At 46.2% G+C, this 266659-nt stretch overlaps 7 protein-coding genes across 8 annotated transcripts; 5 read left to right on the plus strand and 2 right to left on the minus strand.

Annotated features, from left to right (window-relative positions):
• Positions 1 to 3430: 3430 nt before the first annotated feature.
• LOC129344618 (actin-related protein T2-like) lies at positions 3431 to 4534 on the plus strand. The gene has a single exon (XM_055001410.1). It carries the CDS (start codon positions 3431 to 3433, stop codon positions 4532 to 4534), a length of 1104 nt encoding a protein of 367 aa, XP_054857385.1.
• Positions 4535 to 6869: 2335 nt separating this feature from the next.
• Positions 6870 to 54920, plus strand: SSU72 (SSU72 homolog, RNA polymerase II CTD phosphatase). Its single transcript, XM_055001723.1, has 5 exons — positions 6870 to 7104; positions 26933 to 27076; positions 46910 to 47049; positions 51096 to 51214; positions 54212 to 54920. Exons 1-5 carry the CDS (start codon positions 7025 to 7027, stop codon positions 54311 to 54313), a joined length of 585 nt encoding a protein of 194 aa, XP_054857698.1. The 5' UTR covers positions 6870 to 7024; the 3' UTR covers positions 54314 to 54920.
• A 4913-nt stretch (positions 54921 to 59833) lies between these two features.
• On the plus strand, positions 59834 to 97391 carry TMEM240 (transmembrane protein 240). The gene is made up of 5 exons (XM_055001760.1): positions 59834 to 59864; positions 61482 to 61702; positions 61973 to 62079; positions 95958 to 96166; positions 97243 to 97391. The coding sequence occupies exons 1-5, from the start codon at positions 59834 to 59836 to the stop codon at positions 97389 to 97391; spliced, it is 717 nt and encodes a 238-aa protein (XP_054857735.1).
• A 12928-nt stretch (positions 97392 to 110319) lies between these two features.
• LOC129344983 (ATPase family AAA domain-containing protein 3) lies at positions 110320 to 150628 on the minus strand. Its single transcript, XM_055001919.1, has 16 exons — positions 150369 to 150628; positions 147561 to 147637; positions 146332 to 146433; positions 145457 to 145516; positions 144810 to 144879; positions 143816 to 143981; positions 141773 to 141842; positions 137212 to 137367; positions 136392 to 136448; positions 135393 to 135518; positions 131836 to 131960; positions 128380 to 128431; positions 127327 to 127397; positions 122652 to 122819; positions 122144 to 122252; positions 110320 to 110755 (listed from the first exon to the last, which is right to left on the minus strand). The coding sequence occupies exons 1-16, from the start codon at positions 150574 to 150576 to the stop codon at positions 110588 to 110590; spliced, it is 1785 nt and encodes a 594-aa protein (XP_054857894.1). The 5' UTR covers positions 150577 to 150628; the 3' UTR covers positions 110320 to 110587.
• LOC129344984 (NADH dehydrogenase [ubiquinone] 1 beta subcomplex subunit 9-like) lies at positions 118443 to 119110 on the plus strand. The gene has a single exon (XM_055001920.1). The coding sequence runs from the start codon at positions 118468 to 118470 to the stop codon at positions 118990 to 118992; it is 525 nt and encodes a 174-aa protein (XP_054857895.1). The 5' UTR covers positions 118443 to 118467; the 3' UTR covers positions 118993 to 119110.
• Positions 150629 to 151212: 584 nt separating the features above from the next.
• On the plus strand, positions 151213 to 160305 carry LOC129344829 (uncharacterized). The gene is made up of 5 exons (XM_055001731.1): positions 151213 to 151370; positions 154533 to 154669; positions 155493 to 156378; positions 158204 to 158377; positions 159431 to 160305. Exons 1-5 carry the CDS (start codon positions 151321 to 151323, stop codon positions 159594 to 159596), a joined length of 1413 nt encoding a protein of 470 aa, XP_054857706.1. The 5' UTR covers positions 151213 to 151320; the 3' UTR covers positions 159597 to 160305.
• A 3440-nt stretch (positions 160306 to 163745) lies between these two features.
• On the minus strand, positions 163746 to 195167 carry VWA1 (von Willebrand factor A domain containing 1). 2 transcript variants are annotated; one of them, XM_055001895.1, is made up of 6 exons: positions 194864 to 195167; positions 174434 to 174997; positions 167879 to 168157; positions 166799 to 167071; positions 165482 to 165751; positions 163746 to 164567 (listed from the first exon to the last, which is right to left on the minus strand). In XM_055001895.1, the coding sequence occupies exons 1-6, from the start codon at positions 194931 to 194933 to the stop codon at positions 164527 to 164529; spliced, it is 1497 nt and encodes a 498-aa protein (XP_054857870.1). In that variant the 5' UTR covers positions 194934 to 195167; the 3' UTR covers positions 163746 to 164526. The 2 variants fall into 2 exon arrangements, with proteins under 2 accessions (XP_054857870.1, XP_054857871.1); XM_055001896.1 differs by lacking the exon at positions 194864 to 195167 and adding an exon at positions 175316 to 175371.
• Between the last annotated feature and the right edge of the window lie 71492 nt (positions 195168 to 266659).

The raw sequence follows: 266659 nt of genomic DNA on the forward strand, positions 1-266659 counted from the left end.
TTTCTGCTGATGGGTGGGATTTCTGTCCGTAGAGCATGACCTCCTCAACTTCCACCTGCTGCTGCAACCTACAGTGCCCCCCCCCCAGTTCTCCCACGAGGGGACCGGGAACCCAGAAACTCACTCTGCGCTGGGCTGCCCTTGGGCCTGACCCGGAAGCTACAGCTGGCCCAGAACACAGCGGCATGCATTCTTACAGGGACGCCCACTCGAGCGCATATCCATCCTGTGCTGTGCCAGCTGCACTGGCTTCCAGTGGAGCTCCGGATCCGGTTCAAGGTGTTAACTTTGGTGTTTAAAGCCCTTCATGGACTGGGACCGGCATACCTGTGGGACCGTCTCTCCCATTACGTCCCTTGCAGGGCGCTGCGCTCTGCGGATAAACAACTCCAGGTGGTCCCCGGCCCGAGGGACATCCGGCAGGCCTCCACCAGGGCCAGGGCTTTTTTTGCCCTGGCCCCAGCCTGGTGGAACGCTCTCCCGCTGGAGATCCAGGCCCTGCGTGACCTATTACAGTTCCGCAGGGCCTGTAAAACGGAAATGTTCCGCCAGGCCTTTGGTTGAGGACCAGCGGGTGTCCCCTCCTTATTCCACCTAAGATCACCACCTCTTCTATGACTGCCCTCGGCTATGCGTTCTGCCCACAGCTATGACCTATGCAGGTCTTTTATCAGTATCTAAAGTAGCCTATGTATAATGGCACCTGGAGTATTTTAGTGTAAGTTTTAAGTGTGTTTTTAAAGTTGATTATTAATTTATTGTGGCTTATTGATGATGTGAGCTGCCCTGAGCCCATTTGTGGGGAGGGTGGGATATAAGGTAAATAAAATAAAATAAAAAGCATGGTTGGAGGTATTTGCTGAAATCACTTCCTCTTCTGTCCATGAAAGTCCTTCACAGGACCCAGCCATTCAAAAGTGTCCATCCAAATGTGTAGTGGTATAACCAGCCACCCCCCACATTTGATATAACACTTTAACCTGTCTCCATATTGAAATGAGGGCTTATTTTTTTATTTATTTACAGCATGCCTTTCTCCCCAAGGGGGACTCAAAGCAGCTTACATTGCTCTTCTCTCCTCCATTTTATCCTCACAACAACCCTATAAGGTAGGTTAGGCTGAGAGTATGTGACTGGCCAAGGGTCACCCTACAAGCTTCCATGACAAAGTGGGGTTCAAACCTGGATCTCCCAAATCCAAGTCGGACACGCTAACCATGGTGGCAGTGGGTGAGGAGAACTTAGCCAAGCAGCGTAGCCTAAGTTGCCTTCAAAATGGACTGAGATTAGGGATACCAACTTGATGGCCAGTTGAGGATACCAACTTGAGAGCCAGTTGAGTGTAGTGGTTAAGAGCGGCAGGACTCTAATCTGGAGAGCCAGGTTTCATTCCCCACTCCTCCCCTTGAAGCCAGCCGGGTGACCTTGGGTCAGTCACAGCTCTCTCAGAGCTCTCTCAGCCCCACCTACCTCACAGCGTGATTGTTGTTGTGAGGATAATAACAACATACTTTGTAAACCGCTCTGAGTGGGCATTAAGTTATCCTGAAGGGCAATATATAAATAAATGAATTGGTTCCCGCAGTTAAACTCCCATCATGCTGCCAATATGTGGGCATAAGATGATAAAGCTGAAAAAGAGACTTTGCTGCTCACTTTTCTAGCTTTATTCCAACTCCCAATGCCCCTTCCTTTCCGCATTTTTTATTGCTCTTGGCATACCTTTTCCTGGTCAGCTTATTCATTTTACGGATTTTTAATTAAACCCAGTTCCTGAGATGCACAGGTCTTTCCCCCCCTCCCTACACAATGAAAGCCATTCCAATGTTAATACTGCAATATCCGTCAAGACCTGGCAGAGTTGCATGCAATGACGGGGTGGGGGGGGGAGTACTAGATGATAGTCTTCTCAGCCCCTCCCCGCGGCTTCCAGCTACTGGGAACTTCTAAAGGCTGAGCCCTGTGGTGCCCCTATCTGATGTGGAAGGCTTTTGTCTTGGAAGTCTGCCTCTATGAAAACTGGAGCCATTGAAAGCTGCCCTTCTTTCAGCCTGCAGATACATCTAGTTATGAACTTCCTGTAGTTTCTCCCCAGCAAAATTTCCTTGGTTGTAGTTTGGGGAGAATGCCCCACATTTTTGCCAGCAAGCCAGAACTCCAGTTCTCTGGGGTCATGGGGAATGATTATTACCCACCCTCCGATATTTTACAGGAAAAAATAAGGGGGATGCTTGTAAGGTACCTATTCTCCTATCAAAAACTCCACAAACACACACTTGAAAAAGGTCCAGCTCCATCAGCTGGGTGCTATCCTACCTTGTGCTGGAGGAAGTGCGCCCAGATTTTCTCCAACTTGGAGGAAGAGCCGTTTAAGTTGGAGAAAGTCTTCAAACTTTGCTTACTAGAACTGTAGGATACATGCTGCCGCCACCGCTTCCTATTTTAAAAGCAAAGAAGGGTGTTTGATTCATTATTTCTACGAAAATAGCTAATACATTCATGATAAAATATACACAAGAAATTTCAGTGTGATATAGCAGGTTGCACGCTGTGCATTATTGCAGTGCTCATGCGCATACATTTACATATGTGTGTATTAGAAACAAAATTCACTTCCCTACTCAAAGACATCAGGTAACTGCTAGTGATCAGGGAAGAGGGCTGAACCCCGAAGGACAGCAGTTGACACTACCAAACGATTCGTTTGTCAACAGGAGTGTTTCCTCAAAAAGGCAAAAAATGAATAGGTGATTCTCCAGAGAGAGGGACCTGAACATGGTTAGGGACAGCTGGAATGTATGGGCTCTCCTCCTTTGGAGGTTTTTAAGCAGAGGCTAGATGGCCATCTGACAGCAATGCTGATTCTGTGAACCTGGGAAAATCATGAGAGGGAGGGCAGGAAGGGTCGCATCAGTGCTTAGTTCTCATGGGCCCTTCTTACATGCCCAGGGCAATGCTGATCACCACTTTGGGATCAGGAAGCAATTTTCCCCAGGCCAGTTTGGCTAGGGATCCTGATGGTGTTTTGACATCTTCTGGGCATGGAGCAGGGGCCACTGGGGGGGGGGCCGTCGGCGGCGTGGGAGGTAGTTGTGAATTTCCCGTACTGTGCAGGGGGTTGGACTAGATGACCCTGGAGATCCCTTCCAACCCTATGATTCTATTAAATCAGTTCCAGTCTGTGGTGTAAATACACCTAAATGTACAGCACAGCATAGATGCCTCATCTTGCTAAACTGTAACTCGTAAGGATTATGTGAGAGGGATTGTGACTTTGAAAGGGGATAGAGTTGTTGTCAGGTGGGCATTGCCTGTTTGTGATGTCAGGGCGCTAGAACACTTTATTGCCAAACATTCCAACTTGAGGCAGAGACCCCTAAAGCAAATCAACTGCCCCACTCAGCATTGCGACAGTTCTCTAGACTGAGCAATGTCTTATCAAAAAGACTTACTGAGGCCGGCTGTTGTCATTGACAATGGGTCTGGATCATGCAAAGCTGGGATCTCAGGTGAAGTAGAACCACAGTTGACTGTCACATCAGTCGTCGGCCACCTTAAAGATAAAGCAGAGGAGTGCTACATTGGAAGGAAAGCTTTCTCCAAGAAACGTAGCTTGGTTTTGAATTATCCCATTGAGCATGGCACAATTGTTCATTGGGATGACATGGAGAATCTGTGGAGACATATCTACAAAAACGAGCTTAAAATAAAATCCAGTGAGAGGCCAGTGCTTCTCTCAGAGCCACCGCTGAACCCTCTTCGGACGCGAGAAATAATGACAGAGTTGATGTTTGAACACTTTAAGGTACCTGCTTTGTATCTTAACATCCAAGCGACTTTGGCTCTTTACGCATCAGCACGGACCACTGGCTTGGTGATGGACAGTGGAGATGGGGTAACTCACACTGTCCCCATCTGTGATGGCTACTGCCTACCTCACGGGGTATCCAGACTTGATGTTGCAGGAAAAGACATTACCAAATATCTCACCAGTCTCCTTTTAGACAAAAGTAGTTCGTCTGTCAGCGGAACCAACAAGACCATGGTGAATGGCATTAAGGAGAAGTTCTGCTACGTGGCTTTGGACCCCAAACAAGAACTGGAGAAGAAAACGGAGGAGATCTTGAAGCTGCCCGATGGAAACAGTATAAAAATCCATCTCCAGTTTTGCAAGGCACCTGAAATCCTTTTTGCACCAAAGACCATAGGAGTCGAGGCACCAGGCCTTCATACAATGATTACCAACAGTATCAGAAAGTGTGACAAGGATATTCACAGGGCTCTGTATGGGAACTTGGTTCTCTCAGGGGGGACTTCTCTTTTTCGAGGACTGGACGAGAGGGTTTTTAAAGAGATAGAATCCCAAATTCCAAACAGAGTTCCCGTGCGGATCATTGCACCCCCAGAGAGATTGTGTGCTTCTTGGTTAGGAGGCTCAATTATAACCTCGTTGTTCTCCTTTCTACCAATGTGGTTTACCCTCGAGAGTTATCAAGAATATGGTGCGGCTGCAGTCCATCGCAAATTCTTTTAGGGTCTGAAATCACAGCCAAATCAGAACCTTCGGTGAGGACATATGGAATGAAATAATCTCACGGATCAATGTTTTAAAAAACTATTGCTTGAATAAAAGATCCAAAGCTGTTGCTCTTAACAGCTTGTCTTTCTGTTTATGAGAATGTTCTTCCTTTTTGCAGGTTTCACACTTTCGGTTCTGATGGAGCTTTCCAGAAGGAGAAAAGGATGGATTTCTTTTCAGAATATTATCAAAGAACGTTTGAACCATTTCCAGAAATGCTGAAGCCATGAGAAATGGATGCATATAGAAATGTCAGGAAAATGGAAATACACACAGCGTTTACTTTTTTATGAAATGTGAACTTACTCCATTGCTTTAACAACATGAAATGCATGGTTTATCACTTAGTTAGCATATAAAACTGTAATATTTGGCATATTTATAGTTTAGAAGAATAAATGTTCTTCATGAGCAAATCTACAAAGGTACTCAATAAAATAAGAAGAGTCCTGCTAGATCTTTTCAGTGGCCTCTTTAGTCCAATGTGCTTTCACCCAGCAGCCAACCAGTTGTCTTGGAGGGCCCTCCAGTGCGTCTGCTTCCCAATTCCAGCACTGGTATTCAGAAGTTTACTGCCTCTACAAATGGAAGCTTCCTTCAGTCACCACGCCGTGGCTGGTAGCCATTGATAGAGCTCTTCCCTGATTTTGTGCAATCTCTCTTTAAAGCAAATCTCTGTTCATAGCCTTCACTATCTCCACTGGCAACGCAGGAGTTGTAACCTGCAGATAGAGATAGCGTTGCCAACACTGAGGAGGCCAATTCCTGGAGCTTTGGGGGTGGTGTCTGCAGAGGGTGGGTTTGGCAGGGGGCCTGGTGATCTTCCAGAGTTACAGCTGATCTTTAGACTATAGAGATCAATTGCCCTGGCGAAAGTGGAGACTTTGGAGGGCGGACTAGGGTTGCCAGTTTGCAGCAGGGAAATTCCTGGAGATTTTGAGGGTAGAACCTGGAGAGAGTACATTTCTGGTGAGGAGGACCTCAGTGGGGGATAATAGCATACAGTCCACCCTCCAGTTAGGTGGTGACTGGAGTTCTCCCAAAATCACAGTTGATCTCCAGGCCATGGAGATTAGTTCCCCTGGGGGGAAAAAATGGCTGCTTTGGAAGGTGGACTGTATAGCCTTATATCCTGCTGAGATTCCAAAACCCACCCTGGAGTCCTGTGTGCAGTTCTGGAGGCCTCACTTCAAAAAGGATGTGGACAAAATTGAAAGGGTGCAGAGGAAAGCGACGAGGATGATCAGGGGTCTGGAGACTGAGCCCTACTACGAAAGGCTGAGGGCCTTGGGAATGTTTAGTTTGGAGGCGCTTGGGGGGGGGGGACATGATTGCTCTCTTTAAATATTTGCAAGGCTGTCATTTGGAGGAGGGCAAGGAGCTGTTCCAGTTGGCAGCAGAGGATAGGACTAGAAGCAACGGGCTTAAGTTACATGCAGAAAGGTACTGGCTGGATATTAGGAAGAACTTTTTCAGGGTCAGAGTAGTTCAAGGGTGGAATCAGCTGCCTAGGGAGGTGATGAGCTTCCCCTCACTGGCAGTTTTCAAGAAGCGGCTGGATGAATATTGGTCAGGGATGCTTTAGGCTGATCCTGCACTGGGCAGGGGGTTGGACTAGAATACAACTCTGGGATTCCGGCAACCCTGCCTCCAAAGCAGCCCTTTTCTCCAGGAGAGTCAGTCTATGTAGCCTTGAAATCTGTTGGAATTCCGTGATCTCTCCAGTCAGCCCTTGGTGGTTGGCAACCATATTAAAGCCCCTTTACTTTCCACCCGCTGCTCCCACAGGCTCCTCCCGGACAGCTTCAGGAATTTCCCAACCAGAGTTGGCAACCCTTTAGGATGGAATACATCCATTCCCGCTCGAGCGCCGCTGTTCCTTTTCCCCATTGGTTCCCCTGGGTTCTTCCGCTCCGCCTCTTGCCGTTTCCTTTTATGGCTCGCCGGAAAGCGTTTCCGTGGAAACATGCAAATAATATCTCGCAGCCCCGCCCCGTTTCTTATTATGGCTCGCCGGAAAGCGTTCCAAGACAAACACGCCAATGATTACTTGGGAGCCCTTCCCAGCCCTTCCCAGCGCCTCGGGCCCGGATAGGGCGTGGCGTGGCTCGAGATAGACGAGCCAGAGTGTGGGGATGGCCATAGAGTCCTCGAGATAGACGGGCAAATGCTGAAACCGGAAGCGGGAACACCGCCCTTTCCCCTGATTGGACGAGAAGCTCCAGCGAGAGGGCGGGGCGCCCGGCCGAGACACGTCGCCAGGCCCCGCCTCTTCCCTTCCCCGCGGCCGCCATTTTGTGACCGCCCGAGCGAGGACTGAGGAGAACTTCGTCGCTGCCGCTTCCGCCGCCGCCGCCGAGGGAAAAGGGGGTCTCGCCGCGCGCCCTTCGCCGCCCGCTCTCTCCCCCCACTCACCCCCCGGCCCCTGCCCCTCCTCCGCCGGCCATGCCCTCCTCGCCGCTCCGGGTGGCTGTGGTCTGCTCCAGCAACCAAAACCGCAGCATGGAGGCCCACAATATCCTCAGGTAAAGAGAACAAACACGGCGGGCCCGGCCGGGCCTCGCCTCGCCTCCCTCCAAAGGCGTCTCCGGGGCTTTACATTTTTAAAAAATCATTTAAAATACATTATAAACGACCCTGTTCCAACGTCCATTTAGGAGTTTGGGGGGGGGGAGGGGAGAATCGACGGGGTTGGCTCCCCTCCCTCCTCCCCAATATCCCTTATTCGTCCCCCCCCCTTCCGAAGTCGGCCTCGGAGGGCCTCCCAGCCATTTTCCCCGTGACGCAGCTTCACCCGCCCCTTGTCTGTGAAGAGGTGAGTGAGGCGGGGGAGGGGAGTTTCGCTTCCCGGGCAGAGTCCGGCGCGGTTGTGACGGGGGAGGCGCCCCGCAAAGGCGCCGTGGAGTTCCCGTCTGTCTGTGGCCGGATGGGAGGAGGTGAGGGGCAGGCAGGCCGCGCCACGGCTCAGGCCTGCCCTCTGGGAAATTCCCGGAGATTTAGCCGGGTGGCGCCTGGAAATGGCAGGGCTTGGGGAGGGGCTCCATCGGGGTAAAACCCCGTAGAGTCCACCCTCCAAGCAGCCATTTTCTCCAGGGGAACTGATCTCTGTAGTTTGGAGGTCGGTGATGTGTCCGAGAGAGCGCCAGCCAGTTCCTGGAGATTGTTGCCACCTCCCGACGTGGAGCTTCCTGGAGATTTGGGGGTGGAGCCTGGGGAGAGAAGGGATCTCGATGGGGTGTAGTGCCCCAGCATCCACTCTCAAAAGCAGCCATTTTCTCCAGGGGAGCTGATCTCTGCAATCTCGAGGTGGGCTGTATTTCTGGGAGATCTCCAGTCACCACCTGGAGGTTGGGAACTCTTTTGCCTGTTGCCATCTCCCAATCGGTAAATTCCGGGATATTTGGGGGTGGACCCTGGGGAGGGACCTCAGTGGGGCATAATGCCCTAGCAGCCACTCTCCAGAGCTGCCATTTTCTACAGGGGAAGTGATCTCTGTGGCCTGGAGATCACTTGTAACTCTGGGAGGATTTGAGTCCAGTGGCACCTTAGAGACCACAGCAAGATTTTCAGAGTGTAAATTTTCAAGAGAGTTGCTTTCATACACACAGTTCTTCAGACATGATTCCAGGAGGTCTCCAGCCGCCAGGTGGAGGTTGGCAGCCTTACATGAGGAACAGGTGCCAAGCATGAGAGGGAGGGGAGGAATTTCCTCTTACTTCGTTTTTTAAAGTGTGTAATTTTTTTTCCTACCAAGGCTTGTGTCTCTTATTTTTTGTTCTTGCCATTGTTTGGAGTGTACACACACCAGAGCCTGGGTTTGGGAGGCTGTGGTGGGGAGCAATTAAATTAAACAGAAGTCCTATAGTACCTTAAAGGCTAACCAAGCTTCTGTTTAATTTTGTTGCAACAGGCTAAGTAGTTCTCTGGAATCATTGTGTGTGCGCAGATTCTGAGGACATTACCAGTTTGCTGAATTGTTCATTGTATTGGATTCATTTGCAGTGTGTAATCTGCCTTGGATCTCAGTGAGAAAGGTGGAAAATAAATAAAAATACAATTTTGATTCCCCCCCATCTATCCAACAAGTGGCCTTTGATGCCCCTTACTGACGTATGTTTTTGTCACTGTGACCTAAAGGATCTTTCTCATCTCTTCTACCTCTGCATGAGAGACTGGAGAGAGGGAGCAAAACGCTGTGGAGGGGGGGTTGGGGGTTGGATAACAAAGAACTTCATCGTCTGCTTCATCGTGACATAGCCATTGCCAGTGTTTTATTAGAAGCTGCTTTGAATGTGTGTGGGAAGATTATTTCAGCACAACATGTTTATTCAAACAAAGCCCCCTTTTTCCTTGGTTCAATATATTTTTTAAAATAAAAAATACAATACAACGAGAAACCAGTTCAACAAAAGTACAAAAATGGGAGGGAAAATGAGGAAGAATGGAGGGACCAGGGAATCATTGGGCTAACATGGGGAGTGCATGGTTGGGTTAAACAAAGTCTCTTCAATAGCCTCATTGATGTTGTCTCTCACCCCACGCGAATTATAAAGGATGGGGGAGCAGGTCTTTCCTAATTGTAACTTAAATCCTTCCCGCCTCCAGTTTTTAAAAACTATAGGGTTGCCTTTTTCATTGAAACTCAAAAGTTGCTTACAAAATATAAAAATGATGAAATCAAGACAGGTTATAGATTATAAAACAAAAACTATGACATACTATAAACAGTGCAGAAAATGTGGGGAAAATGCTGAACAGGAAATGTAGTATGTACAGTAAAAGCACAATAGACTATACACCAGTCTTCCACTTGAAGCCAGCTGGGTGACCTTGGGTCAGTCACAGCTCTTCCAGGGCTCTCTCAGCCCCACCCACCTTACAGGGTGATTCTTGTGGGGATAATGACAACATTGTAAACCACTCTGAGTGGGCGTTAAGTTGCCCTGAAGGGTGGTATGTAAATTGAATATTGTTATTATTTATTGGATAGGTGAAAGGGAAAGAATATGAACGGGACATGGTAAAATATTTATAGGACAGCCTTTGTGGAAGGTTCACTTTGAACCCATTACCAGAAAGGTTAAAGTTTTCCCCTCAACACTTGCACATTTCCTCTCAAATGCCAACCCCAGCACCATGTCTCTTTAAGAGTGCTTTAGAGCAAGGCCATGTCTCTTAAGAGTGCTTTCCCAGTTTTTAGACCTGCAGGCACTTTTGGCATTTTGAGAGACATAGAGCATTCTGCCACGAAATGACTGCCATTGGCAGAAGGACCAGTTACAGAGCCTTGGCATTTGGCTTGGAAACTCCCCACGTACAATGGAAGTAACTGCAACTGAGTGGACGCTCTGAGTAGATGCAAAATTGATGTCTCCTGGGCTTTTCTACAGCACGGCTGCACAAAAGAGGTAAAAGAAAGCTGGTGCTGCCTCTTTCCCTGAGGTGCAGTTTGGTTTTAGCTTCCAAAGAAAGGGAAGGGCTTGCTCCTTGCAATACTCGCAAAGAGAGAGTTCCAAGGCCAGACATTTAAGAGTTTGTTTCTGTGATCAGCCTGAGGGCACACAGATGTGACATGTCTGCCTAGGATATGCCTGGTGCTTTCCTAGTCACCCGGGTGGTCGCGAGCAATTTGAGGGAAGCTCCTTGTTCTTTTCAGTTCCATTCAAAACCCTTTGGATTTCATCCCAAAATTAAAGAAGTATGTGGATGGCGTGTGCTTCTCATACATCCTCTTGCAACTTTACAGGACTACTATAAATGTATAACTGTATTCTTCTTGTGGAGGTGTTGAGAGCATAGCTTGCATAAGGACCACATCCCCCCCCCCACCACTCCCACACACTGGATGAAATGCTAGTTTCCCTGTGACTTGTGAACTCTTGGCAAAAGAGAAATTGATACTGATGAATTCTGCTTTGCTACTTAGTCTTACACATTACATTTATATAATGTTTAAATTACATCACAAAACTATCTTGTACTTCATAGAACAACCCTGTAAGGAAGGTCAGCTTGTGAGTGTGTGGGATGGGGGTGGTGGTAAAGGGTGACCTAGAAAGTCCATGACAGTTAAAAGAGCCCAACTTTGACTTCCCAGTGTGCAGCTCTGTCTCTTAGCCACGATCATACAAAAGCACCCTTCTTCCCCTCCCATCAAAGATAGAAAGGTTCACAAAATCAGCGCTCCTTGGCACCAGTCCCCCTGAGATCCAGGCATACAGGCACCTGGGGACTGGTCAGCTGATACAAACCTGCTGGGGGAGAGGAGGTGGGGCTTATCTTCATGAGATAATTGAATGCTGTGTATTTGAAAAGCACTGTGTCATTAATAGTACTGGGTCTTTCCAGTCTAACTCATTAAATTCTACTTTCCAACCCATGCAGAAGCACCCGTGGTGTTCGGGGGGGGGGGCAGGGGAGGATCTTGGGAGCGACACTCAACAGGGACTGGGCGTAGTACTTTTTTCATGAAATTAGTTAATGTGCTTTATGATGATTATTGTTACTCTGAACATTGCTTTAATAAGGTGCTTTATAAGAGCTTACTGATGCCCTATTAAAATACTTAAGTTGTTTGTATTTCACACAATGTATGGGAGGTGTCACTTGCAAAATACACAAAAACTGTAAATTTGTTGATGGTATGGCAGTGAACTCAATCCTGTCGGGATTCGTTCAATTTAAATAATGACCAACTCTGGCTCCATGCTTCTGATAAAAAGAAGAATCTGCTCCATGTGTGAATGCTCATTGAAGAGTCTACCCTTCTGAAGAGTAGGTGGAGAGTCTACCCTTCTGCCACTTCATCATTTGCTTAAGTTGTATGTAGTGAAATTAATAAGCACTGAACAGGTATATACCAACAGTCCCCTGACAAAGGGTGGTATTAATGTTTGAATAGATTAAATAACCCACGACAGCTGATAGTTTACTTCAGAATCCCTTCTTCCTTGGCTCTAGATTTTGGATGGCAAATGCCGTTGACATTGAAGGCAAGAATAGTCTTTGGAATAGTCCAGAGGTTCAACTGAACAGCTTCCTTACTCCAAACTTAATTCATGATTGAGGACTGGGTTTTTGTGTATCTAATTAGATCCTATGCTTCCAGATACTTCTCTGTTCTTCTTGATGCTAATCTGATCTGTTGACTGTTGGCCTCTTGTAGAACAACGTTGAATACTGTCCAGCACGTACAAAGAGTTGTGGGTGATACTCCACACGTGTGCTGGGCTTTTCATCTCTCTTAGTGGCACCCCCTACAAATATCCTAAACGTGCCCATCCTTACAGAGCCACACCTAATACTGTATGAAAATAATATTTCCTGGTTGAGTGTGTAACAACTCACAATTGCTGTGAGGGTTAGTTCCAGTCTTGAGACTTCGTTGCCATTCCTTTATATCTGGGTTTTAGACTCCAGCTCACCATTACTCTAGTATTGCTACGATCTCGTTGGTTCGTTCACCTGGAAAGTGGCTGTCATCCACCATGGAAAATGATTTATTGTACTGTTATTCCAGTATTTCCTTCCCTTTCTCCTTGGCTAGGTCAGCTTCGTACCGTGGGTTTTGTTCATAGGAGCGGTACTTTGCTGTAGTAGTCCCAAACCAGGATCCATATGAGCATTCTTTAAGTGACCTGGGGCTTCCTTCAGGCACTGCACAAGTGATTAACTTCTGCTCTCCATATTAAAGAAGATAGCATCTTACCCCCATTCTCTGGACACAGTCCAGTTGGAAGTTAGCTGCCATTGGACAACTACAGGATGTTGAGAAAAGCCGCAGTATTTCCAAGTAATTATCACATTTTTGTTATTCAGTAAGAATTGCTGGGGGTTTGGGTTGCTAGCATTGCTGACTAAGGTCCTGATCACATATCCAAAACGTTACTAGCACACCTGCTCACACGTATCTATTAGCTGTGTCTTAAAAGGTAGAATTGCTTCCCTGCATAATAGCCTGGTTAGCGGTGTTTACTCACTAAAATGACTAGCAAGTAGTATTTACAAGAATGGTGCAGTAGAATTTCCAAGTAATTGTGTGTTGGATTATTGTCCACGTCTTAAAGCATCCTTCAGTCCCATCACTCCCTTTCATCGCAGCACTGGATTGGATGGACTGAAGCTGCCCTGAGTGCCAAAAAATGAAGGACAAAAACCCGCCCTTCTCCTAGGAAAAGTGCCTTCCTCTTTTCTGTGAGAATGTGGCTGCTTATTTATCAGTTCTGTTCCGAACAGTTTATTCTCTTCCTCTGTGGAGTGGGAAATTAACAGTAACCCATCTAAATTTCACTTCCTCTTTGTGTTCTCTTAACAAACTGGTACACTATTAAAAGGATCTGCTTGAAATCGATATGATAGGTTGTGGTTCTAGTTCAGGCAAGCTTAGTGAAATAACTGAAGCTGGTAAAAACATTTCCATGAAATTGAACTAACTGCCAAGTTCTCATCAGATCTCTAGTTTAACAAATGTCAATCAGCTTGGATCACTTGTATGGTACTAGATTCAGGTGAGTAGCCATGTCGGTCTACAGTAAAACAGCAAGATTTGAGTCCAATAGTGCCATAAATACCAAAAAGATTTTCAGGGCCTAAGCTTTTGAAAGTCAAAGCTCTCTTTGTAGTATCAGACAAAGGGAACATTGACTCTCTAAAGCTTATGTCGTGAAAATCTTGCTGGTCTTTAAAGTGCTACCAGCTCAAGTTTTGTATGATCTTAAAGAACAGATAGAATGTAAAAAGTATCCCCGTTGTAAACAGTGGCTTCCAGCTTGGTTCACGGTGATCAGATCTGGTAAGGCAAAAGTGAACTAAGCGTAGTCAGTTCATAAAGACAGGTACTTCCAGGATTGCACAGTTACAGCTGGTGCTATCCGAGCATCTTAATTATCTTAATACGGTTCTCCAAGGTCAGTTGAAATGCCTATCTTACATGTAAACAGGAAGGAGATAGTGGTCTTCTAAGGCTGGTACACCAGGCACTTGTCCAATTTAGATATTGTCAGTAGACCATCAATTAGATTTATGGAATATCTGACCACAAGTATCTTACTGTGTGGGTAGCAGCTTAACTTTTCATTTTGTTTTAGAGGCATTTGTTACCATGAGCAGGATTGTGGGATACTATCACAGCTTCTTCTGTTGGCCACCGTCAATAACTGCAGGCACCTCAAAACAGAAGTGTGTTTCATAGTTGCATTACTTTCTTTTAATGTTACTTTTTAAAGAACAAGTGGAACTGTAAGCTGATGCTGATTTTCCTTGAACCGTTACGATGACACTTTTTTTTTTAATAGTTGCTGAAAGTATCAGACCAGTTGATAACTTGGTTTTAGATGAAAAAGTAAATGCTTTAAAATGCTTTAGTGGGTATTGTTTAGACAGTTGACCAAATCTCTTTTGACAATGCCCAAGCCTGGTGTGCCTTACGGTGGCGTCATAAATTGTAGCATCAAGGCAAGTTGACTCATGTCAGTAATTTATACTTGGTTATGGTGGGTCCTAGGTTTGTGGGTGTAGTGTACCTTATCCTACCATGTTCTTGTTTGAAAGGGAGGGGGGACCCTTTTGATCACTGTGAATACTATGCTAAGCATTGTAGGACACACACGGACAAAAAGCCTTGTGAGACTAGGACTACAGTTAGGACAAAAAATCAGGCAAGATTGAGTTGAAAAGTTGGATAGGATACATCATAAGTGCAGTTCCCAGTCAGAATCCATACTGTGTTTTAAATGATGTGATCCATCCTGAGCCTGTGGGAAGGGTGGAATAAAAGTCTAATAATAAGTTCTAAAAAACAGCGATGAAGGTGTTTTGGGAAGACTCGGAGATTCAGGCTGCAGATATACACACTCCCTCTTTCTCTTCCCCTCTTCTGTGCCAATTTCCTCTTCCATTTCTGGGTTTCCTTTATCCATAAAGTGCTAAGAGGACTAGATCAGGCAAACTGTGGTTATTGCTAAGATCCAAACCATGGTTTAAATTGTGGTGCTGATCTTCATTACCTGATTTAGGTATTGCTAGTAAGCTGTGATTGGAAGTACCTGAAAATGAAAGTGTACATCAGTGCGCAAGTTGGGCAAACTGTGTCCTTGGCACATTCCCAGCCTTCCAAAGCATAGTTTAAAGATTATAGGTCAGTTCAGAGAACCCTTATTTCTTTTGTGTGGATTCAAAAGAAACGGTACAACCCAGCCATTTCTAAGGCATCACATTTCCAGAAATTTTGAAGCCATGGAATAAAACATTTTTTCTAGGAAAAAACCAGAAATTTGGGGCAAAAGTTGAAATACATGCAATATTTTCCATGCAAATTTAAATTTCTTTTACCGATTTAACAACATAAAATGCATTGTTTATAATTTAGTTAGCATATAAAATTCTACTGTTGGGTATATTAATGGGATTTAAATGTGTGAATATCTTGTTTTCTATAAGGAAAGTTGTAAGCATGTCCAGTACTTGAGAGTTGCCAATGGCTGTGCCCTGTGTTACCATAACATGCATTTGTCATCTGAATGTTAGGAAAAATAGAGGTTGACGGTAGAAAACAAATGGTGTAGTAAACAAAAGAAAGTGTTATTTGGACAGAAACTTTCTTATAGAGTCACAGTAGGTAGGACTCCCAGCAAGTTTAGATGTTAAGCCAAAACTTGATAACATCAAAAACACAACTTTTTGACATGCTTTCATTATTTGCATTAAAGTATCTTAACTGTTGCCAAAATCGTTTGTGTTTAAATTTAAAAGTTCTTGAAAACGTACACGTTTACAGAATAAGAGGTTTTTCTACGCTCCCCAGAATTGCCCAGTTTTTTTCCATTGAAAAAATCGAGGACGTCCTCTCATCATGCTATATATTTTGAGTGTGAAAAGCCTTGCCTTAAGAAGATTTCTACTCATTCTAAAAGAAAAAAAAATATCTCAAAGGAGCCCCCTCCCCCCTGTGCTAAAAACCCTATGCTAGAGATTTTAGGAGATGGGTTGAGACTGAATTGTCTCCCTATGTTCTGTGGTCCGGAGTCATTTTGAATACGAGGTATAGTTATGGTTGTTGTACCTCATTAGAAAAGTGTAGAAGACAGCAGTGAAGTTGATTAAGTGGACACAATATTTTTTCCTTTGAAGAAAGGCTAAAGAATCTGGGGCTTTTCATGTTAGAAAAAAGATAATGGGGCTGGGACATGATAGAAAGGTTTGTAAACGCAGATGTGGCAGAGAAGGAGTATAGAAAGTTTTTTCCTCATAATCCTAGAACTTGGGTACCCAGTGAAGCTAGTGAGCATTATATTCAGGACAGACAAAAGGCAGTGCTTTACTCACAAATAAGCTGTCGTTTATGATGGCCACTGGCATAGAAGGGGGGTTCGATTCATGAAGGACAATTCCATCTGTGGCTGCTAGCCATGCTGTCTGTAAAGGGAACTTCCAAACCCAAAGGCAGCAAACCTCTAAATAGCAGTGCTAGGAGATACCAACACAATAAAGGAAGCAAGCCAAAAAGTATATTGCCCTATACACAGTTTACAATAATTTACAACAGGAATACACCAATGGAGAGCAGTTTAGTACATCAATATTAGGAGCAAGAAAAGTCCCATCAAAATTCTTCAAGTATTCAACAGGTAAGTAGTTTTAATGATCACGTCGCTGTCAGTTCGTGTTATTTCATCCCGAAATCCGTAGGAGTCGTTTGGAAACAACGAAGAACGCTGAGTGGCAACGAGCTTACCGGTCCAATCCTATTTGGCTCGTTTTCAGGACAAATCCTTCATCAGGCCACCAACTATTTCCATTCCAACATGATCTTAAGACGTGAAAGAAAACATCCAAATACAGAAGCTTTGAATGCACTTTATACTGCTTCTGTATTTGGATGTTTTCTTTCACGTCTTAAGATCATGTTGGAATGGAAATAGTTGGTGGCCTGATGAAGGATTTGTCCTGAAAACGAGCCAAATAGGATTGGACCGGTAAGCTCGTTGCCACTCAGCGTTCTTCGTTGTTTCCAAACGACTCCTACGGATTTCGGGATGAAATAACACGAACTGACAGCGACGTGATCATTAAAACTACTTACCTGTTGAATACTTGAAGAATTTTGATGGGACTTTTCTTGCTCCTAATATTGATGTACTAAACTGCTCTCCATTGGTGTATTCCTGTTGTAAATTATTGTAAACTGTGTATAGGGCAATATACTTTTTGGCTTGCTTCCTTTATTGTGTTTGGTGCAGTTTTACTGAGGAAGCTTGGTTTCTGCTTCTGCAGGAGATACCAACAGACAGATCTAGTTTGGCCCTTCAGGCCAACTTGTTTGCCACTTATGAAACAGGATGCTGGAACAGTTGCACCATTGATCTTGATCCACTTATGTTCTCAGAGGAGTGCACTCTCTCCTTTCCTCCTCTGCCTCTTCCATGCACTTGATGTCTGATTCTCTGATCCCAAGAATCAACTTTTCAGGAGTTGGAAAGGACCACTGGGTATTCAGGAAAGATCTCATAATTCATCAGCATTCCAGTTTTTTGGGTACAGGTGGCTTATTTAGTTTCACTCAGCTGTGTAGCATGTTGATTATTTTCATTATAGTCCGCCTTTCTCGCTGGAAATCAAGGAGGATTACAGGTATGATGGAAACCATTCAGTTAGTTGGCAAGCAGATCACAAAATACAACATTTGAATCTAGTGGTGCATCTTATGCTTGCTGTACTCTAACCATCCTTGTCTAACAACCTGGACAACTTTTTGTGATGGGAGCTTTCTGTGAGCTACTCGTATAGCCTTTGTGTAGTGTTCACACGAGTCGTGCAATATCAATCTGTGGTAGACCTTGACCAGGCAGTGGCTCTTACTAAAAACGGAGAACATCAAAACAGTCGGATCTGCTGGATCTAGGATGTGTACAAAAATGCCAGGTGGGGCTTGAAACGCTTAGGACAGATGAAGCAGCCTTGAACTTAGCGACTTCCTAGGCTCCTCTCTCAAGCCAAGCAGTAGCATCAGTACAAAGATGGGTTTGTTAGGCTGACCTTTGTTGTAACCTGAATCACAAGATATCCTGCCTGGTATGAGAGAGATTGAGTTCTCCTTCACTGACTTGACTTGGCTTGCTTCTGCGCTTGTTCACTTTCACAGTTGCTTGAAGACGTGACTTCCTGCTGGACTGCTGCCTCTAGGAAAGACGGGAGTTGATGTGGGCATGAATGGCAGTCCTCATTTCCCAGTGAGGGAGCAGCCTAAGCGGCACTCATCGAGGCTTGTAATGCAACATTGTGGATTTCACATCAGTCATGAAATACGTTTAATGTCTGCCTAGAGTTCTCTGGGCAGCTCAGCACTAAAGCCCATTCTGCCTCGTGCAGTTGTTTTGTCCTGAATGCTTAGCAGTCCCCCAAGATCTGACTACCAACTTGTTCATTCCTCAATGAGAGGTTCATGTCTCTTCACAGCTGCTAACCCTCCTAGTCTTGCTTATCTTCTGTCCTGTGATGCCAGGAAGCAAATGCTTGCCACGTCAAACTGATTAAGAGATAAGGCAGGCCTTGTTCTTAATCGGGTGTTCAAAATCCAGAGACTAGACAAAATCAGAGAATGACTGCAGTACGTTTGAGTTGTTGTACCAGATGTCCATCTGTAATCATCCACCGGTGAAGCCTGACTCATCTTGCATATCCTATAATTAGTTCCATCATTTGCATTTGGAATGAGACACTGTGTTCTCTTGGTTGGCTTTCTCAGTTTGTGGAGCAGTTCTTCAGTATGGCCTGACTTTTGTGTGTGTGTGTGTGTGTGAGAGAGAGAGAGAGAGAGAGAGAGAGAGAGAGAGAGAGAGAGCAAATATCTCATGGTAGAATGTCTGCTGAATTCTAGATAAGCAGCTTCTAAATTGACTGCGGGGGAGGGGCGATGAACAGTGAGTCAGTGTGTGTTGCAAAATCTGGGCGTTTGGGAGTGATCTGCTTGCAGGGACACTTGCAGCAGCTGGAAGATTTTCTTTGAGAACCCCAACTGAGAAGTCTGCAAGCAAACCCCGGATGAATGAGTCCCTTGGTTCCTGTGTCCTTCGGTTAAATGCCCAGCACTGCAAGGTGGATCTCATTGCTAGGCCAGATGGATTGGAGGGAAGGGGAAGCACTCCTGGTCATCCGTTTGCCTGGAAAGGGCATGACACAGAATGCTTCAGCTTTCCCTGAACTGCAGAGTTCAGAGTGTGTGCTGAGTGTATGAGAATCTTCACAGACTTGTCTGCTAAATGGATTGGATGGAGTGGTCCTAAAACAAAACGAATTTTGCAAAAAAGCTTATGCAAGTTACGAGCCTACAAAATCTCAGTAGCCCACATAACATTGTATATGTGACTCAACGGAGACCCTCTCTTGTTTTGGGAGCCGCATCCTTTAATCACAGACTCACTTCCTGATGGGGGAAAACTAAGGGGATTTTTATGTGCCAGCATTAGAAACAGAAGTGTATCTGTCCAAATTGCTACATGTGTATAACAAAATTATTATTATTATTATTACTGATTTATATAATGACATTCAACATTCATATTTCTTCCTATAATTTGAGTGGAAAGTTTTGCCTAGATCAGAATTTTGTTTCTATTGCTAGGGCAGAGTCCCAAAAATATGAGAATAGATTGCTTCTGAGCGTTAGTGAAGTATTATTTTATTCAAACATAAGCAATTTCCCTATGGAAGAAAAGACTAGAACTATCCTCTGAAGCAATTGACAGCCGGGATCCTGACACAGCATTGCTGCAGAGGCAAGTAGATTCAAATAAAATTTAATAAGCTTGAAATACATTCTTCAGAGGAAATGAGGTAGTGGATAACTATATGCCTCCTTGCTTCCATTAATTGCTACGTAATTCCCCCTAATGATAGATCTGTTAAACTATATTTACACCTACTTGACACTGCAATTTTCTGTGAGGGCTTCTGTAGCAAATGGCAAACTGTTAATTAGACTTTAGTTCACACCTTTCCTAGAAGGCAGTCTCAGCATGGAAAAGGGGATAAGAAACTCAAGTCAGACCTGGCGCAGACTGATAGATGCAAAAGGTCTCCGCAAAACAAAACTGGTGGGCTTTGGTCGTGCAAGTGCTGGCTCAGTAACTGGCAAGAGTCCAGTGGACCCTGCCTTTTCCAGGGGTGGGTAACGGGTGAGGCTTGTACAGGCTTTAGAGTCGCCACCTATGGGCAGTTTCTGGTTGCCAGGGGCGATGTTGTTAATAACCAACCGCAGTAAAGTAAGTTCAAGAGATAAGTTTAATGTTTAATGTTTGCTGTCGCCAACGGCTAAGTACATTAAAAAGAACAACAAAGTTAACGGGCTTATTTTTATTTAAAGCCCAAATTTCCATATTCCCCCCCCCCCCCCGATTACTTTTACTGATAATTAGCCAAAAGTGGTACACTGGTGGTTGTGGGACTTGGCATCCCGCTTTCGGTCGCAGCAAAGGATGCCTTTTGGGAAAGGTGTTTCAGAGCTTGCCCTCTCAGCAACTGTTTGGACTTCCTTAGGAAAGCCCTTGGTAGCCTTTGAGAACCAGAACTCTGAAATACACAAGCTCATGTCCTTCACTGTGCTGTTGCACAGGTGATTTGTGCCACTTTCTTGTGTAGTGGGGGAGAAAACTTCAAAAGCTGGACCAATCCTGCTCTGTATCTACCTCCTGTAGACAATTCAGCCAGTAGTGGCTTGCTGGCAGAGCTTCTGAGTTGGAATAAATCTGGACATCACAATTGCTCACCACAAGTTTATGCAAATGCCTCCCCTCCACATACTCAGCCTTCCAACTGGCTTCTGAAGCAGCACGAGCACTACTGGCCATTGTGCTTTCTGTTTGCTTTTGATGCCTGTATGGCCCAGCCAAGATAAGAATTGAAAACATTTCTGCACATAGGGAAATGAGGTGTGTTCAGAGTTGCACCTTGTTTAGTGGTATTTAAAAGCAGAGTGCTACGTATGCTAATCAGCTTCAAGCTGGCAAAACTTTGTGGTTTGCACTTTCGGTTTCCTGCATCTCCCTCAGAAAATTGAAGACAAAACCCAGTGAACAGTAACTAAAAAATACAAGAGATAAATGCTCCCCAAAGCATTCATTATTTGCTATTGGCGGGGGAGGGGGGGTTTGCTGCAGTAATATAACTGATCAGCATATTTTGCTGCTGTCCCAGTGACTTTTTGGTCAGGGTTTTAGGAGGGAGGGCGGCATTCCTTTTACCTGATAGTGCAGCAATTGGATGTCACTGCTTAAGCTCTTGGAATATTTATCTGGCCCTGCCTTAAGCCTAAGAAGTCTTAATCCTACCGACTGTCAAGTCTTGAACTGGTACTTTGGTAAGCTAAGTGAGCGGGGAAATATTGGTGGCTGAGCCGGAAGTTGATGTGACCCAAGGACTAATGGAATCATTCTTTGGGAGGAGGTGCATGGAATGGCTTGTAACAGAAAAAAAAAATAACCAACTCATGAGTAGCATGGATTGGAAAGAAGGCTGATAATTCAGTGTTAGAGCACCTATGTGTGCTGAAGGTTACAGATCCTGACAGTTTTGAGAAAGACCCCTGCCTGAGATCTGGAGAGCTACCATCAGTCTGACCATCCTGTGTACTGTTTGTGTTTCCCGCCATGTCTTTCCACATCACAAAAGACATGAATGCAGTTAGTGACATAAACGTGTTTATTTTTTTAAAAAAACATTCCCTTGCATTTGGAAAGATACCTTAGCAGTGTGTGGGTAGTGAATGCCTGATTAGTTCTGCAGAAGCCAGAGAGACTTAAATAAGATTCTAATTGGTAGGAGGGTTGGGCTGCAGTTTCCTCCTTTGTCTCCACATCTAGTAGAATAAATTATACAAAACAGAGAAGTTCTGAAGAAACTGGAACTAGAGGCAGCAACCAAATTTGCATGAATTATGCAGGCTGAGGAATTTGGTTCTGTGTTGCAAAATCAGTTACGGTGGTGCAGAATTCCAGTGTCTTGGTATACTATACTCATATCCAGGGCTTTTTTCAGCGGGAACGTGGTGGAACGGAGTTCCGGCACCTCTAGAAAATACTCAGCAATAGCACGTGAAAATATTATTTCAAAGAATCCCGTATGTTTCTCCCTTATTTCCCTCTTGAGAGTTCCACCACCTTTTTTCCCCAGAAAAAAAACCCCTGCTCATATCCATGATTGTAGCATGAGCTTGCCATGAATTTGTGGGGGTTATGTTCCCCTGACAGCCAGCCTGGGTTGCTAGTCCCCGGGACAGAGTATGTTGCTTTGACTCTGGCCAGCCTGTCTAGTTTGTGAGCATGTGGCCTTGCTCAGAATAGGCTTATCACTAAATCAAGTCATCTTGGAGTAATTGCTTCAAACTTGTAGTTCTGACTTCTACGTTTGAGAAGCAGCAACAAAAGATTAAATCAGTTGAATTTGCGACTGCAAGACAGCTTTAAAAACAATGTCATTACCCCACTTTCCTTAACTGTTGTACATAAATGTTCTACAGGCTGCTTTAAAAAAACCCACAATCTCCCCACTTTGTTGTTATTCTGAGGAGTTTCTTGTGAAGTGCCATGGTTTAGCACAGAAGTGAGTTTCGTGGTAATTTTTTCCTGGAATGTTGTCTGATGAGACCAGGGAATGACATCATTGCCCAAAGGAACATAATAGCGGAAAGCCGCCTTACTGGTCAGTGCTTAATTAGGGCGAAATTGCCCTGTCTTGTAGCAATGGGCAACTAATCCTGTCAGCTGAGTTCTCCTTACCGTACATAGCCATGAATCACAACTCTTTAGGTGGACAGGGATCTGTAACTGGTAGAGTACTTTTAATTGGATATGACCCTGTGTTCTTGGAGCTGAAACAACACCGACAAAAGGCCTGCGCTGTCCTTAAATGACAGCAGCAATTCCGCTGGCAGGCTGTATCAGGCTGACTTGTGTATCTGGACACCAAGGTACAGATGTGCAGAAGTCCACCACTAAGTCCCAGTGCAGGGGAAAGTATATCCCAGTCTCTTACCCATGATTTAAGAAAAGAGGAGCACCAGGTGTGTGTGTATGTTGTTCCATCCTCTCCTTCCCCTCCCCTTTTCATTGTTAACCCAAGTCTTGCCCTCTGGTCACCATCCACCTTAACTGCTAGAGGCAGAGGAGCCCTGGGGGTAGGGTGTGGTGTAAAGAAGGTCTTAAAAATGGGCAAGCTTCTATGCGTGTAGGTGGCCTGCTGTTAGCCTCTTCCACTGTTCACTGGTGCTTCTTGATTCTGAAACTTCGACCCACACAGTTTTGAGCAGCACTTTCCAGCTATAAGGACTAGAAAGATCATTTTAAAAAGAAAAAGTGAGCAGATATTCTTATAAATTTGATTTCTCCCCTTAAACATTTTTGTGTGGTTTGTAGGCTGTAGGCACGTAGATACTTAAGCCTTCAACACATGGATGTTGAATATCGAAAACTATACGGGTATATCAAGCCCAACCAATGGCCAGTCTAGCTCAGAATTACCTACTCTGACTGGGAGCAGCAACCATCCAGAGTCTTTGGGCAGAGAAAATTCATTCTGGGCACCTTTTACTTGAGGTCCTTTAACTGGAAAAGTCCGGGATTGAACTGGGGATTTGGGCAGGCAATGGGCACGTGCCACCTCTAAGCCACAGCTTCCCGTCCTTAATTTAAGGGGGTCACAGTGTTAAAATAGAAGAGCCATCCTTGCTGTTAGTGTGCCTGAAATGCCTCTCTGAGTGAGCCCTTGTAGACACTATGCCACTTAATATGATGGCAGTACCCTCAGCTACCGGTTACCAGTCATTCAGGTGGTTGTAGCCACGCTTGGCTTTCTGCCAGTGTCGCAACTCCCTGTTGGGATTGTGTTGTGTGACCAGGGAATGATTGCCAGAGTGCAGGAGGGGAGCACCTTCCGTGAGTTGCAAGTGCTTGTGTAACATTGTTTGGTAAGCATTTATGCAACCTGTGTGTCTTTGGCTCCTGTTGAGTGGCGTGAAAGCAGTTTCAAAGTACTTATTTCCTGCTTCTGAGTGAGGCTAATAATTCCCTTGTGAGCTGACACAGCCGGCAGCGGAAATGCCCTTGCCACCAGCAGTAGTTAGTCATGTTCTGCCCGGCTCCATTACTTTGGTAATTCACTGGCTTAGGTTTGTTATTTTTTTTTCCAAATGTCATCCCTTCAACCACAAATTTGAATCGGAGGCAAAGGAGTGAAAGCAGCTTCAGCCCCACTGAGAAAAGAAAGGGGCAGTGTGCTGAGAACAGTTGCCTGCGAAGCAGAAGCAAGTTAAATTTTAAGGTTCAACAGGAGATACTCGGCGATTAAATCCAAACTCTTGTTTATGATCTGCTGCCAGCAAGGAAGCCTTTTAACTATTGCACTCCAGTAGTGACTGAGAGTGTTGGATAACTGGCAAGTGGCTGCTACTACTAACTGTGCCTTATCTGTACAGGAGCCACAGTGCCCGTCTGAAGAAATGGTTACTTGCCGCTCTGCCCAGCATGCAAACAGCTTTCCTGGAGTGTCCCAGGATGAGGAAGATTGCATGGTTTTGTGTTCCTCTGCACCCTCCCCCGCTCAGAAAATTTGGCTAGGCTAGAGTACTTCTTGATATCCTAATCTTCTGCATGCAAGGAGTTGTGCAGAAGAGCGTTCGACCTTCTTTTTGCTGCCTGCAGGCTGCACTACTACAATCCTGGAACAGTTTTGTTGCCTCACCTCCTATTTTTATGAATGAGGCTTTGATGTAGTTTAGTGTTAAATGGGTCCCCACTGCAATGCAGAAGCGTTTGGGATCCCAAATAGGGTTGGACAGGCAAGATGGGGTGAGTGTGTGTGTGAGAGAGAGAATTTGTTTTGGCTAAGGGGAATGAACAGCTTACTTTCCTCTGCTGCTGAGTTTTTCTCTCCACCCCACTACCCGCAATTTGAATCCCACCATTTCTGTGGGGTGACTGGGTGCAGGCAGTCTTTTGAATTGAAGCCTTCTTCATGCTCTCTTGCTGGGGGTTTCTTGCTGTCTGTGAACCACGGGTCTCCTCTCTAGTCATGTGGGTTGTGTTTCAGCTGTCTAAGGATGCACACACAAGATCATTGCCCCTAAACAACCTTTGCTTTTTTTTTTGTTCCCAATCAATATGGCACCCCCACTACAGAGGTTCCCTTCATTAGTGAATGATTCTGATTCTGGAATGAGTTAAATAGTGTGATCTTGTGTGTGTATGTTGTTTCCAGACACACATTGGGTCATTAGTTTTCTCAGCAATGAAAAGGTTCCTTATTCAGATCCACATTCATGTGCCAGAGTGACATTCTCAGGCCGGGGAGGGGCGAGTAGGGATCTTCCGGAGCCGTTCTGACCTCTGCCATTCACCCCTTTGAGGCTCTCTCTGTGCAGAGTTGCAGCTGAGCACCTGCAGACTGAAGCGAAGAAAGACATTAAAATATTTATACCTTTATTTTTCAGTACTTATTGACAACGTTAAACAGCAGCAACCTTTTTAAAAAGGGCAAGAGCCCCAGCAGTGGAACTTGATTCCCAACAATGATACCTGCGTGCCTGTCATTCTTAGCTTTGTTGCAGGGCTTTAATTTCACTGACCCACTGGGTCCTGGCCGGTGGGGGACAGGGAAGGGAACCAAGGTGGGTGGTGCTGGCAAAGTGCCCTTCTAGTGAGTGGACTTGTCACTTCTCCTGACCTCAAGAGGGCCATTTCACAGACCAATGTGCCAATGCTGGATTATTTCACCTTCCTAGAATAGAGCCTGCCAGATCAGCTCAACAATTTTTTAAAAATCAGCTTGCCTGTGTATTGCAAGCTGGCTTGAGTAAGCGGGTCTGGCGAGCTGTTGGCTGAGAAGCAGCATTTTCCCTGGGGAAGTGGCAAGTTCCGGCATTGCTATAGCAATATTTTGGTAGAGAGCTCTCTGGTTCTCTTTCGTAATGATAAAATACTGAGAGGCTTCTGTTCTATCAAAAACAATGCCCAGTGTTTAAACAAGCAGCTCTCCCTGCCATCTTTCAGAAGCTGTTGCTGATCTGCAGTGGGGAAGGGTTCTGTGGCCATACTTTTGCAATCCAGTATGGTCTAATTTGCCTCCTGAGGAAGAAGCAAAGCAGCTAAAAATAGTGCCACTTACTCACTGCACAGCTGACTTTTTCTGAGATTGCAGAGCTGTCTTTTTGAAACGACACGTGCGTTCTGAAATGGCAAATTCAGGCACTCGAAGATGGAGTCTTTGAAGGTCAGAAGTACTGCCTGCTTAACAGTGTAATTGACGAATGTTTTTAAATTGCCAGCCTTTGAAAGAGCTGTGATTAGAATATTTAAAGAGATGCCAGCTCACAAAACCAGAGGAGGAACTAAACAAATTCTTGGCTGTTTCCATTTTCTTGGCTCTCTGTGCAAACTACCAAAGAGAATTCTTAAGTGTCTGTGTGTGTGTCAAGGTTCCTTTTTCATGCTGATTACGTTGGGCTAGGCAGCAAAAGCAGAAGCTTTAGAATTTGGGTCTGAATAATTGGAGCAGGCTCATATCTTCAGGATCTGTGAAATAAATCCCCCGATCATTCAGTGAATGTATTTTATCAGTGTTGTGGAGTTTTTATACTTAATCTACATTTTAAGATAATACTTTGGTCTCTTAACCTTGATAATGATGGAGTTGGGAGGATCTCACTTTGGACGGGGTGACCCCACTGGAGATAGCCTGGTCTCGCTTCAGATGTTTAGGGGAATACAGAGCCTCAGAAAGTAATCTTGGGAGGTTTATAGACCTCTTGGGTGATCCTTGACTGATCCTGATTCCAGGCCCCCTAGGAGTTTTAAAGATGAATAGTTAGTGAATTTAATATTTTTACCAGAGTTTAGGTGGAGAGTCCAGTAGCAAATTTCACACTAACCAACTTTATTGTGGCATAAGATTTTGAGAACCACAGCTCTCTTTGTCAGATGCAACTTTATTGTAGCATAAACTTTCGAGAACCACAGCTCTCGAAAGCTTATGCTACTATAAAGTTGGTTAGTCTTAAAAGTGCTACTGGACCCTTTACTATTTTGCTACTACAGACTAACATGGCTAACTCATCTGGATCTGTGACTTAGGATATAATCATTTTCAGATGGATATGAAAAACAGCTGTGGGAGCCAATGAAGATGGCCATTGGTATGATGTGAAGTACAGTATGCTACATTTCCTAGCCATACAGCTGTAAAGCTCCCATCCCTCCCACAGATGTTGTAAACTGACGTACTTTCGGGGGGGACGGGACATTTTTACACATGTAAATCCGGAATCCGGGCTGATTAAACACCCTCCTCCCTTTTTTTTTTGTCTTTCAGCAAACGTGGTTTCAGCGTTCGATCCTTTGGTACTGGAACTCATGTGAAGCTGCCAGGACCCGCTCCAGACAAGCCAAACGTTTATGATTTCAAAACGACATACGATCAGATGTACAGTGATCTCCTTAAGAAAGACAAAGAACTGTATCCCTGCAGAATGTCCCTTTCAAAACCCTGCTGCTGCTCACCTTTGCCAAAGGTGTCTGTCGTCCATTTGCATAAGGAACATGCTGCTACTTGACTGTGGCAAGATCTTGGTATTTTACAATTCTAGGCAGGGGCGTCAGAGGATGGAAGGGCTCTTGATGCTCCCATTAATTGCTTCCCCTCCATTGAGTAGTGGTGCATGCGTCAGAAAGGGCAGACTAACGTTCCTTTCTCAGGATGCATTTGCATTTCCATACTCTGCGTAACTGCACTGGATCGCTCCCAAGCTGGCAACTCCACCGTAATTGCCCTGTAATAATGAAATCACTGCTGGTTTGGCTCATGATTTCAGTTTGGTAGGCAATTCCTCTACTCTGTATTAATCTCACCCCCCCTTCTTTTTTCTCATCTCTTTGGCTTTCTCTTCTGCTTATTTCCCTGCTTCTATTTCATAAGCCCCATCATTTCCATGTCCGCCTCTGTTCTCAGGCCTAGCTCTTGCTTTCCCAGGTTCTGCCTGCTTCTGTATCCTTCTTTCAAGGCTCTCTAGGTTTTGAGCTTATGGCATCCAGGAACCCTTCTGCCTCTTCCATCTCTCTGTTCCTTCAGGGAAACTTGGCTGGTCCCTCTCAAAGGCACATTTGCTACCCATGAAAGCCCTCATTGCTTTATGCTACAGAGAGAGCGGTGTTCTGTTTCTCCTCCCTCCACCTGCCTTCTTGGACTTTCTTCTAAGATCTCGCCCCTGGATGCTTTGAGGTAGTGACTAACCCCGTGATGGTGGAGTGTGGGGCATTTTCTGTTTTAGTTGCCACAGTAAAACGGTGGTGCAAATGCATCCTCAGAAACAGCAGAGTACATCAGGCCCCTTCCTTCATATAATTCCAGTGTGCCATCTCTTGCCAGTGCAAAGATCATTCTTTGCTGTGGGCAGGGCTGTGGATTGGCCCAAAGTGCGATGTAGATCAAGAAAGGAAGCAGGTAAGGATTAAAAACTTAGGCTCTCCGGTGTTGTGTCTACAAGGGAAATGTGCTCTTAGCTCTGACCACACAATTTGGAGCAGCTAAAAATGCATCCTTGAAGACCAGAGCTGCCAAGAGTCAGCACACTTACTCACCGCTAAGGGTCTAGACTTGATGTCCTCTCAAGTGCATCTTTAATGTTCAGGATCCAAAGATTGTTTGGGCACAGGATTTAAAGTCTGGTAAATTTGTACAGAATATAATCCTACTGTATATTCCTGCTTATCTACTCCTTTTTTCTGAGGTTAACATGGAGTTGGTAACAAGAGTGCCAACGCCTTTTGAAGAGGCACCGTGGTCCAGTATGCAGCCTTATCTTACCTAGATCTCAAAGCAAACGGAAAAACTGGAAGTTTAAATTGTCCACAGCTCCGAGTTTATGCTGGATAACATTACAATTTTTTTAGCAAACGAGAACTGGAATTTAAACTTGACCCTCTATGGCCTGTTAGCAGCAGAGGAATATGCATAGGAAAACCCATGACCTTGCAGTTTGGAGCAAGGGCTACCAGGCAGCCAGAGGTCCCCTACAGCTTCCTTTCCTGGGAGTTGAACGGGAAGTAGAGATTATGGGTGTCGTTGAATACACTTAGGGGAGTGGGTCCAATTTTACAAGGAAATGCCATCCAGAATTAGGTGGTTCTCTCTCTGGGTGGGAATATTATTGTAGTTTTTTTAAATATAAAAATGAGAGTAAAGCTCGTCCCAGACTCTGGTGCTGGGAGCACACGGATAACCAGGTGCCCACAGAAGTCAGTACAGGTAACAGCCCGGCAACCCTGGTCAATGGAACCAGGCTCCCAAGTTGGTTTAGGCTGTGAAGGGATGTTTGGATATGAAGGGTGTGGCATTGGAAGGCCGCGACTGCACAGCTCACTATGACTTGGGTTGTCTGGGCAGAGTTTCAGTTTTGTATTTTGCTGGTGGGAAAACATTAAACCTTGAAAGCGTACAGCTCCTAGTAGTGGCAGTCTTCTTGACCCTCCGTAACTGCGCCACATACTGCTCTGTGGGCTTGTACAGCACACATGGGTGTTGGTTTATTTCTGCAGGGCTTTTGCCCATCACTGGGACTTTCTGTTATGTCAGGAATGGAGGGGGACAACCTGGAACTCGTTGCCCTTAGAAACTTGCCTGCCCCTGCCCCTGACTGCCTTGCAAACCCAGCTCTCCCTGAGGTGGCCAACCTGTGCCTGGGATGTATTACTTCAGACTGTGGCTCCACCGGTGGCCTGCCATCCTGCAGAAGGAGATGGGAAGAGACTCAGGCTCCCTGGCCAGTTGCCACCTGGCCCTTCCCTTCCCTTGGCATAAGCAGTGGCCAGGTGCTTGCTCTGCAGAAGAGGGAAGGCAAGGCCTTCTTTAACCAGAATGTAGCTGTTAGCAGCCTTAACCTTCCTTTTTTACAAAGAAAGCTAGCGTGTAAATATATTTTCTAAACTATTAAATACTTCTGCTTTTTCTCCCCCCACTCTCCAAGAAAAAGGTTCCTGTACACTGAAAACATGGCTGCATAAAGGCTAAGCTTGACCCTCTCACCTTGACAGACTGATCTTTTGTGTACAGCCAGTTTTCTGTAAGCAGCAGCATCTAGTTGTGAGTCCCCAACTGTAGTTTGAAGCCCAAGCGTTGCTTGACTACCTCAGTGAGAACAAGGCCTTAGGAGCGCCAGGGAAAAAGACTCCCTCGCACAGTTCTCCTGATCAGTGGGTCACTTTAAACGGAATATTTGGAATTTTTCTGGGGCACTTGGAACGTCCATTTGGGCATTGGCTTGCCTGTTAGTGTACTGTGAACCTAGCAAAAAATGTTAGTCCTCCTGTCCCCACTTTTAAATTCAGACCTGCAGGACAGAAAGAACTAGTTCTGTTGCCACTAGTGTTTTGTGCTGCAGTCACCCACCCTTCCTTGCAAAGCTGGGAAAATACTTTCCTCACACCCTGAAATGCTATGCAGAGGGACTGGCTGTTCTTTTTGGTTCTGGGCTGAATTGCAACTGAGGGCAATGGGTATCCAAAACTGACTGTATTTACCAGTCCTAGAGTGGTCAGGCACAAGGCAGACCTTGGGCCAAAGGGTTTTTGGGTGGGGGAGGGGGGATTTTTGGTGCTGATAAAACAGCTGCTAGGGCCTGCAAAAGGACAGAAGGACAACCCTGGGGAAAAGGAAGCTCTTGATAGTTAAGCCTGCCGATGGATGGCCTGGCTGTCTCAAAAGAAGCATGGATATGGGAGTCATCCTCCAGAAGCCGTAGCTAATTGGTCCTGCTCCCCAGTTTGGCATGCTTTCAGGTACATGAGGGCTTCTACTTCAGCCTTCAATGTCTGAAGCAGCAGCTTCTTCCTTTGTTTCAACTTGGAATCAACACATCAGTGGTACGTGGGGACATGAAGGCCCATGTTTTGCCGCCACAAGTATTTCCCCTCTAGTGCAGCATGCAAGCTAGGCACACTGGAGATTGGCTTGGAAGGCTTTGGTCACCCCATCTCCCTTCCCCTCCCTACTACTCCAGTCAAGGAAGCAGCCATCCCGACCAGGCAGGAAGGTCTACAGTGATGAACGCCAGGAAGCCAAGGTAAAAAGCTGCTTAGAATGGCAAGGGGTGTGGGAAACATTCCTTTTTCTTCCTTTTCCCTTCCGCTCAGTGGGAAAGTGGTGGGGAAAGAAGATGTGGGCGAAGATAATGGGGGCGGGGGGGGGGGAGAGGTGAAAAATGGAAGAGCTGCTGGACTGTAATGACTTGTATGCATAATGCATACTCATAAATGCAGGGTTCCCATATTCATTCCCCCTTTAGGATACTTGGAAACATAGATGGCTCCCTCCATAGAAGTGCTGGGAGGATGGTGGGTAGCCATAGTTGAGTTGTAGACAACATGGCTTGCATGCACAACATCTTGTGTTGAATCCTTGACATCTTCCACTAAAAGTTCACAGGAAAGCCCCTTTCCTTGGAGAAGATCCCACTAGTTGTACTAGCAGTACTGGACCAGCTAGAGAGCAAAGGTAGTATAGTGGTTAGAGTACTGGACTAGGTTTGGAGGAAACTAATGCTCAGTTCGGGCCACTCGCCCTCATTCAACTGAACTGACTCATAGGATTGTTAGGATAAAATGGAAGAGTGGCAAACCAGGTGGTCCGTGTAGGAAAATGGAATGATGATAGATGAGTCAGTGGGTTTGACTCTGAGGAAGTGTCATATATTGGAAGACTAGGAAGCACATTTTTACCAAAGTTAAGTTAAGGAAATTACATTTAAAAACCAGAAGGCTGCAAATTACATTTAAAAACCAGATGAACAGCAAAATAACATTCGATTTATATACTGCCCTTCAGGACAGCTTAATGCCTACTCAGCGGTTTACAAAGTATGTGATTATTATCCCCACAACAAAACACCCAGTGTGAGGTGGGTGAGATCCAGTGTGTGTGTTCTACACACACACGAGGGAAAAGGGGGGGGGAAATAGGCAGAGGCCTAGAATTCAGTAGGAGCCCAAATCCATGACAGACCACTTTGCAAATAACCAGACTCCCCCATAGAAGTGAGTCTTCTTGGTGAAAAGGAATGACTTGTGCTAGGATCAATTTGCACCATTGTTTCATCTGACTGCTCTGGCTGCTGGATCACATCAACTGACTGTTGCAAATAATTCTTAAGCTGCTGCTCTTGCAGTTATCTGTCATCAGACTTGGCAGTTAACCTATTCTTGGAAAATTAGTACGTATCTCATCTGGTACTGTGGGCATATAGCCCTTGGAGTTTGCATTTTCTGCTCAGGGCTGTCGTCTGATTAAAACTGTCAGCAGTTACTCTACAGACTAAATTTAAAGTGCGCTTGCCCATGGCCAAAATGCCAGTATATGGCTTTTCAGGATGCTATATATGAGAATGTACAATTTAATAAACCTCACTACCCCTTTAATACTTTCTTTTCTTAAATATAGTAGCACATCAGCAACAAAATGCATCAAAATGCACCTCAACTCTGGCGGTTAAAACCAACCCCCACCAATTTTAATGACTCTGCAAAATATTTAATGGATCTACTGAATTCCATTTTTGTTAAGATGACTGCAGTTGGCATAAGTCCGCAGTTTGGGACTTGTGAACGCAATGAATCCCTTAAGCCCGGGCAGCTGTACCTGCCCCTGACTCTCTAGGTCCCAGCACTGCATGCCAGTGTTAGAAACTTGATCCCAAACATAGGAACTTTTGTAGATCTTCCTGCCACCATAATATGTCAATATTGGACAGATTTTAATATTGGACAAGCCTCAGTACATCAGTAATAGACCTGTGTCTGTTACAATTCCACCTTTTACCTAATGAACTAGACATCATCTTTCCTCCCACTCTGAATTAGAAAATAATGTGTTGGGAGAACTTTAAGCAAATTTTACCTTTCTAGTGGTGTTTAACCATAAAACAAATGATGTGTAGAATTTCTAAAAATACTATATATTCAGCAAGCACTTTTTAAAATAATAGATTTTAAATTGCAAATAGTTGGAACTTCTTGCATCTCTCATGGTCCAGGAACTTGGATTTTTCAGTCGACTGGAAGAGCCACGTGTTCTATTTGGCTAGCAGCTGTCTTCTGTAAATGGGACCATAAGGCACCTGTGCAATATTAAAATAGGCAGGACACACGTTTTGCAGTGAGATTTTTTCCAAGATGTTACATTTTTCACCTTCTCACCAAACCCCAATCCTTTAACTTAGAATGGTTAACCCCTTCAAAAATAGTTGGATTCTTCGATATAACCAATTGCAATATGAAAAGATGCTTGTGTTAGCAGAAATAGAAATTTTCTAGGTGGATGTCAGTTTGATTAAAATAGTTGACAAGCCGGTGATAGTGTGGCAGCAACAATATGTAGACAAGGTAGCAGAGACTGACAAACGCATGGTCAACAGGTACTTACCTCGAGGTTATAATGGATAGCTTGATGAAAATGTCAACTTATTACGCATTAACAGTGAAAAATGCAAACTCGAGGCTGGGATGATTAGGAAAGAGGAAAAAATCACTGCCAGTGGATGTTGTGATATCCATTAGCATAGACCGCTTTAAAAGGGAATTAGGTTTATGGAGGATAGGTTCATCAATGTCTTCTAGTCATGATGGCTGAAGGGAACCTCAGTTCTGCTGCTAGGAAGTGACATTGGGACAGCCATGACCTCTGTGCCCTAATTGTTGGCTCTCCGGGGCCACTGGCTTGCAACACTAGCCTGGTACAGACATCCTATTCATGTGCTGACTCAACATGCGGGAAGGGAGAATGGGCACGAGTGCTTTGGCCCCCTTCTATGCGACCCCTGAGTTGTCTGCGTGGAGCAAACGTAGAGGAAGTTCTTGCATGGATAGCCTCTCCCTGTGGCCAGCAACGGTCTAAAAACAGCATTGCTTGTCACAGGGAGGGGGCAGACACATGGGACGCTTCTCTGCATGTTCATCCTTGCAGACCTCTCAAGCACCCCTGTGGATGTGGCCAGGGACAGCAGTATCTGCTGTCCCTCCCCATGCTGAGACTGAACGTGGGTATGTGTGTCTGTACTGTGCTTGTATGAAATAGGCTGCAGGACTAGATGGACCACTGGTCTGATCCCAGTGGAGCTGCTCTTAACTCCACGCTATCAACAGCATAAAAATACAGCATAGTTTGCAATGTAAGTAAACTAATTTAAATGGGTAACTATGGAACTACAGAATCCTCTTCCCATTTGGCCTGATCCACTTCACTCTGTGCTTGTTCTGAACCAGTAACAATCCATTATGAATAATAGTTAACATTTATGCAACATTTTCAGGTGTTCGATACATTTCCCGTATGTTGGCTTGTCATCTTTTCTGCAGCCCTGTAAGGTAAAGCAGCAGCACCAAGCTATAGAAGGAGCTGAGAGAGAAATTATTGCATGTCTCTACCTCCTGAATCTATTGCTATAGCAGGGTTAGAATTGAGGACTTCCCTAATCATACCTGTGCCGTTTGTACCTGCATTTTGACCTACAGGTTCACAAGGCAAGTAAAATTAATACAAAATTAAAGGCATTTAAACGTAGGTAACTTACATAAACTAACAATTTATAACCCTAAAAGCTACCCTCTTAAAAAAAAGAAACGGATTGGGCTGGCCTCTCAAGCAAATTCCAAAGTCATGGCGGCCACCACAGCACTCCTTTTCTGGCATGCGTCCAGCTCAACTCGTGGCAAGAGGATTTTGCTTTTGGACCTCAGCTCATGCGGTTCATGGTGTTGAGCAAATGACCCCATTCCTTCCTCTATTAGTGCTGGGAGGAGATTTTTGACACTAAGAACCCTCCGAGCCTGGATCTTCCACGCAAACACAGCGCTTGGTATCTGGTTCAGAATTTTGTATATTTAAAACATTTACTCCTAGCAAGTTTTCAAAAGCGCTTATTACTTGATGTAGTCCGCCCTGGGTCTGCTTTTGTGGGGAGGGCAGAATAAAAGTCAAAAATAATAAGTTAAAATAAAACAATGCTAAACTATAACTCAGCCCACCAAAAGACAAGAGCCACAGGCTTACAGAGGAATTGGTGAAATGAACTGCCGTGCTTTTACTCGGCCTTTTCATGAGAGAATGTAGACGGACAGCAGTTTTGCAGCACCACGGCCCAGCATTACACAGGCTTCTTTTTGGCAATAGTAGTTGGGTGTGTAGATTTCATATAAAGGACACAGGAGGAGTTGTGCCCAGGAGACCTCCTTCATTGCGCCTGTCTAAACTCTGCGGTGCCCTCTGAAAGCAAGTGCCTTGATAGGATGTGCCAGCTTTCCAATGGTGGGAGCTGATTGGCCTATTCTTGCAACCGCACACACCTTGCTTAGGTTTTCCTTCCTGGCACAGTCAGGTTGCACTGTCCTTGGGGGTCTTAAAAATACAGAGGACCCCAATTGGGAGCACAAACTCCTCATCAGGAACTGCCCTCCCCATGCTGACCTAATCTGCTTTTTTGCATAAATCACTTTTACGTTCATTATTTTTGAAATCTGGGTTGTACCCTAGCAAGACGTCTGCCATTCTAGTTGACAAGGAACGTATGGATGGAGAACTTGCATATATCCGGGGCCCCGAGGGTTCCGTAAAGAAATGGGCGCATGCTCTTGGCATTTTTGTAGGTGGGGTCTCCGTAGGAGGAAATTGGACATAACTTATTTCAGGGCTGGAGGGCCAACGGCCCCTCGTTGCAAAAAATGCAGCTCCCTTTCTCCATAAATCGCCGAATCGCTTTCCTCCTCGACGGTGGTGACCCCAGCCACTGAGAATAGCATTTGCTCCTATTGGTGCATTACATTTCTATCCCTTTTATCAAGGAGCTCAGAGTTGTTTGTATGAACCTTCTTTACCTCACCCTGGATCCTGGTGTTTTGTTTCAAACATGCAGAGAAGTGAGGTGGTAAATGCAGAAGTGGGAGAATGAAACATGCTAGTTTAGACAGAAGTTGGTGAATCCCAGCTTTGAATTTATACAAAACTCCACAGGGAAAAAAAGAAAGCACAACAGGCATCGAGCTTCTGCTCTTTCCAAATTAGTTTCAGATAGGCAGCCATGTTGGTTTCTCATAGAAGAGCCAAGAGTCAGGCCCAGTTACACCCTGAAGACCAACTAGATTTCCAGGGCATGAGCTTTTGAGAGCCGCTTCGTCAGAAACCAAATATTTCGTAAGGTTGATGGATTTCCACTTCAGCTGGCTGAATGTGGCGCCTTCCATGAAGATAGTTTCAGGTGGGTAGCTGTGTTGGTCTGTAAGAGAAGAGCAGGATTCAGGTCCAATGGCACCTTGACCAACTAGATTTCCAGGGTATGAGCTTTTGAGAATCAAAGCTCCATTTCTGAAGTCATCACATCTGAAGAAGGAAGCTTTGACTCTCCCAATCTCATACTCCGGAAATCTAGTCTTTTAAGGTGCAACTGGCCCTGAATTTTGCTTTTGCAAATTAGCATCCTCTGCCTACAGTATAAAGTAGGTGCTGTCCATTTTACCACTTCATGTATGATCAGGCTTTGGTTAACACCAGAGTGTGATAGAATGTTTGGAAAATAGTCTTTACAGGTGTGAGTGTTGACTCGAGAGCAAAGGTACCAAAGTCTGACACCCCCCCCCCCCCCCCGAACCTGGGAGCATGTCTGTACGTAATTAGGCTTGGTTACATTCAGGGAGGGACTACAAAAGGATTTTAGTCATAGGCACCTTGTGGTCCTTGAAGCAATCTGCTTGCCAGTGGCAAAAAAATCCAGACGTTCATTCCAAAGTGTCTTCCCCTCCTTTCATTTTTCGGGCATGAAGACTAGAAAATGTTCAGAGGTTTGGCCCTTTATTCTGTACTGTAGGAGAGCTGTCTACTGAGAGGGGAGTTCGGTGGCGGTGTGTGTGTGTGTGTTTAGAGGTTTAAGTACCAACATAAACTTGTCAACCAGTTTTGTGCTCTTGCATTCAAAAGGCTATGCGATGGAGAGGCCTGGATTTAGGGGACAGTAGAATTTGTTTCACTGTGGTTTGAATCAGTTCTCTGAAGTTGCCTTTGCTAGAAAGTGTATGAAAAGATAGAGCGAGCTGGCGAGTTAAACTGGGGGTGCTTCTGTAGTGGCAATTTTAACACAGGAACCTGAAAACAGTAATCTGTGAAAAAAACCTTTTATTAGAGAACAGGAGCAAGCTCAGAATAACCAAAACATTCGCAAAGAGGCTGTACTTTTCCTGACGCCTTTCTTTGCTTCATCTTCCTCCCTTCTGGTCTAGTTAATTTTTTAAAATTCGAATTCCTTCAGTCCATTCAAACATATAAAACTTAATGGTTGCTTAGCATATTAAGAGAGAACAAAATTCATTTTAAATAATTTTAATTATGCATTCATGTTCCTAAGCATAAGAACCAAGCTAAATCAGACAGAGGCCCAGGCTTCTAAGCAAGTGATTTCAGAGTTAAATGAGAACTTCAGTTTCAAAGCAGTGACATTTATGTGATGTTACTTTTGCACAAAACTTCCAAGAAGTCATCGGGGCACTTCTCAGTCTTTGCTTTTAGTCTGCATTCTGTGTTCTAAATAAGGCTGGCAGATGGTCCAGTAAAATTCTTATCTTTCTCTTCCCAGTTTTTTTCTTTCTGTTGCATTTGGTTTTCAACCACTTCATATTTTCTTATGACTTCATGGTAACAAATGGGAAAGTACAATTTTGTGCCCAGTTATGCCCCATTTTTTTGAGAAGCTCTTCCTGATCCCTTGATAATCTTGGCCAGTGAGCCTCTTCTTCCTCTCCCCCAAACCCTTGGCAGTTGGAAGTCTGCCTGAGCAATGCTTAGGAAAGCAAATCTGACCGCCACTTCCCAGTATGAAGTTCTGACCTGGATGGCCCAGGCTAGCCCAATGTCCTCAGGTCTCGGAAGCTAAGCAGGGTCAGCCCTGGCTTGTACTTAGATAGGAAGGTACCAAGGACGTCCAGAGTTGCTACTCAGAGGCAGACAATGGCAAACCACCTTTATTCGTCTCTTGCCTTGGAAACCCTACGGAGTTGCTGTCAGTCAGCTGAGACTGGATGGCACTTTCCACCATTATCACCCAGTGTTAAACAACAAATTCCAGTGTCCCATCACAATTCTAGTTCCTCTTTATCCTCAGCTTTCCTTGAAGAAGACTTTGTAGAGTTCACTGGTGGTGTGCTAGTGAATCTTTGAAAGATTTTGAAAGCAGAAAAGTCTGGGGTCCACACATAGCAAAGGTAGTTTCTGCAGCCTGTTGCTCTTCAACCAGGCTGCACCATAAATTAAGATCACTTCGGCTAATTAAGATCACCTCGACTATTTTCTTTTTTATTTATGAGAAGGGAATGGAGAATGAGAGAAGGCAGACCTGGGTTCCATATTTCAAGTTGGCCACTTTTGTTCTCAGTATGGTGGCTGTTATGGTACACAACCATTATTGTTACACTCAACTGACCCCCGCCCCTCGGTCCACCACTTTCCGTCATGATCAGTTGCCACCTCTGTGTAGCAACCCCTTGAGTCCACTGCAGCTTATATTCTCTTCTCCCCCCTCATCACCAAACTAGACACTTCATGTCATGTTTGGAAATGAATTTGAGCTTTTGGTCTCCCTGCTTCCTACATACTTCCCAGTCCAAAATGTCTAACTGAAAACTCTTCCATTTAACTCTTTTACACTGTCCTTTAATAAAAATATAATAATAACATTCGATTTATATACTGCCCTTCAGGATGACTTACCACCCACTCAGCAGTTTACAAAGTATGTCATTATTATCCCCACAACAAAACACCCAGTCAGGTGGGTGGGGCTGAGAGAGCTCCAGAGAGCGGTGACTAGCCCAAGGTCACCCATCTGGCTTCAAGCGGAGGAGTGGGGAATCAAACCCGGCTCTCCAGCTTAGAGTCCCGCGCTCTTAACCACTACACTAAACTGGCTTTCAATCTTTTAATCTTCAACTACACCCTGGCATTCTGTCGTTCACAGGTAGCGACTTTTTTTTTAATTATTAATTTACTTTTTAATTAGGCTTTATAACATACAACAAATAGAAATCAACAATGAACATCAACTGTAACACAACAACTAATCAATAATAGTTTACAAGTTTTGAAGAATATGAACATTACAATAACTTTTAAACAAAGCATACATAATATTACCAAATATCAGAAAACTGAGTCAACATCTGAGCAATTCTTATTTTGGGATGTAAATCGTGCATGTCTATAAATTCAAGAAAAGGGAACCATTTCTCATAGAAATTGGAACTGGCGGGAAAGCGTTCAGCATTGAGAATATTATCATTAATTTTATCCAGGATGAAATGGTCCCATATCTTAGAGAGCCACATCTCTTTAGTTGGCACTTTCTTCAGATTCCAGACTGAAGCTATCGCTGATTTCGCTGCAACTAAAAATGTTGCTATAAGATTCCTGATAGCTTTTGGGATCTGTGGAATATTCCATTGGTCTAAAAATATAATTGAAGGTGATAATGGAATATCGTAATTTGTTATCTGTTTTATTACTTCCAATATTTCTTTCCAAAATGTGGCTATCCGTGAACAACCCCACCAACAATGAGAGAAGGATCCTACCTCATTGCAACCCTTCCAACACGGGAGAGCAAGAGGATGACATTGTAGACAATCTTTTAGGCGTCAAGTGCCAACACAGGTAGCAACTTTAAGGTTTGCCCTGTAAGGTAGTTACCCCAGATCTTAACCGATGGGGCTTTGGCTTGCAAATGCAGCCATACCAACGCAGATTTCCCACAACAAGAAATGGCCCGTAACTTGCAAACTTCAGCTTTCAATTCACAATGCTTGAAATTTGCTTGAGGCAAATGCAATTCAGTGGGTGTAGCTGGCTGAACCCTGCATTTTTTCTGAAGCACACACCCACCCCGATACCTCCCACCTTGTGCATTACCACAACAAGCCATGTGGGCGTAAGCTGTGGGCTGCTCTGGCATTAGACATTTTGGCTTTCAGTTGAAAAATTAGCACCTTCCTCTCATGCTGTTCACACCCAGCAGATGCTAAGTCCCCCACGCCCTGGCAGAACACTTGACTCCCTCGCTCTGGGGCTTAGCTAAAGGGGGAGAGAGCAGTGCCTCTCCTTGGCGGTGCAGGTGGGAAGAAGGCCGTGGGCTGTGTGGGCAGCATTGTAATGTTTCCACTGTCACAAGATCCACTGCCACATTGTGTTGTAGTGATTAACACTGGCTGAGAGAGCTTTGCAAACTGTTGAAACAAATGCATGGAGCATAGGCATTTTATTTTATATAACTTACATACCCTCCCTCCACCATATTTAGTGCTCAAGGCGGTTTACAGCATACCTATAAAAACACTGTTAAAATATTATAAATTACAAACTTTAAAATTGGTAGTACAATATTGAAATAGGAATACAAACAATAAAACCCAGCAATACAGTAGAATACAAACATTAAAACCCATACGTCTAAAAGAACGGCACCATCACTAAAGCAAACTCATGCCCATCGTCTGTAGTAAATCCATCATATGGAGTCAAGCCAATAAAAATACCGGAATTACCCTCCAAATGCCAGATGACACATCTCTGCAGGCCCTCCATCGTTTCACCAAATCCCAGAGAGAGTGAGTCCCCATTTTAATGCATTCCGGAGGGAGGGAGCCAGAACCCCGTAAAAGCCCTCCTGGCCAGAGGGAGGGCTTTTAATGCGGTCAGCAATTATAACTTTTGTTTGGAGGTGGTTGTACCTATGGAAACCAGTTGCCTCTGGGGCAGAAGCAGAGAAGGAGTATTGCCTTGATGCCTTGCCTTGTGAGTTTCCTCCCAAATATGTGGAAACATGGACTAGGCAGACCCTTGGTCTGCCTTAGTAAGGCCTCTTATCCTGTTCTATTGAAGCATAAGCTTTTGAGAACCAGAGCTCTCTTCGTCAAATGCGTCGTACATCTGATGAAGAGAGCTGTGGTTCTCGAAAGCTTATGTCTCAATAAAGTTGGTTAGTCTTAAAGGTGCTACTGGACTTTTTACTATTTTGCAACTACAGACTAACACGGCTAATTCCTGTGGATCTATTGTCCTGTTCTGCCTTCGTATACATGCTCTACCGTATCTCATGCATGCACACTAAGCAGTGGGAACAAAGTGTGATTTGACCTTCTTAATTAGATTAGGGGGATACATGAAGAGGACACTGTCATTCCCGTGGTCTGCTCTGAGTGACACAAGTGCATCTGAGCGTCCCTTTGTTGGAAACAAGATGCTGCACTAGATGAAGTGGCCTGATCCAGACTGGCTGTTGATAGATTTATCTTCCGCTCAAAGTGGCTTACAGCATGCTACAAGTATAACATGAACTCCTCCCCTTTCCATTAAGGCTCCGAAGCTTTAAATTCCTATGAAGAGCCCTGTTAAGATTAGATTTTTAAGTGCAGGAAAAGCTGTAGCAATGGTACATCTCCCTTTCTGTGGCCCAATGCTTCTTGATGCAACCATGTCATTGGTGCCATGGTGAGGGTGGGGTCTCCTGGAAGATCCTGTTTCCATTTGCCCCCCGTGTTACACAGCTGGCCTGAGGAGAGGAATTGGCAAACTGGGTTCATGGTCGTGTCTTCTGTGCAGTTCCACATGGGAACTGCGCATGCACAGGCCATCCTGCGCATGCACAGTTCCCATATGTACCTGCACAGAAGAACACTCAATGAACAACAGTTACAGGTAGGTGCAACCCTGTTTCCATCGTCGTGTCTTCTATGCAGTCTCACATGAGAACTGCGCATGCTGGCCTGCGCTTGCACAGTTCCCATATGGTCTGGCACAGACGAACATTCGATGTGCAACAGTTACAGGCAGGTGCAGCCCTGTTTTCCCTTGGGCCAAATTCAAGCTCTGAGGGGAAATAGGCCCCTCCATCCCAAAAGGCAGTAGCGTCAGGCCAGTGTATGGCTAGGTCTTAAGCGGCTTGTCCTTCAGCCCTCATACACAAGCACTGTAAGTCAGAAGGGAGAGTTGGGGGTGTGACCGCATGTCCTCCCCCATGTTAGAAATCAGCCCTGGTGAAAGGGGCAGGTTGTGGCACACATTTTATTTACAAAAATATTTTTATCCCACTTTTCCTCGTGGCTCAAAGCGGCTTACAATTCCATAGTTAAAGCGTACAATTTAAAATCAAGGAATAAAGCCCCAAATCTCCCTCCCCGCCCCGTTGTCCTCTGGGATGCTGCACATGAAGCGTTGCACACCTCCGACATACTTTGACACAGCAGGGCCATCGTTTTCAAATGGCCCCCCTTCAGGGAACGCATTCCACGTTGATGTCTTTGCCAGAGAACATTTGCATGACTGTCCCTGAGCGACTGCATCAAGGCTTCTGGAGCAGGCTGTGAGCTAGGGTTGCCAGCCTTCAGGTGGCAGCTGGAGAGCTCTTCAAATTACAACTGATCTCAAGCCAACAGAGAAAATGGCCGGTTTTGAAGGTGGACTCTCTGGCATTATGCCTTGCTGAGGTCCTTCCCCTCCCCAAACCCTGCCCTCTCCAGGCTCCACCCCCAAATCTCCAGGAATTTCCCAACTTGGAGCTGGCAACTCTAGGGCGGACTCTCGGTGTGCTAGATGAACACCTACACAAACCAGAGTGAGACCAGGACCCACCTCGTCCTCTTTGCTGGAGATCTAATGGGCAAGCTGTCTTTTACCAATGAGTGCTCACCGTTGCTTCCCTGAGGTACAGTTTGAAAACCATTGGTTCGGTTGAAGGATAGGAGCCCTCATAGGAGATGGTCGATGGTGGGACTGCTGCGGAGGTGCAGAACAACCCCCGGAACGGGGAGGTACAGCAACACCCATGGATTTCACAATTGAATTTTTGGCCAACTCCAGCCCCAAGGGTCAGCAAAGGTTATAAACTTCTAATCCCTGCCCAACAGTGCACTCCAAGTGGTCCCACAATGGTCCTGGACGAAACTCTGGCTTTGGTACAGTTCTCTTAAATCGTTCAGTTGAGAATTCGTTCGGGTTTATCGCATCCATGAGCACTAGGCCTAAATGGTATGTTTGAGCGATGAGCTTTTGTAGACAGCATCTGAGCTTGTCTTTTGGGAAGGTGAAGCTCTTCCTTGTTGTGTGTGAATTAAGGAAGCGGATAGATGGCGGTGTTTGTTTTTCTCAGGGTGGGGTGGAGAGATTGTGCTGGGCTTCTTGGGGGTATGTTTGCCCTATATTTTGCCCTGGTTAAAAGCTGTGCTTTGTGCCGAGGAAATCTATTTAAATCCCAATAAATGTTCACATTAACAAAGCTTCAATATAAGTGACTTTTTGAAATATTGATGGATATTTAAGTGAATCAAATAAATGCTGCCCTTGATGGGCCATCTTGAGCCGCTCTTAAAAAGTCTTGTATACTAAAATGCCAGAATTGAAACAGCCTAAAATAAACGAGCCTTAATTTGAAACCTTTATTAAAATTGCCTCCCCGGCCGGTTAAGTTTACAGTTAATCGACTTCCCGATAAAACTGGCTGAAGCCTGGCGCCCTAATTCATTTATACGTATGAAGAGCATTTACTTATTTTCTTTTCATTAGCTGCAAAGGTTTTGTGTGCCTTTGAATCACCCACTGGAAGTCATGTCCAGCCTTCACACAACTTCCCTGATTTCTTGTTCAGGATCTTTTCCTTAAAGGTGAGAAGCTGCTGTTAAAGATAAATAAAAGCAGAGTTCTTTGGATGCTGAATGTTGAGCTCCATTGTTGGCCTGGGCAAACACAGAAAGTTGTAGAGCCAAATATGCTGAAAGAGGCGCACTCCCAAAATTTCAACAAGAGGATGAATGTCACCCATATGGTTATATGAAGAATTTGTTTCTAAATTCAAGATTCATCTGCCAATTCTATCCCATGTGGACCATCCAACAAAACTCACTGCTTGCCAAATACAGATCTCCCACTGTTCTGCTGCACTCTTAATCCCCTGAATCAATGCAGATAGGTCTGGAGTAGGGAAATACTCTGTTCTCTTGATCCGGTAACCCTGTTCTAATACCTAAGATAGATAGATAGATAGATAGATAGATAGATAGATAGATAGACAGACAGACAGACAGACAGACAGACAGACAGATAGATAGATAGATAGATAGATTAGATGAAAATTTAAGTTAATCCTATTGACAAAAAGAAGCCAGTAACTAACCGTTCTTTTGCCCCTTTCCCCCCACCGCTGTCTCCCAAATACACCTGTTTAAAAATTCCTGAGAGCCATTGAGTCCATAAGGGAATAGCAAGTTGTGCCCAAAGAGGGAGTGTACCAGCTACTCTCTCTTCCTGGGAGTATTTACAAAACAGTGGAGAAGGAAGGCATTCAGGAGTGGAGATGTGGAAACATCTAAAAATGCTCTGCTTGGTTATTAAGAGCCTTCTCATACATGGGGTGTATTAGGTACATATCTAAGATAAGTTTAGGGAGGGACTGTGGCTTGGGGTGTAAACAATCCCGGGTTCAATGCTTGGTAACTCTGGTTAAAGGTTCTAAACTAGCAGGTGCTAGTGAAGATCTTTTTCCACCTGAGACCTTGTCCTTTGCTGTCAGAGTAGATAATACTGAGTTTGTTGGGCCACCAGTATCGCTGTGTATGAGGCAGCTTCGTACTCTTGTTTGACACCTGGAATTGTGAACAAAACAATCATGGTCTGCCAGCAGGTCCCTTATAAAGACACACTCAAGGATCTGAGACAGGCCCTAGCTTCCTTTTGAGTGAGTGGTTTTAAGGCAAACCTGGGCTTGCTACCATGTCATGTGGGAAATGCTGACCCCAAACTGGAGCCTGCTTTGTCACTGCCATGGAGGTTTTGCTAAAAAGTCTTAGCAGCAAATAATCTTGGCCGCAGTTGTGAACTATCAGTGGTCTCCGGTGTAATTGTGGAAGATGTGGTGAGGGGAATGAAGCTGAGCATCAAAATATGACCATGCCAGCATACACACTGAGTACCTGCAAATGTCCCTGCTGAGATAAGAACGGCTCTCCATTTGGCAAGCTTGCCCATTGTGTGAACACAGTGTTCCTCAGCATCTGCCACTACAGTGTTGGTTTTATTCTCATTCTCTCCGTCCTCTTCCTCTGTATATTTTAAAAATTACCCTTCTTCTCCCTTGCACTTGAAATTTCTGTATGTATGTATCTGGCTCCACCTTCCGTGGCAGCCATTTTTTGTGGTTGGCTCCGCCTCTCTTGGCGGAATTAAGGGTGTGCACCCAAAAAAATTGGGAATTTTTTTTTACCAAATCTGAGAAGAAATTCGGAATTCTCTGAATTTCGAATTGATTCTCTAATTCAGTTTAGATATTTCCAAAAATTTGGCCATTGTTTTCTATGGGAAAATCACTCTGGGAGATATCCAGTGGTCTGGGGGGGGGGGGGGTCATTTTTCTAACAAACTTCACCACGGCTGTTGTGGGTTTTCCAGGCTGTATTGCCGTGGTCTTGGCATTGTAGTTCCTGACGTTTCGCCAGCAGCTGTGGCTGGCATCTTCAGAGGTGTAGCATCAAAAGACAGAGATCTCTCAGTGTCACCAGTGATCTCTCAGTGTCTCAGTGGTGACACTGAGAGATCTCTGTCTTTTGGTGCTACACCTCTGAAGATGCCAGCCACAGCTGCTGGCGAAACGTCAGGAACTACAATGCCAAGACCACGGCAATACAGCCCGGAAAACCCACAACAGCCATCGTTCTCCGGCCGTGAAAGCCTTCGACAATACATCAAACTTCACCACATTTGGTGGGAACCTACTTCTGACTGCCCTGTAAAGATCCCTGTCGTTTCATGAAGATTGGACCCCAGGGGCCAATTTTATGGGCCCCCAGAGAAGGTGCCCCCACCCACTCTCCATTATTTCCTATGGGGAAAAATATCTGGGAGCTATACAGGGGGCGCGCGCGGTATTTTCCCTGAAAACTCCACTAAATTTTCAGGGGACCTACTTCTTCTAATGACCCCACAAGTTTCAGGAAGATTGGACCCCAGAGGTGAATTCTATGAGCCTCTGAACGAGGTGCCCCCAGCCACTCGTCGTTTTCTATGGGAAAAAAGGTCAAAGCTGACTTCATTTGCAGAAACACACGGGGGCAAGGCTGCCGTGGCCCAGGCACACTCCCAAATGCAAGCTGAGCTCAACCCAGAGAAAGCCCAACAGAACCCAACTGAAGCACAGGAATGGAACCCTCCCAGAACCAAAGTGAAGCAAGAGGACGACATCAATCAGAGAACCAAACTGAAGCGAGCAACACGGTTGCAACTTAGCCTAACAGAAGCAGGCTGAAGCAAGGGGGGGGCCCTGTGCTGGCAGTTGGGTACTGCTTGGTTCTGTTCACTGGCTGAACCCAGCGTCTGGCTGCTGTGAATGACACTGGTTCTTTTGGGCTAAGTTGCAACATAAAAAATGCCAAATGAAGTTGGGTTGAAAAACGACCCCTCCAGCCAGCCGGATATCTCCCAGAGTGATTTTCCCATTGAAAACAATGGCTGAATTTTACCAATTTTTTTTTAATTCCATAAAAATTCGAGATAACCTGATTTTTGATTCACAATGCCCAGATTTTACCGAATCAGCCCAAATCCAGTATTTTAATCCAAATTCCAAACCAAGTGCACACCTCGAGTCAGAATTCCAAAGGCGCCTACAAGCTCAGAAAGGCTGGGGACCCGTGGATTAGAGCTAGGTTGGTGGGGCGATTTAACCCCCCTGCTTCCCCAAGTGCCCTTTACCAAACAGAAAGCTGCCCCCTGAGCAACTGTATGTTCTGATGGGGGTAAAAGGTTGGGTTTTCCCCCCTCCATTGTGGGGTTGCCAGTTCACTCAGGGAGATTTCTTTCTAGGAAATGGGGTTCCCCTCCCTCTCCCACGGCAGCCTCAATCCAGATCTTTTCTTTCTTCCCGTCAGCACCCCCCCCCCCATGGCTGCTTCTACACACCAAGGTTTTGGGAACCTTGGTTCCTTGTCTTCACTTTCTAGTTTCTATCCCAACAGAGTTGTAAGGGGCATTTCCTGAATATCTGAATTGGGATTTGGGTCAGGCTGGGAGAGACTTGGATGTTTTGGGGAGTGGAAAATTGCTATATTGGTTCTTCAGAGGGGGACGTTGGGGCTATGCTGGAGTTTATCTCCCCCCTTTTAAATAAGCCTATAATTTGAAATGCCTATGTTGCTGACCGTCGCAGTCCCTGCCCAAAACACGGTTGGTTTGTTTAAACAAAAGTCTTATTTGCCTTTGGAGTTCCTTAACTCTTGGCCCCCTCAGCTATACACAGAATGGGATTTTGCACATGTTGGACAGAAACAAGCGCATCAAGCCTCGGCCGGAAAGATTCCAGAACTGCAAAGACGTCTTTGATCTCATCTTGACATGTGAAGAAAGAGTCTATGATCAAGTAGTAGAAGGTAAGAGGGAGGGCTGCCCTTGGGTCCAACCACAGCCTGGCCAAATTCAAGCCAGGCAAAACTATTGAAGGGGTGCCAATATATTGTCATTCTATAGGAGCCCCAGAACTTGGTGTGCCTGCCGTGCTAAAATCTCACTTGAAATTTTAAAAAGCAGTAGACTAGCCTACATGGTGGCAAAAATGTGCTTGAAGCCTGAGGGAAATGTATATGCCAACTCAGCAGCCTGAGGATTTATTCCGTGAACTGTCCAGGGGATTAAGGTGGGTGATGGGGTATTCAGTACCATGCATAGCTCTCCCCAGGGCTAGCAGAATGAATGATATGAAACTTTAAAATCACTGGCTGAGAAGGATTTGTGCATCTGCTTGAATTGCTTAATTTATAGTGGTTGCAGAATTTTGGTAAAGGATGCAGAATTTCAGGGGAGGGCTGAAACCCAAACTACACAGTGTCATTGTGTATTTTGGGCTTCAGGTGGAACCACTTCGCATCTACGATGTGGGAGACTGCTGTATGAAATTGGCATTTTGGGGAGGGGTCGCTTTTTAGCTTAAAAAGAAACGTTATAGCACCTTTTCTCATGCATAATGACTAGGGAATAAATACTTCCAACAGAAAGTAATTTTTTTTAAAGGCGTTCATGTTCTGCCTTTCCCACCCTGAAATCTTCAAGGCAGCTTTACGGTCTGAAATAAAACCATACAGGATAAAAATCTACATAAACCATTTTAATCAAAAAGACACCTGCAATGCCCTGTTAGAACCAGCTGCAGTGATAAAATAGGTGGTCAGAAAGTGAAAACGCAATATGCTAAAAGCTCCAGAGAATATACTAAGTGGTAATTTCATCCTAAAATGATGGGGCATTGGCACCAAACTAGTGTGGGGGGCATGGCTCAGTAGTAGCACACATGGTTCACATGTGGAAGGTCCCCAGCTTCAATCCCCTAATGTTTCCTCCTAAAAGGACCCCAGAAAATAACCATTAGAAATTACCCCCCTTTTCTCAAGACCCTTGAGAGCCACTGAGATAGAGGGACCAACCATCTGACTCCACATAAGGTTGCCTCGTGTATTTAATTAGTGCCTTGGGGGAGGGTATTTCACTGTCAAGGTGCCAACACAAAGGAGGTCCTGTCGATACCTGTCCTCCTGTCAGTTGATACAGGGACAAGCATTCCTCACAGCCCCATCTGTATTAACACAGGCCAAGTGGATGTTGGAGCAAGTACAATGTGTTTTATGTATTGTCGAAGGCTTTCACGGCCGGAGAACGATGGTTGTTGTGGATTTTCCGGGCTGTATTGCCATGGTCTTGGCATTGTAGTTCCTGACGTTTCGCCTTAAGAAGAAACCTTAAGAATGAACAGAGCATGGTTTCCAGTTCTGAAAAACACCAGGCTAACAAAACACTCTACACCCGACAATAGCCCTGCAGAGAAGATTAGCATATCAACCACCAATCCATATGCAAAAGGACCTCCTCAGGATACAGTGAAGCCTCCCGCCATTAGCATTCCACACCCTGGGAAACTCTTACAGGATGATCAGCTCAACCCCACCCCTCCTGAGTAGATACAAATGACCTGCCAACATCTTTTCCACACTGTGACACTGAGAGATCTCTTGTCTTTTGGTGCTACACCTCTGAAGATGCCAGCCACAGCCGCTGGCGAAACGTCAGGAACTACAATGCCAAGACCACGGCAATACAGCCCGGAAAACCCACAACAACCAACAGTGTGTTTTTATACTTTTCACCCCTTCTCCAAACATACACACTCAGACACACGTGACCCTTGGTAAGTTGAGGCTCGTGTACAATTAGCACGATGCCATCCAACAACCCCATGAGGTAGGCTAAGGTCAGAGTGAGTGGCTGGCCTAGTAAGCGTCACGGCAGAATAGGATCTGGACTTTTTCTTCCCGCTCCAGTATTTGGACAACTGCATCACATCAGTTTAGCGTTAGAGGTGCACGGGGGCAAATGAGGCATAGAAGAGGGGACATACCTAGTCAATTTGGGGGGAGGGACTTGAAAGTGCCCTGCTCTGACCCTTGACAGTTTGCAGAAGCTAAGACCTGTGAACAGACGCACTATAAGCGGAGAAGATGGCTTTCTTCATCTTCTCCCTCCCCCTTGCCTTTTAAAGATCAGACAGTTAAACAAACCCCATGCAACTTAACTGAAGTTAAACAGTCCCTTGCTGTGTTGGCGGGTCTGCCACTCCGTCTCTGGCCGCTTGGCTGCGCATCGTCTCCCGCTGTGATGTGGCGGATCGTCTGCAAATTAGAAAGCAGCCACGCGAGTCTAGCATCTTATAAATAAAAAATGACCAGGGATGGGGGTCCCTCTCCGGCTAGGCTGAGTGGCCGTGCCTTCACTCTGGAGCTGTCCATTCGACTGCCGCAGAGCCACGAGTGCATTAAAGGGAACTGGCTTGGAACTTTCTCCGGCGGCTTTAATGAGCCGCCTTGCCGAGAGATGAATGAAATTTCCACTCAATTCAGCGGCAGCTGCTCCCAGGGAAGTGCCCTTATTCGAACAGCGTTCATTTTATAGCGGGTGGGAAGGAGAGTCCATCTATGCTAATATCCACCTTTCTTCCCCCTCCCTCCCCCCGTTACGCGGTTCTTCACGTAAGGAGCACAAGAGAGACCGCGAAACCCCGCTGACAGCTCCTGCTAGGAACAGATGATGAGATTTTTAAGCTGGGCTGCCTTGTTCACTTTCCTTGGCCTGGTTCCACTAGAAAGGTTGCAAGAAAAGAGGACTTTGAACGTTTGAGAAGCCGCGCCTGAGGCTTCACAGAATCAATATTGCTGCACCGTGCCCCAATCCGGTTACGTGCTTGCACCTTATGCATGGAACAATATTTTCTTAAAATGCGCTATTACGCCAAATTGATCCATCACAAGTTTACTTGGCAGTGAGCGATTAAAAAACAACAAACCCTAGCAATTAAAAATTACCCAGGGTAAGGGAACGTCTGTGCCTGAGCCATTAAGACAAGAGCCTCAAGCCAGGGTTCTCCTGACGGAGGTGGAGTTCATCAGGCCTCGGGAAAGCTCCTCTGAATGAGAATGGCTTTTGCCAGCCACCGAAAGGACCATGAAAGGTGATCTAGGCCAGCTTCCCTAGCAGAGAGTTCCACAGGGAGGCCATCGCAACATAAAGAGGCTTGACTCTCTTGCTAGAAGGCCTGCCTCAGACTGTGAAAAAGCAGGCTTGTGTCTCATGATCTAGCATCAGGAAAGGAGCCGGGGAAAAGGCATTCCTTTACGCTGACCTGGGTAGGGTTTTAAAACCAGTACTCTGAACGGAGCCTTGTGCCGTGCCAAGGCGCAGGATGCCTGTAATGGCTGTCCCTTGAGCAGTACCCAAGCAGCCATGCTCCAAGGTGGGCATCTTTATTCCACTACTTTAACCTGGGGAGGAAATGGGGCTTGGCAGGTCTGGGCTGTGTAAGCATGTTGCAATTCAGCAGGTGCACAAACTGAAAAGATGTAGCATAGGCTGCAGGATCCAGCTTCCTAGGAATTAGGGTTGCCAAATCTGGGTTGGGAAATTTCTGGGTTTGGGGGGGGCAGTGTTTGGGGAGGGGAGGGAGCTCAGTGGGATGTAATGCCATAGAGTCCACCCAAAGCAGCCATTTTCTTCAGGAGAAATTATCTCTGTTGTCTGGAGATCAGCAATAATTATCCAGTCCCCACCTGGAGGTTGGCAAGCTCCCAAGAACCTGGGCTTTCCTTTTCAAAACTGCAAAGGGCAAGTCTTGGAAGCCACCAGGTGGCCTATTGAATGGGACTTCTTGCAGTCAGATGCTGGGCCTCGGCTTAGCTTCACCCCAAGCTAGCAACACCCAATTTACCCAAGATGTCAAATCCCAGCCTTTTCTGGCTGCATAGATTTTTAACTATTTAGGACCCAAGGCCCTCAGAGCCGACCTTGGCTGGCAAGGGACTTTTCTTGGAAAAAGAGAGTGTATTTTTCTCATGTCCCCTTCATGCCTCTCCCCCCGCCCCCTTTATGTCTGTTTCAGATTTAAATTCTAGAGAACAGGAGACGTGTCAGCCCGTACATGTGATAAATGTAGACATTCAGGATAATCACGAGGAGGCGACGCTGGGAGCTTTTCTTATCTGCGAGCTATGTCAATGTGTAAGTACAAAAATTGTTCTTTGGGGCATTTTCATAGGGCAACGATGACGCAAGACCCCTGTTGGGGATCAAATCGAGGGGTCATCTGGTCCACCATCCTGTAGCCAGGAAGCAGGGCTTTCCCCGTGCCTTTCCTTGGAATGTTATTCCAGGAATACGCCACTTCTGAACACAAAGAGAGTAGAACTGACTTGCTAGATCAGACGAAAAGCTTCCAACAGCACCTGTTACATTGGCCCAAAGGATCCCACAAACAGGGCATGAAAGGTGGTGGTCCTCGGCCGCTTGTCTGTCTGCAGCATCTGGTTTAAAAGGTCAGATCACATTCCTGTTCCCCTTAGTATGCGTGAGTCAGCTTTCCCAGCACGTGTGTGCTGCATCATAAGTTTGCTGGGTCAGTCCAAAGGGCGTTGTAATCCAACATCCAATTTCCCGAAGGATCCAGCCAGCTGCCCCTGAGAAGCTTGCAGACATGCCCTGAAGGCTGACAGTCTTGCTTTGGTACCCTTGGTGTCCATTTCGTTTTCCTCCACGGTCTTCTTTGTTGATCATGGAGTAGCTGGGAGCTTCCAAGAAGTCTTAGGTGCTGTCTGCCTCACTGCATCCAAGCAACACCAATTGTTTGGGGACGGAGAGAGAACAGGAGATGGGAGGGGAAGGACATTGGTGTGCCTGCCTCTTGGCCAGTTCTTCCGAACGAAGGCGTTGGGGTGGGGGAGGGGGGTTCATACTGCTCCATTGGTGTGTCTTTTCTTGACCTACAATGCCGTCCTTGTATGCCTCACACTGTGTGTGTGAGAAGCACACATAATAGCTTTGGCTGTACATGTGCAAACTGCTGTATGCACATGAAGAGAATAAGTTAACGATCAAATGCTGAGTGCGGTCAAGGTGCCGTCTCTGCTACAAAAAGAAATGGGAGCAGCTGGGTTTGTAATTGGGTCAGCAAGCCTGGGGCAGACCTGGGAATAGAACCTTCCTCTCCAGAGGGCCCCACCCCTGTCGAAATGAGGCCACTCTCCTTACGTCTGAATGAACCGGCTAGGAAAATAAAAGGCTTATGTCAAACTCATTCTTAAGTGAGTACACCTTGCTGCCCCGATGTGTTCTTTGTTCCAAAGTTTTCTAGGAGAATTTCACATTCTGGTTGTTTAGGCTTAGGTGTAAAGCAAGTTTCTAGTCCACACAGGCAAAAATTAAAATATAGAAAAAAACAAAATGTACCAAAGGCTGGGCAGCCCTTGAGTTCCCGAGTTCTAGAGTTGGGGCTTGTACCCCTTTCTTTATGCCTGTAGCCTACAGTGACAGAATAATGCATATGAAAATATATGCAAATAGGCTTCATATGGTTCACTGCGGGCACAAAATTCAAGGGCCGAGCGTTCACAGCACTGAGCCGTGGTCTGCTATTTAGCAAGTACCAGTGACAGGAAAGCCTGTGGCAGTAGAAAGGAGCAAGGGTCCAGCAGCACCTATAAGACTAACCAAATTTGTGGCAGGGTAGGAGCTTTCATGGGCCACAGCTCACTTCTTCAGACCCAGCTCACTTCTTCAGGAAAGGCTGTTGTGTGTGTGTCTCAGCTGGCAGCACAGGGCGGGCAAGGCTGGGCTCAGGCCCTGTTTGCGAGGAGGCCTGCTCGCCGACCACCAGTTCTGTCCCAGCCACGTCCCATGTGAGGGGGCTTCCCTCCTGTCCTGTGCCAGTGAAGGGGTCCTTGACGCATTCTCAGCTCGTGTGGCTTGCAACCCCCCCCCCCCCATCCCCAGGGGTCCGATGCCTTTATCCTCCTGAAAGCGAAGAGTCCAGATTGCCCACAAAGGCCTTTGGGGTTGAGTAGATTATGAAACCCAGTCTTTTTCTAACACATTTATTTATTTATTTATTTATTTTATTCTGTTTATATCCCACCCTCTCCGCCAGCAAGTTCAGGGTGGGTCACAAGAGTGATAAATCACACACAGTTAAATATACTTTAAAACAGGGATAAATCACACACAAATCAGTAATTAAAAGGTGTCTACTAACAAAACCAAAAAAGGCTTTAATGAAGCCATACAATGCAGACGGTGAGATGGATCTACTGATCACGTCCAGGCAGCAGGATATATAGCGGGCACGGGAAGGGCACGGGCAGTCAGGAGGGACAAATCGCAGATGCCTCAGCCATAGGCCCGGTTGAAAATTTCTGCCTTTCAGGCCCTGCAGATTTGCAACAAATCCCACAGGGCCAGGTTCTCCATTGGGAGCGAGTTCCACCAGGCCGTTGCTGTTGTGGATTAGATCTGGATTTGGTGGCCAGGAATAATTATTATTCAGTGGTAGAAGTTTAGTTTATTATCGTCTTTCCCACCTAGAACAATGCTGCATTGGGTGGCTGGCGTTAAAAGAAATCACATGGGTTGATGCTGCCAATCAGATATGATTACGTGGTGACATTGCAGGCGGGAGGTACAAAACAGGGCAAATGAGAGTGAACACTTAGAGCCAAGCTACAAGTGACGCCTGACACAGGTTGGACACTTGTCAGCTTCCCTCAAGTTTTGATGGGAAATGTAGGCGTCCTGGTCTTGCAGCTGTAATGGAGAGCCAAGCTGTAAAACCAGGACGCCTACATTTCCCATCAGAACTTGAGGGAAGCTAACAAGTGTCCAACCTGTGTCAGGTGTCACTTGTGGCTTGGCTCTAAGGTGTAATTTTTCCCAAGCTGTGTCACAAAGTGGGACATCTCTTTTTTGGCGCTGCTGAAAACATTCCCAAATCGTAACGAGAGTTTATCCCTGGTTATGCACTTTTTGTAGTTACGGGAGATGATTCAGGGCATTTTTTTTTTTAGTTCAGTAGTCAAGTAGGTGAGCACCCCCAAATGGAACACTATCAGTGAATAGGGTTGTAAAAACTGGAGGGTTTGTTGTTGCTGTTAAGTTTTAAAACTGTTTCAAAACGTAGGTAGAAGTATATTCAGTGCAATAAAAGGGCCTTTCCGCTTTTCCTTTCAGATACAGCACACGGAAGATATGGAAAATGAAATAGACGAGCTGTTACAAGAATTCGAAGAGAAAAGTGGACGGACTTTTCTACACACGGTCTGCTTTTATTGAAAGCCCGCCTGTCTCCTCCTCTAGGCCTTACTATTGCAGACAAAAGAAGCATGTGGTCAGGTTCTGAATCGACTGGACTTTTGCCCTTCTCCTGGCAGAGTGACTTGACAGACTACTTTTTTTATTGTTGCTGTTTAAAAAAAATTTTCCCCCTCCTTCCTTGGTGTTTTTTTTTTTTTACTTTTTTGGGGGGGTGTTTCGATATTGAAACACAAAAACGAACTGTGTGTATGAAAACAAGAAATTATTATAAACATAAAAGCTGCTTTATTTAAGAGACGTAGAAAGAATCAAGATTTTTTTTTAACCTTTTCCCCATTTTCTCCCCCTCCACTGTCCCTTCAATATCCTACTTTAACAGTTATAAGTAGGGTTTTAATTATAAAGGTCATATTTCCCAAATGGTATCGTTTGTATTTTCCAGCTTTAAAAGGTTTTATTTTAGTTGTTTTGAAGATTTATTTTGTGGGTCAGGGATGGGAATACCTTTTTTTTTCTTTTAATGGAATGGACTGAATGTCTGGGATATGCAAAGTATGACTGGGATAAATATCTGTATATTATTAAGAATGAAATTGGAAGTCTCCAATAAATCCAAAAAGCTCAATTTCTCCCCTGTTCTTTGTTACAGAAATACATTTATGTAGTTTGGGCTTCCCCTCCCCGCCCCCAAATGTTTGCTACAGGTAGTGAAATCAACTTCTTTTTGATGGTTGTTGTGGGTTTTCCGACTTCTTTTTGACTAGATCAGTTAAATTATAAAGTATTCCCTCTCCTGGCCTGGATCCCAGCGATGTTGTCCACCGGAAGAAGAAATGACCGTCAGTGGAAAGAGAAGGCAGTTTCTTCCGATTCTCCCCTTTCTCTGCTGACCTCTATTTGTCCCCCTCCAGGTGCAATTGTCAGGGGGGCACAGCAAGTGTGGGGGTGGGGAGTCAGACAGCTTGTTTCTGGGAATACTTCTTTTGTTTATGCTCTGTGTGATCCAAACCAAAATATTCTATCTGCTAGCTAAGCAGGGAACAAGAGCAAATCACGAGCTTGACAAAATGAACTCCCCCTCCTCAGATAAGGTAGGGACTTCTGCGTACTGAGCAAACTCCTCCCAGGTATGGCTTAAAAAACAACACTGTGAATTGACCTCCAAAACATCTAAGCCACCCTCAAATACCCTGATTCAAAGTGTCTTGTTGCTCCTTGCTTTTCGAGAGTGGCCCTTCTCATACACACTTGCAAATCTCACATTTCTCTTCCTGGGTCTTTGTAGCTGGTTTCCATGGGGACCAAGGTTTTCGGTGACTATAAAGTCTTAAAAACATGGAGGGCCGGTTCCTTGTCGAGACGGCAGCCATTTTGTAAGGTGGCTGTTTGGATCGGGCTTTGTTATGCTGGCCGAGCTCTGGGTCCAATCTTGCAAGGGTTCTGAGCAAATTGCCTCCTTTCTGAGGAAAGCGTCTCCCGTGGAAACTTCGGCCCACTAGGCTGCTGCTAAGGGTGCAGGCCAGTAAGGAATGCTGCCAATTTGCACACTACTTCCAAAACATGAACCAGGACACTGAAGAAGGTGGTAAGCAAGCAGTTTATTCATTGACGAACAATGTTGTAAATATGACCCCCCCCCCCAATCATCATCGTAGCTGCATTGCCTGTAAAATCTTGGTCTGTCCCCATAGCAACAGGCCATGCGGTTTTTGCAAAGTTGCAATATATCTGGCAGCAGCACCAGGGGCAAGACAGACCTGCTCATGGTCTGAATCTCAAAGGATGGAGCTTGGAAACAAATGGGTGGAGCTTAGTATGGATGGGTGAGGCCTAATAGCATATGGATGTGGGGAGGGGTTAAAGGAGGGCATCCACTGGGCCATGGAGTTGCTTCGTGCTCCGGAGGTATAGCTTGATGGTTGTGAGGGAGGTGGAAAAAACTTCCCCTGCAGACCTCAAGAAGGAGAATAAAACCCTGCACCTTCAGGCAAAACCCCTCTAAGAGCGGAACCACAAGTGACAAAAGGCACAGGTTGGACACTTGTCAGCTGCCCTCAAGTTTTGATGGGAAATGTAGGCAGCCTGGCGGAATGTTGGACAAGTGACAGTTGAAAAGTCCATTGGACAGCCGTTGGAGAGCCAAGCTGCGAGACCAGGATGCCGACATTTCCCGCCAAAACTTGAGGGGAGCTGACAAGTGTCCAACCTGTGTCATTCATCACTTGTAGTTCCGCTCTAAGACTCAGCAATTCAAGATGCAAAGAGTTCTTTGGAGAAAAGTATTAAGTGTTCGCTTGTAGTTGCAAATGATGCTTTCTAGACTTGCCCAATGGGTTGTAGCAGGTTATTTGGTAATGTTGGCAGAGCCCTAAAGAGCCAAGGTGTAAGTGTGGGCTGGAGCTTGGGTATATGTGGTGGAACTTGCTTTTTAACTTTTGCTTCAAATGCTGCCTCTCCTTTTGAAAGCTCCTCAGGTTCCAAGCGGCGTGCCATGTAGCGTGGTCAGGGAGGAGGGACTCTCAGAAACGCAAGTCCCTTGGCCTGGTGGAGGTGGTGGTGTGGTAGAGGTGGGATTTTTGACTAATCCCTCTCTGTAGTCATGGTGGGTCGAGGTTGTGGTTCAGAGGCAGATCCACTTATCTTGTCTGCAGAAAATCCCAACTTCAGGACCTGTGAAAAAGTTTTCCGAGGCCAGGTGGTAGAGATGCCTTTCTCTGCCTGAGGTCCTGAAAAGCAGGGGCTAGTTGGAAGAGCTGATCCTGAGCTAGAGGAACTAATAAGCCACTCTCTGTCAGCCTAACCTATGTCACGGGGTTCTTGCAATGATAGTGAGGGGGGGAGAGCTGTGACTGCTGCTTCAAGTCCCTTATTGGAAGGACAGGCTTTGTGCTGGTGAGCTAATCTTGCACTAATGAGGGATTCCTGATCACTCGCACAGACCTTTGGAAACCAGTTGAAACTAAATGCTCTTGTGAGCAAAAATGATGATACTTGTTTGGTATTTATGCCCCGCTTTTCTCTCCAGAGGTGACCTAAAGCAACTTACAACCCTGGGAGGTAGGCTAGGCTGAGAGTGAGACCAGCCCAAGCTCACCGAGTGAGCTCCGGACAAGCAAGGACAAGTCGCTCAGATTCTGGTCCAGCTCTCTAACCACTATAACACACTGGCACATTTTAATACTTTGACTGAAGTAGGGTAGATTGACCAGAGAACCAAAAAAGAGTTTTTGTGGCAGTGATGTGGCAGACAAGTCTTTGCATTGGCCAGTTTGGATTCAGATCACACACAAAATAGTAAAGAGTCCAGTAGCACCTTTAAGACTAACCAACTTTATTGTAGCATAAGCTTTCGAGAACCACAGCTCTCTTCGTCAGATCACACACACACACCCCGCCGCCTAGCTGTGTTTGTGTGTATTCTTTTTCTCCTTTCCAGTAGAACTGGTTGTGTTGAAATTCATGTCTGAAGCTCATTAAAGACAAATCCAACCTGTGGGTTTTTTTCATCTTTCAATAGTAATGGAATTTAATTGTCTAGTGAAATTCATTTTATATAATTTCCCCTTTAGGTAAGGAGAAAAAAAAACAGTTGCCCATTACAGGGCAATGGAAAGAGGCCAAAAATAATGTTGCATAATTAAAATTAGATTTTGCCTTCACATTAGAACATGCAAAATGGCAAGTTCTTTTTTTCCTCCACTTTCCAAGGAGAGAGAAACAATTAAATAACTGTTTAAAAGTGTGAACTTTCCCTTGTTGGTTTAAATTGGCACGCCACTTTCCAAATCAATGGCTAGCAAAGGGGCAAACTGAAGTCGTACATGGGTGGTTTTGTTCATTTTTTTATTTTAGCTATTCTCATATGGTTTCTATGTTTCTTCTGGTGGAAAGTGGATTTCTGCCTGTAATTTTTTTATTCCCAGTTGGGCTAAAGTTCTGTGTGATTGAGCATGCCTGATTTCGAGGCAATTAAAATTTGGAGTGGGCAGAATTGCTGTTCCAATTTGTTCACAAGCTGCAATGAATACACGTACAATCTGTGTACAGTTTACACTGCAGCAAGGTTTGGGTCTGACAGCTCCTTAAGGACCAACATGAGTTTCCAGGGTATAAGCTTTCGAGAACCAAGCTCCCTTGCTCAGATATCTGGTATCTAACAAAGGGAGTTTGACTCTTGGGCCCCCATTGGGAAGAAATGCCTGTGTGTGTGTAGGAAATAAATGAAACCAGCATTTAACCCATACAAATCAGCACCGAATCATTGCTGACACATGGGGAACGTCACATCACAACGTTTTCTTGGCAGACTTTTTACGGGGTGGTTTGCCATTGCCTTCCCCAGTCATCTACACTTTACCCCCCCCCCACCCCGGAAACTGGGTACTCATTTTACCAACCTCGGAAGGATGGAAGGCTGAGTCAACCTTGAGCCAGCTACCTGAACCCGGCTTCCGCCAGGATCGAACTCAGGTCGTGAGCAGAGCTTGGGCTGCAGTACTGCCGCTTACCACTCTGCACCATGGGGTGCTTTATGACTATTATTATTTATTAAATTTATAGTCTGCCCTCCCCGCAGTAGGCTTAGGGCAGATTACAGCATACATATAAATACAATAAATATAACAGTAAAATCACAGAATCCCAAGATCCAAGTTCAGAGGCATAAAACAGCTCCGGGACAAGATTCCCTTCACCTGCAAAGACACATGCAAAGTGTGCATCAAAAGACAGAAATGGGCTACAAATGCTGCTTGAAAACTAAAGTTGAACAACCAAGAAAAAAGCCATTAAACCACTGGGTGGGTTTTCATTCATTCATTCATTCATTCATTCATTCATTCATTCATTTATTTATTTATTTATTTGTAGTCTGCCTTTCTCGCCGAGACCCAAGGCAGATTACACAGTGCAGTACAATATAATACAACGGCTAGGACATTCACTGAGTAGAATACAATATAATCAACAGTTAAAACATTCAATGAACATAACATTAGAAGCAAGTTTTGAACACGAATATGCTAGCTTGGTGGGGGTGGGGGGCAATCTGTTACTCTCCCCCTCCCTACACGCACACAACGACTATGGAAATGTGTTTAAACTCTTAAGAAAGGACGGCTGCATGCCCAATAATAACCATGAATGAACTCTGAAAGCAGAGCACGAGTGGATTTGTCTGCTGTACCAAAAGCTACCAGCAGAGAGCAGGCGCGAGCACAGTCGCTTATATGTGCCTTTTGCCAACGTAACACTGTGGTGCCCTCTTTGGCCGAGGGAGGGGGGAGGCTACTCAGGTGTCTTCTTAGAGACTATTTTTTTTTAAATTGCAATTTGCTGCTCCTTAGATCTCACCATGGGGATGCTTGTTCTGGAAAACCAGATTAAAAAAATTAATCCTTCTGCCATAAAACACCTGCCTCCCTTTTATTCCTCCCCTCACCACAGTCGCACCTGAATTACCAGCTTTAAAATCGGTCCTTCCTAAAAGTTTCGGGGGGGGGGGAGTATTAGGGTGTGCGCGCGCGGTGGGGGGACGAGATGGCCATTGCTACCTTCTCTAGCTGGGGGAGTAGGGGACGCCGAGCTTTCTCACCAGGGATTTCCAAGGCAAGATGGGAGGGTGGTGAATTTTGGTGCTACTGACAACCAGCCCTATAACCGGAGCGAAGAAGAAGAAGAAGACAGACTCCAAATGTGCTAGCACCGTTTTGCTGAAAGGAAGAGCAGAGAGGCAGAGAGGCAGGGGGGAAAGCCACCCAGTTGTGCAAGGTTTTTTTTTGGACACAGAGAGAGATTAGTAAACAGAGAGAGCAGCATCTGCAGAATCTATTACCCCCCGCCCCCCGCAAGCAATGAGCGTTTAAGATGGAGCAGCGTCACCTCAAATAGGTAAATGCTTTTTCTTGCTCTCTCTGCAATTGGGGAAGGGGGCTTGTCAATTGCACGGGAGGAAACTGACACGGCCCGCAATCGCGCCTCTCCCGGGCCCCGGGAAGGGGAGGCTCCCCTGCAAAAGGGGGGAGGGGATCAGCCCGACTGTCCCACATCTGAAATTCGCGGGGCGGGGCTGGGGCTGGGGCGGGGGGTGGGGAAGGGGATTTTTTTGTTTGTTTGCTTGCCTGCTGTGTTTAGCCTGATTCGCAGGTGGGGGGAGGAGAGTCGTGTTTGGGTTTGGGAAAAAGAAATCTCTCCCCCTCCTTGTTTGGGTTCCCCTCCCTGAATATGTGTGTGCGCGCTTAAAAATCCATTGGACTCACGCCTGGTGCAGAAGAGAGATTCCAAACTCAATGTCACAACATAAATAAGAGAACGGCAGGGTGGGAAGGGGGGCAGTGGGAGAAGGGAGGGGAGGGAGAGAGCAGCTAGCCCAAACCCATCCTCGGGTCACGTTTTTTGGGGGGTGGGGGGGATTGCTTCTGCAAACCACACACATACACACACACACACACACCCAGCAGCAGCAGCAGCAAGAAGCAAGCCGCCGCACAGGATGGAGAGACTGGCGTGTCTCTCTCTCTCTCTCTCTCTTTCCCTCTAGCGATGGGTTTTGCCCCCTTTTCTTCCTAGCAAACGCGCCAGGGAAGGCGAACCTCTCGCTTTAGAGGACTCCAGCATGACGCCAGGCTCCGCCGGGCTTCAGCATCCAGCCGCTTCCTCCCGTTTTTAGCCTTACTAGGAAAAGCGAGGGGGGGAGGGGAGGGGGGAAGAAACCCCCCATGTGAACCCCCCCTTCCTTTGCACCGATTGCTGCTTACCCATTTCCACAAGGATGCCTTTCCAATGGGGCAGGCAGCAAGCAGGCGCGGGGTTCCTTGTGACCGGTTCCCAGGGCTGAATCTTCCCCCATTTCTCGGTGCCTTGCGTGTGCTGCTAGCTTTTTCTTTCTTTTTTTAAAAATTCGCACTGGATCAATTTCTCTCCGGCGGTGTATTCCGTCGGTGGTGCAGCCCAGCAATGTGGTCGACCTCTCCGTTTCAGGGGCTCGGCGGAGCTCTGGATTTCGCTGAAGGAAAAACGATAATGATTTCCATTTTTTTCTGAATAATCCGGGAAAAGGACGGAAGGAAGGAAAGAGAGGGAGAAAGAGAGAAATAAAAGCACAGCCTCCCTCCCAAAGGAACCAGCTGGGGGGAGATCCTAGGAGTGGGGGTGCTTGTCTATGCTTGAAAAGTGGGGGGCCCTACAGCCTTTCCCCCCTCCGGACTGCAGATTGACTTGAAAACCTTGTATGTGACCATCTCTGACCTCTGCAGAAAATCTTGGCACCCTTTCCTCTCTTTCTTCATTTTGGGCAAGGGGCCGGGGGGTGGGCTGGGGGGGAGTGACGCGGCAGCTGTCAATTTCCAGCAGATGTCGGTGAATGCAAACACCATGATATTTATGATCCTGGGGGCATCTATTGTTATGGTAAGGACGCGTTTTTTCGCATAGGATTTCATTTCTTGTCCTTTCTTTCTCTCCCCCCAACCCCATCCCTGATTCTTGTGCCTTGAGTCCAGTCGTGGTCTTGTATGCATGTCTTTTCGTGTCCTGTTGTGGTTTGTGTGTATAGGTGTGTATAATTTTTTTTGGTAAATAAATTGTTTTATTGCCCCCCTTTTTTAGCAATGAAATGCGAGTGAAATTTTTAATTCCACCATCTCTAGACCTGATCAGCTGCCTTCTGGGCTCTTTCAGGCAATCGCGTGCTTGATGGATATGAATGCACTCCTGGACCGATTTCACAATTATATCTTACCGCATTTGAGAGGGGAAGACCGAGTTTGCCACTGCAACTGTGGGAGGTAAGTCCGGTGACAGCTGGGCCGTCCACCATCCTGTCCTGTTGCGTGGAGGTGGTGGAATGCCTGTAACTGTGGACTCGTGGCAAGCAAGGATTCATTGCACCCCCTGTAGATTTCACAAATTCAGGGTGGGGGGTTGCTTTCTAGATTTAAGATTCTCGGTGATGTCTTGCAAGGATTTGAACTGTCAATCAGAAACTGTAGCATTGGAGCATTTGAGACACCTCACCTAGCTTGCCTTGGAATCTTGCCAAAAGCCTTTCAAGATAGGCCTAGTATTACCCCCATATTGTGGGATAGGGGGTGAGAGACAGTGGTGGGCCTTAAGGCCACTTTGTGACATTTGAAGAAGGTTTTCTAAAGCTCAACCACTGCACTGACTCACCTTCTCACCTCTTTTATCTACCTATCCATCCCCTTCAATGTGCAATTAGCTTATGAGACTCACTGCCACCAGGTGTAGTGATATAACTTGCAGCTCAAATGGCTTTTTAAATGAAAGGATTAGACAAATGCCTGCAGAAGGACAGTGGCGGCTAACCTTGAGAGCTAAATGGGCCTGCCATGTCCCGGGACAATTGTATAAGAGGTTCTTGGGAAAGCCATTGCTGTCTTGCTTTGGTTGTGAACTAGCTGGCTGGCTGGTTGGAAACAGAATTGGATTCAATGGACCTTGGTCCAATTCCGTGAGGCCATCTATTTTTGCAAGAGCTGGCTCCCCCCCCCTTTAAAAAAAATGCATGTACACCTTGAAGGAAAGATGGATTTTTGTTGGACAACACCAGTCACCAGCCATGCTTAGCGCTGAAATCAGTGGCTTTCATAGCTGTGTGTTTTGGAGAAGAGCGGCTATTCTATAAGTGATAAGCTTACAGTGTCAGCCAAATCCGTTGGCCCCTCTAAGATGGAACCATTTTGGACAGCTGTCTCCCTCTTGGGCTCATTTTAGGTTATTTCATTCAGGATCCAAAATTTGCTTGGCTCTGTATAAATCTGGGCTTGCTTTGAATGGTCCATGTGTGCTTTTTTGGGATGTCAAATTTAGAACAGCCAAGTTTGTATTTCACGCTGGTTTGCATTCCCTGGGGTGCCTTAGGATTGTGGTCTTGAGTGAACCTTCAAACTTGTCAGATTATGCTTTGATAACCTTCTCATCAGCGTTCTTTGCAACCTGCTGGTACACCCCAAATACACGGATGTTAGGCTAACTGGAGGGATGCACTTTGCATAGAGTTACTTGAGGCTGTGAGGGAAAATGGTGGGGAGTTCCAAGAGCCAAAATTCAGAGGTGAACTTTCCCAGGGGGTTCCCACTGACCGCGGCCTCCCCAGGGGAAGCCCTGTTTGTTAAATCATTCCGTGGTTCCTCAGTAAGACGGATGGCATTGTTGTGTGGCATTTTTGCTTGCGGGTTTGTGGTGATGGGAGGGGGAGCTGGAGCTGTTAGACTTCAGCCAGGGAGATCTGGATTCAAAACCAGTGTTTTTTCTCCTTTGGATGAAAGGCAGGACAGGGATATATTAACTTGCTGGAGATTGGTTTAGGCTGTGCGACTTGGCGGTGGCATACCTGCTTTGGCTGCCAAAGGTTCCAGTTTCCATCCTTGGCATTTCCTGTACAAAGATTGCAGGTAGCAAGGACTGGGAATGACCCTTTCCTGTCTGAATACTGGAAAGCTACAAAGCCGGTGACACTGAGCGAGATGAACCAGTGGTTTCATGTACGATAGGGCAGTTTCATACATTCCTAAAGGAAATGGCCAAGATAACATAATACTTTTTGCATGCTGGCTTACTCCCTGGTGTCTCTGTTTGGAGGATCACAGGTGTTGGGGAAAGACACTTCTCAGCCTGAAAGCCCGTCAGATAAGAGGATACTTCGCTGGCTGGACTCAGTCCCTCTGTAACCCTTTCTGGATGGCAATCTGAATGGCTCTAAGAGCGGATTTCAGCACTGGCCTCAATGAATCATAAATCTCTGGTATTGGACCAGGTTCTTTTTATAGGGTTCTCCTTAAACGTCCACTGTGAATGGTGCCAGTTGGCTGGAGGTGACCATCTTCAGCTCCCAGTGAATCCAAAAAGGAATGTTAATCAAGAATCAGATTTGTTTTGTAGCAGAAAAAGTCTCCTATCTGCTGTTGGTGAGTCTATCGGTCTCTGATCATGTACTCGGAGTTCCCCCAGGAAGGAAGCTTTTCCTTGCCCTCCTGTGTCCTCTTCTGAAGTCTTGGGTGGGGCAATGAATGCAGGGAGAATCCGACGGCTAGGAAGAGCTTGAAGGTCACCTCATCCAACGGCACTGGATATTTTCTGCACACCTGAATAGTCCTGATGTCGAAGTGAGGAGGGGTGCAACGTCTGGCCGTCCAGATACCTTGCAAACAGATTTTTCTGGGGGAAAGCCAAGGTGTGCCTGGCTGGAGAAAGATAGGAGATGGAAGAGTCCAGGCTGAGCACCTCTATTTATTTCTTTACAAAATGCAAGCCCACTTTTTTGACCAGTTGAGTGGCTTGCATAAAACTTACATTGTGCCTGGATCTCGCGCCATTTGACCCTCCGCTTGTCTTTATCCATCGTGTTTTTATCCCATCCTTCTGGGAGAGGCTATGGCTTTGTGGTAGTGTGTCTCCTTGGCATTCAGAAGGTCCCAGGTTCGATCCCCAGCACCTCCAGATAAAGAAACAGGCAGCAGGTTATGTGAAAGACCTCTGCCTGAGACCCTGGAGAGCAGCTGCCAGTCCGAGTAGACAATACTGGCCTTGATGGACCAATGGCCTGATTCAGTATCAGGGAGCTTCATGACGATCCTCCTCCCCGCTTTATGTTAGACTATCATTTAATCATCCATTGCACTGCTTGGCCAAGTCTTCCCCCAGACCTAGTCCAACGCTCTGCTGCACTGGCTTTCTCTGGCTTTCTCTAATCACATCTGGATCAAGCCTCTATCACATCTGGATCAAACCAAAGAGAATCCCCTGACCAAAGGAACATTCTATGTAGTATCTTATGGTCGACTTGATGTTTTGACTCCAGCCAGTGAAGATTCTCCGTTTTCTGGTCATTGCTGTTGTGATTGTGAATACACATTCACATCAACAGTGGAGCACACGCACGGGATCTTTGTGTGTGCTTTCTTCCATTCACTGCTATTTTCCCTTTGTTTGCCCCCCTGTGCCACTGGAAGGAGCTTAAAAAAATTTGTAATTGCTGTTGTGCTATAGCATTATAACGAACCATTGCCTTGTTCTACTAGTTCCTTTGAATTCCCAACTTTTAAGAAATTGCTAGCCTTCCTCAATAAAAAAGGGCTAGAGACTTAAAACAAAACCAGAAGCCGAAGATTCAAAGGAACTAGTAGATTGTGGCAGTATAGATGATTATAACTTTATAGTGCTCTACAGCTGGCTAGCAAATACTGATTTTTTTAAAAAGCCAGAAAAACTCTCCAGCAGTACAGGAGAAAATGGCAGCTGTGGGGAAATGAGGCAAGGAAAATGGTACTGATGTGGGTAAGACCTGTAAAAATTCCCTTTTTTTGGAGAACTGATGGTGACGTTCTTGGCAGGGTGGACACTTATCCAAGAACTATTTGTTTAGTTTCTGCAAAGTTTCTGGGTTTCCAGTTTGGTGTAGTGGTTAAGAGCACGGGACTCTAATCTGGAGAGCCGGGTTTGATTCCTCACTCCTCCACTTGAAGCCAGCTGGGAGACCTTGGGCTAGTCATGGATCTCTGGAGCTCTCTCAGCCCCACCCACCTCTAAGGGTGTTTGTTGTTGTGGGGATAATAATGACATACTTTGTAAACCACTCTGAGTGGATATTAAGTTGTCCTGAAGGGCGGTATATAAATCGAATGTTGTTGTTATTATTATTATTATTCAGATTATTCCCTAAGACAAAATCCAGTCCTGAAACCAGCACTGTTCCCCTATCATAACAAACAAAGCATCTACTTCCTGGAAGCAGAAATCTAGCACAGCAGGGACAAACTCAATCCATTTTTATGCCATTTTGGGAACCTGTGCAGCTTCCAATCAAATTGAAAAAAGAGACAAAACTAAATACGGGGGGGGTGGGGGTGGGGGTGGGGAGGGGGTAGCAAAAAGACAATCCAGCCTGCTAAGAGATTCATGGGGTGTAAAAGTACAGGAAGATTCAAAAAGTCTTTGACGGAGCAGTATCACTGCGCTTGTTTCGATTTTGCATGTTGTCATTGTGTTTTCATTTCACACACTTCTGTTGACGGCATTTCCAATTCATTTCTTTCTTTGATGGCACTTGCATGCCAGTTATACTCCTTAGGTGCAAAAATAAGCATCACCATTGTGTGAATATAACGGGGGGGGGGGGGGGAGGAATTCGCGTGAGGATGCCAACGCGAAAATTCGTACCAGTTCAATTGGCAGAAGGCGAAAACAAAAATGAAACAGGTTTTCAAGACTTGGCTGAGAAAATTAGTCGCATCCCTAATTCATAAGAAACGCGAGAATCTTAACGGTGTGTTTTAGGAATCTTACATGCGTTCCTATGCAGAGTTACTCCATTATAAGTCCATTGAAGTCAATAGGCTTAGTCTGGAATAACTCTTCATAGGATACCACTGATAAGAACACCGCCTTTCAGCTTGTCTTCAGAGGCACCTCTCCAGATGTTTCTACTACCTTCATATAGTAGATAAACATCTGCTGGTGGTCCCTGGCCCCAAGCATGTTCCCTTGACCTCAGCCAGGGCCAGATCCTTTTCGGCTCTGACCCATTTCGGCCAGATCCTTTTCGGCTCTGACTCCGGCCTGGTGTAACACTCTCCCAGTTGAGACCTGGGCCCTGCGGGACTTACTACAATTCCGCTGGGCCTGTAAAACGGAGATGTTCCTCCAGGCCTATGAAAGTGGTTGAGAAGCTGGTGAACTATCCTGCTGGTCCCTGGCCTGTTTTCCTCTGTTCCGCTCCACTTTTTAATGGGATCTGTGGATTTTATTATTATTTTTTAATGATTTTAACTATTTATTGCATTTACATTGTGGCTTTTATGATTTTATGGTTTTGTGACCTGCCCTGAACAGAACAAAATAAATAAATAAATAAACAAGTTAAGCAGGTAGTAGTTGGAGGACAGGCCATTTTAGTGGTGGCACTTTAGTCACGGAATACCGGAGGTGCATGGGAATGAAAAGTGAGTCATCAGCAACACGGTTTGCTTGCCTTCCCGCTGCCACGGCGGCCTCTTCGGGGCCTCTGGTGGCCCAGGCTGTTTCCAGTGCAGTGGTGGGAAGGCCCAGCGCAGCAGTGCGGTTCTCCAGAGGCCCAGGACAGCCCAGTGCGGTGGTGGGAAAGCCTGCTGCAATGGCTCGGCCCTCCAGAGGCAGTTTTCTACAGCCTGTTTTACATAAGTTCCCAACGCTGTCTCCCCTCCCACCATCCCCAAACGTGACAAGTTTTTAAAGTCTCTGATCACTTTAAAGTGGAAAGAACCCAAGGCGGGGGACGAACTTGGATGTGTGTGTGTAGGGGGGGCGGCTTCCTCCAGCCCTTGTGAATAGCACCTGTTAGTTATGGCACGGGGGTGAAATCAAGCTCAGAAATGTGCACCATGAAGCACACATCCTCCAAGACCATTTTCATCCCTCAAACTCTCCCATGTGGTAAAGGGCAGTGGGGTAAACATACCTTCTTCCTCACACTTTATATCACTTAGGTTCATGGTTACTAGAGCAGCTTTTTACCTCCAAACCCCATCAATGGGGGTAATTTCGCAGGATCACTAGGCTGCCAAAGGTCCGGGACTAGGTGAGCTCAAGGGACTTCTCTAACTCACAGTCTTGAGCGGATGTGTTGTTTGGAGAAGGATTCCCCACTCGCTGTTCCTCCCCCCGCTCCTTGCCCTTCTTTGTGCCCTTTCTCCCCCAGCCTCTTTGATCTATCTGCAAAGAAGAGCATTGCACAGGCCAACTGGCACTCCGGCAGCAAGTCCCCCGGAGAGCGAAGGGGCTGCTTCGGAAGACTGTTTGCAAACTGGGATTAGTGCCGAGCGCAGCATGTTGGCAGCAGTGTCTGCACAAGAACTTCTCTCACTGGTCCTGATAGAGCTTGATCCATTTACAAGTGCTGGTGGCTGGTTCTTTACCTTTCGAAGCTCTAATGTGCCCTTGGTTGACATGCCCCATTGAGAACTTGATGGCTGAGAGGAGGTAGAGAAATTTCCCTAATGAGCAAATGCACTCGAGGTGGCTGTACCCCAATTTCTAGTTAATTCTCAGTTGACTCTCCTTTGTCACCCTCACCTCCACTTCTGCAGCTACATGCCCCCCTTTGCCTTCTTTAACATGAAACAACAATTGAATTTAACACTGGTGAGTGTGATGTGGATGCAGGCCACTCAACTACGTAGGATAATTTAGGGTCTTGTCCAACTAGGGTCTGAAGCTAGCTTGAAGGTGATTGGTGAATCAGATCTGTTGAGTTTTGACTGTGGTTTCACATGATGTACGAATCCTGGCTTGTTCCCTGGGGGGCCCCCTCTGCATGTCCCCAGCTACAGAAATGCCTGCCTAAGACAAAGACGATAAAACTCCAAGGAGGACTTGCTTCCATCGCCGCTAGAAATGCAGAGGCATGCGCATCAGTACCAGAGCTTCTGCACTTTGACATTTTCTGCGCCCTTTCCTCCATCTTCTTTCTTACTTCCACATGTGCTCCGCAGCACCTCTGCAGCGGCTCCCAAAGGGTGTGGTTGTCATGGTGACTCATTGCCCTGTTTTGTTTGGTTCTTTGAAACTGGTGGCACCACAGATTTTTATAGAGGGGTGGCCAAACTGCAGCTCGGGAGCCACACGTGGCTCTTCTAGACATATTGTGTGGCTCCCGGAGGTCGCTGAGTATCGCCGTGGCCATACATTTTATTTTAGTCTAATTTATTTCCTTCCCTTTCCTCCTTTCTTTCCATGTCTTTCCCTCCCTTTCCTTCTTTCTTTCCATGTCTTTCTCTCCCTTTTCTTTTCCTTCCTTCTTTCGTTCCATGTCTTTCATATTTTCAATAAAAATGTTGGGGTTGCCAGGTCTGACTCGGAAAATATCTGGGACCTTTGGGGGTGAAGTCTAGCAAGGATGTGATGTCACTTTTGAGATGTCACTTCCAAGTCAAAGGTCACGTGATGGCTCTTCCCAAGCTCCACCCCTTCTGATGATGTCACTTCCAGCATACTGCACCCAAACCTCACCCCTTTCTGTGATGTCACTTTCAGAACACTCCCCCAAACCCGCCCCTTCATCTGAAGTCACTTCAATGCACCATGTCTTGTGGCTCTCAAACATCTGACGTCTATTCCGTGTGGCACTTACATTAAGCAAGTTTGGCCACCCCTGTAGTACAGCAATTGTTGCTGTAAAAAACACACACACCTCCAAATAGCCCTCCAACAATGCAGCAGGGGAAAAAACGCAGAAAGAATGCTCCCTTTGAGGTTGGAAAATGGCATAATGTGGCCAGGGACCTTTGTAGAGCAGACCAGTGTATGCTATTCCTTCCAGACAATAGATCCAGAGGAGTTAGCCGTGTTAGTCTGTAGTTGCAAAATAGTAAAAAGTCCAGTAGCATCTTTAAGGCTAACCAACTTTATTGTAGCATAAGCTTTCTAGAACCACAGCTCTCTTCGTCAGATGCATCTGACGAAGAGAGCTGTGGTTCTCAAAAGTTTATGCTACAATAAAGTTGGTTAGCCTTAAAGATGCTACTGGACTTTTTACTATCTTCCAGACATAAAGCAGGTGAGAGCCAGTGTGGTATAGGGGTCAGAGTGTCAGACTAGGATCTGGGGGACCCAAGTTTGAGGTTCCAGTCTGCCAAGAAGTTCCCTGACCAACCTTAGGGCAGTCACACATTCTCAACCTAACCTACCTCACAGGGTTGTGCGGATAACATGGAGGATAGGAGAATGATGTAAGCCACCTTGGGTCCCCATGGGAGAGAAAGGTGAAGTATATGAAAGAAGTCAATCAATAATTTTTTTTAAAAATAGGTCAAAGTAAAACAGGTTTGGAAACAAGGATACAGGCTGGTGAAATCCTGGAAACTGCGCTGTTACAGCCTAACAGCATAACCCCATGTTGCAGTTTGGAAGACAACAAGAAGAAAATCTACATGTGGAAGCAACCAAGGATTCGAAAAGTTGTCTTTGAGCCAAATCCTGGCTTTGTGGATAGACTATGGTTAAAAGAAACTGATTTTTGTGTTGGTGTTTAGCTAGTAATTTAGCTCAACAAGGGACATGATCTACCACATCTGTACCAGTTTTCTGTCTCCTCTGATGTTATGTTCAGTCATATATTCTTGAGGTTTTAGATGGTGTCCCTTTTAACGCTTATTTCCAGATATTTTTTCCCTAACATCAGCCTGGCTTTAAAAATTATTCGTGTGTAGCGATATTTGCAAAGCTTCAGTTGCAATTTTACTGCATTCTTGTAGGCGTGTGCTCTATCAGGTACAAAGAGTTCCCCTCCCTGTTCTATCCTCATGACACCCCTGTGATGTAGGTCAGTCTGCAAAAGAGTGACTGACCGAAGATTACCCTGCCTTTCCTCCCCAGTTTATGAAATGGTGGATGGGAACAAAGCGTAACCCTGTTAGAATCGGCCTATCTCTGAAACGCTCTGGTCTAACCTAAGGCGATCTGGAGTTCTTTGGGGGGAAATCCTGTCAATTTCCCTTCAGGGCCTTTTCCAGATTGTGCCCTGGAATTCGAGCAGGATTCCTTGTAGAAGTCAAGGAGGAATAAAGTCGCATCAAATCCACTCCTCTCTGCCTGTGAAATTAACAAAGTTCCCATAAGGGCGAGATAAAATGGAGGCCAGACAAAGACCCTCTAACCAATTTGCCCCCTATACTTCCAGGGGACTTAAAAATTCAACGCGTATGGTGCTGCCCACTGCTGGGGCATACCCCATCATACCTCCTCTCTCTGCTACCAAGCCCCTGTTGTAGTAGTAGTAGTAGTAGTAGTAGTAGTAGTAGTAGTAGTAGTAGTAGTAGTAATAGTAATAATAATAATAATAATAATAATAATAATAATAATAATAATAATAAAAAATAGCCCCCATTGTCATCAAGGCACTGGGAACTATTTTGAAAAACTTCACAACTTATATAGAAAGCTTTCTTATATCAGCTTTCTGTTATATCACACCTACAGAACTGCAAAAGATAACGCTACTTGGAACAGCGTACATTTTACACCGATACCTGGCTGATACTTGTCTCTGGTGGAAACTCGTATCAGCTCAGCAAGGTCGATCGGTGATAACATGTGATCTTTATTATTGATTGTGTGGTGTGAAATCTTAATAATAATAATAATAATAATAATAATAATAATTTATATACCGCCCTTCAAGACAACTTAACACCCACTCTCAGCAGTTTACAAAGTGTTATTATTATCCTCACGACAATCACCTTGTGAGGTGGGTGGGGCTGAGAGAGCTCTGAGAGAGCTGTGACTGACCCAAGGTCACCCAGCTGGCTTCAAGCGGGGGAGTGGGGAATCAAACCCGGCTCTCCAGATTAGAGTCCTGCCTCTCTTAACCGCTACACCAAACTGGCTCCCTGCAGTGAAGGCCATTCTGGCATTCTGTTTTCCAAATGGTTTCCTGCCGTTTTTTGACCTCCTGGGATAGTGTCTGGGGACTCTGCATGCACATCCTCACTGGCTTCTGCTATCGTGTGTTATTTTGGTCCTGCTGGGTCCAGTTTTTGCCCCAGATTGGCCCGGGCAAGACTCCCATATTAAAACAATTTTCCAGTGGTTCCCAGACTCTGGACACTCCCGTGTTGCCGTCGATTCAATAGGTACGGGGGTGTTGAAGGCCTTGCAAAATTCCAAAGGATAGTCATTAGAAAGTTAAAGAACAAACGACCATCAGCTTCAGAGACTTTCATTTCCGGCACTGAGGGACTTATTTATAGGTGTACGGTCTAATTTATATACCTTATACATTTCAGATTCCTGTCTTTATCTCTTTGCCTGACGGATGAATGAACGGTTACATTGATATATGAACTGGTTTTTTGTATTTAACATCTTTATATTTATATATATTTATTGCACTGAGCATTTTGCACATAAAAGCATAATTTATATGTTCAAAAATATTGGAATTGTAGGTTTATTAGCCCCCAAGTGTGGTTTGTGCTGGGTACTTCACCTGGAGGTTGCCTAGGTCCATACAACGCTGAATTGTACAGCCACAAGGGGAGAGGTTCCAGGACCATTTTCACTCGCTAGTCTGCGCCAGGAGACTTTCGGTGTTTTCTTTCTGTTTCTTTATGGAGGTAGCAGATGAGCCAGGACAGGAGATGCCCAGGCTGCGCGTGAAACAGCCTCAGTGCCCCCAAAAGACAGCCACGATCTCCGGGAGCTGTCCCAGGCTCCTCCTTGCCAGCCATCTGGAAAACTCCAGGCTCGTTTCCTCTTTGATGACCACATTTACACTTGCTAAAATATTGTCACATAGCTTATACACACACAGCGAACGGAAGATTAGTTTTGGCAATCATGTTGCAGTAAAGCGGGACGAAAATATTCTGACAAGATGCTGGCTTTTAAAGGACGCCTGTTCCTAGATGAATGGACGTTTATATTTTGGTTATCAACACAATCCCTGATAGAAGTTGCCCTGTTTTTTTCAATGTGGTGAACAGTGCCCAAGCGTGGTAGTGGGAAGTGGATGCTTTTGACTAGGGTCCGAGGGGTGGGTGGGTAAGAGAGGTTGCAAGTCCTTTATCTTCTAAGGGCTTTCCCCACACGTTTCACCATTCCAGCACACCGTTTTGGGGAACTTCTGCATCATGTTATCCTTGATGTGATCTTTTCCAACCACGACTGATGTTCAGAAAAGCTTGCAGTCAAAGTGCCTTTGGAAACCATATGGATGAGACAGCACGCGTTTTTGTAGGTGCCGCCCACTTTGGTGCTGTTTTCCTTACCTCCACCCTCATGTCCACCGTTCCCACCCAGATGGCTTTCTGGGAAAATCTGTAATCGACAGATCGCTATAGCATTATAATGATCTACTGCAACGATGTAAGTCTCCTGACCTTTTCATTCCAGAGTTATAAAGGAAAACATAACAGTCTGTAGATTTCCCCTTGTAATTCTGCAAGGAAACTGGCCGCAGACTTAATTTTTCAAAATAAAATCTGGGAACGGGTACATTGTTGCAGTAACAACAACATTCGATTTATATACCACCCCTCAGGATGACTTAACACCCACTCAGAGTGGTTTACAAACTATGTCATGATTATCCCCGCAACAAAACACCCTGAGAGGTGGGTGGGGCTGAGAGAGCTAGAAGCTGTGACTGACCCACGGTCACCCAGCTGGCTTCAAGTGGAGGAGTGGGGAATCAAACCCGGTTCTCCAGATTAGAGTCCCGTGCTCTTAACCACTACATCATTTTAACACTATAACAACTAGTCAGTTACCAATATTAGGAAGCTCTATAGTGAAGGGAAGAAATGGTGGCTGCTGGGAAGGAACGCACAAGGGAAACTGCTGTGTGGATGCTGTCATGTTACTATGAATGCCTCTGTATTCGCAGCGGCAACAAGAGCTGCACAGAGATTTTTCATGTGTACACAGTCATGGTTTATTTCTGTTGGAAACAAAACAGAGTATTTCTTTCATGACTCATGTGACTGTCAGGCCTGATTCACACATGCAGAGAGATCAGGTGGCAATGGATAAATGTGGTAATAGAACTGACGGTACCACTTTGAACGCAGGTGGAAAATCACATTTTGGGATACTCTCCTAAAAATAGAAGGCTAGCATGGCAAGAAAAGAAAAAGATAGAAACCTTCGCCCTTGCTAGGATCGCCTTCTATTATTTAGGGATTTCTATGCATTCAATGCTGGAATCCACCATCTGAAAACCAAAGTGGTGCTGTCCACTTTACCACTGCATTGTCCTCCATGCGCGAACTATGGTTGTGGGATGTGATGTTGTGGGATGGCAAGTTACAACAAGTCTGTATAGGGTTGAGAGAAATGATGCCCAGGAGGGGGCTACAATGGAACAGGGTCTTCTTAGTGGTGGTACTGAGGTTATCGAATTTTTTCCCCTTCTTATCTGCCTCGTACAGTTTTTGTCCATAGAGGTCTTTCAAAGCCACTCATTTTTCAGAGGACATTGGAGGCAAGCCAGACACTTAGAGCTAACCTACAAGTGACACCAGATTCGTTTTTTTAAACGTGTCGGGAACACAATTTCACCTGGGAAATGTAGTTGAAAACAGTATTATGTCCCTAGCATAAGGAGAGCTGTGCGGGATCATTGTGAGAGACGAACCTTAAAATTGTTTTCTTGCACTCTCAATGGAGAGAGGAAGACAGGACCTTGCCCTAGTGCAGGGAGGCAGGGTAGGGGAAGTGCTGGTAGTTCATCTCTCCATTGAGATTGCAAGACAACAATTGCAAATTTCCTCTTCCCCAGCGATCCCGCATGGCCTTGTCTTTGAAAACCATCTTTGAAAAGCTCTTCTCCTCCCCTGCCTTCCCGTGGTAGGGACATTACGCTGTTTGAAACTACAGTTCCCAGGTAAAATTGCATCCCTGATACGTTAAAAAACACATGTCTGGCGTCACTTGTAGCTTAGCTCTTAGTTTAAATGATATTGTTTGCTTCTGGAGACCTGGCTTCAAATCCCCTTGTAGCTGCCACTTTGCGGGTCAATTGCTATTTCTCAACTTATCTGTGTTAGGTATACAACCCTGACGTCCATACAAGGAGGTAGGGTAAAAATAGAATAACGATCCCTCCTCCGTCCCTTCTGTTTGGGCTGCCATTTCTGGTTGATTTGCTGAAGCTGCACTGAGCCGGCCTCTTGGTGTCGATTTATGTTGATTTTAGAGTTTGTTTTCTATTTTTATCATAATTTGCTTAGTGGGCCTTGCTGGATGCAAAAGTGGGGTAAGCGTATCACAAATGAGTAAGTGTTGTTTTAAAGTGACTCGAGTTAAATTTTGCAAGGGTTTCAAAATAGTAAAAAGCAGGGCTTTTCCCCAGCTGGAACGCAGTGGAACAGAGTTCCCGAACCTCTTGAAAATGGTCACATGGCTGGTGGCCCCGCCCCCTGATCTCCAGGCAGAGGGGAGTTTAGGTTGCCCTCCATGCCACCAAGTGGTGCGGAGGGCCATCTCAACTCCCCTCTGTCTGGAGATCAGGGAGCGGGGCCACCAGCCATGTGACCATTTTCTCCGAGGGCAACCCTCTGAGTTCCACCACCTCTTTCCCCAGAAAAAAAGGCCTGGAAAAAAGTAATGCCCAGTGGAAATGCTAGGCAGCTTGTTGAGATATCTACTCTAATATTATTCAAATCTGCATGTCAGCACAGAAGTAAACATCACCTCCCCCCCCCCCCCAAGAGGAGAGCATTTTGTCATACTGCTCAAAAATTATCCCTTCGGTTGTAATTCTGGGAGATCTCCAGACCCCATCAGGTAGTTGGCAACCTAAGCTGTGGGCAGAGTTTCTGCACGTAGTCTTTGCCCACAGCTACCCTATGTTTTCCTGTTTAAGTTGGAGAAGAGGAGGCTTTCTTTCAAACCATCTTAAAGAAGAAAGTCTTGAAGCCCCGTCAGTTGTGCTTGGAAAGAGCACGCGGTCATGTAGAAGCATGTAGAATATCTGCAAAAAATAGGGGGGGGGTGGGCAGTTGTGTTCCACCCAGGTGGAAATCCTTGTCTGGAAGCAGCCACAGTAATTTATAATTGCATTTTCTTGTGTGGCTAAGACAACCCCATTGCAAACGATTTTTTCTAGCTCACAGAAGGTGCAAGAGCCAACAGTGTGCAGATGCTGCCTAACTTAAGTTGCATCTGTTTTAACCATTCTCTTCCACCATAGCATTCACACTTTCTGAAAATAAACATCCTTATATAGTGTTGCACCCTTGGGAGGGGAAATCAGTTTAAAAGGGAAGCCCCATTGCTAATTAATCTTCTCCTGTGACCTGACCTCCTTTAATAACTGACAGCTTAAGCTGAGATGCTGATTTTTAAAATGTTCTCCATTCCGCTCCCCAGTACTTCCCTCACGTTTAGAGCCAAGTTCCTTCCCCCACCCACTTCTTTTCTTTCGGCAACACCGTCACCAGCAGTGTTTAGGAAAAATGCAGCCTCCAGCCAATTCTCACATCCTTCAAACTGGAATCGTAAATTAATTTCTTCGAAAGAGCCAGACCAGAGTTCTCATGAAGTTCTTGCAGGCTGTTTGGGCCTCACAAATGAGTCTGAGAGACCCGAACAGAAGCCAAGATCCAAAGGAGCTGCCTGTATGAGCAGCGGAAGAGGGTTACATCCTCTTTCTCCAAAATAGTATAGAGTCCAGTAGCACCTTTAAAACTAACCAACTTTATTGTAGTATAAGCTTTTGAGAACCACAGCTCTCTTCATCAATAAAGTTGCATCTGACGAAGAGAGCTGTGGTTCTCAAAAGCGTATGCTACTATAAAGTTAGTCTTAAAGGTGCTACTGGACTTTTTACTCTTTTGCAACTACAGACTAACAAAGATCCAATTGGTGAAAAATGTCCTTATCTTTAACCAATGTCCCTATGTCCTTATTATGTCCAATGTACTTATCTTTCACCAATTGGATCTTGAACTTTGTGCCAAATAGGAATAGCATACTCTGAAGTATTAAATTATGTGTTGTATTTATTGTTATGTCGGGCAGGGTTCATATATTATATAAATAGGACTTTTGGTTGGATGGGGTTGCGATTCGGATGTGTGTGGCTGCTGCTCCAGCAGATTTGTTTTATTGCTAAATACTTTTGTTATCTTTGTTATTTCTTTAAATATCTACAGGCTGTCTCAAGGCTCTAGTTCTTAGTATATTATAAATATTTATTGTGATATTTATTCATATTTATATATTTTTCTTTATTTATTTATGTCATATATTACTATAGCACTGTGCACTTTAAGTAAAAATACAAAGAAAAATTATAATACTATTAGAGAATCTATACTTGTGTTTCTTCCAGATGGGGGTTTTCCTTGCATTATAGTGGTTACAGCTCCGGAGGAGCCCTTGGCCGTTTCCAGACTGCTCACCTTCTTCAGGAAAGGGGCGAAACGTCACGGTAAAAACGCGTGACGTTGCACCCCGTTCCGGAAGAAGGTGAGTAGCGTGGAAACGGTTCTTGTGTTGTTTGTTTTCAGTAACCTCTCGGTGAGGCCTGGAGTTCTCCCAGAATTACAAGTGATCTCCAAACAAGAGAGACGAGTTCCCTTGGAGGACGCAGCAGCTTTGGAGGCTGGACTGTGTGGCATATCACCCTTGCTAAGCTCTGCCCCCCTCCCCAAATTTTCCATGCCCAGGCTCCACCCCCAAAGCTCCAGGAATTTTCCTGGCAACCCTTGGCAACCCTAGGGCAAAGTGGCTTGTATGTAGTGTCTGTGAAAGAGGCACTTCACTCACCCTCGGCTCTCCCCTCTAGCCTCAGCTCCTCGGAGGAAGGGCAGAATAAAAACGTAGATTTATTCTTTGCTAATTATATTTTTATGTAGCTTGTCATAGCATTTATGTATCTGCCATTTATAATGTGAGCGTGGTTAAAAATGGTATTTCCCCCCTCCTTTCCTTCTTTGAACCACCCCTCAAATGGTTCAGAAGAGTGGAATAAAAAAAATATTTTCAATAAATAAATAAGGTGCCACGCAGTGCACAGCCTGCCACTTCACCCACTACAGCTGGCGAGGTTTATTTTGATCTGCTGATAATACATTGTAGGGCAAGTTTTCAAGTACAGCTTGAAGCAAAAGAACAAATCCACTTCTTGGCTTGGAAATTGGTGGAGGGCCGGCTGTTGAAGGAGAAGAGCATGCAGCCAGTAGGGTTGAGCCTTCTGGGGCCAGAGCTGGAAATATTTTATATATGGGGGGGAGGGGTCAAAAGTCAACAGCGGTCCCTGTTTTCATCTGAGAAATACTGGAAATTATGTAAATGTCTGTGGTGGTTATTCTTTTCATTATTTTCAAGTTCAGATCTCTTTTCTCAGCCTTGGAACTGAGTCTCTCTCTGCACGAGACATCTGACACGGGAAGAACACGTGTCAGGAGATGCAATGTTAGCTGGGAAGGGTAGTTTAAAAAGGCAGAGCTGGCGGCAGCGCAAAGTCTTTGCTATACACTGGAGCTGTGTGACGGGGCTGTGAACTGATCTGGGCTATTGCTTCCTTAGAAAGCCAGCAAGGAATTTAAATATGCAGGGGGTGGGAGAGAAGATCCTTTATATAACATGAGAATTCAGAGATACCCAGAGAAGCTGAGTGGCAGAAGGTTAAGGGCAGAGAAAAGGAAGTATTTCTTCACAAAATTTTGGAACTGAAGGGGCTGTGAAATGTCCGAAGGGAAACTTCAGCCCATTATGACCTTTACAGGTCCAAGTCCGGCACAGGAAGGCAGCTCTTCTGTAGGGTTGTGTTTTTTTTCTCCCTTTTTTGTTGTCCTTACTCAAGACACTGACGATCCATGACTGTTATGGTAGACAGTGTTGTGTAGTGGTTAGAATGCGGGCCCAGGATCTAGGAGACTCAGTTTTGAATCCCCACTCTGCTATAGCAGCTTGTTGGGTGACTTTGGCCCAGTCTCACACACAGCCTAACCTACCTCACAGGGTTGTTGTGAGGATAAATTGGAGGAAAGGAGAACGAGGTAAGCCACTTTAGGATCTCATTGGGGTATAAATGAAGCAAGCAAAAACCCCAAAAAATAAAGAAACAATGCTGACCTAGAGAGGCCAAAGATCTAACTTGGGGGCATAAGGCATTGTCATACGCCTTGATAATAATTTGGGGGGAAGGGCAACGGCTTAATGGTCAAGCACGTATTATGCATGTGGAAGGTCCCACATTCGATCTCTGGTATCTTCTGCTCAAGGATCTCTTGTGGGAGATGTGGCCGAATAGCTTCCCTTGCCTGAGACCCAGTAGAGCGGCCACTGGTCAAAGCAGAGAACACTGGGATAGAGGGGACCATCGTCCGACTTGGGATAAGGCAGTTACATTTGAGACTTTCCTTCTTTATGGGTGAAGACCATAAAGAACAGGTAGGGTCAGTGAACTGGTGGGGAGTGCCAGCTTTGCACGCCGAAGGTCCTAGATTCAATTTAAGTTCATTAGTTCGTTTCAAAGGATGTTGGGTAGCAGAAGTTAGAAAAGACTCTGTCCAGGAGCTGCTGGACAGACCAATGGGCCCTTTTCACTCTGCTTACCTGCTCCCAGGACATTGCAAAATATTGCGCAAAACCCGCAGAAGATAGCTTCTTCCCACGAGAGTTGTGTGCGATGTCGCGCAAAACTCTCGCGAGAAGACGCTATCTTCCGCTGTTTTTGTGCGATATTTCGCAACATCCCGGGAGCAGGTAAGCAGTGTGAAAAGGGCCCATTGGTCTGATTCTGAACAACTTCATATGAAAGCCAGTTTGATGTAGCGGTTAAGAGCGCGGGACTCTAATCTGGAGAGCAGGGGTTGATTCCCTACTCCTCCACTTGAAGCCAGCTGGGTGACCTTGGGTCAGTCACAGCTCTCTCGGAGCTCTCTCAGCCCCACCCACCTCACAGAGTGTTTTGTTGTGGGGATAATAGTAACATACTTTGTAAACCTCTCTGAGTGGGCATTAAGTTGTCCTGAAGGGCGGTATATAAATCGAATGTTATTATTATTATATGTTTGCATGTTTTATTTGCCTGGTTTTATCTTGTTTTCCTTGAGGCACAGCCTCTCCCCCTTTGTGAGAGGTTTTTGAAGGACTGGATTGGGTCTTTTTTTCATGAGCCGTAAAGAATACAGAGCCCTAGGAATCCTCTTGGGGGAAGGAATCAAGTCACTAGCTAGGAACTGGGAAAGATTGGAGCAGGGGATGACAAGCGAGTGAATTAGAGCTCTTTGCTGCCAAGAAAAAGTGGAGGGGCTTGTCCTTTCCCATTTCTGCGTTCCCCAGCCAAGTCTATTGAGCCACAGTCTTTCCCAGCTAATGAATTCAGGGCTGCTTTTGCCTTTCCCATCTCGCGTTGTCAGTTTGCGTTATTTTCACCTGGATGTTGCGAGAGGACCGAAGGACCCATTTCCCTCTCTCCTATGCTGAGATTTGCATGTTTAAGTAATAACTGAAGTCAGACCACAGCTCCTGAGGAATCCAGCCACGTGATGTGATCTGCCGGCTTCCTTTGGCATCTGGGCATCTTGTTCCTCTGGGTGCAATAGGGCTTTTTTGCAGTAGGCATCATCAACCGGAAGTCAGGTATCTGAAAGATTTCAGCATATCACCTTGTCTATGTAGCACAAATAGAGATTTGTATGTATTTGGAATAGATTTGCCAACTCTTGAGTTCAGAAATTCCATCCCCAAATCTCCGGGAATGTACCAACCCAGAGGTGGCAACCCCGCATGAATAAACTCGGAGGCTTTGGTAGAGTTCCCCTATTTTTTCACTCCTGTGTGAGCAGGGCTTTTTTTCAGCGTGAACACAGTGGAACACAGTTCCAGCACCTCTCAAAAGTAATCATGTGTCTGGCGGCCTTGCCCTCTGATCCCGTTTCCTCCCTGCGTGCAGCGGGAGGCGTCCAGCTCTTTCACGGCATGCTGAGCCTCAGAGGTGGCGAAACAGGAGCGGGACCCGTGCCCCAGCTTGCTGGGGAGGGGCTGCCTCTACTGCCACTTCCTCTAGTGTTTCCCCCCCAGCCAGAGGCAGAAGGGAGCTTCCTTGCCCACAAGGGCGCCCCAGGCAGTGAAGCAGCAGGTGTGGCCAGTTGGTGCAGAAGATTTCCTGTCCCAGGCACAGAGACCAGGCACTGACGCTTCCCCTTCCCGGCGCTCCTCTGCTCCAGCCCTGCGCCCAGGCAACCTGAGCTCATGGCCTTTCTCGGGCCAGTGGCATAGTGGGGGGTGCGGGTGGGGAACAGAGAGGCAGTCGCCCTGGGCACAAAATTTTTAGGAGGTGCCACACCGAGGAGAGCCTGCACTGCATCCACGGGAGGCTTCCCACACCACCTGCCACGCCAGCAGGGCGGCCAGTTCACTGGGTGCCGAGCTGGCCCTCCTACAGTGGCTGCTGGCCATGGAGCGTGCCGAGCTGGCGGTGGCGGCATGGGTGGCTGCACTGAAGGGCTTCCAGGTAAGGGACAGGGAGGAGAGTGGGCCCGAATCGTGGGAGTGCTCCCAGGGGGCAGCTGCGCCCTGTGCAATGACATCACTTCCACGCTACGCCACTGAGTTCCACCACCTCTTTTCCCAGAAAAAAGCCCTGTGAGTAAGTAGAAATGATTCTTGTTCAAGCCCCTGTTGGTGTTTACAATGGGCAACCATAGGTTTAAAAGCCGCTGGCTCACCAAGAGGTGGGTAGAGCCAGAATTGCTGGCCCTCTCGTTTTAAAACCACAGTCTCCCTAAGCAGCTAACTGCTAGTGTCTTTCCCTCCATTGCCTGCAACTCCAAGAGCAAATGAACATCCTAGAAAGTGGATCAAGATGCTTACTATTAAGGCTGATCCAGACCTCTTAGCCCTGGTTACGGGGGCCACAAAAAGGACAGCTTCTTTTGACAACTTTTGGAAGACCCTAAAGAGGGGGGTAATAGTTTAAGCACAGCTGTTGGGAGTGGCATGCCCTCAATAATGCATTCAAGCATGTCTCCCTAAAATTTGATATTCTGGTAACGCCCATTGCTCTCCCTCTGACTTAATTTCATTGCTTTCGGGAATGTTAGTATATAGTCTAATGATATTCACAATGTGATGACTTTACTACTTTACACAAAGGGTGATAAACACATGGAATTCGTTGCCACAGGAGTTGGTGGCAGCTACAAGCATTGCCAGCTTCAAGAGGGGACTGGACAAATATATGGAGCAGAGGTCCATCAGTGGCTATTAGCCACAGGAGATAGATGGTATTCTCTTTGTGGGGAGGTGGTGCTCTGTTGTCTTGGTGCTGGAAGGAAGGCAGTGGGAGGGCTTCTGGTGTCCTGGCCTCACTGACAGTCCTTTAGATGGCACTGGATTTCTAGCCACTGTGTGTGACAGAATGTTGGACTGGATGGGCCACTGGCCTGATCCAACATGGCTTTGCTTATGTTCTTATGTTCTTATGACTTTTTGGGTATGTGTGTAAAACTATTATGACAGCCAATCAGTTCTACAAAGTTATTCTAAATTGACATGGGAAAGGTAGATGTCCGGGGAGCATTTCCCCCAACTATTTCACATCACAAATATTCAGTTGCGAATATTCGGTGCAGGCCTGTTTGTTACTGTATGGTACACACAAGGGCTTAAACTTGCTATCTCACATTCTTCCTGCCAAAGCTCCACCATTTTTTCAGCTCTGTGTCAACCAGAGCCATTTTTCTGCTTGCTTTTAACACCGTGAGGGTGTGTGTGAGCAAAATAGGTGTTTGTAGCCGAAAATCCTCCCTGCACCCTAATTCAAAAGTTGGGCAGAACTCAGCCCAAAATTTTGCGAATGAGCAGAAGCCGAGAAACAGCATTCCTTAGCATTCCTTCCTACATAAGTATGAGAACTTTGGTGTCTAATTTACAGTCATACAGAGATCACAGATCTTCGGAAGGTGCATTTCACGTGCTGGCAGCTCCGATTTGAATCAAAGCACACGGGGAGGGGGAAAGAGGCTTAATCTTTCTGCTCCTGCCTGCTTTTACCTGTCAAAATCCTACCCACTCCCAATGAGCCTCTCTAGGAAGGAATAAAAAACCTGGCCACCATCTTTCAACCATGTGCTTTCTTTGGGAAGGTTTATGGGAGTCCAGGGCCGTTTCCAGACGGCTTACCTTCTGCCGCTCCGTGCTGCAACACTGTGGCTCGTGCTGGGGTGAACGCGAAATATCGCATTTTCTCGCGTGAGTTTTGCGCGATGTTGAGCAAAACTCGCGCGAGAAAACACGCTATTTTGCGTTTTCTCCGCCACAAGCTGCGACGTTGCGGCATGGAGTGGCAGAAGGTAAGCCGTCTGGAAACGGCCCAGGGCAAGGCAGCAAGGATTTAAATTTAATAAATTTAATAAATGAAAGTGTCTGGAGATCTCCTGGAATTAAACTGATCTCCAGGCCATAGAAATCAGTTCCCCTGGAGAAAATGGCTGTTCTGGAAGATGGACTGTATGGCATTATGCACTGCTGAGGCCCCTCTCCTCCTTAAACTCCGCCCTCTCCAGGCTCCACCCCCAAATCTCCAGGAATTTCCCAACCTGGAGCTGGCAACCCTAGTGGGCTGGGATGAAGGGGAGAAAACCTCTTCCCCTTGGCGGGTGGCTGCAGTCTGAATCAGGGCCACCGAACCAGAAATGAATTTTTAAAAATGCTGAGAAGATCCAATCATAGATGGGGTATGACCTTTAGTTGCGACCTTTAGTTAATTCTTAGCATTTATATGGCATTCTCTACTGAGAGTTCAAGAAGTTCCATGAACATTCGATTATGGAACGTGTTTTCATTCATTCATTTCATTCATTCCTGCTGAGAAGCAAAGGTTTAGCTTTACAACAGCCCTTTGAGGTGGGTTAGATTGTTGGCCTAACGACATGTTATACTGAGTCTGTTCTGGGTCCTGCCAAAAAGATGCAAGCTGGGAGCACTCTGCCGAAATTTAGATGCTCTGGAACATGTGGGCCCATTTTTGGATCTTGGCTATGAGTAGAGGAGGCTTCCTCTAAGTACTTGGCTCACATATATGGTTCCAAGCCTCCATTTTATTACAGCAAGAGAGTGAATGTCCCAATATTATCCAGGGAACATCAAAGATTGGCCTTCTGCTCCATGCCTTTTTCCTAACCTGAAATGCCCTTGGAAAGAGGCTGTTTGCATAAGTTTCCCCAACAGAAAAAGTAACTATTCCTGGGGGGCATCCTTCCTTCCTTCCTTCCTTCCTTCCTTCCTTCCTTCCTTCCTTCCTTCCTCTACTCTTCTGACCTATAAGTCTTAAGTAGTGTTCATAAAACGTAGCTGAAAATATGAATAAGAGCGGAACTACAAGTGACAAAAGGCACAGGTTGGACACTTGTCAGCTCCCCTCAAGTTTTGATGGGAAATGTAGGCATTCTGGTCTTGCAGCTTGGTTCTCTGACTGCTGTCCAATGGACTTTTCAACGGTCACTTGTCCAACATTCTGCCGAGCTGCCTACATTTCCCATCAAAACTTGAGGGAAGCTGACAAGTGTCCAACCTGTGCCTTTTGTCACTTGTAGTTCCGCTCTAAGAAAAGAAGAATTCAGGCCAGAAACGGTTAGTATTTGGGGGAATTCCAAGGTCGAAAAACAGTGTGGGAGGAAGGCTTAAGTTAAGTACCCTAACCCTTTCCCTGTGCCCCATGGACCTGATCCACATTGGGCCTGGCACACCTGAGAATTACATTTCAACTGGGACCTTTGAGTGCCTGTCTGCTTAATGGGAGCCATACACAGTGTAACGGGTAGTTCAGCCCAGATAAAGAGCGGCTTGGCTCAGACTTTGTCTGAAATTACGGTTTTTAAAACCCCGATTCAGCTTGCAGATGATCAGTCCAATCCTGGTACTTTAAGAGATCCCGAGAGTGACGTATTTTGCATTTTGCAATTGAAAATGCATTGTTAACTCCTAGTAGTTTTGTGTGCATTTAAAAAAAATTAACCCAAGGCTTTTCTACACTGGGATTTTTATTGAAGTTTGGTTCCCAGCACCCTTACACACGCTTTTGCTGGTGGTGGCTTTTTTCTTTCCTGAGATTTTCCCCATGTTTCAATCTGAAAAAACACTAGGAAAACTAGGAGAAAATCCAGGTGAGCAACTGGCAAATCACACAGTGTTCAGGAGGAGGGGAAACCAATGCAGTCAAGGAGCTGAGCTACAGCAAAAAGTGCAGGAAAGCCCCCAATGCAACCATTCGGTCTGTCTCAGGCTTAGAGTAAAGAGTCTCTTGTGTCATGAGGACTAGGGACTTGATTTAGAAAGACACACCGAGTTTGTCCGTGTGCCAAATTTTACACCAAACCCCAACTCCTGGGTATGTGCAGTACAACAGATGCCCCAAACAAGGGCATCAAAGCATCTGCATTGCTTGAGAGCTTCAAAAGACTCAGATTTGGAAAGTTTTTTTCCTCGCAGTGAACGGACGGAACAGGATGACGAATGTAAGCCGAGTGACGCTAAAGAGAGCCCATGAATTAGAGAGCTGCTAATGGGTTTTTGTAATCGCTGCATTACACGCTGGAGCATGAGCGGCCTCGTGGGGGTCTTTCCAATGACCTTGTCAGCAGCTTTGCGCATGGTGCGTGGGCTCTTGGTCCATCTTAATGTACCGGCTCTTTGCTGCAGTCAGCAGCGTTCAACTTAGGAAAATTATCTCATTGATCGGCTCGTTTAAAGCGCAATGGAAACAGTTACTGCCTTTTAATTTGCCTCATCTTCGTTGGACGCTTGCTGCGAATGACACACCTGTTCCTTTCCCCCCACCTTTCCCATGTCATTTCCACTTCCCCTGGCAGGGGTTTGAGCTACGCTTTTTTGTTAACTGATGTCCTGTTATTTGAATGGCCTTTTCCTTTTCTCTGGTTTTCACCTGTGACCGGGAGGATTAGGGGACAAGTGCTAGCATGGCTTCATCTCAGCCCAACCAAACCTGGTACTCCCTGTGTGTTAGGGTTGCCAACTCTGGGTTGGGAAATTCATGGAGATTTGGGGTGGAGCTGGGGAGAATGGAGTTTAGGGAGAGGAGGGAGCAGAGCAGAAATGTGATACCAAAGCTGCCATTTTTTCCAGGGCAACGGATCATTTGAAATTCCTGGAGATTTCCAAGCTCACCCGGAATTTGACAGCCCTACCTCATGTAAATGCTGAGAATCCACTGGGTATCTTTTCGGCTACTTGCTGCTGGCTCAGCTCAGCACCTTATAAATAATCACAACGTTTAAAAAATCCTTTTGACTGCCCCCAAAGCCCCTTGGTTACTCATACGACTGCTGAATAAGGTGCTTTGGATTATTGACACTGAAAGCTCGATGGCTATTCGAAAGTTGTGAGGCCGAGTTCAACTGAGTTTATCCCAAATTAGACAAATTTTCAAAACTTTTATTTTTCAGCTGTATTTGGAAAACATTCGGCAGGTCTCTGCTCTGTTCATTAGAAATTGTGCTGGGGAGGGGGGAACTCAACCAGACTATTTGGAGGGGCGCACGCGGCCCATTTTCAGCCTTATCCTTGTGACCTTGATGAACCATTATACTGATGCCAGCTGACTGTGTAATATAATTCACAGACTTCCAGTGAAATCATAAATAGAATCAGGGCTTTTTTTCAGCTGGAACGTGGTGGAACGGAGTTCCGGAACCCCTTGAAAATGGTCACATGGCTGGTGGCCCCGCCCCCTGATCTCCAGACAGAGGGGAGTTGAGATTGCTCTCGGCACGGAGGGCAATCTCAACTCCCCTCTGTCTGGAGATCAGGGGGCGGGGCCACCGGCCATGTTACCATTTTCTCCAAGGGCAACCCACTGAGTTCCACCACGTCTTTTCCCAGAAAAAAAAGCCCTGAATAGAACCATAGTTTTCAAAAGACATTGACTTCAAGGGACTTAGAAAGGTATAACTCTGTTTAGGATCGCACTGTTGGTGCCATAAAAACCAGCTCCCCCCAGGAAAAGCAGACCCCCTTTTATCCCTTTTCTGCTCAGAGTTATCACCTTGTTTACATTGTGGGAATTGTCTTGGTGAGATTAGACCAAGCTTGAAGTTCGGTGTCTCTTTTACAATATTAGCTAGCCAGGTGTTTCTGGGCAGCCTCTGAGAGAGGTACACTGCCCCTGTATACTGAGGTTCCATTTAGAACCATCAGAATTATTGTTACCAGTCCCCCAGTGGAAGCGGGGGATCCAACAGAAGAGCACTCCTATGCTTTGCAGTGCCCCAACTTGGACCCCAAATGGGCTGAACTGGGCCCGTTTTAGGCCTAAATTGGCCTGCTTGAAGCACATGCGCGCATCTGAGCCTGCACGATGACATCACCTGGAAGGGACATCAACTCGCAGGTGCGGGGGCACGCATGGGACACAAACTGGAGAGACCCAGTTTGATGTAGTGGTTAAGAGTGCGGGACTACAATCTGGAGAGCCAGGTTTGATTCCCCACTCCTCCTCTTGAAGCCAGCTGGGTGACCTTGGGTCAGTCACAGCTCTCTCGGAGCTCTCTCAGCCCCACCCACCTCACAGGGTGTTTTGTTGTGGGGATAATAATAACACACTTTGTAAACTGCTCTGAGTGGGCATTAAGTTGTCCAGAAGGGCAGTATATAATCTATTATTATTATTATTATTATTATTATTATTATTATTATTAGAGTCCATTATCACCTTAAATACCAACAAGATTTTCAGAGAGCCAATTTGGTGTAGTGGTTAAGAGCAGCAGGACTCTAATCTGGAGAGCCAGGTTTGATTCCCCACTCCTCCACTTGAAGCCAGCTGGGTGACCTTGGGCTACTCACAGCTTCTTGGAGCTCTCTCAGCCCCACCCACCTCACAGGGTGTTTTGTTGTGGGGATAATAATAACATACTTTGTATACTGCTCTGAGTGGGCATTAAGTTGTCCTGAAGGGCGGTGTATAAATCGAATGTTGTTGTTGTTATTATTAAAGAAGAGGAGTACCAGCCCCCTGCTCCCCCACTGGGAGAGTAAGGGGATCTGGCAACCCTCATTGTGACCCTTCCTCATGCATCGATCTCCTCATGAGTGCAATATAACTGTCTCATTGGGTCAGATCAAGGGTCCACGAAGGCCACTATTCTGTTTCTCACAGTGACCAGTGGGAGGCCTTCTCCGAAGCCAGCAAGCAGGTCACAAAGGTATACATTTCACCCTCCACACCAGCGGGTACTCCGATATACTGTCCTGGCCATGGAAGTTTCCCCACAGGTTCTCACTCCCATTTAGTTGCCCCTGGGCTCACAAACAAGAGTGAAGAGCTGAAATATGTACTGGGGACAGGGTTTGCTAGTGAAGCCTCAGTGGAGAGACCTGCCTCTTAGCTGAGAAGCTGCACGATGGGAGTGGGGAGTGCTTGGAATCAGGACAGCCTTTCAATAAAAATGCAGGGGTGGTGGCGGGCTAAATATACACGCCTGGGGAAGCAAGCTCAGTGCAAAATAATTCATAATAAATGCAGCTCACCAACTGGCAACCAACTCATGGTGATGGGCAGAGGCGCCTAGCAACCCTGGACTTCCTTGGGGGCCTCCCATCCAAATCCTAGCCATGGCTGACCCGGCTTGGCTTCCAAAACTGACTAGCCTGGGCTGTCCAGATCTGGGTTCAGAATTAAGTGCCATCACACTGCAACCAAGTAATTGCGTCTCTCTACATGAGACACCTCGACATGTGTTCGTCAAATGTAAGGAGATGCAGTGTTAGCCAGGAAGAGTAGTTTAAAAAGGCAGGACGGGCAGACATCACTCCTCAGAGGGTTTGTTAATTTTGTCTTTGCCTCCCTAAAGGCTCTGTCAGTTTCACCTCTCCAGTCTAAAACTGCGTGGGATCACAACCAGAAGGCAGCGAGGAATAGAAATGGACTGTAGCTGCCTTGCAGAGCTGGGCTTGGATCTGGAGAGGTTATAATGGGCTGAAGTTTCCCCTTTGGCATTTCGCAGTCCCTTCACACAGCTCCAGTGTATGGCAAAGCTTTTGCCCTGCCGCCAGCTTTGCCTTTTTAAACAACCCTTCCCAGCCACCATTGCATCTCACGACACGTGTTCTTTACGTGTCAGATGTCTCATGTAGAGAGACTCATTGGAGGAGGAGGAACGATGCTGTAAGCCACTTTGGGTCCCCGTAGAGCAGGAAAATGGGGTATAATGAAATAAAAAGACTAAGGGCCTGGATCAGACAGTATTCTAGGGGCCGAGTGGAGAATGTCTGCAGGTTGGGTCAAGTTCTCCCAGGCCTCCAATTGCCTAACCATTTTAATTTGTTAAGCGCATGCGAGTGATGCTACTTTGGGGAAATAAAACTGGTCTGGCGAATTCCCATTCTGTCATCAAACGCCATCTGCATGCACCACAGACCCTCCCAGTCTTTCCTGCTTAATTAATAGCTCTCTGTACAAAAATCAATCAATACCTGGTAAATAAAGCAGGGTGGGTTCTCTGAGAAGCTTGGCGGGCCAAAGGAAACTCTCTGCTCCTTTCTTTCCCTGACGTAGCAGGCATGGGCTTACTGTATACTAATTAATATATATATATATCTTGTGGCCAACTGAAGCTGAATTCCACAGCTTGTATAAGTTGCACCAGTTGGGCAGGCCAGAGCAATGGCTTCTGTGGTTTTTTGTTTTTTTAAATTTGCATCATTTCATTCCGGTTTTGCTAATAAGGTGAAAAGGAGACAAGCGCATTGTTGAGCACCCACAGCCTATAACAACAACAGCAGCAACACATATACTACTCTTCTAGACAGATTAGTGCCTCACCCAGAGCAGTGAACAAGTCAGTGTTATTATTATCCCCACAGTGCAGCTGGGAAGCTGAGGCTGAGAAGAGCACCTTACCCAAGGCCACCGACTGCGCTAGTGGCAGTCACGGGATTCGAACCAGTAGAGTGCCGATTCACAGCCCAGCCACTTAGCCACTGTGCTACAGCAGCTCACCGATATCCCAGTCCTGACTGGAGGCTCTGCTAGGGTGGTCAGCTTTAGGTTGGGAAACACCTGGGTATTTAGGGGCGGAGTCTGGGGAGGGCAGGGTTTGGGGAGGAGAAGGGCTCCATCAGGGTACGCTGCCAGAGAGTCCACTCTGCCGTGCAGCCATTTTCTCCAGGGGAACTGATCTCGGTTGCCTTGAGATCAGTTTCAGGCGGGTAGCTGGGTTGGTTTGCCATCAAAGAGCAAGATCTGGGTCCAATAGCGCCTTAAAAACCAACTAGCCTTCCAAGGTAGGAACTTTCGAGAGTCACCGTCTGGGAGTTCTCCAGGTCCTGCCTGGAAGTTGGCAACCCTAGACGCTGGGCCAATATCCCGTTTTCTGATGGGCACAGGTGGGTGGCAGAGGAAAAGGAAACAGAACGCGAGAAAACGGCACTGAGCTCTCTAGACGAACCCAGAGGCCCTTTTCGTGCTCCTTTTAGACTTGTCAGTGCCAATGGAATTACAGATGAGTAAGTGGGTCTCACAATCCACTCTTCCCAAGAGAGATGCAGTTGGTGGGGGGATCCACAACTGGGAAAGAATAGAGCCACTAGGGCAGTGGAGGGGAGCTGGAGCGATCTGTGGGGATCCTGTGCCCAAGATCTAATAAAAACTTGTAGATAAATCCACAAAGATTTCTCCTGCAAGGTAACAAAACCTTGCCCTATTATTCAGATGCCCCTCCGGCTGCCAGCTTTAGCCATACCATTTCAAGCCTATTTGTGCCTTCATGAGGACTAGAAACCTGTTTTTTTATTAAAGAAAGAAAGAAGGCTGCATTCTATGTCCCTGCCAGGCACAGGTTTCCTGTGAAACTGCAGGGCACACACCTATTCTCAGGGGACAAACAGCTGCTGGCCCCAAGGAGGCCCGCCTAGCCTCGACTACAGCCAGGGCCTTTTCAGTCCTGGCTCCCACCTGGTGAAACGCTCTGTCTGCTGAGATCAGGGCCCGGCAGGACCTACTATTCTTCCGCTGGGCCTGCAAGGCAGAGTTGTTCTGCCAGGCATATGGCTGAGGCTGGGCCTTCGCCGGCCTGAAAAAAGGGGTGTATAAAATCTTAACCCTCCCTGTGAAGGCTGTCCACCATCCTGTTTTAAATGTGTATTAATAGAAATACACTGCTGTTTTAATGATGTTTTAATGTAGATGAATTTTTATTGTATTTTAATATGTTGTTATCCGCCCTGAGCCCGCTCGCAGGGAGGGCGGAATAGAAATTTGAAATAAAATAAATTTAATTCCTGCAATTACGTCTGTTTTCAGCCTTTGAGCTGTTAAACCTCTGAATGGCATCTTGTTATGTGTCAATATTTGGAAGTATCTCAGGTGCCTTAATCCAGCGATGTGTATCTTGCGCATATTCAAGAGGGCTTCTGATGAATTCCTCAGCTCTAGCCCCCAACCCTCGAGGGAGGCCGCAGGAAGGCAGGCAGGCATTGTGCATGAGTGGGGACAGACTATATTCTCCAAAACTGCACTGATGGAGATAAGAACAGTTGTGCCTTTGTCCTGTGTTGACTTCTAAAGCAGGGTGTGTTAATAAACCACCTCCTTCCAAAATGCTATTTTAAACCTGAGATCAGGGCCGTTTCCACACTACTCACCTTCATCCAGAACGCTGCAGAACGTCACGAAAAAAACACAGAAGATAGCGTCTTCTCACATGAGTTTTGTGCGACATCACGCAAAACTCGCATGAGAAGACGCTATCTTCCGTGGTTTTTTTGCGACGTTCTGCAGCATTCTGGATGGAGGTGAGTAGTGTGGAAACAGCCCGGATCTAGTTGTGTTTGTTGTACAATAGCAGCAACTTGGACTACATTGAATGTTGCTAGATTCACGGGTATAGGTGGAGCGCTGTTTTCTCTGCCTGATTGCGGTGTGGCTGAAACGCATTCACATCTCAGAGATTTTAACTTCCACAGAGCAAGGGTAGGGGGCTGGAATCTGGGGAGGGGAGAGTGCTTTCGTGCACACAAATCCAAATTGGAAAAAGGCTTTTGCAAATGCAGAAAATCCATGTTTTCTAACAGGGATTCGGGCCCCCAGCCTGAAAAATCGGGGCTGTCCACGGTAACCATGGAGAGCCGGAGTGTCCTCAGCTGCTTTGCTTAGAAAAGGCGCCTTCAACTGCATCTTGCATGCTGCAATAACCAAGTTCCTTCTGCAGTGACCTGATGCAGCTGTTGCGATGCCGGCGGGCATGTGGTTGACGCTGGCTGTCCTTAAAAGCCGATTGGCTGCCTGGCTGCCGTGGCAGCACATGCCGGAGTGGTCCCAGGTCCCGAGTGAGCAGAGTGAGAGGCAGCTGGGAATGGGTGTGAGAGCATTCAGGAACGGACAGAAGAAGCAAACAACCGCCCCCCCGGAGCTGTATTTAATGGTGATCAGTGTGCACACATGAGAGGTGGCCTCAGCTGCCATGCAATGTAGAAGGGCTGTCCGATGTTGGTGGAAGGCATCACTCACAGTGGGGAGCAGGCAGGTCTGAGCTGGAAGGCACAAAGGTCGCCTGCAAGCTGCTTGGAAAATGCAACAAAATTGGCATCATGGGACATGTGCCGTATGGCTCCTGCTTTATTTCAATGGGGTTTGGGCCTGTGAACTTTCTAGGAGGATCCCATGTTAGTTCAATAGGAAAGGAATGGCTGCTTTTGGAACTTCCCTTCTACAGCACTTCTAGAGCCGTCCTCGTTCACATGAGCAGTTTGGAATAGCGGGAGGACTCTAATCTGAAGAGGCAGGTTTGATTCCCCACTCCTCTGTTTGAAGCCAGCTGGGTGACCTTGGGTCAGTCACAGCTCTATCAGAGCTCTCTCAGCCCCACCCACCTCACAGGGGGATTGTTGTGAGGATAATAATAACACACTTTGTAAACTGCTCTGAACGGGCATTGTCTTGAAGGGCGGTATATACATTGAATGTTATTATTATGGTTATTATTAACAATGGTGGACTGTTAAAAATGGAATTTTGGGTGAAACAGAGAATTGAACCTGATACCTCCTGCATGAAAAGCAAGTGCTCGCCCACTGAACCACAAGCTGGTGTCACAGAAGTAGCTCTTGCATCAGCTACGTAGGACTGCAAATCCCCCCCCCCCACACACACACACCTTTTGCCACATTAATCTTTTGAGACAGAGCCGTGGTGTAGTGGAAACTGGGAGAGGATCGTAGCACCTCACGGCTAAGGAGAGTGAACTGTGATCAGGGATCGTGGTTGCAGGTTCATTAGGTGGCCTTAAACAACCCACACCCCTAGCCTCAGTCCCTCGTTTGCAATATGAGGATAATAAAACTGGCCTCCTTTGGTGGATTATATAACCATTTATAGGAAATGCTTTGAACCACTGAAAACACATGGTTGCCCCTGCTGGGGGCGGGGGATCCCCTGCTCCCACCCCCTGCCCCGGCTTGCCTGGCCAGCATGGGAGGCAAAAGCATCCTGGGGGCGCGGTCCTGGGAGGCGCAGTGCGCTCCCGCGGGCCCAGTCTGGCCCAATTCTACCCTGAACTGCTCCAGATCGCCCCAGATCAGGCCCTAATCGGGCCACTGTGGAGTGTGGGAGCACTCCCACGCTCTGCAGCAGCTTGATCTGGCCCAAATCCATCCCGATTTAGCACGGATTAGGTGAAACTGGGCCCAATTCGCCCGCCCCCCTGTGGAACATAGGATCAGTCCTGGGGTGGCTGTGGCCTGCATAATGATGTCACTTCCCGGAAGTAAAGTCATCGCATGGGTCCGGGAGCGCGTGCATGCTTCGCTCGCATGTGACGGACATCGAAGCCGGGAGGGCAGGGGAATCTGGCAACCCTATTGCTATGGGGTTCTTCCTTCTTTGGGGATTTTCCAAGCCAGTCTGCAGTCTCCTTTGGGGAGGGGGAAATGCCTACTGTTGCCCCCTGCATATATCCCATCTCTCTTACTTTTTTGTTCCGTTTTTAGGTAAAGGTAGTCCCCTGTGCAAGCACCAAGTTATTAGTGACTCATGGGAGGATGTTGCGATGTTTTCTTGGCAGACTTTTTGTTATGGGGTGGTTTGCCATTGCCTTCCCCAGTCCTCTACACTTTACCTCTAGAAAACTGGGTACTCATTTTACCGACCTCAGAAGGATGGAAGGCTGAGTTGACCTTGAGCCGGTTACTTGAACCCAGCTTCCGCCAGGATCGAACTCAGGTCATGAGCAGAGCTTGGGCTGCAGTACTGCAACTTACCACTCTGCGCCACGGGGCTCTTCTGTTTTTAGTAAATCATTTTTAGCTTGTTGGAGATGCCTTGTCAAAATAGAAGCCCTGGGATTTGGTAGTGTTGTTATTCAGGGTTTAATTACCTCACCAGGGTCTCTCAGGGCCAAGCTACACATGACGAATGACACTTGAATGGCAAGTGGATTGAGTGGAGGGCAAGTGAACAGGGAGAAATACACTTGCTGTTCAAGTGTCATTCGTCATGTGTAGTTTGGCCCTCAGAGTTCCATCTCAGAAGGGGGGCTGGACACATGTATAGCTGGACACATCTCCTTTCTAATGTGCATGAATGAAAATAAGCATTCATGCACTTCAAAGTGCCACGTTGCTCACATAATGAGAATCCTTTCAGAATGGGTTGTGGGATAATTTTGATGTTTTCCTCCGACATCTTTAATCTAAAGAACTTGCTTCTTCTTGGCTTTTAAATCTGTGCAGGATGGGCTACTGTAGAGTCAACAAACACGTCATACATCAAACAGAGTTTAGCCCTCCACTGTTTGCCCAGAAGGGCTCAAGCAGAATACCTGGAGACAAGAACAGGAGAGTTAGAAAAATGCTTTTCCGTGTGACATGTTGGCAGGGGTGCCCTTGCAGCTCTCGGATCTCTTTGGCAACACCTTTGAAGCCCAGGATTATGGAGCCAACATGGCAAGAGAGTGGCTTTGTGCAGGGGCTGATTCCAAGGTTGAGCTCTTACTGTTGTAGCAATAGACTTTGCTCACTATTCATTTTCAGTTCTTCAACAACTATCACTTCTGACACCAACAGAATCTCCTTTGTGCATTTGGCTGTACCAGGAAACAGTGCATAGTTTATGAGACATACTTCCTGAGCATTTGACATGCCTAAGGAGTGATGTTCAGCGTTCATTTGTGTTCTGAAATCCAATTTCCTAGTATGTGAATATAAGAGGCCAAGCTGTTTTATCTCTTCACTTTCGCCATGGCTATCCTGGCTAGCGAGCGACAGTGGCCGTTTCCACGCGGCTTACCTTATTCTGCAAAATAGCGAAATCTTGCGCGAAAGCTCGCAAGAAGACGCTGTTATCGCGTCTTCTCACGCGATAACAGCGTCTTCTCGTGAGATTTCGCTATTTTGCAGAATAAGGTAAGCTGTGTGGAAATGGCCAGGGTAATATGTCATCTTTTCTCAGTCCAGCTAAAGATCAGGGCATTTTTTTAAAAATAAAGAAATTGATCTATCAAAGATCAGTGGAGTTAGGGAGAACTTTAAGCATGGTTCCAGTTTGTAACTTATATCAATAATCTATATTTACATGTTGTTAATCCACTCAGCTATATTTCTTTTTGAGTTTTATTAATTACTATTTTAGTTCCTATCAATATGAATGATTTTTTTTTGCTTTCATATTCCTGTTTGATAAGTAAAGATCCAAGAGTTAATGGTTGTTACAGCATTCTCCCGTTTTCTCTTAATATTAATTTGCATTGTTTAAATGTCTATTTTACATTTTATATTAACATTCTGATTTATGTAAGTTTTTTTTTTTAAATGCTACTCGGAAAACTAAAGTGTGGGTGAAAAGTCTACGTTTCCAGTCCTTTGCATAACTACAAAGATAGGCTCAAAGGATATTTTTAAAATACAATTTATGGTGGTGTTTTTATTATACTATGTTATTTATATGTATATATTGCTGATTTAAGGACACACAAACAAGCTGGAAAATGCACACATTTTATGGCAAATTAATTGGGAAACAGAATGGTGTGGAAATAAAGGATCAAAGGTTCGATTCTGCAGAATGAGGGACTTGCGTCCCATCAGAACGAGAGCGAGGAATCTGAAACAGCCCTTCCTGCCAACCAGTCTGTTCTTCTTGGTCCCCCAGTCACTGATACTCTCCTCCTTTTTGTTCTCCCTCCCCACAACACAACAGGCACCATGTCCACTATGTTATCCCGTACGATGGAGATCAATCCGTGGTGGATTCTTCAGAGAATTACTTTGTGACCGACAATGTAACCAAGCAGGAAATTGACCTGATGCTCGGACTTTTGTTGGGCTTCTGTATAAGTTGGTTCCTCGTGTGGATGGACGGGGTGCTCCATTATGCTGTCCGGGCTTGGCGAACAAGTCGACGGTATGGTAAGTGGATTGTCGCCGGAAGGGTTGAAGCATGGTTGATTTGGCAAAGGGTGCCGAGTGCTTTCAATTGCCTTTGTTCTCTGTACCAAGAAACCCAGAGAACTGCGGTCTTTGGGAAGGGTTAGGAGATCTCTTCAGAAGAATTCTGTTTTGGGTTGCAGCACCAGAACTTCTGGAGCTCTTTGGAGGAGATCATGACAGTGAACAAGCTTCAAGCTGGCTTAAATGTATACGGGGATAGGTCTTGGTATGACTTTTGAAAGCATCACAGTTTTAGACCCATTTTGAACTTGGACAGCCATAAATAAAGTTCGGGATTTTGTTTTTGAGCTTCACTATCGATGACCCCATAACACTTGCAATAATAATAATTGCAATGCATTATTATTACTGTTGGTAATATTAAGTAATTGCAATATGATACCCAACACAACAGTGCTGTTAGTTTTCACATCAAAATGAACATCTTCACAAATGGATATACTTTGTTGCATAGAAGAAAAGTGTAAGAGGGGTGGATCCTTCATACGCGGCAGCACTTACCTGCGGACGAAGTAGCAGTCACCTGACACAAGAATGCCTCAGGATCCAACCTATATATCCAAAATATTCAATACTTATTCTTGTGTGGGATGGTTGCTCATTATCAGTCTACTGTAACTCAGCAGTTAGGGTTGAGTTGCCAATTCTGAGTTAGGAAATTCCTGGCAATTTGGAGGTAGAGGCTGGGATGTGGGGAGGGTTAAGATATATAATACCATAATATCTGTCCTCTAAAACTGCAATTTTATTCAGGGGAACTGATCTCTGTCGTCTGGAGATCATCTGAAATGGAGATATCCAGGTCCCATCTATAGATTGGCAACCCTAAATTGGGGAGAGATGCTAAATTGTACTTCCCACTTTGCTTGCACTTTTTGTCTCTGCTGTGTCCTCGATCTTTGTCAAATTATCACTCTGAACAGGTACCTTGCTTGGATTAGCACACAGGTTCTTTGCTCGCTAAATTGTGGTTAAAATCATGCTGAGCTCTCTCTCCTCTCTTTTACTTTCTCTGTTTTCTCTTGTCTTCCCAGACAATTCGTGGTCTTGGATCCCGAAATTTTGTAACTTCAAGGAATTCAGAAAACGTCACCACAGGCAATACGATGAGCCAACTGGGAACATGGTACATATTAAACAGAAGCTGTACCATAACGGGCACCCTAGTCCCAGACACCTCTGAAAAACCTGAGACTAATGAGGGGTGGTAGAACTTGCCTTTGCTGCTGGCTAAGAGGAACAACCCTACACCCGTTCCTTGATGGATGCCCGCTAAGGACTTCCTTTTACTCACCCACATGCTGTGTCCTCCCGACACACAGAGAATGCACAATTTACCCTTGTCCCGGATGCAAGGCGCCCAAGACGTTGCACTGTGGTTACCATTTTATTGGTGGACTTGTGTATATATGTAAAAACAAACAAAACAGATAAATCAAGCAGAAAGAGAATTTGCATTGTATTTCTAATCCCATCTTCAATGGCGCCCTGCAAATGGCAATGTATCTTTTTTTGGTTCGTTTTTATTTGGAAATCTGTCATTGTTCTGGGTCGTCTTAAGTGAGTTCAGCCAGAAAATGCAATGTTTAGCGTTTTGCGAACTTTTCAACTTCTTTCCAGTTGTCTCCAACCCCCCACCCCACCCCAAATCCTTTCCAATGTTCGGATGTCTCATTCCAATGCAAATTTGGTCTTGAGTTTAATTCTGTCCGGTAGCTATGATGTCTGTCTGTCCCACTTCAGTTGCTTTTGGGACCAGGTTGGTAACTTGTTTTTTCTTTCCATTTTCTTTTCTTGTCTGAAACAAATGGGATGTGTAGTTTTCCCGGACTGAATTTTCTGTTTCTCAAGGACCAACCGATACTGTTTTGCCACGTAAAATTTAGCAACCCACAGGTTGGATGTAAGTAAGGCAATATTGTTCGGGCATCACCTTGGTGTTACTTCATTGGCTTTGGTGGACATGCCACAAGGTTGGTTTCCATGTCTCTTTGATTATGTGAATGTTCTGGAGTCTGTGTCAACTGGTCAGATATTCCTGTCTTGAGAATTATTATCCCTTTTATATATGTTGCATTGCTAAGGCGTTAGTGACAAAGTCTTGAAAAAACCAAAAGGCATTCTGTGATAACTTAACTATTCGCCCGTAGAACATATACAGGAGTCTCTGGTGACTGATAGCTGATTCGCCAAACCATCTCTTACATGGTGAAGATGCCAAAGAGTTGACTTCTTGGGTATGTTGATTGGTCTTATGAATGGTTCAATGTATTATGTAACAGTGCTTCTTGGGTCAACCCATGTTTGAGAAGTTTCTCCAAACTGTGGTGAGCTGTGATCTTGGCATGCTCCAATACACATTCAAACCAGAAGGGCCCTGCTGGATCAGAACAAAGGTCCATCTAGTCCAGCATTCTTTTCCCCATAGTGCCCAACCAAGTGCTCTTGGAAGGCCGACAAGCAGCTCATGGAGGCCGAAGCCTCCTCAGTTGTTGCCTTTCAGTAACCGGTGTTCAGAAGTACACTGCCTCTGAACACAGAGTTTCCATCTAGCCATCATATTTAAGAGCCATTGACGGACCTAGTATCTTCCATGAATAGATCTAATTTTTAAAGCCATCTAAGCTAGAGGCCATCCACTATGTCCTGTAGCAGTGAGTTCCATAAGTTAATTATGTGTTGTCTGAAGGAAGTCTGTGCAAGTCAAGATCATGGATTATCAAGGGCTGGGAAACATTTAGTACTGTGGGTCTGGACAGACAATGAGGTGTTAGTTCCTCCAAGTGTTGGAACATTTACAAGACCTACCTCCTTTCCTAAACCTACCCCCCCCCCAAAGATTAACTCTGCAATGGCTTCACCATGTTAACAAACCCATTGTGTGAATCAACCTTGATGTTGCTGTACATGATGGGGTAATTCTGTCCCTCTCCCCCCAATATTGTTGCATTGCTGCATATATATCGACTCACTAATTCATCAAAATAACTCATTATTTTAATATAAATGATTTCAAAGGCACGTTTTAAAGTCCAGTTGTGAGGTGTACTGGCCCTTTAAGACCAATGGCTGGAGGAGGCTCTGTGCCTTTCTACTTAAAGCGACAAAGTACATAGTTACAAGTTAAATTGCAAACTCCTGGCATTGAAGGGACCTATGTACCTTTAAGAGCTAAGCAATGGGGCAGAGTAACAGTTACAGATTCTTCTATCACGGACCTTGTGGAATAGGATAAGCGACACCTGCTGAATTTCTGCTTGCCAGGCAGCTATTAAAGGCACTGATTTCTCCTGCAAGTTGAGTGCAGACAAGCCCCAGTCTATGTTTTTACACCCAACGTTTCCCCCTCATTAATTTAATAATTTGTATATTTTTTTTTAAAAACCCAAACAATGATATCCTGCCTATTTTATATAAACTCTAGATGGCTTACAATTAAACTAAAACTAATCAAGTGGAATTGCATGCATGCGTTAGGGCATATTAATACATGTGATGATAAGGAAAAACCTAGCCAAACAATATCAGGGTAAGTAAATGTTGCTGTTCTAATTGGAATGGGGCAGTTTAGAGAAGATGGCCTTGATCCAACACAAAGTGGATTGCAAAGAGAGTGGAGCCTGATGCGATATCGGTAGGTGACGTCAAAGGGGTGGAGCCTGGCAAGAGGGTGGAGCTTGATGAGGTGTTTGTGGATCAAAGGGTGGAGCCTGGTGAGTTAATGATAGGTAGGGTTGCCCCATACACTCCTGGTGGAAGAGGGGGAGACCCAGTACTCACCGACGGAGAAATATTTGTGCAGATGTGCTCCCGACTCGATGTCACTTTCAAAAGAGTCTTCATTGCACTTTGTGTGGGAATGCTCCCATGTTGGGGTGTGGCCTGGTGAGATCTGGGTAGTTCAAGGGTCAAAGATTCCCCTAGCTCCAAACATTACGGTTAATTAAGTCGTAAAAAGCCTGCTATCAAAATGGAAGTGAAAAATACCAAATGAACCGAAAAATCCTGATTGTTGGTAAACTTACTTGATGCTTACTTAACTCCAGTGCTTTTTTTCTGGGAAAAGAGGTGGTGGAACTCAGTGGGATGCCCTCGGAGAAAATGGTCATGTGACTGGTGGCCCCGCCCCCTGATCTCCAGACAAAGGGGAGTTTAGATTGCCCTCCACGCTGCTTGGCGGCGCAGAGGGCAATCTAAACTCCCCTCTGTCTGGAGATCAGGGGGCGGGGCCACCAGTCACATGACCATTTTCACGAGGTTCCGGAACTCTGTTCCACCGCATTCCAGTTGAAAAAAAAGCCCTGCTTAACTCTGTCCTGGATTGTGGCCTTAAGGTTCCCTGCAATCTGGTGCATGCTTATGTAGGGACTTCTAGGGGACGTCCTTTTGAGCGTTCATGCGCAGGCTTGGCATTGCACGAGGGTAACCCAAAATTAAATGCCGCCATTTCCAAAATTCTAGGGAAACACCACTGATGTTCCAAGTCTCCAAAAGTTGTCAAATTTCTCCCTTTTTCTTTTTCTTTCCCTTTTAATTTAACAAACTGAGTTCGAAAAGAAGGGCCCCCAAACTTGTTCGGTGTTCTCCCCCACTCCCCCCAAAAGAAATTTGGGCAGCCCCCCCTTTTGAAACTACTGTCTGTGATTACTCTATTGTTTGACTGCAATGTCTATGTGATTAAAACAGGGGAAAAGATATCATGCAAGAAATTTTATTGCCAAAATGAACCCCAACAAATGTATGGTTTGTTTGATTATTTTTGTGTTGCTTTCTCTCTCAAAAGATCGTGTTCATTAACTTCTGTGTGTTTGCGTGTGTGGTGAAATGATCTGATGAAGTTGAACACCACCCCCATTTTGTCTCTGTATGTTGCACATCTTGCTTATATATATATATAGATATATTTTCACAGTTGTTTTTTCAAAATGCCTTTATTTTTCATGGTTGTGTTTGCGTGCTTCTGCCATTCAAAGGGTATGCAAAGCAGAGTGAGATCCTCAAACCATGAACTTTATCAGGTCTCCTCTGAAGTAGAGGGATGTTAAAAAAGGATCATGGCTTATGTGTGTCAACTCCATTCTGAAAATTTCTTTAGGGGTTGGGTTGGTCACTTTTCTACAATGCAATTCTGATCTTTCTGAGGTTAAATAATTTACTACTTATTGCAGAGAGCGATCCTAAATAGATCTACTCAGAAGTAAGTCTCGTTTAATTCAGTGGGGCTTACTCCCAGGAAAATGTCCCTAGGGTTGCAGGTTCAGTGAAATATTTTGGCACCTTTATATCAAATTTCACAGGCCACAGCTGCAAGAAGTAAAAAAATTTAAGGCATGCTCCATCTTCCATATATCATCTTCTCCCTTATTTTTTAACATTTTGATCTGGTATTTGATATTATAAGGGAGGGAAGGCAGCACGATACAGCTTCATCTTGTCAGATCTCAGAGGCTAAGCAGGATCAGGACTTGGATGGTTGTGCAGAGGAAGGCCCTGGCAAACCACCTCTACTTCTCACTTGCCTTGAAAGCCCCTTGCTGAGATTGCCATACGTTGGTTGTGAATACACACACATTTGATATTACGGGGCATAGATCCTGAGCTGGCCAAGGAGTAAGAAGTCTCAGGTCATCCAGCAAATACTACATGTGAGGTACACAGGGCAGGAAGTTTTAAAAGCCATAGATTTAGATGAAAGTTGTGTTGATTTCTATGAACAATGGCCCTGCAAATGCAGGCGACATTGTCTCGGGTGGCACACCTGGAAGGAAGTCGGCCATGACGGAAGAAGCAAATGAGAATGTACACAGAGGCACAGGGATGTGTTAGCCATTCTATGACGGATAGCACTTATCACGTCTTCTGAAGTTCAGATGCTCAGTCAGAAATAAAGTCTGTTGGAGAAGCTTGGTGGCACTTAGGGTTGCCAGCCTCAAGGTGGTGGCTGGAGATATCATAGAATTACAACTGATCTCCAGACGACAGAGATCAGTTCCCCTGGAGAAAATGGCTGCTTTGGAGGGGGGACTGTATGGCATTGTACTGTGCTGAGGCCCCTCCCTTCCTAAACCCCACCCACTCCAAGATCCACCCCCCAAATCTCCAGGAATTTCCCAACCTGGAACTGGAAACCCTAACCGGTGACACTTGATTTGTTTTTTTTAAGAGAGTTCAGCTCTCTCCTTCTAAAGACCTCCGTTGCATCTCTTGTTCATATGTTTTCACGAGCAATCTGATTGGGTGTAATGAAGATGCTCGAAAAACCAAACATCTTTGCTTCCAATGCCCGTCTTCCTCTCACATCGAGGGCCCCCATATGATCACATCGAAGATTTGTTCAGAGATTTAAAATGAGCACGGTTTCAAGTGGTTTTGCATGAGCAAAGAAAAAAAAATAGCTGGCAACTTTCTGCATGGCAGCTGGCCTGGTTGCTGCTCTTGGCACATGGCCGCCGTTTACTGGCTGGCTCAGGTTAGGTAGGCTCCAGGGTGATCATGGGCAATTCACACATCATTTAAAGCAGCTACATTTCGAGTGGGGTAGGCTGCTTCTGTGCATGTACAGCTGACAGCTTTTATCAAGTCGGGGCCTCGCACACTTAACAGACCAGACCACAGTTTCCGGTGGGTAACACGAGAGAACGTGAGACATTTGCAATGCGGTCCAGATCAGTTTTGAACATTGGATAAAAAGCCATCTTTTTTTCCTGCAAGTGTTTTCTCTGTAGTTTGAACAGAGGGTGTATTTGACCATTGCTTGTTTTCAAACTATCTACTCCTATATAAAAGGCGAGCTGTATTGGTGAGGTGGACCGTATTGGTGACGACTCACCTTTTATCCCCCTGCAGGCACACTCGCACACCCCTCCGCAGGGATAATAGGTGAGTCCTTGGCAACACGGCTTGAGGAAGCCCAAGCAGGCTGCTGCTGGCGGTAGGAAGGCCTAGCGCGGTGCAGCGGCCGCTGCAAGGCCTTGGGCCTCTGTGCTGCCTCAGGTAAGGTTGCCAGTTCCCCGCTCCTACCCTCCATCCTCACCCCTGCTTACCTGGCTGACGGGGAAAGGCGGGAGAAAGCGCCTACCAGTGTACTCCCTGGTGGAGTGGTGCAGTCCTGTGCACTGCAGTAGACCACTCCAGGGCCCTCCCCCGCCCCCACCAGTGCTCCCGGGCTCACAGCCACCCGATCCAGTCTGAATTAGGGCCGGATTCGGCAGCTGCAGAGCACAGAAGTGCTCCAGAGCCCCTTCCGCCTCTGCTAATGCTCCTGGGCAAGATTGGGCAGCTGCAGAGCGCAGGAGTGCTCCACGGCTCTTTCCACCCCCTCAACAGCTGTGTTTGTGCAGAGAAAGCTTCCTTCTTGTCTTGTAGGTGCTGCTGATGGTGTTTTGTGGCTGGAAATGACCTCACAGGAGTTTACTCATCTGAAAAGTTAGTGCAGGGGTCCTCAACCTTTTTGAACCTGAGGGCTGCTTTGGAATTCTGACACAGGGTAGTGGGTATAACCACAAAATGGCCACTATGGGAGGCAGAACCAACTACAAAATGGTCGCAGAGCCAACCACGACGTGTCAGCAAGTAAGGTTGTGCGTTGCTTTGATAGCCGCTCTTCAACATTCCAGGGAGATGGTCGGTTTAACACATCAATCAGATCTCCAATGGCCAATCAGAAGCCCTGCTGGGTGTTAGACCCACCTGGCCTCACCCACTTGGTGGGCTCCAGGAAAGGTGTCGATAGGCACCATGACACCCATGGGTGCCACATTGAGGGCCCCTGAGTTCGTGCGTGGGCTTGTTTGTGTATGTTACAGATCTGTATTTTTAAAAGAAAATGATTTTTAAAAGAGTTGGGAACACGAGAGACCTGTGTTCACTAAGATTGGCAAGGTGGTAGGGGAACCCTTCAGAAATTCTCCTGCTTCTGAATTTTGAGCCAGTTTGGTGTTGTGGTTAAGAGCGGCAAGACTCTAATCTGGAGAACCGGGTTGGATTCCCCGCTCCTCCGCTTGAAGCCAGCTGGGTGACCTTGGGTCAGTCACAGCTCTTTCAGAGCTCTCTCAGCCCTACCTACCTCACAGGGTGATTGTCCTAAGGATAATAATGGGCGGTAAGTTGTCCTGAGGGGCAATATATAAATTGTATGTTATCTGTCTTCCATTTTTGGCATACCTGATTTTGTTTCCAAAGTAAAGATGCCTGTTTCCAAATTTTCTGCAGAGCACTGTTGTACATATGTGCCTGGCAGCTTTCCATGAATTTATATCACACACACACACCCCTTATCTGTTAGTAATGTGCCCATGTTCATTTCAATGTTCCAGAGGTGCAATCCTGATGTGCTCAGACAATCTGGCTGTAGCAAGACTCATGGTTTTCTTAACATGCAAGGGTACACGTGCGCAACACTGAACCACTGCTCCCTGAAGATCACATCAAAAGGTGGCTTTTTGCTAGGTTTTAGCAATGCACATATGTTGAGTATTGGTGTGTGTGCTTGGTGGGGGAGGGGGGAGTTTGAAATGAACTAGAGGTGCAGAAAACTATGGGCAGGTGTGCTTGCTCCAATTTTGGAATTAATTTTAGACATTCTTAAAATCCGGTCAGAATTCTGGAGGAATAGCATACAGGGCAGAGTGTTGGAAACAACAAAAGGCACAAAACAGAGGGAATCCACTCATCCCTTTCAGACCCGAGGCACATGGTTAATGAACAAAGCAAAGGGGGCCGGGGAAGGCGTAGGAGGCCCTTATGGTTGGCTTCAGTATTCATTTAAAAGCTGTAGGATTGCATTGCATTGCAGGATTGGAGCGTGGGGAGGGGGGAATTTTCTGCCACTTTGGGACACGCTCTATTTTTGGAGCTGCCAGTTTTTTGACAGGAGGTTTATGAAAATCTCTGTGGTTCACCAACAAAGAGAGGTGGAAAAGTGTAGGCAGAATAGCAGCCCCTGGGGTGGCAGTCGGGGGAGAACATGTTTGAGAAATGCCTCTGGCCATAATCAATGGGTTGGGCTATTTTGTTTTTCCGAGCTCCCTAGAAAGATACTCTGGCACTGATATAAAGCTGCTTTTTCCTTGTTTTAAAGAAGCAGTTGTGGAGGTGGGGCAGGGCTGAGGGGGGGAAACAGAAGTTCACAGGGAAAACTAGACAGCTTGCGCACACGGGTTCCCCATGAGGAAGCTGTCGTGTCCATTGTGCAATTAAAGGGAAAGGAAGAATAACAGCCAGACCGTGATCCCACACTGCTTCTATACAATACACCAATTATTCCAGGGGCTTTCCTATCAACAGATATCCCATCAAATGGATTCAGTGAAGCTTCGGGGCATCTTTACACAGAATGTTAGTTTTAAGCTGGAAGCTGTTGCTTGCAGATGCTGATAATGCAAGTTGGGAAGAAGCACTTCTTTTTCTTCGGAAAAAAAATCAAATGATCAAAACTGCTATAAGCAGGGGGACCCCCTGCATGCGGAAAACAAGCCTCTCAGGGAGAACCTAGAACCATGTCATGCTAGCTTTCTGCCTGCAAGGATCTCCACCTACCCTCTAAAGTGATCCAGCCCAGACTTGGGATGCGTGTCTTTCCTGGGGCGAGGATGTTCTTTGTGAATGCAACAGAGTAAGAGAAAGACTCAAACAGGAAAGGAAATAGGAAAGGTAGGATACGACTTTATATATAACATACGTTGTTAGCGAATCAATCTGTCATCTATTACATCTTCCCTTGGATTACAGATTCCTTCACCCCCGGCCCCCAACATTGTTAGAATTTCACTCTGGGTTTTGGAATTCCAAATTAACTCACTTTGTTTCCCAGTAGAACCAAAGCATTAGGCATTCTTTATTGGTTCATTTTTTTAACTCCCAAATTTTGTACGGAGTGTTGCGTGCGATAAGCTGTTTTGTTCAGGTCTTTACTATTTTCGGCCTCTTCTTCATAGCTGTAGCACGTGCGTGCCTTGACATACCCAAAAGCAATCTGGCCATGGGAGTCTGCGGAAAGTTGCATCGGGGGTGGCGTGGCATTTTGCTTATTGCTAACACACCACCTCGAAAGGATCTTGTCACAATTGTAAAGAGAAATATATCAAGTTGGGGAGAAATAGAAGGTTGTGGAAAGAGGAGAGGTGCATGTTCCTTTAGTGAAAGGAGGAGAAAAAGAAAAGGGCACAGAAAAAAATTCTGGAAGACAGGAACAGAACTGGAGAAATGAGATTGCAGACAATGTGAACGAAGAGGTGAACATTTCATAAAACATCTTGGGGGGAAAGTTCATTTTCCAGCACTGTGGAAACTAGTAATAATATTCGATTTATATACCGCCCTTCAGGACAACTTAATGCCCACTCAGAGCGGTTTACAAAGTATATTATTACCCCACAACAATCACCCTGTGAGGTGGGTGGGGCTGAGCTCCGAGAGAGCTGTGACTGACTCAAGGTCACCCAGCTGGCTTCAAGTGGAGGAGTGGGGAATCAAACCTGGCTCTCCAGATGAGAGTCCTGGCGCTCTTGACTGACTCAAGGTCAGCCAGCTGGCTTCAAGTGGAGGAGTGGGGAATCAAACCTGGCTCTCCAGATTAGAGTCCCATGTTCTTAACCACTACACCAAACTGGCTAAATTGGGGCGCTCAGCCCTGGTTGTCCGCTATCAGGCTTTCAGCAGCCCCCTCTCAAAGAAAAACACATGGCGAACAACAATACAAACAACACGAAGCTATTGTCTCTCTTCCCTGTCCCTTGCTGAGTTGCAAATGCATGATTGTTTAGATGGCTGAAGGTCGGCGTTTGAGGGCTCGCCCTTCTCAAGGGCCCAATGGAAACCCAAAGGCTGGGAAGATGAAGAACAGATGAGAAACACAGCTTTGCCATTTCAGACACTCCAATTCAGTCACCAAGAAAAACTGTAGGCTTTGAGCGCAGTGGCACGTTAAGAGACCAACAAGATTTTCAGGATGTAACCTTTTGAGAGTGAAAGGTTCCTTCTTCGGATACCAGGTATCTGAAGAAGGGAACTGTGACTCTTGAGACCTTATACCTGAAAATCTGCTTGGTCTCTAAGGTGCCACTGGACTCAAAGCCTGCCTCACATGGCTTCGTACCTGAAACTATGAAGAAAACAAGCAATAAAAAATAGCTTTGATTACTGGCACCCACAGCCTTCATGTACCAGCATGCCTGAGGGCAAAAATGCCAAAGCATTTGGGGGGCTGCTTCTCTAGGACCAGCTGATTCTACAGTAGTTGCCAACTCCAGGTTTGAAAATTCCTGAAGATTTGGAGGTGGAAAAAAAATATCTAGCAGTTTTGGAGTACCTTTCCACAAAATCCTTCACATGTGGAGTTCACGATTGAACACTGGCTTTGCATTCAGAAGATCCCACATTCAATCACAGGCATGCCCTGTTCAAGAATCTGTTGGGAAAAAAACTTGTCTAGGATTACCAACCTCAAGGTGGGGTTCTCCTGGAACTACAGCTGATCTCCAGGCGAGAGAGATCAGTTCCCCTGGAGGAAACGGCAGCTTTGGAGAACTGACTCTATGGCGTACAATAGAGTTTAACAGAAATGTAAGTCCTAGAGTGGCATCACATGCCTACTCAGTTTTCTCTCCCGAGGCCACCCCCAAATCAACGGGAGTTTCCTAATCTGGCGTGCATAATTCTCAATTTTCCTCTCCCCTAACAATCTTGAAAGACATGGCTTTTTTTCTTAGAAGCGAATTAAGAAAAAAAATCACGTAAAGAATAGTGTGAAAAAGGACAGGGAAATAGGGAAAAAGAGCAGAGGGAAAGCAATTTTAAAGCCTGCTCTTTAAACAGTTTGTTTCAGGTTCTTAGAACACTGTTATGTAGTCCTTCCCACGATCAGAACACACCTTCGTAAATTTGCTATAAAAAGAACAAAGGAAACTTGAGTATTAGCCAGGATTTAGGATTTGATAGAACGCATAAGGTGGTCTTCTTGCAGGTAGGCAGATGGTTACTTCCACAGGCATAAAGGGGGGGCATTTAAGAAGGTGGAAAGGAGAAAACCTCTAAGAATTATAAATGGTAATGAAATGGGGTTACAGGCATTCCTATGTTGACTGATGCCAGACAAATCCTTCATATGAAAACCTCCCTGCAAACAGAAAATTAGCCCAGTAGGGAGACTGCCCCCGCCCACTCCGCTTTGGAGAGAGGACTCTATGGCATTATACCCAGTTGAAGTGGCTCCCTCCCCACCCCCTGTCCTCCCTGGGTTCCATGCCCAAATCTGCAGGAATTTCCAATCCAGAGTTGGCAACACTAGGTAGGAAAAGGGCGAGTCAGGCACAAAGGAAATTCCACAATCACATCGCAACAGTTTAAACTCAAAAAGATAAGGTTTCCGGGCTTATAGGGAAAACGGAATTGGATTGTCACCAAATTAAAATGGGATCAACAGAGGTTGGGGATCATCATAACCCTTGCCTCCTTGTTCACAGGCGTTTCCCTACTGAATCTCCTTTTAAAAAAAATATTAGTTACCAGCAGGAGGATGGAAATGGGAGGGGACAAAAGCACCTCTAAATCTGGAGCTACAGCCCTCGATTATAACTGTATTTCCTGCCAGCTAGGGAACACGCAGAGAAACGGAGACATGCGCTTATCCATCATGGACCATCACCAGCGACACTCACCCGGTGTACCTTCGCTAGGGCATAGAGCTGCATCCCGAGACAGAGTAATTGGCTCTCTCTTTCGTATCACCCCTTGGCCTCGGCCATCCATCACAACCTTGTATGTTGCTCCGTATAACACGGGAAGATGGAAGATCCATCGCGCAAACGTGCAGATGGACAATCTGTGGCCGCGGCTGGCTCCCGGAACGAAGGCGCACAAAACCAGATTATGGCAGGGGACGGAGTCTTTTGTCCTTAGAAACCCATCCACAAGTCAAGATCACCCGGGTGGCCCTGCAGTGTGCCCACCGGGGCAGAGGAGGCAGAATGAGGGGCATCGCCAATAGCGTTTCATTTAGCCCTTATATATTTTTAAATCCCAGAGGGAATGTAGATGGGGGCAATGTTTTATTCTTCCTCGCTGTCTGTTGACTATTTGCTGCTGTTTTTACACACCCGTTTATTAGCATCTCACTGCTAATTATTCCTAATTGCTTTGTTTATTCTCAATCCTTGTTTTGGATAGATTAATTTTTGCTAATTGCCGTGAGGCTATATTGCCGGAGAAAGGCAAGGTAGAAACTGGGTGAAATAAACAGATAAACCCTCTCGCCTTTTTCTAGAAGTCAGAGAGCATGTATTGCTGCAGAGACTTAGCACAGGAAGAAAGGGAGAGAGAGCAATGGAGGATCAGGAGTTGTGTTACTGAATGCTTCTCTCCTCAGTCAAGGGTGTTCCCCCTGCCCTGTGTGCTACCTCCCCCCCCCCGCCCCACCAGCTCCTAACCACCCGTCAGGATCCATTTCCTCAAAGCTGCCCAGCAATCCCTGGCGAAATGGCCACAGCCGCAAGCCCTGTCGCTTTGTGTAGCAGGCTGGGATTTGAAGCAAGGCACATGAAGGGCAGCGCGCCGGGCTGAGCCAAAATATTTGCATGGAGGGAGAGGAGTCGTTTGAAGGTGCGTGCGGCTTCTCTCCCGGGAACCGGCGTTCGGCTGGAAGTCAGCTCAAAAATCAAGAGGCTGTTTCTGAATTCACTCTTTCGATGCATAAAAACCTACCAGTCCGGAGGATTAGGTATTCTGACTCTCTTGATGAGAAACAGGATACATCTAGCCATGGGTCTCTATCTGGGCAGTACAAACTGCCCGGCCTACTGGAAAAAGTGTTGTAGCCCAGCTGCCCCCCTGACACGCTAGTTATCTAGGAGCAGGATATTTCTTTGGCATAAAGGGAAAGTTGTCCCACGTTCATGACTCGAAAGACACACAACCCTGAACGGTCCAGTTTTTAGCTGAGATATAAAACCGAAAGCCTGGTGAGAGAGAGCAATTGGCAAAACTGAAGTAGATAAATGTAAAATTAAAAATGCTCCACTTTTTGAAGGCACCCACATTCTTCCCTCTGCTGTGAAGCGATTTATATCCAGCATGTTCTGAAGAAACAGATGCAAAAGCAGAGGTTTCAGCAACTGCCTATTTTGGCCAGGGAACTCTTTTAATGTATTGGGGCTTTTCGTTTATTCCGATACACGCACAGACGCAATTATTCCAGGAATCAATCTGAGGTATAAAAACAGGTTCTGAATCTCAGCGCCTTGGCCCTCCCTCTCTTTCACCAGTGGGCAACCTCTGACAGCTCAACATGATTTCCGTGAGACCGTGGCCCACAACACACCACATCTCCCAGCATCCTCTGTGTCACGTGCAATGGCCTGCCATGTTTGTTTCGTGAATGGCTCTTCAGACGGACTTCCCCAGAGCGAGGGGCAGCGGCTGGCTTTTGCCGGGCTCCATCCCTTCGGCTTTCAGCCACTCCATTTTCTGCTTGTGTTGCAGGACTGCGTCGGCCACCCGGGCATCTATCATGGCCTCCGTGAGCACCCCGTCCTCGGACGCGTAGGCAGCGGCCTAAAGAGGGAAGAGAAGGAGAGAAAATCGACTCTGAAGTCCCTTGAAAGGCCCCTAAGCTGTTACAGACTTCCTTGGACTGTTCCAGCAAAGAAAGCTTTTAAGATTTTGCCTCGCGTTTGATGGGAAAGGAGCCGCCGTGCCCCCCCTTAATCCCTCCACCCCCCCCACAGGATTGGCAGAACAAATTATGTGAAATAAGCAGAATGAGGCAAAAATAGCCTAAATTTAAGCAGTTTCGTTATGTTAATACCTTTAAATGTTTTCCTAATTTTAAAAAGATTACAATAATTTGTAGTCCAGTTTAAGTGGAGTTAGGGTTGCCAGCTCTGGGTTGGGAAATTCCTGGAGATTGGAGTTGAGCCAGAGAAGGGAGGGGTTTACAGAGAGGAGGGACCTCAGCAGGCTATAATGGCATAGAGCCCACCTCCTAAGGCAGCCATTTTCTCCGGGGGAAATGATCCCCGCAGCCTGGAGATCTGTTCTAATCCTGGGAGATCTCCAGGCCCCATCTGGAGGCTGGCAACACTGCGTGGAGTATTTCTTGTCTTAAAATATACATCTTCCTCTTTTCTACTGACCATGTTTCTGCTCTCAATAATAAAAAGACACCCCAAAAACTGGAAAGATGCGGTTATGATGGAGCAATGTGAGATCTACCCATTGAATGGGCAGTAAAAGAAAACAGTTCTGCAATTAAACATATCAGTCTGTACCAAGTAGTTATCTCAGCGGAAAGGGTTTCCAGAGTGCGGAGTACCCTAGGGCAGAATTTTAGAATCCTTGGGCAGAGAGAGCGCTCAAACTGTGCTTGCAAGGCCCTGTCCCAGCAGGGGGTCCGGTCCTACGAGCTTCAAGAACATCTGGACTGCACAGTTTCCCATCCGTCGCCCCAGCCGACCAATCTCCCATTGCAAACAGCCGCCGGCTGGAGCTGCAAACTCCTTGCAATGCGGGGTCTGGCCTCAAGAAGACTCGGTGCTTTTAACAATGCATGTCGAGTGCATTCCCTCTGACGTGGAATTGAGGGGGGGGGGAGAGAACATGAAGGTGCATGCGTCATCCCCTGGGACCATCAAGCCGCTGGTTTTCTTTTTTATTGTGGTTCCAGCTGGGGCCATGCGGTTCATACTTCATTGCCTCTTCCAATGACTTTCTAAAAATAGACCAGCCCCCGGGCCCCACTGTCAAGAAACCAAGCTGGAGAAGAGAGTGACAAGCCCGGCCGCCCCTTCCAGGAACAGCTTTCAATGCATTTAAAAAAAATCAAGCACATGGCTTTATTGAGATGCAATCTCTTCTCAGACCCGGGCTTTAATCTGTCTTCCTTTCCAGACTTGCCAGGCAGGCTCACATCTGCTTATCCATTTTTACCTCAGATCTTTCCACTGCAACGTTTCCATCTATAAGGACTACCAAGTTGCTTCATTTAAAAAAAAAAAGCTAAACCGTGGGACAACAGAACAAGCACAGCCTACCCAAGTGCTTGCACGAGCACTCATCAGTCTGAGAACTGCTACAGCATAGTGGTTAAATGGTTGGGCTGTGACATAGCACTCTGTTGGTTCAAATCCCAGGACTGCCATGAGCTCTGCAGGTGGCCTTGAGTAAGCCCCTCCTCTCAGCCCCAGCTGTATTGTGGGGATAATAATAACACTAACTTGTTCACCGCTCTGAGTGGAGCACTAATCTGTCTAGAAGAGCGGTATATAAGCACACTGTTATTATTAAGAGCTGCTGTAGCATAGTTGTTAAGTGGCTGGGCTGTGAATCAACCCTCTGCCGGTTTGAATGCCACTACTGCCATGAGTTCAGCCGGTGCCCTTGGATAAGCCACTCGTCTCAGCCCCGGCTCCCCAGCTGAATTGTGGGGATAATATAACACCGCTCACCGCTCTGAGTGGACACTAATGTGTCCCGAGGAGCAGTATATCAATGCTTAGTTCTCGTGGCCCTTTCTTACACACCCAGGGTGATGCCAATCATTACTTTGGGGTTAGGAAGAAATTTTCTCCAGGCGCCAGGGAGCCTGGAGGTTTTTTGCCATCTTCTGGGAATGGAGCAGGGGTCACTGGGGGTGTGGAAGGGGGGGTGAATTTCTTGCATTGTGCAGGGGGTTGGACTAGATGACCCTGAAGGTCCCTTCCAACTCTATGATTCTATAAGCACACTGATTATTATTATTATCCTCATTATTATTATCATTATTATCCAGTTCCTTTACAGACTCCTTTACAAGCCTCCCTCTCCCAATCTATTTCAACAGAAAAGAGGCCATCATTTAAGACGCTCCCTCCGCTATTGTATAAGCTACATACATTATGCCAATTAAGCAAATTTGCATGAGTTTAGATCATTTATTAGGGTGGCCACACTATTATTCAACAAAGATTTCTTCCCCTGGTAGAGTTTTAAATGAATAATCAATTAACCATGCAAAAATTTGCATGTAAATTAAAATTACTTCTGAAAAAAAACCACAGCACTTTGTTTTTAGGTAATGCAGCTATGTAATGCCAGAAGCAACGTTTTGGAAGAGGCATTTTCTGTGCAAGAGAGGAGGAGGAATGCTAGGATGAAAGAATGCCTCTTTCAACATTTCCTCCTTCATGGTAGAGTGGGGAGGGAAATATATCTTCCAAGATTCCTTCTTGTCCGTTCCAGGGTGAAAACTCTTAGTGATAACTGTCAGCAACTGAGTCTGACAGCTCTGAAACAGAAATAAATGCCAGAACTTCCTTTTTAAAAACCGTACTCTTCCATAGTACTGATGGGTCTTGAGCTTGTTTGTTTTCTAAAGATATTTTGGCTCAGGCGCATAGCCAGGAATGTGTCGCATTCCAGATTCCCAGCCGGTGAAGCAGTTTTAAGTCCTGCTGTTATCAGTCAGAAAGCCCATGCTTAACCCGCCCCCCATAAATGAGATTTTCATGTGCTCAACTCATGCCTAGTAAAGAGTAATTAAGGTAAAGCTAGTCCCCTGTGCAAGCACCGAGTCCTTACTGACCCATGGGGGGACGTCGCATCACGACGTTTTCTTGGCAGACTTTTTGTTATGGGGTGGTTTGCCATTGCCTTCCCCAGTCATCTACACTTTACCCCCAGGAAACTGGGTACTCATTTCACCGACCTTGTCAAGAGTATCCTGCACTTATTAAAGGACAAGCGGTTTCATTTGCTTGCAAGATGCTATCCCCCCTCCAAAGAGGGATATATAAAATGGAGCGATCTGTATTTGGTGATTAAATCAACTGGGAAAAGAAAAAAAGTTTCAAGTGGTTGGCAGTGCCAAAGGCAACCATGCCCTCAGTTCTTAAGGGGAAAAAAAGAGTGCTACATTAACCTGTGAGTTGGACTTAGACAACCACACAGCATCCAATAAGCAGTATTCCATTACAGGGTTATGCATATGCAACAATTTTACAGAAGTGCTGAAAAACTGCAGGGGGTGTGACACCGACCAGAGGTTCCTGAGAATCTCAGCTTCCCAACCTTTTTAAAAGCCAAGTTTATAGTCCTGAGAGCTGCTGTAGCATAGTGGTTAAGTGGTTAGGCTGTGAATTAGCACTCTGCTGGTTTGACTGTACTACTACTATGAGGTCTGCATGTGGCTTTGGGTAAGCCACTCTCAGCCCGGCTCCCCAGCTGTATTGTGGGGATAACAACCCTGACTTTGTTCACCGCTCTGAGTGGGGCACTATTCTGTCTAGAGGGGCAGTATATAAGCACAATTATTGTTATACAGAGCTGCTGCAGTTAATTGGTTGGGCTGCGAATCAGCACTCTGCTGGTTCGACTCCAACTCCTGCCATGAGCTCAGCAAGTGGCCTTGGGGAAGCCACTCCTCTCAGCCCCAGCTCCCCAGCTGTACAGTGAGGATAATAACAACACTAACCTGTTCACCGCTCTGACTGGGGCACTAATCTGTCTAGAAGAGCGGTATATAAGCAGACTGCTGCTATTATTATTTCAAATATATACTTGAAAGAATGGACAAATCCATGGAACATTCTCAGAAGCCAGAGATAGTAAAGAGTCCAGTAGCACCTTTAAAACTAACCAACTTTATTGTAGCATAAGCTTTTGAGAACTACAGCTCTCTTCGGCAGATGCAACTTTATTGTAGCATAAGCTTTTGAGAACCACAGCTCTCTTCATCAAATGCAACTTTATTGTAGCATAAGCTTTCGAGAACCACAGCTCTCTTCATCAGATGCAACTTTATTGTAGCATAAGCTTTCGAGAACTACAGCTGTCTTAGCTGTGGTTCTCGAAAGCTTATGTTACAATAAAGTTGGTTCGACTTAAAGGTGCTACTGGAACCTTTCCTACTTTGCAACTACAGACTAACATGGCGAAATCCTCTGGATCTAGAAGCCAGAGATGGTTGAGGTGAGGCTTGGCCTTTGGTTTCCAGAAGTACAAACGTACACACAAACCCAGAATAAATTATGCAGTGTAAAGAAGCTGCAGGATTTGAATTTCTTCAGTGCGGAATTTACGGGAAAAGTTAATTTGCTTCATCTGCAACAGAGAATCTGATCACAAAATACCTGGATGTTATTAAAAGTTGGTTTCCTGGTCAACCATTTTGCTTGAGGCTACGCCGCAGGTGGTTTAGAGCGTATGTGTAAGACTGGGGACCCCTGGGTTCAACTATCCATCCCACCTGGTCGATCACCCACTAATGTACCTCACGGGGTTGTTGTAAGGAGAAAATGGCGGAAGGAGAACCAGGCAAGCCTCCCCACCAGCTCCTTCACAGAAGGGCAGGATAAAAACGGTTTATGGTTCCCGAGGCCCTCCGTGAGAGATAAAACTCTGCAAAGGAAGGGGAGGAACAAAAACTAATTACAGAAATTAGAAATATGAATTGGAGGAGAATTAAGCAACTGCCGCTTGCGGCAATTAAACTTCCCCTTTGGGATTCGTTCCAAGGAACGTTGGGGGCATGGCCCGACACCACCCTTTGAACAAGAGGCAGCTGAAAAATTGCTGCCATTAAAGTCCCGCGACTGCGGCTTTGTGCTCTGAAAACCACCAGCTAAAGAGGTTGTGATCTCTCCCGCCTAGGGGGGGGGAAGGGATCTTTGAAGGGCCTTCCTGGCTCCTCGCAAGAGACCAAGGGGGGGGGAAGGGGGGGGTGAAGAAAGAAAGGAGGTGAGAAATAGAAGCAATCTTAAAATACCTCAAGGCATCAATTTGCGTCAAGGCTGTTTGGAGGACGTGTTAAAAAAACACACACTCACACCTGGTTTGCCACAGCTGCTGTTTATCAGCTTGGAAATGCAAGCCTGTGGGGAGGGGGGAGCTTGGAGGTGACATCGCGGCCCCCTCATTTCTCCTTCAGTTGGCATCTTGAGAATTTCCAGCATCCGTTTGCCGTGCACGCCTGCCAGGTTTCTAGTTCATACCTAGCCCGCCTAATCGCACAGGCGGAGGGAAGATTACAGCCAGGGGTTTGTGCAGTGCTTCAGTTCCAGTTTGCAAAAATTTGGGTGTGGAATCTGGCTCCCACCGAGTTCCTAGCCCTCGTGACTGCAAAGATACAGTTTGAAGGTATGTGGACATGGGCCATTTGACATCTCGGAAAGTGCAGAGGATGAGTGCAAGAGATCTCTGGCGGCCTTGATGCTCCCCTCCCATAACCAGTCAAGCCATAAGACATCCATTCCATTTTTATTCTCCAAGTGGCTCTCGGTGGTACTCGTGGTTCCTGCTCTCTGTCAGTTTAGTCTCTGTCAGACACAGGATGGATTTGAGCCCAGCTCTTACTGGAACACAGCCTGTTGCTTTAACTACAACACATCTCACCAGCCTTCAGATTCTGAAGGGAAACACGCAAGTTTGCGCCAAGGTTTTTTGATGCTGAAGTCTAATGTACACTTTGAACACATAAGGATTCCGATCAAGTAACAGCAGCCTTGTAAGGCAGGCCAGTGCTACAATCTCTATAATCGCAGAGGTGGTGGTGGAATGAGGCTAAGGTCACCCAGAGGCAAGATTTGAACCCGGGACCTCTCAAATCACAGCTCTTAGTTGCTGAAATGCAGCTTAAGAGACTCCTGGGTTTGAAAGTTTAATATACGTTGGCAGACCACAGAGCAGTGAACAATTTTCTTCTTTTTTTTTAAAAAAAGGATGGTTTGTGCAAGATCGGAGCCAATTCACCCCTTCAACAAAGCGTTGGCTGTTAATTCTTATGACTGATGGAGGCAGGTGACAGGTGTGGGGGGATTAGAGGTGCGTGTGTGTCTAAGAGGAAGACTGGTAGCGGCCGTTCTGCCAGAAGACCAGCGAAGCAGCTTCGCGCTCATAACAAGGTTGCTGAAAGAGACGCCTTGCTTGTAGCAGAACCCAACAACATCTGGGGAGGGGCCGAGGCTTTGCATCAGCTTTGCAAGCCCCAGGTTCAACCCCCGGCATCCCCAGCTGAAAGAATCAGGCAGGAAGTGGCGCCCAAGTCCTCCACCCCAGACCCTGGAATGCAGCTGCCAGTCAACGAAGACAAGGTGGAACTTGACAGACCAAGGGCAGGGCTCTGCATAAGGTAGGAAAGTTCTCGCATTCGTTGCTGATCGCTGCTCTGTGATAAGGGGTGGGCAATACAAGCAGAAAGGCCACCTGAGAACTGGCTGATAATAAAGCAGCTGTGTATGATCGATCAGCTGTGTGCTTCGGGGGCTGAACCTTAGCCCTGTCCGGTGCCAGGCAGCGCCTCTGCTTGCAGGAGAAAGGGCGAGTCTGGTGCCTCTCGCCCCACTTGGGCCAGGGTAGAAGGAACTAGGGAATGAATCCTACTAGTTTTGCTAACTTGTCATCTCTGCAAAGTGGCTTTGCGCTCTCGGCAGTCCTGCAGCAATTTTTTTTTTTTTTTTTGCAGAGGCTAGAGTTCTCAGTGTTGGAAGTGTCACTGGAATTGCTGTGGGGGGGGGGGGAATCCTGGATATCCCCAAACAACATAGCTTCAAAACTCAAATCCTGCAGTCCCAGCAGCCATTCAGCCGGAAGAACAGCGGAGGAGCTTTGTGCTCACAACAAGGACCCTTTGATTTGAGGAGGGGCTGTGGCATTGCTTCAGTTTTGCGCATAGAAGGTCCCAGGTTCAACCTGTTCTCAATTTTAAATAGCACAAACTACTGCTCGAATGGTGGGGCTGCAGGTGCAATCTCTGTGCTTGCCTGGTTGGCCCCCAGATTCACTTTTTTTTGGTAGCTTCCAAGGCCAATTAAGTGTATGCCCCTTTGTGTGAAGTGCGCTGGTTGCTAGGCATGCAAATAGCTATGAGAAGAGGGTGGGGATTGGTGCAACCGATGCTGATGTCACAAAGGAACCGACGTTTCCTTAAAGTAGGGCAAAGTCATGCCAATCTCCTATGCAGTTCCTAATAGGAAGGAGTACTTGGGGAGGGGAAGAGGAGGAGACACAGCTGCAAGATAAAGATTTGGGCTGTTCCCAAACACGCCTCCTTCTCCTCTTTCCAACAGTATCTGTTCTGTTCACAATGGGAGGGAGGGAAATGAAAACAGACTTGCGGCAATAGATAGGTAGAAGCTCAGTCCTCTCCTGTTTTTATATTGGTTTTAACTGGAAATTTGAAAAAATAATTATTGTAAGCCACCTTGAACCATATGGAAAAGCAGGGTATAAATGTTTTAATAAGTAAGAAAAATGCCCCCTTCTCCTGAGGGGGAGGCTGCGGCCTAGCCAAGATGGCGACGTATTTGACCCACCAGCAGAAAGTGCTGCAGCTCTACAAGCGAGCGCTACGGCACCTCGAGTCTTGGTGCATCTTCCAGGACAGGTATCGCTACTTTGCCTGCTTGTTGAGAGCACGCTTTGATGAGCACAAGAATGAAAAAGATATAAGGAAAGCAACCAAGCTGCTAATGGCAGCAGAACAAGAATTTTGGAAGAAACAGCATCCTCAGCCATACATCTTTCCTGATGCTCCGGAAGGCACGTCTTATGAGAGATATGACTGCTACAAGGTACCTGAATGGGTCCTAGATTACTGGCATCCTTCGGAGAAGGTGGTGTATCCAGATTACTTTGCCAAAAGAGAGCAGTGGAAGAAGCTGCAGATGGAAAGCTGGGATAATGAGGTTCAGCAGCTTCTGGAAGAAACCCCACCAGGTGGACCTCTGACTGAAGCCCTGCCTCCAGCTCGCAAGGAGGGGCACCTGCCTCCTCTGTGGTGGAGTTATGTAACTGCACCCCGTGAGCGTCCAACGTAAAAGCTTTCAAAGGAAAAACAGTTTTCATGAAGGGGGTAAGGCCCTCCCAAGCAGAAGGAACATTAGCATGGTGAACTATATTAAATGGCTACAATAAAGTGAAATCTATTGCATGTAAAAAAAAAAAGTAAGAAAAATAAAAAATGGATCAGGTTGTTTTGTATGTACAGTTTTCATATGGAAGAATAGTCAGTCGCCTGCAGTGGTACAGACCAGACACAACACAGGCAGCCTGTCTCGGGGAGAAATAATTATTTTGGTGGCAGAATCCTGAAGCGGTTAAGTTGGGCTGTACCACTTCAGGTAGGAATGGGGGACTAGTTTTTGAATGTGGGACTAGTTTGTGTAGAAAACTAGCACAACAGGCAGTAAGACCAACCTGTTCCCTGCTGTGCTAGTTTTCTACTTGCAGGGATTTTCACACAAAATCTCTGCATGTTAAAAAAAAACACACCAACAGAAAACGTAGAGAGGTTCCACCCAGTTTACTCCTTGTTGTGCAAAGTCTTCTACTTGCAGGAATTTGTACAACACACGGGAGCACTAAAAAAAGGATGATCCCTTCCACCAGTGATTAGAATATTTAGACAGACAGACGGAAAGGGCCCTCACTACAAAATCGGTACGATTCCATCTGGAACCATTTTATATTGGGTAAAGTGGATTGCTCTATAGGCATTCACAATTTGGAAGCTTATCGAAAAATTTTTCAAGCAATTTGGTTTCCTATTGTGCAATTTTTGGAGGAAAAAGAAATTGTTTCTTCTAACATTCATTGTCAAGAGCTATTGAATTTCTAGATGTATGGAACTCCTAAAAGGTAAAGGTAGTCCCCTGTGCAAGCACCGAGTCATTACTGACCCATGGGAGGATGTCGCATCACGATGTTTTCTTGGCAGACGTTTTGTTACGGGGTGGTTTGCCATTGCCTTCCCTAGTCATCTACACTTTACCCCCAGGAAACTGGGTACTCATTTTACCGACCTCGGAATGATGGAAGGCTGAGTCAACCTTGAGCCGGCTACCTGAACCCGCCTTCCGCCAGGATCGAACTCAGGTCGTGAGCAGAGCTTGGGCTGCAGTACTGCAGCTTACCACTCTGCGCCACGGGGCTCGTTATGGAACTCCTTAAGAATTGTTATATTTTGGGTTTTGTATGGTTACGTTTTAAGTTAATGTGTACAAAGGAGAAGTTTGTATATACTCCATGGCAGAGTGGGGATTCGAACCTGGGTCTCCACATCCCAGTCGGACACCTTAACCACTGCACCAGGCTGGCTTTCCAGAAGGGGCCCAGGCTGTTCTTCCACTTCAGGCCACCACCACCTCCTCACTAGAAGCCACGCTGAGATCTCAGTTCTCACTCATGTGGCATATGGAGATTTAAATGGCACGCCTTTCTGACATTGTGCTTCTGAGCTCTATGAATTTACAGCCCAGATGAAGGACAGGCGGAGCACCGCTGGGCTCTCAGCCGCAAAAGGTTATGCACCATCTCGGCAAGTGCATGCTGCCGCTTGCAGCCGATGAATGAGGTTTTAATGAGCAAAACAGCATTCAGCGTGGCCTAAATACAGCCTGAATATAAGAGAGGAAAGGTTCGATGCCTGAGAGCCTGACATGGGTCGGACATGTCACTCTTCCGACAGCAGTGAGTTGTAGGTTTGTGCATGCAAGGAAAAAGCTACAGGGGAGGTGCGAGAAACCAGCTCCCTCATCTTTGGAAAAGCGTAACGAGCATTTGACCTGCACTTGGAGGGACTGAGAGGCAAGAGGATGTATTTTGCTTGCCTCAGAAAATATGTAAGCTTGCAAGTTTCACAGAACTCCCCATCGAGAAGCATGAGGACGCAAGAGCAGCTTTGCAGGATCAGACCAAAGCACTCCAAGAAAGCATCCAAGCAGGCAAACAGCCTCTCCCAGTTCTTTGCTCCCCGCAACTGGTATCCAGAGACACACTGCCTTTGAACATGGAAGTCCCATTTAGCCATCACGGCCAACAGTTAAGGCTTTTCCTTCACGAATTCTCTAGTGCCTCCTGTGTCTACAGTGCCCTCCATCACGACGTGCGGCAGTGAATTCTGTAAGTTAGTCAAGCATCGCACCAAGAATTGCTTTGAAAATTCTGCCCAACAACAAGTTCTAGTAGCTCAGGAGAGGGTTAAGAAATTCTCTTTCCCCTCACCCTTCAAACTCTGCATAATTTTATACATTTCTAGAATGGAAAAAGAGGACAACGGATTGCAATTGTAGTTACTGGGACTCACAACTGGGGATCTATCAGTCATCTGAGATAGCAGGTATGTGCAGAAGGGAAAGGCATTGCTCCACCAGAGGAATTATGCTTGGCCCCAGAACACATTAGCACCTTAAAAGAGAGGTTTCACGCTGCAAAAATCTCATATGCGGGCCTGCTAATTATTTTGCCAAGAAAAACTTGCATTCCGTGATCTCGGCACAATATGCGAACTACTCCTATTTTGCACAGTTTATTAATTATGATTTTGGAAGTCATGGGAAAGAATGGCACCCCTGCCTCCCCAGTTGTGAAGCCTAGAAACAGGCGCCTTTCTGCCTTCTGAGACTTCAGGCCATTTGCTTGTTACTTCTTTTTTGTTTCAGTGCAAAACAAGTGTCTCCAGAATTTAAATACCAGGCCCCAAAATAGCATTTTTATAACTCTGACATGCACGTTACTTTAAAAAGAGTAAGCAGTGAATTAAAAACCCCGGTATCTATAGTTGAAAGATAACTACCACATTAGATATTCTAGAATTCTTTCTAGGGATCCACTAGTTTTAAATTTCTCCCTAATAGGAAGTTCTGCTGTTTGACTTGGAGACAGTTCCCCCTAATTCTGATTACTGAACAAGGTAAAAAGACAATTTCCGCATATGCTTAGGATACTCATGTGTCTGCCCACCCCAGAGCTAGCTGCATTGGAAGAACTTTGCTTGGTCAGAACCGAAACAGAATTGAAGGGCACAGTCAAAGGCTTTGTAGTTCTGGCAGAATGCGGTCCTTCAAACACAAAACACAGGAGCATAAGAGCAGAAAAACACCAAGCAACTACATCCACCACTGGATTTCCGGAGTGTTTGTGAACATTCTTTTCCTCCCCTTCTTCTTCCCATAAGAATTTTGATCTTACCTGCCAGGCCACCGCGAGCTGCGAGATCTCTCGGCCAGACATGCCTTCTGTCAGCTTGGCAATCTCGGAGCACTTTTTCCCGTAGTCAAACTGGGCGAGCTTCAGACGCCTAAAGGTGAAGTGAACACACGTCAGCAAGAAGCGAGACCACGGCAAGGGGAAAAAAAGATAACAGTAAAACAAGAACAGTCCTGATTTTACAGCGGGGTGGGGTGGGGCTGAAGTCAAGGGAACTGCGGCCAGCTTTTAACTCTGTGAAAATGGAAACTTGCTTTATCAGATCAGAAAGATTTGGGAGCCAGGTCTGATGGGACACAGACTCCAGCCCAGACTTAGGATCTTGAACGAAAGTACGACATTTACAGAAATGCCTTTCTGTAAGCATTAGCAAGCCCCCAGTGGACCTTGGGGCTCTCAGAAAGATGCACCGAATGAAGCCCATCTTGTGGCTCTTACTTGTCCCCCCCAAGTCAGACCCGACAGTCTAAATACACATGGCATGACTCACTGCTTGCCCTCTGTGGCCGGCTTGAGGACATGCTTGTCAAAATACATCCGGACCAGTCGCTCCCTCTCCTCTAAGCCCGGCAGCTTGAAGTGAACCATTTCGTCTATCCGGTCATTGATGGCCCAGTCAAACTGTTCCGGCTGGTTACTGGCTAAGACGAGCATGAACCTGTAAAAAAGGAAGAAAGGGGCTGGTGAGGTGCAGCTCTCCTCCCCACCCGGAAATTTTGGCCTGGCTCAGCTTTGCTGTAAAAGGAGACCTGTTGCATTCGTTCCCTCTTTTGCACCAGAATGGGCGAAATCAGGAGGGCTGAATCAGCCCTCAAACACACATTTCCACAAGGTCATTAAATACACTGAAAATGCACATTAATTCTGTTAAAGTATGCCAAGGGACCCCTGATGAAAGTTTGCTGAGAGACCTCTGAAGAGAGAGCGTGCATTTGCTCAAAACCTTATCGATCCTTCCTCCGTTAAAACTGCGGCTTGAAGGAACTCCTCTGTGTTTCGAAAGATCAATTCTCGGGGCAGCCTCTGCCACAAGCTTATTAAGCATCTTCCCTCCCTGCCTCTGTCTGCAGTATCGGGATAATACTGACCCACCTTACATGGTGGTTGTAAGGATGAAAGAATTCTGCAGGTGCAGTGCTTTGAAAACTCAGAAGTAACCCTGTGAACGCAAATGGATGAGATCAGCTTGTTCATATGCCCTTTCTGTGGTGGCTCCCATCTTCTGGAACAGCAAGCCAGAGGAGGTAAGGAGGCCCCCACGCTTCTATCATTCCACAGAATGTGCAAAGCAGAAACGTGCCAGATGGCATTCCGATAAAAGGATCAGTATAACGGAACAGGACTTTTATACGGGAATAGGATTTTCGTCCATTACAGCGTGTATTGTATCTATTTACCTTCCTTTTATTGCACTGTCTTCCACCTTTGTAACTCACTTTCTACATTACGGTATTGTCATGTCTAACCAGCCCCCCATCCCAACTAGTCCCATGTCAGTGCAGGGGTTTGTGCCCAAGGACCACTGGTGTTTGGCTATGACAGTGCACTGCTGGGAGCTGCGCTGGAGTAACCCAGGCTTATGTTGACGTAAGTGTGAGAGATGTTGATATAAGACAGGGGTGGCCAAACTTGCTTAATGTAAGAGCCACATAGAATACACGACATGATGCATTGAAGTGACTTCAGATGAGGAGGTGGCTTTGGGGGAGTGTCCTGAAAGTGACATCACAGGAAGGGGTGGGGTTTTTGTGCAGTCTGCTGGAAGTGACATCATCACTTCCTTTTTTACTTATTTGTCTATCTGTGTCGGTCCTTGGCAGGTAGATACTCAAGCCCCTCACAGCAAGCACTCCGGTGCATTGGATGAAGTAACTTTTATTAGAGATCTACGCAGTCCAAGTGATCTATACGAAGGCATTGGCAGAAGTGACTATTCAAAAAGGGATAGCGTTAATTATAGGGAAACTGCCCGCCCTCTGGGTCCGTTAACATTCTGGCGTGAAAACCCCAAAGAGTTACATGGGAACTGATTAGTTTAGGCTAGACAGTCTCTGAGAAGAGATACGTTGCTTGCTGCCTGCAGCTTGTCTCCAGGGACACTTGCCGTAGAATTGAAAGCAAGTACCTTCAACAGAGAACAGACAGCCCCCACTGGCTCAGTACATTTCATGTTAGCAGTTCACACACTCTCAGATGATCAACACAAAATGCAAAACAACATTAATGGCAGGTATGCAGGCAGGCATACACGACAATCTGCAGTGTTTCCAGTTCTGTCATTTTAGACCCACTACACTGTTTACTGCACGGCGTGTACCATCTGATGGAATTTATATATGTGTATCACCTTCTGCCTCAGTAAGAAAGGTGGGCTATAAATGAAATAAATGTATTCCTATTAAGTTATGGGCTATTTGGTACAAGCTGGGGATCCGACTGAAACAAAGCCATCCTTCAACTGAATGTATTTCTTCCCCTGAGGAAAAAAAAAATTAGCGCTCACGGCAATCTTTTACACTCCCGCGGGCTCTCTTTTCACAGAGGCCTTGCCGCAGAGCAATACTGAGCTTTGGACTATCTGCCTCGTACATTTTAGCCTGCTCAGGGCATCTATCGGCTTTCTCCCTTGCCTATTTTGTCCAGAGTGACTGGATCGCGATCGGGTAGTGAGTCTCATAGCAAACGAGGGACTTTGAACGCAGGTCTCCCAGATTCTAATCTGATACTATGTGGAATTCACTGCTAGAGATGCAGTGATGGCAACAGGGACAGACAGCTTTAAAAGGGGATTAGCCAGATTCATGGAGGAAAGGTCTAGCAGCAGCTACGAGACATGGTAATTAGAGGGAACTGCCACTTCCAGTAGCAGTCAACCTCAGAACACCAGTGCAGGAGGCAGTATCTGGGGAAGGCCAAGGCCTCTACACCGTTGCTGGCCCTCCAGAGTAACCGAGTGGCCACTAAGAGAGACAGGATGCTGGATTAGATGAACAACTAGTCCAATTCGTCAGGGCTGATGCTGTTAACTACTTTAGAACAGGTGCCCTCCACAGTGGGGTAACCATTTCCTGTCTTCAACATACCTTTCTCTGTAGCATTTAAAAGATGCGCATAAGTTTTGGAAGATTGAAAAAAAATGTTCCCCATTTCATTTCTTTTTCGGATTCATTTTTTTTCTTAGTAGTTTTAATTCTTTGCTTTCTGCTCCTGGATTTATAGAGGCATTCATTTGGTACGGCGTACTGAAATGTTTTTTTGTATGCAATTTATACGTATGATGTACAATACTTATTTACTGATGCCCCAGATTAGGCTGTGCAACGTGCACACTTTACGGGGAAAATATGGCACGAGGAAACAGAAAATGGCATCAGGATATAGAGCTGTGGATCCAACCTGGTCATGGGGGAAGTGAAATCAAGAAAGTGGATTTTCACTGAAGGGCAGGGGTGAGAAATCTGAAATCTTTACTGTGTATGGATATAACTCCAGTCCACAGCCAGGGAAGGGTGGGGCGCGCATGTTTGTCGCTTGAACTCTTTTGCCGAAATATGCAGCCAGCACAGCTTGCGCAAGTGCCTCAATTTGGTCAATTTACTTCTCAAACTGGATAAAAATCTGACAAGTAAAATGTGGCAGTTAAAGGGGTGCATCAATCTTTAAAATGAGAGTCATAATACAAGCTGTGAAAATGTCTGTGTGGGCTTTTTTCCCTGGCTAAGAACCTCTGAGGGACTCCGCGTCAGAAATTGGAGGCCATTTTCGTAGAACGACGATAAGGCAGCCATTTTGAACACAACACACAACCAACAGCTCCTGGAAAACAGTACACAGCCGGGACTGGGCCTTCCCAGCAGGCTTGCTAGAGGCGCAAAATTGGCCACATAAAAACAAGCATTCATTCGACAGTGGGTGGAATTGCCTGTTAACTGGGCTCCTGAGGGACTCATTGGCGGATTTACATGCGGTACTGTGGTGTCAAGCAACTGGAGCCAATCCTCTGTTTTGTCGGCAGAACTTGCCTTCATCTAAGGAAGCCAGTGCTGTTAAAGATTTCAATTGGTATGAAAAGCTAGATTTTTCCAGAATACTTTACTTGCAGTGGGGCCCAGAATGAGACCCAAATCAGGTCACCTCCAATCAGGCTCATAGAGGATTACGGGCGCCTAAAAAATCTCTAAGAAAAAAGAGAACTCTGACTCTCTGGAACGGAAGCAGGGACTGTGAAAATTCATTTCATTAAAAATACCCATCCCTCACAAAGTGGAAATAAATGGACTGGGAGGAATGAGGTTTCAGAAACAAAGCAAAGGGCATAGGAATATATGAAATTGCCCTATATAGAGTCAAACAGCTGGTCTATCTAGCTCGGGATCGAACACTTGGGTTCTCCTGGGGTCTCTCTTGGGCAAAGCAAGGCCCAACACCTGTACTGTGAGATCTTTTAACGGGAAATGCCAGGAATTGAACCTGGGGACCTTCTGCATGCCAAGCATACGTTCTACCCTTGCCAAAAATCTCCACCTGCAGCTTTCCAAGACACACACAGATGTTTCCCTAAAGAGAAAATAATGAATAGCCCTCTTAGATCAGATTTGAGTCCACCTAGTCCAGAATCCTGAGATGGATCGCACTCCGTTTTTTCCCTAACTCCCTTGAAATTCCCCCTCTTTATTACAGCCTCTGGCCCCCACAACTTGGGGAGCCAGTTTGGTGTAGTGGTTAAGAGTGGCAGGACTCTAATTTGGAAAGCCAGGTTTGATTCCCCACTCCTCTGCTTGAAGGCAGCTGGGTGACCTTGGGTCAGTCACAGCTCTCCCAAGTTGTCCTGAAGGGGGGGGGGAGGAATATAAATCGAATGTTGTTGTTGTTATCATTATTCGTGGACACCCCCAAGATGCTCAGCGTAGACCTTTTGGTGGGCAAAGTGACACTTCACCCTCCACCTCCCTTTTGCACCAGCAGGAAAGCCGGCTGGATCCCGCAGTGGCCAAACACGTACCGAAGAAGCCCTCTACAAGCAGAGCACAGAAACCCAAGCCTCCTGCTGCTGCTGCTGCTATTTTAAGATACACTGCCTCTGACCATGGAGGTTCCATTTATCCACCATATCCACAAGCCATAGATGGGCCTCTCCACTGCCCCCTACAAAGCGGCTTCCGTACTTGCTGCTGTGCTGCCCCGTCCGGTGCAGGAAGGCATTCAACGTCGCTCTCAGGTCTTCACTGATCTTTTCCTACAAGAGACAACATTCAGTATCAGGATATTTCGCAGCAGAGAGAGCTTTCCAAATATAAGCTGATATTTATATATAAGGAAAAGGAACATCTGATTGTGAGTTCAGAGTAATATACAACCATCTCCTCTGCTTTGAACCCAGCGCTCCCCTGATCCTGGTCCAGCACCTTAAATCCTGCACCGTAAAGGTCTCTTTTATTGATCAAAACAAAAAGATACTTTCATCATCAATCTTGAGACTTAACGACAAAAACAAATTAGTTAGCAGTTCTTGCACAAAACAAATGACATCAACTTTTTAAAACCTCCATGTCCAGGGGCAGTCAATCTCTGAATACTGGTTCAAGAAGACAACATCAAAGGCCTGTTTGCTGACCCTCCAGGGCAACCGGCTGGCCACTATGTGAAACAAAATGCTGGCCAAGATGCTTCAGGCCCTTTGCTTTGCTGGACTCCTTACAACAATCTTATAAGGTAGATCACTGTTTATTATGTCCACCTGGCATGGTTGACGGTGAGTGGCTTGTTCGAAGCTAAACCAGGAATTTGTGGCAACATATGAACCGGGACTTCCCGACTCGTAGCTCAAGCCACTGTGCCAAGGATGCTGGGGGGGAAAAAGAAGGGGGGGGGAGGGAATTCTACCACCTCCTGTACCATGCCCAAGAGCTGGGAAGTTCCACCAGGAGTCCCAATTCCACCACAGGCTGGCCTGAATCACGCATAGCCAGACCCTCCAAAGAGGAACAGAAACAGGTTCCTAGTTGGTACCCCTAACTCCATTTCCTTCTGTGATTAACTAACCACGAAGGCTAACTTGGCCATTCCAAGGCGCTTAATTACGGGGGCGGATAGGAGCATTTTGCCTTTGCCCTGCTGGGGCCAACTAATCAGGATCAACAAGAGCGCTGGTATATGTGGGGCTGACTTAGCAGTGTGTATGGTTGGCAGGGACAGGAGAGCAAATCCGGAGCACTTACCGTGGCCCTCTTCCGCAAGAACGCATCGGCTTCATCCACAAACAGCAGGAGACTGGGAAAGAAAGAGAAAAAACCTACAGTGAGGCCTCTGGGATGAGACCCTGAATGCAATCTGATTGTGCAAAAACTGGCACTGCAAACCGTGCAAAACGGTCCACGTGGGGCTTCCCTTGGGGACTGGGAGACCTCAGGTGGGGTGGAATGTAGCTGCTCATCTCCTACGAGGTGGGGAAAGATGCGCGCATGTGTGTGTGCACAGCCTGCATTGCACCAATGTACTGATTACCAATCTGCCCCATTCAAGGTGTGCTTTGGACTTTTACAGCCCTGCGCAACCTGGGACCCTTGTACCTTAACCGTCAGCTCTCCCCCATATAATCTTTCCTCCCAATGAAAGCTTTCATCAGCACATCGCCACCGCCCTTGAGGCAGATTTGGTTGCTCGTCGCTGGAAGTAATATCTTCACAGTGGTAGCTCCTAAACCTGGAAACCTCCTCTCGAAAGACATTAGGAAAGCTGCCTCCTTGGCAGGGAACGGTTGAAAGGCTTTTTCCTTTTCAAACTGGCTTTGGGGCGACCTGCCCTGTTTGGTGAAGCGGCGTGTTCTGTTGGGTCGTTCAATCACATTTCCTATTTTTTTGCTGCAGCAAACCGTTTTACATGCTCCTTTTCCAGTCCAGCGCAATCATTTTAATAAGCAAATGTATAGTTGGTCTTTGAAACTCACTGCCACTTGACCCTTGCCTTTGCCTTTCCTCTCCTTCATGGCTGCCTGCCCCATCCTCCCTGCCATAAATGATTTTCCTGGCATGCAACATCCTTTCAACGGGGATCGAACCTGGGACCTGCTACAAACGAGGTATGGTCCAAACTTCCCAGGGACACGTGCAGCTGTCCCATTCTTTGGAGCCAGGCACTCTGCTGGCAGGGGGTGGCGGTTTGACTCAAAACACCCTCGGCTGATAGCCTGCGTGAAGCAGCTGCACCCCCTGGAATGCAGCCGAGAATTCTCTGCAATGTGAGGAAGTTCCTCAGCCTCCACATCAATGCAGAGCGGCATTCTACAAGGGAAGTCGGCACTGTCTCTAAGGGACTGGATCCCTTGCTTGCAAAGCTCTGGCAGGCACACCCCGCGGTGTGCGTTTCGGCTGGCACAGCCCATTTCCCCGCAGACCACGAGCCTGGTGAATAATTTAACAAGGGCGGCTAATCCATTTTTAAATACTCACACCCCTCCCCGTCATTCTTCCCCCTTCCTTCTCTTTCTCTCACTCTCTACGTTTGCAATAGCACAGGCATCAAAACTCTGCCAGAGGAAGTTTGTTTTGCCAGGTTTTAAATATTTCATCAGACGGGCTCTTGTGTGTGTGTTCTCTGCTTTTGTTTAAAGTGGAAAATAGAAACATTTGGGTGATGAATGCGCCGGAGTATCGATGCGGACGCCGGGAGAGAATGTCTGTCAGAAGTGATCAGGAGGCACATACATCATCAATTAGCCACACTCACCGCTATCCCCCAACTCTCCATGTTCCACCCCAAAACACAGAAGCGCGGCCGAACGTGCCGAATCCCAACCCTAATATTGGATTTAACGGCTAATTCGGCAGGTGGGGGGGGGGGAAGGGCAGATGGAAAACCAAGACGCGTCATCGTTGCTTGTATGGCAGGCGAGACGGCCTGAAGTCAAACAGTATACAGTAGATTGATGGTTAAGTCCCTTCCTGTGCTTCCAAACCGAAAGCTGAGTTTTGATCCGAGGCGAGCACCACTCGTCTGTCTCGCTCAGTATCGTGGGGTTTCCCAAGATCTCAGGATCCTTTCCCCAACCTGTGATCTGAGACTGTCTGAATGGATAGGATTCAAACCCGAACCTTCGGCATCCAAAGCACACACTCTAACCAAAGAGCAACGCCCCTCCCAATGACACTGCCTTTGATGGGAGTTCGTTCAGCCCGCTGCAGCGCTCAGATGCTTTTCTTGACCCTCCTGCCCCTTAGAGACACCAGGAACTGTCCTGGAGCCCTCAGCACACATTCTGCCACACCGCTAGGCCCCTCGCCCATGAAGCTCTCCTCCCCAATATGAAACGGACTTCCACTAAATCCGGCCGTTGGGTCCCTCCAGACGAGTCCCATCTATCCTGGCTGGTGGTAGCGGTACCTTGACCGTTTCCAACAGAAGAGTATTTCCAGTTCTGTACTTCTAGATGCCGGGAATTCAACCAGGAGCCTTCTGGAATGTAACACGCCTGTTGAGCTAAACCCCCCTTGCTCCAAGTCAATCACAGGGGGTGTATTAAATACACCTAGTGCAAGTAGTTCACCCTGGAAATCTAGTCGGTCTCCTAAGGTGCTGCTGGACACGAATCTTATCCGGTGCAAAGTGTCTCATCTCTTGTCGGGCACCTTCCTTAGCTCTGTGTAATTCCTGAGCCCCTGGCGACAGCTTGAGAGTGAAGTCTGCCCCAGGGAAAACACGGATGCGCGAGTGGTTTGTGGCGGCCAGACTGGGTGCCTGGAGGGGAGTTGTGTGTCAGATGTCTGGGAGGTACATGTAAGAGCCTGAAGGGGTGAACTGGACTGTGAAGGATTATGGGGAAATGAAAGGAAGCCTCCAAAGGAGGTGAGGTGGGAACTCTCTCGCCCTTCTGACATTCCGCAGTTATTTTATTTGTTCCCCACTTTCCTCTCCAGTGGGCACCTAAAGCAGCTTTCAAGGTTGTTAAAACTTCCCTCCATTTTAGCCTCACCCCAACTGCCCTGTGAGGGAGGTGAAGCTGAAAGAGAGCGATTTGCTCAATGTCACCTGGCAAACTTTTATGGGAGGGAGCGGATTCAGATCGGGATCTCCCAGACCTTTGTCCAGGACTCCAGCCCGAGCCTTTCTGACCCTGCTCTGGTGGCTGTCTGCCTTAAGTGCTCCCCTCTTCCCTGCAGCCCCCTCCCACTCCCCCCCACGTCCCTGACTCCTGCATCAGCAGCTAAGGGCCCTGGTGGTGGAGGAGAGTGCCCTCAGGTCATAGCTGACTTAGGGCGACCCCTGGCAGGTTTTCATGGCAAGCGACTAACAGAGGTGGTTTGCCATTGCCTGCCTCTGCAACCCTGGTCTTTGTTGGAGATCTCTCCAATTACTAACCAAGGCCAACTTAGCTTCTGAGATCTGATGAGATCAGGCTCACCGGGGCTATCCAGGTCATGCTGCATAACGGCCCTAACCTGACCCCATTTGGACCCCCAGTGCCTGCTGGCTTTCCTTGGCAGTGCCCCAAATCCATACGGCATTTGTCCTCCTTTTTACATTTTTGCAAGCAAAGAATTTAAAGGTGCTCTTGCAAAAGATGTAGGGTGGTGAGATGCAAAAAGGGGAAGAGGGGTGTGTGGAGAAGATAGTCAGGCCGGGTGTGCAAAGCGAGAGAAAGAACATCCAACCTCAGCAAGACACAGGAAAACACTTACCCTCTGCGACTGGTTTTTGCCCAGTCGAAGACTTTGTGCATGGCAGTAACTCCTTCCCGCCCCATGGGGGCGACATCGCCACCGGTCATGATGGCATAATCCATGCCAGAATGCATGGCTAATTTCTGGAGAAGAGGGGAGAGAGTAAGAGGAAAACCCAGCGATGGTTAAAAACGTCCACCACAATTTCAACGATGGCTGATTCCGCACACTTTGGATAATGCACTTTCAATGCACTTTATCAATCGTTTGAGGTGGATTTTTTGTTCCGCGCACAAAAAAAATCCGTTCCAAATGATCTATAAAGAGGATTGGAACTGCATTATCCAACGTGTGCGGAATCACTCGGTATGAGCAATTCTGCACCTCTTGGGAAGCGAATACAGAACCTTGCGTCCTAACACCGGCCCACATATTTCTCTTTCGAAAGCAAGTGGCTCGCCCTCATGGTGAACTTGGAAAGAGGTTAATATGCTAAAAGTGGTTAGAAAGCAAAAGCCCGGAGCATTCTGAGGCGCCCCCCCCTCTCCACCAAGCCCCAGCCTTTTTGCCTTGGTGTGAAGCAGGTCTGGCCTGGAAGATCAGGCTGGGATTCCACCCACGGGCCACCCCCAAACCTTTCTTAAAGCACTTTCTTCACACAACGGAGGGGTGACTTGTGGAACATACTGCCACTAGATACGCTGATGGACCACTGGCTCGGATGAGTGTAAAAGGGGGTTGGACAGACTTATGGAAGGGAAGATCTACTTTCAGACCTCGATAGCCACATTAGCCAAACAGGACTTCTGGGGTCCAAGACAGAATGCCAGACGCTGGGGAGCATTTGGTAGGTGACGGCTGTTATCTGTGGGCCTCGCTTACAGACCTCCCTGTGGCACCTGACTGGCTGCTGTTATAAACATGATGCTGGACTTGATGCATTATTGGTCAAACCCATTGGGGCCACTCTTAAGTTCTTAAGTTTCTGACCACAGCAGAGAGCCATTAGACGATCGGCCAGCCACTGGACTGCTCCGTTCATGGCCGGATGTAGCTATCGTATTCTCCGTTCTCTAAACAAAGAAGAGGTGTGTGGGGAAACTCTTGCTGAGATTTTAATGACTAAGACTGGTATGGCTCCAAAGAAGTGCCCCTTGGTAAACTGGAGGTGGTCAGGTGTGTTTTTTTTCTTCGAAGAAGGATGTTTTACTTTCTAGGAGGACCAAACGGGCTCATCTAGATGAGCTTCTGGTGGTGGGAAGTTCCTATTTCTGGTTGAAGGTGGTAGAATACTCATCGAGATCTAGCAACTTGTGGCCTTGGCCAGCTAAACCTGGAAGTACAATATAGTGATCATATCCAGTAGCCATTGGCCTTCTTGAATCCTTTTTCTCTGTGCTCAGATCCAGGGTTTTTATCTTCTATGACAAACCCCAGATGTGAACGCCAGCTGGCTCGGCCGTATAGGTCTCGAGAGGGTCTCCGACTTTTTGCCTTGTCGCTGACAACTTGGCCCAAAAGGCAACAAGAGGACTATTCCCTCCAGATTAGCATGACAGAACAGAACTGCACGTGGGATTTCATGCGTCCCGCCTGCCAGTGACAATGGCGGTGTGTCGCCCTCAACTCCATTAATTACGTCAGACTACCTGGCGTGTGCCTGCCAGCTTAGCCACACAAAAAGCTCTGTGTGTGTGTGCGCGTGAAAACTCTGACAGAGGCAGATAAACGCGTTTCTGAATCAGAAACGCACATCAGAGGTAACTCGTGCAGCGAGTGCTCTACCGCAAGGAAAGCTGGATTCTATACGCTGCACTAATTGTGCACGTCGCTGCTCTTATTTTGCTTGTGCTGATCACAGGGAGGGGCAAGGGAGCCCCTGCTTTGCGTGCAGAAAATCCCAAATCCTGTCCTTGGCACATGTAGTTAAGGGATCTCCAGGGAGTTTGCTGGAGACAGTGTGGAGCCGGATGGGCAAACCAGCTGGCTCAGTAAAAGGCAATTTCCAGTCTCTATGCTACAGCAACTTGCTGGCAACTGTTTTGCATGCAGGCGATTCTTGGTTCGAGCACAGTTAAAAAGAATTGGAGAGGCTGGGCGAGGCTTACATCTAAAACCCTAGCGAGGCTCAAAGCAGCCAGCACAGAGTGAAAAGGATCCAAAGGTCTGACTCGGTGTAACGGCAGGATCTCTTTTCAAAGAACAGAGGAGGCCTATAACTACAGCAGCCGCCTGGCATGCCGAAGGCCCAAGCTGTTGGGAAGCTGCCATACTGGGCAGGGTGAACCAAAAGCCTGCCAGCCCAAGGCACTGGCCTTTAGCCTTTTGCATGCAGAAGACCCCAGATTCAATCTTTCGCCTCTGGATTTTAGAAAGATTCCAGGTACTGGGGGAGTTTTTTCTTTGCCTGGGGCTTCAGAGCGTTGTTGCCAGGTGGAACTAGATGGACAGTCAACCAGCTTGGAGTAGCATTTAGATTGTCAAATGAGGGCGAGAGACCCAGGCTCAAAAGCCCCGTCTGCCATGAAAGCCGCTGGGTGACCAGTCACTCTCTCACAGACTCACCCACCTCATAGGAAAGAGTCCAGTAGCACCTTTGAGACTAACCCACTTCATTGTAGCATGAGCTTTCGAGAACCACAGCTCTCTTCATCAGATGCATCTGACGATCTATCTGACGAAGAGACCTGTGGTTCTCGAAAGCTGACGATGCATCTGACGAAGAGAGCTGTGGTTCTCGAAAGCTGACGATCTATCTGACGAAGAGACCTGTGGTTCTCGAAAGCTGACAATGCATCTGACGAAGAGAGCTGTGGTTCTCGAAAGCTTATGCTACAACAAAGTGGGTTGGTCTTAAAGGTGCTACTGGACTTTCCTGTTTTGCAACTACAGACTAACACGGCCAACTCCTCCGGATGCACCACCTCAAAGGGTCGTCATGAGAATAAAATGAGGCTATTCTTGAGGTCTCTGCAGAAAGGGCAGGATAAAAACATACCGGGTGCCCAGGTCTGGGGTGAGGCAGCTACCTAGCATCTCACAAACTCTCCTGTACAGGGTCCCTGCCTATTGCTGACCAGGTCGAACGGCCAACACTTTCCCCGCATAACTCTTCTTAAAGCGGACTTTGTGGCCGGTCATGCACACAGGCCCTCATCTGGGCTGTGCATATGCGCCCCCCCCCCCCTCTGCAGGAGTGAAGCAGCAGCACTCAGTGGGGTGGCAGGCAAGGAGTTCAACTTTCTGAGAATCTCAGGTTCCATTAGAAAAAAAGTTCCTAGTCTTCTTGGCTATTTATGCAGGCATGCTATCTGCTGAATGTCAGAAGCCGCCAAAGTGGCTAAATATGACTTTGCAACTAGCAAAACTAGAACAAATGACGCAAAATTGTTTTTGAAAAATGCACAGTAAGTTATGCAAAACGAAAGGTGGTGTGCCTTGGCATAATGCGCCTGGCTCTTCTCGGGGTGGAGTTTTAACTGCTTTTTTTAAAAAACGGAGAACCTGTGCAGTCCTGCCTGCCGTGTCATGAGCCTGACTCCCCCTTGTCCATAACCACAATCCGATTTGGTTACCTTGGCAAAGAGAGTCTTCCCAGTCCCGGGAGGGCCATACATGAGGATGTTCCGGTATAAGCTCTTGTTGGTCCTCGTGTTCCGGGTTGCAATGGCAATGTCTCTGACACGTTCTTCCAGTTTGGGCTTCAAGACAAAAGAGCAACGCTTACCAAACAGCCCCAAGAAAGCCCGCAAGCAGCACATGAAGGGGAAAAGCCCTTTTCCATGGATGGTCTCCAACATCTGATAACTCAAGGGTATACTGTCCCTGAACGTGGAGGTTTTATTCCCTATCACAGTTAACAGCTGGTGGTAAGAGCCTTTCTCCATGAATTTATCTCAGTGATTCTGAATCCCGCCCCCGCGCCCCCCAAATGTTATATATAAGCATCGGCGTAGATAGGGAAAACTCCATTACTCTCCAAATGGCAAAGTTTGCTGCCGCTGTCATAAAGGTTAAAAAGATGACGAGCTGCGCAGATGCAAGCATGGTTGACCCGAACGCCAACTGCTCTACTCTGGGTCACTAACCTTTGGATTGTATGGTGTTTTTACTATTATGAGATTTTTTTAAATTGCTGTGTATTTTAATCTTTTCCATGGAAATGTCCAGATTTTATTTTTTTTAATCTTGTGCTGTTTCTATGGCTCTTTGCTAATGCAATAAAGATAGACAGAGGATGACTGATATAAACAATGAGGTGGATTTTACCCCTAGCATACTACTCTACTGAGCAAAGCCTGAAGTCTTCCTGCAGCCCGAGGAGACTTCCCTGAAACTTAAGCCGATCTTTTGTTGAAGGAAGAGCCCCTGAAGTTGGAGGAAGTCTCCTTAAGCTGGAAGAAGGCTTCTTTGGTGGTCGGTTGGACATACCTCAATACTGGGCTACCTTGCAGGGAATGTTATTTTGGTAAAGTTAGCTATGGAAGACCACCACTGATCCACCTTATAGGACTGTTGTAAGGGTATTGCCCCCAAAGGCATTTGGACACCAAAATGCGACTGTTACTACTTACGCTGAGAACGACTCCTTCAAGAGCATCTTGGGGTTTACTGATAAGCCGCTTGCCGACCTAGGAAGAAAAATCATTTCATGTTACTAGCGGTGGATTCATTCAAGTAGACATTTGGGGCTGCTGAAGATGAGAGTTATGTCAACTCTACAAGGCTTCTAAAAATAGATCTATTTGCAATGGGAGCTTTTAAGTGGCCATATTTGTCTATGGCTTTGAGGGGTTTTGAATTTATGTTGATATTTTGGTATTATATAAAAGACAGCCGATAAATGTATACCCTGCCTAAGCAATACCATCTGCTGTTTGCCTGCTCGCCTAGGGCGAGCGGCCATTGCAGGAGAGTTAGTATATAAGCAGAAACAGCTCTTCTCTTTTCATTCCATAACTAAGATTTCAGCCTTGGAAGAGCTACTTTTCAGAAGTGTTTCGAACTCACAACAAAAGTATCGCTCCAGCATTTGAGACGTTTGTATTAAAGTAAAAACTTAACTGACCTGTCACTCAAGCGTGTCTGGTGCCATGTATTCCGGGAAATGTAATTCTGAAGAGAAGTTTATATTAACCTTCTTGATCTTTTACTTTGTAAGCAATTAGTGCTAAGGTATATAAAATTCTCTGATATAACTGTTCTTTATGCATATGAGCTAGAGAGAGAGCAGGCACCTGAGCTTTATTTGGAAATAATAAAAATATATCTTTATAGATCGCTGTTTGGAGTCTTAATTGATTGAGGGTACAGGCTGTATCGGCAAGCAGAGTACTCTAAAATGAATTCCCTTTCATGGAGGCCCGGCTAGGCTGCCTGAAAAGGTCAGTTTACCTTCACAGGATGTTTGAGCGCCTCCAGAAAGCTGATGCGGGAGGTCTCCCTCACCAAGGACGGTTTGCCCAAGCGAGCCTCAATATATCGCCCGGCAACAGCAGTGGCGTTCTTGGCACTGTAAATGCCAACTGCTAGGAGGGTCAAGCCAGCCACCTGTTGAAGGAAGAAGAAAGGAAATGAACGCTGATTTCTTCCCAGCTGTTTGAAATTCAGCACGGCGAGCGGTTAGCAGGTCAGACTGAGATCTGGAAGCCCCGAATTCAAATCCTACCTCTCCCATGAAACGTGCAGATGGGCCAGTCCCACACTTGCAGCCTAACTCACCCTCAGTGCTGCTGTGATGATAAAACAGGCAACAGAGAACCACACACACTGCCTCAATGAGCCTTAGAGGAAGGGTGGGATAAAAATGTACTAGGTACATAGTAAGGTAAAAGTAGATCCCCGTGCAAGCACCACGGGGGGATGTCGCATCACGACGTTTTCTTGGCAGACTTTTTATAATGGGGGTGGTTTGCCATTGCCTTCCCCAGTCATCTACACTTCCCTGCCCCAGGAAACTGGGTACTCATTTTACCGACCTTGGAAGGATGGAAGGCTGAGTCGACCTTGAGCCGGCTATCTGAACCCGGCTTCTGCCAGGATCGAACTCAGGTCATGAGCGGAGCTTGGGCTGCAGTACTGCCGCTTACCACTCTGCACCATGGGGCTCTTGGTACATCGTATACATAATTAATTTTTTAAAAAACCATTAAAATCTAGAAGCATGGCTTAACCAAGGAAACAATCACAAGCACTCCGAGAACATTTCTATGGTGCTTTCAGCATGTAAAGAGGTTCATAAAAAAATAGAATAACAGAAGGGTTGGATTGAACTTGGGGTTCCCAGTAGTCACTGCAGAATAAATGGGGGGAAATGTTGCAGGCTGCACCTGTTGAAAGGTCAAAGAGGGCCACAAAGGGCTGTGGCCTTCTTCCACTACCCGTAGTGTTTCCACCTTGGACACGAAGACAGTGAGCTCTCGGTTTGGGGATGGAGTACTGGATTTTCATAGGGGAGTCTGGAGCTCGAAGCCAGAGTCAGCCATGAGACTCATTAGGATGGCCCATGATTGAGCCTCAGCCTAGCCTACCTTACAAGGTTGGTGTGAAGGGACAGAAGAGGTAACTGGAGAAACTTTTCACAGATGAAAACGCAACTATCTCCAGGCTAATAGCCAAGTTTTGTGTTCACGTGAAAAAAACTCCGCAGCAAGCTACAAGGTCATATATAAGAGATCTACTTCTTCCTTCTTTCTGGCATGATCTCAACGACTGTAATAATCTTAACATGCATTTTAAATTGTATTACATATATATTATACCTCGCATTTTATACGCTGAAATTTTACATGGTTCCCATTTTATTTGGGACTGTTGTAAATATGCATGAATGGCTCTTAATGGTCATTGACAACAAACGAATGAATGAATGAAAGAGAGGCCTGCTGCTCAGCGCGCACACACCCCGGCCTCACTGCCTCGGAATAGAATTGGCATCCGACTCAGGGGAAACTTACACACACACACTGGGGCTTGGAAAGAAATAAAGGCTCTAGGGGTCTCGGTTTTCCATTCTCGTGTGCTAATTGCTTCTTGCACGGCACAGGGAACGGCGTTTCACTGATCAGGGGCATAGCAACACTCAAACGATCCCGTGGGTGTCCCTGCTCAGGCGGATCCTTTCAGAGGAAGCCACAATTGGCTGCGTCTGCCGGCACGGCAGGCAAGACTGGGGACTTGTGACGCCAGTGGAGAATCTCCAGAGATGACTGCAGACAACAGTGGCAACAGGGGTAAAGGGGAAACTCAGCGTCGTGTTTTGAAGCTTCCCAAGAGCAGCAGACCGCCAAACCAAACACAGCCTGTTAGCTGAGTACAGGGGTTTCAAAAAACAAAAACCGCTATGTTGGGGTGGCAAAAATACGAAAAGCGTGTGCGTTGTCGAGTTCTTGGAAAGCCACAGGCAAGATAAATGAGCTACGCTTGGCCAGTCAGGGAACAAGATCCGCAGAGCATGGAGAAGGGTTCTGCCTTGGGGGAAGGCAACCCCTGGCACGAACACCAAACTGTGGCGCACGAGATCATTTGGCACACGGGGCCCAAGGCAAAAACGACGCGGAGCTGGCAGCGCACCGGGATTCGGCTTGCTCTCGGCCACGGGCCAAGCACAATCCTCACTCCCCCCCCCCACCCTTTCGTTTGCTGGCACACAAATATCTTCGTAAGGGAGATCTTACAGGAGCTTTGGCACTCGGGTTGAAAAGCTCGCAAGCTGGCTGTTTCGTGCCAAGCGGGAAAGAAGCTGACGGTGGTTGCCTAGCAACTGTCAAAGCTCCCCCCCCATATACACCTTTTCAGCTGTCACTTGGCAACCTCAACGGGCTTTGCTTCCACCTTGAAAGCGCCAATAACCTCCAAGCTCTCGCTCACAAGCTGGTTGAAAAGCCAGGCGGGTGGGGGCTGGGGGGACCACAGCTATCGCGCTGGTTGCTCAGAAGCCGCAGGCTCCTTCCCTCTCCATCAAAACAGCCCCCAAGGAGTCTGGAAGATGCCCTCAGCAGACGTTGCCCCTTCTTCTGAAGGGCTGCATTCCTTACACAAGGATTGTGGTGAGTTTGGGGAGGGGAGACAGCTAAGCTGCCCCCTCCAAGCGCTGCAGTCAGGCCAGGTTCGGTAGCCGCAAAAGGAAAATTTGGCACTCCCTGCTATTGTGCAGCCAGAGGCGCCACCTAGTGCTCCTATGGAGCAAGCACTGCTAGTGGGGTGAAATAAAAATCCCGCAGGAAATTCCCACTACCAGGAAAAAAATGCCTCCAAACATTTAGATAGTCTCAGGTGGGTAGTCACGTTGGTTTGCAGTAGAACAGCAAGGTTTGAATCCAGTAGCACCTTCAATGACCAACCAGATTTCCAGGGTATGAACTTTCGAGAGACAAATCTCCCTTCATCAGATAACAGCAATGAAAAAGGGTATGATGGCTTTACCTGGACTATAAGGACGCTTACTTTTCCCCCACTCCTTGTATCTGACGAAGGGAGCTTTGACTCTCACCACCTCATTCCCTGGAAATTTAGATGGTCTTTAAGATGCTACTGGACCCAAATCTTGCTCAGAGACCATTGGTCCACTGCGGTCAGTATTGCCTATTCAGACTGGTAACGGCTCTCTGGGGTCACAGCAGAGGTCTTTTGCATCACCTACTGCTTGGTCTTTTAACTGGAGATGTTGGGGATTGAACTTGGCAGGTTCTGCATGCCAAGCAGAGGTTCTTCCACTGAGCCACAGCCTCTCTCATCTCCCCTCTACCCCATTCACAGGTAATGAAGACAAACAACAGACAGCTAGCAAGGATCAGAGGTATGCGAGAGGGAGGCTTTCAGTCTATCCTACTTCCCAGGGTTGTGAGGATAAAGAGAAGGGAAGGTGAGGGAGGAAACCATGACCACCAGCCTCAGCTCCCTGGAATAAGGGCAGGATTAAAAAAAAATAACAAAATGTTAATCAAACAGCACGTGATGGAAGAGTGTCTGTCAGAAAGGAGGAGGAAAACAAATACTGATTTTTCTAGTTTTTCTGCTATCTCTCTTGGAATTCCCCCTCTTTAATACAGCCTCTGGCCCCCACAACTTTGGGAGCCAGTTTGGTGTAGTGCTTAAGAGCGGCAGGACTCTAATCTGGAGAGCCAGGTTTGATTCCCCGCTCCTCCGCTTGAAGCCAGCTGGGTGACCCTGGGTCAGTCACAGCTCTCTCGGAGCTCTCTCAGCCCCACCCACCTCACAGGGTGATTGTCATGAAGACAATAACAACAACTTTGTAAACTGCTCTGAGTGGGCGTTAAGTTGTCCTGAAGGGTGGCATATAAATCGAATGTTGTTGTTGGTGTTATTATTATTGCTCCCCATACCCCACCACAAGCCAATTCCTCAAGCAAGCCCTTGAAAGGAACCACTCGCAGATTCGTGTCATGCATCAAGGGGGCTTAAGTGAAGGGGGGAGCCTTTTGCCAGTCCATATGAAAGGCGGGGACCCATATTCTGTTGGCGCTAAACTGCTGCTAACACTGGCCTGATTAGTCTTGGCGCTTCTCTGAACAGGGTGGCCCTTTGTTGCACAAGAAGAAATCTTGAGGTGACAAAGTACATCAAAATCCCACATGGAATTGACCCAACGTCTGCAACGAGGCAAGCCAAACAAAGTGGCTTGTATTAAAGAGGGAAATCAGCACTATTCCTTCCGTTATGCACAATCCCGTTTTTTGCCGATATCGGTCCTGCTTTTTGTCAAGGGGAGGGGCAAGGAACTAGGAAGCTCCGCCTCCAAACACGGGACAACTTAGGAGATTGGCTCTAAACCTTGTCAGAAAGCAAGCCTGTTGGGAATGGTATCAGCAGACTATTCTGAAATAGCGGGACTAACATCTCACTGAGTAGATGTCACATACTAGCCCAAAGCTTCAAGCAAGGAGGTAAAGACTACCGACGCTTGAGCAAGCCAAAGGGCATTACTTCCGCTTACCGTGGCGGTCACTTTGTCCCAGTCAGTTACAAAGGCACGAAATCCTTCCCCGAACAGGGTCCCAGCTGTCCTAGGAAGGAAGGAAACATTTATTTATTTTATTTATTTATGTCATTTACAGTTTGCCTTTCTCACTGAGACTCAAGGTGGATCACACAGTGGGAGATAAGTACAGTAAATATCAAGGACCTTTCCATAAAGAATGCTATAGGGTAAATAAACACAAGTTTACAAAGACACAGAATTAGCAAGGATCCAATACAGAGCTGAAGAATTGCTGAAACAGAACATAAGCAATTCCAGGGCTGACATTAGACCCCACGAAGCACATATTTAAGACAAGAGATAATAATAATATAATAATATTTTATTTATATGCCACCGTTCAGGATGACTTCACACCCACTCAGAGCAGTTTACAAAGTATGTTATAATTATCCCCACAACAACAAACACCCTGTGAGGTGGGTGGGGCTGAGAGAGCTCTGAGAGAGCTGTGACTGACCCAAGGTCTCCCAGCTGGCTTCAAGCGGAGGAGTGGGGAATCAAACCCAGCTCTCCAGATTAGAATCCTGTGCTCTTAACCACTACACCAAACTGGCTAGCACGTAAGGCAACGTAGTGGTGAAGTCTATGATCAAGAAGGCAGGAGGCAGTGAGGAAAACATCTCTCAAGGAAAGCTGCAGTTTTTAATTTGTTTCACCTGAAGAGGAAACCACCTTAAACTTTGATTCGTTGATGAACAGGGACAGATGGGTACCGGCATATTGCCCTATTTAAGTTATTTAGGATTTAGCCCCTTACTCTAATAGGGAATGAAACAAAGGCCCCGTGGCTCAGCGGGACAGCATTGGTTTTGCACACTGAAGGTCCCAGGTTCAGTCCCCAACATCCCAACTAAAAGCACAGCCAGGAAAATAACTTTCTCTCTGGGAGACCCTGGAAAGCTGCTGCCAGCCAGAGCAGACAACATTGAGCTTTATGGGCCAATGGTCAGCCGTAGGGTAAGACGACTTTACATCTTCTACCGTGTCTGTTATGCACAGAAAGGCCAGAGCTGAGCAGGAAAGCACGCATATTTCAGGGAGAAAGCTCCGGATTCTATCCCCGAAGATGCCGGAGAGCTGCTGCCAACCTGAGAACCCAGCACCCAGAGAGGTGAACTGATCCTGTCATTTACCCAGCAGTCCTAAAGGATCGTCTCTCCCTGTACTGTCTGATCAGGCTGAGCAGCGGTCCATGTGTCACGCCATGAAACTGCTGCTAACGGTACTGGTGGTGGAGAGTGCCGTCAAGTCATAGCCAACTTATGGCGACCCCTGCTGGGTTTTTCAAGGCAAGAGACTAACAGGCGGTTTGCCATTGCTGGCCTCTGCAACCGTGGTCTTCACTGGAGGTCTCTCACCCAATTACTAACTGACCCTGCTTAGCTTCAAAGATCTGATAAGAATGGACTCGTCTGGACGCTAACTGTCAGCGCTGAAACAAAGAGGACCAGTTCCTTTTCTGCTTCCACTGTTTTAAATTCGCTTCATGCAAATGAGGAGGCTGTGTTATCACCAATTACTGCACTAGCGAATGGACCCTTGTTTAATTTTAAATACTACTGAGTTTTTGCCTACAACGTCAAAGATGAGAGAAGTTCGCATTTCATGGCTTTTTAACTCCACTGTTCACAATCACAATCACCCCCACTCCACGACTAAGGAATCACTCCACATGTGGTATGAAACAGGCTCAAAACCAACAATGTTTAAGCCAAACCAAATCATCTTTATGGAGGACAAGGTTCCTTTTTAGGTTTGGAAAAAACAAAGGAGTAGGTGGGCAACTGCCAAGGCTATCAAGACTGTCCTTTTCTTAAGTAAATGTGAAGGCTATGGATCTCTGAACACGGATCAGTTCCACCTAATGTAAGAAATCTTGATTTTGTTTTGCAAATCGAACACATGACTGCAAGTCAGGGATAAAAATAAACCACTTTGCAAGGGGAAGCCAGTACACCTCTGTCACACGTGACAAATCAACAAGTATAAGCATACTTGAGGGAATCCAACACCGTCTGGCGATGCTCGGCAGCTTTTAGCCGGATTTGTTCTCGGATCAGGTCTGCGTTCTCCCGTTCGGCCTTTGCACGGGCTCGGGCCTCGGCCTCGATGCGCAACATCTCATTCTTGTGCCGAAGCTCCATTTCCCGTTCCACCGTAGCTGGGGATAAACCGCAGGTTGTTACTGTCAGTTATTCGGGAAACTGGGTTGGGGAATCGGTTGTAAGGAAAGAAAGAACACGTAGGGTTCTGAAAGGCTGCAAGAAATGGGAAATGAACACGCCTACCAAGAGGGTGGCAAAATCTTTTGAATTCAGGAACCGTCTTGCTGTTCAAGCCAAAGGTCTGCTTAATCCAGCACATTGCGCTCAATAAGTACCGGCCAGATGACTCTAGACAGATTGCGCCTGGGTCATTGAAGACCAACTGTGAACTATCCCAAATGCTCGGTAAGGTGATGCATAAATCTTTTAAATAAAAATTTTAAAAATTAAAGACAGCAACCATCTCCTGCTTGTCCCCAAGCTCTACCCACCACTCCAAGGTATACTGCCTTTGTTCATGGAGGTTCCGTATAGCTATCAGAGCTAACAAGACAATGCATGTTCCATGGACAGCCAAGGTGGTACAGAGGTCAGAGTGTCAGACGAAGACCAGGGAGTCCAGGGTTCAACCCAGATCCAATCCCCCCCCCACTTTGTCATGAAGCGCGTTAGGTAATCCTTGGGTCAGTTGCTCCCTTGATACCTGGTTGAAAAAGGAGCATTTCCCATATTAACTTTCCACTCCAACTGGTTGAGGGGAGGGCAGCCTTATTGCCTCTTGAGACACAAGAGGTTCTCTCTTTCCTTGATTCAATGGCACACAAAGACATAAATAAAAAAACTGAAAGTGGTTTGCCGATTGAAGGGGCATGGGACCACAATAAACCCACCTACCCACAATTTGCCTCTAACAAGGGGAAAAAGACAAGCCAACAGGGCATTACCGCGTCTCATCGCTTCCTGCTTCTGAACCGACTCCTCCTGCTTCCTCAAGTTTTCTTCGTTAAGAAGTTGCTGCGGAGAAAAAAAACACCATCCCCGAATGAAATCTTTGTGCCAGGGAGAGGGAAGGAGGGAGAGCTCTAATTCAAGGACCGTTGGCTCCATTTAACTCGCAGAAGAGCGTTTTTCGGACTAGCTCTGACGCAGGCTTATGACTGGATTCTGAAGAGCTGTTCCGCTAGCAAAAGGAGTTTCCCTTGATGCCGGATGCTCAGAAAGGAGGCAGAAAGCATCTCTGCTAGTGAACAGACCCAGGGAATTTTGTATCTATTTCCCTGAATGTCCCACCTGTTGTTCATTATTGTACTTTGCTCAATGAAACGTCCTAGTTGTCAATTATATTGTATTTTGACTCGTGCTGTGTAATCTGCCTTGGATCTCAGCGGGAAAGTTGGAATAAGAATAAGGAGGAGGAGGCAGAGGAGGAAGAGTGATTCCATCATCTTTTGTCCGAGGATTCTGGTTGGTACCAGCTCCGACTCCACCCACATACATCAGAAGGACGGGCTTTGCACTCACTGTTAAATCTTGCAGTAGGTTTGCAGAAGTGTGCTTTCAGGAAGGACGAGGAAGAGGCGGAGGGACTCACCTGCTGCCGCAACTGGTCCTCGTAACGCTGCCTGGCCAGCTTGTCTTGGTACTGCGCTCTCTGCAAAAACAAAATACAAAGGGAAGGAAGGAAAAGATGAAACGCAACAAAACAAAAAAAATGTGGATTTTTTAAAAAAAGCTTTGCACACAAGACCTGGATCACTGAGCAAACGAAGAGAGATAGTAGGAAGCATGGTCTGTATCTACGTTCACGCCAGGGGGGTACGGCACAAGCCTTCGCCTCACCAACAGTGCACCAGTACTGCAGTGAATCCAGGCTGTCATCAAACTAGGTATACAATTCCAGTTTCCTAGCCTTTTTTTTTTTTAAAGGAAAGAGCTGCCATGCGAGATCTCAGCTGGCCGTGAAACAAAAAAAGGAACTCCAGAATTACCAGCCCTGGTACAAATCCGGGGCCCACAAGGCGGCTGTTTTAAAAACCAGCGGGAAGGTTTTTCTGGTGGATCTCCCAGGATCAAACTTTATGACTTTTTTGGTCCATACTTGACAGACAACACTTGCACTGGAGTAAAAACACCCAGATTTCCTTCGCCTTCAGATGACCTGTGTATGAGTCACAAGCAGTGCCTTAGAAGAATCATTTCCTTCCTCTGTGTGGAAGGGAACGAGGAATGCCTCTTCCAAGACGTTCACTGCAATCTGGCCCAAGGTCACCCAGCAAGCTTTCATGGAAGAGCGGGGATTCGAACCTGGGTCTCCCAGAGCCTAGTGTCATTCTGTCTCTCAGACTACTGCCAGCAACAGGAAGCCTGGCTTAGGCAGCCTACTGTGTGGATAAAGCATGGGCATGCCGTGGCCTTTGCAATGTGTCTACCATCCCCTCCCCGCTCAAACCCTTCCTCCCTTCTTACCGCTTGCTGCTGCCTCGTCTCCTCCCCGAGCGTTTTCCTCCTCTCTTCTGCTTGGATTCGGACCTGTTCGTTTTTCAGCTGCTCTATAGCAGCCTCATACTCCTAAAAGACAAAAATCACAGCGAAGTTGGGGGAGATCGAGACAGCACAAAAGGAGAGGTGCGAATGAAAGAGAAAGTTGGGAACTGGCCTTGGCCGCCATGCAGGTTTACTAGCCCACTTTTTTTAATCGCCTCTCCTGGGCACCAACACAAATCAACTGTGGCACAACAGCAGACCGGAAAGTAAACCCACTCTAATCCAATTTACAAAACCTTTCACACGTGCTTGCCCGTGTGCAATCCTTACCCTCCAGAGGCAAACAAGCAACAGGCTAATTTCTAAGCATGCGAACTTTAAAATAACAATAGCACGTATCCAACAGATGGAGGCAGAATGGAACTGATGGTTCTGGACTTCCCAATCTCTTGCCACTGGCCACCATGCGAGGGAGGCTAGATGGAGTGACTGGCCCAAGGTCACTCAGCGAGCTTCCGTGCCAGAGCGGGGATCTGGGTCTCCCAGTGACACCACACTGGCTCTACGGCCTTAACGGAGAATTTTGGTCTAGCCTCTCTAACCAAGAGTCTTTCAACTAGAAACACTAGGGACTGAAGCCAGACGCCTTGGCATGTAGAGCAAGTTGCTCCACCGCTGAGCTACGGTCCCACAAAGCAACCCAAGATGGATTCATTCACTGACCAACTCACCTTATTATTTATTTATTTAATTAGATTTTTAGTCCGCCCTCCCTGCCAGGCGGGCTCAGGGCGGAGTACAACATTTCAATATACATACATAACCGTTAAAAACAGATAAAACATTACATAAATAACATTAAAACAACTTTATACAATAAATACAATACTTTATACAATAAATACAATACAATGTATTGTCGAAGGCTTTCACGGCCGGAGAACGATGGTTGTTGTGGGTTTTCCGGGCTGTATTGCCGTGGTCTTGGCATTGTAGTTCCTGACGTTTTGCCAGCAGCTGTGGCTGGCATCTTCAGAGGTGTAGCACCAAAAGACAGGGATCTCTCAGTGACAGATCCCTGTCTTTTGGTGCTACACCTCTGAAGATGCCAGCCACAGCTGCTGGCGAAACGTCAGGAACTACAATGCCAAGACCACGGCAATACAGCCTGGAAAACCCACAACAACCAAATACAATACAGCTTGTTTCACCTTCAGTTTGGACTGCTGCTCCAGTTGCAAGGTCTGCTCCTGCATCTGCGCCATACCAAGGGCTTCCTTTGCATGACCTGGAAACAAGAATTGGGCCAGTCAGTTTCGTGCCCTTTGGCAAGAGAGCTCAAGAACCAGAGCCCAGCATCAAGTTTTACAGATTTAAACTCCACCCAATATTGTGAACTTGAGTCACAGACAATCCAGGGAATAAAAAATCCTGAAGATCGAAAAATGACTGGCCTGTTTCCCAGATGGCTAGCCCAACTCAGAGTACTGAGGCTTAAGGACCAGTATAGACGCTGTCTTGGGTCTTAAATTAACAGACTGAGTGTTGCTCCTTTTCTGGGCATGAATCCCACCCTCCACCCCCTCCCCACTGCCCTGGCTATTACAAAATAGTCGGACATTAATGGGACCAGGTTGTTGAAGCAGCCTAAAGGCAAGCCGGAGCGCTGGATCTGGAGTTGCTGATCGAGAACGAGATGGACCAATGGTATAATTGCAAGACTATGTAGGAAAATACTCTGAAATATTTTTTTAAAAACACGCATGTAGAAAACTAGCATGTCAAGGGATGGCAGTGGGCCACCCTCGGTTGTTGTCCCTCAGCAATTGGCAGTCAGAGGTGTACTATCTCTGGAGGTTTCATTTATATTGATTATGGATTACAACCACTTATGGCCTGTTCTCCATAAAAACTGATTCATCCTTTAGTAAGCCCACCTATGCTACTGGTGGTCACTGCGTCCTGTGGCAGTGGATTCCACAAGCCAATTATGTGTCATGTGAAGAAATAGTTTTTTGTCTGTCCTGCTTCTGCTGCAGGTCCCCCGATGCCAAGTTTTAGTATTTGGGGAAAGAGAGAAGAAGTTCTCTCTATGCTTTCTCTCCACACCATGTAAAATTTTGACCATGAAGCTGTTTTATAACGAATCAGTTCATTCGGCCCACTCACAATCGTCCGCTTTGGGAGGCAGGCTCTCAGGAATAGAAAGATCTTTCCAAAAATTGGAAAGATGTGGCAGGAATTGTACACGGGGCCTTCTGCTCTGCCACTGAGTTTTTCTCTCTTTTCACCTCTGCAATGCTTTGAATTGCCAAGGGCTGGCCTGGGAAAAACTAGCAATCTCACTGAGCAACAACCTTTTGCAGAACCAATGTTCCTTAGTGACCGTGCTACTAGCAGTGCAATCCTAAGGAAAGTTACTCCAGTCTAAGCCCATTGAAATCAATGGGCTTAGACTGGAGTAACTCTGATTATGATTGCCCTGTAAGTCTAGCCCAGCCAAGAAGGGGATTTGTTTCGGCACAGCTAGCAACATTTACTACACATTGTAAGCTGGTGTCACGTGAGTACTACAAGGGCAAAGGGCAACTGGCTGCAAGGAACTGATGCAACCATCTGCAATCCAGGCAAGGAGCTGGCACATCTCAGCCGTACGACACAAGCATATTGAACACTGTCTAAAGAAGTTATCGGGAGCCTGTCCTCAGGACGCAACCCCTCTATCTTTAACACTGAATCGAGTTTGTCATTAGATCACAGCCGTGTACAGTTCCTAAGTCAAAAGGTTTGCCACTCAAAGGTGTGCATGCTATACTTTAGGAGGGGGGGGGGATTTGCTACATGCAAGCCAGATCTGCACCCCAGCCTTGGAGAAGGCTACGTGATTCACCAGCATATGCAGAGAGACTTCATTCTAAACCCGTTGATTTCTGAATTTGCTCCCACTACCCTCCCCCAGTATCTAAAAGGGGTTGAGGAAGCCCTTTAGGCTCCTAGCCTAAACAACCCTTTCCTAGCCACTGAAACCAGCATCTTTGGACTGGGATGAAAGTTCACCCAGCTGAGCTGCTCCCTCCCAACCAGTACTTAGAATGGCTCCAGAGAGAGAGAGAGAGAGAGACACGGTACCCTATTAACCCTATCATGACACTGGAACCAGCTTCCTGGGAGGGGGGGGGAGGAAGCGGGGAGCTCTAAGCTCTCCTCCCTCTTTCTGCCAGGTATGATTTTTAAAAAGATCTAGTTAACTAAATCTAGTTTAACCTTTTCCCAAAATAATCAGAAGTTCCGCGCCCTTCAAGACAAATGCATTCTGTTTACAGTAACCTAATGCTGGAATCAATGCCGTCCAAGGGGCCGCGGGTCTTCTCTTTTGATTTTGCAGCAAAAAGCTAAGCCACTCGGATGGTGAACTTGTCCCCCAATAACCAATTTTCATGATTGCAGATGAACTAAGAAGACCAGCCGCACAAACGTTATCGGAGACACTTCTATGTGCATGTTGCCAACCTCCAGGTGCAGCCTGGAGATCTCTCAGGATCACAGATGAGAGCTATCAGTTCCCTTGGAGAAAATGATTGCTTTAGAAGATGATGGAGCCTAGAATATTATACTAGGGCTGCCAACCTCCAGGCAGTGGCTGGAGATTTCTCAGAATTGCAACTGATAACCAGATTACAAAGATCAGTTTCCTGGGAGGAAATGCCTGCTTTAGAAGGAAGCGTCTATAGTATTATACTAAGGTTGCCAACCTCCCGCTGGTGGCAGGGAATCTCCCAGAATTGCAATTCAGCTCCAAAGATCACCCCCCCGGGAGGAAATGCCTGCTTTAAAGGGTGCCCTCAATGGCATTATACCTCCCTGGGGTCCCTCCCCTCCACAAACCCTTCCTCACCCGGCCCCAACCCCATATCCCGGAATCTCCCGACCTGGAGTTGACAACCGTAAGAAGTTCGTCTCCCATTGGCCCCGCGAGGCTTGCAGCCGCCTCCCCCCGCCCCGCTCCCTCCCAGACTCACGGGAGGCGTCGAGCTCCCTGGCGGCCTTGGCGGCGCGCTCCAAGCCGGTGGGGTCGAAGTTGCTCCATTTGTCCTTGGGGCGGCTCCCCTCGCCCGCCCCGTCCCCGGCGGCGCCCCCAGGCGGAGGCGGCAGGGGCGGCAGCCCGACGCCTGCCCCCGGGCCCGGATCCCCGCCGCCGCCGCGGTTGATCCCGAAGAGCCACGACATGGTTGCGCCCAGCCGGCAGGCAGAAGAAGCCCAGCTCCCCACGCGGAGACAGCGCCGCTCCCTCTGCGCAAGCGCCGCTACGCCCCTTCCGGCCTCTGTCGGACGCTCATTGGTGGCCGTCTGAGGATAGAGTTAGAATTCTAAAAAAATTAAACTTCCGGTCTCCGAACGTAAATCCTCCACGGATTCAAAGTCATGCCAGAACCTAAAGTGGCCGTATCGTAGTGTTTCCTGTCTCCTTTCGATTTTCGCCGGAAGTTCATTCTGTGTCTTTCACCCATCTCTACAGGAAAGGAGGAGTATGGCTGCATAGGGCTCTTGGGATATCACGTGTGCCTCTTGATCGGTTTTCACGTTTGATATCGCCTGGTCCGACTTCGTTCCTCTTGATGTATTGTCAGCCACAGCTGACAATGCCAGCCACAGCTGCTGGCGAAACGTCAGGAACTACAATGCCAAGACCACGGCAATACAGCCCGGAAAACCCCCAACAACCTTCGTTCCTCTTGATTGGTTAGACGGACTGTGGCGGGAAAGCGCTGCGATTGGGTGACACGGGAATCAGGGCGGGGGAAAGACGGGACGATCAAAAGGTGCCGAAGTTCTGAGGCTGGACAGGGAGCGCAGAGGGTCATTTCTAGTCAGTGGAGGAAGCCGCGAGGAGGCGGTCCTTCTCCTTAGCAACGGGAGTGTTGATGGCGTTGCTAAGGAGGATGCAGCTGATGCTACAGGGCCCGCCTGCAAATGGAGGAGGCGGCAGCGTTGCTGGTGCGGGGCCGTGGAGCCGCCGGCAGGTGTGGAGCGACTGCTGAATTGGGGGGGGGGCCGGGGGCGGGGGTATATTAAGGTTGCCAACCTCCAGGTGGGGCCTGGAGATCTCCCGGTTTTACAACTGACCTCCTGGCCACAGAGCTCAGTTCCCCTGGGAAAAATGCAGCTTTGGAGGGTGGATTGGATTCTGTGGCATTATTCCCTGCTGAAGAATCTCCTTTCCCCAAACCCCGCCCATTCCAGGCTCCAAGAATTTCTCGACCTGGAGTTGGCGACCCGATTGCATAGAAGCAACCCGAAAACCTGTGCAGTTGGGCTGGGGGGGAGGCGGAATTAACTGGCAGTGGCTTACAATGGAGGCGTGTGGGCCTAGATTGCTATTCCCTCAGTCTTCCCTTTCAGAATCACAGGACTGATTGAGCAAGATATATGTTTAAAAACATATATTTTAACAAATTTATATTTCAAGAATATCATTACACTTTAAGAAATAAATGTTCAGTTACGAGGACTACCTTCAGTGCATTACTGAGAGGAGTGATTCTCTAAAGATATGAGTGGGCTGTCAAGTTGCCTCCAACCTATGGCGACCCTATGAAGGAAAGACCTCCAGAACGTCCCATCAATAACAGCCTTGTGCAGATCTTGCAAACTGGAGGACGTGGCTTCTTTGATTGAGTCAAGCCATCTCATTTTAGGTCTTCCTCTTTTCCTCCGGCCTTCCACTTTCCCTAGCATTATTGACTTTTCCAACAAATCGTGTCTTCTCATGATGTGACCAAAGTGCAATAGCCTCAGTTTTGTCATTTTAGCTTCTAGATAGAATTCTCTAAAGGGCCCGCCTGATTTTCTCTAAAGATAGTGAATACAATAATACAATATCTATATATATATGTCATATGCTTTGTAAGTTTAGAAATATTTTGTACACTGTAAGTGACATACACATGGAGAAACAAATAAATATAATGCAATATATCACACTTCAAAATATAAATAACGGCATTAAAACACATACACACAAACCCTGCTGTCAATAGTATACCAGAGATTGTAATAAGTCTATACCATATACCTTAATAGACTAACAGTACAATCCTATGCATTGTAATACTTTGAATTTCTGAAAGAGCGATCGCTGGGCTTAAGAAAACACAATAAATTTATTATTCTTTATGGTGCCTCTTTGTTTGGCAAAGCAAACTCACATGAATTAATAGTCTGATATTCACTCAATCGTAAACATGCTTTGAATGCTTTTGCAAGAGATGTGGAATAATGTAATGGGGGTATGTGTGATGAGCAAACACACTGATCTCAGAAATGCTGATCTGCTTGATGCACACTGAGATCTTATGTGTAGGTAACTGAAGATTGTACTGATGTAATGTGTGTGCACGCATACATATATTTATGGTCGCTGACTGGCTAGTAACTTTAACCGGGGCTTCTATTTTTGGACTTTTATTTTAATACTTTTTAAAAAATACATATTTTAGCCTCTTTAATTGTATTGTATTTTTATGATTGTGAAATAGTGGGATGTGTGGGTGTAAAGTATTAAGTGTATGTTGTGAACAGGCTTCCTCTCAGGCAAATGTGCATGGGATAGCACCCTCAGTGAGGACAGCTGATTAACTTCTTATAAGAGCAGTTCTTTTAAGGTGTCTAAGATCCTGGTGAGATTAAACCAAGCCAAGAGTGGCATAATTGTAGTTGTTTGCAGAGCACAGAAAGGAGAGGCAGCTTTCCAGTATGGGCCTGACACCTTGACTTTAGCACAAAACTTTACACAAGCACTCAGTTGTTTGCACTGGCTTGCACAAGGAACAGAGTAAATAATTCCATTTCTGGCTCTTGCTTTCAGTAATACACAACACCCTTAGGTGCACTGGAGTGTACAAAGATCCAGAGGAGTTAGCCGTGTTAGTCTGCAGTAGCAAAATCAAAAAGAGTCCAGTAGCACCTTTAAGACTAACCAATTTTATTGTAGCATAAGCTTTCGAGAATCAAGTTCTCTTCGTCAGATGCATGGTACAGAAACTGGTCAAATATAGAAGAGGAGGGGAGGAGAGAGAAGATGCAATTAGGGGGGGAGAGGGAGGATGCAACCAAAACATTCCTTTGCTAGTAAATGTAAACCTCTCCTTTTGGTGTCCTTTTGGCGTCAGTTGGCTTGAGTTTATGTCCCATGCATCTGACGAAGAGAACTTGATTCTCGAAAGCTTATGCTACAATAAAATTGGTTAGTCTTAAAGGTGCTACTGGACTCTTTTTGATTTTGGAGTGTACAAGACTTTGTCCTTCCTCCTTCACTGCCTCTGGGAGATGCCTCCCACATAACCAGTATTAGAAGTCTCCATGCTGTCATCTTTTCTTCTTTCCCTGAAACCTTTGGCATGAACATTCCTCCTAGACTGTGTCTAAGAATATGTAACTGGAATGAGAGCCACATTCTTCTTCCATTTCCTCTTGCCTCCACTCCCTTTGTTATCTTTGTCTTCTGGTAAAGTACTGTGACCATAAACGGTGATGAATGGTGATGAAATAGTGCAGATCACATTCTATTTGAAAATTAAATTGAAATGGGGTTCTGCCCCTTCCATCTTAGTGACCTTCATCTATAAAGGTACTTCAGGTGGCCCATGGCTTTGGAGTGGCCAGTATTATTTTTGACTTTTTCATTTTTGAATGGCAAACCTCTCCGTTGAAGCACAAACCAGTCCTGAAACTCCATTCAGTTTCAGAAGAGCTGTGTTATGCAGGGTGGGAGTGGGTTGATCAGTGGGCAAGCAAAATAAATTCTGTGGTTCTTTGAATTCAATACAGGTGTGACACTTCTGACCCAGAGTCACCATTGTAAGATCAACTAATCAGTTGCTCTGATTTTTATTGCATTGTTTATATATCATACAGTGTTTCTTGCATTATTATATGTCTTGACCTGCTTTGCATTGATCTTTAACTCCAGTTTTATTGCATAGTTTATTGAATGTAGTATACTGTTTATATCACATTGTTTTTACATTTTGTGATGCACCTTGAGTCTCAGTGAGAAAGGCAACTATAAATGAAGTAAATAAATTCCCCTTTGAGAATTTATTTACTCCTTAGCACACAACACTAATGCGACTTAGTCAAATGAAAAACACAAGCATGAAAACATTTGGTTCTTTCTTTTAAAGGGAGAAACCGAAGGAGTTTCTGAGCAACAGCCAAAGAACCGGCAGAACACCTAACCTCAGTTTCCTAGGCTTGGGAAGAAGCCACGCTCTTCACAATGGTATCTCGGATGGTTCTTCAATGGATCAGAGAGAAATTGGTAAGAATCCCAGAGCAGGGGGGCGTTTGTTCTTAAATGGGAGTGTTGCATATATGTGGGAGCAGGCCTTCTTAATCATTTAGACTACCATTCCTTCATTGGACTCTGTGTGAGAAGGGAAAAGGGAGGCGCTCATGTGTATGAGCCTAGCCACAACTGGTTTCATGTTCCTTTTTAATTAACCACATTTAAAGCAGACGTCTAGAATAGGTGCAGCTTAGTTTCGGGTGGGTAGCTGTGTTAGTCTGTAGAAGAAGAGCAAGATTTGGGTCCAGTAGCACTTAAAGGCCAATGAGATTTCCAGGGGATTAGCAGTTGAGAGTCAGAGTTCCCTTCAAGGAGTGGGAAAATGAAACTTCTTTTATTTGAATCAGTTGCAAGCCCCCTAGAAGTAAAGTGATCAAAAAGGTCTTGGTTGTAAGCAAATAAACAGTGGACCTGTGAACAAAATGCTTTTGTTTTCATCCTTTGGGGTGAATTTGGGAAGTCTCCAAGTGACTGATAAAGGGGTCTTGGAGAGCCAGGTGTGGCTTCCGGGCCCTTCTTAACAACAACAACGTTCAATTTATATACCGCCTTTCAGGACAACTTAACGCCTACTCAGAGCGGTTTACAAAGTGTGTTGTTATTATCCTCATGACAAACACCCTGTGAAGTGGGTGGGGTTGAGAGAGCTTCAAGAAGCTGTGACTGACCCAAGGTCACCCAGCCGGCTTCACATGGAGGACTGGGGAACCAAACCTAGCTCTCCAGATTAGAGTTCTGCTGCTCTTAACCCCTACATCAAACTGGCTCTTAAATGTGTGCCTTTCCTTTTCCTTAGGTCATCCAACTCGCCATATCACGGAGACCCCAACCATTGATGAACTAGAAGAAAGCCTGAGGAAGCTTAAAGTCCAAGTGGACAGCTTGACCTCCAGCCTGAGCTTCCACCCTGATGAAGAAGATGTTTTGGATCTGGCATCACCCGGTGACTCAAATCCTTTTAGTTCCAGGTGGCCAGAAGCTCCTTCGGGGACTTATGTGGAATCCAGCATTGGAGGGCCACCAAAGCCACCAGACGAATCAGAATGGTTCTTGAAGCCCAAACACTTACTCAGATCCTTAGGTGATTATTCAGCCCTGACCCACTTGGGGCTTCCAACCTTTGCCTTGTCCTCAACGGATCGGGTGGCCGGAATGTTAGGAAGTGAGATTGCGGCTCGAAATTCAGTGGCCTCTTCAGATCTTGCTTTTCCATTGAAACTGGGGGCTCCTCACGTGATCGGCGTCAGATCCCTGCTGCCCCCTAAGATCCCTGTCAGGTCTCGCTCCCCAGAAAGGGCAGTGCTGTCCTGCGACAGAGGCCGTTCACTGAGTCTCAGTCATTCGGAGTCCCCTCGCTCATGGTCCTTCTCCCCAGCCTCCAAACGCTCCCGCTGGCTCCGATCTCGTTCTCAGTCCCCCAGGCCTGTCTGGAGGCCTAGTTCAGCCAAGGCAAACGCCTGTGCTCAGCCCCCGCCGCAGCTTGGGAGGCCCAGAAGCAGCAAGAAGAAAAATGGATCGAGTCGGCAGTCACGATGGAGGCTATACCGGCCTGGTTCATTGGCCTCCAGAGCTGATACCCCCGGGCGGGCATCTGAAAGGAAAGCACAGTATGATTCTTGGAGTCCTTACAGTTTGCCTTCTGCTGCCATCTCCTCCCCTACAGCTCAGGAGATCAACGAACGGTAAGAGGAAGTCTTGGTGACCAGCTGGTCACAACCACATCTTAAAAAAAATTGTCTGCTAGATCCCAGTGGAAGGCTTGCAAGCAAGGAATGAAGGCAGCAACCTCCCCTGGCGTCTAATGCGAGCATCAGGCATATCAGATTATACTGCCTCTGAACATGGAGTCTCCTTTCAGCTGTAGCGGCTGATAGCTGACGATAGACCTTTCAGTACCTGCATCCCCCTATCTAGATCGTAATGACGGAAGTATTTTTGAAGGGGGTAAAGCCAACGAGGTGTAGAGTACTTTGGTAGAAGTCTCCGAACTCAGCTTTTTAATCCATGTCTTGTAGGAAGGCAATGCAGTTATTATGTCTAGGTAATTCTTGACCCTATTCCCCCCACGGATCATTGAAATGTGTCTGGAATTAATTTTTTTGGTTAACCTTTCCTGCACCTTATTGGCACTGCCTTGCTCGAGTGCGTGTGTTTTTCTGGGTTTTGGTGGGTCTCCTCTCCCGTTTGGGTCTTCCTGGTGAAACAGGTCAATGGCCCGGTCACCCGAGCACCCAACTAATTGCTCTCTACCAACATTGGTTTCCAAGCAGGCAGTTCTCCATCTTGCTTGCTATAAGTATCAGGGGCCACATTAAGGTATGCACCCAAGGAACCAAGCGCGGCTACCACGTTGTTCACAGAAAGGCTGCGGCCGAAGAATTCCTTTCGGCTCAGCAGATTCTAAATTGCACAAAGCAGTCGGCACCCTCTTAGTAAACTCCATTTTAAAAAGGGTGTTTAAGAATCTGATCTGAAGCTGTTCAATGGGTGGTTTCTTCCTCCCTTCCACTAGCTTCAAAACGTGTGGCTTTAGAAAATTCAATTTCTCAGATATCTCGCTGAACAAGAAGGATGTAATCCTTCAATTTCAATTCTCTGCTTTTTTCACTGCCACCTCCGTTCCTAGCCCAATGCTTTCTGCTTCTTCTCCTGTCCTCCTTTTGTCTGCTCTGTCCCTCTGTGGATTTGGAGCAGTCTGGTCTATAGCATAACAACGGAAAGAAGAGCCCTGCCAAATCGGAACACTCTCTGTTCTGGCACCCTCTTTCACACCCTGGCCAACTAAAAACCCAAGAAGGTGCATAGCATAGCTGCAGAGGCCTCCCAGTGTCCAGAAGTACACTGCTTCTGAACCTGGAGGGTCCATTTAGCCTCGACAGCTAGTCACCCATCAGTGGAGCTATCCCCCATGAGTTGGTTTAATCTCCGTTCAAAGACCTCCAATCACTTGAGTGATGGCCATAAAACTTGGCGACCGCCCATCCTTCTGTGACGTAAAGGTGCCCTAGCCCATGTTTCCAGTGTTCAGCCCCAGTGCTGGAGTTCCCAAGTGACCGGTGGTAGTGGAGGAAAGGGCTGTCAAGTCATAGCTGGCTTACGGCGACCCCTGCTGGGGTTTTCAAGGCAAGAGACTCACCTAGGTGGGTTGCCATTGCCTGTCTCTGCAACCACGGTCGTCTTGGGAGGACTTCCATCCAGTTACTAACCAAGGCTGCCCTTGCTTAGTTTCTGAGACTGGGCTTGCCTGGGCTATCCACATCAGGGCCTCAAGTGACTAGCTCTCAAATAAATTCCCAAGTGACTAGACCACACTAGGAACTACAAGCCACTTTCCCACACATATCTACGTTAGTCATTTGTGGCCGACGGGAAACCCAGGACCAGCTTCTCGCCGTGCCTAGCAGCCCGTAGGAAGCTGCTTGCAGTGATCAGGGTAGTGGCTGCATTGGAGCGGGGAGGAGATGGATGCAGAAAAAAACTCCTGACTGCTTCTCCTCGGCTGCCCAGGTTCCTGCAGACTCTCGCGGAAGGAGCCACGGGCAGCTCCCTGATCGAAATGTCCCCTTATCAGAAAGAGCTGGCGCGTCTGCGGCTGGAGCGCCTGCGGGTGGAGGAGGCTTGGTTGCTGGAGCTGAAGAGGCAGCAGGAGCTGGAACGAACCCGGGGCCCAAAGCCCAAGTGGCAAGTGCATGTTTTTCACCTGTGGGGTGGGGCTGTGGGTCCTTGGTATCGCGCCCTGGAAGCCGCCCCCACCTTGGAAAGGGCAGCTAGATCCAGTAGGGTTGCCAGGCCCAGGTTGGGAAATTCCTGGAGATTTGGGGGGGGTGGAACCTGGAGAGAGCATGGTTTGGGGAGTGGAGAGACCTCAGTAGGGTATAGTGCCATAGAATCCACCCTCCAAAACAACTGTTTTCTCTAAAGGAACTGATCTCAGTGGCCTGGAGATCAGTTGTAATTCTGGGAGATCTCCAGCCACCACCTGGAGGTTGGAAACCCTAAGATCGAAGTATTATGTGGCCTCTGTGGCACCTTGGCAGAGGAAGGAGCTGTGGGCCTGCTCTACAGCAGCCCCACGGCAGGTGGCCGGAGAGAGGTATTGCAGCCACTGTCCCAGCAGGGGTCAGGTGGCGCAAGAGGGCCAATAAGGTTCCACTTTGAACCTTCTCTCCATCCTGTGATTTCCGAGCAATCTCTGGCTCAAGTACAACTAAGATCCTAGCGACCGCATTGCATGAAAAGTAGCTATTGAAAGCCAGGCCCTAACTGTTAACAGTCGTGCTCAGCCCTCTGGAGACGAGCAGAGAAAGCTAGAGGGGCCCCTTTTCTTCTCTGTGTTTCTGCTTATTGCCTCTCTCTTAAGCAGCACATTGTCCCTGCTCCTCTCCTCCTCGACCTCTAGGGGAAATGAGCTGCTAAGTAAATACGCATATGGATCCTGTGTAGAAAGGCATCTTGGAACGCTGCAGTCCTCTGGGATGAGGAGGAGTAACTTTCAGAATGATTAAATATCACACCTTGGTTTGCATGAGGTTCCTTTTCATGCAATGTGTGGCCAGGATCTTCATTGCCATCAGAAGGGCTAACTCCATCAGTTCATAGACCCTCTTGACCTTAAAGTTTACTGCCTTTAGACATGCCATTTCTCTAAGGGGCTGCACCCAAACTAGTTCTGCACCCGAGGAGTCCACATTCTGATGTCAGACCATGCAAACAAACCCTTTCCTGTTGCTTTAGGTATGAGATAAAAAACTCCCAGTTCCATTACGAAGCCCGCAAGAATAATGAGCTTCTGAGAAACAGCCAGGACCTGCAGTCAGTGTACAAGTATCGGCAGGAGTTGGCAACGGCCTCCAAGGAATTCCAGCAACTTCCAAGTTCCACCTACCTGGAGACCCACTGAAAAGATCTAAGAAGAGACCTTCATAAAGCGAAATCAGCTGGTGAAATAGCAGGGTTTGTTCTGTTCCCAGTTGTCCCTTTATGGATGGTGGAGACAGTCAAAGTTGGTAAGTGAATGGAAGATTCTTTGTGTTTAAACTTCAGTCGCTGGCAACTTGTCCCAGTTGGCAGCCAAACAACTTGAATGTGAAGAAGATTCCTAGTGTGCTTCCGAAAGCTCCATTGATGTTTCCCGTGATTTGAGGCAGCTGTTCTTTGTCCCTTGGAGTTAGTTGATACCTTGAGAAGAATCTCGCAATGCAGCTCACTTGAAATGTACCATTTTTGCATGCAAGAGGGGACTAGCACAGCTGAATGCTCCCGCGTTATAAACTCCCTGCACGCGGAAAGTTAAAACTAAACAGACCAACAGAAGCTTCAATTTATACCTCTTTTACAAGGCTGTACCATTAGGGGCTGCAGGTGCAGTACCGAATGTTAGAATGCCCTGTTCCCTATTAAAAGACTCTACTCCAACAAGGTTCTAAGTTGGCCTTTCTCCGTCCTAACTAGCTAGCTTTCTGTGTGCACATTCATTTATATGTGGGGATGCATTCTTAGCGGCAAATGGTACAGCCTAGCAACAGATGCATGGGATACTATTCACACGTTTAACTCTTACTCTGAACAAAGGCACGAGCCTCAAAACAAGAGCAGATCCAAAAAATGGCCACCTGGTGTGTAAGAAGAGATCCTCTTCCCCCAAAGATTTTGAAAAAGGGAATCTGGGGGGGGGGGAGCCATTCCCATTCTTACTGTTCCTATAAAATGTGTTTTGCATATTCAATTTTGTGCAGACTCATTTTTTTCTCCTATTAATCTTGTTTTGGATCTCTTAACCCTGCACAGTGAGACAGAAGGGGCGTAACCTATCCTTCTCCCTGACTAGCTAACTTTCTATGTGCAAAGACTTAAAAAACATGGGCCAGCATTTAATCCTGTATTTCCGCTTCCAGCGTTCCAAAGTTCCTTGAAGAGCAGTACCGCAAAATTCTTCCTCCTGCTTAGGTTGGCTCTGGGCTCCAGAGACTGATTTTTTTTACCCTGTGAATAATTAATCTTCATTGATGAGTAACTTAAATACAAAAATAATTATGGTTCCTTTTCTAAACTTGCTAAGGAAATGCAAGATATTTTAAAAAGACAACATTGGTTCCAGTGCATTCCTTAACATATCTACTTAGAAGTAAGCCCCACTGAGTTCAATGGGACTTACTCCCTAGCAAGTGTACTTAGGAGTGTCTAAATCAAGGAGCACAGGAGCAGTTTTGGAACATGCTTATCCCACCTGGTTCTCAGTCCTGAGACATAAAATATCACTTAGAATGAAGAATGACTCAATAATCTAAGCTGTCAATGATTTCCAGTTGTGATATCCTGACCTCCCCCCGCTACATTTTTCTTCAAGACTTCTGCCAAGGAATTCAGGTAGCATGTCGGGCTCTCCTGTACTCCGTGTTCTATTCACAATTTCCCTGCGAGGTTGGTTAGGCAGAGAGAGAGAGAGAGCTGTTTAGCATCATGGCAAAGCAGCAGCTTGAACCAGGGACTCTCCACTCCTTGTCCAGTACTCTGGTCAATAATGGAGAGATCACTGGAGCTTGCATGGATACAGGGTGGGGTGGAGAAGATAGGGCAGCTGTTGCTGCGTCCTGGAATTATATCTTTAATTACAGGGGAACAGAAAAGAAATATTTTGGTTCTACAGGAAGATCCCCCCTCCCTTACTATGCTTCAACAGGTTCCCACCACAGCCTACGTTCTTCTAGAAGAAATATTTACAGTGGTGCAGGATCGGTGCCCCCCGCTTCAAAACCTGAACAGCAGTCCTCTTACAAAGTCCCATGCCGATTGCTGCACATGCGCTTCTCTGGGGTTCCCTTCCCATGAGCGCGGAGCAGTGGCGCCTGCTCCACTTTCTACTGCCATAGCCATTTTAGGTTGTGGCAGTATTTCCAACCACCATCTACTGCCATAGCCATTTTAGGCTAAGAGCCCCGTGGCGCAGAGTGGTAAGTTGCAGTACTGCAGCCCAAGCTCTGCTCATGACCTGAGTTCGATCCTGGCGGAAGCCGGGTTCAAGTAGCCGGCTCAAGGTTGACTCAGCCTTCCACACCCCGTAACAAAATGAGTGCCTGGTTTCCTGCAGGTAAAGTGTAGATGACTGGGGAAGGCAAAGGCAAACCACCCCGTAACAAAAAGTCTGCCAAGAAAACATCATGATGCGACGCCCTCCATAGGTCAGTAATGACTCGGTGCTTGCACAGGGGACGACCTTTACCTTTTAGCCATTTTAGAAGGCCTCTGTGATTGGAATACAGACAAACATCAGCTCATGGGAATTCCATTTTGCATGCGCCTCTGTCCCCATCATGAATTTTGCTGAAATAATTACAAGGGGCACAACGCCTCCCCCAAGCTGCATAGTGATTTATGCTTTTTGCAGGGGTGTTAGTAACAGATGTCATCTCCCCAAAGGGGCATGTGTGTCCTTTCTACTACTGCACTCGGGTGCTCTGAGCAGCCACAGTAGGAGAGGAGACACTTCGTTCTTCTCCCACAGGCCATTTTTCTGCTCAAATTTTCCCGCACGTACAAGCTGCTCTTCTCTCCACAGGAGAAGAGATTCTGGGCCCTCCTGATTTTTTCTCCATTAATGAGAAAGCAGCTGGAAGGGATTTCCAGATAGTTAAGCACCCTTCACTCTCCGATCAAATTCAGAGCTCCTTCTCTCCCACAGCATTAAGGGAAAGAAATGGGGTGACACTTGCTACGCCTTCCGCATTGCAATTAGTTTGGCCTTTAGGCCGAAGCTGATGTGAGAACCGGCTTGGAATCTGGGACCTGATCCAAGAGCGGAGTTGGCCTCAGGACTGTTGACTCCGTTTCCCTCCCCTGGGATTCGCTGTTGATGAAATAAGCACCGCAGAAGAAATCAGAAAGGGGAATAAAAAGAAGCAATTCATTTGCCGTTAATAACAGCTTTCTAATTAGTGTTTTTAATTCTCTTCCACGGGGGGAGGGCACTGAAGATACAGATTGTTTTAATAACATTTAATCATCAAGGATGGTAGTTGGAAGTCAGCAGAGATATCTTTGCTGGGTATCTTTTCAGAACGCTGCTGGCGATTTAGTGGCAGTAACCGTCAACCTGTGCCTGGATCGTACCGCTGCGGCTTGCAGGAGAAAGCTCACATGACTGAATGTTTCCAACATTTTTAAAAAGCCCTGCAGGTTAAAAGGTAGTATGTCAGGGTAAAGTCTAAGCTCGAGCATCCTTATTTTCTCTGTACAGGGTCTTTTCAAATATAGAGGAATCCATCACACGAGTCCCCGCTTGTCAACTGATCCTGACGCGAGTTGACCATCCCTCTCATGAGAAAGAATGGGCAAATCTTATCTCTAGAGCATAAAACAGAAGCCCCTGTCATAAAATCATTGTTAAAGACCAGCAGCCAGCTAGGGTTGCTAGGTCCAGGATAGGGAATTCCTGGATATTTGGAGGATGGAGTCTGGGGGAGGGTCGGATTTGAGAAGGGGAGAGACCTCAGCTGGGTATAATGCCATAGAATCCACCTTCCAAGACAGCTATCTTCTCCAAAGGAACTGATCTCTGTTGCCCGGAGATCAGTGGTAATTCCGGGAGATCTCCAGCCACCACCTGGAGGCCTTAAACAGGGCTGAGACTCTTGCAAGTGGCTGCATAGTTGAGATAGCCGTGACCAGTCAAGGTAGCTTGTTGGAGTTGGGTGCCTTAGAAATGCAGGGCCATTGCCAGAGAACCTCACGGCCTTGACAGTGGCAAAGGATCCATTGCTGTTACTCTCATTTTTCCCTTTGGCCATCTGCGGTGGAGGCACTGAATTGCAGGCAGCTGCTCCTCCACCACTACCTCCCCCCCAGCAAGCTAGGTAAGGCCACAGGACCCCATGGCTAAAATTCCTGCCCCTTTACAAGGGGTAGCGCTAGGGTCCTTCGGCCATCTTTTCCAACAGCCCTGTGCCAGGCTCCGTTTCACTGCTCCAAAACAGTTTCCCAGGCGGTCACATGCGGGGAAAAGATCTCACACATCACAAAATCACCAAAAGGAGGAATCTCCCAGGACAATGGATCATTTGTTCTCCCGTTTAATTCACTATCTTCCAAAGGATGCATTACAACAGAAGGACAAAGGAATTGTTACAACTTAGGGTCAAAAGTACATGGAAAAGTTGAGACAAATTGGGGTGGGGGAGAGAGAAGGGCTTCTGGCTTACAAGAAATGAGCAGGGACCAGGCCCTCGATTTCCATTTCCCTCTGGGTTTTTTAAGACACAACAAACTGCTATTTTGATCCTGCCATTTGTGGTCGGCCCAGTCCCCAAGGACTCAGATTTCTCTGCCTTGCGCCTGTGAGAATCTCCCCTCCCATCAAACCACAACGTGACCCAGTTAGGGGTTATACAACAGTAGAAACACTGTCTTGTAGCAATTACATTGGGGTCAAAGCTTGAAAAGGGCCTCACTATTGGAGTGGGGTAGGGGTTGAACTTGTAGGCTCTTTGTGCTTCTTTTCTCAGCAAAAACAAAACAAAACAAAAAACCACTGACACAAATAAATAGAGTGCAGGTAAGGTAACAAAAATCCCCAGTCTTTTGCTGCAAGGAAGAAATCGGTAGCCAACGGCAGCTGATCAGGGCAGATGGAATCCATTCTTCAGACAGAGCCATTTTTCTCGACGCCAAGCAAAGTCTCGGGAATGGATAGCCACTAGAGGGAGCCAGAGTGCTTCAGGGGGATGCAGCAGGTCAGGGGAATTGAATCCCCTCCTGGTACGAATTCCCCACATCTTCCTTCTCATCCCATGAACTTTCCCTCCGCTCTGCAGAGGCATTTCTCGATCCATGGGTGCTCAAGCGCTCAGTCGATGTTGATAACCTCTCACTGGTGAGGCTGGAAAAAGAATCAAAGAGGAGGGAGTCAGTTTTGGGGTACAACTGGCTTGGAAAACAGCGATCTGCTCGACTGTAGCAAATAGGTTTAGGGGTTACATGGACTCGCCAGCCGCATTTTTACATTCATTCTAAAACTATAAAGGATCTCTCTTTTCTACAAGAACGGTGGAGAGTTCTCACCTTTGATCACGTGACCAAAACAGCAAACCATTTCCTTTTTTTTTTGCAATATTGTCAATATTTCATCCATAAGCAATAAACACAGTTTCTCTGCCCCCCTATAGTTCAAGGGAACAGCAGCGGTGAAAACAAGCTGGCCTGGTACCAATAAGAAAGTGGCTGAAATGGTATCTCCTGTTGCTTCAAACCATCTTCTCCCCATTTTGAGAGATAGTACCAGACAGAATTTCAAGGTCTTGCCCCCTTGAGCAACAAGAAACTCCTCTGTACAGAACTGTTACAAGGCAGGTTCACACTGGAGTAGTGGGATACAGACTGGCTCTGTCCCCTTTTTAAAAACACTCCACAGGCACCAGGAAAGGAGCTGCGGGTGCCAGGGCACACATGGGCACCACATTGACAGCCCCTGCTCTAAACCCAGTTTCAGATCTGTGTGCGAACTACACCAAGTGACGCTCAGTAGGACATACTCCCCTAGATACTGTGCTTCAAACTGCAACCGAGGTCCTGCCTTGGACACCATACCAGGATCGATCCCTTCTGGCCCAGCAGTCCTTGTTCCACTAAAAGGAGTTCCATCATTATTCCTATCCCAGTTCCATTCCCCAGATGCTGGCCTGTTTTCCTGGCTACCTCAACCCTTTTGCCCAAGAAACCAAGCAAGCCCCACCAAGTTATTGGGCTCTGCTCGAGCCGTCTGGCAGCAGGCAGACACCCATGGCTTCAACTCACCCGGCTGCATGCGTACCATCCGGCATAAGCCTTTTCCAGGAATGTTCTTATATACCGGCTTGACGCACACTTTGTTGGTGCTGCCTGCTGTCAGATTGGACAGCAGCACACTGTGGATCTGCGGTGAGACGCTGAGGAGGTTCGATGGACCTGCCTGCCGCCGGCACCGAACCCGATAGCCAAGAACGTCACCACCTGCAGGGTCCCAGGAGGCCTTCAGGGTGCTGGGGCCCACGTCTTCAAAGCGGAGGTGCTTTACTTTGGAGTTTTCTGGTCAAGTGACAAAAACAGCCTGTATTATTGTTGTTGCTGTTGTTTATTTACAGTCCGCCTTTTTCACTGAGATCCAAGGCAGATTACATACTGCAAGTGAATACAATATAATCAATCGCTAGGACATCCACAGAGCAAAAAATACAACGTGATCAACAGTTAGGACATTCAATGGAAACAGATACAATAGGATAACAGTATGGTAGCCATACATTTGAAAAACTAGCATAAAGCTGCACGCACAGGTGAAACCTTTCTGAATGGAAAGCGCAAGTAATTAATGTAACATCTTTAGCAACATCAAAATAACAACAACAACATTCAGTTCATATACTGCCCTTCAGGACAACTTAATGCCCGCTCAGAGCGGTTTTCAAAATATGTCATTATTATCCCCACAACAAAACACCCTGTGAGGTGGGTGGGGCTGAGAGAGCTCCTAGAAGCTGTGACTGACCCAAGGTCACCCAGCTGGCTTCAAGTGGAGGAGTGGGGAATCAAACCCGGCTCTCCAGATTAGAGTCCCGCGCTCTTAACCACTACACCAAACTGGCTCAAAGTACCCAGTAGGAACATATCTATATCAACAGACAGTACCCAATAGCCTCGTCTGTAGTCCCTGTCTATTAGGTTATCCTCAACAACATGTGCAGTCCCTTTCAATTTTGTGCCACGGCTGTAAGGCAAGCAGAAGCAAATCCTCCGGTGTATTGTTGGATCTCAAAACCTCCTCTTTAATCACACCTGTTTAGCACCACAGGAAAGAAGCTGGCACAATATAGCTCGATTTCTTGTCAGATCTCGGAAGCTAAGCAGGGGCGGTACTTGGGTGGGGGACCACCGAGGAAGGCTCTGCAGAGAACCACCTCTGCTTCTCACTTGCCTTGGAAGCCCCTTGTGAAGGTTGCCATAAGTCAGCTGCAACTCGACAGTGCACACCCGCTTCCAGATGTTTCGCTGCTCCTTCTTTTAAAAGCACTCCAGAATAATGTCTCTCTGAGCATGTACAAAGAGCCCCTGCACGGCCATTTTGAATTAACTCACCTTCCTGAGTGCAGGCTTTGGCCGAAAGAGCTCTCTCTTTCCCCGACTTATAAATAGCGGTGACGGTCACCAAATAAGTGGTGTTGGCTGCGAGGTTCTCCAAGATGGTGTTATTCTGACTCCCTTCCACCACCACCAACTTGACCGAGTTTGAAGGCAGAGGTCCATACAAGATTTGATAGGAGGCCACGCTTTCAGGGGTGGGGGACCAGCTGACCCGGACACTGTGGGGTTTGGATTCCGAGATGAGAATCCGCACCGGGCTGACGATCTCTGTGTGAGAGAAGCGAGCCATTCAAAAGCTTAAACTTCATCTCTCCCTTTAAAACCCTTCAAGGCAACTTAATAAGAACGGCATCAATTCAACAGAAAAGAGCAAGAGTCCAGTAACTCCTATAAGACTAACAAAATTTGCGGTAGGGTATGAGCTTTCATGAGACACAGGTCACTTCTTCAGATAAAGCTAGAACATGAATCCATCTGTCCTTGTATCTTGGAGAGTGGAGTGATTTCAGATGCCGGATGACAATAGCCAATAACAGGCATGACTGGATTAGGTGGGATATGCAGAGGGGCAGTGACTGTAGAGAAATCAGCATTGGTAATAAGACAGGAAGTCTAGGTCTTGATTCAGTCCAGGAGGATGCATTGTCTTGAGCTTCGTTATCAGTTGCAATTCAGCAGTCTCTCTAATCTCCCTTTGGAATTCCTCTGCAGGAGAACTGCTACTTTTTGGGTCAGCAAATGAATGTACTGGAAGGTTAAAATGTTCCCCCCAAATGTTGTTAGTCATATAGGTGCTACTGGACTCTTGCTTGCTCTTTTCTACTACAGACAGACTAACACGGCTACCCTTCTTGATCTATCAATTCAACAATTTAAGATAAAGTTAAAAAATGCAACCGAAATCAGCAAAAGCAATGTATTCACATTCCAGCAGTGGTCTTTGAGCATGCACAGAGTGCCTTCCCAGCCCCAGGTGACCACCTTTTGCCTCCTACAACAGGGAATATGGGGAGAGAATCCAAGCCCAAGTCCTTCCAGTTTGTGCCTCAGCCCCTCTAAAACAGACATACTTACCTTCCAAAGTGGTGACTCTAGTCGTTTGAGGTGGGATATACCTCTCATTGGACTCCGGGATAAGCGCGACCTCGTAAGTAGTTTGGGGTGCAAGACTGCCCACCAGGATGGTGGTGTGGTCACCAGTCAGCTGTTTGGTCACTTTCCGCCTGGGCTCTCCAGTCGGGGCGTACTCCAAAATGTAGTAGCCGGTGTCACGTGTGAGGAGTTTGGGCCACATGAGCCGGAAGCTGCTGGAAGAGATTTCCGTGGCACGCAAACGTTTTGCCTGGATGACATCTGGAGGGGAAGACACGGGGGAGAAGATCATCCATGCTCCCTTCCTTATCTTTTGCTATTCCGATTTTTGCCTTTCGTGAAACTTTCACTGACCACATTTATAATCACAGAAACAGTGTGGCACAATGGTTAGCACCCGCAGCTGAGAAGTCCAGGTTCATTCCATGTTTAGCCATGAAGCTCAGCAAGTTGCTTTCAGCCTGACCTATCTCGCAAGGCTGTTGTATCCGCTGTTAAATCACACCTATCAAGCCTGATCGGAACATTCAACAATTTCCAAGGCAGCGACACAGAAGAGTGACCTGCCCTTAGAAGGAGCAGCCTGTTGCATCTCTGCACGAGTCTGTTCATGCCTGCCTTCCAGGGGACATATTCAGATTAATGAATCATGCCAAAATCCAGGGGAGATGGGCTCCTCTAAATGTGGGCAATTCTTCTTCTCACTTTTCCTTAAAACTGAAAGTGTTAAAGTGCCCCCCCCTTTTGTTTTAAAGAGCCAAGGCAAGAACGTGTAACATTCCTGACTTGGCTCTTTTTGTTTTAAAGAGCCCAATTTTGGGAATGCTGGTTTGCAAGGCACATGAGTGGCCAACAGATGGCAGCAGATGGCAAAGAATGGGAGATTATTTATTTATTGTGACTCTGTGTTGCAACTCCTTCCTTAGGGTCAAACTACACTGAGTGCTGAGGTTCCCAGAGGTAATTTAATTGCACAAAGCAGCTGCAGGAGTTCCCAGAATGGACTTGGCAGCATATTGTATGTGTGAGGAAGGGGGTAGTCAGAGGTGGTGGTGGATTCACCCTTGCTTCTTGTACCATTTTAAGTTGCCAGCTTTCAGGTGGGGATCCAAAATCTTCCAGAATTACAACTGATCTCTAGACTACAAAGTTCCCCTGGAGAAAATAGTAAAGAGTCCAGTGGCACTTTTAAGACAAACTAGCTTTATTGTAGTATAAGTTTTCGAGAACCACAGCTCTCTTCATCAGATGCATCTGACAAAGAGAGCTGTGGTTCTCGAAAGCTTATGCTTCAGTAAAGTTGGTTAGTCTTAAAGGTCCTACTGCACTATTTTGCTAGTACAGACTAACATGGCTAACTCCTGGATCTATGACCTGGAGAAAATGGCTGCTTTGGAGGGTGGACTCTATGGCCTTATATCCAGCTGGGGTCTCTCCTCTCCCCAAACCGTACTTTTCCAGGCTCCATCTCTCAAATCTCCAGGAATTTCCCAAGCCACAGTTGGCAAGCCCCTGCAGTCCATAACCACCACTGCTACTCCCCCCTTTCGGGATTACAGGGCAAAGGGCCAAAACAGATATTTTGGCATCCAGGGATCTGACCATGGACAACAATGCCATTTCAGAGAAGAAGCTGGCCATTTAAAAATGCCATGAGGCAGGATTGGGTCCATAGAGCAGCAGGACCAGGCACTCTTCTCGTTTCCCCATGTGCTTTTCAAGTGCTGAAGCACACCCCCCCCCATCTGTTTTGGAACTTGTGGGAGGGAAATAAGATCACCTGGTCACACACACTGCAAGACTTTGCAGTATTTTTAAATGGCCAAATTCTCTAAAATGGAATCGGTGCCCACGGGTTGGACCCGTGGACGCCGTAACGTCTAGTTTGGCTCAGAGTCTCTAGTGTCCAAGCGGATGAAAGCCTGGCAGTTTAAATCTCCCCGAAGGCTGTTCTTCGCCTTCCCAGCCTCCTTTCTTCTCCAACTTGTTGACTCAGTCCAGACAAGAAGTCACAGGCAGGAAATGTGATGTCACTTGTCCAACAAGGTTGCAGCTGCACGCAGAGGGAAAGAGGAGAATCCAGGCGGTTGGGCCTGCGGGAGGTGTCAGAATCACAAGCCGTGCCTGCACACCGCACCCCATTCCCTTGCACTACCGTCAACATTGGCACGTACTACGCTACACATTCCTGCCAGCCAGCTTGGCTGTCAAACCTTGGCATGACTCACTTAGTGCTAGTGACGTGTTCACGACGTGCAATCTCAGATCCTACCTCTACAAGCACGAAACCCAGAGACTAGATGAAATTTGCTCAGCCCTCTCTATCAGAAAAGCCCTGTTGGCTTTGATCAAAAGTCTGCCAACCAGATGCCACTGGGAAGCTCACCAGCAGGGCATGATGCCAACAGCCTCTCCCTTGTTTTCTATTCCTCAGTAATGGGGATTCAAAGGTATGCTGCCTCTAGCCGTGGAGGTTCCATTTGGCTGTCATGGCTAATAGTCTTCAATAGACCTGCCTTCCATTAATTGCTCTCATCCACTTTTAAAGCCATCTAAGTCAATAGCCATTACTGGATATTGTGGCAGTGAGTTCCAGAAGGTGTTTACACATTGTGCATTCAAGTATTTTGGCAAAAGGAGCAGAGCTCCTCTCTGTCCATGCCATGCCTAATTTTATAAGCCTTCACCATTCTCCCCATTCCACTCCCCAAAAACTATAATGTCCCGAATGATTCAGCTATGCCAAAAAGACTGCATTGCTTTAGGCAAATTCATGTATCTTCCTAGTTTTTGCAGTTTCTATCTATACTTGGAAAATGGCCAGCATCCAGAAAGCTAAGAGCTGCTTTTTTCTCATTGTGTTTCTCCAAATACTCCCATGTATCTAAAACCATTCTAACATTATCTTGCAAGTGTCTTTTTGGCAAAAACCCACTTTGGTCTTCACGAATTAAATTTTTGAGTACTGACTTTAATCTTATTGTAGTAAATAACTTATAGTCATTGTTCAACAACAATATTAGTCTGTAATTTTTCATCAAGGTTAAGTCTTGGCCTTCTTTGGCCAACATGCTCAATTTACCCTTGGGGCCATGCAAGGAAGAGAGAAGAGGTTTATCCTTTAAGCATCCATGTGGTTTCACCCATCACAACCAATCTCTTCAGTTTGCTATAAGCATTTCCCCCCTTTAAAGCTAACTACAGAGTGTGAGGGGCATGGGGAATCTTGACTCGAATTGCAGAACTGAGTGGGGGTTGAAGGATTAACCCCCCTTTCTCATTCTGTACACAGCCCCCAGGCAAATCGAGGCTGCCATTTGTGACCTATTTCCATTTCTCCCCCTTAAAGCTAACTACAGAGTGTGAGGGGCATGGGGAATCTTGACTCGAATTGCAGAACTGAGTGGGGGTTGAAGGATTAAACCCCCTTTCTCATTCTGTACACAGCCCCCAGGCAAATCGAGGCTGCCATTTGTGACCTATTTCCATTTCCCCCCTTTAAAGCTAACTACAGAGTGTGAGGGGCATGGGGAATCTTGACTCGAATTGCAGAACTGAGTGGGGGTTGAAGGATTAAACCCCCTTTCTCATTCTGTACACAGCCCCCAGGCAAATCGAGGCTGCCATTTGTGACCTATTTCCAGTCTGCTTGCACTTTCAGGCTGTCCCAGATGTGTTTGCTGCTTTGGATGAATTCAAATGTTGCCCTTTGCACCCTATCAGACCCCGACAAAGCCACTTCAACAATGGCACATTCAGTTATCAAGCGTCAAGTGGGATTGTGTTTTCTTTTTCATTTTGCTGCTTGGCAACTTCCGCTCCTACAGAGTTCAGGCAAGGCACAGAAGAATAGATTGTGAAGAGCCACAGGGCACACCGTTGACTTCCCAGACTGACAGTCCCCCTCTTCTCAGCAGCGACACTCCAACGAGCACCAAAAGCACAAGTTTCTAACGCAGACTCGGGGTTGCCAAAGCCCTACGGAGCTGGCAGCCTGGGAACCCGCCCAGAGTTGCACTATGGTATTACGCGCAAGTCGATCAAAGCCTGTCTTTGTACAACAAACAAACGGGCATTGTTTCTAAATCAGCCCACCCTCCCTTTCAGCCTTCTTCATCTGCCAGTCGGTTGTTGGCAAGGCCAACCCAGCTTGAGAGGCAAACGACACAGCTAGGGGTCAAAATTCCCCAGACGGCAGCCCTTGACTAGAAACAAAACAGAACTGGGGAGCATCGTAAACACTAACAGATTTTTTTAATCATATAAACTATTGGGACGGGGGCAGAGGATGTTTCATCATATGCCTGTGCTAAAAAAACTTGGGTAGAGGACAGAATGGATCTGGACCACTCTACCCCAGTGGCGGAGTGAATTGTGGAATCTGAAATGGTTTCCACAACCCGTTCTAGTCAGGCACAAAAGGCTTAGCCTGGGTAGACCTCTTTGTCCATGTTCCCGGGCCTCCAAGGTGACACCGGTGACATCATAACTCGCTCACCGTAGCATGGGTGTTTAGGCATGTGTGCGTAGCCTCTTTGCTGCCTCCCGTTCAGAAAGATGCCCCAGATTTCTGTCAGGATAAAACTCCATTACCTCTACCTTGGTCATTCTCTCAATTCCGGGACTGCTTAGACTTCACCACATTCTAAAGTAGAACAGCTCCGGGAAGGTTGTACCCCATTTTTTTCTCTTTAAAAAAAATGTATAAATCAATCCCTAGGGATGAGTGGATTCCCGCAGTTCCATCCCTTTGTTGGTCTGGAATTCTGTCCTGGGAGAGAGAGAAAGTTGTCTCACTATCTTACTTTCTTTGGTGAATGGCGAGAAACTTTTCTCCTGCTTCCACCGTTCTAGAATGCAGGGTTAATCTTTGAAAGTTTTAAAATAAGATTAATTCCTGCAACTAAGAAGGGAAGAAAGGCTGCCAGGAAGTGGGTGGAAAGTTTTCCCAGTTCCATAGTAACCCTTGTGAATTTCCAAACACTTAGCAGACCTGGAGTTCCAGCTGCCCGGGTAATAAAGGATTGAAGAGGAGGTAAATTGTGTGGGTAAGGGACATGCCAGAAAGTCAAAGGCTTTGGGGGAGTGGGGAGAAGGGATTTTGGTTGGGGGGCACCTGCTCCGAAGCTGAGCAAAGCCACTGAAGGCAAACTCTATGATCTGAAATGGGTACAACCTTTCATCTTTCTCTATTGGACAAACAGGTCAGTCCCTTCGCAAAAGCAAAATGGTCATCTGATATCAAAACCCACAACATTCAAAAAACTAGTGGGAGAACATTTTAATTTGCCAGGACATTCCATCGCTGACCTAAGAGCAGCAGTTCGCAAGCAGAGAAGCTTCAAAGGAAAATTACAGCATGAGATTGCTGACATTTGAGTTTATTTGGAACAATGGACGCTCCAGGAGCGAATGGGACATTGGATTTTTCTTGCACTACAGATGCTAATTTTATGCACTTCACACCCCTGCTCTATCAAGCTAATTACAACATGTATTATAGCTAGCTTCCTGACACTTGAATTTGTAATACCTTTCCCACCCTCTGCCTGGATTATAAGGACCTCTTCCTTTTTCTACTCCTCATATCTGATGAAGGAAGCTCTGACTCTTGAAAGCTTATACCCTGGAAATCTAGTGGGTCTTGAAGGTGCAAATGTATCCTAATCTTGCTGTTCTACTACAAACTAACACGGCTACCCACCTGAAACTCTCTCTATATCAAGAGAATACTGGGTATTATTGTACTTCTGGGTGGAATGTGCTAAAGAATGCTGAACATTTTCATCAAACTACATTTTCCAGGGATCTTTGGGGGAAGCCATGACAGCTCATCAGCTATAAGACAGGACTCCCTTTTTAGTGCAAAAGGGTTTTCCGCAGTCTTCCTCATCCAAGCACACACAATCTCAAAAGAATATCATGAGCTGAAAAAATTATAGAAACAGGCCACAAAAATGATCAAAGCATCTGGATAACTTCACCCAAGAAGAAAGGTGAAAAGGTTTGGGCTTTTTAACGCATAAGGAGGGTGTGTGGTAGAGGTTTCAAAAATTACACACTGTGTAGCCAACAGGAAGTTTCCCCCTCCTCTCCCATACTACGAAAACCCAGGTGGTACCTGAATGACAGGAAGTTCAAGAGTGACTAAACTTTCTTTGTATGATGCTCAATTAACTTACGGAACTCCCTGCCACCAGGGCCGTTTCCAGATGGCTTACCTTCACGTGGGACGTCGCGCCTCATTGCGGGGAAAATGCGAAATACCGCGTTTCCTTGCACGAGTTTTGCGCGACATTGCGCAAAACTCGCGTGAGAAAACGCGATATTTCGCATTTTCCCCGCAACGAGGCGCGACGTCCCGCGTGAAGGTAAGCCATCTGGAAACATCCCAGGTACAGCAAAAGCCAGTAGCTTAGAAGGCTTTTGAAGCAGGGTTAGAGAGACTCATGGAGGATATATGAAAAAAGAGCTGTTACCCAAGACCACTAAAGACTTTGGTCTGATCTTAGTGTGTTACACACCACATCTAGTTACCTGTGATGGAGTCTCTCAGCTCCTTGATAATGATGGACAGGTCATCCACATCCACGAAATGAAGGTGTTTCTCCGGCGGCTGGCTAGCAGCAGCCGAAAGCTCCAAGTAGTTCCCATGGCCAGTGCTGACGATGAAAACCGTGACCCCCAAGTCCTTCAGAAGCTGCATGGGCCGAGAGACGTCATCTGTGGAGAATCCATCAGTGACCCACACAAGCACTTTGGGCACGTCCGCCCGGGCCCCGGCTTCTCCCGTGAAGAGCTTCTCCTTGGCGAAGGTAAGGGCTTTGCCTGTGTTGGTGTCCCCCATCACCTGTTGAGTGCCGCGAATGGCGTGCTGGACTGCCCCACTGGACAGGTAGCGGTCAAACGGGAACTCCATGGTTGGATTGGTGCTGATGTGGATGATGCTGGTCTGGACGTCATGGGGGCCAAAGGTGAAGGGCCGGAGGAGGTCAGCAATGAACTCCTTGACCCTGGAGAATTCGTAGTAGGAGACGCTGCCAGAGCTGTCCAACAAGAAGAGGAGGTCCCCTTCTACATCGGGGGTGGAGGGATGAGGGCCTAGGAAAGAACAGAAGCTGGAATTAAAATGCAGAACGGCGCCCACCCCAAATTGCAGAGACTGCTTTGGTTGGTGGATCCGCCCAAGTCAAGCTGCAAAGAAAGAGAGGAAGAAACTCCCCAAATCTGACATAATTCTAAGTCTAGAAAATCAAAATCAGGTGGTTTAGAACACCTGTTCTGTCTGAGGATGGTCTCCCTTCTGAGACAATTTGCCTGTGGCCTGGTCTTCCTCCCTGCCCCCTCCCTTGGCACATCAGCTGGCATTCTGGGAAACATTATCACCTTCCCACACACAGCAAGAACAGAAATACCCACACGCCCCATCCTTGCGCATCATGCCTAGTGGGAAGACAGATTCTGTCTCCGTTGTAAGAGTTCCTGTTTGAGGCAATCATAGGCCTGTCCTTTTGGGGCATGCATTCTGCGCTGGGCTTCCATACTAAAAAGACTCAGCGGTAGCAAGATTTTAGGACTGTCCTGAATTTTTTCCTGCAGGGCCTAAAAAGTGTGCGGGGGGAGGAGGAGTCCACACAGGCAGCGTGGGCTTTTTCTTCCTTCGGAGTCCATCTGGTGCCAAGATCCTTTTAAAGTCACAATTTATACAACAGCTAAAATAAGCTGGAGGAAGGGTGGGGGGGAGGCTAGAACAGAACGGATGACGGAGGAGAAGAAATATTCTGCTTCATAAAGACACTTTCCTGCCTTTCTCAATAGCACTGTAATAACGGGAATGCTATTGTGTTATCTGCGACGGAGGACGTTTTTCTCTAGTCTTTAATTTTATGGTGAAAGGTGTTTCCTCTCCAGGGACTGACGGGCCAAAGACATTTGCTCATTGATGAGCATTGATGGCTATTGGAGACCAGCAACTGCAAACACCTGATCTCAACTTGGGCCGTGACTCGTCGTGACTACGGAGAAAGAGTCAGGCAGTTGGAAAGCAGCCAGAGCAAGGGACAGATGTTTTGCAGCTGGCTGGGGCATCAAGGACAGGCTTTTGAGGTCCCAGGGCTGTGTCACAGCCTCTGGCTTCCTCTCTCTGGCTGCCCAGCCAATCTCCTATGCTCAGCGTCTCTATTAAAAAGGGACAGTTTCACATTTCTCAGCTTAGCAGGTTCAGCTCAAAAATCCTCTTTTTGGAGATTGCCTCTCTTTTTAGCAGATTAAATTGGCAGATTTTTATTTTTGCACCGTTTCCTGCTCTGAATTTCCCCCATAAAAATATGCGCTTTTCCTGAGTTGTCAATATTATGCATTATATTATATGTGGTGGAGGAGGAAAGTGCCCTCAAGACATAGCTGAGTTATAGCAACCCCTGCTGGAGTTTTCAAGGCAAGAGACTCACAGAGGTGGTTCACCATTGCCTGCCTCTGCAACCCTGGTCTTCGTTGGAGGTCTCCCATCTAATTACTAACCAAGGCTGACCCTGCTGAGCTTCTGAGATCTGATGAGATCGGGCTCACCTGGGCTGTCCCAGTCAGGGCATATTATGTGTAGCATAGTGCTGAGAATGCAGCACTAGACCTTGGTTCACTGGATGATCTTGGGATAATCAGTCTCCCTCTCTCTCTTTCTCACTGCCTAACCTACCTCACAGGGCTGTTGTGAGAATCAAACAGAAATGGATAAAGTCATGTAATGCTGCTCTTGGAGGAAGGGAAGGATAAAAGTGTATCTGATAGAGGATGTACGTTATATATATACATTCCAAAGGGGTAGCTCTGTTGCACCAAAATGAAACAAGGAATTGAGTGGCACCCTGAAGACTAACAACATTTATTCCAGCACGCGATTTTTTGAGTCAGAATTCACTTTCTCAGATGCATCTGATGAGAGCCAGTGTTTCCTGGGGGTTAGAGTGTTGGGCAAGGATCTGGGAGACCCGGGTTCGAATCCTGCTCTGCCTTGGAAACTTGCTGGGTTGTTGTAAGGATAAAAGGAACGGAGGGAGAGGACCACATGGGCTGCCCTGATCTCTTTGAGGAAGGGTAAAATAAAAAGAAGTACTAAATAAATATGATTAATAGAACCTAAACAATTGACTAAAAATAGGAAAACAAAATAAAAAGAGATGGAACAGGTAGTATTCATTCATGCACCCCTAATATAAATGGATCTGGCAAAACTGAGAGGAGACCCCAGTACAAAGTAGGGTTGCCGACTCTGGGTTGGGAAATTCCTGGAGATTCTGGGGGTGGATGCTGGAGAGGGCAGAGTTTGGGGAGGGGAGGGTATAATGCCATAAAGTCCATCCCCCCCCCCCAAAATAGCCATTTTCTCCAGGGGAATTGATCTCTGTTCGTAGAGTTGCTAGCGTCCAGGTGGAGGCTGGAGATCTCCCGGAATTACAACTGATCTCCAGGTCACAGAGATCAGTCCCCCTGGAGAAAATGGCTGCCTTGGAAGGCGGACTCTATGGCATTATAGTCAGCTGAAGTCCCTCCCCTCCCCAAACCTTGCCCTCTCTAGGTGCCACCTCCCAAATCTCCAGGAATTTCCCAACCAGGAGCTGGCAAGTGGCAACCCTACAAGTCTGTTGCCTGGAGATCAGTTGTAATTCTGGGGTTGATAACCCTAGTACAAACATTTCATGATGAGCCCAGCTCTATACTGTCACCTTCCAGTTTCTCATCGCTTAGGGCAGAGGGGGAGCCACAAAACAACACAATTAGCACTAATCCTACGCCGCAGTCCACCAGAAAACCACAAGTCTGGCCCGGAGGAGTCTGCTAGAGCCTGGATACCTCCCCTCCCCCTGCCACACCCTCCGCCTGAAAAAACAGAGCCTAGAAGCTCAGGAATGTATTTGAAGTCACGGGCTGTCAATGACTCCCTGGTATGTTCTCACACACTGTGCCCGAGGCTAGAAATGTCCTCACAGCACATATCCCCAAATCACCCTGGGTTTTGACTCACCCTAAAAACGTCACTAGCTCAAGTTCACTGTCTTGGATGCAGAGGAGGGAAGCTACAAGACTGAGGTCCTCTCCTCCGTGGTGGTGGAGAGTGCCCTCAAGTCATAGCTAACTTACGGCAGCCCCTGGTGGGGTTTTCATGGCAAGAGATTATCATGGGTGGTTTGCCATTGCTTGCCTCTGCAACCCGGGTCTTTGTCGGAGGTCTCCCATCCAAGTACTAACCAAAGCCGGCCCCGCTTAGTGTCTGAGATCTGATGAGATCAGGCTCACCTGGGCTATCCATGTCAGGAGGACCCCCTCCTCCATAGGGGCAGGGATATCCTTTACTGTGTTGGCCAGGAGAAGATGGATCCTGTCCCTTGAGATTATTGCAGAGACTTGAAGCTTCAGTCCAGATAATTATTTTATTTATGCTTTTTTATAATCTGCCTTTCTCACTGAGACTCGAGGCAGATTACAGAGTGCGAGTCAGTACAGACAATTTCATGGACCATTTCAAGAAATTATGTAATTGGGTATATAAATGCAAATTTGCAAAGGTTTAAAAGTAGCAGGTATTTAATACAGAGTGGAAGAAATGCTAAACAGAGCATAAGCAATTCTAAGAGCGACATATTAAACAACATAAAAACTATCCAGTAAGATCATATAGCAACAGACAGTATGTAGAAGTAAATATAGTATAATGAGCTCTGGCAGCCCTAATCTTTAATCCCAATTTGTAAGAGGAATGATCACCTATGGTGAATCTAAATCACCCCCAAGGCGATCAGGCAAGGGAGCTTTTGTTACATGAAAAGAATACTGGCTTCCATTTTTTAAAAATGTATTATGCACATCCCTCTATCTTCCTTTGAGCAGTTCAGAGCAGCACAGATATGACTCTCGGGTGGAGATAAGCAACAGCCCCTCTTTCTTTTCTGCTTGTATTAATTTCTGTTTTGGCCACCTGCTTGGTTTCTCCACTTTGGGGGATTGGTTTTCTAGGTTTGAACACATGAAGCTGCCTTATATTGAATCAGATCATTGGCTACTATTGTCTAAGACTGGCAGCAGCTCTCCAGGGAGGTACCGAGGTCTTTTATATCACCTTCCTGACCCTTTTAACTGAAGATGACAGAGATTGAACCTGGGACCTTCTGCATGCCAGTTGGATGTTTTACGACTGAGTCACAACCTTTCCACAAATATATGTTTATATCGAGTCTGCACACTATATGGTTTGTATGTGCCAATAATACAGATCGTTCATAAGTCTAATATTCTGCATAATGCTGATTTATAGACACAAAGTAATATTACAAAATGCATACATTTCACAGGGGAGCATTCCGTGCGGGAACTAGGGTGAAAATTCTAGCCCTCTAGTTCTCAGAAAATTGCGAGAAACTAGTTTTCTATATGCAGGGAAGCTTTAAAAAAACAACTAGAGAAGCATTCCTTCATGCAAAACTTCACCTGGAGGGAAACAGGCCACGTTCGTGACAACTGAACTTTAAGATGTGAGAAACAGATTCCCAACTTACCCTCCAACATTTTACAGGTTAAAATATGGGTACAAGTTAGGGTTGCCAGGTTAGGAAATTCCTGGAGATTTGGGGGGGGGGGAGCCTGGGGGGGGTTAGGGAGAGAAACAACCTCAGCATCATAAAGTCCCCCCCCCCAACTGCTCCAAAATACCCGTTTCCTCCAGGGGAACAGATCTCTGTAGCCTGGAGATCAGTTGTAACTCTGGGAGATCTCCAGCCACCACCTGAAGGTTGGCAACTCTAGTACAAGTCCTCATTCTCATTTTAGCCTTACCTAATTCTCGCTGTCCAAGCCCTCCCTTCCCAAGTCTACAGTTATGCATCCCTGAAGCCTCTTTTGTGTATGCTGCAATAATTGACCCTGTGGTTGCAGATCTTTTATGGATTTAAAAGTCAGGGGTGTGTGCTTGTTTTTGGCACCACACTAGAAATTCCTAATTATCTTATCACAGGTTATCGACAGTTCAGAATCTACTTTGTGTGTAAAAGCAGGCTGTGCCTTGCACTGCGCCTTATTGTTCATGTGCACGCATTGGCACATGATATATCAGGTCCCACTCAGAAATTCAGTATCTAGGTAGGGAAAATAAACCTTGAAGAATGAGCACATCATGCTAAACATGTTCACAAGGCATCTCCAAATGGCAACATGGGCCTCCCTCAAAAGGGACATTTATTTATCAGGAATGGATACCACAACATAGGGACTGTTCCAGGTAAAAATTGAACATTGGGAGCATGCATGGCTTTGATCTGAGCTCTGAATTGAGGGGCTGAACAAAATTTATTGGTATAATCCAGGTTTGTTTTCTGCCCAAGCTGCCTCTTAAGGAGTCATAGATCCAGAGGAGTTAGCCGTGTTAGTCTGTAGTAGCAAAATCAAAAAGAGTCCAGTAGCACCTTTAAGACTAACCAATTTTATTATAGCATAAGCTTTCGAGAATCTAGTTCTCTTCGTCAGATGCCTGATCAAAACTGGGCAGATACAGAAGAGGAGGGGGAAAGAGAGAGAAAAAAGGGGAGGGGGCATAAATCACAAGAAGGCAGAATGCAATTAGCATGGAGGCTATCAAAACATTCCTTTGCTTGGAAATGTAAACATTTCCTTTTGGTGTGCAGTCAGTTTGTAGCAGTGAAGGTATCCAATTCCTATGTAGTATAAGCCTTCGATGACCACAGCTCTCCCTGCCAGCTGCATCTGACAAAGAGAACTGTGGTCCCCGAAAGCCCACACCAGGCGTCACTGGGCTCCCCCAGATCACGCCTCTGTAAAGAGAATCTGTTACCTGTGGTAATGTGATAACCATTCATAGTCTCTATTCAGTCCCCGCTTGACAGAGTCAAATTTGCATATGAATTCCAATTCAGCAGCCTCCCGTTGGATTTTGTTTTTGAAAGGTTTCTGTTGAACCACAGCGACCTTTAAGTCTTTGGTGGAATGTCCTGGTAGATTGAAGTGTTCTCCCACTGGTTTCTGGACGTTTCCATTTCTAATGTCAGATTTGTGTCCATTTATTCTTTTGCGTAGAGGTTGGCTGGTTTGTCCAATGTACAGAGCAGAGGGACATTGTTGGCACATGAGGGCATATATCAGGTTGGAGGATGAGCAGCTGTAAGAGCCAGAGACAGTGTAGTTGATGCCATTGGGTCCTGTAATTGTATTCCCTGGGTAGATATAGGGGCAGAGCTGGCATCTGGGTCTGTTGCAGGGCTTGGTACCTGTGCTGGTGACTCTGCTGGCCGATTCATGATTGTAAGTGAGAAGTCGTTTAAGATTGGGGGGCTGTCTGTAGGCAAGGAAAGGTCTTCCACCCAGGGCTTCTGAGAGAGAGGTATCATTTTCCAGGATGGGTTGTAGCTCACTGATGATACGTTGGATCGGTTTGAGCTGGGAGCTATAGGTGACAACCAGTGGTGTTCTGTTGTTAGTTCCTTTAGGTTTGTCCTGGAGCAGACTGTTTCTGGGTACTAGTCTGGCCCTGTTAATTTGTTTCTTCACTTCATTTGGTGGGTACTGTAGTCCCAAAAATGCTTGTTGTAAATCTCTTAAGTGTGAGTCTCGGTCGAGAGCATTGGAGCAGATACGGTTGTAACGTAAGGCTTGGCTGTAGACAATAGACCGAGTGGTATGTTTAGGGTGGAAGCTGGAGGCATGTAGATATGAGTATCGGTCTGTTGGTTTCCGGTATAAGGTGGTATTTATTCGTCCATTATGTAGTTGTACAGTGGTGTCCAGGAAGTGTACCTGTTGTGTAGAGTGGTCCAGGCTTAAGTTGATAGTAGGGTGAAAGTTATTGAAGTCCTGATGAAATCTCTCAAGGGCTTCCTTCCCATGGGTCCAAATGATGAAGATGTCATCCAGGAATCTTAAGTATAGTAGTGGTTCCAGTGGATGGGAGCTGAGGAAGCGTTGCTCTAAGTCCGCCATGAATATGTTAGCATATTGTGGTGCCATGCGTGTGCCCATGGCTGTGCCATTAACCTGTAGATATAAGTTGTCACCAAATTCGAAGTAATTGTGAGTGAGCACGAAGTGGAAGCAGAAAGACAACTCTCCAACACAACATTCTATAAAATACTACCTTCTGACCCCACTGAACAATACAAAAGGGAACTCAATAAAATATTAAAAACACTCCCCATGGACATACAAGAATGCATCCATACAGACACACCCCAGGAACCACGACCAGGAAGATTCTACCTACTACCCAAAATCCACAAAGCGGGTAACCCAGGACGCCCAATTGTTGCAGGAAAATGCACCATCACAGTAGGAGTCTCGGGATACATGGACTCTATCCTCAGGCCCTATGCCACCAGCACACCCAGCTATTTACGGGACACCACTGACTTCCTCAGGAAAATACAATCCATTGACAACCTACCAGATGACACCATCCTAGCAACCATGGATGTGGAGGCCTTGTACACCAATATCCCACATGCAGATGGATTGCAAGCCATACGGAATATTATCCCGGACAAAACCACAGCAAACCTCGCCACTGAACTTTGTCACTTCGTGCTCACTCACAATTACTTCGAATTTGGTGACAACTTATATCTACAGGTTAATGGCACAGCCATGGGCACACGCATGGCACCACAATATGCTAACATATTCATGGCGGACTTAGAGCAACGCTTCCTCAGCTCCCATCCACTGGAACCACTACTATACTTAAGATTCCTGGATGACATCTTCATCATTTGGACCCATGGGAAGGAAGCCCTTGAGAGATTTCATCAGGACTTCAATAACTTTCACCCTACTATCAACTTAAGCCTGGACCACTCTACACAACAGGTACACTTCCTGGACACCACTGTACAACTACATAATGGACGAATAAATACCACCTTATACCGGAAACCAACAGACCGATACTCATATCTACATGCCTCCAGCTTCCACCCTAAACATACCACTCGGTCTATTGTCTACAGCCAAGCCTTACGTTACAACCGTATCTGCTCCAATGCTCTCGACCGAGACTCACACTTAAGAGATTTACAACAAGCATTTTTGGGACTACAGTACCCACCAAATGAAGTGAAGAAACAAATTAACAGGGCCAGACTAGTACCCAGAAACAGTCTGCTCCAGGACAAACCTAAAGGAACTAACAACAGAACACCACTGGTTGTCACCTATAGCTCCCAGCTCAAACCGATCCAACGTATCATCAGTGAGCTACAACCCATCCTGGAAAATGATACCTCTCTCTCAGAAGCCCTGGGTGGAAGACCTTTCCTTGCCTACAGACAGCCCCCCAATCTTAAACGACTTCTCACTTACAATCATGAATCGGCCAGCAGAGTCACCAGCACAGGTACCAAGCCCTGCAACAGACCCAGATGCCAGCTCTGCCCCTATATCTACCCAGGGAATACAATTACAGGACCCAATGGCATCAACTACACTGTCTCTGGCTCTTACAGCTGCTCATCCTCCAACCTGATATATGCCCTCATGTGCCAACAATGTCCCTCTGCTCTGTACATTGGACAAACCAGCCAACCTCTACGCAAAAGAATAAATGGACACAAATCTGACATTAGAAATGGAAACGTCCAGAAACCAGTGGGAGAACACTTCAATCTACCAGGACATTCCACCAAAGACTTAAAGGTCGCTGTGGTTCAACAGAAACCTTTCAAAAACAAAATCCAACGGGAGGCTGCTGAATTGGAATTCATATGCAAATTTGACTCTGTCAAGCGGGGACTGAATAGAGACTATGAATGGTTATCACATTACCACAGGTAACAGATTCTCTTTACAGAGGCGTGATCTGGGGGAGCCCAGTGACGCCTGGTGTGGGCTTTCGGGGACCACAGTTCTCTTTGTCAGATGCAGCTGGCAGGGAGAGCTGTGGTCATCGAAGGCTTATACTACATAGGAATTGGATACCTTCACTGCTACAAACTGACTGCACACCAAAAGGAAATGTTTACATTTCCAAGCAAAGGAATGTTTTGATAGCCTCCATGCTAATTGCATTCTGCCTTCTTGTGATTTATGCCCCCTCCCCTTTTTTCTCTCTCTTTCCCCCTCCTCTTCTGTATCTGCCCAGTTTTGATCAGGCATCTGACGAAGAGAACTTGATTCTCGAAAGCTTATGCTATAATAAAATTGGTTAGTCTTAAAGGTGCTACTGGACTCTTAAGGAGTCGATAGCATTTTAAAAAGATATTTTTAAAGGATAAAAATATTCCTCGCCTGCTTCCCCCAGCATTATATGATTTCACTTGAGCTCCTTTAGAAGAGACCTCAGTGAAAGCTGCCAGCGGAAGAGAGGAGTTGAAGTGGGCCGTTGGCCGGTGTGTATAAATTTGCAGTGGGGGAGAGAGAGAGACTAAACAGGGAGATGATTTCAGTTCTGTCATCCTGACCAACTCAGCTAACCCTGCCAGGAATGCGTGTGCCAGAAACCGACCATGCTCGTGAAGTGGAGGGTTGGTCCAGCACAGCCATACGCAAACCTCAAACCCTTTGGGAGACCAGAACCTACATCTCATTGAGAATCTATAAGAAATACTGGACTGAATATGAAGCATTGCTTCCAAGACTGCACAGAGGAAGAGCGATGTTCTTCAAAACTCTCCCTTTTCTTGGGCCCTCCTCGATGCAAGAATTTCCTCTACTGGTTGTAATACCTTATTGACTCCGCAATTGTCTGTTTTCCTCTGGCTTGAAAACCAAGAAGGACTTGGTTCTCTAGTTTAAAGGAGATGCTGTGAAACCGAAATGGTTCTGTGATCCGTTATCCTCAGTATCAGCTGAGAATGCAAAATGGCAGGTGTTCTTACGGCATCTGGCTGTCCCCTGTCAGAAACACAATGCTAGGCTCTGCGGATCTTCAGTCGGATCGGGCAATGGGAATTCTAATGTTCTTATTCCATAGATCCAGAGCTGACACTCTCCACAGACTAGATAATCCAGTCAGCAGTATTGGGTGGCATAGCTCTCCCTGGTCTACCCCATCTTCACAAAGGGGCTGTGGCTCAGTGGCAAAGCACTTGCTTTGTGTCCAGAAGATCTCAAGTTCGGTTCCTGACATCTCCAGTTAACATAGTGGGTGATGTGAAAAACTTCCCTCTGCCATTCAGAGTAGACAGGACTGATTTTGATAGGCCAGATCTCTGACTCAGAGCCAAGCTACAAGTGATGCCTGACACAGGTTGGACGCTTGTCAGCTTCCCTCAAGTTTTGATGGGAAATGTAGGCATCCTGGTCTTGCAGCTGTAATGGAGAGCCAAGCTGTAAAACCAGGACGCCTACATTTCCCATCAAAACTTGAGGGAAGCTGACAAGTGTCCAACCTGTGTCAGGCGTCACTTGTGGCTTGGCTCTCAGTAGAAGGCACTTGGGGGTGTTTGACTGCTTTTGTAGGGTTGCCAATTCTGGGTTGGGCAATACCTGGAAATTTGGGGAGGTGGAGCCTGGGGAGGGCAAGGTTTGGGGAGGGGAATGAGCTTAGCAGGGTATGCCACAGAGTTCAAAGCAGTTGTTTTTTTCAGGGGAACTGATCTTTCTTTATCATCTGGAGATCAGTTGTAATCCTGGGAGATCTCCAGGCTGCACCTGGAGTATAGCAACCTTACTGCTCTACTGCAAGAGAAGACCTCCCTGCTTGTAGAAAGCCTAGCACATTCCATTCTAAGACTCTACCGTGACAGGGTACTGTTTTGCCTGCTGGCGGTTTTTCATGGAAGGATGCAGCCAAACCACTTGTGGTGTAGTCTGGAAGATTATGGACTCTTCTCCTTAATTCTCTGAAGGTACAAATGGGTCCTTACTTCATCACACAAACAGGCTTAAGCAGGAGACACTTAATTCTGATGTTGGAAGAAGCCTGGAAATAAACAGAATATTGTTCTGCACCTCTGAGGTGTTCTGGCCTAGCACCTCCTGTGCCGTTTTCCCTTAACTGTTTGCAAACCCTCCCTTGGGCAGAGCTGCCTGTTCTCTGAGCAACGGGAGATGCCCCACCTAACTGTTTAATTAACCTCTCTCCCGGTTAGATTCCTTAGTCATCAAAGAAGGGGGAGAGACATACCAGCTCCAGAAAGAAGCACCGTGGGGAGGAGAAGGGAGCAAATGGAAGTCAAACCAGACCCACCACAGAGGCCCACAAGCCACATCCACCAGTGAGAACTGCCTCTGCCCGCAGTAACGTGTTGCCCCTGAGCCAGGGTGGGAAAAGCAGATGGCTAAGTCAGTTGATGGATTTTCGCTCATTTGAAAACCTCATGTCCAAAGCTAACATCTCTTAGTTTGCTTCCTTTCGTTCTGCAGATCTCACAGTCTCACAACCACCCTGCAATGTAGATCAAGCGGAACAAGAGACGTTTCACAGATGAAAACAGAGGACAGTGTTTCTAAGCAGCCTTGTATGAAGTCTGAAAATCACAACCCAAGTCACACCCTGTAATTACACAAGCTAATTACTCATTGCTGAAGACAACCCACTGCATGTTGTATTTATGGCCTCTGCCACAGCCTGCCCCATGCTGGGTTGAAAACCAAAGAGGGTGTTTGTTCTTGAGCTCAAAGATCATGTCAAACGGAGAGCTACATAGCAGTTTCATGTTCATGCGCACATGTTTATATGTATGCGCATTAAAGGCTAGGTGTATGTGCACCCCAGTGTGATATTTAACTTCTGGAGATTCAGGGTACCTAACCCTGAAGTGAGTTGGACTAGGATCTGGAGTCCCTGGGTCGAATACTCACTCTGTCATGGAAGCTTGCTAGGGGACTTTGGTCGAGTCGTGCAGTCTCAACTTACTTTACCTTACAGGGCTGTTGTGTGCATAAAATAGAGGAGAGAACGGTGGAAGCTCCGTTGGGGAGAAAAGCGGGGAATAAATGAAGTAAAGAAATGATTCTAGTAAATAACATTTTAATAAGGTATCCTCAAAAGCCCAAAATGGGATGGCAATGGAAAGTTCCACCAGAAAACAAGGACAGTCCCAGGAAAAAACAGAGATAGCCGGACTGCCTGGGTCACTGAATCAGAACCAGTGTGGTGTAGTGGTTAGAATCTCAGGCTTCGACTGGGGAGGCTTGGGTTAAAGTCCTTGCTTGGGCTGTGAAGCGCTCTCCTTCTGCCTGCCCTTGATCTACCAAGAGGCAGTGTGGTGTAGTGTTTAGAGTCTCTGACTGGGCTCTGGGGGATCCTGGTTCCAACCTGGACTCTGCCATGAAAGCTTGTAGTGCGACACACTCTCTGCCTAACCTACGTCACAAGGTTGTTGTGAGGATAAAATAGAGGGGAAGAGAATGATGTGAACTATTTTGAGTCCCCGTTGGAGAGAACAATAGGGTGTAAATAAATGCCAGATCAAACGCTGTGCCTGCTCAGCTGCAGTGGTGTACATACGCATCCCTGCTAGATTTATAGCACTTCTTCCAGAGGCAATAGGAAGCAACAAAAGATTTCTGCACAGCCACGAGAGATAAGCCCATCCTTTAATTGCATATTAACCTCCACCTTTTAGTCCCCGTCTCCTCCAGCCGTTTCCATGCAAAAGAAAATGGTGTTGTGCTGGAAGGGAGATAAGGTGAAGAGCTGCTGACGGACTTGGAAACAAAAAGGACTCTCCGTGTATGGAGGAAGATACATTGAATTTCCAGGGGATTGAAAGCAAGAAGACCAGAGAGGATTTGCTGCCACATAGCGGCTTTTTTATCTGAAGAAGGGAGCTCAAAGCACACACATCTTGTTGGTCTATAATATGGTTGCCAGCCTCTGGGTGGGGGCTGGAGATCTTCTGGAATTACAACTGACCTCCCGGCCACAGAGATCAGTTACCCTGGAGAAAATGGCTTCTTTGGAGGTTGGACTTTATGGCATTATACCCCGCTGAGGTCTCTCCCCTCCCCAAGCCCTCCATCTCCTGGCTCCATCCCCCAAATCTCCAGGAATTTCCCAACCTACAGCTGGCAACTCTCATCTCTAAGGTGTCACTGCTGCTCAAATACTGCTGTTCAAGTGCAGACCAACATGACCACCCAGTTTGGTGTAATGGTTAAGAGTGGCAGGACTGTAATTTGGAGAGCCAGGTTTGGTTCCTCACTCATCCACTTGAAGCCAGCTGGGTGATCTTGGGTCAGTCACAGCTCTCTCAGAGCTCTCTCAGCCTCACCCACTGTTGTGGGGATAATAATAACACACTTTGTAAACCGCTCTGATTGGGCGTTAAGTCAAATGTTGTTATTACTATTATTAAAACTATCTTCATAGTGTTTTTTTATAACTTAAATGAGTTGTAAAAAGAATCAGACCAATTGAAGATGGAAGACCAATCACATTATTAGCTGGGATAGCTAAAAATGGAACCTCCATGATTAGAAGCAATATACCTCAGTCTGAATACTAAGTAGATGCTGGGAAAAAACAGGGGACCTCTATACACTGCTGGCTCCTAAACCCATTGGGTTTAGACGGGAGTAACTCTGTTTAGGATTGCACTGTTAAGGCCATCATCTGATTAAATGCATTATTCAACTGTATGAGTCTGAATTGATCAATTGAATAAAAACAATTTCAAAGGAAAAATATACTGTGTTTTAAAAACCATGACTGTTACACCAAGAATCCTTTTGAGAAGAGGCATTCTCTGCCGGATGAAGGTGAATGGGGGAAGACCTCTTCTAAAAACAGCACCTGCCATTGGCACTTTTGGCTATTGGCATTAAAAAGAATGCTTTAAAAATATACATAGCCCCTACCGTGGGTGCTTTTTTTAATTGACGAAAAGGTGTTCAGTTGATGTGCCAACTAATTAGCTGAGGCTGCGTATTTTTCTGGGAATAAATCCCACTGAAAAAGTTGGACTTACTTCTAGATAAGCATGCATATGATTGTGCTATGATATTCATACTTTACTGGACTCCAACCAATTCTAATTTTAAAAAAATCAATTCTGCTACAAGAAGGGTCTGACCCTGCATTCTTCCCTCACTTGAATCCAGCCAACATTGACCTAATTAAGGGATGTTTGGCAAAGGACGAGTCCTCCTTCATTCGAAGCTTGGACTCCCTGCTCTCTTCCAGCACTGCAATTAAAAGATTCTGGCTCCTAATTAAACTGTCAGTTTCCTCCTAACTTTCAAAGGGGCAGTGCTGCCTGCCTCTCCATCAGCAAGCCATGCCCAGGCCAAAGCCAGCTGGCGTTCCTTCCTGGAGCTGCTCTTTACAGTTTGAGTCTCACCGTTCAGCCTTGCCAGAACTCCTGCTCAAGTTTTCCAAAAGGCCCTGAAACAGAAGCCGTGGGGTTTGTTTATGGACTTGGCGAATTCTTGGAGAATGCTGCAAATATCAGATTCAGGGGATCTTGCTTGGAGATTCGGATTTCTCAGCAAGACAAGAGCAGTTTATAGAATTCATTGGCATCAAATGTGGTGACAGCAAGCCATCCGGTGGGCTTTTTGAAAAGGAGTTATCAAATTCACGGAGCATGGGTCTATCAAAAGATGTAAATATGTGTTATATATTTGAAACCTCCACATTCAGAGGCAGTATACCTTTAACAGTATGTGCCTAATAGTTCCATGTAGAAAAATGGAACCTGCATATTCAAAGGCAGTCTACCTTTAATAATGTAGTCCTATGCAGATAAAAGAAATAAGTGGAATCGCCATGTTCAGAGACAGTCTACCTCTAACTGTATACTTCTTATGGCCCTATATTAGGGCTGCCAGGTCCCCCAGTGGAGTTGGGGGATCCACTGCCCCCAGCCTCCGCCCCGCCCCCCCACTCACCTGACCAGCAAGGGGGAAAGTCGAGGGAATCGGCCTCCCAGGCCTGCTCCCAGGTGGCATGACAACAAATCAGCCTGCTGTGAAGTGCAGGAGTGCATGTGAAGCACGTGCACTCCCAGGCCCTGTGTGATGGTGTCACTTCCGGGAAGTGATGTCATTGCACTGCTACGGGAATGCATATGCTTCACGTGCACACACGGACATCAAAAAGGTAAGTGCCATGTCCCCCCTCCCACTGGATAAGGGGATCTGGTAACCCTACCTTATATAGAAATATGGAACCCCCCATATTCAGAGGCAGTCTACCTCTAATTGGGTGACCCTATGCAGAGTTCCTTCATTTGGTTGAAATTAATGGGCTTAGACTGGAGTAACTCTCCAAGAGATTGTGCCGTAAACCAGTTTCCACGGTACGCTGCCTCCTTCATGCCCTGCTAATGTCCATTCCAGAGGTGTTTAGCGGGCGATTCTTGGAAACACGATGCTGTGCTAGAAGCACCTTTGGGCTGATCCAGCGGGACTACTATGTTCTTACCAAGAAAGAAAATGAGCCCTGCTGCATCAGATCAATAGTTCATCTATTTCTGCATCCTACTTCCCCACCATGGATAAATAGATGCCCCCAGAAGGCCGATAAGCAGGACACAGACACCAAAGACTCCCCTCAACAACTGGTAGTCTGAGATATGCTGCCTCTGAACACAGAGGTTCCATTTAACCATCATAGCTAATAGTGATGGATGGGTCTATCCTCTATGAAGCAGTCCAATTCCTTTTAAGAGCCATTTAAGCTGCTCTGTCTTGCTATATATCATGTGGCAGTGAGTTCCATAAGAAAACTGGATCTCACATACTAATGAGGGCAGCCCAAGGCAGGAAATCCAACTCAACCACCACCTCCCTCTTCCTATGTAACACGGGACACAGCCTGCTGAAAGTCTTTCTGTACAACCCTGTTTGACGTGGAGAACAATGAGCATTGCCATGCCATTCCATTTCCTGTAGCTAGCCAGATGGTCTTAGAAGTTCACCATCTGCATGGCATGAAAGCGGCCCTCGTTTGAGCCCAGCATCCAAAGGTATAGCAAACCTCCCATTTAGCCACTGGCAGAACCTTCCCTCCATGAAGATGTCCAGTCCCCCCCTTGGAAGCCATCGGAATCAGTAGCAAATTTCCAGATCTTGTGGCAGGGAATTCCACAGTCCCCGAACACCACGTCTCTAATCCAAACAGGACATCTCGATCAATTTTCCCCTGCCCAGGTTGTTCACTGCTGTTTCAGAAGGGCTATTTAAATCAGAGAGGAGCCAGGAGGAAAGGGTTACAACAAGCCCCGTTTTTTCCAGGGACTCTTTGTTATCTTCAAAACACCCTCTTAGACAGAGTTGCTATTTTCTTTAAAAACCACTGAAAAATCATAACTGGGGATCTTTCCTGCCTTGTCCAGTTTCACTCCTTCCCCTCTCTTCCAGCACTAGTTCTTTCTTGCATGGTCTAGAATTGATTATGTAGATTTTTAAAAAATCTTGCAGAAGGCAGTTAATAAGAACAATGAGCGCCAGAAGGCAACCAGCGACGTTCAGCAAGTAAACATTAACCTGTCTGGATAAAGGTAACCCCAAAATTAAGCAAGGATGGAGGAAGAAAATATTGAACAGTCACGCAGGCAGCAAATTCCACAGCTCAGCTATGCAAATGGCGCGGTGCAACTGGGTTTTGCTTCCATAAAGCCGTGCAAAGTAAGTGCCGTGGGGAAAGATCTCCATGGCCTGTGTGGGCACTGGGAACATCTAGGGGAGGGCCAGAGACATGATGTAACAACCCTTCAGTTTGCTCGAGTGTTACAAACTTATTCCCAAGCAAGCAAGTTACTCAAACTTCACCTCTGTGCCCTTTGGTCATGCTGCATCAGCGCTTTTCTCTACCACAACAGCAAAAGTATCTCCTTGCTGGGTCAGGCCAAAGGTCCATCTAGCGTAGTATTCTGTTTTGCACATCGGCCAACCAGATGCCAATGGAAGGACCAGTGCAGACGCATAGAGCACACCACAGGAACTGGTATTCAGAGGTACATTGCCTCTGAACGTGGAGGTTCCATTTATCCCTCACAGCTAATAACCATAAGGTCCTTTCTTCCAGCTACTGGTTTAACCCCTTTTAAAGCCATCTGAGCTGCTCTCTATCGCTACATCATGAGGCAGTGAGTTCCATACGTTAATTCTGCCTGCGTGGGGTGTTATCTTCTTTTGTCTGTCCCTGAATCTGCGAGGGGATCCTCAGGTGGCCGCGGACCAAACTGTCGCTAAATCACATTATGCAAAGGCTGGGACCTGCTTACATATTCTTATTGTGTACAACTTTTATTGCTTAGATGCAAGAGGGGGAGCACTTTGCAAAACATAAATGCTCCTCTGCAGTCCCTGGATGCTCTACTCCCCCATGCCGCTGTGCCAGGTTCCAAGACTGTGCGCCTCGCCCCATTGCTTTTAACGGGACTTCCAAATCAGCACATTTGCTCAGAAATGAGCCCTGCTCATTTCAACGGGCTCCATCCCAAGGGAGGTGCCGCTTAGTCACTACTAACTTCAGCTGCCTCAGAGCTTTGATCTCCTGGCCAACACCTAATAGCTCTCTGTTTGCATTCCACTCACGCTGTGGACCCAACGGATCACTGCCTAGAGGTTGCTTTATTCTAGCGGCTGCGATGACATTTTGCGTACAGATGTCTCAAGTTCAATTCCTGCCACCTTCATTTAAAGGGGTCTTATTTATTTATTTCAGTTTACAAATATACAAACATAAAGGATAAAACTATTATCATTTATATTCAAGATGGATAGCCATGTTAGTTTGTGCGGAGCAGTAGAAAAGAGCAAGAGTCCAGTAGCACCTGTAAGACTAACAAAATTTGTGGCAGGGTGTGAGCTTTCGTGAGCCACAGCGAATCGCGATCTAAAATAGTGAGCTGTGACTCATGAAAGACAAACAGATTTTGTTACTCTTATAGATGCTACTAAACTCTTGCTTCTTTTCTACATTTATATTCAAAATTCAAAACATTTATATAGAACCTACTTAAATTTTACTTTTAATATTTCACTTCTATTTAAACATCTTTATTTATTCTATCCTTCCCATCTATCTTCATACCATTTTTGTTATAATCATATATTACCTAACTCTTTCCTATCATTCTCCATTTCCTTCTGTCGTTCTCTGTTTTAATTCAGACTGGTTTTTAATTTTCATCTACATAATTAAAGAAAACTTTCCATTTTTCTTGACATTCCGAAGCCGGTCTATTACGTATAAAAGAGGTTAATTTTGCTATTGTGGCATATTCATTTAGTTTAGTCTTCCATTCTTTCATATTTTAAAGGAACTTGAGTTCCGGGTGCCAGGAAAGACCCCAGAGAATGACTGCATCAGTGGCCATCAGCTCAAGTTGCTCAAACATACACAAGAACACACATATGAAGCTGTCTTATACCGGATCAGATCATTAGTTCAACAAGGTCAGGATTGTCTACCGAGACCCACAGCGGCTCTCCAGGGTCTCCATCTGAGGTCTTTCACATCACCTATTGCTCAATCCTTTTAATTGGAGATGTTGGGAATTGAACTCGGGACCTGCTGCATGCAAAGCAGAGGCTCTTCCATTGAGCCACAGTCTCTCCCCACAGCTCCTCAAAAAATATGTTCGGTTTCCCAAATCTTCTCCTGGCCATGCAAAGATAAATTGCTAAACCTTCCTCTGTCACTCCAGTCCATCTGGTTTTAAACAATCAGAAACGCATTGGTACTCAGACTTGGGCACTGGTACCCAAAAGTGGGTTGTGACTCTCTCATAGGTGGTCATAGATCCAGAGGAGTTAGCCGTGTTAGTCTGTAGTAGCGAAATCAAAAAGAGCCCAGTAGCACCTTTAAGACTAACCAATTTTATTGTAGCACAAGCTTTCGAGAATCACAGTGATTCTCGAAAGCTTATGCCACAATAAAATTGGTTAGTCTTAAAGGTGCTACTGGACTCTTTTTGATTTCTCATAGGTGGGTACTGTTGCCAACAACCTGGAGAATCAAGTGCCCTTTATCCTTTAATAGATGCTCCATAGGATGTTATTTACCACGGCAAGCATCACCTACCCATTTCCACATATTCAAGCTCTTCTAAAGGGGTCGATTTTTCTTTTTCCAAGTTGTTGGTAACCCTACTGGTGGGCTGTGAAGCCGGAGAGAGAAGGGTCTGCGCAAGCTGGGGAAGGCAGCCCTGCTAGGAATGATGGCAAATTGGGGATTGCCTCTGAATTATCTGAGAAATAACCACAAAAGAGTAGTGCTGTTGGTTTATAATTTTTTTTTAAGTAACTGACAAAGTTGTTCAGTATTAAATGATACGAGATGAAGCTTTTCATGGGGTGGAGGTCGGTAATATCACTTGCTAAATAACATCCCTCTATTAATGGGACATTGTTTTCCCCCAGGTTGTTGGCAACCTTGATAAATTGTGGAGGGGGGAAATAGCGTGGAGTTGCTTTTCAAATAGGTCCTGAAAAGCAAAGCAGGTTCAGAAGTCAGTCCCACTTTAAAAAGTTTGAGAAACCCTGCTGGAACACCTCTGTTCTTCCCTGAAGCTCTTGTCTTTTACTTCCACACTAAATAAATTGGACTCTATTTACTCAGACTAGTTCAGTAATAGCTTTCCTTCCCTTATAGTGTAAGCTTTTGGGGGCAGAGACCTTTCTCTTGCTTACTGTACTTCGTCCAGCACCAGGCATGGTGGAATATAGTACATTCTATATTTCTGATTCTCTGAGAGTAACAGGCAACTAACTTTCAAATGGTGCAGGGGTGCAATAAGGCACTCCCCTCCCCAAAGCATCTTTTGAGAGACTATCTTCAACATGCACTAAATATTCCCAGGGTGGTGGCATTTCAGAAAAAGGCAGCAGGCGCAAATCAATCACGTTATCCACTCCAAGATATCCTCTGCACCTCCCTTCCCTTCCCCATAAGCACATTTATGCAACTCTAGTTGACTTTGGAGAACAGCCAGTGCACCTTTAATTGTTTTTTTAAGGCAGACAAACAGTTTTCAACAAAACCAAGGTAAAAGAAATGGGGAGGTTTAATTCACTCACCTCTGTGCGGGATAGTCTGTCCCAGGATACCATGAAGCCACAGAAGCAGTGGCAGAGTTCTGGCATACATAGCAATTCCGTGCGCCTCCACAGCTACCTCAAACCCCAAACCTTGAAGCGGACTGAAGCAAGCACAGTCATATTAGAGAATCTTGTGTTGGAGAGTCCAGAACTCTGCTTTTATGCCACTCTCGCCTTGAGCAGAGACACCCCCTCCCTGCTTGGTAAAAAAATTTTCCCCTGCGCAGTTGCGAAATCTCCAACTCCAGTTTCTCTCTCTCTTTTCTATCCTTTCCTCTTTTTTTTTTCCTCCTCCCCAAGTCGTAAATCCTTTCTGACAGCAGTGGCGGAGAGAGAAGCACCCCTCCCTTCTCTGGCGGTTGCGGCTACTGCTGTCTCGAGAAAAGTTTAACTTGCCTAGAGAGGACAGGGAAGCTAAAGTTGCCGGATCTGAGCTGCTAGAATCACCACGTTTATTAACTCAGTTCCTGGGCTTCTCAGAGGCTGCCAATTTTCCCACTGGACGGTGTGGCAATGCTTTTGACAGCAGATTGGACTGCAAGGATTATCAGTAGAAACTTCTGGGAGTCTGGATGTCAACCTGCTAATTCTAGGGGCCAGGCTGCTATCAGGAGCGCAACCACAGTATCCGCTGGAGAACTTGGCAACTCTATTAAAGGTACTTTAAACAAAAAAAGCTGGCAACTCTTTCATGGCAGCAGAAAGCTAGCGGGTGACGTTTTCTTGGCAAGGGAATCAAGTGTTGGGGAAAACTTCACGTGCTAAATTTCTGTGCATCAGGCAGTTTTTTAAAGACACAGGAGCACACCTTGAAAAAAAGTGACAATCTCGGAAGACTCAGGTCCCATAAAAACCACAGCCTCTTCCTCCAAATGCCTCCTTGAGACCAGACATCGGACTTGTGTTCAAGATAAGCATGGGTACCCTTTGCAGTGCTGAAGTTGCCAACTTTTTTCCCTAGCAAGGCTCTTGCGCCTGTAGCATCTGTTCACTCAGACACACTTTCCCAGCAGAGAAATGCAACGAAGGGAGAAACTGCTATCTATGTATTGTCGAAGGCTTTCACGGCCGGAGAACGATGGTTGTTGTGGGTTTTCCGGGCTGTATTGCCGTGGTCTTGGCATTGTAGTTCCTGACGTTTCGCCAGCAGCTGTGGCTGGCATCTTTTGGTGCTACACCTCTGAAGATGCCAGCCACAGCTGCTGGCGAAACGTCAGGAACTACAATGCCAAGACCACAGCAATACAGCCCGGAAAACCCACAACAACCATCAAACTGCTATCTGTTTTAATTGCTGTTTGCAAGACAAGTTTGCACAGGTGCTCTGCTAGGAAAAAATGCTGGCAACCACAGATCTGCAATCCTATGGAAGTTAGGCCCACTGTCCTCAGAGCCTACACTGATAATAGATCCAGAGGAGTTAGCCATGTTAGTCTGTAGTTGCAAAATAGTAAAGAGGCCAGTAGCACCTTTAAGACTAACCAATTTTATTGTAGCATAAGCTTTTGAGAACCACAGCTCTCTTCGTCAGATGCATTGGCAGCTTTTGAGAACCACAGCTCTCTTTGTCAGATGCATCATCAATAAAGTTGGTTAGTCTTAAAGGTGCTACTGGACTCTACTATTTTACATTAATAATATACCATTCAGAAGTTGTCTGGCCATCTTTTACTTGCTTTTCTCCTCTATTATCTTTTCTCCTCTATCACTACAGCCTTGATCCTATTTATTGAGGGAAGAGAAGGTTGATCTTTCCATCCCGGAGGCCTGTTAGTCCACGTTGTATTTCTCCAGAGGAAACCCTGTTCAAAGAAACTTCTCGAGCAGCTCATACAAATGTCTTCCAGGCCTCCCAAGTTTCGTGATCATTTCCTATTCCAATCCCTCCCTTTATAAAATGTATTTGCTGTCAGCTGCGTTTTCAGCAATGGATAGCCATTCTCCCCCTCCAAGCAAGCTTTTGGGTAGCGGATGCCTTTCTCATGCAGTTATCCAGAAGAATTTTAATAGCTGCCTACTCCCTTCCACTTTTATGTATTCTTTTAAAGAGTTTAAATTCTTTTTAAAAATGCGTTTGAATTCCTTTGGAAAAAATGGGTAGCCTGTTTAAAAAAAACCCAAGGGAGCAATTATTATCAGTGTGTACCCAACATTGCCACACACTGGTATGTGTGGTTCTCTTCGCATCTGACGAAGAGATCTGTGGTTCTCGAAAGCTTATGTTACAGTAAAGTTGATTAATCTTAAAGGTGCTACTGGACTCTTTTCGATTTTGCTACTACAGACTAACACGGCTAAGTCCTCTGGCTCTATGACGCACTGGTATGATCACTCTTATAAATGGGAGCAGGCAAAGATCACCAGAGACTTGAAGCTGAGTTAATGCACTGACACTTTTGGAGGGAGAGCTGATAGATATCACAGAAAGTGATGCAGTTTAGCTCCATACACCAGAGACATGCTGCAGCGTCCCGATTGCAATAGAGCAAGATTTGGGTCCAGTAGCACCTTAAAGACCAACTAGATTTCCAGGGTACGAGCTTTCGAGAGTCAGAGCTCCTTCTGTCAGATACAAGGAGTGGAAAGTCCTTTTTCTACTTTTAATCCTGCTCTATTGCAACCAGGACGGGGCAGTATGTCTCTTATCAGGTTGCAATAGGTAAACTATGCACACATACCCATCAAAACATGCCTCTCTCTAGTAATTTAATATCTCACAATAGATGCCTCTTCTAGAAAAGCATCAAGGCATAGGGTTGCCAGCCTCCAGGTGATGGCTGGAGATCTCCTGGAATTAAGAACATAAGAACATAAGAACATAAGCAAAGCCATGTTGGATCAGGCCAGTGGCCCATCCAGTCCAACATTCTGTCACACACAGTGGCTAGAAATCCAGTGCCATCTAAAGGACTGTCAGTGAGGCCAGGACACCAGAAGCCCTCCCACTGCCTTCCTTCCAGCACCAAGACAACAGAGCACCACCTCCCCACAAAGAGAATACCATCTATCTCCTGTGGCTAATAGCCACTGATGGACCTCTGCTCCATACATTCGTCCAGTCCCCTCTTGAAGCTGGCAATGCTTGTAGCTGCCACCACCTCCTGTGGCAACGAATTCCATGTGTTTATCACCCTTTGTGTAAAGTAGTATTTTCTTCTATCTGTTCTAACCCGACTGCTCAATAATTTCATAGAGTGCCCACGAGTTCTTGTATTGTGAGAAAGGGAGAAAAACACATCTTTCTCGACCTTCTCTAACCCGTGCATTATCTTGTAAACCTCTATCATGTCTCCCCTCAGTCGTCTTTTCTCCAGGCTAAAGAGCCCCAAGCGCCTCAATCTTTCCTCATAGGGAAAGTGTTCCAACCCTTTAATCATTTTAGTTGCCCTTCTCTGTACTTTTTCCAGTGCTATGATATCTTTTTTAAGGTGTGGCGACCAGAACTGTACACAGTACTCCAAATGAGGCCTCACCATCGATTTATACAGAGGCATTATGATACCGGCTGATTTGTTTTCAATCCCTTTCCTAATAACCCCTAGCATAGCATTAGCTTTTTTTATGGCAGTCGCACACTGTGCTGACGTTTTTAGTGAGTTATCTATCATGACTCCAAGATCTCTCTCTTGGTCAGTCTCCGCCAGTTCAGACCCCATCAACTTGTATTTATATTTTGGATTTTTGGTTCCAATGTGCATTACTTTGCACTTGGCTACATTGAACCTCATTTGCCACATGGATGCCCACTCTTCTAGCCTCGACAGATCCCTTTGGAGTGCCTCACAATCCTCTCTGGCTTTCACCACCCTGAACAATTTCGTGTCATCTGCAAATTTAGCCACTTCACTGCTTAATCCCAATTCCAAATCATTAATAAACAAGTTAAAAAGCATTGGACCCAATACCGACCCCTGTGGCACCCCACTGCTCACCACCCTCCACTGTGAGAAGTGCCCGTTTATGCTCACTCTCTGTTTCCTATTAATTAGCCAGTTTTCGATCCACAAGAGGACTTGGCCCTTTATCCCATAGCTACTGAGCTTACTTAGGAGCCTTTGATGAGGAACTTTGTCAAAATTACAACTGATCTCCAGCCAACAGAGATCAGTTCCCCTGGAGGAAATGGCTGTTTTGGAAGATGGAGTCTATGACATTATATCGTGCTGAGGCCCCTCCTCTCCTCAAACTCCACCCTCTCCAGGCTCCGCCCCCCAAATCCAGGAATTTCTCAGCCCAGAGCTGGCAACCCTAGTCATCTCCCAAGTAAAACAGTACAATAACATCATTAAAACAAGCCAGGGTAATAAAAAAAGAACACAAAACAATGTTCAGCACTTTCAGACGATGGTCCAAAAACAGGCTAGATAAAAGCAAACCATAAAAACAGTGAAAAGAAGATGGAACTCCTCAGTCAGGGTTTCCAATCTCCGGGGGGGGGGGGGGGCTGGCAACCTCCCAGAATCACAACCACACAAATCAGCTCCCTTGGAGGAAATGGCTGCTTTGGGGGGTGGGGGGTGGCATTATACTGCAATGAGGTCCTTCCCCTATGACAACCTCTCCTTCCCCAGGTTCCACCCCCCAAATCTCTGGGAAGTTCAGAACCTGGAGTTGGCAACCATATCCTCAGTTAAAAGTCTGCGTAAAAAGATATGTTTCGGCCTGGCACCTAACTTACACGCCTTTATATGCCAGGGCAAAGCGAGGGCTTTATTGCAGCCAAGTTTCCTTAAGGAGGTTGCTGGAAAGATGCGAGAAAGCAGCCAAGCACCCTTCCATCTTGGCTGGAGCCAGAACTAGCTGTGAGAACCTCCTCCCTGCAGCTTCCACTGCTAAGACCCAGCAGAGAGGTGGCAGGAAGCAGCTGGCAAAGAATCCCCCTCCCCAAGGATAATGTTTACTGAATGATAATGGTGATTTATATCCTCTTGGGCTTCCCGATTTATATCGCCTTTCGATTCCCGGGAGCTGCACGGCAGCCAGCATTGAGCTAAAAGTCTCTCCCTCTCTCTGCAGCTCTAAATAAGCCCCAGGGGGAGGGAGGGGAAACAGCAGTCCAGTGCCCTCCACTAAGGGTTGCCAACCTCCAGGTTGGGAAATTCCTGGAGATTTGGGGGGGGGGTGGACCCTGGAAAGGGCAGGGTTTGCGAGGGGAGGGACCTCGGCAGAGTATAATGCCATAGATTCCACCCTCCAAAGCAACCATTTTCTCCACGGGAACTGCTCTCTGTGGCCTGGAGATCAGTTGTAATGCCAGGAGATCTCCAGCTGCCACCTGTAGGCTGACAACCCAAGGTGGGAGCCTGGAGTTTTCCTGGAATTACAACTGACCTCCATACTACTCAAATCAGTTCCCCTGGAGGAAATGGCAGCTTTAGAAAGTGGATTCTGCAGCATCACATGCCCCCTGAACTCTCCCCCCCTCCCCAAACTCTGCCCTCTCTAGGTGGTGGTGGTGGTGGAGAGTGCCCTCAAGCCATAGCTGACTCATAGCAACCCATGGCAGGGCCTTCATGGCAAGAGACTAACAGAAGTGAGAGGTGGTTTGCCATTGCCCACCTCTGCAACCCTGATCTTCATTGGAGGTCTCCCATCCAATTACTAACCAAGACTAACCCTGCTTAGCTTCTGAGATCTGATGAGATCAGGCTTACCTGGGCTATCCAGTTTAGGGCACCCTCCCTAGGTACCACTTACAAATCTCCAGGAATTTCTCAAGCTGGAGTTGGCAACCCTACCTCCACTACACTTGCGCTCAGCTCCTGCTCTCCAGTACTGGCCATGGGGAGATCAGAGGAAAGGGCTGCTGCCAGAAACTTTTGTAGAACCAACTTCTGTTGGGTTTGTTTTGCTTTTTTAAAATTGTAAGCTGCTTTGAGAGCTACTAACGTTGAAATGTGGCGTGCAAATAACAAAAGCCAGGCCCACATATATTTACTTCCCGCACAGTCTCTCTCTCTCTCATTGAGACACTAGAGGGATTACAGGATTGGACGACAATAATGCATGCAACAAACAAAAGAGCATTTGTCTACCGTAACATGTACTACAAACAAGGCAGACCCCAAAACTGGATTACAAAATTAGAAAACTATGCGATTCAGAAAGCACAATATGTGCAAGAATCAAGGCGAGAATAAAAGTAATCAGCCCACAATTTTCACAGGTAATAAAGGAAGGACCCTGATCCTTTTCTAAAAGACTCTGAAAATAAGCAGGCGCACAGTCCACTCTGCAAAACAGTTTACGTTAAAAGGTAGATTAATATGGCCTAGCCCAGTTACAGGCTGCCCAGCCCTGACTGCTAGCCAGGACACAAAGGACGCTTTGACGGGTTCCACACACACACACACACACCCAGCCCTTCCTACAGGTGTTGGCGCATGTCTGCACCCAGCCTGGAAAGCTGGCAGCAGCAGAGACCTTGCCCTCGGTTTGTTATGATAGGAAGGCCATGCCAAGTTGGCCCAGCTTCGCTTCTGGCTCCCAGGGCTAAAACGTCAGTAATACTATCTGGATGACTCAAGCTCACATGCCCATTTATTCAGCCCGGCCAAAATAATTCTGCAGATTTAAGAAAGCGCTGAGCTGACTGGTGGGATCGCTCCAGAAATGAAAAGGGCCCAGGTCAAAAGTCTTGTGACCCCCCATGACTCCCTTAACCGTACCCATCTGGCACATTCCTACCTTTCTTTGGCAATGCCATGCCTTTTAAAGGGGGTATAGTTACAAAGAATGGCATCTCTCTGAGCATGAACTGAGTGCCTTTCCATCACTACTGTGGAACTGTTGTGTTACCTGCTCACTTTGACTTAAGGAGCATGGCATGAAAAAACTTATCTTCATTTGCAAACCCAGCCTCTGGGACTGCTTAGTCAAGGAGGAGGAAGAGGGGGATACAGTTGCCAACTCTGGATTGGAAAATTCCTGGAGGTTTGGGGGGTGGAGCCTAGGCAGGGCAGGTTTTGGGGAGGGAAGGAAGCTCAGTGGGGTATAATGCCATAGAGTCCACCTTCCAAAACAGCCATTTTCTCCACGGGAACTTATCTCGATTGTTGGAAGATCTCCAGGTCTCACCTGAAGGCTGGCAACCATAGGGGAAGACTTTAACCCTTTCTGCTCCTGCCATTTTCTCAATGGAAAAAGCCACCCTCAGCTGCTTTTACCTAGAGGTATCCATATCTGTATAGGGGTATCCCCGTATACCCTGGCATAAAAGTAGCCGAGCAAGAAAATGTCAGAAGAAAGGGTTACGTTTCCCTCCTTCCCTCCCTCCCCTGGACCATTAACTTCTTTGCTAAAGCAATCTGGGAGACGGCTTTTGCAAAAGATCTTTTGGGGAGGGGGGCGCACTGTATAGAGATGCGTCGCAATTACTGGTGGTGCTCAATAAAGCTCTTCCTCCTCCCCCACCACACCTGACATAGTGCTGAGGGCAATCAGCTAATCTTTTGGGAGTGACATGGGAGGTACAGGGATATTTCTGCTGGGAAAATGTCTAACTCGCTGTGTGGCAAAATGTGGGCAGCTCCTCCATCACTTTAACCAGGAATCCCAGAGGCTCCCACATAACACAAGATCTCCAGGCCACCGTGGTCGGGGCACGGGTTTGAAAGGCGACACCTCAGCCTGCCCACGTTGAACTCTTGACTCATCTTGTCCTCTGCAGGCAGAGAACTTGGGGCTGACTCATCAATGCTATTTATAACCCAAATCCAAATAACACCTCAGCCCACCGCAAACAGTTGATTTTAGCTATTGCACCAACCCAACTCTTCCCCTGAGAAGCTTGTAGCAGTCTATGGGCCACATCCATCTGACCAGTTCTGCTGGCAAAGACATTTTCCTTGGAGGAAGAGTCACGTCCCCCACATGCACGATGACTGCGTCAGGGGAGGTGCCTTCTACTAGAGCCACTAGTTTGGTGTAGTGGTTAAGAGCGGCAGGACTCTAATCTGGAGAGCCAGGTTTGATTCTCTGTATGGTCCCCATATAATCTTCTCTCCAGACAGGACCAAACCTCTGCTTCAGTAACAGCCAATCCATGTAATTTTAGACCATGTATGATTCTGTGTTTAGAAATATCATGTGATGTTGCACAAATCTCGCGCGAGAAAATGCGATCTTCCGTGTTTTTTGCGCGATCTGCCAGGTCGTTACGGGCAGAGGTAAGCCGTGTGGAAACGGCCCAGTTGTAATTCCAGGAGATCTTCAGCTTCCACCTGGAGGCTCGTAAACCTGTCATCTTTTCTGATGAGACCTCCCGCCAATCACAGTAGAATGGAATAGAGCAGCTTCACATGTTCTTGATAATTAAAGAGATCCCAAGCACCATAGGGCAGAGATGTTCAAACATTCTCCATTTCTGTATTTTCTTAAGAACGCACAACTATGCACTGCAAAGGGTTCAGAGATACATTGTACCCAGGTGTGCGCTCAATTCACACAGGCCAAGTATGTTGGGCCTCTACTTTAAGAGGACAGAAAGCATTCAGATTGAAACGTATGAAATACATGCAGCTATGCCTTGCAGGGAGAAACTGTGCATGGCTGGCTTTCAGGGAAGCTGGTCTGCCATCGCCATTCTTTTCTTTGAAAAATCCTCAATAATTTTCTGAGGAACACAATTTGGAAATTCAAGGGCTGCGAGTGGCAGAACTTGGCAACGCTCTAAGCGATCTCCAGGATTAATACCCCCTTTGCCATATGCTTATCAGAGCAGAGTTTGGTGCATCCACAGAAGAAGATTTCAAGATGTGCCAAGAAAGAAGGGGGCAGTTGAAAATTTAGGATGGGTGGGGGGGAGGAACTAAGGGTCTGAAATGAGCAAATATTTTGCTTCTTACTATATTCAGTTAGTAATTTTCCTTCTCCACTTTTCACTCTCAGTGTGTCTGTATTGTATATGCTGTGGGTGGTTTATATATACAATTTATACAGTATTTATATGTACAACAGGTGTTATTTATGAGTATTCATTACATATAATGTTGATTAATGGAAGCACAAATATCCCTGGGGGGGAAATCCACAGATTTTATAGGAAAATTTCAGTGCAAGGAAACAGAAAATGGATGGAAAATAATGAATCAGAGTTCAGTTTACCCAAGGAAAATGTGAAATTGAAACAAGAAATTGGGGTTTGAATGAGCAGGGATAAAAATCCATAATTATGCTTAGTAGGGAAGGATTCTACAAAAAATAACTTGGCCCTGGGGTTCTCACTTTGTAGCCAGGAATGCAATTATTTCTCCACAAGATCCTAAGAAAACGAAAAACCCCAAACTTCGTATCAGAGCCCAAAACCTGGTAACGCCCACTCGGCCTCTGGTTTCTCATATGGAGCATAGATGGAGAAGAAGTGGAAAGGGGGTTACTTTAGGTGGAATCTTTCACGCTTCCCTGTTCCCGGAATGACTCCATCGCAAATACAAGCTAACACAGGTCAAGGACCCAGTTCCTCCTTGTACCTGGCGCCTGGTGGTCTGTTTGCGAGATCACTTTGTATCAGAGCGCCAGTCGCTTGAAGGAGCCTCGGGGCAGCCGGCCTGTCGCACAGCACCAGCCAGTCAGGGTGAAAAGCAAATCCAAAGTGACTTATCAACCAAATTGGCAATCTGAGTATTTGGGGAATGGATGGAAATTGCATCCCGCTTTCATCAAAAAGACACTGTACAGGCTGCTGGACCAGGTGGGAGGTGGAACAGAACTGCAAAGAGAGCCACCAGAAATGGGCACGGATGCCTTCGTATAATGCCCTTGAGCCGTTAGGCTGCTATTCCTGGGCCCGTCCAGTTCTACTTGGCACTCTGTGGTTTAAAAAATTACTGCCTCCTTTATTAAAGCTGGGCCCTATGAAAAGGGTATAAAAACAACTGGTCCTCCATAAACTAGTAGTGAGAGGGTAGCATCATTTGCAGAGAAAATGAAATGGGAGTTTTGTAGCTTGCTGGCTGGCGTGAGTGTGAGAGAGGAAATAACAAACTTACACTTAGCTTAGTGTAATAGGAACTCCATACTCTGATAGGAAAGAGGAGAGATATTCCTATCTACCTATCTAGTCTAAAGATAGGCATGAATTGCAGGACAAATCCTGCATCCATGGTGCAAGATGGGGAGAAGAGATAGTTGTGTGAGAAAGGGAGAAAAAGAAGGATGCCAGGAGAAAGAAGTCCTGAGATTAGCGATCTACACATCAAGGGATAGTTGGGGCAGCTGGCCTGATCTATCTATCTTTCTACTTTGTTCCCCTCTAAAATCTGAGAAAAGGGACAAGTCCAAGAAGTCCTCTTCTTCTAACATTCTTCTCCGACTGTGGAGCAGAATTATGGAAACTGGTTATATGATGCGTGTTTGACAAGGTGCAGGAAAAAAAGATCTCAGGGCAGCCTGTATGGCTCTGATCTCCCTCTCTACACCCCTGCGAGGTAGGTTAGGCTGAGAGGCAGTGACAAGCCCAAAGTCACCCAGTGAGTTTTTTTTTATGGCTGAATAGAGATTTGACTCTGGGCTTCCCCCATCCTAGTCTGCCACTGTTTGCTCCTTGGAGGGTGGGATAAAAGTGTAACATGATTAATTTCTGGAGGCTTAGAGCCAGGTTAGAACCAGGAAGAATTTGGCCCTTGTGGGTGGAGCTAGGGCAGAATCTGGTGGGTCATGGATGGCCCAAAAAGAAAAGTTCACTTTCCAAGTTGGCCGTTATTCATAAAAGTTCCTAGACTGCAGGCAAGATTCAAACCATGGATGTCCTATGTATTTTTGTGCTGGTTGCTTCCTTTCATAGGCTGCCAGATTCTCCCCCTTCATGTGGTATAATGAGCAAGCTATTTGCCTATTCTGCAGCAATTGATGGCCATCAAAGTGCTCATTGCATGGCCCGTGGAAAATTTTTAAAAGTATCTTTTTTTACTCCCAACTTCTCATCACTGAAAACCTCCAGGAAGCGTTTCACCCAATCGCACAAGCTATAATACAATGATCACATTTTTCCAAAAGTTCTCCAGGCCAAATAGATGCAGCAATGGAAAATGTATACATTGGTCCAAGGCCCAACGTCCCTCTTGCACGAATGGAAGATCTACAGAACGCCCCCTTCCCATCCCCTGAATAATAAAATAGGGGTTGTTTCTTTGCTTTTCAGAACTGGATATCAATACTCGCCGCACGAGACAGAAACTTGCAAGCAAGCCAATGCAGAAAAGGCCGTTGACAGGTGGCGTGGACTGAAATCCGGATGTTGCATCTGGATGTGATTAGGGAGTCTGATAATGAGAAAAAGAAATCTGTTTCAGATGCTTCGGTCTAAACTCAAAACTCAAACAACCACAGACAATTTTCACATTCTGCAAGCAAAATTTTCAGTGCCCAGGTAAAAAAAATCCTGCAGCCTTACAGTAGGGTGATTTCTACCCATCAGCATCAAGGTGGAGCCAGGGATGTTAAAAGCCACCTCTGCCACCAGATAAAGATTCCTTTGCATGGAATAAATGTTATATAGGAAAAGAAATCACGTGATCCTATATATGCTCCATATATTCCTCCTTGGAATCACATTCATATATTTCGAAAGTCATAGATTCAGAGGAGTTAGCCGTTGTAATTGCAAAATAGTAAAGAGTCCAGTCGCACTTTTAAGAATAACCAACTTTATTATAGCATAAGCTTTCGAAAACCGCAGCTCTCTTTGTCCGATGCATTGTCAGCTTTTGAGAACCACAGCTCTCTTCGTCAGATGCATGCTTATTCTACAATAAAGTTGATTAGTCTTAAAGGTGCTACTGGACTCTTTAATATTTTACCGAAAAGTTCAGGGTATGTCTCTCCTTCGGGCTCACAACAAACCTAGGCTTACCTTCTTCCAGAAAACAGCGTCTTCATGCGCGAAATCACGGAAGAAGACGCTGTTATCGAGTGAAATCGTGCACAAAGATGCTGTCTTCTGCGATAACAGCGTCTTCTCGCGCGGTAACAGCATCTTTTCGCATGATTTCACACATGAAGATGCTGTTTTCTGTAAGAAGGTAAGTCATGTGGAAACGGCCCTATTTAAGGAGAGATTTAAGGAGGGGAGGGACCTCAATGGGGTATTATGTCACAGAATCCATTGTCTAAAGCGGCCAGATACCAGAAACAGAAGAAAGGCCCAAAACAAATATTTATCTTTTTCTGTACAAAGCTAAAAACGTTACGGGGTGGAGGAATTTCAGTCAGAGAAACAGAATGTGGCCTGATCCATACATGTCTCTCCCACTGCTGCCTTTTGAAGCAAAACCTGTCACTTACTCACAACCCAGCACTGCAATCCTAAGTAGACTTGTGCCCTTCCAAGTGCATTGAAACCAGGATTTTGAAGGATTGTTCTGCAACTAATGCCATGTTTTTTTTTTTGTAAGGGGAAGAATTGTTGGGGAGAAACTGTATACAGAAGCCTGAACACTTCGGATGAAGGTTAGGTTCTGGAATCTGGATCCGGCAAATGTTTTCGGGGGGAGGGTGTCAGACTGGGTGATCCAATACACGTGGCTGTACCTGATTTCTATTGTAACTTATTTATGTTGGACTCCATTCTGAGCCCGGTTATGGGGAGAGCAGATAATAAATCTAATAAATAATAAATAATAGTAATAATCAGGGCTTTTTTCAGCTGGAACGTGGTGGAACGGAGTTCTGGCACCTGTTGAAAATGGTCACATGGCTGGTGGCCTCACCTCCTGATCTCCAGGCAGAGGGGAGTTTAGATTGCCCTCCACAAACTTGATTCAGAAAATAAACTTGATTGAGGGCAATCTAAACTCCCCTCTGCCTGGAGATTTGGGGTGGGGCCACCAGCCATGTGACCATTCTCTCCGAGGGCAACCCACTGAGTTCCGCCACCTCTTTCCCCAGAAAAAAAAGTCCTGGTAATAATGATTACCCCAGCCTTTCAGTTTCAAGGCAGCCATATTCCGTAGCCAAAACACCAGTCGTCCAACTGAGAGCAGCTTTGTTTCTTGACACTTTAAACACACGCAAGGCCTTTACAAGTGTGAAGGATTTTAATGTTTATCTGCAGCTGACCCCAGAGCAGCCCTCCCAACAGACTGAGACAGATGTTTGCAGCTGGCCCCCCAAATACTCATGCTGATGCCTTAGGGGAGGGGGGGCATGCAATTTTGGAGACGGCAGAACTGCCAAGAGCAGGTTAAGCAAGGCAATCCTAAAAAAAATTACTCCAGTCTAAGCCCATTGATTAGACTAGAGTAACTCAGGATTGCACTGTATATGTGTTTTGTTTTAAATATTATATGTGTGTGTGTCTTAAATGCTTTTTTCATGTTTGGATTGTTTTAATGTTTAAAACGTTTTAATGTTCACCACTTTATTAACCCCATAGTACAGAGGAGAGAATAGTGCGATGCCCAAGACCAACTATCAAATCTTTGGCTCAGGTGAGATTTGAACCCGGGAATTCTTCGTTCACGATGCATGCTCTACACTACACTGAGTCTCAAAACAATAGCTTAGTTAACTTCTGTTGGGCTGTAACATGTCAGCGTACAGACAATTTCCCTCTTTAAACTGCAAAAATGGATGCTGCAAAATAAAGTCCGTTTCCCCTCCTGGCGTTAACCAGCAGTGTTGTGGCAAAGCCAGGATGGTGTTTATACCAGCTGGTGGCCTGGCTCCATTCATACAAATCCATTTCTTACCATGGGAACCGATGGATGTCTCTTCATGCCGTTGATTGCCTGCTTTTCTGCAATGGGCTTGGCACAAACTCTTCCTTGGCAGGAGGCGATGTTATCGCAGCGTGAAGATCCTTGGCTGTAACTGTTTAAAAGGAGAAGCAGGGGGGGAAACAATCATTTGAAGATATCTATTTATATTCACCAGCCAAAAATGCACTCCCAACCATGATGGGGAGGGCAAAAGGGGATGTGCTTGCTTGCTACACGGGGCACAGTTGGCATCTCTTTGAATCCCGCGAGGATTCTGCCAGAACTTTTGGATCTTGTGAATTGCTGTTGGGGGCATGCCTTAGCATGCCAACAATTGGTTCTTTCTTGCTCTATATTCCCAGTTGTCTCTCCTATGGCAAGGCTGGCTGACGTCCACCAGTAGCAATTTGTACATTTATGGATTGTATCTGTATCCTTTTGCACGAAGGAGAAGCTTGGCCTGGGTGGGAGGAAAGGAGGGGACTACATAATGTTATTTACAATCCCCTCTAGGCACAGATGCTTCTTTGGCTTCCGTTAAAGGCTAGTGGCACATGATTTAATTTTGTGCTGGAAGAGACACTGTGGGTTTTTGTGTAAAGGAAAACAGATCTCTGAAAAATCAGTGGCGTCCTCTTTGAGCCAAGCTTACAATGTGCCTGCAAAGCAAAACAGTTTCCAAGGAGGCCAAAACAATCCCATGTCTTTAATCTGAACACGGTGGAGGAGTATGATGTTTCTTCAGATGGTTTTGAACACATTCTGAGGGTTGCACATCCCATATTTGCAAGTTATTAGGAACAAATTAATCTGGAAGCAATGATGCTCTTGAGTGCGTGATTTCTTGAAGGAGGACGTGTGAACGGAGAGGACGCTCCCAATTCTGGTTTTGCCATCAGATGCTCAAACAGCACTGGGTGGGTAAAGGACCTCCACCCCAACCAAGCACAAGCACAATGCTAAGGTTGCCAACCTCCAGATGGTGGCTAGAGATCCCCTGGTATTACAACTGGTCTTCAGATTACAGAGATCTGTTCACCTGGAGAAAATGGTGGACTCTGTGGCATTATACCCAGCTGAGGTCCTTTTCCTCCCCAACCCCCCCTTTTTTCAGGCTCCACCCCCAAAATCTCCAGGAATTTCCCCACCCAGAGCTGGCAACCCTAACAATGTCAGAGGCCAAGCTCTGATTAATATTGCATGTCAAATTCTGAATGTAGTGTGCCAGTGTTCACCTCATATCCCCCAGCAGTTTGGAGATGGAATGGCTGGTCTAATCTCTGCTGTGCTGAAGCACTACTGCCACAGCTGGTCGGAGGGCAGTACTGCAGCAGCGACTAGCCCTGAAAGGGTCAGGTGATCCAAAGGTGCCAATAAATTCCCACCTGACCCTAGAAAGCTGCTAACTCTAGTCTCTCTTCTCAGTATGAGCAACTGGACTGTCTGTCCTCCAGCCTACGTCTCTCCAGGCTACCAGGCCTGATATTAAAGCCATTTAGTCCTGTTATTTATCCTCTGCTGCCATACACAACAATAGAGACCAACACAACTGCAAGGCCCTTCAGTAATAACAGCGTGTATCCAATCATTTGGAAACCCCAACGCCCAAGAGCATTGCCCCATCTTTTACAATTCTGGGCCAGGCTGGGATAGTTGTACTTGAATCTTAAACCTCTAGTGGGTGTCCCCCATGTCTCCCAAAGTCATTGCTGATGCTGCAGCTGAGGGCTGAAGATGGAACCCAAAGTAGGCCTTGAACATGTGGTGGAGCTGAGGATACCGTCGGTCCCTTGGTTGAAGACTCTAAATCCCCAACCTCAGGGGTTAAATGGGGTATCAAGTCTAGAGATGGGCACGAACTGGGGAAAAAATGAACTGTGCAGTTCATGGTTCATCGTGTTTCACAAACCACAAATCACGAACTTTCACAAACCTGCCCTGGTTCACAAACTGGTTCGTTTGGTTCGTGAAAAAGTCACTTCCGGGTCAGCAAATCACCACTTCCGGGTCAGCAGAAGGTTTGCAGAAAGCCTAGGAAACTGATGGACCAGCGCCAGGCTGTCTGCAGCGACGAGCCAAAAAACGACTCAAACAAACCAGCCTAAATTTCGTGGTGGTTCATCAGAAATGGGCTCTGATGAATCACCAGTTCACGAACCACGAACCGGCCCGGTTTGTGCCGAACTTTGGTTCGTATTTCAGTTCATGCTCATCTCTAATCAATTCCTCTTTCTTTGTTGGCCTGAAGAGTGTTCTCCTTGATGAGGCCTGAGAATCACTTGGGTTTTGCATATTCTGCTGAGCTGCTGACCTTCACAGGCTTCTTCCTGCTTTGGATTCACAACCCAGGAGGACACGGATTCAGCTGTAGGGCTGACAGTTATACTCATGCAAATCCTGGAATAAAAGCGCAGTGAAACCTCATATACGAAAATCAGTTCTGATTGTTGGCTAGCCCAGAACAAACCTGAACTCTGAGATAATGCAGAATGCTTGGCAGACGTGGATTTGCGTGAGACTCCATCGTCCAATTTCCTTCCGCTCTGACACCAGAGTGAACCAGTGCTGATGCAACGGTAAAAGGGAAAATGTTTCGCTCTTCACTATTTGCAAAGTAAAGTAGGATGATTCTCAAAAAGGATGAACAACTCTTACCTCTTTTTGTACTTGGTTATATTTTTCAGTCAACGTTACTGCTTTGCCGCTTTTCACAGATGATTTGGTAGACTTGTTTGTACTGTAAAAACCCATGGTACAGTTTTAATACACAGTTTTTATGATATTTGTATTAGTAATGTTGGACAGCTATAATGCATAATGCTGGTTTATTGATGCACATTGAAAAATGCATCCATCTTATGGGAGGAAATCGGTGTGCACTGCAGAAACAGAAAACAGCAAAACCCCCACCAAATTGTGGATTTTGGTCCCACAAGGGAGAAGCAAAATCAAATATGGGTTTTCAAGTTCAGTCAGCATGAGTGAAAGATTCAAAATTAACCCTACCTAAAACCCTACACAAACAAGTGGGTACTAGATCAAATCAAGCCTGAATTCTCCCTAGAAGCTAAAATGACAAAACAGAGGCAAAACTGAGTACTTTGGTCACATCAGGGTCATTTCCACACGGCTTACCTGTGCTCGTAATGTCCCAGTGGATTGTGCAAAAAACGCAGAAGATCATGTTTCCTCGTGCGAGATTTGCGCAACGTCGCGTGACATCGCGCAAATCTCATGCGAGAAAACGCAATCTTCTGTGTTTTTTGCGTGATCTACTGGGACGTTACGAGCACAGGTAAGCCGTGTGGAAACGGCCCATGAGAAGACAAGATTCTCTGGAAAAATCAACAATGCCAGGAAAAGTGGAAGGTGGTAGGAAAAGAGGAAGACCTAGAACGAGATGGCTGGACTCAATCCGAGAAGCCACGTCCTCCGGTTTGCAGGATCTGAACAAGTCTGTTAATGATAGGACGTTTTGGAGGTCTTTCCTTCATAGGGTCGCTAGAAGTTGGAGGGAACTTGATGGCACATAACACACTCAAACCCTACACAAAACATGGCACGAAGAAATAGAAAACGATGCAAAAGTAAAGACCTTAAGCATCAGTTCACATACAGAAGAAGCAAAACTGAAACAGGGATATTCAAGTAGAATCAGCAAGGACAAGAGACTTGAGAGCATCTTTACCAAAAATCAAAGAGGAGAAGCAGCAAAGTCTGAAAAGCGAGTGCATGTCAGCCGCACAGTCGAAGGGGGCCTTAATTGCCAGGTAGACACAGGCACAGCTCGGCTGAAGGCCTCTCATGCTTGCGCATCACAGCACTGCTCCCAGCACCGTGGAGGAGGCCACATTTAAAAGAGTCCTTCAGTCAGAACAAATCCTCGTCTGCTTCTTCTCAATCAGAGATGCTAGCTGTTGTCTACCCAGATTAATTTCACCGGCGAGGAAGTGCAGGCCCGTCAAGAGGCTGCTGGTTCAGCCGCATTTCTCTGGCTCAGCTTCAAAAGGAAATCATTGGTGGGGGGAGATCAGCCAAGGGCAACTGGCGCGAGGTGGCCTTAACACAAGGGGTAAAGGGATGGCTTGCTGTTCAAATGCACCACATTGGGTGAAAGGCTTTGAGGGCTTCTCAGCAACACAAAACGGAGCTTTGCTTTCACCCCATCTACTGGTCTCCGAGCTTGAACTGGTAGATTAGTCAATTAGAAGGCTCTTTGATAATTTGAAAGGAGGGGGAGCAATTTTAATAGGTGCATTTTAATTGGCAGGAATACTGCTGGAGGCAGGGATGCCAGGTCCCTTTAGGGTTGCCAGCTCTAGGTTGGGAAGTACCTGGAGACTTTGGAGGTGGAGCTTGGAGTGGGTGAAGTTTGGGAGAGGAGGGGCCTCAGCAAGGTATAATGCCATAGAGTCCACCCTCCAAAGCAGCCATTTTCTCTAGGGGAACTGATCTCTGTCAGCTGGAGATCAGTTGTAATTCCAGGAGATCTCCAGCCACTACCTGGAGACTGGCAACCCTAGGTCCTTTGGTGGAGGTGAGGGATCCCTTGCTCCCACCCTCTGCCCCCCACCACCACTCACCTGGCCGGCAGGGGGAAATGTGGGGGAACAGGCCTCCCGGTCACACTCCCAAATTGGCTCACTGCAAAGCATAGGAACACTCACAGGCCCTGGGCAATGATGTCACTTCCTGGAAGTGATGTCATTGCGCCATCCTGGAAGCATGTGAGTGCATTACACGCAGACCAAGACATCACAAAAAATAAGTGCTGGGACCCCCGTCCCGCTGGGAGGGTAAGGGGATCTAGCAACCCTAGCTGAAGGGCAGATTCTCTGATAATTTATTTCTTGCTTGTGTAAAAAGGAAGTGTAAGCATGAGGGCTAGGAGTTAGAGCAGAAAAGCCCTCCATTCAATTCCTTACCTAGGTAACGTTAGTTGAGCCTCCATGTTTAAAAGCAGTCCAAAGGAGGAGGCAATCTGGGTCGCAGCCGGTGTGTGCCAGAAGAAGGGGAGTTTGACCCTCTTTTCCGTCCAGCTTTCTGATGCAAACTGCGCCCTGCCTACCCCAGACCTGTCGGTTACCTAAATGGTAGCTGAATGTTTCTCATTGTCTAGTTTTTATGCTTTGGGGGAGAAACATGACAGTCCCATCCTCTCTAGTTTCTGTCTTTTCACTCAAAGTCTTTGTTGACTGTTATTAAATATTAAGGCATACATTTTATTCTCACAACCTCCCTGTGAGGTAGGTTAAGCTGAGAGAGTGGCTCAAGATGACCAATGAACTTCCCAGCTGAGTGGAGGTTGGAATTCTGTCCCTGAATCTGCCACAGTGACTGCGACATTGTGTTGGCTAGTTTGGCCCCGCCACTTCAGTGTTCTCCTTCCCAAAGGGAATTAAAACCAGAAGCACTGCTTGGAGAAAAGGGGAGATATATTGGAGAGACAGGAGGAGGTCAGCTACCATATGCAGGCACTTTAAATTATCTAACCAGGTCTGGCCTCCAAAAGAAGATCTGGGAGCCCTCACTGGACTCAAAAGTCATTTGTAGTCATTTGTAGTTCAATAGCTGCCTGACGGATAAGGAGCCAGGTTTTGATATATGTGTGTAGAGAGCTGCCGTCTTTCAAGGACCTTTTCCTTTCATTGGCCCCAAATAATTGTTCCTTGGGATGACATCCAAATCTTTCAGCTCCAATGTGGCCATTCCAGAATTTTCTGCTAGGAAACCCTTGGCACCTTAGTCGTACCGGAGATGAATTTGGTTCCTGTGGTTTTGGAGGAGGAATGACAGACCATAAAGATACAGTAAAAACCTATTGAAGCAGAGCCAGGTTCTTTAGATCTTCCACCCAAAGCAGAAAGCCCCAAGGCAAGAAGTTGGCAGAGGTAGATGTAAAAAAAAAAAAATGGAGCGCGGCCAACAAGAGGAACAAACAAGTTGCTTTATGGGTGTTGTCATAAATAGGGTTCTTTTGAGCAGTCAAGTTGGAAACAGGAAACTCTTTCTATGAGAGTCAAAGGTAATGTCCGTAAAAGGACGCCCCAACGTTATTATTGGGTGATTTGTACCTAAGAATCTCTGCACAAGACATCGTACACAGTGATGCTCAAGTGACTTACTTTCTGCGTGGTCTTGTAAGTTATATTCAAGTGTACTCTGTCTCCCTAGTGGTGCAGGTGTATCCACAATTGGAGAACAAGTGTAAGATCTTTCTCTTGATCCTACTTGTGTAAGATATTCTGTGTACAGCACCTAGCACACACGTGCGCCAATGTTCTTGATTTTCTAGAGACAGTCTCTATTCTCTGTCACCTGCTCTTATTCAATTGCCGTTCCTTATTTTTGTCTTTTGGGGTGTCAGGCTAGGATCAGCTCCTGTAGTTGTCACTCTTTAGGGTTTGTCTTCCTACTTTGGCTTTCTAAAAGTTCATTCTCCAAGTGCAAAATCTTGTTGTCTCCAGCATGCATGTGTGAAAATAAATGTACATGAACGCTCATGCTCTATGCAGTGAGCAGCCTGCCATTTTTATACCCTACAATTGCTGGGGTATATTTTGAACTGCTAATCACATTTTGCAAGACAATTATATTTTCCTAATCTATCTCAAATCCAAATCATGAAGCCTTGTAGAAGCAGAGAGTTTCAATAAGAAATAAGACTAACTGAAGAGGCAAGAGTGAAAGAAGAAGAAACAGAGGATCTCTAAATCAGTTAAACTGAGAAAGGAAAATTTCTGCTCGTTTATTATAGAAGTTTATTGTCTGCATAAAAAGATTTTCGTTCATGGGGAAATAAGACTAAAGGAAAACACATAAATAAAAATGGATATTAAAGGCTTGAATAGCCCAGTTAAAAGGACCAAATAGTTTTGAAACTGTATGAAGAAAATGCTAGTATATTGCAAGAGACAAATATATGCATGCGCAAAATTGAATACTTGTTTTCTTGAATTCAAAGAGAACTCAGCTTTTCAAGCAATGTATGGAAGAGTATTGTCAGCCATTAATTCTGCATAATAGTGTAGAACTTGCAAAGTAATCCTTCTTATGGGAAAGAGAGGGCAGCAGGGTTTCTTCTGTGAAATGTTGGAGAATAAGCTGGCCGAATCAGGCCTCAAGGGCTAGAATGGGAGAAGGTAGCCAGGAAGTATTTGTGGTGGGGCAGGGAGGAATTTATAGTCTAAACAGGAAGCTAAGCCAAAGCTGTCATTTCTGGATTTGAAAGTTACCGTGAAGAGGGAAACAGCTCAATATCTAGCAGCAGGCTCTCCCTCTGAAGCCAGAACGAGCTTTGCAGGCACCCTCAGAAATCAGGATATGAGCACAAAACTTTTGCAGGTCACTTGTGGGGCAGATTTTATTTGTGAGCATATTGTTCTCCTTCTCGGATGTTGCAGCGACAAATGTCTTGGTTGTGTCGGGAAATGCGGCGTAGGGTGATTGATGCATGTGCGACGTTTGGCTGCTTTGGGTGGGCTCTGACAGCGACAAATATGAGGAAGCCCATGAAAGACATTTCCTCAGACAAACAAGTATTGTATACAAGGAACAAGAAGAGATAATGATGGACCCAACCCTAGGACCGCAAGCCAGCAGTGAGCCTTGGAAGTGGAACACGATGTGCTGATGTGCTAGTGCATAGACACACTAACAGGCTTAAAATGCCCTGAAATGCCTTGAAAATTGTAAAAATCCCAGAAATGCTCAACAACGCAACACTTTACAAAAACAAATGACCTTCATTCCTATAATCCCTTTAAAAAGGCTATTCTCCAAGACCCAGATCAAGAAAACGAGCTCTTTAGAACAAGCAACAAATGTAGAATGTACGCAAAGATTACAAAGACAAAAAATTAAAATCCATGAATTGTAATCCGTCTTATACCGATTACTTTGAGGAAAGACAGTCAGTAAACATTTAAAGAAATAAAATTGATAAATCAATGCTATTTATTTATTATCCAACATTTCCCTCAACGAGTCCTGGGTCCATACATTCCATCGCCCCATCTGATCTTGTATTCTTGCCAACCCTGTAAGGTAGGTTGATTGCCCCCAAAATCACCCAAGTGGTGATTTTACTTCTGTTTTCTGCTGTCTGATACCGTAAGCCATTGCATCAGACTTCCTGTACTTTGCTCCAATAACACAATCAACAACATTCCTTGGATTAGCAGATTGCTGGCATGTACAGTAGACTGTAACTCTCGATGTTCATAGCCTTTCTTTCATGGCTTTATAAGAATTATATGGTTGATGAGTAGCTAGTCAGTTCATCTGTTTTAAAGAATCTTGATTTGGCATTGGTTTATATTGAAATACAATATAAACCAATGCCAGATCGCTCTTGCACTTTGCAATCCACCTTGGATCTCAGCGGGAAAGGAGAACTGTAAGTAAGTAAGTAAGTAAAGTATACATCAGGATACACAAAATGATTGACAATAGCCAGTCGCTTTGCCTGTTTTGGAGACTTTCTCTGACAACAAATTCCCTGCAAAGTCTAGCTGACATCAAATAAAACTATATGGTTGATAGGTATCCAGTTACTTTGCCCATTATACAGGCCATTTCCACACACCCTTAAAGGAACAGCCCACTCACGGAACATGGGCAGCTTTTCCACTTCACTCCAAACGTCTCCGTTTTGAAAACGGTAGCAGGCTGTTTGGCTTCCGTTTTTTGGTGCCTTTTCTGAGAATGCACTTTCTGCATTCCCCAAAAAGGCGCTGAAAAAACAGAAGCCAAACAGCCCGCTACCATTTTTAAAATGGAGACATCTGGAGTAAAGTGGAAAAGCCGCCTGCGTGTGGTGAGCGGGTCGTTCCTTTAAGGAATGGCCATAATCTCCATCCAAAGCCAAATTCTATGCAAGGTCCCATCATTTGACCTTGGAACTTTAATACTTTATTATGTTTCAAATCCGTATCACAAATTTCATACATCGGTGTAATCACCCTGTCATTTCTTGATGGTATAAGGAAGATAATTGAGAAACTCTTTTGTGGATTAGGAAGGAGAGCCCCACTTGATGTCTGCCAGGCCCCTTCCAGGACTTCTGCTTCCCTTATTGACAAATAAGGGCTTTTAATTCCCAGGACTGCAAAGATTTGTTTTAAAGCCTTATCCAAATTTAGCCAAGCAAACAAACTGTGCTTTTGAAATCTTTCCCTGTGCTGTTTAACTGCCAGCCAGATTCAATATTTACCCAGGAGACTGGAAAAGGCCCAGCTGCAGCTGGGATTGTTGACCACGGGATACCAAACTCAGAGGTCATAACCTTCCTGTAAAGAGACCTTTGCTGGGTTTTTAATTTTTTCCCCCTCTTACTGTTTCAAGATGACACATAAATCAACAGGAAAGAAAAGTCTTTGTCTGAGACCCTTAAGAAACGGGAATCGCATCAGGGGTCTCGGAGACAAACTCCGGATGTTGAGAGTTTCATAAGGGTGTGGCAGGTTATCTTTCTTATCTTTTCCTTATGGGTTACTGATATTGCTTGATGGGAATGGAAAAAATCTGGGGACACAGCTGGGTCGCCTTATTCCTTTGAGTGCCTGGTGTCTGTATTTGTTTCCTGATGTTTGTCTTTCTTTCCTTAGTAGCTTCTGCATGAACTTATATTTAGTTGATTAATTGGTTAGAATGATTGATTAAAATGTACTCTTGGTTAACTGGCTAGCAGATTATGTAATAAAACGGTTATAATAAAATCAACCGTTATGCAAACTTCCAGTGGCAGGCTCCATCTTAGAAGGAACATTTTCCCTTCTTAAACACAGAGAAGAAAATGTTAGAAGTGTCATTCCGCCACTGCAGAAGAGGTGTTGTCCCTTCTCTCACACATAGGAGGGAATCTTAGAAGAAGCATTCCTCCATTTCAGAAGAGGCATTCCCCTTCTTTCCCAAAGGAGATGTGAGAACAGCCGTACTCCTGCCTGAGACGAATGCATTTCTTCTTCATCTGCACAAAATGGGATGTTTTAGAAGAGGCATTCTTCCATCATACAACACATTTTTTTCTTCTGCATGAACAAAAGGATATATAAGAAGAGGCATTTCCCCATCCTATAAGGTTCATTTTTCCTTCACCTTTATATAGGAGTGAAACTTAGAAAAGGCATTCCTTTCTCTTAGAACAGATTTCCCTTTTTCTCTCTCACATAGGAGAAAATCTTAACATTCCCTCCATCTTAGAAGAACATTATAAAATCCATTGGAGAGCCAGGGTTTCATAGTGGTTAGAGTCACCGCCGGTGCCAGGGTTTCTGGTGCCTGTGGCCACCCTCCTGTGCGCGTGTGCGCAGCACACATGCATGACCCCAGACTGCGTGATGACGCCATCATGTGATGATGTCATCATGCAGCAAAGCTGGGCCCATTGGCCAGCAGGTGGCTGGGGCGGCACGAGGAGGCTGCCCGCGCTCCGCACGCCACCCTGGCCACCTGCCATGCCTGGTTCATGGTTGCTGCACCCGGCCAGGGGTGTGTGGTGGTGGTGGCAGCAGTGGCAGTGCGGAGCTAGCCAGCTGCAGCAGCAGCTATGGGCCAGGCACGCCAGCTCCGTGGCGTGTGCCTCCACCCCCGGCACCCCCTCCGGCACCCCCGCTGGCCCCGCGGTGCCCGTGGTGCCCGCCTCACCACCTCAGTGGTGGCGCTGGCCCTGGTTAGAGTGTTGGACTAGGATGTGAGAGACCTAGGTTTGAATCCCCACCTGCCAGGGAAGCGCACTGAGTGACCTCGGGCCAGTCGCACACTCTCAGCCTAACCTACCTCACAGTGTTATTGTGAGAATAAACTGGAGGAAAGGAATATGATGTATGCTGCTTTGGGGTATAAGTGAAGTAAAAAAGTAAATAAATAAATTATTGCTGCTTCTCCTGCAGAAAGGAATGCCTCTTCTAAGATGATACCTACAGCGACACAACAGCAGCTGCAGTGGAAACGTCAAAGAAACCATCAGCAGTGTTTAGCATTCCAGCAAGCTGGTGTTTACCGCTACCAGATATCCAGTCTCATACAGCCCCAGATTTTGTCTTGGCTCCTCCCATAGCCTGCCAGTTCCCATCCTGGCTTCTCCCCTAATCTCTTCCTCTTCCCCTGGCTATTCTGAGTCTCTGTTGCCCAGCCCCCAAACTTTTTCTTTTTCAAAGTAAATGTTAGCAACTATGCCTTGAACATGAAATGAGTTTCAAGTATCACCATTTCTGAGCCCTCTCGAGAACTGATCCATGACTCCGAACATTTGCAGGTTAACCACAATGTTTCCTTAATGGGTTTTTTTTTTTGCTCTTGGCAAAAGCCGTGCGATTCTGAGCAAACCTTTTCTCCTTTTCTGCACCAGACCTCAAGAATGTAAACCGATGTCTCCGTTTACAGACAACCAACTACAAAATACTGTAAGACCTGCAGTTTTATCTCCTTCTTTAGCATGCCTCAAAACCAGTTGAATCTCTGGATCTGGCTTATGAAATCAGCTACAGGAGTGCAGACTTTGTCAGCAGAAGGTCCTAATCCTTTGCGTCTCCTGCTTTATAAAAATAAAAATAATATTGGGAAGGAGGACATTTGCTTGAGATTTTGAAGATCTGCGGAAAACAAGCGAGCATAGACTGCAGGCACGTGGTTCAGTTTTGGCTTGGGGGCACCACATACAAGGTTTACATTAAAAATAAAAGGTGGGCTGTATTTTCAGGCATGGCAAATGGAGGTCTTTTTCTCAGCACTAAAAACAGGTGGGAGAGGATGCGGGTCGGGGCTGCAATGCTGGAGGGCAAGGCACTGTCTCTCGGCTTAACCCACCTTGCAAGGTGGTTGTGAGAGGAGTGCGCCATGTATGCCTTGAAGAAACAACAGGAGAATGGCTGTATCTAAAAATGAAACTGTTGGCTCATAAAGATCATAGACTCCTGAGAACAATACAGCATCCTGGAAGAGAAATTCAAGTATGTGGGAGAAAGGTCCAGATTTATTCCTTGTACATAATTCCTCGTCAGTTTCTGGCTTGTAACAATATAATGTCGATCTGAATCATTAGTTTAACGACTTTGTTTGATTGCACAGTATCTTCTGCCACAAATCACATAATGAACGATACGGCGGTCCTCACCGTCAAGTAAGACCATTTTTGCTTTTGGAGTGGAAAGCCATGGATAGTCCCTAATTCCTAAATAGCAAGAGTTTGGTTTCCTAGTTCAGGGACAGGGGAGTGAGACAACTAAAGAGGGGTCATGATAGAGATTTATAAAATGATGAATGATGGGGAGAAAGAATTTCCCCCCTTTTCCTAAAATACTGGAACTCAGAAGAACCCAATGAAGTTGGTGGTCTGCAGGGCTTTTTTTCTGGGAAAAGAGGTGGTGGAACTCAGGACCGCACAATGACGTCACTTGGGGTCAGCTGGAACAAGGGGGGGGGTGTTAAAGTTTAAATTGCCCTTGGTGAAAATGGTCACATGGCCGGTGGCCCCGCCCCCTGATCTCCAGACAGAGGGGAGTTTAGATCGCCCTCCGCGCTGCTCAGCGGTGCAGAAGGCAATCTAAACCCCCTTCTGTCTGGAGATCAGGGGGCGGGGCCACTGGCCATGTGACCATTTTTAAGAGGTGCTGGAACTCCGTTCTACCACGTTCCCGCTGAAAAAAAGCTCTGGTGGTCTGTACATTCAAGGACAGAGAGAAGAGAGTATTTCTTCATATGCTATAAAATGAATTTGTGAGTTCCCTGCCACAAGATATAGTAACAGCCGCTAGATCTCTTTTTAAAAGGAGTAAACAAACTGATTGAGGCCGTGTCCAACAATGACTATTAGCCGTGAATCAGTATGGTGTAGTGCTGGACTGATGGACTGCAATCTGAGAGGCCCAGGTTCGATTCCTGCTCTGCCATGGAAGCTTGCTGGGGCCAGCCACACACTCAGCCTAATCTATATTGCAGTGTATGTTGTGAGGAAAAAATGAAGGAGAGGAGAATGGTGGGAGCTACTTTGTGTCCCCGTTGGTGGGAAAGGCAGGGTTTAAATGACGTAAAATAAATAAAAATGATGGGTAAATAGATCCTCCATGTTTACAGATCCAGAGGAGTTAGCCGTGTTAGTCTGTAGTTGCAAAATAGTAAAAAGTCCAGTAGCACCTTTAAGACTAACCAACTTTATTGAGGCATAAGCTTTCGAGAACCACAGCTTTCTTCGTCAGATGCAACTGGAGTTTTTATTATTTTCCATGTTTACAGGCAGAGTACTCCTGAATGCTGTTGCCAGAGGCCACAGACCGTGACTTTTCCTTGTGGGCCTTCGCCTTCCAGGCCATCTGGCCTCAGGCTTTTGAACTAGCAAGATCTTTGGTCTGGTACAACAGAGCTCTTCTTATGTTCTTATGTTATGTTCTTATATGGTTTTGTTTTGGATGGTCTTGAAAGGCACAGTTCAGACAGCAATTGTCTGGGGAGGCAGGAGCTGAGATGCCCCCAGAGACATTTTCTCAAAGTCTGAAGTGACTTTGGTGGATCAAAAGGGTCCCTTTTGCACACCCTCCCCCCCTACCCGGTGAGCAAGGCCACAGGCCCGGTCGGGATTAAAATAGAATGAGAGGTTTGTTCCTTGCCAGGCGAGTCTGGGCTGTGTGGGCCGCTGCGTCTGCTTGGGCATGTAGCGTCATGGAAACCGCACGAGGTAAGAGGCCTCCGGGGAAGGGGTGCCCACAGCTCTGGCATCCACGCAGGGACTTGGAAACTTGTGAGGACACAAGAGAAAGACGTTTGTGTCAGGTGAATCTCGTTTTTAGGAGGAAAAGCGCTGCCCAGTTTCCCTTCAGGTTTTGAAGCTCTGTGGAATTGTAACCGAGATTTCCATCAGGGAATCTTTCAGGGCTTTCAGGGATTCTTCTGGGAGGGCTGGGGTGCTTTTGAAAATCATTTTACACAACATCTTGTGTCGTGGGCTAGCTTTCTGAGGTCATCAGTGAAGGCTGGAGAAAGTTATATCTGTTGAATGTCTGGCTGATGAAAGGCAAGGGAGCCCTCACTCCCCAAATAAGTTATCAACTACGCTTTATTTAGTCATTCCTTATCTGTTTGTTTGTGTCTACCCCCTCAAAATAAGCTTTGATACAAATCCCATAATCTTGAGGCCTGTGTAGCAGGCAGAAATTCAACTGACACAATCTTTTTGAGCATGGAGAGTTGGGGGATTCTGCACCTGTTGAACGTCTGTCCTGTGGCTGTTTAAAGAGACTGGAGTCAGGCTGTCTTGTAAACTAGGCTGGTGCTTAGAACGTGAATGCCTTGATGAACTTTGCATCTCTTCCAGTCTCCACTGGGCGGATTTTTATAAAAGTCCAAAGGAAACAGTTGTCAGAGTTTTCCAATTTCCCCTGGCGGAGCCAGGAGTCCAGCTGAGAAGGAAAACGCCAGGAAAGTGGTTAAAAATAGAGCACCTTTGGACAGCCAACGGTGCTTTTCCTTCATTTCCTCCTTTGCTTGAATTGGCCATTTTCTATGTCTCTGCAAAGCATAAATTGGAAGCAAACATCTTCTGCCTAACAGTAGGGCCAGTGACTATACCAGGGGAGCAACGCTGTTGGCAAAGATTGGGTTGCCAACATCCAGGTGCGGCCTGGCGATCTCCCAGAATTATAACTGGTTGTCAGACTACAGAAATCAGTTCCCCTGGAGAAAATGGCTGCAGGGGGGTATATATGCTATTATACCCCACTGAGGTCCTTCTCCAAACCTTGCCCTCCCTGGACTTTACCCTCCAATCTCCAGGGATTTCCCAACCGAGAGATGGCAACCCAGCTCAAACAGCCAGTATTTCCCAGTCACCGGAAAGGCCCTGGAGCGACGTCTCTCCTACAGCGCTGCCTTGAAGTGTCTCCAGATTCCTTGGAGTTGTGGGTGTAAATCGTGCCATTCGACTATGTACAAACTGTTGGCAGATAGACCAGCATAAGATGAGCCCTGTAGGATCAGACTAACGGCCCAGTTTTCCATCATGTCCAAGCTGTTGCTTTCACAAGCAAGTGTCCCAAACTTCCCCTCCAGAAATTGGTATTCAAAGGTACGCTGCCTCTGAACATGGAGGTTTTGTTCAGTCACCATAGCTAATAGTCATAGATGGGCCGATTTTGCAGGAGCAATTTCTGCTGAGCAAAAAGTGCTTGAGGAAAGGAGGGGGAGGTGTGTTGGATGCAAAAAGAATTTAGCACTCCTTATCCATGGACCCATTTAAACCAAACCCCCTTGAACCCTCTTTCTCTGTATTTAAATGGAACTCACACTACCCATTTACTTGGAGTTTCAGCCAGTAATGAAAAGAAACATCTGAGAGAAGTCATTCTGGGCTGTTGTTTTAGCCAACCTTAAATTTCATCCATGCTGAATTGGAGAAATATCTGCCATTCCATTCGCATGGATGGGTAATTCTTGGTACCCCCAATGGAAAAGCTGAACAATTCGTGTTTCTTTTGCATATAAGTGCCTCTTGTTCGTCAGCGAGCTTTGGCCCCAAACGCAGCGAGCAATGAAGCGGGTGAGCTATTCCGCCTACCTCCTTGCAAATGACGCAACTTTCTTTCACTACACAACGGTGCACTCCTTCCTTTGGCGGGGGTCTGACTGCAACTTTTACGTTCCTGAGCAGTGAGACACAAGAGACACTCAAGGACACCAGCTTGGGAAGGAAAGAGCGACTCAGTCACCTACTTGGGGGAGGATGGTTTTCTCTAAATATTTATCAGGCAAAAAGTCCATGCTGTGTTTTCCCACAACTGGTAGGAGATAAAAACCTTTAGAAAAGGGAGGAACTGGAATAAGCAGTGAAAAGATGAATGGGGGGGGGGTCACCAGCAAAGGGAACCTATCCAGAGCAAAACATGGGAAGAGGGCTTTTTGGAATCTAATATTTTGTACCCCAATTCAGGATCAGGGCCTCTCCAGAGCACAGAAGAGGGAGCTGGATCTACCACACTTGTATCCCATCCTTTCTTTAAGGGGCTCAGGATAGCTCTCTCCTCCTGCGTTTTTTTTTTCACAACAAACCTGCAAGGTAGTTTAGGCAAGAGAGAAATGCCCAGCCTAAAATCACCCAGTAGAGGATGGATTTGTAGCTATATTTCCCCAAAGCCAACCAAAACATGAAAGAGGAATCTTCACAAGGGTGTGTGTGTGTGTGTGTGTGAAGAATGCAGACATGTGGTGTACCGTGTCCAGTCTGACACACACGGTATAGTCCAAGAAGGATATTCCTGGCTTTTGCTTTGCATCACAATCGATTCTTCCAAATCCCATCCAGGTCAGGTTAGAGGTGAACTCTGAGCCAGTCACAGGTGATTGAGTTCAGATCTGCATAACAGAAGGATCACTGTCAGTCTCTTATGTATGAAGTCGAAGAGGGAAACGGTCTTGAACCGCAAAAAAACAAGGCAAAGCCACACAGACCGTTGTGTTGCAAAATAACATTTTACTCCGTGTCGTTTTCCTTTCCTTTTTGTTTCAGGCACAAGTAAACGTAGTAATAAACGAAAAATTACAGTCTAGGAGCGTCCGCCCACCGGGGACTGCTCCCGACGGGAGAATGGCAACGGGTATGCCCGGCTAGCTATCCCGTTTCGCTGAACATACGCTTCTTCCAAAGCCTTCGTAAAATTGTCTGAAAACATATATACATACAATAAATACATCATTTGCACAATGGTTTAGAACTTAAATTGCCCAATGGAAATGCCAAAGGCTGCCCTCCATATATAATTACCAATAAATTGTGTAACAATCGCTGGATAGGAGTCGTCCAATATTTTCTCGTTTAATACCGTGCATAAAGCCTCAATCCTCTCAAAATCTCCTATTTGGTGCTGCTACAAAGTGGGTGGGATTTAAATACAGACACCTTATGTATACCATACAGTTGCCAACCTCCAGGTGGGGCCTGAAGATTTCAGAGAATTGTAACTGATCTCCAGAGATCACTTCTTCTGGCAGGTGGACTCTGTCACATCCCTGCAGATCTGCCTTCTCAAATTCCACCCTCTGTAGGTTCCACCCCCAAATTGCCTGGAATTTCCCAATTCAGAGTTGGCAAGCCTACGAATGAACGTGGAAATCCAGTAAATATGGTTCCCTCAAAAGCAGCGAACCAGAGGCAGGTTCATGAAAGTTCGTGGTTTGTGAAATTTGACGAACCACGAACCGCATGGTTTGGTTTTTTTCCGGTTCATGCCCATTTCTAATCCCAAATCTCCTCCTATGTTGGTGTCAAATCCAGCTTGTGCGGACAGTGGCTCTGTTCAAAGGCAAAGATGCTTTTTAAAAAGTCTATCTTTTAAAAAAAAGCCTTTGAGAAGGAATGGCTCAAACTCCTCCCTAATAACAGCGGACATGAATTCATGAAACACCCACAGCCTACTTAATTACATGGCCTTGCTAGTTACTAATTGTTCTGTTAGTGATGGGGCACTTTGGAAAAAAATGGTCTTGTCAGTGTGATGTCTGCAGGTTTTTTAATTTCTTTTTTTAATACAAGAGATTTTTTAATATGAGAGAGAGAGGGAGAGAGAGAGAGAGGATTTCGGGCTGGCAACTCTAAGTTGGGAAATTCCTGCAGATTTCGGGGGTGGAGCCTGGAGAGGATGGGTTTGGGGGAGGGGAGGGGCCTCCGCAGGATATCATACCGTAGGGTCCACCCTCAAAAGCAGCATTTTCTCCAGGGGAACTGATCTCTGTTGGAAACAGGATACTAGACTGGCTGGAACTGGTTCAGCAAGACAGCTATCAATGATTAAATAAATTCATGGAGCATGGGGATTCTTAGCGGATGGCTAAGAATGGAATCTCCATATCCAGAAGCAGAGGACCTGTACTGTGGACAGAGAAAGCTACTATAAGCTTCCCAGGGCCAAACTACAAGTGACGAATGACACTTGAACGGCAAGTGTATTCCTCCCTGTTCACTTGCCCTCCACTTGCTCTCCACTCGATCCACTTGCCGTTCAAGTGTCATTTTTCACGTGTAGCTTGGCCCCCAGAGATAACTGCCTGGCTTCTGATGGAAACAGGATGCCAATCCAGCACAGCGCCTTCTGCGTCGCGAAGAAAAATAGATGAAACAGAGTTTGAGTACCCAGCATAGCTATAGATCTCACCGCCAGTAAATGTGAATGCCCTTTTGAGTAACTGTGGGCCCCCAAACTCGGTTGGAAAGTTAGACCAAATAGAGTATCCAGGCACAAGGAGCCAAGGTTCCAAAGAAGAAAAATGGTGTTTTCTTTCTCTGTGTCTTTCCAGCTTGGACGAAGCCCCGTCGGTGATGAAATTTCCTTGATGGATGCGATGCGGGGGCTGGAAGCGTTACCTTGTACTCAGCACACACACGTAGAGAGGCCGAACTGGTCCAGGACCAAGAGCCAGGATTAATGATACCATTTAAATGCTAAGCTCTGCACTTGCCTCTTGGAGCCAGAATGTAAACTACCAAGAGAAAGAACAAGGAGGGCATCAGGAACGTCCATTGAAGAATTATGAAAAATGATCCCAAGATGTTAATACCACTGAAAAAAAGAGAAAATTGGGTGCACTGACCTGCGGTTACCAGCCTCCAGGTGGGGGCTGGAGATCTCACAGAATTGCAACTGATCTGCAGCCAACAGAGAGCAGTTGCCCTGGATAAATGGCTGCCTTGGAGGGTGGAATCTATGACATTATATCCTGCTAAAGTCCCTCTCCTCCCCAAACCCGCCCTCTCCAGGCTCCACCCCCCCAAATCTCCAGGGGTTTCCCAAGCATGAGTTGGCAGCCCTACAAATGGTCCTGTGGTTTCACTTACCCCATCCAATATTATTCTTTCTGCATGATGAGAATCTCTTTCTCGTTCCTAATACTAGAATTCAGAGTAACCCAACAAGCTTAATCAGCAATGCATTTTCAAGATAACAACAACAACAACAACATTCGATTTATATACCGCCCTTCAGGGCAATTTAACACCCACTCAGAGCGGTTTACGCAGTATGTTATCATTATCCCCATAACAATCACCCTGTGAGGTGGGTGGAACGGAGAGAGCTCGGAGAAGCTGCTACTGACCCAAGGTCACCTAGCTGGCTTCCAGAGGAGAAGTGGGGAATCAAACCTGGCTCTCCAGATTAGAGTTCTGCCGCTCTTAACCACTACACCAAACTGACAAAAAGGAAATGTGCCTTTATATACAACATGGAAAAACTTTATGGAACTCACTGCCACAAGGTGTGGCAACAACCACTAACTTAGTTAGCTTTAAAAGGAAAGATTCGACCCATTCTTGGAGGGGATGGGTGTCGATTTTCAGCCAGGATGGGTCAATGAAGCTTCCATGTGTTTCTGATTACCAGACACTGGGAAGAAACAACAAGGAGAGGGATCATTACCTGCAAAAGTAACCTTGATGCAATCAGACAATAGCATCCTGATGATATTTTGTAGGTGTTTGGTCACCTTGGTAACAGAAGAAGGGGAAAGTTGCAAACGGCATTGATGCACTGCAGAGAGGAATGCCAGAACAACAGAAAAAGAGACTCAGGGAGGTCCAGAGGGGGTGCAGGTATCCACATTGTTCCAAAGCAAAAAAATTAAAAAAGCAAGTGTGTGATAACTTTTATTAGGAGCAACTGAAACACCTCAAAACAGTGTGCAAACTTTTGAGTTCTCCAAAACTCTTCATCAGGCCAGTGAATGTTAAAAAAAGAAATGAGGGAGGTAAGAAGATATTTCAGGTTCTGATCACAAGGCCACCTCCTGCGTAGAATGCCAGAGAGATTCTGATAGATAAAGTAGCTTCGGATGGTACCGTCAGCCTTTTGTGCTTTGGTGCTCCATCAAAAGTGAAAGCAGATTTTCCTCTGGCTGGGAAATTTTGCCCTTGCTCTGAATGGGCTTGGTGATACCCTCATGGAACCAAATTGGATAGATTTACTGAAGATGCTATGGAGCCAATCAGATTGGCTGTCATGGGATGCTTTCACAAAGCCGCATCAAAGCGAGGGCAATATTTCCTGCCCTCCTTCCAAATGGGCAAACATTTCTGCTGTTATCCGTGGTCCTTCAAGCGATCATTGAAACGGAAGTTGCTTGTTTTCCGCTGGGTGAAATTGATCGCAAAAAGAGCCCTCTCTTTTCGCTCTGTCCTAATTATAACCATTTTCTCTGTATTACAATGAGATGCATGTCAGATCTATATCAGAAACAACGGAAGAAGACCTTTTGAAGTTTATCTCTCATATCTGGCAGCTGCCACCGGGCTATTCCTTCTTATCATACAGTAGACATCAGATGGAAGAAGTTCTGGGCAAGTTGCCATCCACCACTGGATGGCTGCCCAGTGCTTCTTTCTTCCTTCTACAGAAACTTTCCTGAAAGTAGAAATACACCCCAATTGTATTTTATGAGAACTAAACTTGTAAAAGCCTTTTTCTTGTTGTGCAAAACCTTCCTTGAGCATTACTTAGCTTCCTTGGAGGTCTCACGGCAAAGAGCACATGACAACACAAGCCACATGTTCTCCTCGACAGACATCCTTGAAGCCATCCGGAACAATGCAGGGCTGTGTCTGTTCAGTGTTGGGAACTCCAGTGGTTTTAAAAGAACCGGGAACAAAATTGCAGCGGCAGGCACACAAAAGAGAAACAGCCGTTCCCCAAGCTGTGAACCAAATCTGAGCCTAGGAACACAGCAGGCTGGAATGTACTGAAAGACCATCTTACGCACAGACACACACACACACAAATGGCTGAACAGGGAATCTGTTCAGGCAGGATTGATTTCAAAAGAAACCGTCCTTGGATGGGCAAAGTCATGGCGTAATCTGGTTTCTTTGGGGTGTGCGGCCAGGATGGAATCCAGTAAGTTATTGGCAGGTGTTCTGAGCACAGCATAGATGCTCACCAAGTGAACATAACTTGTTCAAAGTCCCTCCCAGTTTTTTCCCTACAAGTAAGGCAAGCTTGTAGGGTTGCTAGCCTTTAGGTGGTGGCTGGAAATCTCCCAGAATTACAACTGATCTCCAGGCCACATATATCAATTCCCCTGGGGGGGGGGGCGGAAATGGCTGCTTTGGCGAGTGGAGTCTATGACATTATACCCATGTGAGGTCCGTCCCCTTCCCACACCCTGCCCTCTCCAGGCTCCACCCTGAAAATCTCCAGGAATTTCCCAATCTGGAGCTGGTAACCCTAGATCACCTCAATGTACCCTGGTCAAGTTTGTCACAAATGCAACACTGCACTTAGCAGGTTTGCACCTTTGCAGTAGCGACTCAGTTATTGCAACTGCAGTTCAATAATTAAATCATCTTATTTACCAGAGAACAGGGAGCATCTTCTAGGGTCACAGTTATTCTGGTAATTGAACTGACAAACTTCTGTGTGTGTGTTATGTGCCGTCAAGTTGCCTCCAACCTATGGCGACCCTATGAATGAAAGACCTCCAAAACATCCTTTTATTAACAGACCTGCTCAAATCCTGCAAACTGGAGGATGTGGCTTCTTTTATTGAGTCCAGCCACCTTGCTTGGAGTCTTCCTCTTTTCCTTCTGCCTTCCACTTTTCCTAGCATTATTGACTTTTCTAGAGAGGCCATTTTCACGCACGCCCCAGAAGATCATGCAAACTCACAACATGAAGCGTCTTCCTAGCACGACCTCCCGGCACGATCCCCTTTAATGGTCCGATGATGTCAGAAAAAAGGGCCATTAAACGGGATTGTGCCAGGAAATAGCGCTAGGAAGATGCTTTTATGCCATGAGTTTTGTGTGATCTTCCGGGCACGTGGCCATGTGAAAACGGCCAGAGTCCTCTCTTCTCATGATGTGACCAAAGTACGATAGCCTCAGTTTTGTCATTTTAGCTTCTAGGAGAATTCAGGCTTGATTTGACCTAGAACCCGCTTATTTGTTTTTTTGGCCATCCATGGTATCCGCAAAACTCTCCTCCAGCACCACATTTCAAATGAATCCATTTTCTTCCCGTCAGCTTTCTTCACCATCCAACTTTCACATCCATACCCTATGATGAGACCAACTTCTATAAAGCACCAAAACAGTTGCCATTCTTTGCACTTGGGCAGTTAGGTGCATCCTTTAAATGACCAACACTGGACTGAAAGCGTTGCCTAATTTTTACAGCTGTGCAACCAGTGGCATCTATTCAAGAAGTGATCGTAAGAGCTGAATACAAGATTAGCTGAATTCTCAGGCAGACATCAAAGGCACACAGAGAGATTAGCAGTCAGTCTCAACTCAAAAGTCTCAAACTTTTTTCTTCTTTTTATCACGTGCCTTTTAAGGTTAGAAGTGGAAATGGCAGGCGAGGAGGGACAGCACAGCTACTGCAAGAAGACCATCTAATTAAGCAAGAAAGCAGGGCCAGAGCCCATGTCCAGCTATTTTTCAAGTAATATGTGGAATGTGTAACCAACAGGGCCGGCGCGCCCATGGAGGCCAGGTAGGCGGTGGCCTCGGGCGCGTGTGCACGGAAGGGGCGCTGGAGGGGGTGTTGGGGGTGGAGGCGCGCGCAGCGAAGCTGGAGTGACTGGGCTGCCTTCAGCTACTGCTGCAGCCAGCCAGCCAGCCCCTTGCTGCTGTCGCCGCCGCCGCCACACACGCCAGCCGGGCACAGCCTCTGTGCGCCGCTCAAGCAGCGGCTCGCGGCTTCTGCGCCCAGCTGGGGCGTGCGGCGGCGGCACGGAGCTGGCTGGATGGCTGCAGCAGCAGCTGTAGCCAGCCCACGCCAGCTCCGCTGCGCGCTCCTCCACCCCAGCTGGGCGCAGAAACCGTGAGCTGCTGCTGGGGCGGCGCACGGAGCAGCCTCCGCGCGCCTCCCCAGCCCCGGCTCGCAGCTTCTGCGCTCGGCTGGGGCATGTGGCGGCGGCGGCACGGGGCTGCCTGGCTGGCTGCAGCTACTGCTGCAGCCAGCCACCTCAGCTCCGCTGCGCACTCCTCCGCCCCGGCCGAGCGCAGAAGCCATGAGCTGCTGCTGGGGCGGCGCGCGGAGCAGCCTCCGCGCGCCGCTCCAGCAGCAGCCCGCAGCTTCGGCGGTCGGCGTGCCGCCCAGCCCCCCTGCGGCGCGTGATGACGTCTGCGATGACGTCATCACGCCGCGCAGAGGCGCAAGGCACGCTGCCGCAGGCGCCAAAACCTCTGACGCCGGCCCTGGTAACCAAGATCTAGCCTGGCAATGGCTTTCTGGTTTTTCCCCAGCCTTGTTACATGAGATCCCTCAAGTAATGAGCCCGTCTGACAGGGAGGGCGGTCTAGAAATGTGATTAAATAACTAACTAAATAAATAAATAATAAGTCTTCAAAAAAGTTTGAGATTTTGATTTGAGGCTTACTACTTCCCTTAGGTACTTAAGTAGCTGCTTGACACTGGGTCAGACCATTGTTCATTCTTTTTTGTTGTTGTTGCAAATACTTTATTGCTTTATGAATAAGAATAAAAGCCCAATAAAAAGGACAGAGAGAAAAAAAGAAAGTAAGGGGGAAAGAATAGAAAAAGAGAAAGAACAAGAAAAGAACAATTTTTTTAAAAATAGTCATTTTCCATTTTTCTCTACAACACCTATCATATCTTCACAAACAATGTAGTTATAGTTCTGATACCTCCAGATTTTACTGTTTCATTATTGCCCTCCTATTTATTTCCCCTAAATTTATCTTCTTCTTAGAAATCAAATCCGCAAATCATCAGTTCGGGTTTTTCTTCATCTCATGCAGAAAGTCAATAAGGGGTTTTCACATAACCATAAAAATAGACAATGTTTTATCTCTGATCAAAGCTGTACGCTTAGCCATCTCTGCTAACTCAATCATTTTCACAATCCAGTCATCCATAAAAGCCAAGTCACCGTTGTCATGTATAAAAATAGGATACCATGTTTATTTTCCAACTGTTTGTCCATTAGTCCCAACAAAAAGGCTTCTTGTTCTCGGTTCTGAGATCTCGGGCCGAGAAAGGTATTTCCCAGCTCCTGAGATATGAGGGCTTTAACTGGAGGTAGCCAAGGTTGGGTGTGCTCTACCCTTGAGCCAGGACTGTTCCATTGCACTTCTGCAGACTTATTTCATATTGTATATGGATCTGTGTTTAATGTCTGATTACAGAAGCTGATTCCGCACACATTGGATAATGCACTTTTAATGCACTTTATCAATCGTTTGAGGTGGATTTTTTGTTCCGCGCATGAAAAAATCCGTTCCAAATGATCTATAAAGAGGATTGGAAGTGCATTATCCAACGTGTGCAGAATCAGCCAATATGTAATGCCTCTATTAACTGGAGGGAAGGCAGCCTCCTCTGTACAAGTGGACCCAATGACTCCATGACCAAATTCCTGAATTAGGGCCAAACTGCATGTAAAACTGTTGGGAGCCAAGACATGAAATTTACTTGCAAAAAGCAGCCATGAGGATCTTGCGCTGAGTGGGGCTGAGGCAAGGAGGATTAACTACCTCCCCCTGTGCTACTTCCCTGATCAGAAGTATCCCTACCCCTTTGGCTGCTTTAAGTCCCGGTAAGGAAAAAAGAGAGGCATTGTTATTATGCCTGTCTTCTTTCCCTCCCAGAGCGTAAAGCAGCCTGGATCATTTTTTATCAGAAAAACAACACGACAGGAAGAAGTCAAGCCCTGTGCTACTTCCCTGATCAGAAATATCCCTACCCGTTTGGCTGCTCTAAGAGCCAAGCTACAAGTGACGCCTGACACAGGTTGGACGCTTGTCAGCTTCCCTCAAGTTTTGATGGGAAATGTAGGCATCCTGGTCTTACAGCTGTAATGGAGAGCCAAGCTGTAAAACCAGGACGCCTCCATTTCCCATCAAAACTTGAGGTCAGCTGACAAGTGTCCAACCTGTGTAAGGCGTCACTTGTAGCTTGGCTCTGAGTCTCAGAAAGGAAAAAAAACCCAGACATTGTTATTATGCCTGTCTTCTTTCCCTCCCAGAGCTTAAAGCAGCCTGGATCAGGAAAACAGCACCACAGGAAGAGCTCGAGCCCTCTTCTCGAGTGCTGCAGCCCTGATCCATGTCTTCCAACCTCACCTGCTTTTGTGCAGCTGAATTACATAGCCGGAGAATCCACCACTGCTCCCCAAAGTCCTGTGTACTTTATTCCTTAGCTGTTTTTCACTCATTCGGAGTCAGTTTCTGTGGCACGTGCCAAACGTGTTGGCAGCAGGTCAAAGTCGTTCTATGATATGACATGCTGACCTTAACAGATAGGTCCATCTGTGCCCCAGCATGCATTCAGCCCTGCCCCAGGCCCCAGGCCCCAGGCAGATTATTTTTGCAAGATTCTCAACTTTGTACTAAAAGCTGGGAAGGGCTAAAGGTTTTTTAGCACCTAAAGTAAACTTCCTTGCTTTAATTTTCTTGACAGGCACGGAGCCAAATCAGCCTCCCTGTCCATTCCTCTGCTTTGCTTATCATATGCTACATTATCACATGCCTATAGAGGGAAGGAACAGATGACCTTGATGACCAGTTTGCCCATGGATGATGTTAACTAAGACTCTGGAGAAGGTTATCACCAGCCATGTTTATTCTTCTTCTGTTCTCTCTCCCTGCTGCATCAGGGCATGGCGCACACTATAAGAGAGTAAGAACAGTCCTGGCAGATCTGACCAGTTTTCCAGCCTCCAGTGTCATACAATGGCCCACCAAGTCCCTTGGAAGTTGTACCAGCAGATCAGAGCACAAGTCCACCTCCTCCATACTCTTGAGAAGCTGAAGTTGCCATAGCTGGCCATTAATTGCCTCATCAATTGCATCTGATTCAGGAATCCAGTTGTCTGCTTTCCTCTGTTAACTTGGAAAACAAAATTCAGTGACACAGCAAAGAAATCTAGAATCTAACGAGTGAATGTTCCCAAAGGTCAGTGGGTGGAAATACACGTTACGAAGTACCTAGAGATGCTCAAGTGAACCTCATTTCATGTGTCCCCCTCCAACTTCCCATGCACTCACTCTCACAGTCACACTTCAATTTGCTCCACATGAGTACATTCATGTGTTTGATATCAGTTCCTCCTCAGCTCTTAAAAGTATCCCAGTTTCCCCCACCTCCCACATCCATTCATTAAAATGCAGATCTTGACACTTTCTCACACCTTCAAGAAATGCAAATTGACAAGTCAAAGGAGCCTACAGTACATGAGCTCACTTGGAGATGCAATCACACAAAGGGAGCTCCCAGGAAAGGGGCATTCACATGCCCCGAGTAAGAACAGCCTGCATATGAATTGAGGGCCGCACATAAAATCCTGCACTTGAGCATCCCCAGGTAATTTGCAACATGTATTTCCACTTAGCGGCCATTTCCACACTACTCACCTTCATCCAGAATGTTGCGGAACGTCACAAAAAAACTGCAGAAGATAGCATCTTCTCGCGCGAGTTTTGCACGACATCACGCAAAACTTCTCGTGCAAAACTCGCGCGAGAAGATGCTATCTTCTGCCATTCCGCAGCGTTCCAGATGAAGGTGAGTAGTGTGGAAACGGTCTATGTTTCAATGTTTGGTGGCAGCTCCTCCCCAAAAGTGTGAGTGATAACAATGCTCAGTTTTATAAACCACTATACTCTTCCCTTTTCTTTTCTAAACCAAAGAAAGGCCCCGTACCATAGCTCTGGACACACTCTGGTTAACAGCTAGCCTGGAGAAATCTTCTGGAAAGACTTTGGAGGAAATCAAAAGGCCATCTGGCCCATCTCTCTGCCCCACAATGGGACAGCCCAGCACGGAACAATGTGCATAATTCAGACCAGGCACGCACAAGCATGCACATACTTGCACAAACGAAGCATGACCCTCATGCATTATTCATCCACTGATGATTACATCCAATGAGTTCAAGGACTTCCATTCCTGACAGAACGCTGAAAGTTGGCACACCTTGATTGTAAGGCATCTCTAAAATAGGATTTTTTTAAAAAAAACCTGCTCTCCCTCCTAACATGACATCTGCCTCAGAATATGACTTCCTTCACAAAGCAAGACAAAACAAAGATGGGACGGCATGTTGAACTATGTGACTTTTAAACCCGCCTCAGATTTGGGTGGGGATGTTTCCAGCAACTGCAACTTGTGGCATATTTATGCCTGCCAAATGCCAGTTGTATTTATCCAAAATAATAGCAGAGGGATACCTTTATTACGAATGTCCAAACTGCCACAAAAGCAGTGAAAATATGAACAATTTCGTATATCATTTGGACCCAGAATCAGAAGAATGTTTATTGCATGCGGCCAAGTGCCATCACAATTAAGCAAATAAAACACATAAGTGAGACATGAACAATAAACGATAAAAGCATAATGTTAAAAACACATAAAAGTGCATTAAAACCTGGTAGCACCTTCGCTATACGCTGGTGAAAGGGTCTGATTCTATTATTTGGGACCATCGTGAACTTCTCTTAGGCTGTCCTTGCACATTCTCAAGTACATTTTTACTATCATAAGGATTAGAAAAAAAGAAAGAGGGCCAGGATTCCCCAGAAGATGAATTCTCATGCCAAGTGCCGCATTCTGGCATTTTTTCCATTTTCCGTTTTTTTCCGTTTCCGTTTTAGAATCACAGTGTAGATGCAGCCCCAGTTATACACTCAGCTTGAAGTCACGCTGTTGGCTGTGGTTTAGATTGTCCTCAAGAATAGCCTTTTCACATAAATGCAGTACCTCTTCACTGGACTTAGAAAGGTCTAACTCGGCTTACGATGGCGCTGTTAACCGAGTCTAGGTAAAGGAGATCTGGAGACACTGTAAATGCTAGCCTGCTTGCCAGGATTGTATGAGATGCTTTCTTCGAAGGGATTAAACCAATCTCTCGGCTGTCTGTGTAAAAGGTTGTCAGAGAGGAGAGCTGGATTTAGCATTGTTGGCTTTGTAATATCCCTGTTCTGAATAAAGTTAGCTCAGTACTGACTCTTGGTCTGAGACTTATCTGGTAGCTAAGAAAAGGGCTTAGGGAAATCAAACCGGTTTATTACATTACTGCACCTTGCGTGTGATTGTTCTGGAGCTAAACAGGAATGCAGAGCAATTCGGTAACCAGCATCAGCAGTCAGAAACTTTGTTTATACTGACGGGGCCACAGCAGCCGTTTGCCCAAGAAGTGTAACAACAAAGCAAGCCTCTAAATAGAGGACTGAGTTTCTGAAGGCTAAATCACTTTGCAGGAAGGCTGTTTCCCAAATAGGGTTGCCGTGTGCCTTCTGGGGGAGAAATATCTCCCACCCACAGCGACTCAGCAAGCCTTGCTGCCGCTTCAGCAGGAAGGATATTTTAAAAAGAATCACAGTAGGTGACAACATGATGTGACTAGAGTTAACAACCTCTAGGTGAAAACTGCAGATCTACCCGAATTATAACTGATCTCCAAATGACAGAGATCAGTTCTCCTGAAGATAATAGATGCACTGGAGGGTGGGTTACAGTTAGAGATGGGCACGAACCTGAATACTGGAAACTAGCAGCAGAATTCCCTTGTTGCTGAGACCATGAGCAAACCTGATCTAGAAACCTTTTTATGGGCCCAGTAGGACCCCATGACCCACTCTGGCCAATTGCTGCTAAGAAGCTTCCTTATTGGTCCGGGCCATGTCCTTGCAGTTTCTCTCTTTGGCCACAGGTGGGTTGGTGGGGCTGTAGATGAGTCCCTGATAAAACCCCTGCGGATCTTTCATTCCAAACCTACTTCAAAGCTGAAGCTCTGACACTAGGAGACCTTTATGGTGCTTCCGAACAGGATGGAAATCTCATAAGCTCCACCCAGACTCTCCCAAATGTTTTCGCTCAGGATGGAAGTTCCATGCAAACCACACATTTTGCACTATTTCTGCATTTCCTCTCCTGTTTCCAACTGGAAGCTGGACATTCAAAAAGCATCACTTAGCATGAAAGATGTGCTGTGAAGTGTCTCAGATTTCTGCAACTAAGAGAAAGGGATGGGCTGAACTGGGCTGAACTGGAGGGCGAGATGCTCCATGGAATGTATTACGCTTTAGGGATACTCCCGACATTTTCCTTGTTTGAATTTCTCCGCAGGTTTTGGAGTTTCAAATGGCCCGTGCATGCAGAGTTCGCTGTTGTTCTATTCTTTTATTTCCACATTTTGCACAGGGAAGTTGCCACAGCCTTTAAGTCCTCAATTTAACTTCCATTTTTTTCATTCTGTTGATACCACATTGCAAAACCTCCCCTTACCCACCTATTTTTTTTTTAGTTTTAAAACAGACTGATACAAAATATGAAAATAAAATTTGTTGTAGAAATGAAACAACTATAGGGAGGAAGGAAGGAAGGAAGGAAGGAAGGAAGGAAGGAAGGAAGGAAGGAAGGAAGGAAGGAAGGAAGGAAATAATTATCTCTGGTGTCCTAATTCATCTGTTAATAATGATATATATTTTTTATTCTGAGGAAAAGGGGGAACGATACAGCAATAGGAACAAGAGGAATATTGCCGTTCTTAATGCAATCACATGCATGGTTGTATAAAGATTCTTCTGGTGTGTGCCAATTAGGGCTGTCACCTCCCGTTGGGCAGGAAGGAGTTTGGGAAGGGGAGGGCCTTCAGCAGAGCTGCGATGCCATCGAGTCCACCCTCCAAAGCCGCCCCTGATCCATATTCCCCCTGGCTGCATCTTAGGCCCCAATTATCCATCTGGCATTCCAATCAGGGAACTCCACACCATGTTCTATTTGGCCCTGAAGGAAAGGGGCTGGAGATAAAAGGACGAGGAAGGAGAAAGAGTATGTGATGGGAACACAGGTGGTTGGCTGCCGCAGAGATGTAACTTTTGCCAGACTCTGTGCGAGCAGCAAAGAGCCAGGCTTGGCGACCGGTGGGTACTTCTCCTGCTGATAATAATTTCTATGGCTTGAAAGCTTCACTGCCGCTGTTTTTCGTGTGCCTGCCTCTGGATGTTTTCCCAACTTGGCAGGTGTCTGCCACAGAATATATTTATCGTGTCTCGAGCATCAGCCTCCCCTTTCGGGGCTTTGTTCTTTGTTACAGAACTGGAGAGAACCCAGGCACACAGTCCAGGCTTTGTTTTAGGAAAACACCTTGGGAACCGAGCAAAGGGAAAAAACACAGGCTTTGACATTCTGGATTCACTCAGTGTAATGCTGGCCGGTGTGATTGGGTATCTTCTGGCTGGTGGCCCATCAACTGCCACCTGGCTCAGGGCTGTTGTTTAAACTGTGGAAAAGGTACACAACAAATGGAGTCACTTCTGGGTCTCACAACACGGCGGCTTGGCAGCGCAGCCGAACGATGTGGTGGTGGGGTTGGACTTGGCGCTGGGAGTCGAGCTGACTTTCTGGTTGCTGATCCAAGTACAGTTGAGCATATGGAGGGGGGGAGGGTCTACCAATAGGTTGGGAGGAGGCCACAGATGGGACCTCTCATCTGTTGTCAGAAATTAATTAATCAGACATCAGTCGACTCCCTGCCTCAGCCTGTTCACCCAGACGGCAAGCCAGAAGTACCATAATTCTGTCAACAGGGCCATAGGGCCATTGCAGGGGGGAGGGTACTTTTTGCCATCAAGTTGTAGTTGCTCTTCCTACCTAGGTTTGGGCTCCTACTTGTCCACAGTACAACTGTGGGGCTCACATTAATGGCTTTAAGAAGCATCCCTTTATAGGCCTATAGCTGCTCACCTACTACCTGGTCATAGATCCAGAGGAGTTAGCCGTGTTAGTCTGTAGTTGCAAAATAGTAAAGAGTCCAGTAGCACCTTTAAGACTAACCAACTTTATAGAGGCATAAGCTTTCAAGAACCACAGCTCTCTTCATCAGATGCAAAATAGTAAAAAATCCCGTAGCATCTTTAAGACTAACCAACTTTATAGAGGCATAAGCTTTCAAGAACCACAGCTCTCTTCATCAGATGCAAAACAGTAAAAAGTCCCATAGCACCTTTAAGACTAACCAACTTTATAGAGGCATAAGCTTTCAAGAACCACAGCTCTCTTTGTCAGCTGCATCTGACGAAGAGAGCTGTGGTTCTCGAAAGCTGCCGATGCATCTGATGAAGAGAGCTGTGATTCTCAAAAGCTTATGTCTCAGTAAAGTTGTTTAGTCCTAAAGGTACTACGGGACTTTTTACTATTTTTTACCTACTACCAGTTTCTTTAACTGGAGATGGGGTCCTTTCGTAGACAAGCAAGTTCTCCACTGTTGAACCATAGCCCCTTCTGTAAAACCCCTTCTGATGAAGGGAGCTTTGATTCTTGAAAGCTTATACTCTGGAAATCTTGTTGGTCTTTAACATGCTACTGGACTCGGATCTTTCCCTCCTGGAAAAGAAGATGAGCTTGGAATTGGAAGACGGATCCCCAGGGATGGGAAATGCTTTCAGCAGAGTCTTGGCTTTATCCTAGAAATAACTTAGCACATATTCCTATAAGCAGTTTAACCCTTTGGATGTTGGCTATTCCCTCGAGCTGCATCATTAGCAGGTGTCGCCTGATGTCTGCAGAGAACGCGTGGGACGAACCGCACAAGCAAGCAACGTCTCAGAAACATGGAATTTTGTTTTTCTCGTCCTGGACTTGGGAGATCTCGGCCAGAGAACCGGTTCCAGGAATGATATCATGAGCCAGACGGGCTTAGGGGAAGTGATGTATGTGAAGAGGGAAGAGACGAATCGTCCTCTGGAGGAATTTGGGGTCCTCCTGGTGTTGAGATGACACATCTGTTCTGGGCAGCAGCTGTTTCCAGACCATAAAAGAGCATTGTTTCTAAATAATCCCTCGTCTTAAAAGGATCAGTTATCAGCTTATGGTGTATGGCAACAATGCATTTGAATATAAAGCCATTCTAAGAAATTGGACAAGAGGTCATCCAGATGATTGCTGCAGTCCAAGATCTTATTCTTAGCAAACTGGCGTGAGACCACAGCGGCTTCAGCCGCAAATGGCCCACGCTTGTGATTCACAAATCCGTATTGGGTTACAAATGAATGAGTTTATGCGTCAGAAGCCATCTAATTATGTTTATAAGAAATCATTCTTCTGCTTCCCCCCCAACCTCCCTAGGAGATCTTTAGCAAAAGTTGGCTTGCCAGCCTCCAGGTGGAGCCTGGAGAGGTCCCAGAATTACAATTTTAGTCTACAAAGGTCAGTAGGCCTGGGGAAAATGGCTGCTGTGGAGGGTCGAGGGTGGCATGATACGGTCCTTCCCCTCCTCAAACTCTGCCCTCCCCACTATTTACCCCCCAAATCGGCAGGAATTTCCCAACCCCGAGTTGGCAACCCTACCCCAAAGTAATGGCTTTGTTATCTACAGGGCCTTCTCAGCAGTGGCACTGAAGATATGGTGGTGACCTAGGGCTGCCAACCTCCAGGTGATAAAAACAAACAGAGAAATAGGCCGTCCCTGTAATAAACTATAATGCAAAAAGGAGGGAGATGAATCCCACAGGGAACAGAAGAATCAATTTCATGCAATTTATAATACAATAAATCAATTAATAAGTGCAATTGAAAGTGCAAAGTGCTAATAATTCATAAATATTCCAGCAATATAACAAATTCATAAACATCCATACAATAGATTGTATTGTATAAATTGTATAAATTGCATGAAATTGATTCTTTTGTTCCCTGTGGGATTCATCTCCCTCCTTTTTGCACTAAACCTCCAGGTGATAGCTGGAGTTCTCCTGGAACTACAACTGATCTCCAGTCCACCAAGGTGAGTTCCCCTGGAGAGAATGGCTGCTTTGGAGGGTGAACTCTATGGTATTGTGCCCTGCTGAGGTCTCTTCCCTCCCCAAACTCCACCCTCTCCAGGCTCCATCCCCCAAATCCAAAGACAGGCTAAAGGTCAAAGCATAGTTGATCCATGACTGAATCCATGGTTGGATTCTTTGTGTACTTTAGCTACAAAAAGTGTCTGCAGGCACAGGCAGCTATTGATATGTATTAGGATTGTGTCAAGGAAATTAGCTCTTCCCCCATGCCATTTCCCAGATCGGAAATGCCCCAGCCAGGCTGGGGGAAAAGACAGGCACGGAACTGATCCCTATCTTTTTTCTATACTAGGGCAAAAAACAATCTGGGGGTTGCAATTCTGATGGGAGAAATGGCTCATCGAGGGGAAGAATGAAAACTTCCCCTCCTCCCAGTCCTCATCCATATCGTACTCACAGACACACGGCTACGAAGCATTTGTAAGATAAATTCAAAACAAATTTTGAGGGCCTGATGAAAAGCAAACTTTTTCCCCAGTTGCCAAGGGGTGTTGCTCACCATTTGCAATCCGATTTGTGAGACAAACAGAGAACTGATTGCACAGCACCAGCCAGTATGTGTGAACTTGTCAGTACAAACGCAGCTATGTCTGCATGAAGAATGTTCTTGGACTCTTTTGGGAAAATACAGACGGTAGAATATTTAGGCAGTTGCTAATTAGCGATGAAGGTTATTTCTCACAGTATCTTATTTCAGGATTGATGCATCATCCTGCAACATGTCCAGCATGTTTTTACCAGTTCAATAGGGGATAAAGTACCATCTTGAGTGGATTTCAACTGTACTCTCTCAGCTGAGCACTGGTGGACTTTATTGGGCCGGTAAGGAAGCAACTGCTTCATTCCGATCGCTCAGTCTGATTGGTCACTTTTGAAACCTCATTTCAGAATATAATGTAGAGGTGATTTGATATTCTCATCCCTGCCCTTTCGACTCCTGCATCACGATTTACAATTCATCTTCTCTCTTGTGCCAACAGAATCCATAACTCTTTCTTCCCGTGCCGATTTCCAATTTTTCTCACTGAATTTTCTCAGAGAAGCCTTTTTTTCAACGATGCTAATATATGCGTAAGCATGTTGCCTGCATACGCAATGCGTACACAATGCAAATAAATCTTCAAAGCAAAAAGCAGAGAACCGAAAGCACGAACAAAAACAAACAAGCGACAGAAGAAATGAAAAAGACGACATTTGGTCATTGCTGCTGTTAAAAAAATTAAATTATCCGATATCTGCAGACGAGTGGCTGGGGTAACCCACTGCAGCAAAAGCAAACACAATTTGAGATCCCAGACAGACAGAAGGAAGTACTTCTTCACATGTGCCGTTTCCACACGGCTTACCTTGTTCCAGAAAACAGCGAAATCTCACGCGAAATCACGCGAGAAGATGCTGTTATCGCGTGTTCTCGCGCAATAACAGCATCTTCTCACGCAATTTCGTGCAAGATTTCGCTGTTTTCCAGAACAAGGTAAGCCATGTGGAAACAGCCATGATGTATAGTTGACTTATGGAACTTCCTGCCACACAATGTGGTAATAACCATCGGCACTGATGGATTTTTAAAAGGGTTGGACAGATTTATGGAGGTTCCATTCAGCAACCAGTCCTAACAGCCAACAAGACACCTACTCTCCATAAATCTGTCCAACCCCTTTTAAAATCCATCAGCATGCTTGTGGAGTTCCCTGTGGCATTCAAGTGGCCATTTTTAGAAACAGGATACTGGATTAGGTAAACCAGTGGTCTGATCCAGCATGGCTACTGTTATGTTTTGTATGTTCAAGTGCGGCACCTTAAAGACATCTTGAGGCAGAAGCTTTTCTGAGCTAGACCTCACACAAGCCAATGTGTGACAATTCACCACTGGCACACCCACAAGGGCAGGAAGGATCTTGCTTCATGCGGGATGCTGTTACTCTGGCCATCTTTTGACTGTGGAATCCATTGTCTGAAACCGGAGACATTCGTTGTTAAACCCTCATTTCGTGTGCTGTTCAACGTCATGCTAGCTGTTAGCTGTCCAAGATCAAGAGAGTTTTCGGCCACTTAACATGTGATAACATCGCAACATCTGGAGAGATGGAAGAGTGGGAAGTAAATAGGCAAGAGATAATGCTTAATCTGGAGAAGAAAACGACACCAGGGATTTCGGGCTCTTATCCAAACTGCTGACAGCTGGCAATGTTCTACTTGGCTTCCCCTGCCTTTCCCCTATGGTTGTCAACCTCCAGGTGAGGCCTGGAGCGCCCCCAGAATTACAACTGATCTTCAGACTACAGAGATCAGTTCACTTGGAGAAAATGGCACTTTTGAAGGGCAATTTGACATAATATCCGTACAGAATTCCTTCCCTAGGCACTGCCCCCAGATTTCCAGGAATTTCTCAAACCAGAGCTAGCAACCCTCCCCCCCCGCTCCCCCGCACATGAACATCCTTTCTCATACATGCACAGACACATCCCCCGCATGGCTCCGAAAATGCCGGAATTGACACTGCTTTCTTAAGAGTTGTGATTGTTAATAATAATAGTTATTGAGTTATTTAGGAAGTGATAGGCTGTCTCTCTAAAGACCTGCTTAAGGCAGCTTACCAAGTCACAACAAGATAATAAAATCACAACAACAACGTGAGAATTATTGCTATTAAAATGAGCCCTAATAACAAAGCCAGGGGCATAAAAACAGCATAAAATAACATTTAGCAGCCTAAAACGATAGCTATAAAACTATCCTCAGCCTAGAAATAGACTGTAAAAACAGTTTAAAGAGATGGAACCCCTGATACAACCTAGCATAAACAGGTTGGATAGTAAGGAGTGAAAAATAGGTCTGCCTGCAAGTACCTGTGCCCAGAGACGCAAAATGCAATTGCCTTTGGGTACGATAGATGTTAGTTTGGAATGTCGGTATGGTACAATGAAGATGCTTTGCTACTAATAATGAAATCCTAAGCAGAGTTACTCCAGTCTAAACCCACTGATCTCAATGGCTTAGACTGGAGTAACTCTGTTTAGGATTGAGCTTGCTTCTGCAACATCTCCACTCAAGAGTACCTGTACATTTGCAAACGTGTCAATTATTACCAAGACATCATCAACCTTTTGCAAAAGAAATGGATCTTGTAAAAATAAAAAAAAGCCTCAAACTTTTCACCAGTGAAAAGGAAGCACAAAAACCAAAGAACGTCCCCCAAGCCCAGGCAATTGTATTTATTTATCTGTGACGGTTCTATCCTGCTCTAAGGCCATAAAATCTTATAGGCGGCTTAAAGTACAATTTTAAAAAGTTAAAACACACCAATAAAAATATTTTTAAAAAAAACAGAGTAGACAATGGCACATAACCCGTATAAAGAAGAGCCATAAAAGTGTCAGCGGTATGAAAGCAAGTCTGAGCAATGGCAACACTTTGGTTTCGAAGAACGGCATTAGTCTGGGCACCTAAATGCTTACAGCAATGGTACTGAGTGGATACGTGTTGCCAGCCTGTAGCTGTTCCTCCTGGGAACAAAACCAATCAGCGTCAATACATATGTCTCAATTGATCAATATATTAAAGTGCAAGAGTGCTCGAAGTGAACAGTGGCAAAAACCGCCCTAATTTCATTTATACAATCAATCAATCAATCAATCAATCAATCAATCAATCAATCAATCAATCAATCAATCAATCAATCAATCAATCAATCAATCAATCAATCAATACAACAACAACAACAACAACAACAACAACAACAACAACAATTCGATTTATACCACCCTTCAAGATGACTTAACACCCACTCAGAGTGGTTTACAAAGTACGTTATCATTATCCCCACAACAATCACCCTGTGTTGATTGATAAATAATGCAACAATATAAATACATCCAGAAAGCATCAATAAGACATCAATCCATCAAGATATACTACATTATAAATGTACAGAATTCTTCTAAACCAACTGGTAAGTATATAGGAGGTTCAAATGCAATATGATTTGACCACACTTAGAGCTTTGGTAAGTATTGAGTCCAGAGACTGTCAACAGATAAATACTACAGATGGGCACGCACCATGGAAAAAACAAACCATGTGGTTTGTGGTTCGTCAAATTTCATGAACCATGAACCACAAACTTTCATGAACCTCCCCCCCCCCCCCCGGTTTGCGAACCGGTTCATTTGGTTTGTGAAAATGTCACATCCAGGTCAGAAAACCATCACTTCTGGGTCAGCAGAAGGTTACTTCCAGGCCAGCAGAAGGTCACTTCCAGGTCAGCAGAAGGTCTGCAGGAAGTCCATCACCTGTTGCCTAGGAAACTGATTGATTGGCACCAGGCTGTCTGCAGTGACGAACCAAAAAACGAACCAAATGAACCAGCCTAAAGTTCGTGGCGGTTCGTCAGAAATGGGATCTGATGAACTGCTGGTTCGCAAACCATGAACTGGCCTGGTTTGTCATGAATTTTGGTTCGTATTTTGGTTTGTGCCCATCTCTAATAAACACTCACTATGCATTATGCTCAGTGGGAAAGGGTAAGGTCTTTATAGTCGAGGTAAAGGCATCATACCCTTCTCCATTCCTTGTATCTGATGAAGGGAGATTTAACTCAAAAGCTGGCACCCTGGAAATCTAGTTGGTCTCTAAGGTGCTACTGAACTCGAATCTTGCTCTCAAACATCAAAATAAAGTTCATATCCAAAGTCAATATAAGGTTTACTTTCAATGAGATATTTGGGCTTGTTTGTTTTTGCGTAAACGTTGAATTCTTGGCCGATTCCTCATGGAACTCCAGGGTTCCCTGGAACACCATTTGGGAAACACTGCCCTAGACAAATGTGATACACAAAAAACATTATTGGATGTAAGTGTAACTTGTATGCGAATGTAAGACAACCCCATCTTTTTCTGATGTTGTACCTGGAAAAAACCTAGTCTTGTGTTGGAGTAAATCCTGTACAACACATTCCCTGTCTGCCAGAGGCAGACCCTGGCAGGAGGGAGGGAAGAGAAGAATAAAGCGACATGTCACAAGAAGTCACCTTCCTCGGCACCACGTGGCTTCCTCAGCCGGCCGAAGCCTCCGGGAGGTTCTTGGCAGCTCTCAGTTCCAATTTGCACCATCCCTTCTTCTGCCCTAGAGACAGTGGGAATTTGCCATACTTCAGCAGAAGGGAAGCCAGTGGGGGCAGAGGAGGGAAGAAAATGTACATTTAGGAAGCAGTGATGTGAATGAAAGGAACATGGCCAGGACCTGTCAGGGCTGGCACTGCGGAGGCAGAACCAGGCCTGAATAGGTCAGGCCAGTCCGAGCACAACTTGGCCTCCATTCAAGTCATGGAGGAGGAACTCGGCCCAGCCTTTGATTTCCCGCTCTCCATTATATTCTCCCCACCGCCACCAATTTTATGTTGCTCTCTCTCTTGACCCTTCTCGACAAAACTGTGGCTAAGAGACTCAGGTCACGCCCTGCCTGGACACCTTCAACCTTTTCCTCTCTGGCCTTCTGCTGTCTTTACTTCCGCTCCTTCATCTTGATCCAAAACAATGGCCATCAGCTCAAGGTTGAGAATTCCTGGAGATTTGGGGGGTTGAGCTTAGAGAGAGTGAGGTTAGGAAAGGGGAGGGACTTTCACAAGGTATAGGGCCATTGAGTTCACCCTCCAAAGCAGCCATTTTCTCCAGGGGAACTGATCTTTATGGCCTGGAGATCAGTTGTAATTCCTGGAGATCTCCAGCCGCCACCTGGAGACTGGCAACTCATATGCCTAGGGCTGTGGCTCTCTGGAGTCTTCCCCCAACTCTGTTTAAAAGATCTCAGACAGCAGGAAAGACCATTCTAGGGTTGCCAACTCTGGCCTGGGAAATTCCAGGCGATTGGGGGCAGTGTCTGGAGAGGGGAAAACTGGAGAAGTGACTTCGCTTAGCATCTATGGTATATCATAGGGTCTGCCTTCTGATGTTGCCATTTTCTCAGAGGAACTGATTTAGGTAGTCTGGAGATCAGTTGTAATTCCAGGAGATCTCCAGCTACCACCTGGAGACTGGCAACCCTAGACTGAGGGTCTATCTATTCTAGCATCCCGTTTCTAACAGTGACCTTCAGATCCATCTGGAAAATTCAGAAGCTGTGCATAAACACAATGTCTTCTTTAGCATCTGTTGACTAGGGATAGACTGCCCCTGAGCACAGAGGATCAGTTCTTAGCTGTCACGGCTAATAGCCTTTGGTAGAGAAGGCCTCCATCAAATGATCTAGTCCTTTTAAAAAGCAGTATAAATCTGTGGCCGTCTCCGTACTTTGGAGAGCCAGTTTGGTGTAGTGGTTAAGAGCGCAGGACTCTAATCTGGAGAGCAGGGGTTGATTCCCCGCTCCTCCACTCGAAGCCAACTGGGTGACCTTGAGTCAGTCACAGTTCTCTCAGAGCTCTCTCAGCCCCACCCACCTCACAGGGTGTTTCGTTGTGGGGATAATAATGACACACTTTGTAAACCGCTCTGAGTGGGCATTAAGTTGTCCTGGTGGTACATAAATTGAGTGTTGTTGTTGTTATGAATTCCCAAAAGAGCCTTGTGCCTGTATGTGAAGCCTGTTTCGCCTTGCAGCCCTAAGTTCTAGTGTGATAAACATGGGCTTCTCCAATGAAGGGGGTCTTATTACAAACTCCAGAAGCCTAATTTAGCAACTTCAGTGAAAGATTCCTCTGAATTCTCCTCTGAAGAAATCCCTGGCGATGGATAGCAGCACAGCATCACCTTGAGGTGTGGGTATAGCAGAATTGTGGTGAGGAAAAACTGGATTACTCTTCCTGAGCTCCTTGAAGAAAGTGTGGACTGTAATGGTGAAGGACGAATGACATTAAAAAGACTGTTGGTGCTCTTGACCTTGAGTATCATGTCCTCCTTGTAAAGAGCATTCATGTTATTACACCCCCAAGATGCCAGCATTTCATCTAAAAAGCATTCTGCTGGTGATTCAGAAAGACCCATTGCAAAATCAGAGCTGTTAGGAGAGAAGAATGAAAGCGAAAAGCATTGAGAAACACCGGTTTCCAAGTTCAGGCAGAACATTGCCGTTTCAGAAAGAGAGAAAAAAATCTTTCATCCAAGCAATGCAATTACAAAAGACCTCCGGGGCAACGTGGAAATGGGGTTTGGCACATGGTATTCCAGCATACCATTTGCCTGCTTTCATCGTTTTGAGTTCCAATTAAAAGCCACACCTGGAGAAGGAAAAAAATGATTAACAAGGAAGGAAAAAACGGCCAGTATATATAGATAGGTTCTTCTGAGCAGAGAAGATGAAAATGTGGTTTGAAGCACTACGTGATCAAGTGGAGTGCAAGTGGAGCACAAATGAACAGGGAGGAATACATGCGAGTCTGTTTGCTTGCCGTTCAAGTGTCATTCGTCACTTGTAGCTTGGCCCTAAGTCTGTACCATTCAGGAGATCGGTAAAACAGAGGTCAGGTAGGGAGCAGCGACACGGTACGTTGTCCAAAAATGTCAGTACAGTTCCCACGTGACCCAGTGGCCAAAAATCCAGACTCCTCTAAGGATGCCATCATGGGAGTAAACTCTGGGTGGGGAGAGACTCTCAGGAACAGGGGCCTGCCCAATATGGAATCTTAAATTCTGCCCTGACCTGGATAGCCCGAGAGAGCCTGATCTCGTCAGATCTCAGAAGCTAAGCAGGGTCGGCCTTGGTTAGTAATTGGATGAGAGACCTCCAACGAAGACCAGGTTGCACAGGCAGGCAATGGCAAACCACCTCTGTGAGTCTCTTGCCATGAAAACTCCACCAGAGGTCGCCATAAGTCAGCTATGACTTGAGGGCATTCTCTACCACCACCACTCTGAAATTCTACATGCGGAAGAGAGGATGCAACTATCCAGCAGGGTGACCAAAAACACTCTGAATATGCTCAGGAGCAGAAGGGGCAGTGTCCTGCTGTGCCATTGCCAATCTTCTCACAGGCTAACTGCAGGGATCTCTCGAACACCACTGCCAAGTAGAGGGCAGCTTTTCATTTGTCAGAATGTGTATCAATAGCCCATTCCTGTTGATGTGTGATAAAATAGTAAAGAGCCCAGTAGCACCTTTAAGACTAACCAAGTTGACTGTAGCATAAGCTTTTGAAAACCACAGCTCTCTTCTGACGATGCCTCTGATGAAGAGAGCAGTGGTTCTCGAAAGCTTATGCTACAGTAAAGTTAGTTAGTCTTAAAGGTGCTACTGGGCTCTTTACTATTTTGCAATTACAGACTAACATGGTTAACTCCTCTGAAGGTGTGATAAAGCAGCCATGCAACAAAGGCCTCTGTACTTCCATGTTTTAATGTCATTTATAATAGCCCCTTTCCCCCTCCCACTACAATCCTCTGCCGAGTTAGCTGTCCAAAGAATGTGGATCACTTAACCACCATTCCAAGGCTGAACCATCTGGTGCTTAGCTCTCGAGACCCCTCTCCCCCGCTCACTCCGTTCTCCGTGTGGCACAGTTCCCTTCGCTGTGGACGTGATGCCGAACCCTGATAGCTCATCTAGAGTACTGACCTGAACCGACTCAGTAAAAGCCTCCAGTGGGGATCCAGTTGGACTAAAAATCTCTTCTGTTGAAGGCACAGAGGTCAGATTGATTGAGGGATCTTTCCCCTGTTTCTTCTATACAGACATGTCAACTAAACGTTGAATATCAGCAGTGTTGCACAGGGATGACAAATCCTGTTTGGTTAATTCAGTTTAACAGCCCATAGGCCATACACTCTAACAAAGTATAAGAATTAAAAATAACAGTTAAAGAAAAGGTTGCCACGTCAACAATGCAGCTTTTAAAAAGGCTACTCACAGTAATAGTAGAGCAAGAGTCTGGGGTACAGCCTGGAGAGGGCCGGATATCGGCAGGGAAGGGGGCCTACCTCAGTGGGGTATCATGCCATAGAGACTCCACCCTCCATAGAGTAGCCAGCCTCCAGGTGACAGCTGGAGATCTCCCGGAATTACGACTGATCTCCAGGCAACAGAGATCAGTTCCCCTGGAGAAAACGGCTGCTTTGGAGGGTGAACTCTACGGAATTATACCCCACTGAGGCCCCTCCCCAAACTCCACCCTCTTCAGGCTCCGCCCCCCCAAATCTCCAGGAATTTCCCAACCTGGACCTGGCAAGCCCTCCTCCACAGCTGCCTTTTTCTCCAGGTGGGCTGTTCTCTGCGGTTCAGAGATCAATTGTGATTCTGGGAGATCTCTGGGCCCTACCTGGAGGCTGACAAGTGACAACCCTACACAAAACTACAATTTTTATCCATGGTCAGGTTCAGCCTTCCTACCAACGCATCTATCCAATGGGTCGGTTCTTGATCAGCTGCTTTTTGACTGCTCTAGTGTCAAATCCTGCTGAGTTGTGGCCCTCACCCACCTGGGCTGTTTCCACACTACTCACCTTCATTCGGAATGCTGCAAAAAAACCCGTGGAAGATAGTGTCTTCTCGTGCGAGTTTTGTGCGACATTGCGCAAAACTCACGCGAGAAGACGCTATCTTCCACGTTTTTTCGTGACGTAGCGCAGTGTTCCGAATGAAGGTGAGTAGTGTGGAAACAGCCCAGGTGGGTGAGGGCCACAACTCAGCAGGATTTGACACTAGAGCAGTTTTTTTTCCTTCGTGGGTTTCCTGCTTCACACCTACTCTGCCTCCCTTCTCCTGGCCCTCCCTCCTCCTCTGAGGAACTAGTTTTGTGTTTTCGTGGGCCAGGATTTCATCCCAAGCATTCCTGCCAGTTATCCATTGCTTGGCCTGGAGCAAAACAAGAGGAGTGTGGTGTGTATTTTCCCTTCTTTTAAAAAGAACCAACATCAAAGATAAATAGAGTTGCTCAGAGTATGTTTTCTAATTCATAGGAGCACCCTTCATCTCGCGAGGGGAAACAAAGAAAAGAAAACCTCTGGCAATATCAGGCGGCTGAGCAGGGAAATGAGAGAGCTCCACAGAAATGCAACTTCTTCAGACTAATGGAGTTCAGGCGACCCGATCTGACAGGTAATAAACTTGCCGAGCTTACAAAGCGAGCCAATTTGTAGGCGTTGGCACAAAGCGCCCTAGAAATAAAAGGAACCGTGTCCACAGCATTAGAGTTTTCATTCTTTTAATATCCAGAATAAAATAACGTATTCCGCCCACGCTTCCTCCATAGAGCTCAGAGCAGCATATATAGCCGGTTCCTCCCCAGCCATCCCATTTTGATCTCACAAAAACCCTGTGTGGTAAAAGAGCAACAGGCCTAAGACAGGGTTGCTAGCTCCAGGTTTGGAAATTTCTGGAGATCTGGGAGGTGGAGTCTGGGGAGGGAACTCAGCCAAATATAATGCTATAGAGTCCACCCTCCAAAGCAGCCGTTTTTCTCCAATTTTATTGTAGTACAAACCTTTGAGAACCACAGCTCTCTTCGTCAGATGCAGCTGATGAAGAGAGCTGTGGTTCTCAAAAGCTTATGCTACAATAAAGTTGGTTAGTCTTAGGTGCTACTAGACTACTCTTTACTATTTTGCAGCTACAGACTAACATGGTTAACTCCTCTGGATCTTTTTCCCCCAGGGAATCTGATCATCTGGAGATCAGTTGTAATACTGGGAGATCTCCAGCCGTTACCTGGAGGCTGGCAACCTTAAGGTCTTCCCACCTTACCCTGCAGGCCGCTGGGCTTCCTTCATATAAATGGTCTCACGTGAGAACGAGAGAGTTGGATTTTGTGGGAGCGAGAAGGATCTAACCAAGAGAATCAGGAAAGGTTAGTAAGATTTGATGGGGAAGGGTAGGCTCCCCCCCCCTCCCCAAGATCCCATATCTGTCTTTTCTCTGGGGCGCAACTGTATTCTCGAGGCTCTGTGGTGGGGCTGAGGAAATCAGGATGGGAAGAAAACGTCTTCAGATAATGAAATCTCATTTTCTCTCCTTTCAAGTGCACAATCATCTCCGTGCGTGCTACCCAACCAGAAACCATCTCGATGGCATCAAACATCCATTCTTGTTCTCTGCACTGCCAGACTCTGAGAAGAAGTGCCCTTAAAGTCTCTCCCTTCCCAAACGGCCTCTGGGATTCCAGTTGTTACCTGATCAAGAGTTATTCCACTAGAAAGTCAGAGAATATAATGCCACAGCTTGACAGTGAAATGTAGACAGGAATATTATTAAGTTTTTATCAAGAGAAGAGCCATCTACAGTGACGACTGGGTTTATTTTTAATTCGAGGATTCCCAGGTTTCATCTTCATTTCTTTCTCGAGAGACCCAATATGGGATAGTTTCAAGTGAGTAGCCATGTTGGTCTGTAGTAGAAGAGCGAGATTCGGGTCCAGCAGCACCTTAAAGACCAACTTGATTTCCAGAGTATGAGCTTTTGAGAGTCAAAGGGATGAAGGGAGCTTTGACTCTCCAAAGCTCATACCCCAGAAATTGAGTTGGTGTTTAAAGTGCTACGGGACTCGAACCTTGCTCTTCCAATACGGTATAGTAGCTACTACAGTCTTGGAGATGTAGATTCGAATGTTCATCCTGTTTCCAATGGGGAACAACCAAACGTGTCTGTCTAGGTCACAAGGCAGTGCATGACAGCAACATCCCTCCCTCCACTGCCTGTCTGCAGAATCTGGTATTCAGAGGTACACTGCTGCTAAACATGGAGGTTCCATTTAGCTATCATGAGGTCTCTAGAACCAGAGCACAAGTATAACAAAGACATTTTTTGGTTTCAAGTGGGTAGCTGTGTTGGTCTGCAGTAGAAAGGTGAGATTTGAGTCCATTAGCATCTTTAAGGCTAATGAGATCCCAGAGTAGAAGCTTTCGAGAGTCAAAGCTCTCTTCACGAGAGGGAGGGCAGGAAGGGTTACATCAGTGCTTAATTCTCACCGTCCCTTCTTACATGCCCAGTGTAAGACCAGTCACCATCTTGGGGTCAGATAGCAATTTTCTCCAGGCCAGTTTGGCTAGGGATCCGGACGGTGGTTTGCCATCTTCTGGGCATGCAGTAAGGGTCACTGGGTGTGTGGGGGTGGGGGGAGGTAACTGAATTTCCTGCATTGTGAAGGGGGTTGGACTAGATGACCCTGGAGACCCCTTCCAACCCTATGATTCTATGATTCATCAGATATCTGGCAGAGGGGGCTTTGACTCTTGAAAGCTTATAACCCAGAAATCTTGTCGGTCAGTAAAATGCTACTGGACTCGAATCTTGCCCTTTTGGGTTTTTGTTATTCCACATTCCAGGCTTCACTGTAAGCCTGAAAGAATCTCATTGTAGAGATGCTACCCATTTTTCTTGATTTTCAGGAGAACAATCATGATTTTTGCTCAAGGCATCTCCCTTGACAAATGAAGGGTGGAACTAACCACAACCCTGCAAAGTGATCAGGCCAACAATGCTGGGAAAGTGTTTTTGTAACCCAAATTCATGACGGAATCCAGTTCCGAAAAAGCCGACCGGGATACATTGCATTGTTCTCTCCTCAACAGCCTAGATACCGTCAGGAAAGGAAATGTGTGAGCCTTCTGCGGAAATAATTGCATCCTATTTTGCACAAAGCACGGCTGCTTAGCAATACGGACACGTACGTCTGGCCCTAAATGCAAGTAATTTTATTCCTGTTACAGATCTTGACAGCTCCTGGCGGCAAAATGGTTTCTTTTCTTCAATCATCCAAATAATTTTTTTAGGCTAGATTTTCTAGAAAACTGAGCTGTGATCGAGGGTTGGTGGGAACTGCATGTCACCCCAAAGCGATCTTCTAAGGGCATTTTCTGGCTGGCTAACCTGCAGGCGGGGACTCTTAGCTGCGATGATGAAATGGAACCTCCATGATCAAAGGCAGAATACCCTTGGATGTCAGCTGCTTGGGGCAACAGTTTGCCATGGCAACGGCCTTTGTGCCCTACAAGTGGGCATTCTGGAGGCATCGATGGGCTACTGTGAGTTATATAGTCATGTGAGACTTGGAGGTGGAGCCTGACAACTAAGGGGTGGTGCCTCAGCTCCGGTCAGGGGTGGAGCCTGGTGGGGGTGGGGGTTGGCACCTGAGAGTAACTACTGACTAAGGGATGGAGCTTGATGCATAGGGAGAGGGAACTAAAAAATTTCTCAAACAAAGCATAAAATAGTTGCTCCCCCTGATGTTTTAGTCCTGCCTCTGGAGCCCCAAAGGAGGCGGCTAAAATCCTGGCAGCCGTACAGCATACAAACAGTACAGAAGGAAGGCAGAACTTCTTGAATAACTGATTCAGGATTCCATTTGTCGATCTTCATCATCTAGCTTTGTTAGGAGACAATTTTGTGGATAAGGTTGCCAACCCTGGCTTGGGAAATTCCTGGATATTTGGGGTGGTGCCTAGGAAGGCACAGTTTGGAGAGGATATAATGGCTTAGAGTCCACCTTCTCAAAGCTGCCACGTTCTCCAGGTCATAGATCCAGAGGAGTTAGCCACGTTAGTCTGTAGTTGCAAAATAGTATAGTCCAGTAGCACCTTTAAGACTGACCAACTTTACTGCAGCATAAGCTTTCGAGAACCACAGCTCTCATCAGATGCAACTTTATTGTAGCATAAGCTTTTGAGAACCACAGCTCTCTTCGTCAGATGCATCTTACGAAGAAAGCTGTGGTTCTTGAAAGTTTATGCTACAATAAAGTTGCATCGGATGAAGAGAGCTGTGGCTCTCGAAAGTTTATGCTACAATAAAGTTGCATCTGATGAAGAGAGCTGTGGTTCTCGAAAGCTTATGCTACAATAAAGTTGGTCAGTCTTAAAGGTGCTACTGGACTCTTTACATTCTCCAGGGGAACTGATCTCTGTCCTTTGGAGATCAGTTATAATTCTAGGGAACTCCAGCTCCCACCAACCTGGGGACTGGCAATGGTCCATAGGGTGAGTCACAGGTACTGTCGTGGGCCAGCCAACCAGCCCATAGGGGACTGGTAGGCATGGAAGCAATACGTCGGAATTCCTCTGCCATTGCAACCGCTACACCAGACCCTGCCTGGTTTCTGGACTGCGCCTTAACCTCACCTATGTCGTGCTCTCAGACCTACTAGTAACTGACCTCCAGACCTTGCTATTTGGACAACCCTTGGCTCTGGACTCTGTGCCCCACCTTGGAATGGACTTAGGCCATGTTGCTTGGGCTGGCACCCCAGCCTGACCCCCGACAGGTACCACTGCACATGCCCACCAAAGTCCGTCTCTTCCATAGCTTTTGTTTTCTCCTGGCTACTTCTCCCTCGGACAAGGGGTGTTCGATTTTTGGCCCCAAAGCAATCAGTTGCTTTTCTCTAGCGCAGGCCTTCGAGGCCATTATCCGAACCAAAGCTCTTCAGAAGGCTTTTTTGGCCAACATTTTACCCATTCTGGAAGCAGAGCCTGCGAAATGCCGTGGAGGAGGGTGGCTGCCTTCCTTGACAATGAAATTAATGCCAATCCGCTCGCCTGCACTCCCCTTTCCCCAGGCAATAAAGAAAAGCTGCCAGGAAGCCCTGTTGGGAGCTCATTATATGTCGTTTGAGTGAAATCAGAAAACATATTTTGTGGTTTTTGTGTGTGTGTTTTTACTTCCTCCGCTTACGTTTTGCAACTTACAAACTACCTGCTGTTTCGGGCAAAGAAAAGATTCATGGCTTCTAAGCACTTTACTTTGTGATCTAATTAACCATGCAAATGAGACATCTGCACTGGCTATTTGAACACAACAGAATTTTATTCTGGAGAGTTTTTAAAAAACCTTAAAAAGGAAGTATAATGAACGTTTTTTTTAAAAAACAACCAGGTAGTAAATGAACCTCAATCACTAAATATTTATTCTAAGGGGTGGGAGCTGTTGCCTTAATTAAGCCTTGTTCTTAGATTCTGTCTCTTTGCCACACATCACAACACTGCAGCGTGACGAAGAAAATTAGGGTGAATGTTAGGGTTGCCAGCCTCCAGGTGGTGGCTGGAGATCTCCTGGAATTACAACAGATCTCCAAACCAAAGAGATCAGTTCTCCTGGAGAAAATAGCTGCTTTGCAGGATGGGCTCTATTATATCCTACTGAGGTCCCTTCCCTTTCTAAACCCCGCCCTCACCAGGCTCCACCCCCTCAAATCTCCAGGCATTTCCCCGCCTGGATTTAACAAACCTAGTAGGGCTATGCAAATGAAGGGGCAGGGCTATATCAATTTCCACAGACGCCAATCAAAATGACTTCCTTTAAGTTCTAGTAAATAAATAAATAAATAAATAACAAGCCTATATCTCATTGTAAACTGATTGACTTGTGACAATTGTAAAACCAGCAGAACCAACCCATTGACAAACAAAACATTTCTACATATTTACAGGATTCTGTAGCTGAGATTCTGGAAGCGACAGCACCACCCCACAGACAGAGCTCTGTTGTTTCTATTACATGGGAGAGGGGGGAGCCCTAGAGCATCATGCAACATGGTGACGTCACATCTGGTTATGATACAGGAAATGATGTCATGGTTCTGTGTGATGCCATTTCACGAGTTCTCTGCCCCCTAGTGTCCTACCGGTTGCTGGGCTGGTAAACCTGGTTTTAATTCATCCCTAGGGGGAGAGATTTGAGTTTCTCAGCCTCTTCCAGACCTCTAGGACCAAACTTTAAAGCTTATTTGGAAACCATCCAAACCTCGGGCATCCATGTTGCTCTGTAAGCAACAGGTCTGTTCTGGCTGCCTCCTCCTTCCACTCGCCCTGTGCGTTTTAACTTGGCATAACCCTTTGGGCCACGTGCTATTTTCCGCTCACTCTATCTCGGGGCAGAGATAATTTCAGCCCCATCAACTGGCAATGTTGACTTGCTGGGTCTGGCCAATAAATGTTTCATAAAGCAAGAGACGGCTGATGACTTGAAGATGTGTGTGCAGCCCACAGCAGCCATGAAATATTTAACAGGGCTAGAGATGTTTTTAAACCCAGAGTTGCATAAGGGAAACTTCGGCGGTCTGGAGTTCCATCCCTTTAAACATTGCAACAACTTAGATTTAAAAACAGAGCTTGTGGCTCCCAGTCAAGGAGTGCTGCAACTGGCTCTGTTTTGAGGAGGGGGGGATCTTGATTTCCTTGTCCCTGGAATAAGACTTTCCCTTTTTCAATGCTCTTTTTGCCTTGTGAAAATGTTGGTTCATGTGAAAGATAAGTGATCATTCTTTGGGTTTAAGTTCTTCAGGGTCTCCAGAAGTTAAATTTTGGAATGGGTCAGATTGTGACGGGGGGGCACCATACCTCCCCCACAAGGTGCCACTGGAGGTTTATTTTGTTACGGCAGGCTAACACGACTACCCCTTTGCATCCATCCCTGTCAATGCATCTGCGTGAACACGAAGCCCACTAGCCTGCCCTTGCACACTCTGCAGATGCCGAGGTTTATTGAAAACTGTTGATAACATATGGAAAGACAGTTGTGTTTTTCCAGTGCATCTTGAACCAAAAGAACTGCTCCCCCAGTTGGCTTTTCTATCAACCTTGCAGAACAAACAAGCCCAGCAAGTGGCTCATGGGGAAGAGACTTCTGCAGTTAGCGGTGGGGGGGGGGGAATCATGAGGCTGTTTATTTATTTACTGTCTGTTGTCATTACTTCTGTTTCGTTTTTTTGCCACCGGCTTTCCCCTCTTCCTTTTATGCCATTTTTTCATTGCATACAAGGGGTGCAAAGATTACCCTGGAAAACGTGCTGGTTTTAATGGGAGAAATTCAGCGGGAGAAAAGACAACCTGGTTCGAAGAACATGGTTGTTTCCCACCAGAGAGAAATGGAAACAAACCCTGGATATATAAACTGAACCCGATTGCTGGGAAAGTCAGACTCATCCCCAGTAACAACAGAGGGGATGGCGCAAGCCCTGTGCTCCTCCTGATATGAGAGAGAGATGTTACAAATTACAAACATGTCTCTGTTTCCATCTGTGAAATGCTGGAGAGGTGGGACAGCCCCTGCTTTTTGTTTCAGGCTCTATTCAAGCCGATTACATTTTGCATTGTACCTTTTTTTGCATGCTAATTCTCTTCTTTGCCACATCACTCTCATCTTCTGGATAGGATATAAGAGTTCTCCTTTCATACTTGTATCTGACGAAGGGGGCATTGAATCTTATACCTTGAAAATCTTGTTGGTCTTTAAGGTGCTACTGGATTCAAATCATGTTCTTCCTCATTTTCTGGTATCTTTCCTTAGCAAACCCCTTCCCCTGTTTTGTATTTGGCGGAGGTTTTTTTTGGGGGGGGGGGTATCTTTTAAAAATCCCATCCCTTGGGCATCACCTGCTTCTTCTGGGTCTCCAGGAGTTAAGGTGGGTGGATGAATGCATGTTCCGTTTTTTTAAAAAAACCTTTTTCTTTATAAAAGTGGTTTTTATGTTTTATAACAAAATCAATTACAACAACTACAACAAATAACAGTTCAACAAACAACAATAAGAAAAATGCACATAACACAGGTTGGATACAACTACTTTCAACTATAGGTGAACATTAGAAATTAAAAGCAATATCCTAAATACAGAAAGGACCAGTTGGATCCAGTTTGCACGGATTTATCTCACAAGTGATCAGGTAATCCAGGACTGGTAGCCGATCTTCCCAAAAATTAAGTCGCATTTTATTCAAATCAGCTTGCTTTAGTTGATAAGTTATTTTTCCCATGTAGAAGTGATCCCAGATTTTATTGTACCATACTGCAATAGAGGGAGGTTTGGGGTCTTTTCACATGGAGGCTATTGTAGCTTTAGCTGCAGCTAACAGCACTGCTATTAGATCTCTAGGACCTGTTAATGCAGCTTGATCTGGCCAAAGATTTAATAAAATCAACTCAGGTTGGAGTGGGATGCCATATCCCATGATAAGTTTAATAATGCATGTTCCGTTTTTGTGCCTAAACATGAACGCACACACATTAACATCAAGGCCCATGTATTACATAGCCAGCCGTTTCACAGCTTGTAAGGTTTCTCTTGAATGGTTGGTAACACACTATAGAGCAATTACTTATTACGAGGGGATCTTTAACCAAAAAGAACAAACAGCCCCTTTGCTTTGGAATCAATGAGCAGAGCCAGTGACAGAAAAATAAATCAAATGCAGCATCAAGTGGGCAGGGAAGAGCTGTCAGCATCCTTGGTGTGGCAACCGGGTTGCTGCTCCAATGAAAGCACGTCCTAATTTTTTTTAATCTACAAAATGTTGGAAGGTACAGCAGTTATCTGCACACACACTTGACAAATGCAGTCAATAATTCATTAGTTGCTTGGCTTGCCGAAGATGGAAGAAGGCAGTCCGGGCAACAGCCGCGATCCGGGCTTCCATAGATAAGGAGGAATCCAAGATCACACCAAGACTCCTGACAGATGGAACGGGCACCAATGGAACCCCCACAAAGGCTGGAAAATGGAGCCCCGCATCCGACAGCCCATGGTCCAAGTACAGGACCCCCCGTCTTCGCAGGGTTCAACTTCAGTCACCTCTGGGTTGCCACCTCTGGGTTGGGGAATTCCTGAAGAGTTTGTCGGTGGAGCCTAGGGAGGGCAGGGTTTGGGGAGGGGCCTCAGCAGAGTATAACGGCATAGGGTCTCATACCCCCGCCAATTACAGCTACCATAATTAACAGACAATTAGATACTAAAAGCCCTAAACAAACAGTACTTTCCTGGCTGTGCGTTCACTCTAATTAATTTACAGCCCACGGCCCATAATTTGCTCTGGGAAGCTGTGTTCAGTTACATTAGGTCCTGACAGTAAAGAAATTTTGTTTTAGAGATAACACAAGGCAGGCAAAGTTCTTGCATCATTCTCAGAGTCTGCTGGACATACACAGCAGATTTGCATAGCATACTTTAAAAGTAGCAAGTTCAAACAATAGCTGCTTTTGTAGAACTGCACGTGCACGTTGAATTTCTTACCGCACCATAACCGTTGACCAATCATGTTGTGATGTATTGCACTGATGCCCTGATGTCATAAAAATGATAAAAGATCCTACTCTTCAGAGGGGTAGGAGAAACCATTTTTGTGGCATGAAATTGTCTTGCGTTCCTGCTATTACTGCAAAACAGTGTTAAATAAATAGTAAAAAGTCCAGTAGCACCTTTAAGACTAACCAACTTTACTGAAGCATAAGCTTTCGAGAACCACAGCTCTCTTCGTCAGTTTGCATCTGACAAAGAAAGCGGTGGTTCTTGAAAGCTTAGGCTACAATAAAATCAGTTAGTCTTAAAGGTGCTACTGGACTTTTTACTATTTTGCAACTACAGACTAACACGACTAACTCCTCTAGTGCTAAATAAATAGTTCTCCTTACTCCAGCCTCCGTGTCTGATCGGGTGTGGCAAGGAGGAGCTGTCTTTGGCTTTAACAAGTGCACCTCGAAAGCAGCCATTTTCTCCAGCAGAACTGATTGCTGTTGCTTGGAGATCAGTTGTAATTCCAGGAGATCTCCAGTTACCACCTGGCAAGTGGCAACCCTAGCCAACCTCCAGGTGATGGTTAGAGATCTTCCAGAATTACAACTGATCTCCAGGCCATAGAGATAAGTTCCTCTGGAGAAAATGGCTACCTTGGAAGGTGGATTCTATGGCACTATGCCTATCTGAGGTCCCGCCCCTCCCCAAATCCCGCCCTCTCAAGGCTCCATCCCCCAAATCCAGGAATTCCCCAACCCAGAGTTGGCTGCCTTGTACACATCTCCTACGGAGGTCCTAAGCCTCAACTGTGAGGTCTTTTATAGAGCTCTGGCATGGCTGAGAGGTGGTCAACTTGCCTCCCACAGTGTCCCACAGCTGAGCTTACTTTTATAATATAATAATAATAACATTCTATTTATATACTGCCCTTCAGGATAACTTAATACCCAGTCAGAGAGGTTTACAAAGTATGCTATTATTATCCCCACAACAATCACCCTGTGAGGTGGGTGGGGTTGAGAGAGCTCCTAGAAGCTGTGACAGACCCAAGGTCCCCCAGCTGGCTTCAAGTGGAGGAGTGGGGAATCAAACCTGGCCCTCCAGATTAGAGTCCCGTGCTCTTAACCACTACACCAAACTGGCTCTTTTGGTTAGGCCGATCATGCCACAGGGCTCACGCCCAGCCCTGGTAGCCCTTCTCCCTCCCAAATATTCCCTGGTTTCTTTATTACGGTTTTATGGAACTCGTTCACCTTACTTCCCCCTACTTGGGATTCAGGGCACGGACGCGCTATCCATCATCTTCCCTAAAGTTCGATGAATATGCATTCATATTGGACCATCCCATGGGAAAGTCGTTTTACATCGGAGCCAGTGCCAAAGAAATTATACGGCCCTTTTTTATTGTTAGAAATGGTGCATTACAAATAGATTGGAACTGCTTCGTTCAGCACTGTGGAAAATATCGAATGCGAAATGGAGCGATTCATGGCTCAGCATTTCTGGAGAGATTCCTTTTGATCCCCCCCCCCTCGCCCCACAGGAGGCCTTTCAGAATGAAAACAGGGGTGGGCACGTAAGCTTCAGGGATGCAAAGTTTCCTTAAAGGCTCTTTTTCACATCTGTCCACAGCAGCTGTTTCTTCCTCCGATCTGAAGTTTTGGAGTCATTTTGTTTAATAGCCTTCCTCCCGAGGTGATGCCAACCAATCAAGGATAACAGGCAATAAGAGAAAACCCTCCCAAACCAGGTCCCCAAGTCTATATCCATTCATCTGCTGACACAGAAAATAAAACAAAAACGAAAACCACGCTCCACTTTTCAGGTTGTGTAAATCGAAATGACTCTTATATAAGATCTCCAGTCGATTAAGGCTTCTTAAGACTGCAGGCTGAGCTGCTGCAGCCTGGAATCACGAGCACCTGCTTCATCAGGCGTGTAATTATCCCGTCTCGCATGGCTTTCTCTACACAAACTCATTTCATTGGTAAGTAAAGTGGCAAGGAATGGTTTCTGTTTTCGTACTTCATAGACAGCAGAGCTGGGGGGGACTCTCTTCATGCCAATTTTCTCATTTTACATCTCTGCGTTCTCATCCTTGATTTTGGCCCTTTCCTATCCCAAATTATGTTTCTCTAAAGGTGAAGATCTACGCTGCATTTTTTAAAGACCAACGTTAGTGCGAAAGCCACATCATCATGTATTCAGTGCAAAGTATCTCCTCTTCTGCCCTGGGAAGAGCACTGAAGATCCATTTGGAAAAATGTCCCAGTTTAAAAACTGGAGAAGGTGCCTATTGTTTAGCATCCATGCCGTCATCAACCCATTTCTGAACCCTTGGAGCTATTTTGTATCTGTTATTTTTTTAAAAAACACAGTTTCTTACTTTGACATCAGTATCAAATCTTATATGATGCATTTTAACACATATAGGAGGGCATCACATGCTTTAAAATATTTGCACAAGCTCAGCTTTTTTACTATGTCTGCTTAGAAGCGGCTTGGGCAATAGTGCAGCCACTATATAGCAAAATGGGACAGTTGCCCAGAGCTTCTATGGTGACTGGCTGCTATTGATGCCTGCTGCTATTGAATTAGATATTTTAGTGACACCTCCTCCCCAAGTGGAGCAGCAGCAGTCTGGTTGAAACCCTGGTCGTATTATGCCTGCGGTGTCTCTTCCCTGCCACTGGGGTCGGGTGGGCCAAGCCTGTTGGAGAGCCCCTTTATCTGAGAGCTGCTGCCAGTCAGTGAAGGTTATATTTACCTTGGAACACCAAAGGTCAGATTCAGTATCAGGCAGTTTCGTTGGTATCCAATAATGTTTCTTGCCTAGGGTGGCCAACTTTGAGTTGGGAAATTCCTGGAGCTTTGTTGGAAGAGCTGAGGGGGGTGGAGTTTGGGGAAAGGAGAGATCTCAGCAGGATGTGCCACCATACAGTCCCCTCTGTAAAGTTGGGTTTTCTCTCAAGGATCTCTCTGGAGATAGGTTGAAAATCTTGGCCCTCAAAGCCTAGCTTCAAAATGGTTTCTCTCTCCCTCTCCCCCACTTCTCTCTTTTTGCAAAATTTATTGCCCACACCTTTGCTCGGTAAGCATTTCTCTGCCTATGCTTCTTGAATCCCCAGATGTACAGCTTTCCTCCTTGCAGATATATCCAGGCTCCCAGCCAGCATCTCACATGTGTTTGTGCTGCTCTGCGGAGCACCAGTTAGGGAAAATATATAGCCAAAGATTGGGAAGGCCTTCTGCCTTTGTGAAGGGCAATGGCCATTATATTCCACCAGACACCTCTAAAATATTGATGAACCTTGCACCAATTTCTATCTTGCAAAAGCTATAAATTTGTCCATCTTTAAGGGGCCATAAGACTGTCTTTCTCTCTCTCTCCCCCTCCCCCATCTCTTTTGGTAATTTCATCTTTTTTCTGTTTCACTTTGCAGCCACCCACTGCAAATAAACTGGACCTTGCGTTTTTCCAGATAAGAACTCGAAGGCTCTCTACCGCATTGTACGCAAACTTATTCCCATTACTCTTAGCAAAAGGGATCAATGAAATGATAAAAGAGAAAGGGAACTTGCTTTTGGCTGTGGATGATTGCAGTATTTCTCCAAGACCGGCAATCCAACCAGGACATTAATTTCTCAAATAGGAGGTGCTGAGTATCGAATTTATCTGTACATATACTGTCTTTTTCAAAAATCTGGTTTTAATTTGTTCTGTGATGGATGGTTATAAGCTACCAGGAAGGCCTTTCTGGGTCAAAAGACAAACCAGAAATGGAAATATATAAGATATTGGGGTTTTTTTTAAAAAAAAAATAGTGGCAGTTTCTCTGAGCGCTGAGAGCTAGTATGGTCTAGTGGATAGAGTGGTATATGCAGCGGATAGAGACCTAGATCCAAGTCTGTACTCACCCATCGGAAGACCCTGAGCCACTCACTGTCTGTCACTCTCTCTCAGTCTAACCCACCTCACAAGGTTGTTGTGAGGATACAATAAAGGGAGAGAAAATGACGTATAACATCCTGAGCTCCTTGGAGCAAAAGTGAAATAAACATGTGAGAGATGAAGGTAGGCCCAGGTAGTTGTTGTGGATTTTCCGGGCTGTACAGCCGTGGTCTTGGCATTGTAGTTCCTGACGTTTCGCCAGCAGCTGTGACTGGCATGCCAGTCACAACAACCATCGTTCTCCAGCCGTGAAAGCCTTCGACAATGCGTAGACTCAGGTAGTTCTTACATACTTCATCCTTGGTGTCACAAATTAGGATCCCATCCACTTTTGAGAATTCGCGCCATGCCTACCTGGTTGCTGCCACAATTTTTAATTAAAAAAAATTAAAACAAAAAACCAAACTGGCAACTTGCAATGGGAGTTTGCTTCACAATCTCTTCTTCTGTCAGATGACCTTCAGGGCCAGTTCCCTTATAGTGTGCCATCAAAGGCAGTCCGTATTTTTAGAACAGGTCGGAGCAAGCCCTGTCTCATTTGCTTTTGTTGACGTATCATGCTTGCTATCTCTGGCTGGAAGGGAGATCTCTATGGTTACCAAGTTTCCTCCCTTGTCTTATTAGCAGCAAATTAGGAGTTCTGTCCTTAAGTGGTTCCAACATTTTTTTTTCTGGATCATCAGCTCAGGAATTGGGGCTCATTTACTCAGACGCGGGCTAGCTGTTTATCGTTTCAAAGGTGAAATGCTTGCCCTAGTACGATGGTGGTGTAGAGGCTCCGTCACCATGGAAATGTAATTTCCCTGTTAACCTGATTGGAACATCTTGATTTGCAGGCACTTCCAGCTTTGATTGGGCTCTTGAGTTGAACATCATCCTAGATATCGGAAAGCAAAGGAGAAACGTATGGTGCAGAAGGCTGTAATTAAGAACAGGGCCATGGCTCAATGGCAGAACACATGCTGAGTGTGCGGCAAAGCCCAGGTTCAGTCTGGGGCATATGTGTGCAGAGGTCTTGGGGAATGGGGCAGATCTTGGAGAGTCATTGCCAGTCTTCGTAGACAGTATTCGCCTAGATGGGGCAACAGTTTGACTTAACATAAGACAGCATTGTATGATCCAACTGGGTTAGGGCTTGTTTGGCTTATGTAGGGTTGCCAACCTCCAGGTGGGGCCTCCTTGAAGTTCAGTTGACCTCCAGACTAGAGAAATCTACTCCTTTGGATGAAATGGCAGTTTCAGAGGGCAGAATCTCTGGTATCACGTTCCCCAATGAACTTCCTCTCCTCCTCCAAATCCGCCCTCCCAGGCATCACCCCCAGATGTCCAGAAATTCCCGAACTGGAGTTGGCAACCCTATGTATGTCAGGGCGCTCTTGCTGCAGTTGGGTTTGGTTCAAATACCACCTCTTGTATCTTCTATCTTTAGTGAATAGTCTCATTTTACAAATGAAAAATGGGGTTGCACTTACCTGTAACTGTTGTTCATTGAGTGTTCTTCTGTGCAGGTGCACGTGGGAACTGTGCATGCTCAGTCTGGCTGGCCTGTGCATGCGCAGTTCTCATGTGGGATTGCACAGAAGACATGCCGATGAACTACCAAGTTAAACCACTGGTCTATCCAACACAGTAAATGAGGAACAGATGGGACCTATGGTTATACTGCGGAAAAGAATAAGAGTCCAGTAGCACCTACAGGGCTTTTTTCCAGCTGGAACGTGTTGAAACGGAGTTCTGGCACCTCTTGTAAATGGTCACATGGCTGGTGGCCCCGCCCCCTGATCTCCAGACAGAGGGGAGTTTAGATTGCCCAGAGGGCAATCTAAACTCCCCTCTGTCTGGAGATCAGGGGGCGGGGTCACCAGCCATGTGACCATTTTCACCTAGGGCAATTTAAACTTTAAAAAACTCCCCCCCCCGTTCCACTGACCCAAAGTGATGTCATTGTGAGGTCCTGGGAGCGTGTGTGCACTTTGCGCGCGCACATGTGGTACCAGGGGCCCCACCACCCACCAAGAGTTGTCCCTTGTGCTGGCAACCCCCTGAGTTCCACCACCTCTTTTCCCAGAAAAAAGGCCCTGAGCACCTATAAGACAAACAAAATTAGTGGTAGGGTATGAGCTTTTGTGAGCCACAGCTCACTTCAGATACTTCTGTATCTGAAGGTGAGCTGTGGCCCACGAAAGCTCATAGGTGCTACTGGACACTTGCTCTTTTCCCCTGCTACACACTAACACGGCTACCCATCTTGATCTATGGTTATACTGTTTGCTTTTGGGGGCACTGGTGCTTCTTTAGGCTACCATTCTCTGTGCAGATGCCTTCTTGCTTTGCTGCCACCCTTTTCTTGCACATTTCCAAATGATCCAGGGAATTGCCAGCTCGGATGGGGCCCTCTAGCTTTGCAAATATAAAGAAGCA

This window comes from Eublepharis macularius, chromosome 17 (genome assembly GCF_028583425.1).
Source record: "Eublepharis macularius isolate TG4126 chromosome 17, MPM_Emac_v1.0, whole genome shotgun sequence".
Classification (NCBI taxonomy): Eukaryota; Metazoa; Chordata; class Lepidosauria; order Squamata; family Eublepharidae; genus Eublepharis; species Eublepharis macularius.

Bases quoted from the DNA above. Each gene is read 5' to 3' on its own strand.
- LOC129344618 (XM_055001410.1), top strand. From the start codon at position 3,431: ATGTCTTATCAAAAAGACTTACTGAGGCCGGCTGTTGTCATTGACAAT.
- SSU72 (XM_055001723.1), top strand. From the start codon at position 7,025: ATGCCCTCCTCGCCGCTCCGGGTGGCTGTGGTCTGCTCCAGCAACCAA. The intron at 27,077-46,909 runs GTATCCCTGCAG...TGGCCCCCTCAG, and splicing joins CTTAAGAAAGACAAAGAACT to CTATACACAGAATGGGATTT. The intron at 47,050-51,095 runs GTAAGAGGGAGG...TGTCTGTTTCAG, and splicing joins CTATGATCAAGTAGTAGAAG to ATTTAAATTCTAGAGAACAG.
- TMEM240 (XM_055001760.1), top strand. From the start codon at position 59,834: ATGGCCATTGCTACCTTCTCTAGCTGGGGGA. The intron at 59,865-61,481 runs GTAGGGGACGCC...GGGGCCCTACAG, and splicing joins TACCTTCTCTAGCTGGGGGA to CCTTTCCCCCCTCCGGACTG. The intron at 62,080-95,957 runs GTAAGTCCGGTG...ACAACACAACAG, and splicing joins TGCCACTGCAACTGTGGGAG to GCACCATGTCCACTATGTTA.
- LOC129344984 (XM_055001920.1), top strand. From the start codon at position 118,468: ATGGCGACGTATTTGACCCACCAGCAGAAAGTGCTGCAGCTCTACAAG.
- LOC129344983 (XM_055001919.1), bottom strand. From the start codon at position 150,576: ATGTCGTGGCTCTTCGGGATCAACCGCGGCGGCGGCGGGGATCCGGGC. The intron at 135,519-136,391 runs GTAAGTAGTAAC...TTTGTCTTGAAG, and splicing joins TTGAAGGAGTCGTTCTCAGC to CCCAAACTGGAAGAACGTGT. The intron at 110,756-122,143 runs GTAAGATCAAAA...TTCCCTCTTTAG, and splicing joins AGCTCGCGGTGGCCTGGCAG to GCCGCTGCCTACGCGTCCGA.
- LOC129344829 (XM_055001731.1), top strand. From the start codon at position 151,321: ATGGAGGAGGCGGCAGCGTTGCTGGTGCGGGGCCGTGGAGCCGCCGGC. The intron at 154,670-155,492 runs GTAAGAATCCCA...CCTTTTCCTTAG, and splicing joins AATGGATCAGAGAGAAATTG to GTCATCCAACTCGCCATATC. The intron at 156,379-158,203 runs GTAAGAGGAAGT...TCGGCTGCCCAG, and splicing joins GCTCAGGAGATCAACGAACG to GTTCCTGCAGACTCTCGCGG.
- VWA1 (XM_055001895.1), bottom strand. From the start codon at position 194,933: ATGTATGCCAGAACTCTGCCACTGCTTCTGTGGCTTCATGGTATCCTG. The intron at 167,072-167,878 runs GTAAGTATGTCT...TCTCTCACACAG, and splicing joins TAGAGTCACCACTTTGGAAG to AGATCGTCAGCCCGGTGCGG. The intron at 165,752-166,798 runs GTGAGTTAATTC...TCACTTGACCAG, and splicing joins CAAAGCCTGCACTCAGGAAG to AAAACTCCAAAGTAAAGCAC.